The 288,358-nt window shown below is 37.6% G+C and overlaps 1 protein-coding gene across 2 annotated transcripts; it reads right to left on the bottom strand.

Moving 5' to 3' along the window:
- Positions 1-84,127: 84,127 nt before the first annotated feature.
- Positions 84,128-254,357, bottom strand: Stim2 (stromal interaction molecule 2). 2 transcript variants are annotated; one of them, XM_076864692.2, is made up of 13 exons: positions 253,772-254,357; positions 183,801-183,931; positions 150,561-150,675; positions 114,726-114,837; positions 110,236-110,351; positions 107,179-107,356; positions 106,481-106,658; positions 101,770-101,937; positions 101,469-101,492; positions 100,939-101,039; positions 100,489-100,727; positions 89,622-89,895; positions 84,128-85,559 (listed from the first exon to the last, which is right to left on the bottom strand). In XM_076864692.2, exons 1-13 carry the CDS (start codon positions 254,163-254,165, stop codon positions 85,082-85,084), a joined length of 2,508 nt encoding a protein of 835 aa, XP_076720807.1. In that variant the 5' UTR covers positions 254,166-254,357; the 3' UTR covers positions 84,128-85,081. The 2 variants fall into 2 exon arrangements, with proteins under 2 accessions (XP_076720807.1, XP_076720808.1); XM_076864693.2 differs by lacking the exon at positions 101,469-101,492.
- Positions 254,358-288,358: the final 34,001 nt, after the last annotated feature.

The following is a 288,358-nucleotide window of genomic DNA, read 5'->3' as shown; positions in this document are numbered from 1 at the left end:
GGTTTGTGTGGTCTTGCCAGATCCTGAGATGCCCTCAAGCATCTTTCTCATTGTCTCTGGGCAAAGTCTTTAACTTTTCTTTAGTGGTAGTAATTATCTTTAAGAACTGCAAATTCCTTAGACCCAGTTTTTCCCAGCTTTCAGGTCCAAGTTTTTCCAATATTTTTCTCTGCTTTCTGCTCCTGATTGTCATAATAAATTTGGTTAAAAGTTGCCAATAATATCCATGCCACCATCTGAATGCTTTGTTGCCTAGACATTTTGTTCACCAGATTAAGGAGTTTATTGCTTTTAAAATCAGCTTCACAGAAAGTCCCAAGACACAGGCAAAACTCAGACAACATCCCAGATAGAACCTAACACAAATGGCCTCTACTCCAAATGCCAACAGGGTCCTCCTTTTTCTCTTGAGCCCTGTCTTCACTGTTCACAGTCCTGCTGATCTTCTGAGCTCCCACCAGGATCGCCCATTAAGCTCCACTTACAACGATCTAAAGCATTTCCAGCTTGCACTGTTAAGTTTCTCAAAATTCCTCTCACCAATTCCAAAAAGCTCAAAAAACTTCTGAACCATATGGTCAGGTTAGTCACAGCAACAACCCCACTTCTCAGTACCAATTTCTGTTTTAGTCAACTTTCACGGCTACAACTAAAAGACCCAACCAGAACAACAGTAGAGGAGAAAAGCGTTATTTAGGGGCTCACAGTTTCAGAGATCTCAATCCATAGACAGTAGGTTCAGTTCCTTGGGGCTCGAGGTGAGGCAGGACATCATGGTGGAAGAGTGTAGCAGAGGAAACTAGCTCACATGATGATCAGGAAGCAGAGAGGTGTCTCCACTTGCCAGATACAAATATATATCCCAAAGCCACAACCCAATTCCCAACTCCTCCAGCCACACCCTACCACTTCAGTTACCACTCAGTTAATCCCTATCAGGGGAATTAATCACTGCTTGGGTTTAGACTCTCACAACCCAATCATTACTCCTCTGAACCTTCTTGCATCATCTCACATGTGAACTTTTGGGGGACACTGCCGAGTCACATAGACCATACTAAAGAACAAGGAGGTAGAATACAGAATAGGAAGTATGGAATAATTGAGAAGCTATGGAAGATCATATAGCTGTTTGCATGTATATACTTGTGTATGTGTGTCATGTGTGTACTTGTGAGCCTGTTTTTCACTAGGGATTAGTAAAGATTCATTAGGAATCAGATGAGTGAGAAAGAGAGAAGTTCTGGACTTAGAAGATACACTGTACTCCCTTATCCTTGGTTTCATTCTTTGTAGTTTCAATAATCAGAGATCAATCATGATCAAAAAATATTAAATGAAAAATTCCAGAAATAAACAATTATAAGTTTTAAATTGAGCACCATCCTGAGTAGTGTGATGAAATCTCACACATTTCTGTTCCAACCCACTTGGGACATGAATCATCCCTTTGCCAGAGTATCCACACTATATACACTACCCACCCATTAGTCACTTAGTGGCCATCATACCCATCAGACTGCCAATCACCAGTTGGTATCACATTGTTTGTGTTCAAGTAACCCTTATTTTGCTTTATAATGGCTACAAAGCACAAGAGTAGAGATGCTGGTACTTTGAATGTGCTTAGCCATTGCTGTAGCTGTGAGCACTGCACCACGTGGCTGGAGATATACCCTGGTTATAGCCATAGTACTTTTGGCCACAATTTAACAGACTGACTGAGAGATTGCCCCCTGCTCCTTAAAGAAACCAGGATTGACTGCTTGGATTAAGTAAGGTCCTTGGAGTTCTCAGACTTGCTACTAGAAGGAAAAAAGAAAAAAATCTAGGAAATTCAGTATGTTCCTGCGATGGCAAGCTGGTGTTCGAGTCATGCTATTTAAATTTTAAAAAAGAGATTTGACCCCAGTTTGAATTCGAAGCCAGTAAAGCCAGACAGATTGCTTACCTTTAAAATCAGAGAAAACAATAATGCTATTTTCATTTGGAAGAAAGTGAAAGTGCAGAAAGGGCCTGGCCTCCTGAAAATTGTTCCAGATTGACTGCAAAATCAAGTATGCCCACGCTTTTCCAAAACTTAACCTGTACCAGCAGCTCAAACACTCAGAGTCACAAGAAGGTTCTTATTTGCTCTTAAATGTGCGGGGGTGAGGGGAAGAACAAGTAAAAGAAGGAAACTGGATCTAAGGAACTATAAAAGCTGGAGTGGATTCATTCTCTGCTCTGCCAAGCTTGTCTGCGACTGTGAAGTTGCCCTGGTCCGTTCCATCAGTGCCCATTTAAGCTGCACGGAGGCTGGATTTGAGTAATCAGGACACAAGAGCAATAGTTTTAAACAGGTCAGAAATGGAGACAGAACACACAACACAGAAAAGAGCCCCAAGCCTGAATACCTTGGAAATCCCAATCGAACCTGAATGTCCTGGAGAGCTGTTTCCTTTCTCAAAAGTTTCATTTTTCTTCTTATCTCAAATTCTGATGTCTTTGGGATGGAAAGAGTAAATCTGGGATTAGGCTGCGATAGAGCAGGTGCTTCCCCCCACCCCAATGGGCCCCCCAGATACCTCTTGGCCACCTGGCCACATCCCTGACTCCATCACAAGGGCTGTCAAGGTGTCAACCCAGCAATGGGGTGAAAACTGCAGGCTTCTCCATGTTTGCACAACACGTGCCACTGACCACGGACTTTGCCTGGGATTCTGGGTGGAGGCCTTGGCTGGGTTTTCAGAAGGCACGTGTGAAAGTGGTTTTATGAGAAAAAAAATTCCTTTTCTCACTTGCATAAATCTACCTTTGTCCCTATTAGCAGAGAGATCTCTTAGGGAGGAAAACAAAATTTGGTGTGGTAGAAACAAGGAAAGGTGGTAGAACTATGGGAAGTTTTTGAAGCAATGTATGGAAAATATAAATCTGGTGTTTTCAAATATCTTTTTCAGACTTGTTGTGAATCAATCATGATTTCTTTTTTCTATGGGTTTGTTTTTGTTTTGGATTTTGGTTTTGGTGTGTGTGTGTGTGTGTGTGTGTGTGTGTTTGAGGGAGGCAGTTAAGGACATTTCAACTTGCAAAGTGTTAAATAATTTTGCTCTTTTTTTAATTTCTTTTAGTTATACCTGATAGTAGAATCCACTTTGATATAATTACACAAGCATGGAACATATCTTTTGAGTTGCGATTGCAACACTTTCAATAAGACCTTCCCTGGATAATTTTTTTTTATTTTTATTTTTTATTAGTTGCTCGAGACAATACAATTTCCCTGGATAATTTGAGCCTGAAAAGATTTGAAGTGAGGCAGATGGGCCTTCAATGGTAAGGCCAATCAAAGAGAATGCAAAGCACTTTATGTTCAACCTCTCTGATGTATTTTTACTTGAAAGATATCCCCCAAAACATAGTTAGAAAAAGTTAAACTTGAAGAGGTGACAGATGAAAATAAGAAGAATAACAGGAAAAAAAAATCCAAGAAACAGGGCCAGATCAAGGAGTTTCCAAACACTGGAAGATCTGTAAATATATTTGTGTGTGCATGCATAAACTTGCCTATGTATAATTACGTCACATATATACATATGATTGCAGTAAGTTATGAAATGGAAAAGTCAGCACGTGAAGACATGATTTGACCCAGGGTTAAGGAAAGCCTTCCCAAGGTGGTGACATTTAAACTATGTGTTGAAAACATAAACTTGACTTTCAGATATAATTTTTTATCAACTTTGTATTATGAACACAGCATTGTGAATCTTTTTTTTTCCTTCTGGTTGGGGGTTATCACTGATTTTTCAAACCACCTGTACTTGGAACAAGGACTTGGGAGCTGCTTTTGCTAAAAACATTAATTTTTCACTTGGGCCTGCAAATATCTAACAGTTAACTAAAAGAAAGATTTTAAAAACCAGCACCTCTTCCTCCATTTTGCTTCTATCTCCTTTGCTCAGAGTCAACTTGGATTCCAGAAACAATAGGTCTGATTGATCAACATCTCATGGTGAGTCTCAACTACCCCCCAGGCACGGTTTTCAGAGCCATATACAACAGAGAGGAAGCCACTCCTCACAAATGCTCCTGGAGTCTCTCTCTACAGCATCACCTCCCAATTACCCCATCATATGTTGAAAATACCTTAAGTAGGAAATGCAATTAATTCCCCTAACTCACTGAACACCTCGGCTCCCCTCACCTCGTAAACATGCTGAGAGCACATACATTAGCCTAGAGTTGGGCAAAAACCTATTTTATAATAAAGTGCAGAAGATCTCATGCAATTTACTAAAATCGGTACTGAAAGAAAAAAAAGAAAAAGAAAAGACCAGAATATTTTTTTCTGTATAAATTGAAGGTACAGTTTCTACTAAATGCATATGGCTTTCACACCATCCATCCTGAAGTCAGAGAAAATTTTCAGTAGAACCTTCATAAATCGGGCCCATCTGTATTTCCACTGTGTATACAGGCTCACAAAACAGTCTCATTTTCCACTGCCTCCTTCTGGACCCTCTGCAGTCCCACCTTCTCTTTCTTCCTGGCACCCCTGCCACAGCACCCCTCTGCCCTTTGCTTGTCAGACACGGGAAACAGCATGGGGGCTGCAATCTGTAGAATCATCCTTTACGTGTTGGTCCTGCCTAGGGTCATGGTGCAGAATAAACTAGAGACATAAAAAGCAACAGTATTCAGAAATTCTCCCTGTGCTCAGAAGCAGCAGGAGAGGGCAGAACAAGAGATTTGAATTTCATGCCCTCCCATCACCTGAGCTGCACGTTTTGAAAATGCAGAATTCCTAAAATGCCTCTCTTGGAAATGGCAAGGCTCATGCCCAGAATCCTCAGGAGGATTTGGGCTGTTTTGTTTTCCCCACAGATTTGAGTGTCTGCTTCTTCAATGCTGGAGTTAAAGCCTGCAGACATGCACACAGAGACCAAAGATTTGCTCTGGTTTTCTGTGTGTCTGTTTCTTAAGCATCTAATTCTGTGTTTTGTCCCAGGCTTCATATCACAGGCATAATCAAGCATCATCTAAGAAAATCTGTAAATGTAGCCAGTACTCAGGAGTCGTTTTCTTCACATAATAGAAGCTCAAGGGAAGGAAGTAGAGAGGGGAAAATTAAGTTTAAACTTCCTCTTACCTAAGGGGGCAAAGGCTTTGCTGGGCTGGGCATCCTGCACCTTAGGAAGGGCTGGAGCATGAAAGTGTCCCTGTCCTCAGGACCTGCACCCCAGTGAAAGGCTGCACTGAACAAATCTGACCTCCAAAGTGCCAGGAACTCGGGGGTGGTCATTTGCTGCTGGGATTCCCCTTCACCATTAAGGATCCTTCTCCCTGTGGATCTCAGCAGCACTGAAGGATCACTTGTTTACTGCTCTTGGCATCATTAAAATCAAAGATCAACGCTGTGCTGTGTGAGAGCCTCTGAAAGGCCCCACTGTGCCCTTGAAAGATTAAGCAGCAGTACCTGATAATCCCAGAGTTCTCCTGTCACTCACTCGCCCTTGAGCTTTAAAAACAACCTCGGAGCTGGAGGAGAGCTGTCTGGAGGCCCTGGGCAAATGCTGGGCCCTGTGGTGTCCCCTGCTAGGGGCTGCCTGGGTAGGAAGCAAATCAGAAAAGGAGAACAAGAATATGGGGTTGGGAAAGGGCAGACACAGTGAGGAGGGAAAAGAGAAAAAGAAATGAAATGAGAACTCACATGATTGGCCTATGGTCATCCATCTAGGAAGGAGAAGGAACAGGACTCTGATTCAAACCTTGTTCTACCGACTACAAAATCCATCTTCCTTCCTTTATAACAGGCTTAGAGAGGTATCACTGCAGGTGTCTCTAAGCATATGGAGGACATGCTCATAAGAAGAGCTCCCAGGTGGTCTGTTCAGCTCCACCGACTTGCACAAAAGCATTTTCAGTATGTGCCAGACACTGGATTGGATGTTTTGAATCTAAAAATATATATTCTCACTTTTGAGGAATCTACAGTCTAGTAGAAAGGTAAATGGACCAACAAAAAACCACACACCCCGAAAACATAAACAGATTTAAAATTCCATAAGATAAGCAATGAAGGAAGTAGCAATTGATCTAGAGAATCTGGGGGAGATGGGGATATTTGATCTGGTTTTTGTGGGATAATTAAGAGTTGAGACTGGTGATGATGACAAGAAAAGATATTAACAGCAAAGAAACAACTATGACCTAAGAGAAACTAAAAGATCTGAGCAGAACAATTTTAGAGGAGGAAAAATGTATTTGAGGGCTCATGGTTTCAAAAGTCCCAGTCCAGAGACAGTCAGCTGCATTCCTCAGGGCTTGAGATGAAGCAGAACAACATGGCGGAAGAGTATGGCAGAGGGAGGCAGCTCACATGTTGATCAGAAAGCAGAGAGGAGACTCCACTTGCCAGATACAAAATATATAACCCAAATGCATGCCCCCAAAGCACACCCTACCCACCTTCAGTTACCACTCAGTTAATCCCTATCAGTGGATTAATTTACTGATTGGGTTGAGAATCTCACAACCCAATCATTTCTCCTCTGAGCCTTCTTGCATTGTCTCTCATGTGAGCTTTTGGGGGACACCTCACATCCAAACCATAACAAGAAATATGAGAACCAAACAAGAATGATCCAAAAAATAGAAAAGGCAAAGGGCCAATTGACTTGCAATCAAGCCCCAGGTTGACAAAAGAACATCACAGTGAATGCTGCTTCGACTCCTCAAAGTGCCTAGGTGCTCCTATGTGTCACTCAGCTCAGCCCTCTCTGGAGTAGGATAGGTGATGAGGTCAGGGCACACCTCCAATCCCGATTGTAACCTTGGCTCTTCACTTGCCTGAGCCTTGGGTTCTACTCTGTGGACTCTGACAGTGACCTCATCTGGTGGAATTCATCGAATCGCTCAGCACAGCACCTGGAGTGGCTGTGAGTGCACAACTCAGAGCCAGGAATGATGACACCTTGTTCACTCTGACCTGCTCCTGTCACCTAGCCGAGGTGTCACAGGAGCTGAGTGTAGCAGCAAAGTGAGGGCACACTTGGATGAGGAGGGCAAGGTGAATTGTGTGAGCACTAGGGTCTTTTGATTTTATTAATCATCAATTTTGGGGCATTAATTTTGCTATTTTTAAAATACCGGATTTACATTTATATTTACTGTTGAGCTATTTAGCACCTCCTTAACTTTGGCACCCAAGGCTAATGCTTCTCTGCCCTCACCCTGGCCCTGGTCTTGCCCAAGGTGGACCAGGCCATTCCCTGATGTTCCCTGTGCCAAGCAGCCCACAGAGGTAGCTTTGGGGGCTCAACTTTGGCTTAAGATCCCCTGCCTAGGGCCCTTTGCCTATGCTGAGGGCCCCATGGGGCCCCAGGACTCTGAACAAAACAGCTCTTAGGTTTGGGAATACCTGACTTGGTTTGGTTTCTCTTTTTCTTTTTCCCTGCCCTATTGTAAGTTTTATAAAATAAAAACCTTAGAACTGGTAGGCTGAGAGCTCTCCACAAGAAAATCAGCCTAAATTGTGTCATTACCCTGAGGAACCAGAGGAGTGAATTGAAACGAGTACATATAATTCGCATCACCTCCAAGTGAGTGGTCTTAATGTAATTCTTGCCAAGAGCTTCTGCTCAAAGGGCCTGTTTTCTGGGTGTAATGTGCAGCAGGCTTCCTCCAAGCAATGACCAGGCATGTTTTGCAAAGCGTGGAAGACTCGGTTCGTCTCGATATTAGCAACTTTCTTAAATCCTGGTCCCGCCGACTTCTCTCCCTTCGCACCAACCTAAACGATGCTGTTAAGTCATTCAGTTTGAAGAACTCTTATGGAGATCAATTTTACTAATGCACACACAGCATAATAGAGGCTGGGCTGCCGGAAAAAAGGGGGATCTCTCTCTCTTTATTTCAAATCAGAGAACAAGAACAAGAATTACCGATTAGGTTGGAGCCGTGGCCCAAGGATGGCTTCCCTACGGATTAATATTTCCTGACTTTGCGCTTTGCAGAAAGGTTACAACTATTTATGTTATGTGCAAGCTATGCATAGTAATTAGAATCCCTGCACAGCTTTAACGGGAACACTTGGTGGGACTGCAACGTAGACATCACAGTCCCTGAATTTCTGATGACAGCTGTCACTCAGGGTTGGCAACAAGATTTTGTACTTCTTTTTCCCCCTTCTCTCTATATACATATATTTTTTAAGGTTTGTTTTTGTCATTCCAAGTGTTCTTGATTCCTTTAATGCTTAACCGTGCTGTTACATATTTTTATTTTACAAATATATATTGTTATTTTGTGCAGTCATTAACTTAGCAACTATCCCACAAGCGGGAAATCTAAAGACAAACCTCAGTCAAATGTAATGACTTATCCAAAACACATAGTGTCAATAGAAGTCAGGAATCAACCAAGGGCAAACCACATAGAAACAAAACATATTAAGAGGTAGGAGGCTGGGATAGTCTAGATTCAGAAAATCATTTTGGACCAAGATAAAGTGACTGTCTTCGTCGATCCATACACTATAAAAAAATACCATGGACTAAGTGCTTCTAAACAACAGAAATTTATTTCTCCCAGTTCTGGAAGCTGGAAGTCCAAGATGAAGGCACAGACTGACTCAATGCCTGGCAGGAGTCCACTTCCTGGCTTCTAGATGGCACCTTCCAGCTGTGTCCTCAAAGAGTAGGAGGGATAGGGCTCTCCAAACGAGGCTCTCCTTCATAAGGGCACTAAACCCATCCATTAGTGTCAATCATCTCGAATGCCCCTGGGAGGTTAAGATTTCAACGTATGAATCAGGTGGGGATAAGCATTCAGAATACAGGAGTGACCTATAAAATTAACACATATTAAAACCAATAGTTTCTGAGTATAGTGAACAATTAAATAAAACCTAGAATTGCTGTTCTATAGCAAATTTATTCTCTTTTTTTTTTAAAAAAAAAAAAAAAGCTTTGATTTCCAGTAACAGAGCTCCCCATTTATGTGCCTCTGTGACTCAAATTCTTCCAATATGATTTTAGCTCTGTAATAAGGACACATTTGGCCGGAACCCTTGGCAAAGTAGGACATCAGAGAAGCCTCAGATCACTCAGCCACTCTGTACCACTTAGATTAGACTCCACAAGGGCACAGGAAACCTCTTTTAGGATAACTTTAGCTTTCCAGCATCTAACTCCATGTTGCCCTCCAGTTGGGAAATGAAGGTGGTGAGAGGGCAGGCTATGGGGACTCCCTAAAGGTCAAAGTCCATGCTGGGTGCTTCACCGGAGCTTGTCAATAGTCTAGATCAGCAAGACTCGAAATCCTCGTGGTCTAGATTAGTAAGACTCCAAATTCGTCTTTTGCCTTTTTCTCCTGTTCAGAGAAGCCCATTCGCTGCAGAGAGCCTGACTGTATGTCACTGAAACTACTCTTTGCCTCGGTTGGGTTGCACTTGACAGAGTCTCAATTCAAAGCCATTTTGAAAGGAACTGATTTATTGGATCAACTCCAAGAAAAAATCATAAAACCCAACCCGTGGGAAGGGCAGGGAGGCACCCAGTTTCCTGACTGCTGGGGCCTAGAGATGGAGGTCACCAGAACACACTTCCTAAAATTCCTCCCCTTTTGTCTCTAGGTGCTTGCGATCTGCTCCTCCTTAGGACACACTGTCTTTCTCCAGGCTTGGCAATGGGGTGGGAGAAACACGGCCCTCCCCAAACACTTGCCATCGACATCAGACAGCTTCTGCTTCAGGAGAGGGACTAACAAATGTCTCTGATCTCAAGACCAAAGATCTCAGAAAAAAAGACTCACTGACCAGGCCTGGGTCACATGACCAAAATAAGGGTTCATGACCAAGGGATGCATAGCGCCTGTGGTTGCCACGGCAATAAGAGACCAGCAATTTCTAGGAGAAAGGGGATAGTAGGTAGGAGGCCCCTTAAAGTCCCCTTTGCCCATCTAGAAAATATCTCTGTCCTTGGCAAATGCCTAGTTCCATTCCTAGAACACAGCAAGTCTTCGGTAAATATTTATTGAATGTCAAGGGCAAAAAAAAAAAAAATGAGAAGTAGGAAAAAAGGGAGTAAGAGACAAAAGCCCAGGGTCATCCTGGGACGTTCAAAGTAACATCTCTTCCCCGCAGGCAAGCTCACTACCCGCGACAGTGCTCTGAGAGTGCAAGGGACAGTTCCACGTCGGTGTTTAGAAGTGAGGACGTCTCTCCCCTCCTCTGGCTCCTGGCAGGTGCAGACTCTCTCGCCACTCCAGAAAGGCTCGCCAGCTGCCAATGTTCCCAGGCTTATTTTATCTTCCCCTGCAATAAAATTTTTTGTTCCTGTTAACAGCTGGTATGAGAATCCTTCCCCCAGGGAGAGACCCACTTTTATCAAGTGCATGCTTTGATAAACCCACTCAGGGACTCGGGTCAGCAGGGTCTTGGGATCAGAAGAGCAGGTGGGGCCGCTCTGCAGGGGACAGGTGGCTGCTCTCCTTCTGAGACGGGGGGGGGGGGGGGGGGGGGGGGGGGGGGGACAGCAGAGGGAGGGGAGGGAGGCTCCAAGTCAAGGGCACATCCAGAAGTCCTGGTAAGAAAAGAGACGTGTCTGACGCCCCGAGGGGCTTGGGCTCTGCTAGGCAAGTCATCCCACCACCTCAAGCACCCCCCCATGGGAGTAGCTATCCTGGAGAAGCTGAGAAGGGAATGGATTCTGCGTCAAGGTCAGAGTGGGGCATCGGAACAGCCTGACCATGTGAGCAAAGGCAGCAACATCTGGCTTAGGGCCCAGTGCACAGATGTGAAAATGGCCCCCTTGCCAGGCCGCAGTCGGCACCTGCTGGGGCCCATGGCAAGTGTCAGAGGTGAGGACAGCCTGCCCTCCCTGCTCCTTGTGGGAACAAGTCAGAGTTCTAACAAGAATTCCATCTGCTAAGTGCAGCCCTTGCAGACAGGTCCCAAGCTCCTGGTGGTCCATCCCCTCCCCTCCTCTCCTCTCCCCACTTCCCTCCCAGTCCCTTCCCTTCTCCTTCTCTCTCCCTCCTCCCTCTCCCTCTCTCCTCCTTCCCTCCTCCACAACTCTGTGTTGTGCTGCACTCAGTCAGATTTTCCCTTTCTCCCACATTCATCTGGCCAATTCCTCTTTATCCTTCAGATCTCACCTTCAAGATTCCTTTGTCCAGAGACCCTTCCTCTCTCTCCCCACAGCTGGCTCCACGTCCCTCTTAGGTGAACACGGTAGCCTGGCTTGTTGAAAGCCCCACCCTGATCACGGGGAGTTAAAAGCGCTTACTCGCCACTTGTCTGCCCATCTCTCCTGCTAGACTTCAAGCTGAAGAGGACAAGGATTGTATGTCCATTTTGGTCACCATCCCATCCTTAGCCAGAAGTACAGTGCCTGCCACACAGCAGGTGCTCGGTAAATACTGGTTGAATATGTCGAATAAATAATGAAACGGATGAGGCTCTGGGAAACCACTCGCAGCCGAATCATCCCAGGAGGGTCCTCTCTCCTCGGCCCCGTGCCTTCCACAGTCTGCAGCCATGGCTGCATCATCAACGAGCCAATCGTAGGGTGCATCCTGATGGAGCGAGACACTGCTATTGGAAGAGTCTAGACATTGGCTTCTAGGTCATAGGGAGCCCTTGAAAGCTCTGGGGCAATTTCCCCTCAGATGGAGTTTGGAACAATTATTCTGGAATGTGAGGGAAGTGTGGGAAGAGAGAGAGTGGGACAGTGGGATGCCGAGGAGCCGCCTAGGAAGCTACGGTGTTGAGGATGAAAGAAGAAAAAGGTCCTCATCTCTCCTGGGGGCAAAGTAGTGGGGGTGGCTGGGGGAGAGGGAAGGAGGGCCAGGCTTGGGGGTCAGTTGTCCTCAAAGGAGAATTCAGCTTCAACAGAAATATTTAGTACTTAAGTGATTAAAAATACAAATTTTTAAGGAGGAAGCAAGGAAAACAATAAGAAATTTTAAGGAAAAAGAAAGATTAAGGTAGGGAGGGGAAAAGAAAATAAGGAAGAATATAATTCGGTAAATTTGGGATTATTACTCATGAAGGAAATATTTTCCAAGTGCCTACTATATGTCAAGTGCTCCTGCAGTCACTAAGGTAAAATAATAAATAAGAGAAGGAAAGTTCTTCTCATCCTGGAATTGTTATTTAATGGAGAAAATGAAAGGTGGACAAATAGGCAGATAACTAACTCCAAATAGTGATAAATCATTTTTAAAAGCCAACAGTATAAGGGATAAAGAATGTTCCATGTACCTCTTATTGTATTAAAATCTATCACCAAACAGTGGCTTTAAGTAATAGTAATGGTTAGCTTGGCTGATGATTCTGCAGTTCAGGCAGAGCTCCTGGGGACAGCTCCCCTCTGCTCTACCCATGTCCCTGAGGCAGCTCAAAGGCAGAAAGCTGGAATCCCCTCCAGGCTGGTATCCTGGTTTGGATCAGGAATGTCCCCCAAAGACAATGCAGCAATGGTCAGAGGTGAAATGATTGGGAGGTCTGTAACCTCATCAATGGATTAATCCACTTGATGGGTTGATGATTTGAAAAGATTACTAGATGGTAACTTTAGGCAGATAGGGTGTGGCTATAGGAAGGAGTTACTGGGAGCATATCTTTGGGGATTTTATCTGTCCCTGTTTTCTCCCCCCGACACCCACACAGCCATGAGCTGATCAGTTTTTCCCTCTACCCATTTTCTGCCATGATGTTTCTTCCTTGGAGCTGGCTGACTATGGACTGAATCCTCTGAAATCATAAGCTAAAATAAATCTTACTTCCTCTAAGTTGTTCTTGTCAGGAATTTTATTCACAGCAATGCAAAGGTAACTGATACAACTTGTTCTTAAGCAAGGAGAGTCAGCCAAAGGTGAAGCTGATGCTAGCTGGCAGGTGGCACCTTAGCTAGCTGAGGAAGTTGGAGAAACAATGTCACACAGCCTCTCCACACAGTTGGGCTTCCTTACACAATGGTGGTAAGAGCAAACATCCTAACATGCATCATAGATAAAGTAGGACATCCACATACATATAATATACATATGGGTATATGGATGGTCCTTGACTTACAATAGGGTAATATCCTGATAAACTTATTGTAGTTGAAAATATCAGGAAGGATGGGGCAGAGAGGGACAGTAAGTCATTCCTAGCTTTCCATGACAGCTAACTCAACAAAGTCAGGCATGGACAGAAATGAAGAAAATGTCGTGAGAGTCAGCCTAGGGATCTTGATTTGGAAATGTCAGGTCTAATAGGAAAATTGCCCTCCAGAATATAAAAAATTCCAACCTCGAGTTGTCCATCTCAGGGCTGTGGCCACACTTCTCGATGGCTCTACTGAGAGATGGGGCCGAAGCCACAGACCTGAGCCATTTAGCCAGGGAGCAAGAAGAGAGAGCTCCGCAGAGCCGGGGGCCTCGCTCTTCAGGATTATCTATTCATGGCCACAGAGTGAGTTTCAAGTAGTAGAGGGAAGAAAAAGAAAACAGTTTGAAGGGAGCACTTCTCTGTTCTCTGTCTCCTGAAAAGGTCACACATGTGATGAGGCATTAAAGGCAGTCAGGGACAGCTGGGGGGCGAGCAGCATGCATGCATGCATTACTTATGAGACTCCTCTGAAATGTAAATGGGGGTGAGTTTATTGGTTCCCTTGGTCTTAAATGGAATCATAAAGTATTCATCGGGTCCAGCCAAGGCCTTTCAGATCTGGAGCTCGGTGAGAAATATGTGGCATGCTAAGGTTACATTAATAAAAAATAAATAAATCCGTGTCCAGGAAACACACGCTTGTGCACTATAAAACTGCCCATTCTGTAGATATTAATGTTTAATGTGTTTGTAAAAAGCAGGCGGCTTTGCCGAGCACAGCAACAAGAACGTCCTGTACCCCCTCGGTACTTAACATCTCTGCAGGGCTCCTAAGTGCTCTGGTGGGGAGCCGGCCGGCCCAGCCCAGGTGGGAAACGCCAAGTTAGTCTGTGGAGCCACGTCGGAAAGTTGCTGGGCTAAGAGGAAACGTGCTCCCCGACTCACTCGCTGCCAATGCCAGGGGAGTCTAACTAGCACCTACCTTCACCTTCCGCTGGCTCTCCATGCTCAGGGGAACTGGGAAGAGGTAATGTTTTCAAAACTGAAACCTAATGACAGGAAATGTGTTTAGAGAAGACACTCAAAAGAAACCCATCAAAATAAAGTTTGTTTTATGGAAAAGATCTAATAAGCACCTGACTCAGAGAAGCAAAAGTAGTTATTTGCTTCAGGTCACATATACAATTCCAGTTGTATTCTAGACATTTCTAGAAGGTTCACACCAATGGATGAGAACCATCCTAGGCACAATGGCAGCTGGCTGTACATCAAGGATGCTGCACCTGGTAGCTGTTGGTCCCTGGTTGCTTATGGTCCCAACTCAGCATAGAAATGTCTGCTTCCCCCAACCTGATTTGTAATCAAGGCATACCTGCCACTTCCCAGACCCACTGACCAAACCTTAAGACAGCCTTGAAGTGTCACTTGGAACTAACGAGGAAAATGAGAAAGGGCAGGTAGGCAGAACAGAGCCAACCCTCAGGAATGGAAACACATACTTACAACCATCAGGCAGCCCTCCCTGCCCACGGAGGAGCATATTGTGGTAGGCATCTGCAAAAAGGACTGGAAATTCATTAAGAGATGGACCCTCTCTTTCTCTCTCTTCACACCTGGAATTCAACAGAGCCATTCTGCCCAGACTTCAGGACCCACTGACAGGGTCTCTGCAGTCACGCATCAAGCTCCTGCACAGACAGCAAGTCTTCCCAGCCTTCCAAGTGCTGAGAGAATCCTGGGCCTGTGCTTCTTGTACAAGGGAAGGAAATCTGCCTCGAGACCCTCTAAAACAAAGCTTTGCTTCTCATGTCCAGTATTGTGGGTTCAGTGGGTTTCCCCCAAAAGACTTGTTGAAATCCTAACCCTCGGAACTTGTGAATGTGCTCTAATTTGGAAACTGGGTCATTGTGGATGTAATCAAGTTAAAATAGGGACAGTCTAGTTTAGAATGGGCCCCAAATCCAATGACTTGTGTCTTTCCTTATAAGGAGATAGATTGGACTCAGGCATACAGGGGAAGGCTACATGAAGACGAAGACAGAGGCTGCAGTTATACTCACACAAGCCAAGTAACACCTAGGACGTTGTAACCATGAGAAGCTGAAAGAGGCAAGTCTAGAGCTTACCAGGAAATTGTGGCCCTGCCGACACCTAGACTTTGTACTCTGGCCTCCAGTACCATAAGGCAATGCATTTCTGCTGCTTTAAGCTACCCAATTTCAGTAGTTTGTTATGGCAGTTCCAAGAAATTAATATACCCGGGGACACATGGGGACAGCTCAGAAATAAAAAGGAAGAATCCTTTGAGTCAGTGGCTCAAATGAGACCATATTGGGAACAGAGATGTCCACAGCTGTCCCCAGAGAGACTTCCTGTCAGGGACACCCTCAAGTTGCCAAGAACACTCCACCTGGGCAGGATGCAGCTGGCATACACCTGTCCTTCTGGAAGGCCCAGAGGTGACGAACGCCACAAGGAAACATCTCCAACAGCCTCACCCAGGCCATGAGAGGCTGGGAACAGGGAGGAGGCCAGAACCACTGAATGCCAGGCAGCCACCATGCATCATGGCCTTCTTCAAGGAGGGATGGCTGACTATCCCCAAACAGTTCTCCTGTAGCTGGCCGTAAAAATCTTTGGCCTATTTAAAAAATGCCTTACCTAAGAAGGAGCACATAAATCATCACCTCTGTCGTCGGTGATGGATCACCACCAGGGGCTAGCGCAGACCAGGCGGAGAGTAGGCACCACATAGACATCGTTGATGGAAGGATGGAGGAACCAGGACTCCATAAACCCAGAAAGTTCAACTGAGGAGAATCGAGAGCTATAGGAAGTGCAACAGAGGAGACCTCTGGAACTGGTCTTCTAAAAGGTGGGCTTCATGGTTACTTTTAGGGTAGCTCTGAAATGCATGAGGACTCTAGCCTTCTCTCACTCCCTCCTCCCCTCACACATTCTGTCCAGTCATTCCAAGCTATTGCCAGTTATTTATATGTACTTTGCACAGACTGTCCCCTGCGCCGTGAATGCTGCTACTTTGCATCCTACTACTCTTTGGTGTCCCCTCCTCCAGGGAGCCCTCCTGGATAGCCCCCACCCAGTGCCTTCCTGAATGCCTTTTGCCATCTCACCCCCATGCCACAGTATTGCAACAGCCTGGGTGCCTGACAGGGCCTCCTCTCCAGCTCATCTCCAGCCTCAGAACAAAGACAAAGCTCAGGCAACTGTGACTGAGGGTAGGTGGGTGGAAGGATAAGGATGGGGACGGGAAGACTCACAAAGGGGAAGCCCCATGTCAAGAACAGGACAACAGCAGAAAATTTGGGCAGACAGATTTTTGCCAGGACTGAGCCTGGTTTTTGAGCCATCTGCTAGTAGATTTGAGGGCAGCGCAAGCACCTTTATTCAGGGAGGAAGCGGGACAAGAGTGAATGACACAGATCTACAAACTACTCCCGATTTGGCTTCTGGGATCTCCTTTCCTTAAGCAGACTCACTCTGGTCTGTGGCAGCAGATAGTCGTCTGATCTCTGCAGTTCCACCATCTTCTGGGCAGTTCGACCATCCTAGGAAGATGGATCATGTCTTCTGGGAGCCAAGTCTGTCATTGTCTTACTGGAAGGGACCCAGCTTCACCTCCTGTCCCTTGAGCCGATGAGTGAGTGAACGAATGAATGGACTGATGGCTGGATGGAGCTTTCACATCACGGCAGGGTAAACAGCACTTGACCCTAACGGCCAGAGTGACAGGGCAACAGGGCACAGGTTTTGGTGTCAGACAGTGTGATGTCCACCACTTCCTAGCTCTGTGACCTTCAGCAGTGGCTTACCTGATGGAGTCCCTATTCCCTTGGCAGCAAAATGGTTACTAGACAGATCTAAAGATAAATACGTAAAGTTTCCAGCACCTAATGGGTGCTTAATGTGGGAGTTCCTTCCCCTTTCCATCCTGGACTTCTGAGCTTTATTCCTTTATCCCTTCTAAGCAACAACTAACATCAGAGAAGCCCCCACCAGTTGGCAGGCCCTGGGGGCTAGTGGCTTTCCCATACATCAACTGGGGTAACCATCATTCTCATCCTACAGTGGGGAGGCTGAGGTCAAATACCCTCCTGAATTAGTTTGCTAGGACAGTCCTAACCAAGTGCCACAAAGCAGTCAGCTTAAAAACAACAGAAACTGCTTGTCCTCTAGGCCTGGGGGCTGGAATCCACTAGTACACTAAAACCTATGCTCCTTCTACCCTGTTATGCCTGCTGATCATCTGGTTAGCCTCTATTTCCAAATAAGGTCACACTCACAACTACTGAGACTTGAACATCTTGTAGGAGTCACGCTTTAATCCATAAGGCTCCCATGGTGGCCAGCAAGCATAAAGCCAAGACTCAAACCCACCTCTGTCTGTCCATCTTTCTCCACTAGCTACATTTAGTTAAACTTTTCATGTGAAAACCTAGGAAAAGTGCACTGCAAACAATCCAACCCCAAGGAGATTGCCTGGGAGATACCACGTCAGACTGAACACTAGAAAAATACTAAATACTAAATGATTTCCTAGTCCAGTACTTTAATTTTACAAAGGAGGACAGTGCGGACCAAAGAGGAACAGTAACTTGTCCAAAGTTGCACCGCTGGAGAGGAAGGGGCCAGGTCTAGTAGTCAGGTCCCTATAGATCTCCTCTCCAGAGAAAATCTTCCAGTAGTCCTGCAACAGGAGGTTGGTAGTCCTCACTAAGATCTCCATTAAGATTGAGAAAGAAAACATTTCTTAACTGTAGTTTCTGAATAAAAGCCTCAAACATTCAGCTGCCTTGGGAGAACTGTGTTAAGCAAAGCATTCATCTTAAACCAGATGAAGAGGCTGTTATTATTATCATGATCATTATTATTTTTATTCCAATCCTCAAGTCAAAATGGCCAGGAAGTTCAAAATGCCACTTTCCTCCCATGTCCAGCCTCAAGAAAACAGGCATACAAAAACAACCCACAGAAATTGAATCACAGTTTCAGCTAAATACATATTTAATTCCTTATGTATTTTTTATGTTTTGTTTTGTGCAGGACTGTTTACCTACTTAATGGTGAAGTAGAATCTATTGTCACCTAGTTGCTAGGATTCATTATTTTTTTTCTTTTTCAGTCTTGAAGTGCCCCCTAGTGAAGTGTTGTTATATTTAAGAAGCCGAGAAATCACCTGAAAATAAGACTTACGGGAAGACGAAGAAAATTTTAGAAAAAAAAAAAAATGGAAGCAAAACGGGTGGTAGAGGGATGACTCCTTTGCTTCAAGGGGATTTGAACATGATTCCTTTAAAATCTATCACTGGGCTCTCTTCTCTATGCACACTCATGTAGACTATCTGCAGATGCATCTCAGACACAGGAAGGTCTTGCCATGAGCACACACCAGAAATCCTGCAAGCTGACTTGCAGCGAGGCAGACGGGAGTGTCCTTTGACACTGACCATAAGGAAGCCAAGGCAGCAAAACTGCCACCAACACTAGGTTAGTGCAGAGTGAGTTTAGCAAGCATCCTTCACAGAGGTGAAATCTGAGGCTTGCCCTCTCGTCAATGCAAGTCATGGGAATTTGTGTTGAAAGCAGGCTTTGCTGAGGGAGGCGAGGCAGGGGTTGGAGTAGGTGGGAATTCTCTCTGCTTTCCATTTGATTGTTCTATAAATCTAGGGCTGCTCTAAAAAAATAAAGTTCATTAATTAGATTTAAACACACACACACACACACACACACACACACACACACACACACACGACATTTGATAGAGCATAGAAAACCCAGAGGAAGTGATCATGGAACTGGCAGCTTGCACAACTGCCTGTGTATCAGAGTCCTGCAGAGACCTTTTCAAAAATATAAGCTCCCTACCCTCACCCCCAGGGGTTCCCATTAAATCAGGTTGGGGTGGAGCAGGCGTTTGTTTCCTTTCAGAAGTTCCCCCCTGGACTACCAGCCTGATGTTCAGCCAGAGTTGAGAAGAACACCAAAATGCCCCCTACCGGGACTCCAGGACTCACCAAGCCACCTTCTGGATGGTGATCGTGTTCCCTTGGGGTCCTACTACAGACCGGAGGGCAGGACTGATTTGCCATGCAGAAGGGATAGACATGCAGATTTCGAGCATGCCCTGTCCCTGGCCTCTTGTGACAAGTCAACAAAGTGGCTTCTGATTTGGGATCTGCTTTTCACTAAAGCAGCTCACAGAGGGATTCAGATCTCCCTGTGAACTTGAACTATCAGGGTCATTTTATAAACAGGAGTGGGCCACAGAGCAATGCTGCAATGTGGCCTGCACCCCAGCTACAAGGAAGGTAGTGTGGCCCACAGGGGAATGAAATCATACACCCAACGAGGCCGCAGGGGACAGTCAAAGAGCCACAGCAGCACCATGCAAGCCATCGTCCCGGCCATGCCTCTCTCCCCAGCTCAACCTTGGCTCTAACTGTTTATCTGCACAGGTCTCAAGGCCCCGACCACTCCCCAACATATTAGTAGGATAGAGGAGGCAAGACTGGTGGGAGACCTTCCAGCAACTGGTGATAAAAATGAGAACTTCTCAGCTGTTTTCTCTTTCCCCCCTTTTTGAAGGGAAATCACCATAGGACCCAACTGTAGATTTGATGTGGAAACAAGCTGAGATAATACCAGGAAAATGGTGGATAACTGTGTGACTCAAATAATTCTCAATACTCATCTACCAGTAAGAATCACCTGTGGCTCTTATTCAAGATTAAGATCCCTAGCCCCATCTAAAGATGCTATTCAGTAGGTCTGGGGTGGTGTCCAAGAATCAGTTCGTTCATTCAGCACAGATTTAACAATGCCAATCTCTGCTCCTGGCCTGGGGTTTTGGTATTGAACAAATAGGCCCTGGCTCTCATGGGGTTTCTATATGAATGGAATCTGCATTTTTAACAAGCTGTTCATGTATTTTAGGTGCAGAAAGTTCTGGATCATGCTCTTAGATACACTGATCATTCAACATGCTCATGCTACAGACTGGGAAATTGGAGAGCTAGAAGAGAAGGGAACTGGCCTGACTTTCTCCGTCCTGCCTGCAGCCCAGTTCTGCAAACATCAACTCCCTCCTCTTGGGCACACTCTCTCTAAAGCCATCCAAACAGTCTGTAGAGGATACATCTGTTTAGATTCATCCTCTACCTCTCCAAATAGAACAGAGAAGACACCTGCATTGGCCACTGATCTTATATGTATGGAAACCAAGCACCAGATGGTATCACTGTCTCCTCAGCAGTCGCCCAGCAAACCAACATCAGAGGAAATGAGAACAAGGAAGATTGGGTCCCCACCCCATCTCAGGATCACCCTCCCGGCACAGGCTGCTGCAGCCTTCATCCTGTCTCAGGATCCCACATTCACTGCTCTGTGCTGTGGTACAGGGGTTTTCATTACTGGAAACTTCTACAAAATGCTGAAAGCCAGGCCTGTGCCAAGCTTCCAAATCATTCTCCAGGGGTGGGCTCAGGAATTTGTATTTCAGAAATGCTCCCAGGGGCAGTTCAGATTTGCTTCCAGGCATAGAAGCCACCAACATATAAGGAAGAATACAAGCTGCTTTTAATTTGGATAGACTGTGGTCAAGCCTCAGCTGTGCTGCCTACTTGCTGTGTGACCTGAGATAAATTGTCTGACTTCTCTGAGATTCAGCTTCCTTGTCTGTAAGACTGAAATAAACATACCTTGCCTCACAGAATTGGGGGTGAGGAGAAAGCAACAGGAAGTATCTGGAACCTCCCTCGTGCAGTGGTGCCCAATCAACAGAAACTGTCACAGTTACCCCACAGACCCTAATGGGCTTGGGAACAGCTCAGAATAAGACTCTGGACCCACTCATCCTGGAAAAATCACTTCTCTGAAGCTCAGCTTTCTCATCTGAAGATGAAGAAGATAATTATATTAATAAGCGGTTGTTTTGAGGGTTGAATGAGTTAATTATCAAAGAACAACACTCTTGGAACTATCCTAGCACATAGTAGGTGCTCAGCAAGTGTTGGCTGCTTTTATCATGTTCAACTTCTGTACCTGTGCTCATTCTATGAATCCTTTTTAAAAACTTAATGAAAATTCCACCTCCTCTGGTAACTCCAGCCAGCTGCAAGACACCTCCAAAATGCCGTGGGGAAACCAGAGGCTAGGGAAGTCCATCATCCTGGGTTCCAATCTCAGCACTTCACAGTATTATGTCCTTGATTGTTTTGTTATCATCTCAGAATCAGAGTTTTCTCATCAGTAAAATGGGCCTATGGAGTTCTCCAGTTTGGATACTGCTTCCATACCCATCCAAGGTAGCCTGAGACCCATGCTGAGTCTTTTAGGAGTTTCTCTTTCCATCCCATTTCTGGGGCCTTAGGGAGCATTTGCCTGTTCTGAAAAGCAGTCACAGCTGCAGTTTACCAACTGGTCTTCGGACCCCTGAGCCTGTACCTCTGCTGCTCACACTTGCTTTCTTGAAGTCACATCTTCCAGCCAGGACTCTCCATTCTGCTGTATCCCAAGCACAGGTAGCACCCCTTCCTGGTTTTCCCATGCACCACATTAGCCTGTGGTGCTTGGTAAGTCTTGATTGCAAGCCTCAGGAAAGCACTGAGAAGTTTCAATCTTAAGGAGGAGATGCAGACAGAATTACCAGCACCTCCTCACCAAACTGCACCACCTTCCTGGGGGCCTCCACTGAGAAAGAAAAGAGGAATGAATACACGTAGAGATAAGAGTAAGAGGAAGTCGCCCAAGAAAAAGAGGGGGCCCCGCCCAGGAAACACTGAGAGATGCCCTAGAGCAGGTCCACTGCAGAGACCTCTTCAATGCCCAGTGGTCGCATGGGAGCCGAGTCCTCATCGCCACTAATGCACATCACTGCATTCTGGGCTGCGCAGGACAGGCCAGCTCCTTGGCCACTAGTCCAGTTGGATGATGCCTGTCCACACCATGGGAGACTTGGCATCATCCAAATCCCTGTGTAAATGCATACACTGTCCTAAAGAGCCCAAGACACCCATGCCAGGGACATTTAGCTGAGAAACAGCAAGCTGCAAAGACCTTGGGAGGGGACTCAGTACCTCTCCTAGCCTCTCTTTTGGTCTGAGACAGGCTCTGCTTTTCCCACCCTACAAAGACAAATGTAATTGTACTCAAACAACCTGTAACCTCATACAGGCTGCAGATGAGGCTCCAGTCTGGGTACTGCTTGGCAGAGATGCCCTGTCTGGCACTACCAAAGGGACACTAGCTCCTGGGTAGAGCAGGATGCTGTAGTGGCAATTCAAGAACATCATGCATTTGGCCAAACCTATAGAACTGGAGGACAAAGAGGGAGCCCTAACATACTCTACCCACCTTGGTTAGTAATGGTGAACCAATCATTGGTTCATCAGTTGTAACAAAGGCACCATACCAAGGCAACATGGAAATAACAGGGAAAACCAGGGTGGGGGATTGGGAGGGATTCAAGGCGAACTCTTTTCCATTTTTCTATAAACCTAAAACTATTCATTTTTAAAGTTGGCGGGGAGAGCAGGTAGCGCTCTGAGCTTCCCTTGCAAGGGAACCTGTGTCCTTGGCAGCTGACAAGTCTCCACTGGGTGGACCTCAGAGCAAGAACCACTTTAAACATCAGTCAGGCAAATATAATCACTCTTGACGGGAGAAGCGCACCTGAGCAAACGTACACCTGTGCGCCCGCCCCTTCTATGCCTTGGGCAGCCAGCGGTGCCCTGATACTCAGGCCACCTAATAGGCGCTGGAAAGCGCTGAAGTCCTGGAGCGCAGCTCCGCCCCTGCGGTCAGAGAGGCCCCCGCCTCCTTAACCTTAATGAGCAGTAGGATCCCTGCTAAATGCTTCGATTCAGGTGTAAATGAAGCAGCCGGCGGAGGCCCTTTGGTGTACTTTCTCTGGGCTGCTTCCCTCCAGCCGCGCTTCCCCGCACAGGCTTCCTGATAAATGTGTACAGAAGATCGCAGCCGGGAAGTCTGTACGCCCCATTGGGCCAGCCACCGCCAAATCTATCCAGGGCTGATGAAAGCCACGTCTTCCGCCCTGACTTAGCCAATTTGTCTGCTCTAGAGGGGAAAAAAAAAATTACGTTGAAAAGAATGGCCGATTTTAGGACAGAGGCTGCTTTTTCATTATTGTGAAACATTTAGAATAAAAGGATATTTATCACCCTTTGCTAACTGTATTCCACCTTGGTTGCTAAAAAATAAGGAGCCCAATGTTCCCTGTATCCTGAAGGTGGCTAGGCTTGCCTTAGCTGAGCTACTGGGAAATTGTGCCACCCCAAGTGCATGCGTGTGTGTGTGTGTGTGTGTGTGTGTGTGTGTGTGTCCCAGGAGCAGAGCCAAGGGAAATGTCTATACAGTGTCCCCAACAGGTGCCTAAATGAACACAATCCACAAGGCCACCATCATGGACGAAGGAGGGTCCTGGTGGTTTCAACACGGTGAAAACATTACTAATGTGCATTTCCCTTCTGTGCAGGACACCAGACAGAACCGTTCCCAGGAGACTGCAGGTCCTCTCCAGCCTTTGCATCCTCTCCTCATTCTCCTCCTTCCCTCTGCCCCTCAGATCTTCTGGGTAGGAATGGAATTCTCCAGTCTCTGCTCAAAGGCAAATTCTTACCAAAAGAATTTCAGCACGGTTTCCTTGCTACTTCCTCTCCCCATTCACTCGCTACTACTCCCTCCTGTCCGTGTCTCCCAGTGCACAAGGCCTGTCTTTTAGGAGGCTTCAAGAGATGTCTGTTGACTGGGCAGATAAATGTAGCAGAAAGAGGTGGCATCATGGGCCTCACCCACAAATAGAGAATGGTTGCTCCTTAAGTGATCCAGCCATGGTGACATCCCAGGAAAGTGACAGAAGATGCCAGGTGCATCTAAGAACAAAGATCTGGCTTGTGAGCCTGTGTCCTACTGTGGCAGAGCCACATGGCTCTGCCTGCTGTGGCTAGTGGCTTCCTGGTGAGATGGCCCAGCTACTGATTGATGGGCCATCAATAGTTGCCTCCTGGACTAGCAGGTGACCTCTAGCAGTGTGCTTAAGAGGCCTTCTGTCCTGTTCCATTTCTTTGGTTGGATAGGATATATTTGTGGGAAATTTCTCAAACTTGTCAAGAACTCAAAATTGGGAAAGAATATTGAATGTCCAAGTTCATAATGACAAAATAATTCTGACTAGTACCAAAATTAGCTGATGAGACAGGCACCTTTAAGAGCAAAGTCCTACACTAGCACACCTTCCAATTATCCTCTCTTTGTGTTTCAGCTAAACCTTTTAGAGAATCTTTTAAGAACAGTCAAGGAACCCCAGCCACTCTGACTGGTTCTTTCAGGCACCTAGAGTAAACATGGCTCTATGACCCTAAACTGAGCTTGCTCAGAAGTAGTGTTGGCCACCTTCCCATTTTGAACTATGACCTTAAATGGAGCATGCTCAGAAATGTACCTGCCCCACGTGTGCTCTCCAATATGAATATGTACACGCTCTGAATAAAATCCCTGCTTCCTCGGGGCAGCATTACTTTTTCAGGTAATTCCAGTGCTGTCCTTACTTGCTGAGGGTAATCTTCTTTTGTTCTTTCCTCTCTGGATTGCACTGGTTGGCTTTGTACTTGTATTCTGTTGCAAAAAAAGACCATTGGGAAGGCTCTTAGGGTTGAGTTTATGGAGTCACTGCTCCACTCCAGCGGGGACCTTGGGCCATCTCAGCAAGACAGTAATGGAAAATTCTTGTTATGAGATTTGTGGAGAGGGTTCAAGAAATGGGGCTCTAGTCTGGGGACAGCTGGAGGAAGCAGCGGAGAAGGCCATAGCCCAGGGCACAGGCTCACTGAAAGATTGAGACCCGATTATAGAATGTTCCCTCTCCCTCTGCCTGACACCACCCCGGTCAGAGTTGGAGACTCTGGGGTCTCAGGAGCAGGGAGTGTTTCTGTGATTAGGTATCCAAATAGTTCCCACCGTGGAGGCTGGAAGAGCTGGGCGACTTGAAGAAGCAGCAATCATTTGTCCTGACAGGGGAGGGATGGCTGGTCGTTCCTGAGGCTTGGGCAATGTCCTCATTTTCTGTGCTCTCAATCTTGTCTCGGTAGTGGTCCCTCAGGGTCACAGCGTGGCCTTGTCTGCTGTTAATGTTCCTTGCGAGTGTTTATGTTTCAGAGGAGAACACCATGGCCCTGTTTTGAATGCCGGGCTAGCTCCTGGCTGCCAGGCACTTCATTTCTCTTTCTTAACATTATTAGCTGCCGTTATGATTTGGATCTTCAATGTCCTCCAAAAACCCATATGCTAAAGGCTTGGTCGCCAGCCTGTGGTGCAGTTAGAAGGTGGTGGGACTTTCAGAAGGTGGGGAATGGTGGAAAGAAGTTAGGTTATTGGGGGAATGCCCTGAAAAGAATAATGAGATTCCAGCCCCTTCCCCGCCTCTGTGTCTGTGCTTTCCAACCACCATTAAATGAGCAGTTTTGCTCCACCAAGTGCTTGCAGCCACAGGCCCCCAAAACAACAGAGCCAACTGACCTTGGACTGAAACCTTGGAAACCATGAGCCAAACTAAACTTTTCCTTCTTCTTAAGTTGCTTACCTCCAGCATTTGCCACAGCAACAGAGAATTGACTAATACAGTTACCATTGTTGGAATTCAGAAATCAATACCCCAAATTGTGGGGCTTGGACATGCGGAGTCTCAGAACTGAGGTCTTTCTAATCTTCCCACTGCCTCCCCTACTCCACCCGCCCTCTCTTGACCATCTCTGATCCTCTTTCTCTCCCAAAGGGCAGGGAGAGAATTTCTCCAAAGCTGTCTTTTCTGACTAAGGGAAATTTCCTTTCCAGAAGGAAAGCAATTGTTTTAAATCCCTTTTCTAAGAATATCATGAGAGAACCAAGAAAGTTTAGCCATCAGAGAAGAAAAGAGACTAAAAGCCATCCTTATGCCCAGAATTCCCCCTCTATTCTTCTGAGACAGCTCTGAGAGTTCACTTGGGAAACTTTAATGAAAAGACAACCTGTTTGCTGTGAAGTTTGCCCCTCACCATCCCATTATTTGTCATGACCTTCCCCAGAGCAAAGAGGAACTCTGTCCCGGGCCATTATCTGTCCTTTGGGCCTAAAAATCACTTTCTACATCTCTAAATTACCTGTACCTGAATTTCTCTTTCCACTATGAGAGTGTGAGTTTCTTGTTGGGTTATTGGCACTCATCTCCTGCGATGCCCCCGTGCATGTTACCTGTATGCTTTTTCTCCAGTGGTGCATTCATTTCAGCAAAACTGAGTGGTAGGGAGTCCTCATGCCACTACACTACTGCTTAGTTTTTTAATATGTATTGAGGATCTACGAGGCACTGTTCCAGAAACTAGGAGTATAGGACAAGGAAGACTAACAATGCCCTGCCCTGTGCAGTACGTAATCTTACAGGAGAGGGAGACCATTAACAGTAAGAAACAAACATGGACACAGGAAGAAGGCCAGACCACCTAAGAGCTAGGAAGGCAGATCAAGCAGGGCAGGGGCTAAGGAGGGATGTGGTGCATTTTAAGTAGGGTGATCAGAGGACATCTCTCTAAGAGGATGAATTTAGACAAAGCCAAAATGCAGACAAGCAGCCAGCTCTGAGGATATTGGTGAAAGCCTTCCCAACATTGGGATGAACCAGGGTAAAGGCCTAGAGTGTGCAGCAAGCTTGGCAGGTTTGGAGACAAGCAAAGTACTCGGTGCAGACGAGGATGCTGAGGGGGCAGGTAAGAGGGGCAGAGAGCATGAAGGGCTGGGCAAGGCTGGCCACGCGAGGCCTTGAAGGCCAGGGCAGAACTTTGACATGACTCTCAGGGTCTGGCACGGGTGAGGTCTCAGTGCCTTGCCTTGCCTCACTCCCTGGCCTCAGCCTCCAGGGGCTTCCATCTCCAACAGAGTTGGAATAGGGGAGGAAGAAAGAAGTCTGCATTAGCCAAAATGCAAATTAGAAAAAGAAACTACCAATGGGAACAGATCCGGATGGAGACTTGGGTTCAGCCAAATTGAACAAGGACAGTGAGAAACCGTAACATGGACAAAGAAATCTGCTGGGGTGATGGAGAAGGGCCCTGAGAGGTTAGGCCAAGTGAGACACTTTCCAAGCACCCGGGGGCTGCTCAGACTGAAAAGCAAAAGGGCCTGGGCAGAACCAGATAGAACATCACTGACACAGTAGCAACCAGATGACCAACTTACAAACTGTAACTCATTCAGTCCCCACAGAAAAACTGCCAGCCAGATATTATGCTCTCACTGTCCAGGAGCTTGATGTCCAAGATACCTGCAGAAAGTCCTGTCACCGTAACAGCAAGCATTCACTGTGCACGTCCTCAGTGGCTAGGTCTGTTCTAAGCATTGATCAAAATAATTCAAGTCTTAAAACATTATGAGGTGTACAGGCATGGTGACACATGCCTGTAATCCCAGTGACTCAGGAGGCTGAGACAGGAGGATCATGAGTTCAAAGCCAGCCTCAGCAGAAAGCGAGGCACTAAGCAACTCAGTGAGACCCTGTCTCGAAATAAAATACATAATAGGGCTGGGGGTGTGCTCGGTGGTTGAGTGCCTCTGAGTTTAATCCTTAGCACCCCCCCCACACACACACACACAAAAAAAAAAACTTAATGAGATGGTTTTTTGCTCTTTCCATCTTCAGATGAGAAAACTGAAGCTAAGAGTAGAGGTGACTTAAAAATAAGAGGTGCTTCCAGGATTTGAACCAAGGTCGTTCTACTCCAGAGTCCTCATTCACAGCCACTAAACAATACAGCCACCCATACATGGGGAGATGGGGTCAAAATTGGAGCCTAGACTGACTGATGGTGGTCCCTTCACTCCTTCTTTGTGCCAAGGAACTAGTTAGGTAAGTTCTCTACTGCCATCATTCTAAAAATTCTAGTAAGGTTAATAGTCAAGGAAAGTGGGAGAAGGAGAAGAAAAGCAATAGAACATAGTCTGATTAGAGGTCACTGGGACCCAGGTGGGGTGGGAGTGACTGCTGAGTGGGCCTGGGGTTTCCATGGAGGGTAAAGAAAAGTGTGTGTGAAGCTAGACAGTGATGATGGTTGCACAGCATGAATGTATAAATACCACTGAATTATGCACTTTCAAATAGTCAAAATGGTAACGTTTCTGTTATGTGTATTTTAGCACATTTTTTAAAGCATGGCATGCATTAATTTCTAATCACCATTGATCCCCTATCAGGTCCCTCCTTGCCCTGTAATCCTTCCCTTGTTTCTCCCTTCAACTGAGAAGGAAAAGCAGTTGGCCTCTCATCAGGTTGACGCCCACACTATTCCAAGTAGTCACCAAGATCCCCAGAAGACTGGAAAAAATAGGCTGGATAAGTGGGCAGCCAGGAGAGCCGGTTCACTTAACAACAAAAAAAAAAAACTGTTCATAACCTACTTCTTCACTAAATAGCCATAAACACTTTCTCCCGCCCCTTCAAAATGATCTTTAATATCAGCATATTAGTCCTTTTCTGCATGGACTTTAATATCCCCCAGATGCTCTAGTTGGTTCTCTTTTATACAAACACATTGCAGGGAGCATCATCATGTCTGCCTCATTGCCCCCGCCCCCCTTGGCTATTTCCAAGGCTTTTCTTAGAGTCCACTGAGAGAGCCGCCTCCTTGGCTTCCATATCTGTCTCTCCTAATTCTCATGCAACAAGAATCCCAGGAGCTCCCTTGGCCCACTCTGTTCAACAGAAGGCCCTGAGAGATTTCCACAGAATTTCATCTCAGCCCCCGATCTTCACTGGCAACTATATGCCCTGCCTCGGGGGGTGTTTATTGATCTCCATTTGCAATTTTAATCATTCATTTAGAGAAAGCATTTACTGACACTGTTCTGGGACTTGGACATTAATCTAGTCCATGGGCAAGGAAGGTAAATCCGATATAGAATCAGGGGGGGAGGGGAGTGCTTGAGCAGGGGCTCCCCAGCACGCTGGACAGCTCCTGTCCTCCCCAGGAATTCGTCTGAGAATTGTACTTAGCTAGAGTCATCTTTAAAGCTCTTTCTCTTTTGAAAAGGAAAAGGTAAGAGGACGTGTGTTTTATGCAATTAGATAGCTGCAGAAGGTCTGTACTTGGTTTTGCTCGGTACTAATCTCCGCATTCAACTCGACTCTGCTTTCGCTGAGTCAGCGCTGTTCCTTTAAGTGACCTGATTCTGTAATCCCATTATTAATATTATGAAAATGGCTTTCCTCTACACTATTTTTTTGCGCTATCAATGGAAAACCACAGTTCCAAAATGCATTAGCCCGTTGCAGGCTCCGGCAGGATTATTTGCATCAATATAAACCGAGTTAATCATCGGCCCATTTGAATAATCAGCCACGTGGCGCCCGCACCACGCCCGGCTCCGGTGCACCCCACTGTCGCCGCCCCAGTCTCAGAATTTCATCTGAGTCCCTGGTTCTCCTAAGCGCTGCAGATTTTCCTGCTGCTATCGCTGCAACATCTTGCCGTTTACTGTGCGATTTCTCCTCTCCTTGCTGACAGTGATGTAAGCCGGTTCCCAGCCCCCTAATCAGCAGGTCGGAGGTGGTAAATGGCACGTGTTAAAACCGATAAGCGTAAGGGGAGAAAGAAGCATCATTAAGAAAAATAACGAGCCCGGGAATAATAAATGTCAGAACAGCAAAGATGCCTCCTATTTCTCACAATATTAAATCGCCTTTGGTACCTTAGGCCTTGAGGTGATATTTCACTCATTTACAATTTTCAAAACCAAAATTAAGTCAAAAGAGGGTCCTGGGGGGTGCAGGTGATGCAGAGGCTATGTAAACAAGGGGGCCTTTGATGGCTCTAATCTATGCATCTTTCCTAGCCTGAGCTTCTCTGTGTTATCTGGGATTTCCCAGGGACAGTGTTGCAGGCTTGGGAAAAACTGGGGAGATGGAGGCTGGAGGGTAAAAGGGATAGCCATGGAAATGGTTTATAATTGCAAACCAGATCACTGCATTCCTCCACTTGAAAACCAGACCACAGAGTCCAAAGCTCTATGCACAGGGACGTGGGCTGTGCCCTGGAAATCACCTCTCTGGGTTGGTACAGGGCTCCACTCCCTTTGCTCCCCACCAGCCCTCTCTGTTCCAACAAGCTCACCCTTCCTCCCTCCCTGGGAGGAGCCTGCCCTCTCAGGCCTCCCTCTCTGTGCTCATCTGCTCATTCCTAACACTCTCCTGCCCCAACTCTCAATCTTGCTAATACCTACTCTGCCTTCTGCTCCCAACTGTTGTCACCTTCTCTGAGCCCCAGAGAGCACACTGTTGCACCTGTTTCCTGAGCACTGTGAGTCCACTTTCTAACAGGCTCCACCCTCCTAACAATTGTTGACCATTTGTAATGGGTTGAGTGGAAACTCCCAAAGAGACATGCCTGTGTCCTCTGGGACCTTTGAATGTGACCTTCTTTGGAAGAAGGGTTTGTACATGCCATTAAGTTAAGGAACTTGAGACAAAATCATCCTGGAAAATTCCTCTGGGCCACACCCTCAATAAAATGTCCTTATAAGACACTCACAGAAAGAAAGGGAGGCCGTGTGACCTAGGAGGCAGAGACTAGAGGGCCTCAGTCACAGCCAAGGAACCAGAGTCCAGAGCCGGAAACAGTGAGGAGAAGGTCCCTGAGAGCCAGAGGGAGAACAGCCCTGCTGACCCCTCGACTTCTGGCCTCCAGAACTGCGACAGGATAAATTTCAGGTTTTTAAGGATCTATGTTTGGGGTAACTCATTTGGCAACCACAGGAAATCAATATGTCACCTTTCTTCCCCAAACCATAAGCTCCATGAAGTCAGGCACTGTTCCTGGGTTGTTTACCAGCCTCCAAAATGCTTAGCACAGTGCTCAGCACAAGGTAGAGCTCAATATTTGTTGAATGAATGAATGAATGAATGAATGACAGGCACAGTAGCATAGAAAGAAACATTTTCATTCAACATAGGCCTCCAGCTTATACCTATCCAAGTAGACTAATAGAGCACCTTGTAGAAAGGGCTCTTTTTTTTTTTAAATTTTTTTATTGGTTATTCAAAACATTACAAAGATTGCAGAATCACAACGGTTACACATCCACATTTTTACATAATACCATAATAGTAACTGTTGTATTCTGCTACCTTTCCTATCCTCTACTATCCCCCCTCCCCTCCCCTCTCATCTTCTCTCTCTACCCCATCTACTGTAATTCATTTCTCTCCTTATTTTTTCCCCATTCCCCTCACAACCTCTTACATGTAATTTTGTATAACAATGAGGGTCTCCTTCCATTTCCATGCAATTTCCTTTTTCTCTCCCTTTCCCTCCCACTTCATGACTCTGTTTAATGTTAATCTTTTCCTCCTGCTCTTCCTCCCTGCTCTGTTCTTAGTTGCTGTCATTATATCAAAGAAGACATTTGGCATTTGTTTTTTAGGGATTGGCTAGCTTCACTTAGCATAATCTGCTCTAATGCCATCCATTTCCCTGCAAATTCCATGATTTTGTCATTTCTCAGTGCTGCGTAGTACTCCATTGTGTGTAAATGCCACATTTTTTTAATCCATTCATCTATTGAGGGGCATCAGGGTTGGTTCCACAGTCTAGCTATTGTGAATTGTGCTGCTATGAACATCGATGTGGCAGTGTCCCTGTAGCATGCTCTTTTGAGGTTAGAAAGGACTCTTGTTTAAAACTTATAAACACTAACCCAGGCTATGTGACAGTACCGTGGAGGCAGAAATGTAACTAGGCCTCAGAGAGTCCAGGAAGAAGAACTGGGAACAGTATCATTGCACTCTCTCATCTCAGCACCCTCTCTCTCATACACACTCATACACACACACACACACACACACACACACACACACACACTTGCTCATTCTTCCTTCTTGAAACATAAGTTTGTTTCTCTGTCAGTTTGTTTGTTTCTTCTGCCTGGTGGAAATTATCAAGGTCGTATCTCTTTCAGTGTGGTCCAAACATCCAGAGGAGTGACTCTCTTTCTTCATTCCAGTTCTAAATTCTCATGGGAGAATCTCTGATTGGCCAAGCCTAGGTCAAGTGTCCACCTTCGGTCAATCAGGGACAAGGGAGAAGTCAAAGAAACACCCACATTTTTACTTCTCAAAGCAGTAGAATTGAGCAGATACAATCTAACAGGCATCTCCTCCACCTACCTTGACCTTGACCTATTTTTCCAGCATTTAAATGATGCTTGGAGCTGCCACATCCTTCACGGGCTGCCAGTCTTCATGGTTAACTAGTCAGTACATGGGATTGGACTTCTATAGTGAGTCTGTGCTCGGCCCTAACACTCCCAGACTTATATGTGTTCCCTTTAACTGCAACCCCCAGCTGCACATGCAGTGTGGCCACAATTCCTAGCAAACCTCAAGGAAGCTATGCCCGGAACTGCAAGAGCCCAAGAGGAACTGGAGGCCAGTCCCCCAGCTGGAGGAAGCTTTCCTCATGCACAGCACGCCAGGTCAGCCTGCAATTCAAAAAACATTAGAGAGCATGTTGGAAATGATGCTACTCAGAGACATGGAAGTCCCAGCAGCCTTTGCAAAAGACTAAGGATGAAGTAAGCCAGTCACCATCAGTGTGTGCTGAGGACTTGGGCTTTTGAGGATATGATTATACCATAAAGGCAAATCACATTTTAAAGATCCCACAATAAGAAAAAAATCTACTTAGAAGCACTTATCATAATGAAACTACATTAAATTACCACACATAAATGTCCTCTTGAAAGAACTTCCACAGATAAGAAACCGGCCAAGGAGGACCAGAAATGTCAACATAGAAAAGGAAAGTTACAAGAATCAAATCACTAGCCTTCCTTGATAGATGTGGGAGCCCCAGGGGAAAAAGGGATGCTGACTAGTGAAAAAGCAGAGGTTGAAGGTCAGCGCTGCCTCATGCCCAGTTGGTGCTATTGCTGACCCCTGTCCTAAAGCAACAGCAGGTGAAAGGAAGAGAGGGCGTGGTCAAGAAAGGCTAAGGCACTTTGGTTCCATGGTTTCACTGTTGTGAATGGCACTGCTGTAAACATTGATGTGGCTGCATCCCTGTAATATGCTGACTTGAAGTCCTTTGGGTATAGACCAAGAAGTGGAATAGCTGAGTCAAATGGTGGTTCCATTCTGAGTTTTCTGAGGAACCTCCATACTGCTTTCCATAATGGTTGCACCAATTTGCAATCCCAGGGAACAGGGAAGAATAGAGTTACTTTCAATTAGGTAGAGGGGAGTGAAGGGAGGGGAGTGGGTATGGAGTTAGGAAGGATAGTAGAAGGAATCAGACATTATTACCCTATGCACATACATAACTATATAACCAGTGTGATTCACATCATGTACAACAGAAGAATGAGAAATTATACTCTGTTATATATGATGTATCAAAGTGCATTCTACTGTCATATATAACTAATTAAAATAAATAAAAATATAAGAAAAAGAAAAGCTAAGGCAAAGGAAAGACAAAAAATGAAGGGAAAGACAAACAAAAACATCCAAATTATAATGTTGGAGTAAGAAAATAATAATAATAATACAGTCATTCCCTCTGAAACCAGCCCAGGATATTATAGTAAGCATTCAGCGAACAACGTTAATTGCTAATTTCTGGTATAGCATAAGCCTCACTGTTTAAAAACAATGAAGTTTCTCTTAAAAAACTATAGCTACTTTGCCAGAATATTCTGACAAAGATTAACACATTTGAGGGGGAAGAGATTTTTTTTTTTTAGAGAGAGGGAGAGTAAGAGAGAGAGAGAGAGAGAGAGAGAGAGAGAGAGAGAGAGAGAGAATTTTTTAATATTTATTTTTATTTTTATGTGGTGCTGAGGATAGAACCCAATACCCCACGCATGCCAGGCAAGCACGCTACCACTTGAGCCACATCCCCAACCCCAAGAGATTTTTAATCCTAATCCCCTTACATTTCTGGAATCTATCATGGTTTGGGGAAACTTCCCTGGTATAAAGTTGATGATCTCCTCAAAGATCTTCACACACTGATGGGCTCTTTGATGGAGCACCCAAGTCACCCACTGGGACACTGAATCTTGAAAACCTTCCTAGAGAATCCTAGGCGGGTCTGAAGTGTGGGAGGCACTCCACTTTAACTGAATACACAGGAATATATCCCAAATTTGCCCCAGCTGGCCACTGCCTCTAGGAACACAGGTTACTCAGGGGAGCCTGGCTAATTGATGAGCCGCATGAGACAGATTTAGATATGAACTTGAAAATGTGTCTGTGGAAATTATTATATCCCTTCATCAATGAAAAATGAGATCTGTTAACCCCAGTTGCCAAACTCATTTAGTGCACACAGACCCCACAGCCTTCCAAACCAACCTTCCCTCCCTTCTCTATTAATTAACTTCCTGGGGGAAGATACAGAGAATCGGCTCCTCTCCCAATCCCAGACAGGACACAAGCTGGGATTGTGTCGCCTCACCACATTTTGCCTATCTGAGGTCAAGCCTGCACACGTAGAGAGGACAAAGGGAAGATGCCGCCAAGCCTTGCCCTGGGCAGACACTCAGGGAGGTCAGGTCTCATGTATTTGGAACAGGAAGTTGTCATCAGTTATGTCAGGTGCTCTGGAAAGAGCACTCTTGCTTTGATATCCTGTTTCTAAATTCCTGGGTCCTTTCACACCTTACTTTTAATCACACCTTACTTAATCAAGGTTTTTAAACACTGAAAATATTAGGACCCCAAGGAAAATAAAACAAGTAGATGCATTTTGATGGGTCAGGAGAAGTAGGACCAGAGTATGTGGATAAACAGATCCAGGAAGCTGGGGTCATAGAATAGAGAAAGAGCAAGACAACTGGACTAACAGTGAAGTCAGGAGTCCACCAGAGGCAGACATATGAGTCTGGGTGTCAGGAGTCCTCTTGTGAGTGTGCAAGATGGAAGTGGTAACATTCAAGATCCAGTGGGCCCTGGGTAGACCACCCATAGATGAAGAGAGACATCTCACTTACTTGTCATTCACAATAGGAAGCCAGAAGATGCTACTAAAGTGCCCTTAAAAATTCTAGGCCAGTTTCCAGCAGCCACAGTATCTCAGATCCAGTTCTGCATGCCAACTTCTTCCCTTCTGACCATGCGTCAGGCCAGCTGAGAAGTCCCATCTCTCCAGTCTGATGGTAAATTCTTCAAGGACTCTGCTGTCCTTCACTGCCCCCTGAGGCTTGACTGCAGTCTTCCTGCCCTAGTTTCACCTTCTGGGAAGCAGAGGTTGAAGCTGGGGACTTTTGTGCCAGGAACAGGTGCCTGGCCCCTCCCTCCCAGAGTGCTGAAGGGGGAGGCTATGTTTACCAAACCCAGAAAACAAGAGTTATGTCCACATCCCAGGAAGAGGGGAGAATCCTCTCCTTACAGGTTCTGTGATCCCAAGGGAAGTTGTAAGCCTGTTTTCTGTTCTGGGAAGTGAAAATATTAGCAGGTGGTACCTACCTCCTATGATTTTTGTGAATTTAAATGAGATGATGCGTGTAGAGTGCTGAGCATGCACATGCTCAATAAATAATAAGTATTATATAAAATGTCGCTGTCGTCATTCACCTACATTTGCACGAATAAGGTTTTCAAAAGATGCTCTGCAGAATAGGAACTGGCTTTCTGTCTCAGTCTCTTCCTGTTGCAGCTGGAATCTTCCTTCAACGAAAGGCTGTGCTCCTCTCCACTTGCGCTGATTAATGGCCCAGCACCCTGGCTACATAGAGTCTACATTAATGCAAACTTTGCGATACATGGTACAGGAAGGTTATTCTGCATATTGATGCTTCTTGCCTTTTACTCTTCTCTGACCCCCTCCACCCTCATGCATACTCCAGCTACATTAAAAGGGTGGGGTGGGGGGACTTTCAGAAGACAGGAAAAATATTTTAGGCAATCCTGTTCTGTTCTCATGATGTACTGATACAGAGGAGAGTGCATGGGGGTGAACGTTTCAGACCATTTGAATGAAGTGATGCATTTGTGATATCTGTAGGAGGCAGCACAAAGGGCTCTCTGTCCAACAATAAAGGCTGCCCATACTTCTGTAGTTCAAGTCCTGGGAAAGCAACCTGTTTGTAGGAGCCCAGGATCACCAAGGCATTCATTTATCTCATCACAAAATAGGTTCTTAGCTATTGTCATTTAAATCTGATTAGGATGGGGAAATGGAAGGAAACCAGGATTTAAATAGGCTACTGAGTTGAAACTCGATTCTATTGAACACACAAAATCATTAGCAAATATGGATGTCGCAGCTGTAATGTTGCATTAGAAGCTGTTAAGAAAAGGATTCGTCTTGCTGTGCCCATTTATGGGAAGTCCATTCAATCATCCCTTTCCCCAGTGCTCTCCTTCTCTCCGTGTACTTCAGTATTTGATTTGTTTTCCCTCTGGGACACACGCCTAATAGAGGCACCACTCATTTCAACGAGACTCTATGCTTCTATGTTGTGGCCACAACTGGGCCAACCAGTGAAAACCAAGAAATGAGAACACATGGTCTCAGCGGGTAAAACATGCCACTGTGGGTTGTGAGAACTAAGACAGAGAGACAATGTTTGGTGGCCACAGAGGAGGACTGTTGACTTGGAAGCTTGGGGAAGTCATCATAGAAAATACATTTCTGTGGAGCTTTCAGAGATGAGGCATTCAACAGAAAGAAAAGGAGCCCTGTACATGGAGGAGAGAAAAGGCTTAGCGTTTTTGGACAATGGCAAGCCCAACAATAAGTTCAAAAAGGAAAAGTAATTTGTTGAGTTTTGTATCAAGAAGATTTTTGACCATAAGTAACAGAAAGCCACTCCACCATAGATTGAACCATTAAGACAATTATTGTTTACTTAATAAACCGTCTGAGGGGTCTAGATGGTTCCAACTATGTCATCAGCTACCAAGGCCATGACCATCCTTTTCTTCCACCATCTTCAGAGTATTGGCTGTCTGTCCTCTTGCCCACTGTCTCATGGTTGCAAGGTGACTGCACAGTTGCAGACCTCACATATTCAGGTTAGTGTCCCAAGAAGGAAGGAAGGAAGAAGCAGAAGACACTGGAATTCTTTTTACAAAAAATAGAAACTCTCCAGTACCATTCCCACCTCCCCCAAATAACTTACTTTTAGATTAAAAAATATATATATATGTTACTGTCTGCCATATATATATATATATATATATATATATATATATATATATGGAAATTTACCCCAATGGCGTTAGTTCTCCCCTGTTGTTTCCGAGGAAGGACATGTGATTGAGTCAACTACCAACAGCTGTGACTGCTGAATTTATTAGGTAATGTTATGACACCCCAAACAACATAAATGACAGCAACAAATACTCCAGTACTCAGCACTCAGCTTAAGAAATCATTCATTGCCAGCACAATTATGCCCTTCTCTCAGGGCCCTTCTAGGTCCTGCTCCCCCGCCAATTTCCCCCAAGAAGAAACTCTCTTCCTATTTTATGGGTTTACTTGAATTACTTTCCCCCACCTCTCTCTCTCTCTCTCTCTCTCTCTCTCTCACACACACACACACACACACACACACACACACACGCATTCACAGAGGAAAAGAAGGAGAAAAAATAAGCCCTAAACTAATAGGATTTTTGTATGTGGCTATCACACCCCAAATATTCATTTTCAAATTGCTTTCTTTTGATCAATATTACCTTTGTGGAATTGACCCACATTGATTTACGTAGCTCTAGTTCATTTCTTTTCACTGTTATGTGGAATTTCATTATAGGCACAGCGCAATTTATATTTCCTCTGAGTGGATATTGGGAAATTTCTAGTATTTTACTAGGATAGATTATACTTTATGATTATTTTTCATGTCTCCCATCATGCATGTGTGTGCATATTTGTGTTGAGGCATATATTTATGTATACATGCATACATGTATATGTGTATGTGGATATATATGTATGTTTGCATGCATATATATGTATATATGTGAATTCAGCTAGGAGCTATATCTAGAAGTTTAATTCTAGTGATAGAGAATGCATATCTTCAACTTTACTGGATGTTGTTAAATATTTCCCCAAAGCAGTTTTACTGATTTTTCATTTCCAACAGTGTTGGATTTTTTTCCCACATCCTGACGAAAACTTAATACCAGCAGACTTGTTAGTTTCTGTGAGCCTGATGGTGTAAAACAGCCTTTAGCTTTAGTTTTAGTTTACATTTTCTTTATTAGCAGTAAAGCTAAATATCCTTTTATATGTTTATTAGCAATTAATGTTTCTATTTCTGTAAATTACCTCTTTGTCATTTTACCAAATCTGACTAATCTCTATTTTTCTTTTAAATAAAAGTTATTTATATATTCTGGATATTATCCATGTCTTCCCAACTGGGGGTTATATTTTATTTTCTGAAAAATAGCTTTTGATGAACAAAACTTGTTGTTTTAATTCAAAAAAATTTTTTTCAACTTTTGTTATATTTCATGAGTTTGGATTATTATGAAATTCCCTTATATATCTGGTTCATAAAGGTATTCCATTTTCTTGTAAGTGTTCTTTTACTTGCATATATAAGTCTTTCCACAATTAGATCTTTTGATCATATGATGTTAGGGATGTCATTTTATTTTTCCCCACATTCATAGCAACTGCCAATGATTTTTTTTAAATGTATTGAAGAATGCCAATTCTCCCACCAACCTGCAGTGCCACCCACACATGTGTGGAGCTATGTCTGAGCTCTGTCCTTACCCAGTGGTGTACTTAAATGTACCAATATCACTTTATCTTTACTCCAGCTTCACAATTGGTCTTGACACCTGGTTAGGAAAAGGCCCCCACGTGGCTCTTCCCCCTCAGACTTGTCTTGTCCGTTTGGACCCTCAGCAGATCATGAAAGGTGGGAAAAGCCCCTTTCCATCCAGCTTCCTCCTGCAAGTCTACACAACACAGGCTGCCTGCTCTACTGTTAAGCCTCCAGTACCTTCCATTGCTTTTTAATTTGCACATTCAGTGAAGGGTGGGATTTTTGTACTTCTTCCAACTGAGAGATTCATTTTCCATTTGAAGCCACATCTGAAAACGAACACCCCATTAACCAAATTGCATTTACCAATGCCGTTCCACTGTGGCGGCTAAAACCAGCCTGGCCACACACATGTGGGAGGCAAATGAGAGAAGAGCTATCTGCTTAACTGCTGCTTGTCCCCTACAAAGAAGCCAAGGAAGACCACAGCCCATGGAGGGACTCCTCAGAAACTCAGGTATCAGGTGACTAGAGACGGGATGGGGTTGGAGTGAGGGGTTTTAACTAGGTGCCCCATTTTGCCTTCCTTTCTCACAGGTTACCCCAGGTCTGCTGATACCCCTGCCCATCCCTCCCCTTCCTCCTCTTACCCAACAGGGCAAGAAAGGGCTCCAGGGTCCGGCTGGCTGAGCTCTCGCAGTCTAATGTTCAGATTTCCTCAATCCTCATTCCTTCCACCAATCTCTCCTCACGTTTCCAAAGAAATTACTAATTTCTGTTTATATATTTCTATCTTCTGTTGGACATATATTCCAACAAGCATCTTCAAAAATGCTTCAGAGTAAGGTATTTTCTAAAGGATTTTCCCCCCTCACAGATAAGGGACTGAGCATCAGGAAGGACGAAGCAATTCGTTCAAGAATTTGTGTCGAATCTGGGGCTGTTGAATCAGAGTCCTGAGGCCCAGGTCAGTGTCCCTCACTCTGTGCGTCATCCTCCTTCCTCCTTCCTCCTCCCTCATGGACCTTCCGACCCAGGCAACTAAAATCTCATGGTCAATTTGGCTGATATGGACTTCGCACTCCTGTTTGCTAAGGACTTTGGCAGGAAAACACAGTGAAACGGAACTTGGCTTCAAGGAATGTAGACCCTGCCTGTGTGTGTGTGTGTGTGTGTGTGTGTGTGTGTGTGCTGTTTATATCCACTTTAATAACTAAGTGTGCATCTGAAGCTCTGCAGGAATGGTGACCCCTTGTGCCAGTTCGCTTTTTATTCTTAAGCCCTTCACACTCCACCTGAGACAAGGAGTCTTAAAAGCTCCTCAGGAAAGGGGAGAAAAACTTGCCATCAACTTCAAATCTCCTTCCACCCAGCAGGAACCATCATTTTGCTATCAGTGTGGAGACCTTGCCTGATGAGTGGGGCCGGATGCCCCATCCAGAGTTCGGGAGAGAAAAATTGCAACAAATTGTGAGTGGCTTAGCAGGTGAGGAGGGCAGCAGCTGGGCCCTGTCAAAGAGCTGCACTGTGACAGAGAGACCCCAGCACAGGGACAGCAGGTGGAGCAGAGGAGGATCACACCCACTCCAGCAGGGCTGGGGGGGCCCTCCTCACTTACATGCATAAATGGCTCTTGCAGAGCCCAGGCTTCCCCGCTCACAGGTACGTCTAGTATCAAATTCAGGAGCCCCTGTGGGGAAGCCCAAGAATTTGCACTTCTAACCTGTTTCCAAAGAAGCGGATGCTGCCGGAATGTGAGCTGTACTGTGAGAACCACGGCTGCCACTCATTCCCTGAAACATGGTAGCATTCCAAGGACCATCATAGGTTCTAGATACTGTGGAGACAGAAAAATAAGCAAGACACAGTCTATCACTCCAGGGGCCTTAGAGGCTAAGATTGTGTTTAAGATTGTGTTTCCCAAAATCCAGCTAATCAAAAAAATCACCCAATAAGCCTGAAAATATTGATGCCTAGGCTTCCTCCAGAAGATCAGAATTCGTATATGTGTGATGGGGTGCAGGAATCTGTGCATTCATCAAGCTCCCCAGGTGGTTTTTATGACTCTGAGAGCCTAAGACAGGCCTCAGTGAAGACATGGCAGAAGCCTGAAGCAGCGGTAACAAGCCTGTGATCCAGTGATGGTGATACCACCCGTTACCAGGGACGAGTCCTGCTTCCCCACATGTTGGAGTTTGAACACTAGAGAAGCAGGCCGAGGCGAGCATATAAAGCAGGGTTTATTTTTAAAAGGGGTAACATGGCCTTCTCCTGGGAGGGAGGAGGGCCCATAGCTGGTATCCTAGTAACCTGAGAAGCCAGGTGTTCTGCCCTTTTCAGATGTCGGGGCTTCTTTTGTTCTCCTGCTCTCTTCCCTTACCTCTCTCCTTCCTGCAGACATGACTAGGCCCAGGAATGCTCCAAAAGATGGGAAATAGGTGGGCTGAAGGGGGAAGGACAGGATGGAGCAGCCCAGGACACATTAATTGACAACCTTATATCTCCCCATAGGGAGGGGCAATTCCTGGGACAGGTTACCTTAGCAACAGGTTGGAGCAGGGGGGCAGGTTCTTGATAAGGGTAGAGGAAGGGCTCTGAAGGAATTAACATTTTAATCCTTCAGGGGACAGTCTCCAACTTCCAAAATTGGCCTCCTTGATCCAACCTGACTCGATTTACCTATCTATACTGACTGCCTGTCTAACTCTGGCTTCAATGGGAGGCTGAGGCAAGAGGATGGCAAGTTTGAGGCCAGCCTCAGCAACTTGGTGAGACTGTCTCAAAATAAAAAATAAAAAGGGTTAGGGATATAGCTCAGTGGTAAAGCACCCCTAAGATGGGTCCCTAGTACCCGAAAAGAGAGGGAAGGAAGGAAGAAAGAGAGAGACATACACACAGACATGGTTTTCCCCAAACCCCAGAACTTTTACTACAAGAAACTAAAGAATACGTCAGCGCTCCATCCTCTATTATCCACCGTCAGGCACAAATATTTCTAAAATAAGCTGGCTCCTCCCATAAAGTATCCTGAATGAAGATCCCTGGAATCCCAAGGGAGAAGAGTTTTTTAAATAGAGAAAGACCAAAGTGGTCCTGGAAGGGAGGCAGGAGGCACCGCAGGAGCAGGGTGCAGAACACAGAATACAAAATGGCTACAACACTTTGTAGCTCCTCCCCAAAGGAGGTGGAATTGATTTACAATTTATCAGCCCTTTTAGTTCCAAGCTATCCTTGTGATCAGCTTTGATTAAAAGAATGTGGCAGAAGGGACACTGGGCAGGTTCCAAGTTTCCCATTTGCTGTGTCTGAAACTCTGCTGTGTCTCCTGGGAACAAGCCCCAGCTTTCCTGCTGAAGATGAGGCCACATAGGGAAGCCCCAGTCTGGAACCACTGTGGTCCTTCATAAACCAGCAACCTCTAGCCGCTGACCACAAATGCTTGTGGTCAAGTGGACCAGTCCTGCTGAGCTTTTCTTAGAGTAACAAAGAAGAAAACTTGGATCCTTTTAATACAGCAGCTTTGCTCATGGCCCTGTTGTCCTGAGCTCAGTTGTAAGATTCAGTGTAGATGGGAAATAGCAACCAATTCACCACTTGCTTTAGTTTCCATTTAAGAAGGTCTAGTAAGTCATTCTGCCATCCACACCTCCAAGGAGGGTCCTGGGTCCTAACTGATGTTGAAGTCCTAACCCTTGTACCTCTAAATAACTGAACCCTCAAGAATTCCCTCGAGGTGATGTGGGAGAGTAAGTAATTGGCCAGAGAGCTAGCAGCGTGGGCTCTAGTCCTGCCGGTTCTCCTGGGTATCTTGGGACAGAGACTTGATCTCCCTGGACCTCTGGTCTTCAGTGGTTGGATTTGATCACCAAAATGTTTCTGAGATCTTCAGAAAAGGTCATGAAGCTGAGGCATGAGATCTTGGCCACAGCTCTGGACAGAGCTGGCTTGTAGTTGCACAACCTGTGCAGTTACACACACAGGGCCCAGGCTCAGAAGGGGCCCATGCTTGATTTAATGCTCAATGTCACCATCTTGAAATTCTTAATACTTTGTCTTTAAGTTGGGTTTTGTAAGCAAAGTCCAAGGAGACAATGGAGGCTGCCCAGGAGCAGAGGAAATACATGCAATATGTGAGCCTGCCTCTGTCCTTTGCTACCACGTTTGCATAGAGCATTCATGGTTCCCCATGAAGACAGAAATCCAGTGGAGCCAAGGTGTTCAGGACTTCAGCAAGATTCAGGTCTGTTACTAAGTGGGGCACTAATGTGCTTTCTGTTGAACTTGCTTCAAATACAGAAAGAAGGCAATGACATTCTAGGAAACGGACAATCAAGGAATCTGTAGGTTGGATTGAACACCTGCCCCCACTCCTGTGTTGAAGTCCTAACCCTTGTACCTCTAAATATAACTTCATTTGCAAAGAGGGCATTTGCAGATGTTGGTTGGGACAAGTTAAATTAGGATGGTGTCATACTAGAGTACTGTGAACCCTAATCCAATATGACTGTTTTCCTTAAAAAAAGGGGAAATTGGGGTACAGTCACACAGACAGGGAGCACACCATGTGAAGATTGGAGCTAGGTTGCCACAAACTCAGAAAGAATCAGAAGCCAGGGAAGAGGCTTGCAAGATCCTTCCCTTGCACCTTCAGAGGAAGCAGGACCCTGTCAACACCTCCATCTCAGAGTTCTAGCCTCTACAATGTCAAGAAAATAAATTTTGCTTAAGCCACCAAGCCTGTGACATTTCCCACAGCTTTACAGAATGAATACAGAAGTCTGTCATTTCCTTTCTTCCTCAAGTTCCTTCTCAGGTCAGTCAACTACTAATGCTGAAAACCATGCAATGGAAGGAAAGAGAACACAGGTGACTCCTAAGTCCTTTTCCTTTCTGTCTCTCTTTACTCATCAGAAAGCCAAAGGGAGAGGGAGTTGCTGGAATGCACACAGATCAGGAAGAGAAACAAAAGCAATGGAATTAGTTTTGTTCAGCATTTCTACTGTTCTGGTAAGAACAAAATATATATGTATATACAAGCTCAATAGGAGTTATGTAATCGGTGATTCTGCATGTGAGTTAAATGCTTTTATATTTGCATTTAAAAGTGGCATTGCATAATGAAAAGATGAATGGTGAAATTCATGTTAATAATAAAAATTTCATTCTTTTCCCTAGAACAACATTAAAAGAGCAAATATAAAGTACCATGACAAGCTGAAAAAGAGACCACTGAAGAAAAGAAAAAAGCTTTATATTTTACTACCTTTAGTAGCACTTTTCCCCCTGCTTTTGGAAAGGGATCTGCATTTGCATTTTGCACAGGGCCTGCAGATTATGTAGCCAAGAGCTGCAGGAAATGCTATTTCTTCTCAAATGCCCTGAATCTTTGCTTTTCCTCATATCCAAATGTTGGATCGCCTTGATTGTATTTCTTGCAACTATTTCCATTTATGTACAAAACACGGTGTTAGTCAATTACAGTGCTCTGGTGTGCAAAAATGTCACCTTTTTTTCATTTCCCCATAATTGATGCTTCTTTCTCAAGACTCTATTTACCACTATGATGGAAGAAAACAATTTTGCCAATCCAAGGAAACCCACTGGCTTCAGGATTCAAATTCAATAATCTCTGCACATTCTCCCTGCACCCCTTACCTCCCAGGGATGATTATGACCTGAGGAGAGATCCCAGCTGCCACATTTCCCCACTCTGATTCATGTTGAGACATAAACTCATCAGTCCCCCATGCAGCTGGACAGTGGGAGACTCCTGTGTGCCCCAGCACACATGGCCCTCTGTTTCCCCTTCATGCACACTGAGAGGCCTCTGCCTCTTCTCCCTTCTCCTTGACAACTCAGGGATTTGGCTTAAGTCTCTCAACCTAGGGATTGACAGACTTAATATGGCCCAGGAGTCAAATCTGGCCCCTGCCTGCTTTGGTCAATAAAGTTTTACTGTACACAGTTATGCACACTCCCTTACACTCTGTCCAAAGCTGTCTTCAGTCTACTCTAGAGTTCCATAGTTGCTATGGAGACTGTATGTCCCTCAAGTCTAAAATATGCAATAATCTGGCTCTTAATAGAAAAAGTTTGCCAACCCTCTGGTTTTAGACAACCCTGGCTGTTCCTTCTGCCTGTTGTTACTTCAGTGCAGTAGATATTCTTTTCTTCTTTAAGTTTTCTGCCTCCACAGGAAGTAAGGCTAAGTTCTCTCTACTTTGCAGAATCTCTCAACTTGCTAGGGTTTCTATCTACCCCAGGGAGGTTAGTCCATATCCCAAGATGGAGAATCGTTCTGTTGTCTTAACCCTAGTCACATTGTGTCTGCTGATCCTCTACCACCAGCAAGCCATTGGATCTTTATTGCCTCCTTGGACAGGAGTTTGATTTTACAACATGGTGCATTGGCTTCTTATATTGGTTATCTATTACTATCTAACAAATTACCTCAAAACTTAGACCTTCAAAAAAATGAACACTGGGCTGGGGCTTTAGCTCAGTGGCAGGGTGCTTGCCTAACATGTGTGAGGCACTGGGTTCTATCCTTAGCACCACATAACAATAAATAAATTAAATAAAGGCATTCTGTCCATCTATGACTACAAAATTTTTTATAAACACACATTATCTCACAGCTTTCTGAGTCAGGAATCTTCCACAACTTGGATAGTCTCTCTGGCTCAATGCCTTTCCTCAGGCTGCAGGCCATCTGTTGTCATCTCAAGACTCATCTTGAGGAGTGTTTGCTTCCAAGTCCACTGTCGGGCCTCAAGGGATCTTCTGCAAGCTCACTTCACACGTTTCCATCCAGGGCTATCTCAGGAGGTGGCCAGTTCCCCCAGAGTGAGCAAGCCATGGGAAACTGAGAGAATTCCCAAGATGAAAGCCACAGTGATTTCATACTCTATTCTTGAAGTGATATTCTATCACTTTGGGCATATTCTATCTGAGAAAAAAAGTCAATAGGTCAAGGCCACATTTAAGATAAGGGAAATTAAGCTCTACTTCTCAAGGGAGGAGTATCAGAGAATATGAGGGCATGGCCTAAGACCACTACATCTTATCACTGCAAAGCTTTGACAACTGGACTCAAAACACCTTTAGTGCAATAACCACCACAACAATGTTCTTGTACTAGAAAATCTGGGCCATGAGACTGTTGTGTCTACCACAGTCTTCAAAAATATACTTACAAACCATTTGAAAACCATTTACTTGAAAACCATTTGGTGAGGGAATTCAAGATGGTGGAGTACAGGAAGGCTGCATTCCTAGTTGCTCCATGGCTTGGGATTCCAGCAGCAAGAGTGCTGCTTCTCTGTGAGGTGAGTGAAACAGAGATTCCACTAAAACTCAATATTGGACAGTCAGAGTGTCTTCCAAACTCAGAAATTAGGGTTCATTAAACAATGAAGAAAAATTACTTTATAGCCTCAGTTGAGGCAATAGCAGTTGTAGTGCTGGTTTAGCACAGAAAGAGGAATAACACAGAGCAAAACACATGAACAGATATAGTATGAAAAAAAACTGAGATCAGGAAAGCAGCCTGCCATTAGCTGATGCAGAGGTTACACTGTGCACTGGTGCTTGAAAAGTATCCCATGTTTTGCAACTGGCTGTGGAGAGCGGAGACAGGAGAGATCTTGAGGTGACCACAGTGCAGCTGCAGCTGTTGGAGCTGGGAGATCTGAGTAAACATGGCTACACTGTCCTGACAAGTGCCTTCAGTGTAGCCTGTAGTGTATCTAGCAGAATGGGAGGGAAACAGGCACAGAGAATATTTTACCCAGAGGGATTCAAGTTGGAAAACCAAAAGGAAATCCAACTCTCTTCCCACTTGGAGTCTACAGCTCACATGACCAGCTAAAGCAGGTCAGGTATCTAAACAGACCAGGTGAATACACTCAGGAACTAAGCCTGGGAAGCCTAGGAAGGCTATGTTCATGGACAATAGAGGGACTAAAAGATTGACTTCCCCATCCAGTGAATAGAATCCTTGGGAGGATCCTGAAATCCAGACTCTCAGCAAATATTGACAACTCTTTATTTTTATTTATTTACTTATTTTTTTAGGTGTAGATGGCCACAACACAATGCCTTTATTTTTATGTGGTGCTGAGGATCGAACCTGGGTCCCACCCATGCTAAGCGAGCACTCTACCACTGAGCCACAATCCCAGGCCCTTGTCCACTCTTAAACCCTAGAGTTTCTAATCTCTCCAGAGCAAAAACCATCCAGTAAATCCCCTGAAGCCTGATTAGACCTAAGCCCCATCCTACACTACCTAATCCTGGGAGAAGGGAAGCTGAGAATTATTTAAATCAGCTTCAGTCTTAGGCCACTCCAACTGGCAGTTTGGTGAGCAAGGTGAGAAGAGGAAGAGATTAATAATCTCCAGCCCTTGCTTTCATTCTCAATACATAGTCTCCAAGGAGAAACAGAAAGAGAGACAGTCAGGCATAGACAATGTCCATCTATTCTCATTGACTATTTTGGCCACCTCAGTGGAAATGATTCATTAAATTTTATTAAGAATTTTTATCTTTTTGTGTGTATTTCTGCTGTGCTATTGGTTCATGACATATATACTTATACACATTTGTTTCCTTTTTCTCATTTTTATCATTTTTAAATGTAGTTGTTTTTCCTTGCCTTGCCTTTTGAAAGTTAAGGTTTTTTGGTAAGTATATTTGGTTTGGTTTTGTATTTTTTTTCATTTATCTGTTTTTTGTGTTTCTCTTTCTCTCTTTTCTTTTACTAACAACCAAGTTCTATTCTTTCACTCTCCTATTACTTTGTTATTTCTATTTTTTTCTTCCTTCCTTATAATTATCACATGCTATATCTCTTCTGCATCCTCTGTTCATTTTTAAAAATTATAAACTCTTTTCTATCTTCCTATCACATTTTCTTTTAACTGTATTCCTACCATCTTTTAGCACTAATTGGTTTGTATAACTCCTTCCCTTACCATTAATGTTGTTGCATTGTTACTGCTGTGGATGACATAGTTGACACCTGTTGTTCACTTTAATGACAGATATTGTTCATGGTTATTGTTGCTTTTGCTGTTTGGCAATTTCTGACCCTACTGTTTCTGGGTTTTATTAGCATTGTAGAGGTTGTAGTAGGAACCAACTATTTAGGTTAATACTGTATATTCTTTGCATTGACCATTGCTATTGTTTGTTTACCCCTATTCTGTGAGTTACTAGGAACCATTAGAGTCACTACAAGTCCACAGGGCAGAAACTCTATGACTGAACTAAAACTCAACGAAAAGACAGCATAACTTGCTCCACATACAAATTAATGATACTCAATTTTCAGCTATACTTATTACAAAGAGTAGAACAGACAAAACCCCAAACTAACAACCAGGTCACACATAGAAACAGCTAGGTGTGGGCCCCCAGTTCTACCTACAGACAGACATCCATTGCTATATCAGAAATATAGAGAAATAACACAAAGTCTGTGGACATCACACCTATGAGGATGTCTCAATCCAGATCACTCTCAGACACTTTGGCAAGTGAAGACTGTGCCATAGAAAAGCCCTTACATAAAAGTGGAAGAGAATCCCTCCCCAAAGAAGCATAAAACCCAATACATGAAAACAAGAAATATGAAAAAGAAATCTAACACAATACCTCATAAAGTTCATAATTCACCAGAAAATCACCCCCCAAACATTGAAATGAATGAAATGTCAGATAAGGAATTCCTAAGAATCTTTATAAAAATGATTAATGAACTCCAAGAGAACACAGAAAAACAACTAAGTAAACTAAAGAAGTCAGTAGAGAATATGAATGAGAACTTCAATAAGGAGATAGAAATATTAAAAAAGAAACAATAGTAATCTTGGAAATGAAAGACAATAAATGAAATAAAATGTTCCATTGAAAGTCTCTCTAATAGAGGAGACCATACTTAAGACAGAATTTCAAGAGCCGGAAGACAAAGCAGTCAGCTTTGAACATTCAGACAGTGTTAAATAAAAATAATAATAAGCAACCATGATCAGAATATACAAGAACTCTGTAACAACAGGAAGAGAACAAGTTTAAGAATCACTGGAATTGAAGAGGGCTGTGAGCTATGGGCTAATGGAATGGATAAACTCTTAAAGGAAATAATAACAGAAAAATTTCTGAATTCTCAGAATGAGATGACCATCCACACACAGGAGGCATTCAGTATTCCAAAAGTATATAAGAAACTCTTCACAACACACTATAATTAAAATGTATAAAATACAGAACAAGGATAGAATTTTAAAACCCTCAAAAGAAAAACATCAGGTCACATTTAGAGGCAAGCCAATCAGAATCACTTCTAATTTCTTAGCACAAATTCTACCAAGTCTGCTATATCCAGCAAAGCTCTCATTCAAAATTAAAACCTTCCAAAATAGGCAGAAACTAAAAGAATTCATGAATACTAAACCAACACTACAAAAATTACTCAAAGAAATACTGTACACAGAAGATATAAAATAACAAACATGAGAGCCCACAAAAGAACAAATCTCATTTGAAGAGCAGCTAAGCAAATGGGAAACAGAATAGAATGAAATATGACAAGTAAATCAAAAAGACAGGAATTAATAGACATCTCTCTATAATAACATCGAATATACATTCTCTCAACTTTCTAATTAAAAGACATAGGTTGGCAGAATGGATTAAAAAACGAGACCCAACTATATGTTATTTGTAATAGACATACCTTACAAGCAAAGACAGCTGCAGGATAGAAGTGAAAGGATAAAAATTAATATACTATGTGAATGGAGCCCCAAAGCAAGTAGGAGTAGCTACTCTTACATCTGGAAAAGCAGATTTCACACCAAAATTAATCAGAAGAGACAATGAAGGTCACATTATATTGGTAAAGGAAATAATCCAACAAGAAGATATGATAATAATAAATATTTATGCCCCAAACATGGGTGCAACTAATTACATATCAAGGAACAATTTAAATTGAAGCCCCAGAGACACCCCAGTACAATAATACTGGGTCACTTCAACATATCTCTATCAACATTAGATAGTTCGTCCAGATATAAACTCAGTAAAGACTCTTTGAACCTGAAAAATATTATAATTCAAATGGACCTAACAGACATCTGTAGAATATTTCCTCCAACAACAGTTGAATACACTTTCTTCTCAGTGGCTCAAGGACTCTTCTCCAAATTAGTGCATATTTTAAGCCACAAAGCAACTCTTAGAAAATACAAAAAAAAAAAAAAAAAAAACCTGATATAATTTCTTACATCTTATCAGATCATAATGGAATCAAATTAGAAACAACATGACCAAATTCTACAGAAAATATATAAACATGGAAGTTGAACAATACTCTTTTAAATGATGAATTGTTGATAGAAGAAACCAAGGGAGATATTTAAATTTCTTAGACTGAAATGAGAATAGTGATAAAAACACAGCAGAACCTCTGGGACATTATGAAGGCATTTCCAAGAGGAAAGTTTGTAACTATGAGTGCTTGCATAAGGAAACCAGAAAGATCTAAATAAACAACCTAATGACACATCGCAAGGCATTTGAAAAAGAAGAAAAAATTAATTCCAAAACCAGTAGAAGGAAGGAAATAATTAATATCAGAGTCAAAATCAATGAACTGGAGAATAAAAAAACAAGACATGGGATCCATGAAACAAGGAGTTAGTTTTCTGAAAAGATATACAAGATTGATAGGCCCAAACTAATCAAAAGAGAAAGGGAGAAAGAGTAAATTAACAAAATTACAGATGAAAAAGGAGAAATCACCACAGACATCTCAGAAATCTAGTAGATCATTAGGGATTATTTCAAAAACTTATAGTCCAAAAAATCAGAAAACCTAGAAGAAATGGATACATTTCTAGACAATCTGCCAAAACTGAATCAAGAGGACATACAAACTTAAACAGCCTATAATCTGCAATGAGATACAAGCAGTAATAAAAACCTTTCAAAAGAAAAGCCCAGGACCAGATGGATTCTCAGTTGATTCTACCAAACCTTTAAAGAAGAACTAAAGCCAATGTTCCCCAATTATTCCATGAAATAGAAAGTAATGGAAGACATCCAAATTTATTCTACGAAACCAGTATCATAGCAAAACGAGATAAGGACACATGAAGCAGAGAATACTACAGGCCAATATCCCTGATGAACTTAGATGCAATAAATAAATAAATAAAGTGTTAGCAAACATGTTCAATAACATATTAAGAAGATTGTATACCAAAACTAAATTGGTTTTATTCCAAAGATGCAAGAATGGTTTGATATATGCAAGTCAATAACACCTTAACAAACAAAAATCACTTAGTAATCTCCTTAGGTGCAGAGGAGGCCTTTGACAAAATTCAGCACCCATAGATTACAAAAACCCTGAAGAAACAAGGAATATAGGAACCTACCTCAACATTATAAAGGCTATATATGAAAAACCCAAAGCCAACCTCATAGCTAATGGGGGGAAACTGAGAGCATTTCCTTTAAAATCTGGGACAAGACAAGGATGTCCACTGTCACCACTCCTATTAACATAGAGCTAGAGATTCTAGCCAGAGCAAAACTCCACCATAAGGCTGCTAGAGCAAATAAACAAATTTGGCAAAGAAGCAGGTTACAAAATCAACATACAAAAATCAATAGCTTTTCTATATACCACCAATGAATCTCCTGAGAAAGAAATCAGGAAAACAATTCCATTCACAATATCTAAAAATAAAAACACCTAGGAATAAATCTAACCAAGGAGGTGAAAGACCTCTACAATGAAAACTATAGAACATTGAAGAAGACCTCAGAAGATGGAAAGACCTCCCATGTTCATGGATAGGCAAATTAATATTGTTAATATAGCCATACTACCAGAAGCAATATACAGATTCAATGCAATCCCCATCAAAATACCCATGACATTCTTCACAGAAAAAAAAAAAATTTTAAAGTCCTAAAATGTGTTTTAGGAGAATAAACAACCCGGAATGTCCAAAGCAATTTTAAACTAAAAAAAGCAATGCTGGAGGCATCACAATACCTGACTTAAAATTACACTACAGAGCTGTAGTAACAGAAACTGCATGGTACTGGCATAAAACCAGACACATTCACTAATGGTACAGAACAGAAGACACAGAAACAAACCTACATGTCTAGATATCTGATCCTTGACAAAGGTGCCAAAAATATACTTTGGAGAAAAGACAGTCTTCTTAACAAATGGCGCTGGAATAACTGGTTATCCACATGTAGAAAAATGCAACTAGACCCTTGTCTCTCACCCTACAAAAAAACTAATTAAAAATGGATCAAAAACCTCAGAATTAGGCCAGAAAATATGCAACTCCTAGAAGAAAACATAAGGTTAATACTTATGTTTTCTTATGTTTCTTTTAAAACATAAGTCATTAGGCACAGGCAATGACTTTCTCAATAGGACACTAAATCTTCAGGAAATAATGCCAAGAATTAATAAATGGTATGGCATCAATTAAAAAGCTTCTGCACAGCAAAGAAAAAAAATGGAAATGTGAAGAAGGAACCCACAGATTGGGAGAAAATATTTGTTAGCTACTTTCTGACAAAAGATTAATATCTAGAATATATGAAGAGCTCAAAAATCTTTCCACCAAAACATTAAATAACCCAATCAATAAATGGGCAAATGAGCCAGGTGTAGTGGTACTCTCCTGTAATCCCAGCAGCTTGGGAGGCTGAGGCAAGAGGATCGAAAATTCAAGGCCAGTCTCAGCAACTTAGCAAGACCCTAAACAACTTAGCAAGATCCTGTCTTAAAATTTAAAAAAAAAAAAAAAAAAAAACAGGCTGGAGATGTGACTCAGTGGTTAAATCCCTGGTACCAATAAGTAAGTAAATAAATAGGCAAATAGACTAAACAGACACTTATCAAAAAAAGAAATACAAATGGCCCACAAATGCATGAAAAAAATGTTCCACGTCATTAGTAATTAGGGAAATGCAAATCAAAACCACACTGAGATTTTATCTCACACAGTCAGAATGGCAGTCATCAAGAATACAAATGATAATAAATGCTGGAGAGGAAGTGGAGGAAAAGGAACACTTTTACACTGTTGGTGGAACTGTAAATTAGTACGACCACTGTGGAAATCAGTATGGAAGCTCCCCAAAAGACCAGGCATGAAACCACCATATGGCCCAGCTATACTACTTCTCAGGATTTATAGTGAAGAATTAAAGTCATTTTACCTACAGTGATACATGCATACCCAGGTTTCTAGCAGCACAATTCCCAATAGCCAAACTATGGAACCAGCCCCGGTGGCCATCAACAGATGAATGGATAAAGAAAATGTGGTACCCATACCCAGTGGAGTTTTATTCAGCCATAAAGAAAAATAAAATTATGGCATTTGCAGGAAAATGGATAGAACTAGAGACCATCATGTTAAGGGAAATAAGTCAAACTCAGAAGGTTAAGGTCATACTTTATTTTTTTTAAAGAGAGAATTTTTTTTTTTTTAATATTTATTCTTTAGTTTTTGGCGGACACAACATCTTTGTTTGTATGTGGTGCTGAGGATCGAACTCGGGCCACTCGCATTCCAGGCGAGCGCGCTACCGCTTGAGCCACATCCCCAGCCCATACTTTTTTTTTTTAATGTGGAAGCTACAGAGGGAAAAGGAAAAGAAGTGGGGGGAATCTCATGAAAATCAAAGGGAGATCAGTACAGGAAAGGGACCAAGGGTGAGAGAAATGAGGGAGGGGGGGAGTGCTGGGAGTGATTTGGTCAAATTATACCGTTAGAGAGTGCATGTCCAAATATGTAATGACATATCCATCAGTACGTACAACTATTACGCACCAAACAAAAATGTGGGGGGAAAAATAGAAAAGCATTTGGTGATGTCTTAACGATCTCTGTCTCTCATTGCTGCCCTGGAAGAAACGAATACTTGAGGAAGCATCTTGGACATCTAAAGTGTATCTATTAAGACAAGAGACCAAGCAGATAAGACAAAATAAGTGAATAGGGAAAGCCAGGGCCAGGCCTGTAAATCTTCTGCAGACCTGAGCCTACAGTTGTCCGAGTAAACATTTGGAGCCACATGAAGACACCAATGAGTAAGGCTTTCAGGATCAGGTCTGTGTCAAGTAGGAGGTGAAGGTCACAGTGACTGCTCAAGGGGAGTCCCCTCTCTACACATAAACATTTTCTTACCTGATTCTAATATCTCAGCATTGATTAAGACTTATCAAGGAGATTAAAATTGTTATTTTTTGCTTTCTTGCTTGGAAGAATAAATAACAATAAAAATAACAGCCTCTGTTTCCTATACCTTATCAGTTACTTTGTTAAGCACTTTGCATACATTATCTCACTTAATTCTTTTCCTCACAACAACCCTATTAGAAAAACACTGGTATTGTTATTTGGGGTTATGGGGTTTTTATTGGTTTGTTTTGTTTTTAAATAGAAAGCTAGAGCAGAGAAATTAATTTATTTTCCCCAAGACACACAGGTTCAAAAAGGAGCCAGAATTCAGATTCCTATCTCCCTGAGTCCTGAGACCCTTGTCTTTTTAATATTACTACACAAAGAAGAAATCTGATATGTGTGTCTTTTATCTATAAAGATTTAAAGGGAAATCCTATTTCCTTATTAAAATAAATGAGCATGTTTCGTATAGAAAAAAATTAGTATGCTTTAAGATCAAATGAATGTCATGCTCTTGGCCTGTGGATTTGGACCATACATGGCAATCTCTGAGGATGGGTTTCCTCTTGAATTCAGTTCACTTTTCCTCCATTAAAAAAAAAAAAAAAAAAAAAAAAATTCAATTCTAGCATTTTATTGTTGCTCTTAGGTAAGCAATCAACAAACAGAAACCATCAAAGCACTAGAAAAAAATTTTAAACTTTTTATTATTAATACAGTCGTGACTCCATCTGGGATTCTCCCAATACAGCAGCGGCAGCTTCCATTCAAGTGGAAAAGATGGTTGTTCTCTTCGTGCCCGTCCCGCCCAGCCTCGCCTCTGAGTTCTAATGCAATCCTACTGAGATCCTTGCAGGGGAATGAAACGTTTTGATTTGTTTGTTCATTTCAAAGGCAAGTCCCTGGAAATACCATAGCAATTGAGTTCAAATTCACCTGAGTAAAATGCTGTTGCATATTAGAAAACCATCTTTGCAACAGGAGCAAGCGGTGCAGAAGACGTGCAGATCAGAGACGACAGGGGCTAGAGTCGTCTCATATCTACAGGGGAAAAAAGGGAGTGAAGTGAGGCTTTGAAAGAGAGCAGCTCAACAATTTAGACCCCACCCATTGGAAATTCGGGCACAGCCAAAACTAATACACAACTGCCACTTAGAAAGTGGCACTTAGAAACACTTCAGATGTGGTTCCTGTCTAGTCCTCTCTATAACATCTGTCGGGTAAGGATTGTATCCCCACCTTACACAGGAGGAAAACCTTGTGTAAAATGATACAAGAGATCCAGGAACTTCTGTAGGTTATTGAGCTAAAAGGTAGCAAGGCTGATTAGCTGACCGGAGTCTGGTTCTGCAGGAGCATTGGTCACAGTTGTGTGCAAGACCCTAGAAGTTCCCTTACTAGAACAGTCATGACACTCTCACTTATGATCTCATTAAAAGTCTCTCCTACCAGAGGCTTTCCCAGCCCTTAGAAGGACTAGGGAAGCAGAGGTCAATGAAGCAGCCGTGTGAGCTCCTGACCCCACCAAGTGCCAGTGCTATGGGAAAGCAGTAGGGTACCCTAATGTGAGCGATTCCCAGGAGAGTGCCCCAAGTGGCTGAAATCCACTGCCCAAGCTCCTGCCCACAGTTAATATGGAGGACAGTAGCTTTACCTTCCCTTCTACTTTCTGCAGTGCTCTCAAGAGCCTCTGATTGGCTGAACATAACTTGGACCCATGAGTGATGGGATCATGATCATGGGGCATGCAAATGGCCTTCCTTCTGGTTAATGCAGAAGAGAATGAAGAGAGGCAGTGATGGCATCCAGCTGACCCCAGCCAATCCAGCCCAAATGGTCAAGAGTAGATGTATCACCCACTTGTAAACCCAATTTGTAGACTTGGGACTATTAAACAGAACTTTAATTTTAAAAACAATGTCATTATTAAATAATTAATCTATGGCTGCATAGCAAACCACTCAAAACTCAATGGCTTAAAACAAGCCAAAAAAGGGTTATTTAGCTCACAGTTCTCTGGGCCAGCAGGTCCCTCTCATGTGCTGTGGTCAAATTCTAGTAAGTCAGGCGGCTGTCTTCTAGGGCTTGGCTGGCTGCCCTCTGGGGTGCTGGGAAGCTGGGCCACGTCCCTCTCATCCTCCAGCAGATTGGCCAGGCTCCTTCCCATGGAAGCCTGCAGGGTTCAAAGTGTGTGAAGGGAAGCTGCAAAAACCTCTTGAGGCCCAGGCTGAAACCTGGTGTCCCGTCATTTCCAACATATCCTACTGGCCACACAATCCCAAGTTTGCCCAGATCCGAAGGGTAACAGAAACAGAAGCCACCTACCCATAAGGAACAATTGCAACCTCTGCACACATTGACAAGTGTATCAAATAATGCCAGGGAAGGGTACCGCAAAGAGAGGTCAGCTGTTTTTAAGCCCCTGATGACTTGAATGCATCAAAGTGGGTTGCTGATCGCCATGAGGGAGGCGAAGTGTGTGGCATCCCCACGACTCAGGAGCCACAAAGCCCTTTTGGTTTTGTGCATCTTGTGGGCCTGATGATCCAGGAATCGTTTCTGTAAAACACCACTCTGGCCCTTTGTGGATTTCCGTCTGGGTCGAGGACGATATTTTCATAATTTACGGGAGAAAATGCCATCCATGGGGCAGGCATTTTTCTGGGGGGAGGGGATGCCTTGTTTTATAGCAGGGTTGAGGGGAAATACAGCACTCTATAGATCCCCAGCCTTTGGTTTCCAACCTGCAGAGATCACAGCGCGTGTTCCAACAGCCTCCCAGAAGTCATTACTGCTTCTGGGCCAGCTGAATTGCTGGATAATAACAATTCTTTGCACTTCTAGAATGCAATTCCTCCAAGGAGCGCCAAGTAATTTACAATCACTTATTAATTAATCCTCAGCCCCCACATGAGATGAGGACGGGTTATTATGCATCTTTGACAGATGTGTAAAGTGGGCAAAAGGATATAAAGTGACATTAAGCTTCTGCCCAAGGTCACGCGGCTGTCACACTCACTGGACACATTCCCAACTCTGTGGACCTCACCAGCCATGTAGGTTTCCTGGCCTACAGTGGCTGTGGAATTGCTCAGAACTGTGTTCCTACCACTTCAGAAAAGTCTGAGGCATCTGGATCAAGCATGAGGAATTTGCAGCTCTGCTTCTTGAAAGTTTCTCGTCTTTACTGTTCTGCATTTTCTGTGGGTAACCATGAACAGCTTTTAAAAATAGGTTTCAGGTGTTCAGGAAGAGCCAGTTCTAATTGCATTTATTTTGCACTTTGTTCACAGAGGTGCCACTTCCTCAGGGAGCATGTGCAACCCTGGAGCCCAGATGGGGATGTCAGAACAGCTCACCAAGTGAGAGGGAGGGACTGAGAGGAGGAGGCATGCGTGTGCCATCTCAGCCAGGGCCTTGTATTTTCACAGCAACGTCCAATTAGGAGGTGAACGCAGATTTGCTTTTCCAAACAGAATACACTTCCACCAACACTCAGTGAAACTGGAGTCCATTTCCCTTGGCAGCTGAACAAATTACCAGAGAAAGCTACTGAACTACCCAATTCACTGAAAACTCAGAGACTGCAAGGCAAATATCCCTGTGCCCAGGTACTGAGAACCACAGGCAGTCTGCAGAGCTGCACAGAACTAGCTGCAGCCACCCCTCACAAAGGAAAAGACAATGTGGGTGACATAAGGCCAGGAGCCAGTCAGGAGGGCTTGATTGACTTCCTGGGTGAGCACCCTGGAGGACGGCTCTGTAATGTTTAGAACTCTTTCATCAGATGTTTATTGAGCACTTACATTGTTGAAGGAGCTGTTCTGGGGCTCTAGAGGGGCGCATCCAACCCGGGTAACCTGCAATAAAACATTCATGAACTAATTTTCTTGGATTTCTTTACTCCCACTTTCTCCCTTCAGGCCTATGTGTCACTTAGGCCCTGCCTGGGAAGGTATTTGTCACATTCCTAGCAGATTAGGATACAAATCAGAACTTTGTCTTGGAAAACACTAGACAAGGCTTCCTGGAAGAGCCAGATGCTCTGGGTCTCGGAGGAAGGAGATCAGGAGGTGGGTAGCCGTTGGGAAGGCTGGCCTTGCCAGGGAGAATCAGTGCTACCCACGAGTTCAAGTCATGGCCTGTGGCAGGAGCTCTCCAGAGAGGATGGCAGGCAGAGTGGGGCACTGGAGGGCCAGGGGACAAGTGTGTCACTGTGCAGGGGGATTGGCCTGCAGCTCACAGTTGTTGGCGCACATGGTGAGGTTCCCTGGGGACCAGCGCCCCACACTTCCTGCTTTCTCTCCCTGTAAGCTACAACACTGCTTCTTTGTTTCTGGGTCCTGAGATTAATCTCGTGTATCTGTGGATGACAGGGGAATGTATGATGTATGTCCTAACACGTGTTTTAACTAATTGCTCATTACTCAGCAAAATTTATGGCCTTCAACCCACCATTGTTCCTCCTATCTGCCCACACCTACTAAATCCTTTCGATTATATTCCAAAGCCATATTTGACAGGCTCAAATCTCATCTCTGCCATGATTTTGTCCTGGGTTAAAGGCAAACTGAGCTTGAGTCTCAACATCTGATATCTGCTTCACAGGGTCATTGTGAAAGAGACATTAAATAACTATGCAAAGGGCTTGGCACTGGGCAGCCGTCAGTAGATGCTAATTCTTTTTACCCGCCTTCCAACCTCTTCCTCTGCAGTCCTATGGTAAGATGCTCAGCCAACTCTACTTGACTTAGGTTAGAGGCTGCTGTTTAGAAGTTAGTGACAACAAGCCCTTTCAATTGCTGGTGAAAAAATTTTAAGAAGTAAATTCTCTATTGTCTGTAAGGTAACAGAGACAGAAATAAGAGGCACAGACTGGGTGGGGATGGGGGTGAAGAGGAGTTATAGACTTTCAAATGTGCATTCACTAGGGGTTAGAAACAGTCATTTATTTATAATCAAGTCTTATATTTTCAATATTTACAAAGCATTTGTCAAATCAACAATATTTTAAAAGACTATCTTCCAGGAATTTGTCACATAAGAAATGCACTTTTTTAGAGAGACACAAAGAGAAATGATTGGTAATAAATAATAAGGTATTCCCTGAATGGGGTTATAAATATGATACAAAAGAATCCACAACAGAATAAGCGTGAGATATTGGTAAAGGATTTCCCCACCTTGCATAAATCCCCAGGTGATTGCCAATGCTGGTTTATATGTAAGTCATTAAAATATGTACCACATGGAGTGCACGTTTCACAGACATTTGAGAAACACCAACTAGTGGCTCTTGAGTTCACAAATACAACTCTATTTTTTCTGACCTCTTTGGAAAGGGCTATTTCCTGAAACAAGTTGGAAAACATCTTTCCTTTGCAAGCTAATAAGACTATTTGGGGGAAAATGAGAGTTTAAAAAGTAAGATCATGTTAGATACCACCTTTTGCTCTGTCAGGAATGTTTTTGCATCTTCGGCAGGAGGTTGCCTGGTTCACATCACCAGGAACTTGAAGCCACAAATGTTTCGGAAAAGGACTCACCAGTGCCTAAATCATCCCCGCAGCTCTTCCCTGTGACTGGCTGGAGAAAAAACAGAAGCCAATCTTCAAATACCCTGCTGCTTTGAGCCCTGCTCAGCACAACAATCTCTCTGTAATTCCAAGCTCTTAGGGAAAGAAATGTACCCTGATCCATATTTTATTTTGAGTCAAACACACTTCAGGCAATCCAAAAAGAGATGATTATTAACTGCTCCCACCCCAGCAATGTCTTGTGGCTTAATTAAGGACAGTAATGACTCTGGGGACAGAAAACACGTTAGAATTCTAAGCCAGTCCTAGCTTAACGTGTTCCTAACCGAGCAAGAATCAGGAAAGACAGAGAGCGAGGGAGACAAGCCAGAGGCCTTCAGTACAGAATGTCAGGGAGGTTCGAATCTGAGCAAACAGGGGCCTCATCACTGCAGGGTGTGTGCCAGCCACCCTGCAGCAGGCCTCCTGTGTTCCATAATGATGGATAGCTGCATGTCGCACTTCCCACTTAGCACGCCAAAGTCCCCAGAGTCCTCAGCTCCCCTTGCCATCTATCACTGACCACAATGTAGTAAGGCAGACATAATAGATGTCATTCAAATCAACTACACAATTGGGAGACGGTTTTAAATTTTATTCAGCAATGAGGGTGGCTTCATTGTTGAAGATCCTGAAGGAACAAAACCCCCAGATTTGAGGTCCATAAAAATTCCAGCATCAGAGTCTGAAGGAGCATGAAGTCGAGAAGCGGGACTCGTCCCAAGGTCTATGTGTAAATAAAGTTAAGGTGCAGAGCGGGGAACTGGACTCTTTAATGTGGCTCTCCTTTAGAAATATTTACACAAGCTTTTGAACTGAGCTCAACAATTCAGAGTTGATACTGTGCGTTGTTCTCAAAAACTTATCAAATATTAAAAACCCCATTTTGCAGAAAAACAACACTTTACATGCTGAAAAGGCAGAGTAATATTTAAGCAAACTTCTCTTTGTTTTCCACTAGAAGAGACAGAAGCTGTTTTATCTTCTTTTTTTTTTTCCCCACCTTTTACATGTTAGGAAGGAGCATCTTTTCCTTTGTTGCAGAATCAGAAAGAAGCTGGTAACCTGGAAGCTTTAATTGCCTCCCTTCTGGATTCCCCCGACAGGGTTGTGTCCTAGTGGTTACTGAGCTCTGTCCTGGGCCTGGGCAGCCCATGGAAAGGGACGCACTGTTCCCCAGAGGCCTGCAGGTGCACCTGTAGGAATGCCACAGATGGGGGCTGGGGGTGTAGCTCAGCGGTAGAGCACTCACCTAGCAGTGGGAGGCCCTGGGTTTAATTCCCAGCACCCCCAAAATAAATGAAAGAAAAGAAAGAGAAGCAACAAGAGTGAAAGTCACTGGGGCCTGAGATGATGGTGAGCACCTTCTAAAGAAGGCAGGAAGGTCGGAGCCCTGGGACAAAGGAGGCCTATGGAGATAATTCTCGACTTCCGTGTCTTGGCATATTTTACTTCCTCTACCTGAATGCATCCTCCGTTTCCTCTCCTCAGAACACATTTGCTCTCCCTCAACAATCTCCCAGTCTTGCTATCTTTTTCTTTTCTTCCTGTTGTTCTCAAGTCATTCAACCTTTACAAAAACCCCGAGCATTTGACAGGGAAGCTGGGTCTGACCTGGGACTTACAGACCTGAGGTGAGAGGAGAGTGTCCTAAGGTGAAAAATCAGACCTGGTGCCTCCCATTCCAAGATCCCATCAGCCAGCCAAAGGCAATTGTGTGGAACATAAATGTAGGGATAAAAAGTGACTTATCTTGGAATTTTTCTTGAAACTGGAGAGGTTGTCAGAATTTTAAAAGCTCTAGAGAAAGTGGATATTTATTTGCTGTGACTCAGATTCCATTTACCCAAAGGTGAAGCTTCTGAAATCCTGGACAAGGCCTCACTTATGTCCATGGGTGCAGGGGTGGGGGTGGGGGTCTTAAAATAATTTTTTTCTTTTTGTGATTCTGGGAATTGAACCCAGATCTCACTATTGTCAGGGAGTCTTTCCACTTCAAATGGGGTGGAACTAGGAGCTGGAGATCTTCAGAGAATTCTGTGGAGATAGAGGTGGTCCAGGAAGCCTTGGTCAAATACCCCCAGACTTGTCTTGGGTCCTGACTGCTTGTCCAACTCCTCAGGGTCCCCCAGCTCACACTGCAGAGGAGGGGCCCGAGAGTCAAGGGTGCAGCTGACACGGCCAACACACAACTTCAACCACACTCACAGCAGGCTGTGGAAATAGGGTGAGGCAGTAGTGGAATGGAGGTAAACCTGTCCCTTGGATCCCAAACTCAGAGCATCAAAATGAGAGGTGGGGAAGGGTCAGGACCCAGGACAAGCAAGACTGTTGTCCTCGTAACAAAGGAGCCAGGTCAGGGAGGACTTTGCCCACTGGGTTAAGTGATTTGGAGAAGCCTCAGAGGCATACAGGTGTGGGCACCTGTGCCATTTCTGATGAAATCATAGCACCTGCACCAAGGGCTGTTGAGAAGAATTCACACTTCTCACCTGAGGACAGACCTCCATCTGATGATGGTCCTGCCCACCTGTCTGGCTGCATTTCCCAACACTGCGCTCCCCTTGACCCACCTGGAGGAAAAACATCCCACGGTTAGCTCTGTCCCTCAGTGGGCCCTTCTGCATGTGGACACAGTGCTACTAACAATGTTCCCACACCTGAGCAAGCTCCCGCAAGACAGAAGAGCCAGTCTGCGGGGACACCCTGACACTTGAGCATTAAAAAGGAGAGACCTTCATGGATTTTTCCAACTTTAACATTTTAGGATGTAAGCAGACACTAAAAAGAAGAAAGCTCCAATCCTTGGATTGTTCCAAGATTTAATTGACCGGGCTTTTATCAATGAGAAGTGCTTGACTCTCAGCTGTCAAGTGGATCAACCAGCACTGAAAGAGGGTGCTTTCAAAGCCCAAAGCACCCAAACCCAAGAATTAAATCAGAGAAATATTAGTGGGTTGTGCTGGAAGATAAAATTGAATGCTCAATATTTATCTGTCGCCTACTAAAGCAAATTACACAAAATAACTCAAATTGAAATATTTAATTAGCTACTCCAAAATGGATTTGTTCGCAAACCATTAATCTAATTAACACACACAACTTTCCCTTCACAGCACTTGCCTTGGTTATGCATGAGGCCGGCTCAGAGCTCACATTTGTCTGCTTGTGTGGATGGACATCTCTAAGAGCCTTCCTCTTGTCACACAGACTGTTGCCTGCTCCCTTGCTTCCCGTATTTGTGGACAACATTCATTATGAACAAAACAAAATAAAGAAATTGCTTCAAATGTGAAACATTTGATGTTTCGAACTGTACAGGGAAGGGGCTATTTTTCCAATGTGCACAACAGATGTAGCAGCTGAATGCATGTGCAAAGGCAAGCTCTAAATGAACAGCCTGCATAATCATGACAATTTTACGTTGCAATATGCTCTGTTTCTACTATCAACCCAGGAAGCTCCAAAGAGGGGGGGGAAGGATTTGCCATTTGTTCTTTTGAAAATTGCAACTTTATAGACTCTACCTGATTACTGAAAAAATTGGCATTATTGAAAAAATACTTTAAATAAATTTAGAAACAAAAATTATTCCCCCTGAAAAATTATATAATTAGCAATTTGAAGGCTGCTGGAATGAGGAATAGCTGAGATAATACTAGTGCAATACTGCCATCTAGAGGATGTTGTGAGGAACCATAGCCCGCTCCTTTTTTCTCTTGATTGCTTTCTTGCAAATGTGTAAAACAGCCATAATAAGGGGATGCCTGGTATACGTGATAATGATAAGAAAGGAGACTCGGATGTCTAAATAATGCAATTCCTAGATCAAAGATCTCCAAATTTTTCTTCACTTCTCTGAACTGTAAGGTGCAGGAAGAAAATCAGAATTGAATCATCACAAACTCAACATCCACTCATTAGGAACCCAAATGAATCAGCAGGCCCAGTCTTAATATTGCCTGGTCTTCTATTTTTTTTATGTTATTTTGTTTTGCTTATTTAAGGAAAACTGAAATTTTGTACATGTGTGTGAAACCTCCAGTTATTTTAATGGAGCAAATTTTTTAAAAATTGAACTGTACCATCAGAATGAAATATGCCTAAAGGCCAGCTTTTGGCTCCAAGGGCAGCCAGTCTATGACTTTGAAAATGAAAGAAAAAAATATCGTGGGTGAATATTGGCAAATGAGAAAAGAAGTAACCTAGAAGGTTGTTACCTGCTTAAAAATTTATTAAGTGAGATTTCGTGCCACCCACTGAAATACCAGCCTAGTCAAGTGAGACAACAAGACTTTAACACAACATTAGCTTTAGTGATCCTGCCTTTTGTAATTCATAGGCCTCTGTGGCCTAGGACCTAATGAACAGGTGCACAAGCATCTACATGCAAATGCAGCGAGCTATTTCCCCACTCACCACATACTGAATCAACACCTGAGAAATTCCCCCAAGAAGACGCAATGGAGGAATAGGAAGAAGAAAGCACTAGAAATAAATGATAAATAAATAAAATAATAGCCAAAGACAGGAACTGTCAGAGGAAAACAAGGGCTTTTGTTGTATTACTGATTTCAAATCATCACAATGAACGAGGGGAAACAATCATAACAATGGTTAAAATATCAAATGGTCAAAGAAAATCAGAGAAAAAAAAAATGTGTGTACACAGTGATGCCAGGCTTGGTGTGTGTCTCTATTAAGCAAATAAATTGTTGCAGGTCACCATCCAAACCCCAGGCCAGGAGGGATGTTGCTCTCTCAGTTCCCCTAGACGACGGCCCATGTTCTGTGTTTTCCTTCTTGACCAAATAGTTGCAAGGCTTATCCCACCACAGAACAAAGAGAACAGGGCCATGTGCATTGAGCTGATTCCTCCCACTGCTGATGAGCAGAAGGGTAAAGGAAGAACAGTCCCCACCCGTGTAGGGGGAGAGACCAGAAGGAAGAGTCCTGGGTAGCGATGGCAACCCATCCCTCAACTTTCTCTTCTTTTTCTGAGATCTTTTTTTAAAGCTTTTTGTTCCATCAATTTGTGAAGGAAGGGTGTTAAAATCTTCCATTATAACTGTGGCTTTGTTAATTCTGTGAGTTTTTCTTACATGTATTTTCAAAGTTCTGTTATCATTTACATACATACATATTTAGGATGTGTGTAATTTCCTGTTAATAACCCTTTCCTCATTATGAAGCTTCCCTTGTTCAAATGTTGGAATGAATAATCTTGGTCCTGAAGTCCACTCTGTGTGAAACTGGTTCAAGGGCACAAGTGTCCTTACCCTGCAATGCCACAGTACATCGCTTCCCCTCCTTTGTATTTTTGCATCAATCATGAGCAGCTTATGTTCCAAAGAACATACTTTTTTTTTTATCTAGTCAGTCTCTACCTCTTAAAAGTTGATTTAGTCAGTTTAACTTAAGTAATTATTAATACGATTGGGTTTGTATTATATTGCTATTTTTTCCCTATTTTCCCAGTCTTTCCTTTTTGGTTCCCTGCTATCTTTTTGTTTGCTAGACCCTGCCTTACAGGACCAGGCAGTTCATGTTTTATTTAGCCTTTGTGAGCCAAATATGGTCTCCTCTTCCTCCTCTATCTCCTTTTCCTCTTCTCCTCCTCCTCTTTCTTCTTCATGCTCTACCCTCTCCTGATGCTCCTGTTATTTCTAAAATGTGAAAACCATGATTAGCCTGTGGTATGCACAAAAACGCAGCTGCAGCCTGAGTTGGCCATATTTCCTAACCTCAGTTCTAGGATATGATCCTTCCTCCCAGCCAGAGGCCTTTATGCAGTCTCAACTAAATGCCTGAAGTATTCAATGCCAACACGTCATTCTGGATGGCCAAAACTCGAATGTCTCTCAGTGAGCACATCACTTCTAGCCAACCAAAAGCCAGCCTCTTCCAGGCCTTTGGAAGTTGCACTTTGTATATATGCTGGTTAGCCCTCAGCAGAGCCATGGGAAATCCTATCTTCTGCCAACTGCGCTCAAGTTCAAAATAATGCTCCCACAATATGGTTCAATATGGTTCTGTTTCTCCTCTTGCAAAGAACATAGTCTGGTTTCAAAGTAAACTAATTTCCTCAAACATAGTGTTCTATATGTTCCATCTACTTGTGGAAGACTGGTTACGCTATTCGGGCAGAAATGGATGACCCAACAAGATCCTCTTTGAAAAGGTTAATTATTAGTGGCTGGACCTACAGGAGGAGATGGGCAGGAGGTGGATTATGAGGTGAGATGTACACAAATATGAATTGTTAGTATATGGCACTTGACATTACACCAAGGGGAATGTAATTTCTCAGAGAAAACACACAGTTGATAAAAGAGCAAGGGATTGGTTCATGGGGGAAATGAAGGTAAGAGATACCTGAGCGCTAACTGGAAAAGTTGTCAACAAAGGAGAAGCTCAAGCTTTCCCTAGGTGAATGTGTTTCTCTAAGAGTGTGCATTTTAAGAGTATCCTTCCTGCCACATGTTCTGACCTGTTCATGAAACATTCACCCAAACCTGTCAAAAACAGTTTTTTCTTATATCTGTACAGATGATTGGCTCCTCCTCCTTTTTTCTATTGTTGATTACTGTTGGGGAAATTAAAAAAAAAAAAAAATGTGCCTCCACCATTCAGTCTGTAATCAACTTCTGGCTTCCCTCTCTTATTTACCTGAGGGTTCCACTAGAACAACAGGCTAAAAGCAGACTTTTAACAAAAGCCAACATACTCCAAATGAGGAGTGAATTTCACCACCATGAAAGAGACAGGCCTTTTTACCTGGTGATGTGTTAAGTCAGACACTCTTGGGTGCAGGCTTCCAAGCTCACACCACTGACATAGCTGGGGAGTGGCTCCCAACTTCTAGAAATCTTTTTTTTTTTTTTTCCTATACAGAAGCAGTGACTTTGAAAAAGCAGAATGCAAACCCAAGATAAAGTGAAGCAAGAAATACAGGTGGATTAGCCCTTCTCTGAAATGTTCGGGGCCACAAGTGTTTCAGACTTCAGATATTTTTCTTTTAATTTGGGAATACACAAATTTTTGTATTTGCATATCCATCCTGAAATATCTTTGAGATGGAGCCCAGGTTTAACACAAAGCTGCATTTAGGTTTCATATATACCATTTGACACAATACCACATATGTCTAGTGTGGTAGCTGCATTTTAACTGTAACTCATCACAGGAAGCCAGGTGTGGAATTTTCACATGAGGTCACCATTCAAAAAGTTTTGGATTTTGGAGCATTTCAGATTTTAGATTTTAGCATTCAGTCCTGCGTAATCCCAGCTATGCTCAACCTGTAACTACCCAGAACTGAGTGAACTGATAAAGTGAATATAATTATAGTTATTTGGTTTGGGATATCATTCATTTACTGTGTATTGGTATTATTTTTGATGTTCTATTTTCTTTGGCATATAATGAAGTCCTATATCTTCCTTTTTTGACTTATAGTTAACCTTTGTTTAAACCAGGGATCATCAAACCATGGTCCATGACTAAACGGGTCAAATGTAGCCCACAGGAGGCAACTCCGGCATGCTTATTGTCTACATGTTGTCTGTGGTTGTTCTCAAGTCACCATGGCAGATCTGAGCTCAGATCTTACATTGAAGACCCACAGCCCATAACACTGAAAACATTTCCCATATGGCCTGTTGTAAGAAAAGTTTGCTGACTCCCTGTTTTAGACTATGCTTTTTCATACTGCAATGAAATATCATTTAAATAGTGTTTTGTTTTCACTGACATCTCAAAATTTAGGAGTAAATACATTTTACTAAATCCCTTAGCACTTAAAAGCAAGGTAGGTGTTGAGAAAAGGTTCTTGTTATCCTTGTTAACCAGGATATAGTCAGAAGAATTAATGGGAACAAGAGCTGTGCTTTGTAGTTGGAACCAAGGCCACAGAACTATCCCAGAAGACTAGTCTATCTTGAAGCTTTTGTGGTCCTGAACTTTTAGGTAGTGGAGAGAATCATTTCCTAGCAGACCAAGTCCTGCAGCAGATGGGCTGGGGAGAGAGAAGCTCAAGGAGATAGAAACCCATCCACATTTATAGGTACTCCAGGCAAAACTGTTGGAAATTAATTTCTTGTGTTCAGTTTTCTAGCCTCAGAACCTAAGCACAAATAAGAGCAATAAGAATTTCTCTGAAATAATAGAGTCTATTGAAAATATACTCAATTCCCTGTGAGTTCTCATGACAAAGTTTAGAGGTTTTTGCCTTAATAGTTGCTTAACACCATTAACACTGGATTTGCTGACCATGTGTTTCAAGGAAATATAGGTATATTAATAAATACTTCTTGTTTCACTAAATTAATCACAACAAAGTAAAGTGAAACCAGCATTTGTGATTGTGTTAGTCACCTTCTCATTGCTGTGACAAATTGATCTGGCATAAAGAATACAAAGGAGGAAAGAGTTATTTTGACTCATGGCATAGTCTATGATTAGCTTGATCTATGGCTTTAGGCCTGAGGTGAGGCACAATATCATGGCAGAAGGGTGTGGTGAAGGAAAATTGCTCTGCTCATGGCAGCCAGGAAGGAAAGAGATAGAGAAGAGGAAGGGGACGGGCACAATAACACTCTTCCAGGGCACATCCCCAGGGACTTACCTTCTTCTGCTAGGCCCCACCTCCTAGAGTCCACACAGCGGTTAGTCGATTGATCCACTGATGAGGACAGAGCCCTTGTGATCCAACTACTCTAAAAGCCCCACCTCTGAACTTTGCTGGATTGGGGACCAAGCCTTTAATATATGAGACTTTGGGGACAATACAGATCTAAACCATAAGAGAAATCGAAACTAATCTTCATGAATCATTTATGATCTCATGGGATGGTTAAAAAAAAAAAAAGTGCCCAAAGTCTGGAAACAGGCCCCCATGCTGTGTGGACATTCCCAGGTTCTCCTCATGCTCAGGGAGTGTGTGCGCCATATTGGACTTATGATTTTGGATATTTTTCAACTTTGTAAGTGTAGATGTTAAGAGTAGAAAAAGATAGTAAAGTGTAAATTATTATTGTTTGAAAGCAATTAAAGTAAAATCCATTCTTAGTGAGATACAAATCAAGGTATTTTTTTAAAGTATATACAAGGGTTTGCTTTGTATATACTTTTAAAAATACAGTAAAGATGAGACCATTAATGAGATTGTGAGACCATTTTCTGAGATTGCTCAGAAAAGAAACAAAACACAAAATTCAAAACATAACTGGCTGAATGACTCTTGGTTAGAAAAATAACTTTTCCTCTGATGGTAAAGGAAAGAGAGAAGGATGGTGCTGGGAGCCACAGCCAATTAATATGATGCATGGCATTTTTGATTAAAAGGTGATGCCAGCTAGCCATTGAGATGATATGATTATGTTAAAAATTACATTCATATGGATACCGGACTCCTGCTGCGGGACTCCTGGAGAGTTCCCATTGGTTGGGAAAGTGCAGTAGGAGGGAATTCCGGGGGAGGCGCTTGCGCTGGGGTTCCGGGAAGGGACCGGCAGAACGCCGCGTGGGTGGATCGGGAAGCTTCCCGGGCACGGACGTGGTATTGGCGGTTTTTTCAAATAAAGTTTGTTCCTGTTTGAGTGGCTCGTGATCTTGTGCCCAGCCAGACTGCGGCAACTGGTGGCCCTGTATGGGGAGCGCCTGAAGCTTGGAGGTGAGTAAAATTGCTCGCCCCTGAGGGAAGGCGACAGAATGGGTGACCATTTCAAAAAACAATGTGTTCTTCTTTTGATTTATTTTGTTTTTGTTTCAAGCTGCCTATCCCTAGAATTTTCTCAGGCAAACTGGGAAAAATGGTTGGCTCAAGGCTTGAAGTTGTTTGGCCCGGAGAAAGAGAAAATTGATACAACTATTCTTTGCTCCGTTTTTGTTTCATTCTGTTTCGGTTTTGTTTTATGCTACCTTATTGGGTTGCATTACCTTTATAGTAGATTAGAAACTAGTAAAAAACAAACCGAAAAACTGTTAAGTAAATTGTTAGAGGTCCAAACTGTGGTAGAAAACATGTCAGGTCAAGCAAAAGAGAAGGTCTCTCCAGCTAGTCAGACAGAGGAAAATTTGAAGAAAGAAAGCTTAGAGGAAAAACGACCATCAGTTGGGGAGTTACAACAGGAGGCTGCTACTAACTCCGTTCTATCACCAGAGGGCGTAATTCAACCAACAGCTCCACCTACAGCTGAGCGGCCCTCAACTATCGTAGTTGATGCACAAAATCCTAAGGCAAGATCCCAAAGACTAGCATGCCCTGTACTTGAGCAGGCAGGAGGGCAACGAATTCACCGTGCTTTAGATTTCAAAACAGTAAAGCAATTAAAGGAGGCTGTAACAACCTATGGCCCGCAAGCACCCTTCACCATAAGCATGGTCGAATCTATTACCAACTTAGACATGACACCAGCAGATTGGGCTAACATGTGTCGATCTGTGCTAAATGGAGGACAATATTTGTTATGGAAGGTTGCCAATGAGGAATTCTGCATGGAGACAGCTAGGCGAAATACAGCAGCCGGTTACCCTCAAAGAAATCTGGAGATGTTGTTAGGAAAGGGACCTTATGAGGGTCAACGGCAACAAATTGAATATGATCCTGGTGTATATGCACAAATTGCTGCAGATGCAGTTAGGGCATGGAAAACTTTACAGGGGCATGGAGATTTACAAGGACAGTTATCTAAGGTAATACAAGGAACTAACGAACCTTACGCTGAATTTGTAGATAGGCTTATTCAGACAGCTTCTAGAATATTTGGAGATGTAGAACAGGCAATGCCATTTATAAAACAACTGGCTTATGACCAAGCAAATCGTTGCTGCAGAGAGGTCATTAGACCATGGAAACATGAAGATTTAAACACATATATTAAATTATGTAGAGACATTAATGAGCCAGGACAAGTCTTAGCAGCAGTACAACAGGCTTTAGATGCCAGGCCAAAAACATGCTACAATTGTGATCAGACAGGACATTTTAAAAGGAATTGCCCCATAGGAGGAGGGTTTAACAAAGCTAGGTATCAAAGGAATAGAATACCAGGTATTTGCCCACGATGCCGTAGAGGGAGACATTGGGCTAATGAATGCCGTTCTCAAACCACCATAGAGGGCACTCCGTTATCAAAAAACGGACAAGGATCAAGTGTTTACCCACGATATCGTGGAGAAAGGCATCAGGCTCCATTGCCAAAAAACGGACTGGAGGGCCCAATGCTCCGGGGCCCAAAACCACAAATATACGGGGCAATGGAGGAACCCAACAGCACCATCAAGGTAGTGCCCAGGACACATTATCCATTAAATTCCTCATCAGACAAACTAGAGGGAGCGCAGGGCTGGACATCTGCGCCTCTGCAAGAGCAGTACTAACTCCAGAGATGGGAATTCAAATCATTCCCACAGGAGTAAAAGGACCTCTTCCCCAAGGAATGGTAGGCTTATTATTGGGACGCAGTTTTTCTACACTAAAAGGACTTATGATAAGTCCCGGGGTAATTGATCCCGATTATGAAGGTGAAATAAAAATTATAGCTAGTTCTCCAAGAGGCATATCAGTTATCTCACCAGGGGATAGAATAGCACAGTTACTAATAATACCCAGCCTACATGATAAATTTTCCAGTCGTACTGTAGAAAGAGGTACCAGGGGATTGGGCTCCACAGGTGTAGATTGGGCTATGCTGTCTTTAAATTTAGATTCTCGCCCCATGCTAAAACTAAATATTCAAGGACACGACTTTAATGGGCTACTGGACACAGGTGCAGACCTTAGCATCATATCTAGTCAGGAATGGCCAAAACATTGGCCATTACAACAAGCCACTCAAACGCTTCGAGGCCTAGGAGTGGCTACTAATCCCCATAGAAGTGCAATGGTATTAGATTGGAAGGATTCTGAAGGATGTGAGGGAACTATACAGCCATATGTATTGGATCATCTTCCTATAAATTTATGGGGACGAGATGTCCTAGATCAATTAGGTTTGACGTTAACAAATAACATAAATCCTAATGCGCCCACTACAAGGGCTAGACAAGGTTTTAAAAAAGAAAAAAGATTAGGAAAACAAGGACAAAATATAGCAGCACCAATTCAAATAGATCAAGGAACAGACAGACATGGGTTGGATTTTCAGAAAGGGCCACTGAGACAATAAAAATTACTTGGAAATCAGAAAGACCAGTGTGGGTTCCTCAGTGGCCCCTAACTAAAGAAAAGATACAAGTAGCCCATGATCTGGTCAAACAACAATTAGCAAAAGGACATATACAACCTTCCATATCTTCCCATAATACTCCCATTTTTGTCATTAAAAAAAAATCTGGTAAATGGAGATTATTACAAGATTTAAGAGCCATTAATAATGAGATGGTTATTATGGGACCTGCTCAATCAGGGATTCCCCAATTGTCTGCTTTACCAAAAACCTGGTATGTTTTAGCTATAGATATTAAAGATTGTTTTTTTTCAATTCCAATTCATCCTGAGGATAGTCCACATTTTGCATTTACTATCCTTGCACTAAATCATGAAGGTCCTGATCAGAGATATGAATGGAAAGTACTCCCTCAGGGGATGGCTAATAGTCCAACTATGTGTCAAATTTATGTTAACAAAGCAATCCAACCACTTAGAAATCAAAATCCTGAACTACAAATATTTCACTATATGGATGATATGTTATTGGCACATAAAGATAAAAACACACTGCTAGAATGTTATGCCACACTTACAAATTTATTAAAAGGTTATAATCTAGAGATAGCAATAGATAAAGTACAATTAAATCTTCCAATTAATTATGTAGGAGTCCTGTTATCCTCAACCATGGTCCGTCCACCAAAAATTCAAATATGAGTAGATCAACTCAAATCACTTAATGACTTTCAAAAGTTATTGGGAGACATAAATTGGATAAGGCCTTATCTAGGCATACCAACAGGAGAGCTAGGACCTTTATTTGATATCCTAAAAGGTCCATCAGATCCAAATTCACCCCGCATGTTAACGCCTGAAGCAAGAAAGGCATTAAAAATCATTGAAACATATATGGAAAATATGCACTTGGATAGAATTGATATAAGTTTGCCTTTATTATTTATTGTACTACCAACAAAAAATATTCCTACAGGAGTATTTTGGCAAGAAGGTCCATTATTGTGGATACATTTATCTTATTCTCCTAATACTATTCTTACTAGATATCCTGAGGCTGTAGGACAATTAATACTCAAAGGAATAAAAGCAGCAAAGGGAGTGTTTGGGATTTCTCCCAATAAAATTATTACTCCATATACTATGGATCAAATTGATGAGTTAGCCAACGAGTTAAATACTTGGGCAATAATCATGTGTAAATCTAATGTTTCATTTGATAATCACTTGCCATCTAATCCTTTGTTGTCTTTTTGGTCTAAGCATCCTGTAGTTTTTCCAAAAATGACAAGAAAGACCCCTATCATGAATGCTCCAAATATATTCACTGATGGGTCAAATAATGGTACAGCAGCAGTAGTTACCCCTGATCAAACTTTTACATTTTTAGTACCCAAACAATCAGCTCAAAAGGTAGAGCTTAATGCAGTATTACAAGCTTTTATGATGTTTAAAGATTCTGTATTTAATTTATTTTCTGATAGTCAATATGTAGTTAATGCTATAGTATCCCTTGAAGATGCTGGTAGGATTTCCCCTTCTTCTACTGTTTTCTCTTTGTTTTCCACTATACAAAGTCTAATCTGGGACAGAAAAGATCCATTCTTTATAGGACATATCAGGGCACATACAGGATTGCCTGGAGCCCTTAGTTTGGGCAATGAATTAGCAGATAAATCTACACATGACATACATATTTTCTCCACAATAGAAGAAGCTATAAATTTTCATAAAAGGTTCCATGTCAATGCTAATACTTTACAAAAACGTTTTAAAATAACTAAAGAACAAGCCAGACATATAATAAAACAATGTCAAAATTGTGTGACATTTTTACCACAAGTTAATCTTGGAGTCAATCCTAGAGGACTGATACCTAACCATATTTGGCAGATGGACGTCACACACTTGCCAGAATTTGGAAAATTAAAATATTTGCATGTTACAGTTGATACTTCTTCTGGATTTTTGATGGGCTCCCTTCATGCCGGAGAAAAAACTAAGGATGTTATAGCTCATTGCTTACAAAATTTTGCCACTGTGGGCGTTCCAAAACAGTTAAAAACAGATAACGGTCCTGGTTATGCTTCTACCTCTTTTAAACAATTCTGCTCATCATTTGGCATTACTCACATAACAGGAATTCCATACAATCCACAGGGACAAGGCATAGTTGAAAGAGCTCATCAAACTATTAAAATGTACTTATTAAAACAAAAGGAGGGAATTGGAAAGGGGTATATATCCCCCAAAGATAAACTTAAAATAACCCTCTTTACTCTAAACTTTTTAAATTTGGATTCATCAGGACTTAGTGCTGCGGAAAGGCATATGTATCCAAAAAATGTGCATAAGCCTAAAGTTCTTTGGAAAGATATTCTAACAGGACAATGGAAAGGTCCTGACCCAGTAATTGTCTGGAGTCGGGGCTCTGTTTGCATGTTTCCACAGGGAGAACAGCAGCCGATTTGGATTCCAGAAAGACTAACCAAAACGATTTCTACAGATCGAAAAAAAGATGATTTGACTCAAATCCATAACAGCTGATATCCAGAACTCCAGCTTGGCCATTTTTACATCTGCGACAGTGATTAACCAGGATGCTTTTTTCAATATCTATTTTATTATTGCTTTTTCCCACATCATAAAGTTCTATTTTATTTTTGAGCTCATACAGACCTAGGTTGATGTTTTTCTGATCAGTTTTATTTTTTGACTGTGGAGTTTTTAACATTGCAATGGAGATTTCACCTAGGTGAAACTACAAGGCCTTTACTATTGTCTTATGTGTTGTATGTTATATGTGCACACTTCTGTTTTGTGTTATATGTCTATATGTGCGTATGTCCATAGATCATATATGAGGAGTGCTCATAAAAAAATGGATCCAAGTACATTTTATTATTCACGTAATTTTAATGGTTTAATTTAAATTGGGTAAACAGCTGTTAAAAATTATTTTAATATGTGTACAAATAAGCAGGTTAACAAATCTGTTTGTTTATTTTCATCTTTCCTTTTCATTATATTTAATAATTCTGTTCAAGATAATGTAAATTGTTCTAAAAAAAAAATGTTTTCTTAGTACCTGTTAAAATGTTACATTTTTTTTCTTTCTCTCTTTAACATCATTGTCAGAATTCCTATTTTTCATCCCAGTGCCGGTGAAGACAAAGATGAAACCAAACTACAACTTCTTCGATAATTATCACAACAAACTGTATAAACTGATACATCAATGATCTTGGGAGGAAATGGACATATTGATAGATTCCTCCACTTTAAACTGCTTACAAAACTTGCCTGGACTATGTATCACTTGTATGCACTGTGATCTATCTGTTGATACAACAAATTATGGTAATGCTGGCGTATCTTTGCTGATGTGTCACCAGTGATGCAATTTTCCCTAGGAGTCGTCAATTGATTTGGTGTTGTGGCATTTCTGTATCCTCCTCCCTTCTACTAGTGATGGTCTAATTTTGGGGGCCAACAGAGGTGAGGCAAAGAACCTCACCCCCCACTGGCACCAAGGCCAAATCTGGGGGCCAACAGAGGTGAGGCAAAGAACCTCACCCCCCCACTGGTGCATAGGCCTATCCACAAGTATGGCTATATGCTGGACCAGTAGTCAGTGATGGGTATGATCCAATTGCAGTGGTATCAACCTAAGACAGGAGGCTGACGCCTAAAGGTCAGTTTTCCAATGACGGGTAAGAACCATATGTTGAATTGGACAAACCTAACAGGCACGGTCCCTAGCCACATTACTTGTTGCTTAATTAAACAGAAGGGGGGAGATGCTGGGAGCCACAGCCAATTAATAAGATGTATGGCATTTTTGATTGAAAGGTGATGCCAGCTAGCCATTGAGATGATATGATTATGTTAAAAATTACATTCATATGGATACCGGACTCCTGCTGCGGGACTCCTGGAGAGTTCCCATTGGTTGGGAAAGTGCAGTAGGAGGGAATTCCGGGGGAGGCGCTTGCGCTGGAGTTCCGGGAAGGGACCGGCGGAACGCCGCGTGGGTGGATCGGGAAGCTTCCCGGGCACGGACGTGGTATTGGCGGTTTTTTCAAATAAAGTTTGTTCCTGTTTGAGTGGCTCGTGATCTTGTGCCCAGCCAGACTGCGGCAGGATGGCTCTCTGTGTGTGTGTGTGTGTGTGTGTGTGTGTGTATACAACTTTATAAGTTAAGGACAAGAATTTGTAGATATTCCCACCAAAGAAGCTACCAGTTACTCAGCATGAGGAAGGTGATGTGAAGATATAATAAGGATACAATATCACTGATAGAAATCAGAAAGCAAGATGATGGGACAAATAAAGGCCAGAGGTAATGACAGAGTTTGCTTGACTAACTACAGCAGAAAGTCAAGGATGAGGAGGAAGGAGCTACAGGGGATTGCCAGGAGGAATTGTGGAATTCAGGTAGGAAAGGGAGGCAGGAAGGCCAGGTGTGTCTAAGGACACATAGCGTGGGTGGAAACAAGAGGGTCAGATCCATGACAGACTGGGAAGACAGGAGCTGAGCGACAGGGGGCCACAGCCTGGTGGGAGGCGGGGACAAGTGCACAGGTGAACAGTGCCTGACAATGACAAGCTGTCAGCATGAACACACATCTGCCACTCATATGGTAAAGGTCTCATTTTAGACTCTCAGAAAACTTTGAGGTGAGGTGTGACAGGCTGGCAAACATGACTTCACTGAAGAGCATCAATGTGACATGGGGCTCTCACACACCAGTAAGGAGTAAAAAGTTTTTATTTTGGGGTTTTTTGTTTGTTTGTTTGTTTTTTGCCCCCACAGGGACAGCACTGGAGCAGATAATCTCTGTGACCCAGGGGCTACAGGTCACAAGGAAGAGCAGAAGGGTACAGTCGAGTAGCCTGTGAGAAACCTAGAACTGGTTGGCCCTTTGTGTTCCTCATCACATGTGACATTCTTCAACAGTGAAGTGGCTCTGAATCCCTGCTTCCAGGATGGGGACACGGGTTCCGAGGGGGATAGGGGATTTACCAGCATCACAGGCGGACCCATCAGGTTCTCAAATCCATGTTCATAATTACTACAGCAAGTAGCCCTGAAGAACAAGGAAATGGACTTGGGGGAGGGATGGGAAAAGGCACTCAGAACAATTTGTCACCGTGTGCCCTGAGGCACATTTTTTTTTTTCCAAAGGAGGAAGAAAGCAGCAGGTGCCACTGCAGAGCTGGGAAAAGGTAACATAGAAACTGTCACAAATCCATCAAATAAACATAAATTGGGAATGCAAAGAACCACCCAGGGCCTTGGTTCCTGCCATCCTTGTTTGCTTGTCCTGGGATGCGCTTTCCCAGGCATTTGCATGACTCTGCCCCTCATAGCCTTCATGTCATGACTCAAATGCCAAAATCTTAATGTAGGTCTTCTCTGACTACCCAGCTTAAAATTGCAACCCACCCCCAGCCTCATCTGACATATCACATTTCAGTTGTTTCTTTTCTCCCCCACTAGAATGCAAGCCCCACAAATGTGGACGATTTTGTCTGTTTTCTTTACTGATATACTCCCAGTATATAGAATGGTTCCTGGCCCATGGTGGAAACTCACATACAGTGGTCCCTCAGTATCTTCAAGAAATTGGTTTCAGGACCCCCACAGATGACAAAATCCATAGATGTTCAGGTTCCTTATATAAAACTGCAATAGTATTTGCATATAGCCTATGCATATCCTCTGTATATTTAAAATTATTTCTATATTACTTATAGCAACCAATACAATGTGAATGCTATATAAATAATTGTTATACTCTGGGGGGAAATGACATGGGGAAAATATGTATGTGTTCCGAAGCAATTTGTTAAAACATATCTTCAGTCCATAGTTGATAAATTGGTAATTGGTCCCAGATTTGTGAAACTCATGAATACAATGGTCCACTAGAACTTTAAAATTTATCTCAAGTCCATGCACATGTCCAGTGACACTCCCTATATTCACCTGAATGAACCTGCATGTGCCAAACACAGCTCTAGAGAGCAGCATTCCCAGGTGAAATTAGACATGAGAACACAGCTTGTCCCTGGGCCTATTTCTTCACTCAAACCCATTTCCCTTTTCTTTATCAGTAGAAATTGTGTTTAATGTCAGTAGTGTGTAAGTCAGTCAATCATCAATCAATGCCAGCCCACTGTGCTTCACAGCTTCTCTGGCTGAGGATGGCTGTGTGACAAAGTTCTGGCCCATTAGTTTGAAAGAGAGGTCACTGAGGGAGGGTTCCTAGACAGCATTTTACAAAGGAGTAGCACCAACAGGCACGTGTCACTTTTCCTTTGCCCTTCCTCTTCCTCCAAGTCTAGACCCTGTGACCCATCTGATAAAATGGCATGCTCCATGCCCACACAGCCATGCATGGGAGAGTTCAGTTTGTTCCACAGTCAGCCAAGCAGGACAGATGACACAGAGTGAGTGCAGGAAAAGGAATGTCAGCTGGTCTTCCCGTGTAGCTCCAGAGCATGCTGGGTTCCCCCAGATTCCTCCTATGGGAAAAATAGATCCCAGAGGATGTTGCAAAGAGGGGAGGAAATATTTCCCACATGGGAAGAGGAGTGGAGGGGAAGGGAAGAGAGCCTCTAGCTCACAGGGCAAGAACAAAATGCATAGATGTAGTAAATGCTCCTGGTACAAACAAAATAATTCCAAGGAAATTTTTAGAAAATGTAATTCTGAGTCCCCAGCCCAGAATAAATCAAAACAGAAATATGCAAGATAGACTCCCTGCACGTCAATTTTGAGAAAGTTCCCACTTGTGCCACTGATTTGAGAAGCATGACCACATTATGGAAACTGCTGTGGACTGAATTTTGCTGCCAGCCCAGATACACATGGAAGCCCTTAAACCCAAGGGACTTTACCTGGAGACAGGGCCTACAAGGAGGTGATTAAGAGTAGGGTCCTAATCCAATAGGAATGGTAGCCTTGTAAGCTGAAGAGAGAGAGAGATATCTTGATCTTCTCTGCCACATGAGCATGCAGCAAAGACCTGCAGCAGACGCTATTTTGCAGTGGCAGCCTGAACTGGTACGAAGCCTTTGATGTCCCACTGCACCCATAGTCTCCTTAGGGTGCTCACTAACTCCCTGAAACCGCTACTCATCCTCACCTTGACACTTGATCCCCTCCATTTGGAAACTAGTCACTAAATAGCTTAAATCCAACTATCTAGCTTAGTAGCAGATGCTAAGAGAAAATACAGTGTATAATGCTCCCCTATAAATAGTCTTGAACTGTTTTCTATTATTAAATTTGTCAAGGCCCTTAACAACCTGGAACTTGAATGCAGCAATAGTGTGTTATTCATTCATTTATTTATTCATCAGGCATGTAAGGTATTCAGTGCTGAAAATGCCATCCCTTCAGAGTTCAAAGCTAAGGTAAGGTTCACAAGACAAACAAGTAAATAGGTCATTGTAATGTGATGTGACAAGTGCTGTAATAAAAATTCTGGACATTCACAAAAGTGAAATCTTACTCAGACTAGGGACCTGTATGACAAGCTTCCTGGATATCCCCGTGCTGAGCTAAAGGTTATCCGAGATGGGAGAGAACATTGCAAGCAAAAGCAGCAGCCAGCATAGTCAAGGAGGTGGGTGAGAAGCAGCCCGGTGCATTCTGTAACTGCATGAAGTTCTGTTAGGGCATGTCCATCAACAGCAGACCTCGAGGCCAGAGCAGTAGGCAGGGCTCAGTACATTAAGGTCCTGGTAGTCTTTGTTCAGTTTATATTTTATTCAGAGAAAATCCACTGTGCCACTTAGAAAGTTTACCAACAAAAGGATGATGGAGTGAGGCTGAATTCACTAATAAAATAAAAATTGAAGAAGGGAAGGCCCCAGAATAGATACAGAAGAGGCATTGACTGAAATATTCAGAAATTAAATGGACAAGCTTTGGTGATTTGACACTCAGTGCACCCTTCCCCTTTTCTTTCCATCCCTGATTTCTCATGATCCCAGGTCCACTCTGACTTCCAATTTCCTTTTTTCACTGTTGAAGTTCAAAGGCAACTTCTGGCATTGCACTGGTCTTCATTTTATTCCTACTCAAACCTGCTTTAATTTCTTGTCATTGTACTTTTGGGCTACAGATGCACATCTTGCACATTAATAGTTTCTATGAAGAAAAATAAAATTAAAAAGCCACATTCTTGTTTTGGAAACCTTTTCCCAGCCCTGTAGTGCTGACCTTCAATCTCCCTACACACTGGTACCACCAACTCCTGGGGCCAGAGGGTAAGAGGGATTCAGCTAACATTCTCACAGGTGGAAAAATTAACCTCTGTGAAGGTTTTAAAGTTAAGATGCTTCAATTAAAGAGGTTGTGTTTTGGAATAAATACAAGGTATTATTAAGAAAACTGCAACACTGGATGTCTGCTACATAACAAAATTATTTGAAACCAACGAGACAATCTGAAGTAACTGATCAAGAACTGTTTTGGCCCAGATAAGATTTCCTAGAGACTAGATTTATAGGAAGTTAGAACCTGTCCAGGCCAAATGGCATGTCCACAGGAGGCAGCAGCTCAGCTACTGCTTAAAGGACTGGAAATCTGGACAGGCTGAGCCAGGGTGATTCCCTGGAGCATGCCTACAGCTTACTGCCCCCCTCCCCCACTTCTGGAGGCTGATGAACATTGCAGCAGACTCAGTAAAAACTGGATCACGAGAATGCTGGGAGATCTGGCAGTCAGAACTCTAACTTAGGACTTTGTCTCAATCCCAGCACACCATTAATACATCAAGATCTGGATGGAGGCCTCTCTCTATTTTCTGTCTGGGCCTACAAACAAACATGGGCACAGAGAGAACCCTTTGAGAGCCACTTGGGAGACTTGCCAGGAACTCCAATAAACTAGATTTTGGGACTCAAGTGAAATCCTACAACATGGCCTGAAGCCCACTTGACATCAATTGATTCAAGATAAGACTCAAGCCTGCCCAGATAAGTGTCTTTCAACAAAGACTGCCCTGTGTGAGGGCTGGGGAAATGGCAAGGCAACAGTGTTCACTCATCACAGTCCAGGCTTCTATGGGATTGCTCAGATGCTGTGTTTTTGGCAAACAACTTACACCCAAATAATGCCTAAATTGCTATTATGGCACAGTTTGCTGAAACTAGTAACTGCAAGCTCACTTGCTGAAACCATACTACTAATCAGAAGAAGCCCTAAAATGAACTTGCTCTCAGTCCTTTGTTCCTACCATGGCCAAGCTTTCCATGTCCTCAATAAAAGAGCACCATTAAGTTAAATTACCTTTAATAAATACTTTTTACCTATATAATCTCTCTCTCCATGAACCCCCAGCTTCCAACATTCATTTTACATTTCTACCACATAAAAGTATCTGCGTCCCTTATTAGATACCAAGCTCCTTTAAAGTAAGCACCTGCCTACCACATTACCTGTAAACTTTCAGAGCTTATTACAACACTCTGTACATAATAGACTATTAAACATTTTTGAATGGATTAAGAAAAACCTGTACTGTGTCCTACATATAATTTTCTGGGAAAAATCCACCTTGTCCATGTAAACAAGATGAAACTCTTCAAGACCTAAAAGCAGAAATCAATAAACCTAAATTAAACCTAGTTTTGCTTTCACCTATTTTTAAACAAGTATGAAAAATGCATACACAATAAAAAAATCACTAACTTAGATGGTAAATGAAGAACACAACAACTACATATGAAAGTTTATACACAAGATTTAGGAATACACTAGTACCCCAAGAACTTAATGGGCAAAAAACATGGACAAGTCATGAAATGAAACATATACAAAGCTAATAAAACATTTAAAAAATTTCCAACCTCACTAGACATTATTTACCTACTGGATTAGCAAAGTTTTAACCAAATAATGGTGTGGAAAAGAGTATTTATACACCCTTGCATTGTGGGAAATGGATATTCACATAGCTATGTGGATAAGAAACCCTAAAGCTTGTTACACCCGACATCATATGCATGTAAGACATTGTGTGTGTGTACCCAGCTCCTACCTCCCCATCCATCAAACTGTCTATCTGTCGTGTGTGTGCATACAGAAGTATATATATATATATATATATATATATATATATATATATGAACTAAAGTTATCTTTATAATTTTCTACATATTTCTTTTTAAAGATATCCTAAGAAATCAACATATTGATTAGAATGTATGCAGTATGACTTAGGAGGTAGGCATTCAGCTCTACCACTTACTAGATATGTGACCGTCAGCAAATTATTCATTCTGTGGACTGTTTGCATCAGTAAAATGATGATTTAAAAATATTTAAAAAAAATACCTACCTTACAGGGTTGGTGTAAAGATTAAATCAGAATACATATTGGAGTTTCAAATACTGCCTGCAAAAAGTGCTCAATAAACATTAAATGCTAATACTTCACATAAATTTGGTAATGGCGTAATGTTTCATGGCAGACAAATATTAAAAAAAGAGTATGGCATGGGCTGGGGTTTTGGCTCAGTGGTAGAGTGCTCGTCAAGCACATGTGAGGCCCTGAGTTTGATCCTCAGTACCACATAAAAATAAATAAGTAAAATAAAGGTATTTAAAAAAAAAAGAGTTCGGCAAATCCATACAATGGCAGATTATCATGCAGTCATTAAAATGTTGTTCATGAAGAGTTGTTAATGATGTTGGAGAAATGTTTTTATTAAGTGAAAAAGCATAGCTATAGTAAATGTATAGTATGATTTCAATTATGTGAAATAACAGAAAACATACCAAAATACTAAAAAATGTTATTTTAGGTAGTAGAATTTGGTCTGCTTGCTGTTATTCTCTTCTTTATACTTTTCTATCACTGAAGTTTTTGTTTTGCTTTTTAATAGTATGGAAGGTATTACTTTTCAAACCAGGAAAACACCATCATTTTGAAAGGTTAAAATAAGGCAACAAGTGGGTAATTTTAAAAATTTATAGAAATGCCCAACTTTTCACATATAAATAATACAGAAATTATTGTGGCTTTCCAAAGCTCAATTATTTTCTGTTAAGTTCACAAATATAGAATATTGTATTAATGCAAAATAAATATTACAAACACCACAAAGCAGTAAATACCCCTTGACTGAATCTGTTTATAAACAAGTGTATGAAAAGCAGCACTTAAACAAGGACTCCCTGAGGCCTAAGCAGAAGGGCAGCCTGACCCAGGGCACCGCTCCAGCCTGGAAAGGCAGAGCCCTGGGTGGCAGCTCTTCTCCCAGCTTCACTCCAGGCTCCAGTGGCTTTGACCTCCCCATCATCAGACTACAAAGCTCCCATTCCTTCTGCAAGTTTCAAAGGGAAGAACTCCTTCTGTTTTGTAAGGGGAAAAAAAGGTATTTCTTCTCTAAATAAACTTTCCAGGACACTTTTAAATTACTTATGCACAATTTTTCCTCTTCTTAAACAACTTTAGATCTGAGTTCCTAAACTCTACCTTTCAGATTACTTAACCTTATTATTAGTAAAAATCATGAATTCATTTCAATCAATTTCTGCCCCTTAACAGGACTTGGTCTGTTAAAAATGTAAGTATCAGCCTATGTAAACATCATTTAAGACCTTAATTAACAGTTTTTGACAATAGGACCAAGGAAAAGAAAAAATCCCAGTTTACAGGAGATTTCCTGAAATTCTTCACATTCTTAGTAATTAAAGCATTTCTTTGGGGCAAATGTCAAAGAAACCTCTTGCTTATCAATCAGCATCTTCACCTAAACAGCACTGGGTTAAACATTATGTATGTTAGCTATAATGCTGAAAAACTACTCTAGCTAATACTTATTGAATTGCTCACCCAAACACCCTCCACATTGCATTAACCCGATCATTTTTGACTAATTTTTTAAGATGTAATAAGCAGAAACCCAAATGTTAATGTTCTCTGTTGCTGTATGAGACATTTCTCACAATAAAGCTAGCCTATAACAACCTACTGATTCAATAAACACCGAACTTTACAAATTAATACAACACAATCTAAATGCACCATAAATTTATATTTGTTAATCTTGATATTAGAACATTTAAACATTTCAAACTACATAAAAATATGACAAACAATATAAAATAGAAAGACATTTGTTGACAACTTACTTCCAAACATCACTATTTCTTAAATTGCAAGTAAGCAACAAGACAGCTTACAAAGCTCTCCAGAAAACAGATAATGTTTTTTGAGGAGTGTTATCAACAAAGATCAACACAATCCCACACAATAATGTCTCCAATTTATTATCTTTTCCACAGTACAAATTTTTCACAAGCCATAAATCCTTTGTCGTTATTCAAAGTCTGTAAACAAGTGCCGGAACCCCCACATCCCGACATCAGTTTAAGCTTGTGAATGTTTTAAGTCCTTCAATCAAGTTTCAACTCTTTTACTTGCATAAGGAATCAAGAGCCTTCTCTCTTTAAATTATTTCTATTTTATCATACAGCCTGCAATGCAGTAAATCACAGTGAAAGCCCTGGGGAAAACAAAACAACATGATCTTTACAGCAGGACTTGAAACTTTATAATAATAAATGCATTTAAAGAAGCGTCCCATAATAAAAGCGTGGGTTTTCATTTCCAGAAATCAAGTCAATTAGAAACTCTAGTTTCTACTTAAAAACCCATTTTGATCTAAAAGTGAAAACAGTCCCCTATCCATAGTCATTTTATAAACTCTATATAGTTTTACTTGCAGACATTTTTTTTTTCCAGTCTGGAAAAGAGTAGTGCAATTAGTTTTATGTCTTTTAAGTTATTGAGTCCATGATGTAAATAGCTCTGTGGAAAGATAAGAAGATGCTCTGGTAAACAAGAAATTTTTGCAAGCCCATGCTGGCTTACTAGTCCATTAAAGCTTGTAATTCCATAGTGGCTTTCAACAAAATGTTGTATACACATCACTAACAACAAAGCAGAAATAAATAGGCAGAAATGACTGTAAACTGTCTCATCTCTTAAGATTTTTCAGTAATAACTGGCTTGACGAATTGATTATATAGTCACTTAAATAAGCAGACAGTAGACAGTTGCCTTTAAGGACATTCCACTATGGCATCCTGTCTGGAAAGCCCCAATGGAGTTACATTCTTAAAATTAAAACAAAAAGCAGGGAGTGAGGGTAGGAGAAGTTTACAGATGCCACTGGACAGAATTCCATCAAGTCAGCCAGGTCACTTGGATTTCTTCTTAAAAAGGCTTTTGATTTTTGATGGCTTTTTGCTTTTCTCTCCATTATGACACAGGTCATGTGGGATGCTGCTTATCCTAGTAACATTTGGGGCTTCCTGAACTGGTTTACTGTCGTTGCCAGCAGAAGAACATGATGTGTGGCGAGGTTTGGGCACTGGGATGCCACTAGAAAGCTGGTTCATGCTACAGGATTTCTCTAAGATGCCATTGTATACTTTGCTTGCAGGACTGAAGATCATACTCTTTGTTTCTGTCAGACCTACACAGTCGGGAGAGCCCCGGGAAAGATCTGCAGTTATGGGTGAATCTCCTCTGGAGGAATCCTCTAGGGAGAGCTCATCTCTTGATATCTTTCGAGGAGACAATGTTTGATATATCTCAAGGCTTGAAGGAGGAGACTGTTTCCTTCCAATGGAAGAGTTTAAGGAGTCACACTCAGAAGCTGTGTCCGGCACTTCCCTGAATGAGATAGCAGTAAAATGTTTAAATGAGCATATTGTTCAGAGTCCCAGCAGGCATTCTAACGAAAATGACTTTCATTAATTCTCTTTCAAAATTTAATAGAAGAAATGCTACAATTCTATATACGTTTCTAAAAAATTAGAAAATTAAACTTTATATAATAACATAGCTTATTAAAACTCAGGAGTATGTTTTGTTTTTTACATAAACCTTACAACCTAAGAAACTTTATAACATAGGCTATGCCTTTTACAATTGTCAGAGAAATGAAAATTTTAAGATATCATCATTTTTTTATTTTTTTAGTTGTCAATGGAACTTTATTTTATTTATTTTTATGTAGTGCTGAGGACCAAACCCAGTGCCTCACACATGCTAGGTAAGTGCTCTATCACTGAGCTTTGGCTCCAGCCCATCATATATTTGTTTAACATAAAAATTTCTGTTTTTTTTTTCCAGTACTTTTCTTTCTGAACCACAGAATTAGTACTTATATATGAAAAAAATGGAATTTTAGTCACTGCTTTAGTCTCTTAATTTTTTAATCTTAACTTGATGAATTAATAGCTCCCTAAAAGGAGGTAAAGGAATATACTATACAAATATGTAATTTCTATGATCTAAGAGGAGGGTGAGGAGTTGAGATATGGCAAAGTGCAATAGATAGGGGGTGAAAGGCAATTCCATAGTTTTTTTTTTTTAAAGCAGATATTCAATAAATTCTCAAAGATTAATTCCTTTGTGCATGTCTCCCCAACCTTTCTCCACAAGGGAAAGAGAACTAGAAAACTAAAGTTCATAGTCCAGCAGCCGTCATTCCTTCAAATTCACTGCTCCTTATTAGCCCCTCTGCTGCCATCCATCTTCCAGAACCATCATGAACTCACCTAAATGATTACAACAGATTCCTAATTAGTCTCTCTGCTTCCATGCTTGTTCTTCCCTCTGTTACTTCTTTACAAGCCATTAAAGTGGTTTTTCAAAACTCAAGTTAGCACACTATTCACTTATTCAAGGCTTCCAATGCTTTCTCTCTCAGAGTAAAATTTTAAAAGTCTTGTCTAAGCCTATGAGTCCCTTTACATCTGCACCTGGTTCTTTCCAGTCACATGCCCTTCCTCTACCTCACTCCACCCCAGCCTCTTTCTTATTCTTCCAGTATGCCCATCTTGGGACATCTCCACAGCTTTGTACTTGTTTCTGCCTGGTATCATCTGTCTATCTCCACATGGCTTACTTCTCCAAGTCATATGGGTTACTACTCTCTCCCCAGAGACGACTCCACTAGGTACCCTATGTGAAGCAGCCTTCTTTTTTCTTTTACATATTTTTACCATCCTAGCATGTACCAGTAACAGATATTTTATATTAACCAGTTTATAGTCAGTATACCCAGAAGAAAGGAAATATAAGGAGGGGTGGTCTTCTTAACTTCTGTAATCTCTGCACTGGAATAGTGGCCAGCTCACAGTGAGTAATAAATACAGATACATTGAACAAATGAACAGATGAATTGATGAATGCATAGAATGAGATCTTGAAAATCAGGAACCATGTCTTATTTACTTTTGGAATGCATTGAGCCCAATCTGAATACTGTTCACTTCATGAAAAAAAATGCTTATAAAATGAAAGGTAAAGTCTAGGTAAAAAGTAACTGGTCAAAGAAATAAAGTGAGACAAGGACAGGACAGAAAGGCAAGAGCCTTTATGATTATGATCTACAGCTGAAGTAAGCCAGGATCATCTCACTTGCTTTGGCAACTTAAGTTATTAACCAGTGTGCTGCACATAGCACGGAATAAATTCATATTTATAGAATGAATGGATGAATGAACACTCTCTGTCTTTGGATGGTCTATAATTACTATCACTTTGCATAATATTTACATTCATGTTTACTCTGGCATTTAGTTTTGACAAGTATTTTCTGTTAATACCATTTTAGATATACATTATATTGCTGAATTTATTTGCTCATGTCCATTTACTTTATTCCTACATATAAGGAAAGATTATTTTTACTATAAGCTCCCAGAAGGTTCAAAATCCCCTGGGCTAATAAAGACTTAAATAACACCTTCATATAACACGTCTACGTATGCTGCATGATTTTCAAGCGCTTCAACAATTTGATAATGAGTAGTATTACAGAAAGCATCAGGCAGTTGAAATATAAAGAAAGGACTACTCTCAGAAATAAATCATTAGTGGGAACATTTCCATGAAGCACCTTTATGGAGTGAATGCCCATTAATTGAACTCACTAGTCCCTGAAGCTGTTCAGCTTCCAAAGTCAAAAGCTGATTTATTTACAATCTTATAAATTTACTTTCTTTTCTGCTTTGTGTGTGAAATTCTAAGCTAGGTTAAAAATATTCCAAAAACTAGTCTCTAAATAATGAGTGAAGAGAATACTGATCTAAGTTAGGACACCTGGATTCCCATACTGGTCCTGCCCTTACAACCATAAAACCTCGGGTAAATCACCTAGTTTCTCTAGGTCTCAATTTTCTTTGTTCAAGGAAGAAAATATGATTGATTTCTAATGTCATCTCTCATCCTAATATTTGAATTCCAAAACAAATAATAATCTAATATACTGTTGCTTTTCCCACATAGTCAAACTTAAGAGTGTAGGAATAGTATAGCTTAAAATTTACATTCTTTCTACAGCATAATTCCTTTGAAGGTTGAACTTAATCATGTGTACTATTTATATTTTTAACAGCTTTAATTTTTTTTATTTTTATTTTTAGCAGTACTGAGGATCAAACCCAGGGCCTCATGCATACTAGGCAAGAACTTTACCACCATTTATTTTTCCCCCAGAGTGAAATATAGTTAAATTCATTTAAATTTAGTACATGTATGAAAAGATAACCTAAGGTAAGGTTTAAAAGAGTACATATGTACATAATATATAGAACATAAAAGATCAGCAAATATTAACTATATTATTATTTTATAGGGATTCTGGAGATTCAACAGTTTAGAGTCTAAAAATAAAGAGAAAGAAATATTTTTTGGATCAAATTTTTCTTACATTTATGATCTAGCTGTGAATTTTTGACATTGCTATCTAAAATGAGGACCGAACATTTTTATCAATGCAAGAAATCCTACTGGACAGTACAGCTCTAGAGTTTTCCTACCAATTTTCAGAAGCCACACAAAAGCCACATAGTTCAGTCAGTACAGACATCCTATTGGAGACTACAGTTACACTGCAAAGATACACAAAAGGCTAAGAGTGAAGTGCTAACCAAGAGAAGTTGCACTGAACTCTCCAATTGCAATGGGGATACAAACCCTGAATTATTCTTTAAGAATAAATTGCAGTGATGGAGTATCTACCTACATCTCCACAGGAGGCAGAATTCTGAGATGGCTTCCAAATTCCCAGTTCATGATGTACACACACCTTCTCCTAGCTACTCAAATAAACACAAATGTAAATGCTGTGATAAAGGGATTTTACAGATGAAATTAAGGCCTCAAACAAGTGGCTCTTAATACAGAAAGATTATTATCTAGCTAAGTAAATTTGAGTCTTGAAATCAGAGATGGAGTAAGTTGGAGATTCAAGCAAAAGAGTTTACAAAAGGGAAATCACTGTAACTGTCTCTGAAGATGGAAGTCACAGTCAAGGAATGGAGGGCAGCCCTTAGGGCCTGAGAGTAGCCCCACTTCACTGGCCACTGGTCTTGGCCCCTTGCTGAGATCAGCACAGGAAGAGGACTTCAGTTCTATAATCTAAAGAAACTGAATTCTACCCAAGTACATGAGCTTTGAAGGGGACCCTGATTTCCAAATGAGAACACAGCCCTGCCAACAGTTGATTTTAGCCTTGTGGGACCCTAAACAGAAAATGCAGTCGCACCAGGCTTGCAATTCTGACGTGCCAGCTGAGTGTGCACAAATGGGTGTTGTTTGAAGCCACAGTGTATAGTAACTTGCTACGCAACAGCACGAACAGAATGCACTACTCCCCACCCCCAACCCCATCCCTATTCTGCCCAGAGGCAGTATGTGCTGCAATCTACCCATTGCCAATACCATTGCTTCTCTGCAGTGAAGTAAATGGCCTCTTCTTCCTCTTCATTCCGATAAAGCGCAGGGCAACTTGACACTGAGAGGATATCTGGATCAGGGGAAGGCAACGAGTGCTGGGTGTGCTGGGGCTGGTGGGAATGCCGAGGGTGTGAGGCGAGGGCAGCATGTGGAGGAAGCTGAGCTCGCTGAGACTGTGGCGAGGAGGGCACGATGCTGCGACGCGAGCGACACAAACTACTGCTTCTGGCTAGTGACCCAACAGGTTTAGCCATGGTCCCTGAAGAACAGATAAACAAGAACACTCTTAACATTCAATCTCGCTTTATGGTCCCTACAGATACACAAGAGAATTGATGTCACTGATATTTCACTGTTTAATCTTTCTTTATTGAAGTAAGTAATTATATAATCATACATTCTCTACCACCTATATTAATAAAGTTAAAAAATAATAAAAGGAACAAAAATGAAAATAGGTCTAAAAATTAAACAGAAGTGAACATAAACATATGAAGTTTTAATGTAACTCTTATGATTTCAATTCTCATTTGTAGTCTTAGGCCAGATCTGCCACTCCAGGTTCAGTCTTTCTCCTGAACTTACAGACTCATCTCCAACTGCCTACCAGACACTTGGATATCCCACAGATATCCAGCTGAATTCAACATATGCCTCTCCAAACTCACTTCATCTTCTGTGTCCCATGTCCAGTAAATAACACTACCACCCTACCGGTTATCTGAACTGTAAACTATATTTTTGACTATATATTTTTGACCCTTCTTCCTCCATTGTCAAGTTAACTTTCAAGTGTCTAATTCTGCCTCTTCGGCATCTCACAGATCTGTCCCCTCTCCTACATTTCCATGCTGATGGACTATACTGGACTATTCTATCCGCCTCCTAACTGATCTTTTCCCTCCAATGTTTTCTCCGCACTGAACCTGTGTGATCACTCTAAAAAGGAAAAGGAAAATGACATTCTATTATGTAACACCTTAAAAAACCAAACTCTTTACTATGGATTAGATTGCTCTAACTAGCTTCTATTTTGAAGTTAGTGTCCCTCTCTTTTGTTATAGGAACAGTGGGATCAGTATACTTGGCTCCTTAGAAGTATCATACTTTCTTGCTTCCAGGACTCCTTTTCCCAACTCTCCCTTGTCCTCCCATCCTAGGTATTTGCTTAAATGGCAGTTCCTTCAGCCCCTTCATGTTTGAGATCAAGGTCTGCCCTATAATTCTCCCTCAAGAAGGAGGAGCCATGGCATAGTTATCCATTGCATAACTCATCTCAGTGCATGGTTCTCATCTGTCCTCCACTACACTATAAATTCCAGGAAGGCAATAATGGTGTTTCGTATGCAACACTGTATCATAACACCTAGCCCAGTACTAAGGAAAAAGGGACACTTAATGAATAAATCAATGGATGAATCAGAAATAATCACAGAAATAGCCTGACAGAAAAATAAGGTAAAATTTAAAAAAACATTTTTAAATTTTTACTACCTTCCTTAATACTATGCAAGGCTTTTTCTAAACACAAATGACATAACATGAAAATATTTATAATTTCACAAACATTAGCATTCATTTCACCTATAATTTATGACTCATAGATTCAAGCATGAAAGATCTTGCAAATCTTTAGTCTAATATTCTCACTTTGCTAAAGAAACCATGTCTTGTGAGTAGTAAAAAAAAAAAAAATGTGTTCAATGTTATACAGATAACTAAATTCTACAATCCTCGATAGGTACTGCAGTGATTCCCAGCAATCACTGGTTATTTGAAATATGCAACAAAAGCAATATTCAGTTAAGACTGACAGAAAAGTCTGAAAGGAATCACGCTCCATTGCTTGGAAAAATGAGTACTATCCACAAAGATGAAAAATACTGCATAAAGAAGTAGTAAGAATGAGTTAAGGCTGGGAGCAATGGTGCATGCTTATAATCCCAGTGGCTATGGAGACCAAGGCAGGAGGATCACAAGTTCAAAGCCAGCCTCAGCATAAGCGAAGAGCTAAGCAACTCAGTGAGACCCTATCTTTAAATAAAATACAAAATAGAGCTGGGGATGTGGCTCGGTGGTCAAATGCCCAAGTTCAATCCCTGGTTCCCCTACTCCAAGAAAAAAAAAAAGTTAAATAGTTTATGTAAAGAAAATTCTAAGTAATTTACTAATGAGTATAACAAAAATGAGAATCAGTAAATTGGTCACATCTATAAATTGTTTATTACAATTCAATAACTTTTTCTAAAAATTTCTTAAATATATTGCTATCTCTTTTGTCTTGAATTATCCTTGTATTAGAGTCACATACATTTGGAATTAAGTCATATACTTGGGGTCTTTCCTCTTGTTGTTTGAAGAGTCCTAAACAGGGATGACCACAGTTGTATCATAAAATTTATGGAAAATTAAAAAGTGGTACATTTTGACCTTGTAACAAGCTTTGCTTTACATGTAAATATGGATGTTTTATGGTACCTTCAAGTCATTATTAATTCCTAATGAAGACAGACATCCATTCATACCTAGGAGTTTTAATATTTTTTTAAGGATTTTTGGAATTATCTAAAGAAACACAGTAATTTATATGATGATCATATATTTACAATCTTCTTTGTGATGCATTTCTTATCACAGAGGGAAAAAAACACTTTGTTTTCAACAAGGAATTCCTTCATCCACAACCTATAATAATAAGAAATACTTTACTTTTTTATATTTATTTTTTAGGTATAGATGGACACAACACAATGCCTTCATTTTTATGTGGTGCTGAAGATTGAACCGGGGTCCCGCCAGTGCTAGGCGAGCGTTCCACCGCTGAGTCACAATCCCAACTCAAGAATATACTTTCTGATACTAGCAATATGGCAATCAAAGGTAATCTGACCACAATATCTTGAACACCACCCCACACAGACACAGTTTAAATACTTTGAAATATTTCAATACACTACATAAAATTTAGCAATTGTTTAAATGCATAGCTAGCTTGTAAGCAATAAAAGCAAATTCTCAGATGCCAAAACAATGAGACTAATAGGTCTCTGAGTGATGCTACAATTGATGGGAGGTTATCAGTCTTGTTAATCCAAGGGTTTAGGGCTTCTTAACATGGGGATATAGAATTGAACTGGGGTCCACATAAGGTAAGGAATTAAGAGTTGTAAGGGAGCACCTAGTATGGCTACATTCCTGAATGAAATGGTATGTTAAGAAAAAAAATATTACCAATGAATAAGGAATTTTTTTCACTACATCATCTCTAGATATAGGGATTTTAAGAGTTCTGTGAAAAATTTAATAATCTGGATCTGTATGCCCTATTAGTTTGACGTAAAAGTTAAGACTACCAGAGGATATGTGAAATCCTAACCTAAAAATGTTAATGTAAAAATTGACAATGATTTGGTGATAGCCTTAAAACTACTTCCAGAAGCAAAGGAAATCATTTTGAGGGGTACTCCAATATCTCACAAAGTGTTTTATGGGGGAAAAATGCAAGTCTTAACTTAGAAATAGCTCAGTTAAAAAATTATACAACAGGATAGAGAAGGCAGTTTACTATGCAAAAAGCTGTAATAATTAATCAAGAACAATATATGATAGGATTATCAAATAAAAACTAAAAATATAAGAATTTTAAGCCATCCCCCAAATAATAAATTTCGATGAGACAAGAATCAAGCATTAAAAGAGAGATTTGATAAATGACAAACTAAGAGAAATGAAAAACACAATCACTGTACTTAAGAATGAAAGACAGATTAAACAAAGCTGAAGAAAGGTTGGTAATCTAGAAGAGAAATCTAAGGAAACTTCTCTGAATGCAGCATAGCTAGATAAAGACTATAAAAAGACAAGTTAACAGATACCGAAAATTAAGTAAAGATACAACATGTAAGTAACGGGCTAATATTAGACAAATTTCTAAATAGTTAATACTCTAGAAGGAGTGCCTAAAGAAAAAAACTTTTCAAAAGATAATGCCTAAATAATCTTTTTCAGAGGTGACAAAAGACATGTATCTTCAGATTCAAGAAACAAATACTAGCAAAAAAAAAAAAAAAGAAAACTTTAAAAAATATCCACACTTGATCAGCTTGTAGTGAAACCACAAAACAGAAAAGACAATGAAACATTTTTCCAGAAATCAGAGAAAAGTAACAAAGTACTTAAAAAAGAAATTAGAACAGCCTGACTGACTACAAACTTCTCAACCACTATAATGATAATTTCAAGATACTCTGGTAAATATAGTCAAACTGTTATTCTAGAATTCAATATCTAATTAAACTATTACTCTCTCAAGGCATTTTCTGGCAAAGACCAAAGAGTATTTAGCACTCTAGGTCAATTAAAGAAATTTGATAAAGGATGTATTTTCAAGAAGTGGGGGGAGCAAAAAGCAAAATGTAATGACTAACAGGAATAAGCACATACATATATCTGAACAATGACTGAAGCAACAGCAAACCATAATTGTGTTGAAGAATATTCCACACAAAACAAAATACTACATAATATGAACATATAAGGTGAAAAGAGAAGTTTACACAAAAATGAAAGCATTTAAAGGTCCTTAATTGTTCGGAGGATAATAGAAAAGCTAAAAAGAGGTATGAGAAACAGAAACCATAAAACAAGTTTTCTGAGATATATACAAAAACATCTAAGTCACAAAGCAAATCTCAGGGCACCATTCTCTAACCACATTGGCAACTAGAAATCAATAAATAAAGGTGTTTTTATTAAAAAAATTACCAAACAAAACATAAATACATTTAGAAACCAAACACATACTTTCCAATGATTCACATTTCAAGGAAGGGTCATATTAGAAATTAGAAACCTTTTAAATCTAGATGATAATCAAATAATACATATCACAATTTGTGGATGTGGCTCAGGGAGTCTTAGCAGGAACATGATAGCCTTAGAATCATATATTAGGGGAAAAAAAGAAGACTAAAAATTCATGAGGTAAAGTATATAAATATTAAGATGAACAAACAGAAACTCCAAGAAAGAAAGAAAAGTTAAGAATAGAAATAGATGGAGAATATCAAGAAAATCAACAGTTTTTTTCAGGAGTAAAAAAATGAAATCAAACAAATTATGAATTAATAATGTTTCTAGTGACTATAAATAAGTCTAAAAGGAACAAAAAGATTTACAGATACAATTGACATTTTAAAAGCCATAAAATATTGTAAACAACTTTTTGCTAACAAAATTCTAAGGCTTAGATTAAACCAGACAATATTCTAGAAACATATAACAGATTTATATTTTTAATAAGAACTTTCATCAGTAGTTTAAAAATCTGTCTTTTCCTCTATTCCCATTAAAATACACTGACACCAAGTTCAATTCACAGGAAATTTCTTTAAATCCTTCAAAGAACAAATAATCTGTATCTCATACTATTATTATATTAGAACAAAATTTCATAACATTAACTGGGTGATTGATTACTCTAGGCAGGGCTATTCTAAGTGTTTTACAGGTATTACTTCATTTAAAGAGTACCTCCTACAAGGTTACACCATTAAAATATGGGGAAATAAAGATCCAAACTCAAGCAGTCTTGTTCCAGAGTTCCAATTCTTAACTACAGCATCACTATTTACCTCTGTAAGGTACACGAGAATGGAACAGAAGAATAACGAGTATTCTCTGAATTATTGTATGATGTTTATATAACCAAAATCAAACAAATACAGTATTGGGAAGAAAAATTGGGGGCCAACACAATGTATGATTAAAGATGCAAAAACTCTCTATAAAATAATATACCAAATCAAATCCAACTTTTTAATAAACATTGAAAGCTGGAGGTAGCTTAATTATAGCATGCACAAAGCCCTGATTTCAATCCTCAGCACTGCTAAATAATTTTTAAAAAGAAAAAGACAACACTGAAACAACTATACTTTCACTAATATTTATTGGAAATTATTTAAATGGATGAACATTCAACAGAATAAAGGAAAAGAGTGATAACCTAAAATTATGCAGAAAAAATGTTAAATTTTAACACCCATTGATTTAAAAGACAAAGAACATATCTTAGCAAAAGAGGAATAGAAATCAGTTTCCTTAATTTCAAAAGTAATCTAAGAAAAACAGCCAAAAAAAATCATGCAACCTGAAATATTACAAACATCCTTTTTTTTTTGGTACCAGGAATTGAACTCCAGGGCACTAAAACACTAAAGCCATACCCCCAGCCCTATTTTGTATTTTATTTAGAGACAGGGTCTCACTGAATTCCTTAGCACGTTTTTACTGAGGCTGGCTTTGAACTTGTGATCCTCCTGCCTCAGTCTCCCTAGCAGCTGGGATTACAGGCGGGCGCTACTGTGCTCCACTGCAAACATCCTTTTCAAAATAAGAAATCAGGATCACTATTGCCTGTAGTCACCACTCTTAAACAACGGAAATCTAAGTTTGGACAGGGGGTATGTGGCATAAGGATGGGAAAGGAAAAAGTAACTTCTTATTGTCCACACAAAAAAATCTAGTGAAGGAATTGAATGTTTCTGGATTCAGGATCAATATATTAAAATCAACAGCATTTCTTTATCAGCAACAAGCAATTTGACATCATTTTTAAAAGAAAAGTAATACGTGTAACTACAAAAAAAAAAACCTTTTTATAAGATTATTAGAAATTAATCTTTTTAAAAAGAACATGCAAGACCAGCACAGAGAAAATAAATTACTAATTTTATTTAGAGATATAAAAGAACTTAGCAGAATTTATTAGTATTAATTCTTCTTAATAATCTCCAGTGGAACTTTTCATGGAATTTCATAAGCTGATCTTAAAATGTATAAGAATAACTGATCAGGAATAGGAATAAATTGTTCTGAATCTGAACAATGCAGGAAGATACTGCCTTATCAATGCTTACTATAAAGCTATAACAACTACAGTAGAGCCAATGGGGCTAGAGCTAGAAGCATTCCTGTGTCTACAGTAGAGAGAAGAGGCGTTAAAGAAGTCAACAAAAACAACTGTTTAGGCCCACATCAACAGAGATCTAGATTCCAACCTCACACTGCAAACAAAATAACCTCCAGGTAGATTAAAGGATTAAGGGATTACATGAAAACCTAAAAGTTATAGGAGAGCAAACTACAATCTATTATCTTCTGAAAACAATGTAAAAAGACAAAACTGGACTCACAAGTTTGTCATTAAAAAAGTCAAAACCTAAGAGAAAATATCTACAACCCTCAAATAACCAGAAAATATAAAGAATACTTCCAAATCAGCAAGGAATCTTGAAGGGATTCCATGAAAGTCACAAGTAACTTAGAGAAGAAGCAAGTCAAATGACAAATGCTGAAAGATAAAATGACACTCAACTTTAGCAGACATTAAGGAAATAACCATTTTTTTTTAAGAGAGAGAGACAGAGAATTTTTTTAATATTTATTTATTGTTTAGTTTTTTCGACGGACACAACATCTTTGTTTGTATGTGGTGCTGAGGATCGAACTCAGGCCAAACACATGCCAGGCGAGCGCACTACTGCTTGAGCCACATCCCCAGCCCCAAAGGAAATAACCATTTTAGGAATGGCGAGGTATCATTTCACACTCATTCAATTTGCAAGGCAAGTAAATCAAATCATTTCAAGTAAGGGTGAAGACAGAGGTACACAAGCACTCATAAACAGTGGGTATGTGAGCAAGTCAGCAATGACTAATAAGAGGTAATCAATGATCCGTTTGTAGGTGCCCATTTAGAGAAACTCGAGAGTTCTGTGCAAGGAGTACAAATAAGAATGCTTGTTGTAGTACTGTTTGAAAAGGCAAAAAAGCACAAAGATCCTCTCAGTTTGACATTAGTTAAATAGTTACAGTGAACTGAATACATTGATACATATAAACATGGGAATTATTTGAAATGTACTTTTGAGAAAAAAATTACAAAAACAATATGTGCAATATGATAACATTTATGTAAATCCTTAAAACATACAACAATGGTGTATACTGCTATGGACATACATGTAAGTAATACAAGTAAGTACAGCAGGCTTTAAAATAATACATAGTTTAGAAGAGTGAGATGATGTGGTTTAGCAATATCTGTAGTGGTTCATTTAGAGAGAAAGATGAATTAGTAAAATGTTAAAATCAGTTTCTCTTTGTTGCAGATGGGCATATTATTTTCACTAGTTTTAAGTAAGTGTGAAGGGTTTCATAAGAAATTTTAAATAATTTGCTACTACATTTCCACTATGAAAGCATTTAGCAGATACTAGGAAATAGGAAAAGAACCTCCATTCTCCTACTCACACAGAGCTGTTGATATCTTTTCACATATAATTAAACAGACAATATTAATGTGCTAGAATTTTTTACTTTGCTCCTAAGAGAATGTTATTATTTCAAAGATAAAATTTATACATCCCTGTGGTTAAAAAATAAATTAAATTGCTGAGGTGTATATAAATGAAGCAGCTTCATTCTACTACGAACTCTATTCCTATGGTTAACAGCTTCCCATTAATCAGGTCCAAAAATTATGTTTTTATAACTTAGCAGAATGCAGTACCACTGAAGTGCCCCTGGGTGGAAGCAGAGTTCTCAAACTGTAAGATGTAACTTCAGTTAATTCTTAGATATAATGAATTTGATCGCAGCATTTCTAAAATATCATAATACAATTCAAACCAACTCTTGTACATTTTCATATTCAAAAAAATTCAAATTTCTGTTTACCACAATCATTTAAAAATGTAGACCAATTATTCACATTTATTGTTTTTTCTTTTAATGGGCAGATGTCTATTTTGCCCCTCACTCAACACACAATAAAGAGTGTGTGTGTGTGTTTTAAAGAGAGAGAGAGAGAATCTTTTTTTTTTTTTTGGTAGATGGACACAACACAATGCCTTTATTTTTTTGCTAGGCAAGAGCTCTACTGCTGAGCCACGATCTCAGCCCAAGAGTGTTTTTTAGAAAAGGAAAAAGGAAAAAAACTCATTAATTTAGGGAATGTACCTCCAAACACAATTCTGATACTGAGTAATTACATATTTTCAGGAAAATTTGCAACTTTAAACAGTTAACAGTAAACAAATAAATGTACTTATGAATTGTTGCTATATTTGATAAGCTTAAGGACATATAATTCAAATAAACAAACATAATTCAAACTGCAGAGCTAGCTTGGATCTAGATATATCTTTGTAACCACCACTAACTTGCAGTATGGAGCAAATGAAATGAATGAGCTCACACATTTCTATTGTTCACTGGGCTTACCATCTGCCCACTCCTCCTACCTGCTTTAAGTGTTAACTGCCTCAGTGTTCTAGCTTTATAGGTGAGCCATAAAACCAGAGCAATGACAAAGCACATAGTTATTGAGAATTAATGTGCAAATTTTATAAAATTAGAACCGCTTCTAAATCCCAACTTCAGGAAAGTTATCACAGTCAGATAGAAAAATTCAAACTAAAAAATACTCATATCATAATTTGATTGGTTTCAAACACTAAAATTTTCCATATAAAAGTCTTCAACCAATCAACAGATTCTGTCCTCTATTCTTCAGAACTTTGCTCTGTCTACACTGTTTCTAAAAAGTCACAAATATTGGAAAAATGAATCAGGCAGGCAAAAAAAAACAAGAAAAAGGGTATTTTGAAGTGAAGACACAACTATACATTCAGAACATATGTAAAAAAGTCAAAGTGAAATTAAATTTCACCTTTCCTACTGAAATGTATTCTTACAATGAAGCCATTTCAAAGCATAGCCATCTAAGCAATATAATGAAAACTTCACATGCAAAAAAAAAAGCTATCTTTGGAAGGAGCTCCACAGAACTTTAAAAGCAAAATATAATGCTAAAACCCACAAATATTGAAAATGGTAACTCCACTGAAAACAAATCAAAGACTGACTCAAAATCTATAGTTGGTTAGTTACAGAGCCAGGATTGAAGCTCAGGTTTCCAAGATCTTCCCCAAATTTATATTTCTTTATTTATTTATTTTTAGTTGTAGTTGGACACAATATCTTTATTTTTATTTATTTGTTTTTATGTGGTGCTGAGTATCAAACCCAGTGGCTCATGCATGGGAGGCAAGCACTCTACCACTGAGCTACAACCCCAGCCCCAAAATTTATATTTCTATTTTAGATTAAGCTGTCATTTGAAAAAAAAAAGTTTCCCCTCAAAATTAAGCACTTCATTCAGACATTGATTTAGCATTTATACTATGCTGTCCTTATGTCAATTATGTTTTTGGTATGACCCCCTCATTTCAATTTAATTATAAGCAATATTTTAAAAACAAAGTCCTAGCTGGGAACACCACTGTTCTACCTGTAATTCCAACATCTCAGGAAGCTGAGGCACGAGGATCGAAAATTCCAGGCCAACCTCAAACACTCAGCAAGACCCTATCTCAAAATGAAAACTAAAAAGAGCTGGGGATGTAGCTCAGTAGTAAAGCACCCCTGGCTTCAAATCCCCAGTACCACAAATAAAAGCAAAGTCCCACAGTCAACATTTAATATAATGAGTTATATAAAACTGTTGTTCAAATAAATACGTTGATCAATTATGCAAATCAATCAAGCATCCATATTTTTAATAGTACATGTATATAAAATGTACTATACATAAAGAATATATGTGTACGTCATATAGTATTCTCAAACAGTAAACACTTAAATTAGTAACAACAAAAAAAAAGAAAATGAAGGATGAACTGAATTTTTGTCAGAAGTTTCAAATTATATGATTCCTAAAAGGACACAGTAGACAAAGTTACTTTAAAAGAATGTACCAACTCTTTTTGTTGAACTAATTACTTACCAGGAAATTGCGACACAATTGGAGGTGTATCCTCATCTAAGTCATCAACTCCTCCAGCAATTGGATAGGGTGGAATGGAGACTCTGGGCATTACTACCCAGCTGTGATCAGAATATAGGGAGGATGTCAGACTGGGGAGTCCAGAGTTATGGGCTATCTGAAAGCCACAGATCTTCTCAATCTGTTGCCAGCGAAAGAGTCGTTCTCGTAAACAAGTTGTCAACTCAGAAAGAGCTTTCCTGAAACATCAATATAAGAATTACTTGCTGCAAAGAATTTTTAATAGGACACTGTAAAGGCAGTAACACAAACAGACCATAGCAATTTCAAGAAGAAATTATCTAATCTCAGTGTAAATTTTGTAATTGTGTATGGCTCAATGATAAATTTAAATGTATGCATTTCAAAATAATAGCAAATAAGCAGATAGGTTTTAAAAAAAATTCTTACTTTGCTTCCAGAATTTTGTGATCTACCTCATCTAGAGAGGAGCTATGTGCAACATGCAGAGTCCCAAAGACAGTGCTTCTCTTCTTTTTTATTTTTTCTGCCTAGAAATCCAAGAGGAGAAAAATAAGACTATGTTTGGGGGAAAAAAGAATACACATATACTAATAAATTTTATGTTGGTTTAGAATATATTAATAATTATAACACTAGTGGAGAATATTAGCCAAGATACAGTTGTTTTCAAAAAAAATAAAAATAAAGAAAGGAAACAAGAAAAAGCATGCTTTCCTAAGCCAATCAATATAATTCAAAACTGTGTTCTGGAGAATTTTTTTCTTATTTCTATGGCTGAGAAAGACCTGAATTTTTTATTAAAACTAACAGAAAAACATTAACTATATCCTATTGCAATGGAGGTGTTAGTAAGTAAACTGAGCATTTTTTTTTTTTTGCTAGAATTCACATTAAGACTGATTCTTATTCCACACAATTTATTAAGTGGCAAACATTCATTTCTAGTATCTACTAACCTGAATCAGATATGAAGCAGCAACCTAGAGGAGAAAAGCTCTGTATAAAACATTTATGATTATGATAATAGTGATAATTTTTTAAGGATACTAAGGTCATTGTGAAAGCTATACACTTCTCTAAATACAGCAATCTTACTTTATAGCCTATAACTGGAAGAGTCAATTTACAAAATAAATTCTAATTCAAGAAAAGAATCTCCAACAATAAAACTTTCATTCAGATCTTTATATTCAGTTGACTAAACCTTCTGGAATTCAGCCTAAGAAACATGTTTTGTTAATAATGAAATAAAGGTACCTCATCCTTAGCAATAGCTAACTGCATTTCAGCGTTTTGTCTTTTAATATTGTAGTACTGTACTTCTACTTCATGTGTTAATTGAAGCCATTTTTGAAGTGCATCTGGAACAGACCAGCTGCTTCTCAGTTCAAATTCCTTTTCAGCCTTTTTCAGAGCCATTCGAACCTGGAAGAATGAAGGAGGGAGGCATAGAGAAAGGAGGATTAGAATATTTTTAGTACAAAGACTAAACAAGAAAGCAATTTTGCTCTTTACAAACATCTTTTTAACTCAACAAGTAGAAATACAATATATTTCTCATATTAAAACTAAAGCTGAAGTTTTAAGTGTATCTTACATTCACTAAGCAAATTTGTAAAGGCAGACAGGGCTTAACTTATGCTGCAATATTTAGTTTTTATATTTTATAGTAGTCAGTCAGATCACTGAAAGAAAAAACCCAGGGCATAAGCAAATTAAAACTGATCACACTTTTCCTATAATGCAATTTTTATTTATAAAGTAGGAAAACGACAAAATTTCCAAAATCAGAGGGGTACCTATTACTGCTTCTAATTTTTTTTAAAGTTATACTTTTTTCTTTAGTTTTTCACAACATCTTCTTTATGGCCACTTATTTCTTACTGCTACAGGTGTATTTCCTACTACTGTCCATTTTACTACTTCTACTCCACCCACTGCGGCTAATATACTTGAAAGTAGGTATTGATCATGTGTAAATTCTGAGAAAATACAATCTGAATAAGATTGATTTTCCTTAAGAAACTGTGAGTATCCTTCAGGGAAGTATATTGTGATAGTTCTCTGACTTTCCCTTTAAGGGAGCCAGGCAATAATAAACAGAAGAAAACACAATGCTTAGTGTGTGAGGTAGTAATACTGGTTAAGGGAAAATAGATGAAGGAAAGCTTCGCTGAGAAAATGACATGAAAGAAAGAGATAATCTATTCTTGCAATGATTTATTTTAAAACTAGGGAGAGCGCAAACTAATGATGTGTGAAGACATGATAGCATTTATAGAACTATATACGCAGAACTTAAGACCTTCAGATGAAGCAACAAGTGAACCAGGAAGGCCCTCCTTCTGGTGCCTCACAACTACAGATCATCTACCCCGAAGCTAACCAAGGTAACCGTGATTCCACTCCCAACTGAAGTGCAGAGGAATCAATGTTTGATCTGAACAAACCCAGTTTATTTAAATAAACTTCATTGTGTGCCAGAATAAACTAAGAGGAGGACTATACACAAAGTCCTGATAAAGAAAAAGAACAGCTGTCGGACACTGACGAAAAAAGAATTATGTAAAAAATATTTTTAAAAAATTTTTTGAAAACTTTACAGTGACACTAAATAGATTATTTTTAAAAAAGATATTAAAAGTGAGGATAAGACAGACTTATTCACAGAAAGCAAATTCTAGTTAGCATTTGCCTGGCATGATTCACTGTGCAATGTGCCTGGGACAATATGTTTAATAAGATGGTTGGGTAAGCTGTGTGGTGTCCCTGCTAATCTCTCAGGAAGAGAAAATTTGAGCTCAAGTCCTGTGACATGCTGTTCTCTGCACTATCACCAAAGTGTACATAAGCAAGCCCTTTTTCTCACAAGATTTTAAAGCTAAAATTTCCATACAATTTTCACTTCTAAGGAAATATATGGAGTATCTTGACACATTCCTCTGAAGTTATTCTTTATACCTGTGTTTTATTTAATGTTATTTCCATAAATTTCCCCTTTAAAAATAAACAAAATAAAAATAAAAAAAAAGAAACTCATTTAACAGAGAATCTATGTATTTTTAGGATGAACTGAGGATGAAAAATGTTTTACACTGACAATTAAATAATGTCTCAAACTTGTAGAAATTAGGAACTGACAATAATTGCAACTATTCAACTGTTTTCTCTGCAATTATTCATAAATTTATCAAATGACCTAAATCCTAACCCTCAGTTTGACTTATTTTGTTAGTTATGGGAATGGACAAAGTGAAACTGAGTAATTAGTAGCTTTTGCACATGAGGAATTACTGTTTAAAAACAGGATAATTATTCACATAATTTTTGTATGTTAGAAATAAAATAGTCACAAGTAACAATATGCCACAAAAAGAAACAGTCTCAATATCTGAGAACCTGGCTTCTTGGCCCAATTTTATTATTTATTACCTCTGAAATCTTGGGCAAATTCCTTCCCTCCTAAGGCTGACTGTGGGTGTGATTATTTATCCTGGCTATAAGCTTCTTAAGATTCATATATATATATATATGACATAAGTGAAAAGTGATTTATATATATGATTTATAAATATATATGATCTATAAATATATATTTACAGATCACATATATTTAAACAAGATTTATAAATATATGCATAAGATTTATATATGTATATATAAAAATATATTTTTATATATATAAAATAAAGGTCCACTGACAACTAATATATATATTTTTTAAAAACAAAATTTTTTTAAGAACAAAATAACTAATATGAAAACTGTTTAAATCAAATAAAATAGTGTTGGGGTTGTGGCTCAGCAGTAGAGCACTTGTCTAGCACATTTGGGACCCTGGGTTCAATCTCAGTATCACATAAAAATAAACAAAATAAAAGTGTTGTGTACAACTACTTAAAAAAGAATTTTTAAAAAATCAAATAAAATTTGATACAGTACTGATATGATAAATTATGGTATAATGGTATATTAAGAATTGTAATGCATAAATAAATAAATAAATAAATAAATAAATGGTACAGTACTATTAGTCAACCAAAAATCTTTATTTTAGGGGAAAATAACGCTATATAAAATATATACCAGATTTTTCTGCCTTCTACTTTTGAGAAGTCAATTAACCCCCACCCCCAAAAATACAGTAATGCTTCTAATTATATGGAATTGTACATAATTGACATTATATGTAAATTAATTTCCCAGCTAAAAACTAATTTCTATCAATGAAGCTTTTGAGAGCAGTGTGGGAGAAAACAAAGTATAGCTGTGTAACCTAAGCCAAGTTATTTACCTCCCTACATACTTCATCTACACATATTTATGTATTTTAAGGATTAAAACTTATGAGCAAACCATTGGCAATGTGTGTAGCATACACTCTGGCAAACAATAAGCACTCAGAGAATTTGTTTTTTATACGTATAATCATGTTGGACAGAGTTTCTCCTAAAATACCCACTTCCCCCTTTAAACTATTATTTATTTGGGACCTAATTAGGATTACTACATTCATAGTTGTAACCATGAGGTCAACTAAGTTCTGATGCCAAAACCTCAGATTAGAATGCTCATAATGTTTGGCCCCCTTTTTTTATATTGTGTCTTCTCTCCCACCATGAGGCAGTCACCTGTGAAATACTACTACAAGTTCTTTCTAATTTGTTCTTTCTTATCTGCAAAGGTCAGAAAACAGTCAACAAACTTTTTAGTCCTGGGAACAAATCAAGAGCTAGACATCTCAGTAGGAATAGGCAGGGAGTTCTTACAAGAGTATAAAGGCATAATATCGAATTATTGGACACAACATAATTTTGGCTAGGCCTTTTATTGTTAACTCCCTGATTCTTTACTGAAGTCTATACAAATTAGATTTGCCGGGTAAATCGGGCATGGCTACAAAATATGTCTAAGAGGCAACTGAAAAGAACAAGCTCCCAATAGGGTAGAGATACAAAAGAATAGATGTCTGGGATGTGAGGGGAAGTGTAGTTAACAATAAGAAAAGACTGAGCCTGAGACCAGTCAGACAAATTCTCCTGAAACAACAATCTGGAAGGAAATTGTAATGCATAGCACTTTAATGATCAAGGGAAGGCTAGAGTGCATATAACCAAGTGGGAGGCAGAGATTGAGGTTCCTGTACCTGTTTTACAACTGACCCATTTTAAATCTGGAAAAAGTCTCCCAATCCTCATTCTGTTCATGGTTTTTTTTTTTTTTTTTTCAGTAGAGAAAGGCTCAATGTACAAGGAGATGAGTTAACAGAACCAGAGTGACATGCTTCAAAGATGAAGGGGCCACAAGCCTCCTGCTGCAGGCAGGCTCTAGAAACGGAAAACACAGGAAAACAGACCCTTGCTGGTGACATGCAGTAGGATCCCAACACTGTGGACCCATTTTAAACTCTGACCTTCAGAACTAATGAATCTATGTTTGTTTATGCTGGTGAGTTTATAGTAATTTTTTACAGCAGGAACAGGAAACCAACACATATGCACATAACTAAATTCCCCCAGAATCCAACCTTGTCCAAAGGACCCTGTGAAATGCTTGAACGACTGCATTCTAATCTGAGTAACTCAATGGGGAAACTAACATCAGGAAGGATGTCTTACAGGTGACTTTGAAACTTTTAGCAGATATATTTTAAAACCATTTAACACAACTCAAAGGGATGCCTAATAGAGAAGTTCAAAATTGGATAGATTTTACCAAGTGACAACCCAGAAATATTACAGATGTTAACAAACACCTTAAACACACTCAAGACAATTAACACAACATGAAATAAGATTTTATGAAAGAATGAACATGATGGTAACTTTATCTTTCAGTGGCTACTCTGTTACTTTACTATTTGGACATGGATCAATAGTAACAATATGAATAAATGATTCTTTCATTAACTGAAGAACAGTATACAATGGGAGTAAAGGTAAAGGACTATACAAAAAAATATAAATACCTGTTCCAATTCCTGCTCTGCATATTGGCGTCTGCTCAATTCACATTCAGCCCCCTCCCTTAGCTCTCTCAGTCGACAAGCTTCCTCCTTTGCATAATTGATTTCATCCATCATTTTGCGCTCTAGATTTTGCTTTTCTACAGCAACATTTCTGTTCTCTTCCTGTGCTTTTTCAAGCCTTAGAGAATAATAAAAATAAAAATTCCTCACAAACATTTCAAAAATTTCACTTTTATGAAAGAAAAAAAATACTGTGTCATGCAATTTGATACATATTTTAATAAATTCACACCATTTTCGATTAATCTTTAATTTGGATAAGAAACCTACTGGGCAACCTACTATTCAGCTATTTTAGTTATCTTGGCTCAAAAGACAGGGACAGCAGGGAAATACTCTTCTACAAAGAGACTTTTTAAAAATTTGTAATTATATATGTCAAGTTAAAAGTAAAATTTAACTATATAGTTCCATTTATCTTTGATTTACTACCACTGATCTTCAACCTATTTATTCCCAAGTATCATTTATAATAAATTTTCTAATTATGACAATATTTTCTAATACTAAGAAATAAAATAGGCATATAATCCTGATGCATGTACTAACCTGAACATGTTTACATTCATGCTCATACATTTTTACAAACTGTACTTCTCTGCATAGATAACAAGAGTTGTGACTTTTTTTTAACTCACCTCTCCTGTAAATCCATTAAACTCTGCTCTGCAGTCTGGAGACTCTCTAAGTCTTTCATCATTTTTGCGACATGCTCTTTCGAGGTCTTATTCTGTGTATAAGCAAACCAGCATCCACCAACACCAATCACTATAGAAACTATGAGGATGAAGTCCTTCATCCAGTTATGAGGTGGTCCTATGAAGAGAACGATCATTAAGATTAATCTTTGAGTATAACAGAACCTCAATACACAGAGGTACTTTAAAAAAAAAAAAGTACTATGTAACTAAAACCAAAAAACAAAATTGAAGATCTCCTTCCCATATGCAAATTCTAGCACTTTATAAATTCTTTCTTTGAATAATCTAAGTGCTTATTAACAGTATCTGATATACTAGACCTACAGAAGAGCAGAGACAAATGCACAGGGACACATCATGTCCCTGCTGGTGGTAGAGGAAGCAGTCATCAAAGTTATGGGGATCAACAGTGTCTCCAATCATGTGCTGTGAGAATAGGACCCTGTGGGATGAAGGGATTCATAAGAAGTGTCACCATTATCATTCCAACACCTTTTCTTCAGTCAAGTTATGCAGCTGTCACAAACTGGAAACCCAATCATTGATTCACCAAAAAGCATTTTCCACATGCATATAGCTATGTAACTGTTCATCAATGGTCCCCAATAGTGGGTGATGTTGCTCCCAAGAAGACATCTGACAATTTCTGGCTGTCAAAACTGGGTTGGGGGATTGTGATTGCCATCTTTGCCATCTAGTGAGTAGGAGACAGGGGTGTTGCTGAACACCCTACAATGCACAACAGAACTTCCTCCCCATATCCCTTCTGCCAGTAATAAAGAATTATCCAACCCCAAATATGAATAGTACTAACGCTGAGAAATCCCATGCCAAAGGGTCATGTCAAGTATTGCATTTTAGGTAGTTATTTGTCCAAGATACAGGGTTTACTGGAGAGAAGAATCGGGTTCTCCAACCCTGACCTGCCAGGCATGACATAATCCTAGCACTATGTCTAAAATAAAGAGGAAGTTGCTAGAGCCACTGTCTTCAGTGACACAGAATACAAAAGCCACTGGTCAAGTAATTTTTAAATTAATTCCTGACTGCTTAATACACACTGATTTTCAAGGACCCTCTGCAAGGGAGATACACAATGACAGTTAACACAATATAATGTATTATTTTAATGTTCCAAAGATATATAGTTTATAGTAGAAACCTGCCTAAATGTCCAGGCCTCCAGCAGGATGACATTTGGCATGTTTGGTTAAATGAAGAGCTCCACAGAAATTCCAAGTCCCTATGTTGATGAGCCCAGGGTTTGATATGTTTGCAATAGTGTGATAAATAGCAAGTTTTAGGCCAGAGATCCTTCATTTCCGTATTTCAAGAGCATACATCCTCACCTATGATGCACTGCAGAGGGCTACATACTCAAAAGGATTTGTTTCTATTTCTGCTTCTACCTCAGAGGTTCAGCTCAGGTTCAATTTCAACTAAGAGTCCTATTCTCTGACTCTGGCCAAAATATAATCACCAGGAATAAAAATAAAAAGGTGGTCAAGTCTTACACTCTGTAATAACCACTACAAATTGGAAAAGATTTAAGTGGGAACTCCTTTCAAATGTATTTCTGGTCATCTGACATTGCTAAATTTTTATGAATCTAGCATGAGTGTTCTGACTCTGATACTCACTTACATAATAATTCTAAAACAAACACATTTAAAAGGTAATGCATCATTAACTTCCTAACTGGTTTTCTTATTAAAATATTTGTTTACAACATTCTTTGAGACCAGTTTGATTTCTTTTCAGATAACTGGATAATGCAGTATTCCCTCACTCAGAAAGTGGCTTACTTCCAGATTAAGAAAGGGAATATAAATATTCCTGACCAAATTGCATATAGACACAATGCTACACTTTAATTTCTATTTTCACCATTCATTTGAAAAAAAATCAGACTCTCACAGAACACAATCCCCCAAGGGATTCAGTTGAGAACTCAGGACAAGGGAAATATTGGTAAGGGGACTGCATCTGTGGAACACATGGCATTTCAACAGTGTTCTATTTCCTAGTGTTTGTGATTTCTACCAACTCTCGCAAATAGGAGCTCCAGCTGTTTTGCCAGTTGGTCTCTGAGCCTAAGCCAGAAAAGAACCACCAGGAAAGTCAAGAAACCTGTTCAATCACTATAGTAACCCTTCTTAGGAGGGCCATCACCAAGAAACTCTCCTAACTCCAAAAATTCAAGTAGGATAAACATTAATTTCCTGATTTATCATTTGTAAAGGCGATTTTTCTTGTGTTAATTTTGTTATTCATTTTTGCCTTCTAAAAATAAAACGTAATTCTTCTAAAAGGTGTACTCTTCAAAACACTTTTTTCCAAAGTTCTTTGAAACCTAAAATTTAATGAAATAAACATAGTAAACTTCTCTTCTGGGAAAAAAAAAAAAGGACCCCTTTCAAAGTGAAAAAACACTAGATTTATTTTCTTTACAAACAGGATTTAAAACTTTCTTAAATGTTCCTCTTCAAAACAAGCAAATAACATTACCACCTTATGCTTCAGCCAGGATAGTCTTCTTGTTTTATAAAGTTGAAGTGGCACTTTGTTTTCAATCTACTTAAAATATCTTTTTTATATAATTAATGAAATCATTAGAATCTATTACTTCATGCCATAAGTTATGAAGCCAAATTAAAGTATTTTTAAAAGGTTCTTCAGTGAATATGCAACTATAATAACATCAATATTAAAACCCATACAATGATCAAAAACTTCAAATCTAGAAATTCCAAATTAACACCCAATCATATTTTTTACATTAGTAGCCACCTTTGAAAACTGACATTCTATGTTTCGATGGCAGGAAATCTCCTCCTCTAAGACTATAGTATTTTTTAAGATAACATTATATTTGTTTCCCAGTTAATAGATGATTCTTAGTGGTCTACTACTTTGCTTATTTTCTCCTTCCTTAAATAACAGTGATGATGAGACTATGCTGTTACATCATCCTGAGTGAGAAAGAATACCCACGTGTCAGAGGTCCAAACAGAACCACATCCAGGGCCTTGAGCTGAAGTTTTTGTCTATGACTTCGGTCGCTGATTTTCAATTGGGAAATCATAAATGAAGGTTCATGAACTGCTATCCTGTTCATTTAAAAAATACATATATATAAAATGAAACTTTTCTAGTACATGAATTTAAATATTTGAGCAGCATATTTAATACTTTATTCATTAGTGATGACTACCATTAAAAGCTTCTCCATGCGCCTTAATACTTTATCACATTTCAAAACCATTTCATTACAAACTCAGCTACTCAAAGACTCCTGTATATTAATAATTCACTTGCTATATTGACAAATTGTTGTTTCCTACAGTTACTTTCTACTGTAACTATGATTTAGAAATCTGTAAAGTTGATAGTATTTTACTTATTAATTCTGGATTTTTACTAATCATTCCACAAAGAACAATAACATTGAAAGTAACTTTCTTAACATAACTAATAGACTTAAAACAGTCCTCAATTTAGGTCATGTTTCTTTGTTTAAAATTATCTAAAATAATATCTATACAGTCTAATGTTTAACCTGTTTAAAAATTGAACCAAGTTCACCAAAGTCATAACCAGAAAGTAAAAGTTCTTTTTGATTGGGATAGATGGGTAGAGGGATTTATGTAAAAAAGCAGTTCTGAACCATATTATTAGCAATGAAGAAAGCATGTAGGGAGGAGCCTAAAGGCATGGCTGAAGAAGTAAAATCACTTTGGGAATACAAATTCAAGCAGCCCAATACTCAACTAAGATTTCTTAACAACCAAATATGATGCCAATAAAGAGCTTATAACACTATGTCCAATAATAATATTAATGTAATTAACAGTAATGATAAAAATAAGCTAATACTTAATATGGCTTAATACTCAAGAAAACTCTATAATGTATATAATATCTCCATTTTATGGATGAAGATATTTTTAGGAGGTTATGTAACTTGCCCAAGGTTACATAATTAGTAGGTAAGGCAGAGACTCAAACCCAAATATGTATGAGCCCAAAGATGTCTCTGAACTGCTACATTTTATTTAGGAAGAATCAGAACCTCTGAGTGTAGAAAATTACAGGAACTCCTTACTATGATGCTTGTATAAAATGTTACAGTGTAAAGTATTCTTACTTTCCCTTTTCAAAATGCCTTCCTTCATCTTTTCCACAGATACCTTTCCTGTATGTTTCCCCTATACTTTTACTACCACATCAACTGAACTCCTTGAGACAAAAACTATGTCTCACCTCTTTGTCCCCAAAGCCTGAATGGCGTATGGCAAAATCAGAAGTTTGATAAATGTTTGTATAACAGCTGAATGAATAATAAATTAATAGCAATACTATCAACGAACTAAATTTAAGAAAGACAATGAGACAGAGTAGAAAGTAACTATATCACAGAATTTATGAAATGTTCGATATGAGCTCACAGGTGGAAGTGATTCAACCTAAGTGGGGGAAGAAATCAGAGAAAACCACAGATGTTGAAAAGGAATGAGGAGGCTGTGTCAGGTGAAGAAAGCCCTGCTATAAACTCTAGCAATATGAAGCCAAGCCCTTGTCCTGGAGCAGCAGCCTGGTGGGCTGGAGCATAGGTGGTAAGCACAGCCTTGGTTGCACAGAGGCCAACATGCTAGCCCTGGAGCCAGATTTGCCCACCTACCACTACACTGGGGCCACCCCAACCTGGCTGCCTGCTACACACAGCACCAAGGCCCCAACAGCAGAGCATCCGCCAACATCCCAACCTCCCGCTTCCCAATAAGTGGCAGGAAAGAGAAGTGGGGCAGAAAGGAATGGGGATTGCACAAGAGAGTTGGTACTTTTCCAAACCCTGATTAGCATAAATTCAGATCAACATCGCTGACCCAAGTGCTACAATAACCCTTGCCCTAGCACACTCAAGTGGCAACCCCTGAAGGGCCCCCATAGCACTGTAAGACCTACGTTTCTTTTCTTCCCATGTGAATAAATCCTAACAATCACTCTTTCCCAGATGATAAATTTCATTGTTTGAATTCACCAAATAAGAAACCCAAAGTAAACTGGCAGTGAGTGGCTGGGGGCTGCCACAACACTGAAAGGCATAACCCACCATTAAGAGCTGCAACACAACACTCTCCAATTTTGCCCTTATAACCCTCAGGGCTAAGGAGGGCAGGCATCCTCTCCCTTGGTTAGTTGCTAACACTACAACAGTGTTTCTCCACTCAGAGGCCTCAGGCTTATGCAGACCCTACCCTTCAGCAGAAGTAGAGAAACTCCGGTTTCAATAAGAATTACACTACAGAAAAAACAGTGAAAGGCCTAAGATAACCATTACGGCTAACATAAAACTACTTATGAAATTTGAACTACCTATAGCAGATTTTAATGTCCAGAAAGAATCTAAAATGCTTAAGACCTAAAGTGTTTTGAATTTTGGATTTTCCCAGATTTTAGTATGTTTGCATACACATAATGAAGTATCTTTGGGAAAAGACCCAAATCTAAACACAAAGTCCATTTGTTTCAAACATACCCAATACACAAAAACCAGAGGTAATTTATGTGTGTGTGTGTGTGTGTGTGTGTGTGTGTGTATTAGTGCACCTTTATTTTAACTATAACCTGTCTCATGAGGTCAGAAGTGGTACTGCCCATTTCTGGTCCCATGGCAGTGCGCAAAAGATTACAGAGCATTTTAGATTTCAGTTTTTGGATTAGTCAGGCTCAACCTGTAATGTATTATTGCAGGACAACTATCTGGAATGTGTAAAACATTTTCTTACACATTCTTATTACTACCTCTTATGTCTACAGATGCCCTACACAAAGTTCTAGAACTTAGGTAGTAATTGAGGTGAGTTCGTATTGCACCTTTAAATTCATGTAGATGTTATTACCATATAAAAGAGGCTTGAGTAGGAATATCACTGCTTTCCCTTTTCTTTCCCACAAAAATGTTTCAAAGGGCTGACTTGAAATCTAAACTTCTATATTTATTCTTTTCAAAGTAACATGATTACTATTTTAAAACATTGATCTTGACACATTTGTGATATTGTCTCCACAAATTCACCAGAATTTGACTCACCTCTGATAAACTTACTTAGCCAAATAATAAAGTAGTTTACTATATTTATTAATAAACTCTGCATCAGCCTATTTTATTTCATGTTACTGTTAAATAAATAAATTTCCAAAAGACAACATAAGAAAAATACTATGAATTCCTCGTAACCAGGGTAAAAATATGTAAGTGAAAACACCCTAATGTTATTTTAATGTTTCAGCTGCTTTTCACTTAGAAACTTGATTCAAGCAAAAATTACATTTTATGTACTTTTTGTCTTCTTTCTATCATCTAGTTGTACCATGAACATCAAAGATACTCAATATTTGTTGAATTGACTTTTATCCCCACAATTTTACCATCATTCTAGTCATATGTATAATAAAGTCAGAAACATTGATGTTTATGTTTAGAATATATTTAAGAAAATCTGACACCTTTCAACTTGATCCAAAATACTAATCTCAAAGAATCAAAAGCTGCTGATTTAAATTGGGCATGTAGGCCTTGGTATATTTCACTACATATAATAATTATATTATAATAATTGATTAGAATCTTTTTTAATAAAGAAAACAATTCAGAAAGAAATGAAACATAAAAAGAAACTTTTAAGAGTAATATTCTGATAAACTCACTGCAAATTTTAACATTTATACCTTAAAAGATTATTAGTTAGCTAATGGAGATTGAGAATATACAATTGAGAAAACTAACAACAGGTTCCAGATATCTAAGAGATAAATAGATATCCTGGACTTTAGTATCAGAGCTATCTGGATTTAAATATTACTTTAGGTAAAATATTTAACTTGTCTCTCACTTGTTGGGGGTTTTTTTGGTCTCTAAAATGGGGATGATAATACCTTATTTTAATCATGAGGCTTAAATGAGATAACATAAAGTACTTCTACATAACATACATTAAAAATGGTTGTTACTATTTCTTGTTTCCTAAAATCATTTTTAAATTAAGATATGACTATGACCACCATGATTAATTGGTTATTGTCATTACAAGAATACCAATTAAGAAAAATCTGTACATTAATCCATTCAAATAGGTATCTTCATGAAAATGAGTTGTTATCTAATGACTAAATTTTTTCTTGCTTTACCAGGTAGCTGCTCAAAGGTTGACCCTTTGGTGCTATCTAAAATGATATAGTTGATCCATCTTCTCTTAAAATTACTTTCCTTAGGAATAAACTTTTTAAGAGCTTCATTATCTAGATAATAAAAATTAAATATAATTTGTAAATGCATATCTTAGAAAAGATTAAAGAATGGATACATTATAATATTTCCTCTGTGCCCTCAGCCACAAATGCAATTTGTAGATTCAGTAATGCAAAATGACATCTAGTATATAATTCTCCATGAAAAACACAATTAGATAATTAAGACTCACCTGGGAAGTGTAGTTCCTTTGACATTATTGTCTCTAAAATTCTTCTCATATTGAGGGAGTTCAACAAATTCTATCAACCACTGAAGAGTGTCCTCAAGGGTCCAATTATGAACTGCAAGTGACAAACAAGGAAGATGTTTCAAACAAACCACCATCAGAATTAAAATATATACAAATGATATAATTTTAGAGGAAATAAAGATGTTAGATTAAATTTCCAATTTAAATTAATCAATAGTAAACATTAAAATGATATCTAGCACTTTATGAGGAGAAGCTAAAAACAATGAGATGCAAACCTCCTATCTTTAAAGGCTTAGAATCTAAAACAGAAAAAAGACACAAAAGAAATCAGGACAAATATTAGCTTAACCAACTGTAAGCACCTATCCAAATTTTTACAGGATGAAATAATCTGTCATTTTCCTAGTTGTTGAAAACATACCAGATATATGCTTGTTCATTCTTCACCTAGTCATTCATTTACACAATAGGGTGATGACCTTCTGAGTACTGGGTTTCCATCTAAGCTGTGGGCATATGGCAGTGAATAAGACAACTTAAGTTTCTCTGGGGTTTAGATGGAGCAACTTATAAGAAGGAAGAAGATAGAAGAAAATTTTGGATAGTGATGAGTTACTAAGAAGGAAAGGAAGTATGTTGGAGTAAGCCTCTCCAGGGAGTTGACATCTGAACTGGGACCTAAAAGTTACAGGAAGACACATTCTGAAGATCTGAGAGAAAAATATCCCAATCAGTGGGGAAAGCCAGTGTGAAAGCCTTTGGATATAAACCAGCTGTGTTTGAGAGACAGAAGTCAAAGAGAGACCAGGTTGTGAAAGACTATCAAGAACTCTGGATATATTTCTAACTTCAGTAAGAAAAAGGGGATTAAAATAATCTGGTTTTTAAATAGTACTGTTCGATACAAAGAATGGATTGTATGGGAAACAGGGTGAACTAAGGAGACCATTTCTTACACATTGTCCAGGCAAAAGAGGTCAATGCCTTAAACCATGATGGCAAAAGAGAAGTTGGTGACAAGTGGTCAGATTCATGATATCTTATGGGTATAATGCAAATATGACGTTTGATCCAATGGACAGAGATTGGTGGCTAGAGGAAAGCCAAAAGTGCAGCAGGTATGCTATAGTTTAGATCTAAAATGTTCCATAAAGGTTATGTATTAAAATCTTGGTCCCCCCACCCCATGGCGCTATTAGGAGGTGGTGGAGTTGTCAGAGGAGGTGGGAATGAATGGGAATATTTAGGTCATTGTGGAATCGTGGTCTCTTCCTCTTTTTCACCTTCTGGTCATGAGGTGAATGCTTTTGCTCCACCATGAACTCCTAACATATGTGTTGCCCCATCAGAGACCTAAAAGCAATGTGTCCACCTGATCATGAACTAAACCCCCATTATCTATGAGACACACTTTTTGTCTTATATGCTGATTTATCTTCAGGTATTTGTTAAAGTAATAGAGAGATGACTAACACAGAGGGTCCCTTTAACTGAGGTGGCAAAAACCCATGAGATACCAATTGGAAAACTGAGTAGAAACAGGTGATGGCTATCAAAAGGTCTGGTTTTAGCCATGTTATGCTTTAAGTATATATTAGACATTTAAATGTAGATAATATAATAGTGGACATATTACAAGTGCAGAGCTTAGAGGAAAAGTGAGTTTTGGGAAAGAGATATAAATGGGAAATCAGCAGAAATCAGATGATCTTAGAATGAGCTCACTCAAAAGCTCATTTGTAGATTCTAGAAGACTAGACAAAAACCAAGATTAAAAAGAAACCTATCACATCTTCTTTAGACATTTATTTTGCATTAAGTCCATCTTATACACACTCTTTCCTTTAAACTTTTTTTTTTTTAAAGGTGCTAACATAATTATCTTTTTTAGAGAAGAGGAACTGAGGAGACCAAGACATTAAACAGCAGGATTGGATTTGAACTCAGGCAAAATGACCATGGAACCTAACTCTACACGACTCTGAAAGCAATACCATTAAATGTCAGTGAAGATGTAAACAAGCAGTTAACTACTGGTCCGAGATTTCTGCTTGCTTGTAGAGTATAAAGCTTATCCAGAATAAAGAATGCAAATACACTTGATAAAAGCAGAGTTCCATAGTGTCTGAGTTTGAGGATTTGGGAAAGCAAATTGCTTATAGACCACACAAGAGGATGAAGAAGAGTGAAGAAAACAAGTGAGCAATAAAAGTTGATCTGGAAATCCATCTGTGTATAAATAGAACTGAGAAAAGATCTTTCTGAAAAAACTGCTGAAAATTTAAATTTGCATTTGCACGCAAAGCTAGGTTTTTGCAATCTGCCTTTTTCTTTAAGTGTTCTCTTGAGAAAAAACTTTAGTAAATCAAAATTAGCTAACAAAATCTCATTTAAAAATTGTGTGGTAAGTGATAATTTTATTATGAGATAAAGCTCTGACTGTTTTTTAATGTTCTCTTCTTCATGTATTCCTGCCATAAAGTCTGGCTATGGGTCTAAGTCTGCTATATTCATTTAGCCAAATAAATAAAGACATCAGCCAAAGGTCCAAGCCTTAGTGATTTCCACTGAATTTAAAACTTTCAAAGTAGCCTTTTCACTCTGAAGGTTTTTGCCTATTCAAGATTAACTGCAATTGAGATCTGCCCTGTTGACTGCCAAGAAACCACAGCACAGCTGCACCTCACACACCCACACAAAATCCTCAGCCACAAAGCTAAGGAAAAGAGTCTCTTTCATTTCTGTGATTATTCCATAGTAAAAGTTCCTAATATAAACATTTAGCACATCAAAACATTCCCTCAATTCCCAATGAGTCAGTATAGAAAGGAAGAAAAATGATAAAACAAATTTAAACAAATACCTAAATCCTAGTATTTATCTAATAAGCAGAAAATTATAGTGGTTGCATTTTCATTTTTAAAATGAATCTTTGGGGCTGGGGATGTGGCTCAAGCGGTAGCACACTCGCCTGGAATGCGCGTGGCTCTGGGTTCAATCCTCAGCACCACATACAAATAAAGATGTTGTGTCCGCCAAAAACTAAAAAAGAATATTAAAAAATTCTCTCTCTCTCTAAAAAAATTAAATTTAAAAAAAAAAAATTTAAATGAATCTTTAAAACAGCAAAATTTTGACACAGAACATTAATTTGTGAGGAGGTTTACTTCAACTTCCACTGTCTGGCTTCCTTGATAATGCCAAGTAAACACCTTCATCTCTTTTCTCATGACAAGACTTTGCAGTTTATATTAGTGTTCTCTTCCCTGAATACTTTGGCTATCTTTCAATTCTCACGGCAGATAATACTCCTGCTATTTCCTCAGTATGAAACTTTTTCTGCCCCTCCACCCTATCACTGCCTACTTATTTTATTGAACCTCCATAAAATCTCAGCTAAAACTTCAGTTTCTCAGGTGAGCCTTTCCAAACACTGTTAATATGGTTGTAAATCATTCTGAACTTCTTATACAGATTTTAACTAATTATTATTAATTTATCTGTAGGATTATTCTTTCAGCATCTGTTTCTCCCATAAAGGAAATATGAGTTGCTTGTTGGGTGCTCTATCCACAGTACTTGGATTTAAACAAATACCTAGTATTTGTTATACAGAAGGGACTCAACAAATCATTTGTTAGATGCTACTGAATAGTGAAGTAGAACATGTTTAATTGATAAGTATTGTGAAAATCTATTTTTACATTTTAGTGAGGAGATGCAAATAAACAGATTTGTCTGCATTAAAAATTCTTGATGGCAAAGTAGTTATTCACTTAAGAATTACCTAGTTTTTTTTTCTTGTGCACCTTCTGTTAGTCTTTTACATGTGCAATTGCTTAGTAGCACTTAGTAGCAATTGCTTAGTAGCATCAGAGGGCAGACACAAAAGGACATGATATTCCCTTTTAAAATGTACCTTGCAATTAAAAGACTACAGAAATGACAATTTCTGCCTTTCTTCCCCCCTTCAAAGTTGTAGCCGGTGCTAAAAGGTTGGTATCTCAGGGAGATTTTTGGCAATTTATTCTACAATTAATAGAATGAACTAAAGAATCAAAGAGACCTGATTCAGGTTCCAGCCTGTGCCACTGGTTCATGGTGAAATCACAGCAGGTTATTTAACACTGGCTAAATTTCTTAACACATGAAATAATGAACTTGAGCTAGAATATCTTTAAAATTCATTCAAATTCTGCTTCTATGATTTCATTTTTAAAGTTAGTATTTAAAACATTGCTAACTAAATAATTAATCCAGAACAGTAGATTAAAGAAAACTGCAAGGGGAAAAATGACTCTAAGAACTTTCAGTACAGCAATAAAAACTATTGCTAAAATTTATTAAACATTTATGAAATACCAGGAGATTTGTAAACATTATTTCAAATAATTATTGCAACAACTCTTTGAAACAGGCACTTTAATCAACTATTGACCTTAAAATTTTATGGAGGTGAAATTCTTTATTAGATATAGCAGATTAATAAGTGGCCACAATGTTAATCAAATTATATTGTTTTATGGTATACACATATGAATATGTAACAATGAATCCCACTATTATACATAATTATAATGCACCAATAAAAATATGGAAAAAATAATAAATTACCAATCCAGGTCTCAGACAAAATGTTTCTAGAGTCACTGACCAATGTGCAATAAATAACTTTGCCTCTGGTCTTGATAATCAGATTAGGCAGGTTCAATAGACAGTTAATGGTCCATTCACACTTGCAGGTTTATCTACAGCTTTCTGAATATGACATTCCCCTGTGCACCACAGCACTCTTCAACTTGGAATGGCTCTCCTTTCTTCCTTCTTTGCCAGTTTGCTTTTCTTTAGTCTTTATAACTCAGACTGGGAACTCTTTTTTCTAGTAAGTTTTCCTGATCCAGCCACTTCCAGATTATAATTGCTCTTGTTTGTGTTCTCTGATAATCAGCACATATGTCTGCTATAGAACTCCACATACTATACTGTAATTGTTCGTGCCTGACTTGCTCTCTGGATGATGACGAGTTCCTGGAGGGCAGAAACTTACTCTTTTAACAAACACTAACCATTAACACTAATGCTTCATTCCTTTAATAAGCTTTACATTTTACTATATGCTTTCACGTATATTTTCACTGAACCCCTATAGCCACCTTTGAAATATAACTGTTAACTCTACTTTCTATACATACAACCTTGGCTAAAAGAGGCCAAGTGATCACACATATGGCCACACACATCTAATAACTGAGAGAGCTGGAATTCAAACCCTGATCTTCTGGCAAATACTAATATAGATGGCTTCTGGTTTAGAACAGCTCATTTACACTAAAATTTGAAATATTTTCTCTTCAAAACAAACCTTCCAGACATGTAGTACTAATAATATGAGAGTGAAATGTTATAAATGAGCAATCTGTCACCTACAATCACATTAATGGACTTAGGAATCTCCCAAACACATTGGGTACACACTGGGAACTACTTAAGGCCTGGAGATCTACAGAGCTGTATCAGTTTTTCACCAAAAAGGAGATGGCTATGAAATGAACAAGGTGCTTTAACAGTCTGAAAGACAAGATTTCAAAGAATGAGTGAATTTATGGAGAAGGGCTCTAGAGCTAAGGGGGCTGGTGAGGCAGTAGAGAGTGGAGACAAGATAGTGAATAGAGTCAAAAATTCAGGAGATGCATGGGTATAAGGATTAGGAATGGGGGGACACACACTTATAGATTTTCACAAGATGAGGGTGCTCCTTTGCATCATCCCTACCCCTTGCTGGTAACAGGGAAATTTCTGTAATAGGGAATGAGGTTCCTGATTCTGTACCAAAACATGTCCCTTTCTTCCTCTCCTGTCATTCTCACCACCATCTAAGTATTTTGGAACAACAGTTGAAAAAGATAAAAACGAGGCCTAAGAAGTGAAAGCTTTGGAAAGCAGTGAGGTGTTAATAATGAGGAGAATGGAGGTATAGAAGGACTAGCTACAAACACCAACAGACAAATAAGGAAGCTGGTGTTTCCATGGCCATCCAGCTGAAGCAGCCTTCTAAAAAGAAAAAAGAAACAAACAAACATAAGTCATGCCTAGGGACACACTCAGTTATACAACTAGGTTATTAACTAGATGAAATGCTCTAGCTCAAAGTGATCTCTCCCTCCCCTGAACAACTAGTATTTACTCTTTCTATGAAACGGCACATTGGCACATAATATGTGCTGCCTTATTTTGTTTGTTTGTTAACCATTTGCTAACATCTTATGTTCCTAGTGTTTCTATATTCTGAGCTTCCATAAGACAAGCAATATTGAACCTAGCATAAAGTTGCCATTTATATATTAGTTGAATGTGTAAATGACCTTTTTTCCTACTTAAAAAAATAACCAGAATTCTTTTGTTTCTAATTGTTCACTTGCTACTCATATTTTCAGGGTGTCTCAGCAGCACTAGAGAATGGACCACAGAGACTAATAACATATGGAGGTACAATTCATAGCTATGTGATTGACTGTAGCAGAGGGGAATTTTGTGTGTTCCTGGTCCATTCCCTGACTTGAGCAAACCTGATATACACAAATCAGTGTAAAAGAAACCTTTAAAGACTAAAATATATGAATTTACCTGTTCTTTTTATATATAAAAGGCAATCTTATAAAACAATTGTACTCAGTGTACTTAGCCATATACTTATATTAATTTACAGGCATAAAAATATAAAACAGCTTAGTTAAGTATCACCATATAAATTCTCATCTGAATAAAACCACATGCTACTCCAAAAAAAAAATCTCTTAAAGAGATTTTTGAAATCATTGAAATTCTATTAAAAAAATCACTTCTAATGACAAAGCATTTTGGAACATGTACAGACATTACTAATAGTAGTAACTAATGTTTTATGAGCTCTTAGCAATTTCCAGTTAACTGTCCTAAAAGCATTCTATGAATTATTTCACGAAATTCTCTGAACAACACTATGAAGTAAATATCAGAAGTAATATTAGTTTTTGGTTTACAGATGAGGAAGTTGTGTCCAATTCACAAGAAGATCCAAATTCACACATCAAATAAGGAATAGAAATGGGATTCAAAACCATTATGGATTTCAAAGTCCAACTCTTATACTAACATGTTCCTCTTCTTCACTCTTTGCCTTCTGAACCTATACTGCATTCTGAGAAAATTTCAAAATACAGTCAAACTTACTATCTAGCTATGGTAGAGAAATTATATAACAGACACATACATTACCTTTATTCTGTATTTCATTTTAGACAGCTCCCCTAGTATTTGGCGGACCTAAATACTATATTCTACATTTGAGACTTAAAAAACATTTGTACTGTATGCTTAATGTTAAAAATGTAAAGGGCATAATAGTTATTTTAAATAAATCAACTTCTGATATTACAAGATATAACAGTAGAGAAAACACAGGACAGTTAAACACACTGCTTTATATTAAAGCTTGAAAACATTTTTATACATATCAAAATGTCTGGTGAGTAGGTCAAGGAGGAGAAATAAATAATAATCACTATTAATAAAACTAACTATATTTAAAGTTTGTCATATGAAATGTTCAGGGAAAGCAGTTCTGTTTTGAGGCTTCTCTGATATATAATCTAAAAACTTAGTATTTTGAAAATCAAATGAAATTTTGGTGTGTTTATATAAAATACTATACTTTAGAATTCACCAGTTAAATTGACTTTCAAACTGAGAAATTAAAGGTTAAAAAATAAAGCCTCAAGAGGTTCTCTTTACACTGACAGATGACATACTTCTCACAGAAAAAGTCAACTAACCTAAGATGCAATATAGCCAAGGCTCAGATAATAAATTTTTAATTAAATGTAATATAAAAGTAAATAAAATAGCTTTTTAAATATAAAAGCTGAAGAAGTTCAGACCTCCACATTTCATCATAACTCAGTCAGTTTCATAGACCTTGTTGTGTCATTTCTGAGTGATACTTCAGATCATCAGCTGCTCAGCATAGTCAAGACAGACTTATCTTTAGAACAGTGCCAGAATGTGAGCTTCTCATCTGCACACTGGTCAGCAGAGAAAAGTTTTTGTAACATGGACTAAATTCCTGCAACATGCTATATTTGGATACCTAAAGCCACACCCTGAACTTGGGAAGTATAAATGTTAGTAGTTGTACCAGTGCTTTTGCTCACAATCTCCTTACCTTGTGTCATGAAAGAATCGTATGTAATTTTTTTTTTTAAAAGACACTAGGCAAATGTTGGCAAATGTTCAAATATATAGCGCTTAAACATTATCAGGGTGTTCTGTTCCCAATAGTTCACCATCGGAAGGCTTTACATCCTTTTCTATTAAAAACCACAATCTTATTATCAGTTCGTTTAAATGTGTCATCAACATCTAGTTCCATGAAGATAATGAGAGATAACAAAAACATCTTAAAAATAGACATTAGAGAAATACTGAGTCCCAAAATTATTTTGAAGATTAACAAAATCTATGACTTATAAATGTGACCTACAAATGTGATTTATTACAGAACAAAAACATGGTGTAACTAAGGAAATTCCAGGAATGTACTTTATTTTAAATGATTTAATAAAGGCAGTGTATCTAATGGCTAAAAAGGAACAAAATGTTTAAATCAAGTTTTTTTCTTGACATCTGATATAGGGGTGTCACTGAAGAAATTTATCACCTTAGGTACAAAGTGGCTAATCTCTGGTTATTCATTCTTCCATTTTGCACCCAGCTTTTTTCTTCTTTTTTTCCCCTTTTCTTTCCTCCTCCCTGCTGACACTTCTTAAAATGCTGAACTGAGAATAAAAAGAGTATTTCACTGGGTGTTGCATTCCTGTAATCACAGTTACTTGAAAGTCTGAGGCAGAAGGATCACAAGTTCAAGAGCCAACCTGGAAACTTAGTGAGACTATCTCAAAATAAAAAAAATAAAAAGAGCTGGGGTATATTTCATGATAGAGTACTTGCCTAGCATGTTTGAGGTCTTGGGTTTAACCTCCAGTACAAGAAAAAAAAATGAAGTTAAATTCTATAAGAAAATGTTTCCTATTCATTTCTATTTTCTCAATATGTCAAAGATACAGTAACACCATATGATTTTAAAAATTGTACTGTCTGGAAGACATATAGAAAGAACTCAGTATTTGCCAATGAATAAACAGACAACAAAATGATACTGTTAACCAAAGCTCTCAGGAAAATGGTGTCCTTCACTGATTCTTTCAGTAGCATTTCTAGGTAAAACAGGAGCTTTTTCAAATTTCTGACTAAGCTTCATAAGATGATAAACATGCTATTTTCCAAAGAATATATTTTAACAACAATAATAAATTATACTTTAAAAGTATAGCTTTAAAATGTTTGCTTTAAATTTCTGCTATTAAATTTGTTATCTCTTGGAATCTGAACATTTTTAAAAAAGGCATTCTATACATGCAATTTGAAACTCATTCATTTAGCAAAAATTTACCGAGTCCACAATAATTACTATTGGACACTGGGTAAAATAATAAGAATCAGCATCAAGGAATTATGACCAAGACTAGCAGAAAGCATGATGTAATTAAATACATTAATTTTTAGAGGGAGTTCAGTAGAAAATGAATATAAATCTCCCCAGTTAATAAATCCCTTCCTCTAAAGGGTACTAAATTAAAGAACAGCTATAAATAGAGCTATCACTGCTAGTTGTGACATAATGCAGGGTAAAGGAAACATATTCAAAACATATAAATTTCTTGAAGAATAGAAAAATTCACCAATTCCAAAAGCAGAAATATTTTCATGGTAATTTTACTCAGAAAACTCTATTTGATATGATTTATGATATGATTTGATATGATACATATGATTTTTCCTGGTGCTATTAGCATTTAAAAATATAACAATTCATAAATAATATTAGGTACATTTACTTGGTATATACCATTTTCCAACTAAAGCTTCAGTTGGTATATATACTGGTATATATACTGGTGATTTAATATTATTAGTGGCAAAACAACTTTTGGGAAAAATTCACTTAATTATGAGCGCTAATACAATGGTTAAAATATTAAGTTACCAAATGGGATCCTCATTCACAGAAAACCTTTGTCAATGACTAGGGATTTATGCAAGAAGGCCAAAATCTGAATGAGAAGTTTCAGTAATAAAAGTAAATTCACCAAGATGACCTCATTTACGCAAGTCACTTAATGGTATTCACTCACATTTTTCCAGAGCTTTTTCCAATTCTCAAATTCATTTGAACAATCTTTCAATTCCCTAGAAGTAGCCAAATCCCATATAAGAATGAGGAGACAAGCTAATGTAGGAACCAGAATCTGCAAAATGTGGACACATCCAGTTCTTTCATTGTCATTGAAAGAACAAATAGAGAAAGAGATTAAAGTAGAATCAATCCAGTAGTGTTGGACTGAAATTCAAACTGAAGGTATGCATTATCAGTTTGAATTCATAATTTTTAACATATAGCGAGAGATAGGGTGTGGGTGTGGGTGTGTGGTGTGTGTGTGTGTGTGTGTGTATTTCTTATCTCTGTCCACTGAGAAGGCCTGTGAACAATCTCTCTGTAGGAATTAACATGCTTGCTAAAATTCTGGTTTCTCAATACAACCCAAACTTGGTTTCTAAATACCACTTCAACTAAAAGTAATCAGACTCCTTGAAGAAATGGCTGTTTCCAGGACCAAGACTAGCAAATAATACAATGAACCTGTAAAGTCCTTGTACACCAGAAAGTAAAAAAGGCTCAAAAACTGATGGAGACATTTAAAAGGATATAGAAACCAGCTTGGAAGGTGTCTCATTAATCCAATTTGGCATAACTTTAGCAAAAAAATAACAATGACAGTAACAAATTAAAATCGACAAAATGAAATAGGAAACTAGAAGTTTACAGTAATATGCATGAATAAGGCCAATCTTCAGAAAAGTCTTAAAGCTGAGACTTATTTCTTCAATTTCTAAGTTATGTCAGTTATCTCCTACTACTTTCATAAGACAGAATGTTAAAAATAAATCTGTTAAATCTCTTACAGTAGAATGCCAATTAATAAACAGAAGGAATGATGGAATTCAAAAAAACTATCACTTGGCAATCACCAAAATAAGAATTTTTTTAAATGATGGACCTTTACTTTTATTTCTTTATGTGTGGTGCTAAGAATCAAACCCAGTGCCTCAAACATGCTAGGCAAGTGCTTTAACACTGAACTACAATCCCAGGCCCCAAAATAATAAAATAATAATTAATTGAAGCAAGAAAGATCTATGGATGCTAAAGTTAGTGGGTGAAAGTAATATGAAGAATGTGACTTTTTTTATACAGTCTTCAAATATGTCTCTAAAAAAGCTATATATATATGAATTAATTACAAAAGGGGATAAAAGTAACTTTAGAGTTACTGAAACATAATAGACATATCTTCATCAGGTTACCAAGGTAACACAGCTGGTATCAAAACAAATTCACACTACACGCCACAAAAAGAGATGTAATGAAAATAATCATTTCTGTGACTGTCCATCCATCTCAAAATACATAACCTGGGTCTAAGCATGCGCATATATCAAAAATGAAATGGGTGGGGTCCACATCTGAAAAAAGTGCATATGGAAGTTCTTTGTTCTGGTTCTGCAACTTTTCTCTAAATTTGAACTACCTTTCAGTTAAGAAATTATAATTTAGAACACAGAATTTTCAGCCTTCTTAGTTATTAGCTATCAAGCACTATTCTAAGCTCTATCTACTTACTTACTCATTTAATCCTTAATACAATCCTGTAAGATGAGTGCTGTTACTAGCTGCATTTTACAAATGGGGAAAGTTGAGGACAAAGAGTTACTTGCCCAAGGTTACAAGTTTTGTAGGTGTTACACAAAGGCTTGAATACAGGCAGACAAACTTCGTGCTCTCACTCACTCTGAGATATTGGTCTACTTAGGAAAGGGTCACTAGATATCAATAATTAAAAAGACGAGAGGCCTCAGAATCCATATTATGTTTACTTCTTGCTTGACATGCAGTAAAAAGTTGAAAAGATATACAATATTAGAAAATTTCTAGTATGGAGTTATAATGTTAATCTAGCAAAAGACTATAAAAATACTTGATATTTTAAAAAACTAACATTAAAGAAAACTGATTATTTTCTTGACTTTGCAATTGGAAATAATCGGAAATTTTAGAAGCCTTTTTAGGAACATGGTGATCTTTATTATTACTCAACTTTTTTATGAGCTGGAGTTGAAAACAATGTCCTTTCAACCTATTTCAGATTATTTCTGCCTTTTAAAATATTTACTCAATAATTCCCAGTTCTGTTCTTTCATGTTTGTTGTCTTACAACTTATGTACTTCCCAGAACCAGAAATACTCAATTTTAATTTTTTCTCAGGCTCTCAGCTGTACCAATGTAAAAGAAAGTAATTCTGTTTACTCTAGTTAAATAGTGTAGAAGACAAATCAACAAGTTTTTATCAAATAATTGAATTCAGAATCTTTCTTAATTATAAATTGAGAATTGCCCTTCTTGTATTTGATATTCCATGCAAAATACTTGTAATGAAAGTGTCAATAACCTAAAAATAATAAAAATGATCTCTAAATCCTGCCTAACCAATTCACTTGTAAAGTAAACAAAATTTTATATTACATAAGATAAACACAAAAGTTATTATTTTCAGTTTACATATGCCTTCAGTCTAAACTAATATCAATAATGTACAAACTTGATTTTTCAGAATTCTGATCCTGCCTTCCTATTAATAAAAAGAAAAGTGAAAAAATGTTCAGGAACAATGAATTAGTTTTTGAGAAAATTCTAATCAAGACTTCTATTAACAAATATAAAACATGAAAACAGTACTATCAACTATACAAGTATAATCTAAGACACACAAGGGTGTTGTTTTTCCTAGATTTGATAAGGAATTACCTATACCTATTTATAATTTAATAAAATTTTTTATAATTTCATTATAGAAATCTTTCCTAGATAATTCTATGGATGCCTTTATAAACCTTAATTATTATTATTACTCACTCTCTAATTTTATAGTTGTACCTTTTCCCTCTTGAGAGAAAGCCTCCTGTAGCAAAAATTCACCAATAACCCAAATGCCAATCTAGTACAGCATGAAAACACAGTACTACACAAATATTCTACATTCTTATGCTTCAAAGTATAAAAATAGTTGGTATTCTTGCTGATTACTAATGTGACAAATTAATAAATATTTGCTTTTGAGGACTGTATAGAGATCATATGCCAAGAAACACTGATTCCCTGGATTTGTAGATATTTGGAAGGCATCTCTTTCTCAAGATTACCACACTAAGTCAGCAAGTAAGTTTTGCCACCTCAAATTTACTTTTCTCTTCTTCCAATGATGCTTTCAAAAATACCAATGGTTCATTTTTCTCAGTACAGATATGTATATTGATTCTAAGTGAACTCAGTCAAGCTTTCACTTGGTCAAAGTAGAAAGTACCAGGCAGGAGTGAAAATCTGAATATACTAGCCAGGAAATTTTTGAAAGTTTTCAGTTGTGAGGAGTTATCTTAGCTCACTTCAGTAAACTACCAAAATGGGATTTAATAATACATCAATTTGGGAAATGATATACTCAATTATCATAAAATTCAAAGTGGGTCTAAGAGAAGTCCAGAAGAAAAAAAAATCTATTTATAGTCCAAAAGTTTTGAATTGTAAGTATCAGGAACATATCAGATTATTCTGAAAGAATAACTGTATTTTATATCATGTGTACTATGCTGCCAGACCCACACATGCCTGAATCTGGAATAACCAAAGTTTTCCTCTATCTGCTCTTCTCACAGTCTAGTTTCTCTTGCTCATCAACCTGTGGTGGCTGACTGACTACTAGGTACCCTTCTCTTTTTGCCTTCTTCTGAGACAAGCTTCTTAATCACAAGAATGACCTTATTGTAAAGGTCAGAGTGATAAAACTAGTTTTAACCACATGGGACCTAAGCCAGTTACTTTCTGGCATTTTTTCTAACTAGAACAAGTAGGTAAGACTCCTATTTGTTTTTGGTCATGATCCCAGAAAAAGGAGAGCCTACAACTGCCAACAGCCATAGAGCTAGCCTCTAAGAAATAGCAGGAGACAATAAAATTCTGAGAGACAGAGAGAGACAGACAGAGAGAGAGAGAGAGAGAGAGACAGAGACAGACACAGACACAGACACCAGCCAGAGTGGATTAAGTCACTGACCAGATACCGGCACTTTCCTATTAAATAAGGATAGCTTGATCTGCTACTTGATCAATTATTTCTTAACTGGATTATTCTATTAATACATAAACACATTGTAAAACCTCCTATTTTTAAAATATAAAATAGCTTTCTTCACATCACATCTACCTGCAGGTATTAAAATTCACTTTTGAAAATGAATACTCCTTTTGAAAGTCAACAACATTTACTGTCTTTACCTCCCCTTGAATCCAATCCAATCAGACCTTCACTTCATGAGTACACTAAAACTGTTTTTGTCAAGACTACCAACAACCTTTACCTTTACTCTGCCTATCCAATGATGAGGTCACTGTCATCAACTCATCTGAACTTCTTTCCAGAGCATTTGACACAGGTGTGCTCTCTTTCTTAAAACATTTTCTTCACTAAGCTTCTAGGCCCCCAAGTCCTCCTGGTTCTCCCTGGTCATTTCCTCTTAGTCTTCTCTCCTGGATCCTTCTCTGTTTCTTGAGTTCATAGCCCTCAGTCTTTACCTCTTTGCATCATCAAACAATCTCCCATGAGCCTATTCAGAATTTTTATCCTTAATCACTCCCCCAAATTCTAATACCAAAGGTAGACAAAACCTAGGAATCATCCTTTATTACTCTCCCTGCTCCCCACAATATCCTAAATGCAATCCTACAGCAAATTCTGCCAAAGGTTCCTTCAAAATACATCATGAATCATGCCCTCTGGCACCTCCCCTTCACCAGATCACATCACCTCTCTCCAGTTCACTGCAAGAACTTCAACAAGTCTCCCCCTTCTACTCTACAGCCATTCCCTAAGAGTGCACATGGTAACTATAGTACTCCTTTCAAAAAAATAAATGACTTTACTACTTTTCTCAAAACTCCTAAATGCAGTTTTACTTAGAATATACTTACATCATACTTAAAATAAGTCCCATTGTCATTGTGCCCTTCAGGTTTCTATGAGATCTGATCCTGTCTATCTTCCTGATCTTATTTATCTCCCACCATTCTTCCCATCCCTCACGACCTTCTACCTATTCTAGCCTTCTTGTAGTCCCCAAAATACTTCTGAGATCATTCCAGCCTTAACCTAGCTGGTCGCTAAACATACAATATACTTCACCCAGATTTCCCCTGGTTCACTTTCTATTATCAAGCATGTCTACAACCACAAATAACTTCTTTGGGAGTATTTCCTTGATCATATATATAATTTAAATAGCCCTTGCCCTAACTGATCACTCACTGTCCTTATAACTTACCAGCAGTTTTGTGTGTTTGTACCTGCACAAATGTGCAAACTTTTTACTGTCTCCCTAAAAGATATTAACTCCATGAGGACAAAATGTGTATTTTGTTTCATATATCATACATCAAATCTAGAATAATACTTATCTCACAGAAAGAACTAAATAAATTCTTAATGAATGAATGGAGCAAGTGATTCTGATTTTTGTCACTTGCAATAAATCAAATCACTGGTGATCAGTATTCTTAAAATTTCTCATCACTTGAGGTAATTTGAATCACTATCTTTTGCCACTTTAAAAAAAAAAGTTTGCCAGGTGTGGTGGCACATGCCTGTAATCCCAGTGACTTGGGAGGCTCTAAGAACACAAGTTTAAAGCTAGCCTGAGCAATTTAGCAAGACCCTGTCTCAAAACTAAAAATAAAAAGGAATCACACCCAGTTAGTGGAAAAGCACCCCTAGTGTCCTGGGGCAGAGAGGTCAGGGGAATGACACTTATTAAAATGTACAATCACATAAATTTTAAAATAAAGTTCTATAGTAAAAAAGAAGGCATATAAATCTATAATTCCAAGCTACTCAACAAAGTGTGCTGAATAATTACACACAGGAATTTATTAAGCATTCAGTTTTGTGATATATACAGCTTCCAGTACTTAACACAGTACAGATTCCGTTGGAAACCAGTGTGATTATTTCTTTAGGAATTTTTAAAAACCATTCAAAGAATCTAGACCTAGTCCTAAAATACACTAACTTAAAACTTAACCTTCTCTCTTTTGAAGCTTCCAGTTACACATCTAAGAGAGAATACAGTCTAGTGTCATGGTTAGATTCATGCAATTAAGCATGCTTGTTAAAAAAGAGATGAAAGCAATTCAGACAACTACCAAAGCAGATCAATCTTTAACTATCTCACACTGCAATCTGGGATATGCTTACCTTTGCTAAGGTCACAGTGTCTGGATCAGTGCATATGCAATTAGTACACAAAAACCTACTATCATTCACTCTAGGAGAGCTGTAGCACTATCATTAAAACTCTGTCACAAAATATTTGGTACTGGTCAAAACATAGAAAATAATAACATTAGAATACTACATGCTTACAACACATGATTCAAAAACCAAACAAATGCATAAGCCAATTTATAAGTTAAGAATTTCTTTGACCTCCTCTCTAAATACTTACCCCTCCATTCCTCTTTTCCCATCACACCTACATCACCTTCCAGAAAGTTCAAGGTATTTGACAAGGACTGTCATTGGAATTTTTCATTGGAAATGGATTCTAAAAAGGATTTGAAAATGGTCAGTGAGATATCTGTGAGTCACTGCCACCACTCTCCATTCATCAATGAAAAATTATTTTTTAATGTTTCTTGACTGTCTGAGCAATTTAAATTCATTTTTTATTAACCTAACAAAAAATCTTGTCAATTTATGAACCAAGACAATTACCCATGAAGAAATTGATGCTGATGTGAAATGGAAAGAAGTAGTAACACCACCTTTTATACAGAGTAGATGTTCAAAACGTACTTGTTGAATTGAAATTTTTTTAATATGTTCAACTTAAAACACATGTCAAATGCCTTCCTTTTTCTTATAAGCACAGTCATATCTACCAGTTTCTAAGAAAATGTTTTACTTGATCATATTACCTATTTGTAACTACTATCTGATTTCCTTTCATTTTCTTGTCTATTTCTTAAGTAGGATATTACCCATTGTTGCTACTTTATATACTCCCTCTTAAATCTGTTTCATTATGATAAAAATACACATAAAATTTTCCACCTTCACTCTTTTAAGTGTATAATCTAGTGATATTAAGTATATCCATATTGTTGTGCAACCTTCACCAAGATTCACCTTTTTTCATCTTGCAAAAGTGAAATTTATGATTTACCCATTACATAACTCTAATTCTCCCTTCCCTCCATCCCTGACAACCACCATTCTACTTTCTATGGCTATGATTTTAACTACTCTAAGTACCTCACACAAGCAGAATCATGCAGTATTTGTTCATCCATGTTGCACATGTCAAAATATTCTTCCTTTTTAAGATTCATAGCACTTAATATTTTCATTGTACTATATTCCACATTTTGCTTATCCATGCATCTATTGATGGGCACCGGCACTACTTACACTTAGATCATTCTTAAGGTTTTCTGTGTGTGTGTGTGTGTATGACTTCATTCCCCATACCAATGTTTTCTTAAAGTTTAATCAGTGACCTTCTTGTCCAATCTTGATGTGTTTTTAACCCCACATATCCTATTTCTCAATATCCAATTACTAACCACTTTTTGTCTTTCCTCTCCATTTCCTCCACTATTGGGAAGGAGGGAAGTTGTGGATAGGGAGAAGAAAAGAAATTCCTTACAAAGATTTATACATTCTAAAGACAAAAATGATGAAAGATGTTGATAGACAAGGAAAACAAATGGAAGCTGAGTTAAGAGCATGTACAAAATATAAGAGATCCTTAATCATAGCTAAAAATGGTAAGCAAAGAAGGAAACAAAGTTAGTCATGAAATTCACAACATAAACACAAAGTTTCTTCTCAGGAGTACTTGTACTCACATACATTGTTATTAGTGAGATCTAAAAGGAATATGCTTCCTGAGGACTCTTGGTAGATAGTTTGCAAAATGACACACTATGCCCTCATCTATTCAATCATCTATCCTTGCCTAAAAACTCTGCTCTAGACTTTGGTGGTATCACCTTCTTGATTTTCCTTCCATGTCTCTAATAGCTATTACTGATTTCATTAGTCAGTCTTTTGCCTTTGCCTTATGCCAGCATTTCCCAAGGCTGGTCTCTTTCCCTTTCTTTTAGTAAACTTTCAATTCATGACTTTTTTTTAATTAGTTTTTTTAATTTATATATGACAGCAGAATGCATTACAATTCTTATTCCACATATAGAGCACAATTTTTCATATCTCTGGTTGTATACAAAGTATATTTATACCAATTCGTGTCTTCATACATGTACTTTGGAATATGATGGACATTATTATAAATTCATGACTTTAACTATTATAACTTTATGTGAGTGAATCACAAACTCTACATTGTTCATTTTATTTTAGAATATGCCCTTGAATAGCTCTTAACTATAGTGATAAACACCTGTTTTATACTTTTTTTTATCCAATTACATGGTAAAGAAATTTCATGATGGAAGTAAACACTAAATTTCTTTCCATGAGATATTGATACTTGCTATTTCACTTTTTCAGACTAATCTAGATTCAAAATTCAAACTAGAAATTTAAGTGTCTACTTACAAACATTACAAAATAAAAAGTATCTAAATGGTTCATTATTTCCAACATTCTGAAAGGATTCATTCTGAAACAAAGAGAGAAACAAAGGACTATACAAGTGTTAGAGAACTGCTTGCTGAGGACCTCCTATTGTAGATAATCTTACCTTTAAAATATAAAACTAGATGAGAAAATTAAACAATCTAAGTTTCATGTTTTTTATTCCATCCAGACTAACCATCCATAGAGTTAAAAAAAGATTTTAAAATATAAAGTATAGAAAACTGCTATGTGATTTATCCTACGTTTTCATCATTCATTTCCTCTGAACCATATATTTATATATAATATGTGTATATAAATATACATTTCAGAATAATTAAAATGTTAATTTTTAGAAATAAGCCAAGGCTGTATTCAAACTGAAGAATCTATCTAATACCTTTAAATTTTTATTTTTATTATTATTTATTTTATTTCTATTTCAGTTGAATCCAAAATGCTAAGTAACATTTAGTGGAACCTAAGTAACCCTAAGAGCTGTTTGAATAGAGAAGATTTAAAAAAAAAAAAAAAGAAAGAAAGAAAGAAAGAAAAGAAAAGGAAACCTTTTTTTTTTTTTTTGAGGCTATTGTAAATGGGGTGGTTTTCCTCATTTCCCTCTCAGAGGATTTGTCACTGGAAGTAAATGTATGTCCCATGTAAAACAGAATTTAATATATGGAATCTCCTACAAAAACATACATTTGAACATCCAGGACCGGATCCAGAGTTCCTTCTACTCATCCCTTTTCCAAACCAAGAACTGATAAAGCAAAATTGAACATACATCCATATGCAACTGATTCTCAACTGTTGGGGAAATTAAGGAAAGGAAAGAAAGAACAACATGATGTTCAAAAAAGCCTGCTGTTTTCTAGATAGTCCATCACAAACAGTGAAACTTGGACAGCCCTCATTTTTACCTTCTGCAGAAGGTTCTGTTATTGTACTCCAAACTTGAGGTATCCCTTGAGTCTGTGAACACAGCAGAGGAGAAATGTAGAATAATTTAGGTGTATTAGGCAAATAATAATAAGGCAAATTCACAATCAATCTTAAAATAGTGCTTCCTTAAATCATAAGAAATCCTCATATGATGACTAATATACTGGTAAACTTCTTATATGAGAAAAATGAGGTTCAAAACATGTTTACTTCATATGTGCCTACAGAATAGAAATGGTCAAATTTTCTAAAGCACAAAGAGATGTATATGAGAAGCAGATGATCTCTCCATCCTCTTCTGAGAGGTATTCTCTATTTCAAAATAAAACAAAGAATGATCTATTTAAAAAGGCACTTGGGCTGGTGTTACAGTATAGGCCTACTACTATACTATGGCTACTATACTACTATACTACTCAGGAGTTTCAGACAGGAAGATCACAAGTTTAAGGCCAGGCTCAATAACTTAGCAAGACCCTGTCATTTCAAAATTTAAATTAAAAAAAAAAATTAAAAAGAGTGCAGATGTAGTTCAGTGGTAGAGTGCTCCTAGGCTCAATCATCACTATTAAAAAAAAAAAAAAGTTAAGTGTCTTCAACAAATTAAAAAGGTATTATTAATACTGGCACATCAGTAGTGCAATAACCCAAAATTCATGTGTCCTCAAGTAAAAGAAATAATATCAACATTTTAAGAAAAAGGAAAGAAGAAAACATAAAACCAAAACAGTCCTGGGTATATATGAAATGAAAAGGAAAAAAACATTGAAATGCTAACATGGGATCATGATTAACACAGATCAGAAACTTACTGTGAATGCTTTGAACTCATTTAAATACATTTGTAAAGAGAGCTGTCTGAGTATAAAGGAATCAAGTGCACACTTAGTGTGAGGTACAAAAAGCAAATCTGATTAATGTAGAACAGTGGTTACCTCATGTACAAATAAATCAAAAAATATTTACAACACATTTTTAGCAACCCGCTCCCCAAGCTCCCTTAAATGTTGCTTGATAGAGTAAATGAACCACATGTTTGTGACACCTATTTTTAACATAGAAGAAACTTCAACTACAAAAGACTTTTTGTAGTGGTGCATATGATGACATTTGTCATTCTAAACACTAGACTCCACCTCAAGAACATGCCTCCCTTTGTGTATAAACTGCTTCTGTGAATAATGAAAACCCAATATCTCTATTTAATGTCTCTTAGCATAACAGGAGCTTCTCTTAAAACTGTTAAGTCTTCTATGGAAGGTGACAAGTGTTAAAATTTGTAGCATCAGCATTTGTAGCATAGTAAGTACTTTTGTGTTTTAAATGTGTTGTATTATTTTACAAATACTCTCAGAGCTATTAATCTAGCAGACTGTTTCCCAGTAAAGGGGTGACAAGAGATGAAAATAAATGTCCCATGGTAAGATAAACGCAATCCTCTTTTAATTCTCAAGACAGACAGATGTGCTTCCCTTTTATTATTCCAGTTCCTTCTATATAATCTCAATTACAGATCATAGCATATCCCTTGATTACTTGTTAATAGATCTTTCTCCATTATCAGATTGTGGACAGGTCAAAGATAGGGGACACATTCTGTATCCTTAGCATCTAGAACAATGTCTTGCTCATAAGCAATTAATAACAATAAAAAAATGTTAACTGTATGCACAAGTTAAACAAACCCTTTCAAGTTCAATGGGTCCAAAATCACAAAGAGAAAAAATAAAAACTGGAATTTATTCTAAACAGAGGAAAAATTAATCCAACAGTTCCTTTAAAATATTTCTCAGAATTCAGAATGTTTTGCTCTTTCCATTCAAGTCCACATCACATTAAGCTAAACGCTAATCTTCCTGCATAAAATAAATGCATCTTCCTATAACAATTCTGTATTACAAGGCTTTCTACAACAGGAAATGCAATAGATCCCAATATTTACTACAATGATGATTAAAATGCTAAGCATCCTACAACCTCCCCACCCACACACACACAGTAAATACTGCTAATCAGTAACTGCTACAATGATATCCTTCTTTTCTTCTGAGACAGACACAAACCAAACTTCTTTTAATAGAGTGCTCTAGGCAACCACCATGGATTGAGTGGAATCTTACTTGCCATCCTTGGAGCAGCACATCAGGTTAAAACACAGTCTTGTTCCCCCATCTCTGACCCATCACTAATGCCCAACTTGGAGACCTCTTTTCAACACTATGGATCACATTTTTCTTACAAAAAACTCAATAAAACACGTATTCGTTTGCTTTGTGCTAGGCACTGTTTCAAACATTTTACATGAACAGATTCATTTTTGTCTCAACAATCTTAAGTGGTAGACAATTTTCACTCGCATTTAAAAGATGACAGAACTAAGATCCAGAAAGATTAAGAACTATATGTTTTTTTAAAATATTTTTATTATTGTTCTTGGGACTTTATTTTATTTACTTATTTATATGTGGCGCTGAGAATCAAACCCAGTGCCTCGCACATGCTAGACAAGCGCTCTACCACTGAGCCACAACCCCAGCCCAGCACTATATGTTAATAGCAAAAGACAGATATAAAAACAGCACTTATCATCTCACATATACTAAAAAATTATTACATTTTTGATTTGTAAATTATGCTTATTTGAAGAATTTAGAAAATACACTTACTCATTTACTTGTGTTAATTCCTAACTTGCATATATCCCTTTCTCATTTCTAAGAAAATTTTATATTTTTGAAAATCTCATTAAGAAGCCATCTCCCCCAGTGAAGTCTTCCACATAATAAACCTGCCCATTCTCTTAAAATCCTAAAACAGTACTACTTACAGAGTATTTATTCAAGCCATATTGGATTTCCACTTAACTTTTCATCTGTATATGAGCAAAATACTGTTAAACTCCTTCAGGAGAAAGATGTTATCTTACACTTTCTTATATTCCTCTAGTGACTGGTTATGCATATTACATCCACAAATAAAAACTTCGTTGGTGGATCCATAAACATAATGTTACCTAATAATCTGCAAAGCTTCTGTTCTGAGTTACTCTATGGATAATACTAAACAATATAACCTGATTCACTTACCTTTTTTAATTCTACATAAAAACCAACAATAAGTTGGTAGATTTTATCAACATTTCAAAATCTACCTATATTTCACCCACAGAAGAAAAACCTTATAAATATAAAGAAGCTATATAAAGAAAATATTTATGATTCCCCCTTACTTTTAGAAATTTAATATCCATAGTCAGGAATTTATTTTCCTTTACATTTCCTTTTATGTCATGTTTAAAATATATTTGCTTATTTTCTCTCTGGCTAGGCTTTGTATACACTTGAAAACAACCATTACTAAATGCCTATATCTTCTCTTCTCTCAGATTATTTCAGTTCCTTTAGAATTCTAATCCTTTAGAAGAAAAAAAAAATCACTTTCCTGTACTTTCAAATAGCTATTCAATTTGTAAAGTCTCAAATTACACAGTGGCTTTAGGTAGAATAAGATCTGTGCTGAGCAGGATAGAAAGATTATCTCAAGGTATAGAACCATATTCTATAACTAATCAGTGAGTTTCTGGTTCTGAAACATTATATAATCAATTTATCTATTTCTACTCTCCAAATTTTGTACACAATCAATAATTTTCTATCTACATTTTTCTTCATTAGATACCTGACTACAATTTAACTATATCTAGTAATTCTTGCAACTTACAGAATTTATCACAATCTTTATGAAATCTAATAGTAGTTTATTAAATGGCTTTCATTAGTGTTAGACTGTCCCCATGTGCAACTTGATCAAACTTTCTCTGCACATACAAAATATGTGTCCCAAGCTGCTGGGATTACAGGCAAGTGCCACCAGGCCCAGCTTAAGTAAATTTTTAAATGTACTCAGTACTAATATTTCTTTAAGAGACAGGATTTCACTGTTGAAATTTTTCTATTTGAAGTCAGAATCAACTTCTGCATAACACAATTTTTCTTTTTCACAGTGTACAACATTCTAAAAGAAAAACTAAGTACATTTCACCATCATTTGCACACTATGATGGTAAATATGAATATTATGAGACCAAATAAAAAATATTATAAAATTTTAAATATGGCTGAACATTTTTACTTATACAATATTATTAAAGAGAAATCAACATTTTCTAAGTACCTATTAGATGTGCCACACACTTTCAGTACATTACACATTTACATCACATAAGAATCACATTTTTAAGTGAATTTTTTTGAGGTGGGGGGCGTACTGAGGATTGAACTCAGGGGTACTCAACTACTGAAACATGTCCCCAGCCCTTTTTATATTTTATTCAGAGACAGGCTCTCACTGATTTGCTTAGCACCTCCCTTTTGCTGAGGCTGGCTTTGAACTCATGATCCTCCTGCCTCAGCCTCCCAAGCTGCTAGGATTACAGGCAAATGCCACCAGGCCCAGTTTAAGTAACTTTTTAAATGTGCTCAGTACTAATGTTTTTTTTTTTAAAAAAGAGACAGGATTTAAAATTATATAGTTTGGAAGTCCACATACATTCTACAGAATGCCACTTCTACTCCCACTTCTAGCGAATATTCAGGTAACTAAAGAAGTTATAAAGGTACTGCAGTTTATGGTATACGTCCTTATCTATCATTTGAGAACTCCTGGTCATTCTTTAGTCCGTACCAGACATACCTTCTGAACATAATTTTACAAGAAATTTAATCATTCCCTTTAGTTAAGTACCTCCTATTCTAAACTTACTTCTATTATTGCACATATTGCCTTATATTGCCATTATTTGCTTATTTTATCTTTCCAAGTCAGTAAATTGCTCGGTAGAACTCACATCCATCTTAAAGTCACAGTTAATACCTGGGATCCAACACAATGCCTGCTTAGCACGTTACAAATATGCCATTCTACTGCACATGTTTCTATAACATGAATTAGCTTATGTGCAATTGGTAATTAGGGACCATGCCAATATACAAGCCCCATCATTTTGCATGGGACTTTTCCAAATACTATATCATTGCATATCACCAAGAAACAGTGTATTGATACAATGTATACTAACCATCAACCTGGCAAGATGAGACCATTCTCCTCTCCATTCTTTTAGATCAATTCAGTCACAGCCTCTGTCTTGGAAATGCTTTTTGCTCAGTTCTCATCTTCATGCACTTTGTCCTTCTCTTCCTTTTATTGATTTATTTTTTTAACGATTTTAAGTCTACCTAACATAGTACCCCCTTTCCATTAAGTTATCTTCATTTATTATTTCTAATGTAAATTCCTATATCTACTGTACTATTTATTGGTTAGGAATTTAAAATTTCTTTTTACATGTACTAGTATTTTCATTAGTACTGTTAGTACACTGGTTACAAAGATGCATAGGTTTTGAGTAGTCTGTTTCATCCATATTCTTCCCTAAACTCTTGTCATATTAAATTCATAATTTTGCAAAAGTTGTTTAGGAATACATGTATTACATTATAACAGAGACGACTACAGTCAAAATATTTAATGTATTGGATTACGGAGCATTCAATGTTCAAAAGGAATTATAATTTCATTAATTCAACAAATATTTACTGAATATCAGAATAAAAAAGTTATGAATTGCCACTGGAGAAACAGCATTTGGGGGCAAAGAATGAATGTGTATGTATGTACATGTGTTGTACACATATGTTTTGGTATACATTCAACTAAACAACCTTGAGTTACAGATCATTATTCAAGGTTCATTCAAATCTTCTCTTTAGTAATCTCAAACTTTTTCAGAAGAATCACTTGTTTTCCAAGAGACAACTTAAACAGAAACAAAACATAGAGCAGAGCCCTGGACATTTTGCGTGCTGTGTCCCACCACTGCTCTAGCAACAGTGCCCCACCTAAAATGACCCCTTTAATAAACAAAGTCTGAAATGGGTTGGGAAAATCAGTTGTCACTATAAAGCTTCTTAGGAAGGTTTATGCTGCTTGAATCTTTTTCCTTCCCTTCCATGCAACTGTGCTAGTAGAAGCCCTGCCTCTACTACTCCCGGTCCTAGACCCCTAAGGATAGGTGGGAGACTGGAACTAGGAGAAAAGGAGTAGATAACTTAGGCCCACAGATGGACTTGGGGGGACATCTTGCTATCACAAGTAATATCTTAATATCACAAGTAATATCTTAAATTAAGAAGAATATCTAGGGAAAAAGAAGTAGAAGAGGCTATTCACTTGAAAAGCTCTTAAGCTTAAAAACCAACCCACAAATGTTCTCCAGGATCACAAGAGATCTCAACAGTAAGACCAAAACCTTGAATGTCAGAGTTCCCTTATGTGATGATATAATAATAAACAAAATAGACAAAGATCCCTGCTCTCAGGAGGCATCACAATACCAGACCTTAAATTATACTAGATCTACAGTCACAAAAATAGCATGGTATTGGCACCAAAACAGACATGAAGACCAATGGTACAGAATAGAAGACACAGAGACAAACCCACATGCATACAGTTATCTCATACTAGATAAAGGCACCATAAATATACATTGGAGAAAAGATAGCCTTTTCAACAAATGGTGTTGGGAAAACTGGAAATCCGTATGTAATAAGATGAAATTAGATCCCTATCTCTCACCCTGAACAAAACTCAACTCAAAGTGGATCAAGAACCTATTCATTACTCCAGACACCTGCACCTACTAGAAGAAAAAGTAGGATCAAATCTCCATCATGTAGGCTTAGGAAACAAATTCCTAAAATGCAAGAAATAAAATCAAGAATCAAAAAAGGGGTGGTATCAAACTAAAAAGTTTCTCCACAGCAAAGAAAACAATGATGTGAAGAGAGAGAGCCTACAGAATGAGAAAATATCTTTGCCACCAGCACCACAGAAAGAGCATTAATCTCCAGGATACATGAACAACTCAAAAAACTTAACACCAAAAAACAAAAAAAACAAATAATGCAATTAATAAATGTGCAAAGGAACTGAACAGACACTTCACAGAAGAAGAAATATAATCGGTCAACAAATATATGAAAAATGTTTAATATCACTAGCAATTAGAGATATGCAAATTAAAATTACACTGATATTTCATCTCACTCCAGTCAGTATGGCAATTATCAACACTACAAGTAACAATAAATGTTGATGAGGATATGGGGGAAAGTTACTCTCAAACATTACTGGTGGGACTACAAATTGGTGCAACCACTCTGTAAAGAAGTATGGAGTTTTCTCAGAAAACTTGGAATGGAACCACACCATCTGACCTATTTATCCCACTCCTCAGTATATACCCAAAGGACTCAAAATCAGCCTGCTATACTGATGCAGCCACATCAATGCATACAGCAGCTTGATTCACAATAGCTAAGCTATGGAACAAGCCTAGGTGTCCTTCAACAGATGAATGAATAAAGAAAATGTGATACATACACACAGTGGAATATTACTCAACCATAAAGAAGAATAAGATTATGGCATTTACTGGTAAATGGATGGAACTGGAGAGTATCATGCTAAGTGAAATAAGCTCATCCCAAAAAACCAAAAGCCCAAAGGTCAAATGCTTTCCCTGATATGCAGATGCTGACTAACAACAAGGGGGTGGAGGGGCTATTCACCAGATTGGACAGAGAGGACTGGAGGGAAGAAAGAGGAGATGGGAATGGGAAAGACAGTATAATGAGTTGGATATAACTTTCCTATGTTCATATATGAATACATGAGCGGTATAACTCCACGTAATATATAATCACAAAAATGGGAAGTTATACTCCGTGTGTGTATGATATGTTAAAATGCATTCTACTAACATGTATAACTAAAAAGAATACATTTAAAAATTGTTTTAAAATGACCCTGCTCTCTAAGGTTTACATAGGAAGTGGGCAGAAAGAAGAGAAATGTGACGAATAGGTCAGTTCTATAGTATCTTAGAAGGCGAGTATAAAGCTGACTAAGAAGGGTCATAAGTGCTAAGGAGAAAAAAAGAGTAAACATGGGATGTGGTTTGCTTATTTTAAAAAGAGTAATCAGGGTAGACCTTACAGAAAGAACTTCCTTGATATAGATTTTATGCAGATGAGGACACCACCATTCCAACATTTGTAGAGCAGCAAGAAATCCAGCTTGGATGAAGCAGTGAATGAAGGAGATGGATAAAGAGAAGAGAAGAGAAGAGAAAGATGAGAGAGCTGGGAGGAGAAGACAGAGCGTGTGGCAGGTCTTTGTAAAGACCTGTGATGCTACATGGGTTTGAACAGATCATATTTCTATTTTGAGTAGAATACCTTTCCTGGTGAAGAACAGGCTACAGCATAGCACAAATATAATACCTTAAATACATTTCCTTGACAAATTTCAAGTTGGTTATTCTTAGAAACTAAAAACTTCTGCAGACACAGGAATGGCTGTGAAAAGCTGTCTTTTTGTAAAAAGAAGCCCACATCAGTAAAATAAATAACACATGCAGAAAGAGGCATTTCTATCTGACATCTACCTTTCTCTCTAGGAAATACTTTTTTGTGTGGGGCAGGAGGCAGGTACCGGAAATATTGTTTTTGGAGAAATAAGAGATGAGGTATCAGGTGGCCCAGAGAGAGTCTGTTACCTGGAAGAATTCATCTGTACAACAAGACAAATATTCTCCTGTGTTGCCAGTTTGGTCTACCTCATTTTTTCCAAGAAGCCCACTACTCTATCCTTTCATTTAGCTCTAAATAAAATTCAGCCAATCTTACCCCTCAATGAGTCCCATATCTTATATATGGCTACTGTGCTTAAGCATATTAAAAGATCTCTTTGCTTTTTTCCCTGTTAATCTATACATTGTCAGCTCATTTTAATGAATAAAATCATTGAAAATATGAAGAGAAAAGAGTACATTTAAACCTTCCCAACCATACACAGGAAGACCAATTAGGCAGCTACTGCAATTATCCAGGCCACAGATGATGGTAACTGAACCAGGCCATAGGAGAAGAGTCAAACTGTCAAATCCGTATTCCTTTTCAAAGCAAAGTTAAGCAGATTCCATTCAATGCATCATATTCCCAAATCCTAAAGAGTACTAGCAGGATATCTTGGTTGACTCTGATACTAAAAAAAAAAATCTAAGCTTACTGGACATTTTAGTTTCCTATTTCTAGTAGTAGAAATAGTAGGAAAGTTTGCAATGAGATAAGTAGGAATGTAATAATGAAGGAAATGGAGAGGTGAAGTTGGACCCTTCCCTTATCTCCAATCTTTAGGTAAGAATCAAAGCAGCGTGGTTAAAAAGTGAAAGACTACTCATAAAATGAAAAGTGAAAGACTACTCATAAAACATTTGAAGAATTGCACCTATGCAGCGAGCATGCAACCTAGCTCGTATATTTCCTCTGCTTATAGAAGCAGTGCAGTCCTCACTTGTAATCCAGTCTGCCACTGCAGAGGACTGCATGAAAAATAAAATGTCCAAAACTTCTCTGTTGAGTTCTTAAAGTTCTTTCTGTGGGATCAGTAAATAGTATGCTGGGGTATTTGCAGCCCTGGGATTGAACAACTGGTGTAGCTGGCAATATCCCAAAGAGGAACATGTTGAGTTACTGTGGAGTTGGGAAAGAACATGGGGAAATCCCAAGCTGGCCATAAGCCTTGATGTGGTTTGAGGGGGATTCCCTATTAGAGGGATCGGGACTACCACATGAGTACAAGAACACCCTGAAAACCCCAGAGGGATTGCTGAGAGTATTGGAAACAGCATCCAAAGTAGCCATGCAAAGTAAAAGGAAACGGAGAATTCATGGCAGCACTGGCATGGCCACTGCTTTGTGCATTAAAGTTAGCCAGATAATGGGAGTTAGCAACTGGCATGGCCACTGCTTTGTGCATTAAAGTTAGCCAGATAATGGGAGTTAGCAACTCAGGCTAAATTCCTAGAGTACAGGAAGAGTGGACACTAGAAAGAGGAGCCTGTTTAGAGCAGGTTGAAGCAGGGATGTGCTGTTTGATTTAAAATTAACAGATGTGTGTCTGCAGGTTATGACATGCTGCTTTGCTAAACTGAAGGATCATCACAAGTGCATAGTCCATATTAGGGAGTCAGTGAAAACTAGGACTTTCAGACGGGATCCACTCACAGAGTCTATTATTTCTAGTGACTCAGAAGTTGAGGTGGAGGGTGATGATATAATGGAAACTAGATCAGCAATGATACAAAAGTTAAAGACCCAACAGGAGTGGCCTGAGTGGGTAGATCCAGACCTGTTCCCCACTCCAGAGAGAGATATACATACTGCCAGAAGACCCTATCCTCTCACAGAGATGGTGAAACTGGAGTCCAAGTTCAAGCAGAAAATGAAAGAACGTATACTGGCATAGTTGCTCCACTTGCAGGATGATGGAGCAGAGGGGATGATATAGAACTATAGTTCTAAAGTGGATTCAGAAACTGCTCACCTTTACGTCAGCGGCTTTACACCAGTGCTGCTGATGATACTGCAGGGTCATTACTAGCTTGGAAGCTTTTCACCACTCACAATATATGGTCAAATTTGGGAGATGTTCCAGGTGCCTAAAGGCACCTGGACACCTATGGTATGGAAGAACTACAGAGCTATTTGTGGGAAATGGAAATAAAACAATCTATTTATATGTAACCTTTCCCAGAAACAGACTATTTTTACTGTCAGGATTAGGAATGCAGTGTTACATGTGGCCCTTCCATCTATTTATGGTGCCCAGGTAATCAATATTATCCCTATTAACAGGGCAGTCACTCCAGCAAGCAGTACAATGTGACAGCAGATCTAGCAGAGACAGAAAGATTATAGGAGAAAATGGGAGTCTGAAAAAAAGCCCAAAGCGGAAGGACCTCTTTGAGTCTATAATAGACTGAAGTGGGGAGACTTGATTGCAGAAGGAATGAATGAAAGGAAAATAGATAAACAACCTAATACCTCACTACCATTGGTAGGTATAAAAAGCAATTGCTAAAGCCCAAGAGGTTTCATCCATTACCTGTCAATAAGGAAAAGGTAGACTGGACTTCTTCAAAAAGAGACAAAGACAAGCCTCTCCTATTAGAAGATGTAATGGAAGCAGAGTCCACAGCTCCCCTTGAGAAATCTTTGAGCCTATGGTTGTGCGACAATTAGGGGGTAGGTCAAGTTTCAGAGGTCCCCATCTCTGGATCAGAGACCATTCACAAAACTGGCAACACATTGGTTTTCAAGAAATATTCAGAGCAAGCACTGGTAGACAAAGGAGCTGAATGTACACTGATATATGGCAAACCTAATAAACTCTCAGGCAAGTTAACTGCTGTTGTTGGATATGGGGTTTAGGGGACAGTTAGGGTCCAAGACATAATGTTAACATTACAGCATGGATGGATACCTTCCATCCACCCACTACCAACTCCAGCTCCTTAATATATAATAGGTGCTGATGTCTTGTGGGGGAGTTCTGTTTGTGTTATTAGGAGATTAAGCATGTGTCAGCTGTAAAGCCAATATTAAAAGGCATGCTGAACACCCCCCTGCTATTTTTGTTTGGGTTTTTTTTTGGGGGGGGGCACCAGAAATTGAACCCAGGAAGGCTTAACCACTGAACCACATCCATAGCCCTTTTTATTTTTTATTTTTAGATAGGGTCTCACTGAGTTGCTTAGGGCCTTGTTATGTTGCTGAGGCTGGCTTTGAATGTGTGATCCTCCTGGTTCAGCCTCCTGAGCCACTGGGATTACAGGTGTATGCCACCACACTCAGCTACCGCCCTGCCATTTTGCCTATATCCCTGAATTATTGCCACCAAACAACATCAGCTCCTCAGTAGCCATCAAGAATTAATGGAGACCATATATAAACTAGCTAAAGTAAATAAAATTTGCTTAATCCACAGTACTTTTAACTCTCTGTGTGAACAATAAGAAAGATAAGCAGAACTTGACAGTGGACTACAGGGCATTAAATAAGGTGATCCCTCCACTTTATGCAGCCATTCCCAATATAGCCATCATTCTAAATGAGCTTAGCACTCAACTGGCAACTAGAACTATGTGCTAGACCTTTGCTAATACCTTCTTTAGTGCCCATGTCCAATAGCATTAAGGTTACAGATAAAGAACACTTAAACGAGTCTAGGACAAAAGTAACTACCTACTGTTACCAGCTCTTCAAAACATCACTTTGGAGACAAGAAGCATGAGTTGACCCCATGGGGGATGTATAAGTAGCCCCCAGTGATTTGCCTTACTGACCACTTGAGGGGAGAAAGGATGTCAAAATTTACAAGTAAGGCCTACTGTGTTGGGAACCTGGTCCTCACAATTACATGTAATGCTACTCTTGGGTGTCAGCACCCAAGGAACACTTTCTATCAGCTTATGGCAGTTTTGTACTCTAGAAATGTCTTATTCTCTCTCTATCCGTGAAGTGCAAAGGTTGGTATGGTACAGCTGTCCAGGCAAGCCTACAGTGTAGGCAACATTCTAACATTGTATACTGTTTCACAGAGCTAATTTATCATTACAGGTGCCTATTATACCCCTGTCATATTCTCCATAGGTCATCAACAAGTAACCTATTCCTGGACTGGGCAATAGAAGTTACCTATCATGCTACCCAGACCAAATGTTGGATCTGCTCAGAATTCCCTGTGATAACAGCACACAGACTTCCCTGGGTAGCCCAACTTGTAAATGCATGGAATGAACTTGAATAACACAAAACCAGACTAAAAATACTCACCCACCAAATGGCTACTAAATAAAACTTTTGCTTTAATTAGACAAACATTACATATCTCTTCAGTACCTGAGTAAATGGAATGGGCCTTCATGGAAGGTAGCAATTCAAATTACAGTTAAAAAGACAGCTTTTCTTTATGTCACCAATACTGTCATGGTGTGTACTGTGGATATGTGGGCCCTATGGATGGCCTTACCTACCTTACCACTGGAAAGGACAATGTACTTGCCTTGTGTCCTAGTCAAAGTTCTCCTTCTTCTACCATATACACGTAGGAACTGGGAGAGCATAAAGGTAAACCACACAATGCAGCACCGTGCCTACTGGTGAGTCTACTCATAAGCTGTTCTTTCCCTACCAGATGCAGTGATTGATGTGGAATCTCAGGTACTGACTCTAACCTCCCACACTGCTCAACAGCTCTTCATCAGATGAAACATAGCATAGCCTTGTTAAATGAGGAAAAAATACTCACAAAAGAAAGATGGTTTTTAAAACAAAATGGCACTATATATGATTATGGCTGCATAAGGTATAGTACGTACAGTCTTAGGAACAGAATGTTAAGTATATATAACTGGTAGCCTTTGAGTCACCTTTTGTAAAGGTGTAATGCTATTGATGCTGTTTCAATTGATATACTCCTAAGTGGTTATCCTCCTTTCCCTCAGCATAGAACTACTATACCTTATATGTTATCTTCATAACCTTAGCATGGCTGCTGATGGGTTCATGCTGTTTGTACTGTAGAATATGAATGCAATGTGCCTCCAAATCCCTACCACAAGGGCTTCACAGAAGACAAGCGGCAGTATGTGACTGTGAGGACCCTTAAAGGGCTTTTAAGGCACTAAAGGAATGGAATTTTAGGGAAACATTAATCAGAGTCTAGGAAAGCTTGTGCTGAGATAAGAATGACTCTAAAGAATATGATAATTAAGGAAATAGGGGAAGGGAACAGGTGTTGGGTTAAATACTAATCAGTGTCTAGGAAAGACTGATGTGAAATAAGGAGGATTCTAAAGAATAAAGAAGAAAATGGAAAGGGAGAGTTGCCCACTTCCTTTATCTCCAATCTTTAGGTGAGAATCAAAGCAGAGTGACTACGGTTATAAAGTAAAAGACTATACTCATAAGACATCTGAAGAACTCCACCTGCACAGTGAGCATGCAACCTACCCCTTATATTCCTTCTGGCTTGTAGGATGGTAGGACCCTCCACTGTAATTCTGGCTGCCACCATAGAGGAATACATGAGTAATAAAATTTCTCAAATCTCTCTATTGAGTCCTACAAGTTCTTTCTTTGGGATCAGTAAACAGTACAGCCCTACAATTGAATATGACTCTACTTGGAACTGTGCTACAGGCCATTCATACTACATTCTGATAAAGAACTCATGTCCTGAGACTTCATATGAGACTAAATTTGGACTAATTAATCTGGCAGAAAAATATTCAGGCAGCATAGAATTGAGTCAGCGGCATGGGTTTTGCTGGTAGCTTTTAGCTAGGTTTACTGTGAGAATCATGATCAAAAAGCAGAGCTAAAGGATTTTTAAAACTTATAGTTTGACCAGAAGAGTGCATGTAAAACTGTGGTCAAGAAGAGTGTGATTTTTAAAGAGATTATAGCCACTAAGAGGTGCTAAGTGCTTCATGCAGAGACAATAGGAGAGCTGGTTTGAGGGCATCTCAGGAATTTATAAGACCACACCTATTATAGGCTCAGAATATAGAAGGGAAAATTCCTATAAAAAAGATGCTGGGGGGCACCATGCCTGCACAGGGGAACCTAGGAAGTTGTTTCACTATGCTCAGCCACCTACGTACTCAGAGGCCACTGCAGCATTTGTCCAAGGAGGCCTGGCTATTTAGTCTTCAAGCTGTCAGCAGACCTGGGCATCGTCCCCATGGTGCTCATTCTGCAGGAATGTAGGTATATGGAGCAAAGGGATCATGGAGGTTTCCACCAAAATTTCAAAGAAAGGCTTAGGAAGCCAAACAAAGCAAGGTCAGAATCTCAATGTGAGAGGATGATATGTAAAGCTGTGAAGGTAAAGCCAAAGCTGGAATGGAGATCTTAGAATAAGAGGTACCAGTAAAGTGGACTGTTTGCTGAAGAAAAGCTGCTGGATTAAGACAGAATCAGGCTAAGGGAGAGGCCAAGAGCACAACAGGCAAGATTAAAGGTGCTCCGTTTGGGGAGCACATTTATTTGCCTTTTGTCCTAGAAACTATAGATGAAATAAAAGGACCCGTTTCCCTAGTTGGGTTTTAGTTTTGTTTTGATCCATCCCTTCTCTCTCTGTCCCTATTCCTCCCTTTTAAAATGGAAATATGTACTCTGTACCACTGTATATTGGATATATGTAACTTGGACTTTTGGGCAATGCTAAAACTCTTAAGATTATGGGACTCCTGGAGATAAATAAATGCATTTCACATTGTAAGATGGACATGAGCTCTTAAAGACCAGGGAAAGTGTGTGATGGTTTGGATATGAGGTGTCACACAAAAGCTCCTCTGTAAATGCAGGAATGGTAAAAGATCATATTACGAGAGCTATAACCTAATCAGTCCATAATACTTTGAATGGACTGACTGGATGGTAGCAGTAGGCAGGTGGGGCAAGAGCACAATAGGCAAGATTAAAAGTGCAGGACAGTCCAAGCCCTTTGGAGAGCCCAAGGAGGTGGGTCCCTGAGAAATACACTGAAAGGGTTCATTTTACTGCAGCCCCTTTCCCTTACCCTGCTTCCCTGCTGCACAAGGTGAACAGGGCTCTAGCACACCCTTCTACCATGATGTTCTGCCTCATCTTGAGTGCAGATCAATGGAGTTGGCCTATCATGGAGTAAACCTCTGAGACCATGAGCCAAAATAAACTTTTCCTGCTCTAAGTTGTTCCTCTTGGGCATTTTAGTCACTGACAAAAAAAGCTAACAGTTACACTATGTTTATTTGATACAACTTTTAAATAATGCAATTTAGTAGCTGAAACAATGTTACAGAACTTTAAGCTCCTGGGCATATATTATCTATCTTATTCATTTTGGTATAAAGTAACAAATTATCTGAAAACAGCCTGATACTTAATAAATCTAAGATAAAAGTCACTTTTCAGAATAAAAACTGGAATAGTTACTAAAATGTAAGTGTTTTCACATAAATATTACTTTAAATTTTTTGTAAAACCATATGCAATTAGTGAATTATCAACAGCTAAGCAGGGCAGAAATGCAGAAGATAAGAGATCACAATCACTACAATAATCTTACCTTCTGATGTTTTCCATCGTTTCCATAAATCCTCAACAGTTATATGCTTATCTTCTCTGTGCAGATGACTGTGTTTATTAGTAGCATCTTTATATTTCATATCTTCTCTGATGAACTAGAGAAAAGAAAACACTATGTTAAATAGGCTAAAATTAACTAATTTAGTTTTGATTTAAAAAAATCTTATATGGCTATTTCTCAGATAATAACTGGTATATTTTTGATACCTATTTGTTACATATATTTTGTGAAGTGCCTCTTACTAATTATCCAATAAAAATATTAGTGTTAAGTATGTATTGAACATTCATTATTTACCAAGTAGAAATTACATAACAAGTATGTCTATACACCTAAAACACACATACATATACAAAGGGTCATTAAGCTTTATGACAATCCTATAAGAAAAATATTATTTTTCTTTAAGACACAGATGAGAAACCAAGGCTGAAAGGGAGTAAATAATATGCCCAAATTAAATAATTTGAGAGATTAAATAATACGGTTGAAATAATGAACAACAGAGTTCAGATTCCAACCCAAGTAGTAGTTATACTCAAGAGCATAATACATTTTTACAAGAGAATGTTTTAAAACGTAATACCAATCTTTCAATTACTGCATCATATTTCTGTTTTCCTTTTAAAATATTGCTTATAACTTAAGGGCATTTGGTTATGATGTGCAGAACTGATGTATTTTACAAAACTGAAGTATACCCTCTATTAGTCTTACTTTAAAATATATACAGAGCCAGACAGTGACCCACGCCTGTAATCCCAGCACCTCAGGAGGCTTAGGCAGGAGGATTACAAGTTCAAAGACAGCTGCAGCAATTCAGTGTGTTCCTAAGGAACTGAGTGAGACCCTGTATCTAAATAAAATACAAAACAGAGTTGGGGATGTGGCTCAGTAGTTAAGTGACCCTGAGTTCAATCCCTGGTACCCCACCAACAACAAAAAATAAAAATAAAAAGTATGTGGGTGTGTGTATACACAGAGAAAGTAATAAAATTATCCTTACAAGAACTAACCAGTTCTACGTTACTTCTTTAATTGTTTCCCACTGTCTAACAAATAAAAAGCAAATTCTTTTTTTATGGCTTATGTATCATTTATAAATCTTTTCCCTAACAATCTTTAAGGCTTATATCCTGATACTCCTCCCTAAAAAGCCTTTAATTTTATAAAACTGATATTTTTCCATGTTCTTTCAACCTCAATATTTCTGATATTCTTGTTTCATTATTGTTTTATTAGCACTTAAAATTGATTTTTTTCTGATTCCAAAAACATAAGGATTATTTCAGAAATCTAAAATGCAGAAAGTGAAAATCCCCCACAGCCCCATTTCAGAGGCATATATTTCTGACTTTACACTGACAATTAACATCATCTTCAGACAAAAGATGAGATTTTGCTTTTTACTAGAGTTGTTCTATACTAAACTATTTAGTAGTGGTATAATATCAACCAAATATTTCACTTTTCTGATCTTCAGTGTGCTTGAATACCAAATACAGAAACAAGATTTTAAGATCAACAAACTATTTAACATGTGATCAAGAGACTAGAGTCAATAGTACTGATTCTGGTCTAGATACACTAGATACTGAAACTGGCTGTGGCCACACTTACCTTTATAGTAATTAGGCAATGTTTTCAAAGTACCTGAATCATGCATTTTATAATACCTCTCCATAAGAGATTGGAAATTCAACATCTGGTCCTTCATCACTATTGGTTTCCATAGCACTAATCCAAAACATTACTTTAGCGTTTATATATCTGTTGCTCTAAATATTGCCCTACTCCTTTTTTCTAACTGCTTCTTTTTAAAATTATACTAAAAGGCGTCTAATTGCTCCAACTCCTCCTTTCATCCCTCCCATTCTTCCTGACTGATCTAGTAGAGATTACTGGCTTTTATCTAGGAAAACCTAGAGTAAAAATCATGATGATGGACAAAGCAGAGAGGAAGTATGTCCTGGAAATGATCTAGTCACTTAGAACAAATGGCAAGTGTTTCATTTATATGATACATTTTAAAAACAACTAGGAAATCCTCTTCATCATATGAACACTTAGGAACCCAGAGTATAATTCTGGTGCTTCAGAATTATTACAGTTCAGAAATAAGATAACTTCCACATACAACAGATATTGTATTCTAGCTACTTAATATTTTAAAAGGACCAGAATGAGTTTATAAAGATCAATAAACCCTTAGACAAACTAAAGAAAGTGAGAAAACACTAAAATTAACAAAATTCAGAAGAAAAAGGAAATGTCAAAACAAACACTACTGATATTCAGAGGATCATCAGAAATTGTTTTGAAAATTTATATTTCATTAAGCTAGGAAATCTTGAAGATATTGACAAATTCCTAGAGACATATGACCAAACCAAATTGAATCATGAGGATGTGGAAAACTTAAACAGATCAAGTAATGAAATTGAAGCAGCTATCAAAAGTCTTCCAACAAAGAAAAGTCCAGGACCAGAAAGATTCTCAGAAAAGTAGTACCCAACCATTGAAGAACTAATACCAAGCCTCCTCAAATTATTCCATAATATAGAAAAGGAAAGAACACTGCCAAATTCTTTCTACAAAGTCAGTAACACCCTAATACCAAAATCAAAGACAAATCAAGGAAAGAAAATTTTAAGCCAATATACTCGATAAATATACATGAAAAATTCTTAATAAAATATTAGCAAACCATATAAAAAACATATTTAAAACACAAGGCACCATGAACAAGGAGTTTGATCCCAAGGATGCAAGGTTGATTCAATATATGGAAGTCAATAAATGTAATTCACCACAAAAATAGCATCAAGATCAAGAATCATATAATTAATTACCTCAATAGATGCAGGAAAAGCATTTGACCCATTCTTGTTTACAACACTAGAAAAACTTGGGACCGAAGGAACTTACCTCAACATTGTAAAGCTATATATGACAAACCCAAGGCCAACATTATTCTGAATGAAGAAAAATTGAAAAGCACTTCCTCTAAAAACAGGGACAAGGCAAGGATGTTCACTTTCACCACTCTTATTGACATAGTCCTTAAAACTCAAACCAGAGCAATAAGGCAATGGAGGGAATTAAAGGGATACAAATAGGAAAAGAAGCACTTAAACTATCTCTGTTTGCTGACAACACTCCATATATTTAGAAGACACAAAAAACTCCACCAGAAGACTTCTAGAACTCATAAATAAATTCAGCAAAATAGCAGAATACAAGACCAACACTCATAAATTAATCATGTTCCTGTACTCCAATAATGAATCTGCTGAAATAGAAATTAGGAAAACTATCCCAGTCACAATAGCCTTTAAAAATTTAAATAAAATACTTGGGAATAAATCTAACAAGGTCTCAAGGTGAAGGACCTCAAGGTCTTAAAAGATGGTAAGACCTCTCTCATGTTCTTGAATAGGCAGAATTAATATTGTTAAAATGGCCATACTACTAAAAACGCTATACAGATTCAATGTAATTCCCATGAAAATTCCAGCAATATTCTTCACAGAACTGGTAAAAGTAGTTCTCAAATTCATTTGGCAAAATAAGAAACCCAGGAACTGGAATTGTGGCTCAGAAGTAGAGTGCTCACCTAGTACATGCAAGGTGCTGGGTTTGATACTCAGCGCCACATAAAAATAAATAAATAAAATGAAAGTGTTGTGTCCAACTAAAAAAATATTAAAAAAAAAAAAAAGACTAAGAGACCCAGAAGAGCAAAGCTAGAGGCATCATAATACCAGACCTCAAATTATATATACTACAGAGTTATAGTAACAAAAACAGTGTGGTACTGGCATGAAGACTAGTGGAACAGAACAAAAGACACAGAGAAAAATCCACATAATTATAGTTATCTGACACTAGAGAAACATGCCAAAAATACACTTCGGAGAAAAGATAGTCTTCTCAACAAATGGTGGTAGGGAAACTGGAAATCCCTATCTATAAGAATGAAATTTGACCCCTATCTCTCACCCTGCACAAAAGTCAACTCAAAGTGGATCAAAGACCAAGGAATTAGATAAGAGAGCCTACAACCTCTAGAAGAAAATGTAGGCCCAACACTCCAGCATGTCAGCACAGAAACTGAATTCCTTAACAAGATTCCCAAAGCACGAGAAATAAAATAAAAATCATTAAGTGGGATGACATAAAATTTAAAAGCTTCTGAACAACAAAGGAAATAATTAAGAGTGTGAAGAGACAGCCTACAAAATGGGAGAAGGTCTTCGCCACCTGGTCCTTAAGAACTCAAAAAAATTAACACCAAAAAAACAAATAACCCAATCAATAATTGGGCAAAAGAACTAAATTGATACTTCTCCAAAGAACAAATAAAAATGGTCAATAAATATATGAAAAAACTGTTCAACATCTCCAGCAATTAGGTACATGCAAATTCAAACTACATTGAGATTTCCTCTCCCTTCAGTCACAATGGCAATTATCAAGAGTACAAATAATAATAAATGCTACTGAGAATGTAGAGGGAAAGGTACACTTACTCATACATTATTGGTAGGACTGTAAATTAGTGCAACAGGCACTTGAATAGGCAGAATTAACATCATTTAAATGGCCATACTACCAAAAACGAAATACAGATTCAATGTAATTCCCATGAAAATTCTAGAGACATTCTTCACAGAACTAGTAAAAGTAGTTCTCAAATTCATTTGGTAAAATAAGAGACCCAGGGACTGGAGGTGTGGCTCAGCGGCAGAGTGCTCACCTAGCACATGCGAAAAGCAATATGGAGATTCCTCAAAAAACTAGGAATGGAACTAGCTATCCTACTCCGAAGTATGTATCTGAAAGATTTAAAATCAGCATACTACAGTGACACAGGCACATCAATGTTGGTGGCAGCACAATCCACAAGATCCAAGCTATGGAACCAACCTAGGTGCCCTTCAACACATGAATGGATAAAGAAAATATGGTATATATACACAACACAATATTACTCAGCCATACAGAAGTATGACATTATGGCATTTGCTGGTACATGGATGTAAGTGGAGACTATCATGGTAAGTGAAATAAGCTAGTCCCAAAAAGTCAGAGGTCAAATGTTTTCTCTAATATGTGGAAGCTAAACCAAAATGGGGTACCAGGAGGGGATAAAAAGAGAGAAAGCAAGAAAGAGAAAGGGAAAAAAAAGAGAGGGAATTTCAAAAAATTAAAGATTAGTAGAGAAGATGAAGGGGATTGAGCAGCAAGAGGAACTAGGAACAAGAAAAGGGGAAACACTGGAATGAATCGGAACAAACTTTTCTTTGTATACACATGGATGTAGCACAGTGAATCCCAACATTAAGTATATCCACAAGATATTCATTTTAAAAACTATAAATAAATTTCAGAAAGATAAATAAAGGAGGAGAGTAGGGAGCAGGCATTGTGGAACAGGGAGAAGTGCTGGGGACTAAATTCAAACAAATTATACTTCATATTTTTGGGATTATTTCAAAATATATCCTAATGTTATATATAACTAAAAAAAAAATTTAACCATAATTTTAAGAGAACTCAACACCCAGGAGATGTGACTTATCATCACAGTTAAGTACTCAGACTTTGCAGTGTGACAGACATATAGTCAAAATCTGACTCCACTAGTCATATTATTAGATACTTACTTGCAGGTTATTTAACCTCTCTTTAGCCTTCTATTTCTGTTCTGTACAAGGAATAAAACTGCCTATGGTTTTGAAGATTACATTTAAAATCCCTAGATGGTGTGCATAGAAAAATATTTTATAAACCTAAGTAAATAAATATAACATGAATAATTAATTTTACCCTGACTAAACTGGTGGGATTAATACATATTCTAGAGATGACCAGACACTTATTAGGGTAAGATTACCAGTACTCTTGGATATTCTGAAACAAACTAAATAACACTGAGATGTAGAAGGAAATCACAGCCTCTCTGCTGACAATGTAAGCAAGTTCCAAGGACACCTGTCATCAAAACAACACAATGTCCAAGGTCTGATATGTGAGTCAGTTAAAGCAGATGGATTCCTTATAAACAACTGCAGCATTCTTACTTGAAAATAATTCTCAAATAGCTTGCATAAGATCTCAGAGGAAAGACTATACAACCAAAATCGTACTACTATAGTCCCCAATTTTACAAACAAGAAAACTAAGACTAAGGAAGGAAAGATTAGCCATTTACTCTATTTCATGGAGCTACTTAAAAGGAAAATCCAATACTGAAGGTAAATTTTGAAGAATTTCAAAAAGTTTTTCACCACTGTGCTAACGTGGATGTTCTGTAAAATGCACTAATTCCCAAACTCTTAATAGAAAGAAAACACACACACACACACACACACACACACACAAAAACACTAATAAAGCATGAATTACCAATGTTTTTCTCTTCATCCTAAAATTGTTAACTCAAACAGGATGGTTGGTATGTCCACACTCACAGGACCATTCAGAAAACTCCATAAGAACTTACTTATGGAGTTACTTATTTTCTGTGCTTTAGTTTCCTTGTCTGCAAGATAGTAAGCCTTTGAAGGTTAAGAGAAGACCATATTTTTTATCAGATGCAATGCAATGCAGAAAACACTTAAGCATTGTATACATATACATATATGGGTATATGAACACATATATATAAATTAGCTACCTCTGGTTATTGTTTTTGTTCTTTCTTTGTTTGTAGTACTAGGGATTGAACCCAAGGGGGCTTTACCGCTGAGTCACATCCCCATCCCTTTTTATTTTAAGATACACTCTTGCTGAGTTGCCCTGAAAATCCTCCTCAGACTTTCAAGTAGCTGGGATTATAGATGTGAGACACCACACCCAGATACTGGTTCTTTTTTGATACTGGAGCTCTAATTACGTTGTAGAATACTAGCAGTGGTAGCATATTATTATGTGTTATTACAAGGTCCTATTAGTTATGTCTAGTTTCTATCACTGAGAAGTGTGTGTTTATACACTACTACTGCTTAGCAACTACTTATAAAAGTGAAAAACAAAATTCTTTGGATAGTCAAACACTAAAATAATTCAGCATCAGGATTCCTGTACTACTAGAAATGTTTAAATTATTTTCAAATGTCTTATGAGCAGAAGAAAAACAATACCAGATGGAAATGTGAATTTTCATAAAAGCATTAATATTACTGGCAATGTAACTATGCAGGGAAATACATGCAACTATGGTATAGGTCAGTGCTATTTCAATAAAGCTGTTGGGGGAAAAGATGTGTTCTTTTAAATAATGTATAGGAAATGACATATTCATAAATCAGTGGAATCCTAGACTAGTATAATTTTTGGAGGGCAATTTTAGCAAGGGATTCTTTAAATTATAATACAGGTATATAGTATTTGTAGGTATGAGAATATCAATAAGACATGAATTCTATATTTTAGAAGTTTTTACTTTCTGCAGAACTAACGAATTTGTTTCATGTCATAGAAATGTAAAGACTGCATTCAGTCTGAACACTTAAATTATGAAGTAGCTATCACTGATTCTTTTTGATACTGGGGATATAATTAGAGTACTAGCAGTGAAAGTGTATTCAATTATGCATTATAACAAGGTCCTATTAGTTATTTATAGTATCTATCACAGAGAGTAGTAGTGTATTTTATGTTTATATGCTACTACTGCTTAGCAAGTAGTTGGCAAGTACTTAAAAGAAAGCAATGCTATATTTATAAGATATAATCATTTAGAACTACTCTTCATTAAAATAGCTTAATTAGTCAATTAAATTGATGTAATATTTGTAAAATAAAAATGTTAAAACTTGTTGCTATAATTTGAATCTTAAATGTACCCCAAGGTCCATGTGTTAAAAGCATAGTCCCCAGCTTGGCCTTTTGAAAGGTGTAGAGACCTTTAAGAGATCAGGCCTGGTGGTGGTAGGTCTTTGGCTACCAGGGGCTTACTCTCAAAGAAGACTGTGGAACCCTTCTCTCTTTCCTTCACTCTGGTCATGAGATGATCAGGCTTCCTCTGCCCCATGTTCGCTTCATAATATAGTACTTCATCATAGGCCGGAAGCAATGCAGCCAACCACCAATGGACTGAAATCCACAAAACTGTAAGCCAAAATAAATCTTTCTTTTTTAAAGTTGATAAGCTCAGATATTTTGTTATAGCTACAGAAAGCTGACAAATAAATATATTAGGTACTATGTTTGTATATGATGTTATGAACATAATGAAAAAGAATATTCTAAGAGAAAAATACATAAAGATAACATTGATTAGTGAATGGGAAATGCAGGAGGTCATCAGGAAGATTAGATAAGTAGCCAAGAGAGACAGTACTTACAGATTAAACTGTGAGCCCCTGCATACAATAAAGACCCTAAAGTGAGATGGAGGTATCTCAGAGTAGGGCACATGGAAACAGACTTAAAACTATCTCAGAACAATTCCTTGCGCATAATGATTAAAGGTTACCATCAGTTTTTTTGAAAACAGAAACTGGACACTAATTTCATAACTACTACACAGCCTTTATTTCATATACATTTTTTAATAAACTATACAGTTCTCATTGAAAAGAAACTCTAAATTATGTTAAATTATATTAATTAGTACTTACCAGCTTAATTTAGGTCCTATCTCTTTAATTAATTTATTTAGTTACCAACAGAAGATCATTAGTACATAACTGCCTTAAAATACATATGGAACTGTGAGAAAAAATAAAACTCCATCATTTAGACCATAAAATCCAACATATCAAAGTAAATTCTGTAATTACTATGCTTCGAAATATCTTAAATAAACATAGACACTGATAACTCTGAGAAAGTTTAGTGACACCTGGTTTTCAGAGAATTCCTTTAACTATAAATCTGGATACCAAAATTCAGATTATGGATAATGTATCAAAAAATTAATTTGTCAGGATTCACTGTGTAATAGAATAAAGGATAGTAAGAATATCCAAACAAAAACAAAACCAATTTCATCCTAAATAAGTACAAAGTGTTACAGGGAGATTACAGTATAAGTAAAAAATATATATTCTACCAAGCAACAAAATGAACACATTGTAGTATAGTGCTGATTCACTAAGCCATGGCTTATCTATCGTCACCACTCTATATTAATTATTGTACAGATTTCCTCACCTTCACTCCTCAAAAAGCTAACAATTTAAAAAACAATAAATAAATAAAGAAAAGACCAGCACAGTAAAGAAACAGAGAGAGGAAGTAGCGGAGGGAAAAGAGGAAGTACTAGGGACTGAAACTAAGAAAATTATATTTCATGGATACATAATTATAGCAAAACAAACCCTTTGAGTAACTTAAATGTCCTAATAAAAATATTTTTTAAAAAAGGTAACAAGCATTTTCTGTTTATCAAAGACTCCACTTCTTAGAAGCCACTACCCTTCTCACCCATTAAGCTTGAAACTAGTCATGTGCACCATACAGATAGTAATTACTATTTCCTATTTTTAAAAAAGATTATAGAGTATGTATAGTAATACTTAATGTATCCAACATCAGAAAAAGAAAGTACATCTAAACTACTGAAGAGTGCCTCTTTCAGAGCAAAAACATTCTAATTTTAAGCAATTGTAATGAAAACTTTCTGATATGAAAGAATTTTTAAATGAAGTATTAACAAAAGAAGTACTTTTAAATGTGTTAACAATCTTAACAATAATCATGGTCATTATTATGAATATTATTGCAATCTATAACTATAACACTCATAGTCTACCAGTCTACATACACCTCTGTGGAGGTGTATGTCAGGAAGCCTAGCCAACTAGAATATCCCTATTCCTGTGCTTACAGTATGTAATTGTGTCAGATCAATTACACCCAAAATGAATTTCACTTTTGCTGGAATGACTGAAAAAAATAAATTTTATTAACTGAGGCTATAAAACTAATAGGATTTGACTTAGGGCTATTAATAGTTATTTGGGCACCATAAAAGGAGACAGCCTGAGAATATGGCCAACAAAGAAAACAGATGAGAGATGTTTGAACACATGAATCCAACCATACCTGACTAGTCCTGTGACTCAATACATTTCCTCTTCTACTTTGGCCAATTATAATGGAATTCCTTTCATGTATCATAGCCTTATTATGGAATGTTTTAGAAACAAATGGGGAATTGTAAACATAAGGAACCTCAAAATCCAACTGGCAAACTGCTTTTATAAAGCAGACTATCTAACTATACATTATTATGACTACATATGCTGTTATGGTTTAAAAATACAGTGTCCTCCAAAGCTAATATGTAGAACAATGCAAGAATTTTCAGAGGTAAAATAGATTAGAGAGGCAAAATGAGAGGTGTGCCCTAATCAGTGGATTCATCCACTGATGGATTAAACAGGTGATAACTGTAGGCAGGGAGGGTATGGCTAGAGGAAGCAGGTCACTGGGGGGCGTCAATTTGGACTTTGTATTTTGCTGCTGGTAAAGAGAGACCTCTCCCCAGTCCCTTCTCCCTCTGTCTCCTTCCTGGTTGCTACATTCTGAGCTGCTTCCCCTGTCACATCCTTCTGCTATAATGTTTTGCCTCACCCCAGGCCCAAAGGTATGGAGTCAGCTAGCCGTGAACTGAACCTCTGAAACCATAAGCCAAAATAAATTTTCCTCTTCTATATTGCTCTTCAGGTATTTTGGTCACAGCAAAGAAAAAGCTGACTAAAACATATGCTTTCACTGAAAACTAAGGGATATGAAGCCATCCAAATTTTGTTTCCACTTTATATGAATCAAAAGGAAAGGCATATGCTACACTGAAGTCAGATAAACGGGAAGAAAACAGTGCACAAAAATGTAAGCCCTCAGAAGGCCATGCAAGCATATGCATACATACACACACACCAAAAAAAAAAAAAAAAAAAAAAACTGTGGCAACAAATAATGAGATCCCTCCTTCAGAAAGAAAAAAATATCTAAAGGTAAAAACCAGAGTCACAGGCTGGGAGGTATAGCTCAGTGGCAGACTGTTTGCCTAGTAGGTGTGGGCCTGTGGGATCTAGCCCTAGCACTACAAGAGGGTGGGGAACATAGGTGAGCGAGCACCCCAGAGCTATATTGAACAGTTCCTTCCATCTGGGAATCTTCCCCTCATTACTGACTTTCAGTACCAAGGTTTGATCAGACCACCTTAAACAAACTAAATGGTTCTTATCAGAAATTCTAATAGGTTTTCACTTATATTTTCTTCTAATTTGTGTAGTTTCACTTTTATCATTTAAATTTTAATTGATTTATATTTGATGTAAGTAAAAAATGCAGGGATCTAGTTTTAATTTCTCTAAAAATTACCTAAGCATTATTTATGGAAATACTTTAATATCCCCAATATCTGCAATGTTATCACACTATAATTTAAAATATGGGCCAAGAATAGTGACGCACACCTATAATCCCAGTGGCTCAGGAGGCTGAGGTAGGAGGATCACAAGTTCAAAGCCAGCCTCATCAACTTAGCAATGCCCTAAGTAACTCAGTAAGACTCTGTCTCTAAATTAAATATAAAAAAGGGCTGGGGATGTGGCTCACTGGTTAAGTGCCCCTGGGTTCAATTCCCAGTACCTAAATAAATAAATAAATAAATAAAGTGTGGTATTGTATCAATATTTTCCCAAGGTTCAATCTAATAATACATAATTCTATTTCTGGCATATTCATTCTATTAACTGAATTTACAGATGCTTCTCAACTTAAACTGAAGCACTATCCCACTAAGCCCATCATAAGCTGAAAATATCATAAGGTAGAAAAAAATTTAATGTATCTACCACAAATCATAGCTTAGCAACACAGAACACTGTAGAGTTATTTCTTGTTTATTCTCATAATAGCAGAGTTTAGGAGCTGTAGTTGCCATCTCCCAATGTAGAGCATTTTAAGAGACTATTATACTGCATTTTCCTGGCTCAGGAAAAAAATAAAATATTCAAAATTCAAAATACAGTTTCTACCAAATATGGACCACTTTCACTGCATTGTAAAGAAATGTAATCCAAAACTATCGTAAGTCAGAAACCACCTGTACCTGCTTTATCTTAATACTAACGGAAGAAAAATAATGATTTTTGCATGTGGAGCTTATATAATGACATTATAAACAAATACAACAGTTTTACATGTAAGTTAGCATCAATTAGCATCAGTTAGCATCAATCTAACTGACATCACTGTAACTTTCTAAATCCAAGATAGATTCCAACTCTACTAGTATTTGTGTTTGTGAGTATGTATATAATTTTGCTTTTAATTTTTATAAGACATTTTTAGAGATTTACATTGACAGCAAAACTAAGCAGAAATCACAAATACTCAAATACTCCCCACCCACACCATACACATTTTTTTTCATTTAAACATTCACTTTAACATTAGATTTTAAATTCTATATTAAACCACCTTCACAAATCAGTAGACAGATGCACACAGATGCATAGTTATTGAGTTTTGGAGAAATATGATTTGGGTAATCATTAAGAAAAACAGATATTCAGTAGTTGTTAACTTGGACATTTTATTACTCTAATTGAGACTGTTTCCAAAAGTTATACACCTGTAATCCCAGTGGCTCTAGAGGCTAAGGCAGGAGGATCACAAGTTCAAAGCCAGCCTCAGCAATCTAACAAGGCCCTAAGCAACTTAGGATGACCCTGCCTCTAAATAAAAAATTTTAAAAAAACTTGTGGGGGAGGGGGCAGCGGTGGATATATGCCTCCATGGTCGCCTTTAGGTTCAATCCCTGATACCAAAAATAAAATAAAATACTTTTTAAGTGAAAATAAACTTTGAAAATACTAATTTAAAGCTCTTACGAATCTGAACATTTAGTATTGGCTTCTATTTTAATAAACATACAAATTTTAATTTGCATTGAGATAAAATACCATGAAAATACACTGTAATCAATTATTCACATAAATTTTGATTTAGTATCTATTATGGACCAATGATGGGTACATAAGGACAAAACAAATACTTTATACTTGTACAGAATATACTTCCTAGCACATAGAAAAAGTCAAATTAAAAGTATTTTTCAAAAGTATATTGTTACTTGAAACAAGCAAAGATTCTAAGAGAATAAAAATATTTGCATTGTTTCACAGTTCATGAAATAAAGTGTTTATACAAACTACTTCTATCCCTGTCCCATATACCATATTTCTTACATTTCTTTAAAAATAACCTTTCCCGGGGCTGAGGATATAGCTCAGTGGTAGAGCACTTGAGTACTATGGGTGAGGCACTGGATTCAATCCACAGCACCATATAAAAAAAATAAATAAATAAAATAAAGTTATAAAAAATATATTTAAAAAAATAACCTTTCACTTCTAATTTTATGATTTATTGTCAAATACTTTATAACAATTTTTAAATTAATTTTAAAAGTAATCTTTAAAAATCATCAGTGATCCACTTTGAGCTGAATTTTGTACAGGGTGAGAAAGAGAGGTTTAATTTCATTTGGCTACTTGTGGACTTCGGGTTTTGCCATCACCATTTGTTGAAAAGGCTATCTTTTTTCCAGTGAATGTTTTTGGCACCTTTGTCTAGTATGAGATAAACTGTATTTGTGTGGGTCTGTCTCTGTGTGTCTTCTATTGTGTGCCATTGGTCTATGTATCTAATTTGGTGCCAATACCATACTGTTTTTGTTACTATAGCTCTGTAATATAGTTTAAAGTCTGGTATTGCGATGCCTCCTGCTTCACTCTTCTTACTGAGGATTGCTTTAGCTATTCTGAGTCTCTAATTTTTCCAAATGAATTTCATGATTACATTTTCTACTTCTATAAGGAATGATGCTGGTATTTTAATTGGAATTGCATTGAATCTGTATAGGGCTTTGGGTGGTATGGCCATTTTGACCATATTGATTCTGTCTATCCAGGAGCATGGGAAATATTTCCATTTTCTGAGGTTTTCTTCAATTTCTTTCCTTAGGGTTCTGTAGTTTTCATTATATAGGTCTTTCACCTCTTTTTTAAGATTGATTCCCAGATTTTGTTTTGTTGTATGTTTTTTTTTAAAACTATTGTGTATGGGGTAGTTTTCCTAATTTCTCTGTTAGTGGATTCATTGCTGATGTATAAGAATGAGTTTGATTTACGGGTGTTTTGATTTCATATCCTGCTAATTTGCTGAATTTATTTATTATTTCTAGAAGTTTTTGGTGGAATATTTTGGACCTTCTAGATACAGAATGATGTCATCAGCAAAGAGTGACATTTTGAGTTCTTCTTTACCTATTTGTATCCCCTTAATTTCTTTCTTCCGTTTAATTGCTCTGGCTAGAGTCTTAAGGATGATATTGAATAAAAGTGGTGAAAGAGAACATCCTTGTCCTGTTCCAATTTTTAAAAGAAATGCTTTCAATTTTTCTCCATTTAGAATGATATTGGCCTTGGGTTTAGCATATATATATAGCTTTTATGGTGTTGAGGATATTCCTACTATCCCAAAACATTAGTTTTTCTAATGTTTTGAACATGAAGGTGTGCTGTATTTTGTCAAATGCTTTTTTTGCAACTATTTAGATGATCATATGATTCTTATTTTAAAGTCTATTAATATGATGAATTACACTTATTGATTTCCGTATGTTGAACCAACCCTGCATGCCTAGGATGAATCCCACTTGATCATGGTACACTAGCTTTTTAATATGTTTTTGTATGTGATTTGTCAGAATCTTATTGGGAATTTTTGCATCTATGTTTATTAGAGATATTGGTCTGAAGTTGTCTTTCCTTGATGTGTCTCTTATCTGGTTTTGGTCCATAGCATGAGTTTGAAAGGGTTCCCTCCTTTTCTATTTCATGGAATACTTTGAGGAGTATCAGTGTTAATTCTTCTGTGAAAGTTTTGTTGAACTCGGCTGAGAATCCATCTGATCCTGAGTTTTTCTTGGTTGGTAGGCTTTGATGGCAATCTGTTTAAATCGTGTATGACCTCCTCATTCAGTTTGGGTAGGTTATCTATGTATACAAATTTGTTGATGACTTCGACATTTTCTATTTTATTGGAGTATACATTTTCAAAATAGTTTCTAATTATCTTTTGTATTTCAGATATGATGACTGTGATATTTCCTTTTTCATCTCATATTTTAGTAATTTGAAATTTCTCTCTTTTTCTCCTCGTTATCATGGCTAAGGGGTTATCTATTTTATTTATTTTTTCAAAGAACCAACTTTTTATAGCAAAATGAAATTCAACCTCTATCTTTCACCCTGTACAAAAATCAACTCAAAGTGGATCAAAGACTTAGGCACTAGAACAGAGACCCTGTGCCTAACAGAAGAAAAAGTAGGCCCAAATTTTCATCATGTCGGCCTAGGATCTAACTTCCTTAACAAAACCCCTAAAGAGCAAGAAGTAAAATCAAGAATCAATAAATGGAATAAATTCAAATTAAAAAGCTTCTTCTCAGCAAAGGAAATAATCAATAGTGTGAGAATAGAGCCTATACATTGGGAGAAAATCTTTATCACATGCGCCTCCAATAAAGCATTAATCTCTAGGATATATAAAGAATTTAAAAAAACACACACAAATAACCCAATCAGTAAATGGATTAAGGAACTGACACTTTACAGAAGAAATACAATCGATCAACAAATATATGAAAAAGTGTTCAACATCTCCAGCAATTACAGAAATGCAAATCAAAACTACACTAAGATTTCATCTCACTCCAGTCAGAATGGCAATCATCAAGAATACAGGCAACAATGAATATTGGCAAAGATGTGGGGGGAAAAGTACACTCAAACATTGCTTGTGGAATGGCAAATTGGTACAACCTCTACAGAAAGCAGTATGGAGATTCTTCAATAAACTTGGAATGGAACCACCATTTGACCCAGCTATCCCACTCCTCAGTTTATACCCAAAAAGGACTTAAAATCAGCATACTATAGTGTTGAAATCACATCAATGTTTAGAGTAGCTCAATTCACAACAGCTAATCGATGGCACCAACCTAGGTGTCCTTCAATAGATGAATGGATAAAGAAAATGTGAGATATATATAATTTTTTTCCAGTGGACTATTACTCAGCTTTAAAGACAAATGAAATTATGGCATTTGCCAATAAATGAATGGAGTTGGAGAATATCATGCTAAGCGAAATGAACCAATCCCCAAAAACCCAAAGGCTGAAAATTTTCTCTAATGTATAGATACTAATTCACAATAAGTGGAGGATTGGGGGAGCACTAGAGAAAAACAGAGTTAACTTAGATTAGGTAGAGGGAAGTTAAGGGAGAGGAGAGAAGAGGAGGGGATGTAGGGATAGGAGGAATAGTAGAATGAAACAGACATAATAATATTATATATATGACTGCAGAACCAATGTGATTCTACAACACGTACACTCAGAAAAATGAGAAATTATATCCCATATATGTATATCAAAGTGCATAAATGCATTCTACTGCCATGTATAACTAATGAAAACAAATTAAAAATTAAATAAAAAAATAGAAATCATCAGTGAGATAAAACAATTAAACCTAACTGTATCTAGTTAGTGATATAACCATACAATTAAAGCAAGCCCACAGTCTTTGATCATATGTGCCTAATGGGATATACCTTCTAAACAAAATAAGAACTGAAAGAAAAAGGCTTAAACTATTTTTGTAATCAGGTAGTTGATGTTAACATTATATTCTGAGACTGTTGTATGTATACCGTGGGATAAATCTAATAAATAATTATTCTGGTACTGTCAAGATTTCCAGTATGATTATAGGAAGATACAGGGTCAAGATCAATAAAATTAAATTTAAAAAACCTATATTACTAATCTAAACCATAAGTACTGTAGTAAATTCATAGAACACATTTTCTTAAAAAGAAAAAGAAAGTAACAAAATATTGGTTGAAGAACAAAATGGAGGGCCAAGAATGTACAAACTGAACATGAAACATCTTTTGTCACAGTAGAAAACAAGCTTATCAAAGATTACTAACTAAGGATAAATATACAAGCCTAAGTAAGTTTCCAAATCCCAAAATGGGACAATTAAAGCAACAAGAGATAATAATAGTAGTTTGAGGCTCATTTAAATCCGTAAGTTCAGGATACTAATACACACATGCATAAACACACACTCACACACACACATACACACACACACACACACACACACACACAAAACTCTCTTGTTTGCTTTGGAGGAATGTTAAAAACTACTTGATTCATTTAAAAGTCTATATGGAAGGGAAAAAAAATCAATCATTTAGTCTGTCTTGCCTACATAAATATACAAATAACTAATATATGAAAATTTCTCTTTGAAGAAGTATGCTAATAAAAAACAGAATTAAAATATTGGCATTTTACAACTTTTAATAAATTAATGAATCTGGCAATAACAAACCATAGCAGATGAGATCACAAAACATCCAGAATGATGCCAGTTTTCTGCCCACTCAAAGATTATTATGATGCAGCTATTTAAACAGTAACTCCAGTGAAAAAAGCAAAAACAGAGAAGAGATCTGAGAAAAGCAGAAAATGAAGACTTAATTTTGAACAGTTAATTTTAAAATGAGTATGAGATGTTCAAATGGAGATGTTTATGCAGTACAATATATGAATCCAGATATATTTCTGGAAAACAAAGAAAAAAGAGTATTTTAAAGCCTGAAATTAGGCAAGATCATCAAAGGACATAAATAGGAAAAGAGGCATAAGGACAGAGTATTAAAGATAAAACCAGCCAAGAAACTAATAAGAACAATCAACACATTAGAGGTAAAATAGGGAGAGTATGGTTTCCTGAAAACCAAGTAGAATAAAGTATTTTTAAATGAAAGCATGTTCAACTGCACAGCAACATGGATATCACTAGTGAGTTATAAAAAAACAGTTTTTATGGACTAACAATTGCAGCAAAAGCCTGAGTGAGTTCAAGAAAAAAATGAGAGAAATAATACACAAGTACTTTTGAGGGGGTCTGTTGGAATCAAAGGAGAAAATAATAAAGGCAAAAGGAAAAGTAGAGTCAAGACAAGTTTTTATTTTGTTACGTTTAAGGGTAAGAAAAATAATGATAAGTTTCAGACATATGGGAAAGTTCCAGCAAAAAAATGGAAAATACAGTTGTTGGAGAGAAGAAAATTTCTAAAGCCTGACCCTAGGAAAATGAGATGAGACCAAGGTACACAAGTAAAGGAATTCACTTTGCAAGGAACACAAACTGAAGCCATAGTAATAAGAGGAAAAAAAAAAAAAAAACAGAGTTTACAGACACAAATGCAGATTGTGAGCTCCCAGTGATTACATGAACTCTGACAGGAGAGAGAAAATTTTCCCCACACCAAATTAGGATCCTTGATTAGGATCAAATAACTGGTATAAGATTTTAAACATACCACAAAGCATGGGAAGTAAACTAGCAATGGAGAGTTAAAGAAAAATTATTGACCAATTATACTTAGATAATACAGCAACATAAAAAGATTTCTCTTCACTTCATGTACAAAAGAAAATAACATTATTAAAATGTGAGGATCCCAATATTTTGTATTCCAATTTGCATGGTACAAATATGGGTATGCACATTTTTAAAATTCACCCAACTGTACACCCAAATCCCTGCATTAAACTGTATGAAACTTTAAGGAAAAAAAAAAAAACTTAAGTAATCGAAAGTTTGAAGAAATTCATTATCTTACAAAGGCACAACTGTATCCATTTAAAAAGATACTATTTACTTCCAAATATACTGTTCCTCTCTTAGGAACTTTAGGAAAGCCAATCATTAAGAGATCCCATTAATTTGACACACTATATGATTTCAAATGTCTTTACCATTTGCTGTTTTTTTTTTTTTCAGGAAGGTATACAAAAAATTTTAGAAGAGTTTAAAATACTCCTATCGATGAGGGAATAGTAAAATTTTATTTTGTTGTGTTTAAGGGGTAGTGACTATAATGGGGGTAAAAACTATAATCCACTTCTTTGAACATGAAAATCCTTCTTGAATATTTAGTGAATGAAGGCTTCTAATTCTCCTAGTTACAATTTATAAAAACAGTTTCATTCCCTTTATCAAGACATATATACTATGTAACTAATGTGGAACAGGTAAACCCCAAGCATGGAATTGGATAAAGAAAATAAAATGGGAATAAAGGTCAAGATAAACTACAAAAAAACAAATACATAACGGAAAACAGTGCAAAACAAAAGATTATTTTGGCTTAGAAGAATAACAATGGAAGAAAATACAAAAAAAACAGAGACAGGGCTAGGGTTGTGGCTCAGCAGTAGAGCATTCACCCAGCACGTGTGAGGCCCTGGGTTTGATCCTCAGCACCAAATAAAAATAAATAAATAAAGTAAAGGTATTGTGTCTGACTACAGCTAAAAAATAAATATTTTAAAAAAGAGACAACTGTATTATAAAAAAAGGAAGTTCTATTTCAACTAAATTTTATAATGAAAATTATTCTTACAAGATGGCTGTAAATCTCTCTCTACACTTTTGCTGAGGTAACAGTACATGAAAAAGCTACATAGTACATGATCATGGCTGCAGAGATAGAATGTGACTCTACTATGAAAGGTTATAAATGCCAAACTAAGAAGTTTAGACTATATTTGGTACTCTATGACAGTGGTTGGCCACTAGACCAGCAATATCAGCATCACAAAGAACTTGTTAAAATGACAAATTATTGGGTTTCATCCCAGACCTATTGAATCAGAAAATCTGAGGATGGGCTCAGCCATCTGCATTGTAAAAAGTGGTTTGAAACCACTGGACTACGGCGATGTAGGGGAGAGAAACACAATACACCATATTCTAAAATGTTTCTATCAAGTAATAACCATCACAGTGGATTTAAGGAGGAAAAGACTCACGAGAACAGTCTGAAGTCAAATACTAATAAAACTCAAGAACTCAGAGAATAAGACAAGAATGCAGACAAAGATGAGACTGCAGCACTGAGCCTGAGTTGTGAATAAAACAGTGATGCCAACAATAAAAATGATAACACGTTTAAAGAAAAACAGGTACAGTTTTTTTAAAGGAAGACAGTGATTGGTTCAACATAAAAATTTCTAGAGAGAAAATAATGTAGTTTGTTTGCATTTAAAACAGAGTTGGAGATCCTAGCAGACCAAACATGAGAGTAGGATTTGGACAGAAGTCAGAACTGAACACATGCAGATGTAATAATCATGAGCCTGAAAAACAACTTCTAGAAAGTGAGAGGAGGAGACCAAAGTCAAATACAAATGCTTAGAGGGTAAGAAAATCAAAAACAACTAATCAATCAGAGAAGCAGACAAAACAGGAAGAAGGAATAAGACCAAATAAGTTCTTCTCAGTTTTATCCCCAACAAAGTAACACTAACTAACACTCCAGTCCGACAGTGATTTCACTGTGTAATTAGTGTTCCGCATTCTGGCTCTGCTGCTTTTTCCCTATCCTGAACCCACATCGTGGAATGTCCTACTTATCTGAACCTGTGAAAACTGTACCTATTTTCACAAATTTCAGCTAAAGGACTCTCCATCAGGCTTTTCATAATATTCCTTAAACAGATGTGTACTCTCACCTTAAAACACAAGAGATTTTCACATAATTTGTCATAATGTGCCTTGTTTTATATATATGTGATATTGTATGTCCTACTAGATAATAAGTTCATGGGGGTTTATACTCAAATTTTCACTCTGCCCCACATTTAGTACAGTACTGAATTTAAACAGGTATTTTAAAACATTTGGTGTTTTATGTTTAACTGAAAGATCAACAATGTCAGGCATATTTCCCAAGCCCTGAAGGAGATCAGGAGAAAATGAGAATAAAACAAAAATCAAAACATAAAAATTCCTATACCTAATCAGAAATTGAATTTTTTTCTATGAATACAAAAGTAACAAATCCATAAAGTCAATTTAAAAGGATTTGTAATGAAAGTGAAAGACTCTCAAATATCCTATTTCAATTCCTTTAAACGTTTTCAGGGGCTGCGGTTGTAGCTCAGTGACAGAGCACGTATGAGGCACTGGGTTTGATTCTCAGAGCTGCATATAAATAAATAATAAAAATAAAGGTCCATCAACAACCAAAAACAAATTTTAATTAAAAAAAAACTTCAGATTAAAGTAAACTTCAGATTCTTTCATTTTAAAGGAGTATTTCCTTATCAGTTTCAGCCCTACAGACCCATTATGATTATTACAAGGCCAATGGGACAGTATATAGTAAATTTTTAATACTTAGTAGTACCAATGGTAGATTGTGAGCAGTTCAAGCCAAACCAGACCCATAAAGACCAGGATAGAAAGTTTAACACAGGGTTAGTCAGCCTTCCGTTACTATAACAAACACCTAAAGTCAATCAACTTTAAAAAAAAGGAAAGGTTTATTTTGACTCATGGTTTCAGAGTTTACACTTTATGGCTGCGTGGTCCTATTGCTTAAAGACTGTGGTAGCCTAGTACATCATTGCAGAAGTATGTTGTGAGTAGATCTGATAATCTCATAGTGTCCAGGAAGCAGAGAGACAGAAGGGTTAGGGTTCCAATATCTCCTTCAAGGTCATGCCCCAATTACCTAACTTCCTTCCACTAGGCCCCACCTTCTAAAGGTCCCACCAACTCCCAATGCTAAGTGTCAAATCTTTAACACATGAGCCTTTGAAGGACATTCCAGACCCAAAATATATATCACAGTTTTAAATAAGTAGAGGAAAAGGTTATCTTTAAAAATAGGTAAGGTGGATTTTCCAGCCAACCTCAATATAATACTCAAAACATAAGTCACTATAGCAAAATTCAAACCAAAGTATAGTAGTCAAACAAGGAATGAGGTCTTAGTAAAGGAGCTGATGATAACAATAACCAGAAGTCTCAAACTAAAACTGAGGTCAATAATAAACACAGTTTAATATATGCAGAGAAGTTCTTTCAGTTTTCAGAGCTCAAAATTGGAGAGTTAAAAGCAAACAAACAAAAACAACAGTAATTTGGAACTATGTCTAAACATGTTACAGACTGAATAAGAGCCGGGATAATTGGACTCAAATTCCAGTTCTTACACACACTGGGTAATGAGTATCAACTCCTTAAGCCTCAGTCTCCTCATCCACACAAAAAAAAATGAGACCAGCATCTCTAAAAATGCACTGCTGAGACAATGTGAGACAACATAAATTTTTCATAAACCATGAGGTTATATCACATATGCTGCGATTATCTGAGGATAAGAACAACTTCACAGTACTGTATACCTTTAAAGAACGCCCAAATAGGGCTGGGGTTGTAGCTCAGTGGTAGAGTAATCACCTCACATGTGGAAGGCACTGGGTTCGATCCTCAGCACCATATAAAAATAAAATAAAGGTATTGTGTCCATATACAACTAAAAAAAAAATTAAAAAACAAAAAGAACACCCAAACAATTTTCTAGAGGAAAAAAGTCTCCTGAAGCCTATATGGTTAGTGACTATAGCTCTAAACTCTTGGAGAAATTCCAGCAAGATAAATTCTGGATAGGCTCATAAAAAGCTTACACTGTTATGTAAAATTCTTCAGATATTAAAATTTGGTTACCTTTTTTTTCTTTTGTGAGAATACTTAATTATAGAAAATTTCATGTTTTTTATACAGTGTCATTAACTAGTTACCAGTTGTACTTAGATTCCCAAACTTATTCATCTTATAAGTGAAATTTGTACTCTTTGAAACGTGAAGTAATAGATGTGTTAATTAGCTTGACTGTGGTAATCATTTCACAATATACACATGCATCAAATCATCATACTGTATACCTTATATATAATTTTTATTGTCAATTATACCTCAATAAAGCTGAGGAGTACATTTTTTTTAATTTTTATTGTTGGTTGTTCAAAACATTACATAGTTCTTGAAATATCATATTTCACACTTTGATTCAAGTGGGATATGAACTCCCATTTTTACCCCGTATACAGATTGCAGAATCACATCAGTTACACATCCATTGATTTACATATTGCCATACTAGTGTCTGTTGTATTCTGCTGCCTTTCCTATCCTCTACAATCCCCCCTCCCCCCCTTCTCTCTCTACCCCCTCTACTGTAATTCATTTTTCCCCCTTATATTTTTTTTCCCTTTCCCCTCACTTCCTCTTGTATGTAATTTTGTATACCCCTGAGGGTCTCCTTCCATTTACATGCAATTTCCCTTCTCCCTCCCTTTCCCTCCCACCTCTCATCCTTGTTTAATGTTAATCTTCTTCTCATGCTCTTCGTCCCTACTCTGTTCTTAGTTACTCTCCTTATATCAAAGAAGACATTTGGCATTTGTTTTTAAGGGACTGGCTAGCTTCACTTAGCATAATCTGCTCTAATGCCATCCATTTCCCTGCAAATTCCATGATTTTGTCATTTTTAATGCAGAGTAATACTCCATTGTGTATAAATGCCACATTTTTTTTATCCATTCGTCTATTGAAGGGCATCTAGGTTGGTTCCACAGTCTTACTATTGTGAATTGTGCTATTATGAACATGGATGTAGCAGTGTCCCTGTAGTATGCTCTTTTTAGGTCTTTAGGGAATAGATCGAGAAGGGGAATAGCTGGGTCAAATGGTGGTTCCATTCCCAGCTTTCCAAGAAATCTCCATACTGCTTTCCAAATTGGCCAACCAATTTGCAGTCCCACCAGCAATGTACAAGTGAACCTTTTTCCCCACATCCTCACCAGCACTTGTTGTTGTTTGACTTCCTAATGGCTGCCAATCTTACTGGAGTGAGATGGTATCTTAGGGTGGTTTTGATTTGCATTTCTCTGACTGCTAGAGATGGTGAGCATTTTTTCATGTACTTGTTGATTGATTGTATGTCCTCCTCTGAGAAATGTCTGTTCAGGTCCTTGGCCCATTTGTTGATTGAGTTATTTGTCATCTTATTGTCTAATTTTTTGAGTTCTTTGTATATTCTGGATATTAGGGCTCTGTCTGAAGTGTGAGGAGTAAAGATTTGTTCCTAGGATGTAGGCTCCCTATTTACCTCTCTTATTGTTTCTTTTGCTGAGAAAAAACTTTTTAGTTTGAGTAAGTCCCATTTGTTGATTCTAGTTATTAACTCTTGTGCTATGGGTGTCCTATTGAGGAATTTGGAGCCCGACCCCACAGTATGTAGATCATAGCCAACTTTTTCTTCTATCAGACGCCATGTCTCTGATTTGATATCAAGTTCCTTGATCCACTTTGAGTTAACTTTTGTGCATGGCGAGAGAAAGGGATTCAGCTTCATTTTGTTGTATATGGATTTCCAGTTTTCCCAGCACCATTTGTTGAAGATGCTATCCTTCCTCCATTGCATGCTTTTAGCCCTTTATCAAATATAAGATAGTTGTAGTTTTGTGGATTGGTTTCTGTGTCCTCTATTCTGTACCATTGGTCCACCCGCCTGTTTTGGTACCAGTACCATGCTGTTTTTTGTTACTATTGCTCTGTAGTATAGTTTGAAGTCTGGTATTGCTATACCGCCTGATTCACACTTCCTGCTTAGCATTGTTTTTGCTATTCTGGGTCTTTTATTTTTCCATATGAATTTCATGATTGCTTTCTCTATTTCTACAAGAAATGCCGTTGGGATTTTGATTGGCATTGCATTAAACCTATAGAGAACTTTTGGTAATATCGCCATTTTGATGATGTTCTACCTATCCATGAACAGGGTATATTTTTCCATCTTCTAAGATTTTCTTCTATTTCTCTCTTTAGGGTTCTGTAGTTTTCATTGTATTTCATTGTATAAGTCTTTCACCTCTTTTGTTAGGTTGATTCCCAAGTATTTTTTTTTTTTTGAGGATATTGTGAATGGAGTGGTTGTCCTCATTTCCATTTCAGAGGATTTGTCGCTGATATACAGGAATGCCTTTGATTTATGCGTGTTGATTTTATATCCTGCCACTTTGCTGAATTCATTTATTAGCTCTAATAGTTTCTTTGTAGACCCTTTTGGGTCTGCTAGGTATAGAATCATGTCATCTGCAAATAGTGATAATTTGAGTTCTTCTTTTCCTATTTTTATGCCTTTAATTTCTTTCGTCTAATTGCTCTGGCCAGTGATTCGAGAACTATGTTGAACAGAAGTGGTGAGAGAGGGCATCCCTGTCTTGTTCCAGATTTTAGAGGGAATGCCTTCAGTTTTTCTCCATTCAGAATGATGCTAGCCTGAGGCTTAGCATAGATTGCTTTTACAATATTGAGGTATGTTCCTGTTATCCCTAGTTTTTCTAGAGTTTTGAACATAAAGGGATGCTGTACTTTGTCGAATGCTTTTTCTGCATCTATGGAGATGATCATATGGTTCTTATTTTTAAGCCTATTGATGTGGTGAATAACATTTATTGATTTCCGTATGTTGAACCAGCCTTGCATCCCAGGGATAAATCCTACCTGATCATGGTGCACAATTTTTTTGATATGTTTTTGTATCCGATTTGCCAGAATTTTATTGAGGATTTTTGCATCTAGGTTCATTAGAGATATTGGTCTGTAGTTTTCTTTCTTTGAAGTGTCTTTGTCTGGTTTAGGAATCAGGGTGATGTTGGCCTCGTAGAATGAATTTGGAAGTTCGAGGAGTACATTTTTTAAAAAAAGTAAGAAAATTTGGGAAAGCCAAAAAATATACTACTAAAAGAAAAAAATTCTAACATCAATGAAGGGGAATGAACATTATTTTAATATAAGAAATATTTTCTAGTTGTATTATTTCTAAACAATAAAGAAATTTTTAAAACTTCTAAGCAAAACCAGAAATTTAAAAATTTCTATATGTTTCTGTCATGTTACTAGAAAATAAAGTATATTATATGAAAATATTCAGAATAATAAACTAAAATAGATACAAGCTTTACTATTAACATGAATCTTGGCACAATAGTTTCCAATTTAATAACAACTTGTGAGGGAATAAGACACAGATAAACGTTAAATACAACAGAAACAGACTATGATAAGTCATATAGTGAGAGTAATTATATGGCCTCTTGGCCTGGAACAGGCCTCATTTACACCCGTTGCCTTGATGTCATTATTAATAGCACCCCTTTTCACTCTCAAGGGTAACCCAGTTTGGATGATGAATTATATAGGTCACTCGACCTGAAACAACAATAATATAAGGGTAATAGTGTTAATGGGAATAGATAGGTTCTATACCCACCCAAATTCAGACATCTTTTAGAAGCTAAGACAATAAGTGAAGTGTGCTAAACTATCAAATAAATGTATTACATAAATACAATGCCATGCTGTGATCCTCTAAAAACGCTCAGAGAAGGAGGGGGAGGAAAAGAGCAGGACTGGCAGTACAGTCAGGCTAGAACTAAAGAAGAGAAGTCCAGATGCACAGTCCTGATTCACACTCCTACACTTCTGCCCCCTTTCAGTCTGTACTATACTGACTATGAATGCTTATTGAGGTAAATAAAAAATTAATGGAGGTTGAAGGGCATGCTCAGTGATAGAGCATTTGCCTAGCAAGTGCAAGACTCTGGGTCCCATCCCAAACACTGAAAGAAAGAAAAAAAAAACTGAGGAAACAGGAAGAGAAAATATTTTTTTTAATGAAAATACATAATTACTATGAGGTCTGATTAAACAAAGCCAAAAGAATTTGAGTAGGCTAAAAGATTTACTGGTTGAAGCAGGGATTGTGATAACTCCCAGAAAGAGACAAATAGTACTGAATTGAATGTTTCAATGTTCTGTGAAGCCATAAAATGATTTCAGAAGTTTTTAATTCCTCATATACAGATCTCATACTATAGGTCACACTTCCCCAGTTTATCAGTAAGTTGCATTTAAGAGTTATTTATTTACCATTTGAAGCACATCATTCAACAGAAACTAATGGAAGACATTTTTACGGTGGAACTTAACAAAGGTAAAATCACAAAATAGAAGGGCAAAAAACACCGTCTTTTCCAAGACCATCATATGGCCAAATATAAATACTGTGCCTTAGATTATAAAAAACTGTTATAAAAGCAAAAAAGGAGAAGAAGAAGAAGAAGAGGAAAAGGAGGAGGAGAAGGAGGAGAAGGAGGAGGAAGGGAGGGAGGGAGGAAGAAGAGAAGAATAAGATTTATTAAGGTGCAAAGGATAAGTTATAAATCATTTTTACATGAATCCAATCATAATAAAATAAGATTTATAAATATACTATGTACTCATAAAAGGTTCATAAAGAGGTTCCGATTACTATCAATGTCCTGAAATTTAAATCAGGTAGCCCTCAAACTTCATCAAATACAAGAATCACTCAAAGGATTTATAGAAAAAGATTGCTGGATTCCACCTCCAAGTTTCTGATTCAAGCAGGGCCACAGTAGTACCCGAGAATTTGCATTTTTTTCACGTGACATTTATGCTGCTTTTCTAGGGAACAAACATTGATTTATTCATTAGAACAATTTCTCCAAACTATGTCAACTCTCTTTTCATCCACTTCTCTTCTCCCTTGAGGCCCAAGGACTTGGCTCCCAGGATTCCTGTCCTTCCTTATTCTGTAGGATAAAGACAAACTACTAGAGTGGACCAATAATTTTCTACTTTGCTTCCAAAACATGTATATAATAGCCCCATTATCATTTGAATAGTTTAAACTGCAGTTAACTACAAGTAAACAAATAAGAGGTAACCAAAATGACAAACAAATATGCGGTGCTTAATATATTTTTGGTGAGCTGTCAAATATTAAAATACTTTTGAGTATTCCCCAATATATTATTTCCTTCTACATAAGTTTTTCTTCCACAGACTTCTGTTTAAAGGTGTTATAAGCATTACTTCTAAGGTGTCTTCAGAACAATAATTAAACACAATCCAAATACAAATTAAACTCAAAAACTCATAAAAGTTGTAGCTAAAGTAAGTCATTGGAACATATTTATAAATAAGAAAGGCTATTTTTTCAAAAAAATACAGAATTTAATCGTGTCTTTCCTTATCAAAATATCTAAATTTCCTGCCTCATTCATTCCAGTAGTTTATTCTAAATTAATATAAATAAGTGGGTTTTGTCATTTCTTGCAGGTATTACAAGTAACAGAGCTAACTTCAGTCATGAAAAGGAGAGTGCTCATCATAAGAATATCTGTAATTGATATGCTATATGATTAACAAACATACATGGTAATGGTAGAAACTAGAAAATATATACTAATATTAGCAGTATCTCTGGAAATTGTTTTCTCAAAAAACTCTCAAAGTCCTTGTTCTTATTAAAATGGAATATAGTCTAAGTGATTTACAACATGACCTTGCTTTACAATTCATTAGTACAGTGGCTCCCAAACTAGGTTTCCAGACCTGAGAGAGATACACAATCTAATCCAGTAGAGAGGGAGGAAATATTTAAATTTACCCTTATATTTAATTTTATCTCATATCTTTAAATTTATATTTTTGTGAACATTTTAAAAAGATATAACACTGGTATAACAGTTTGTATGTGTATATATATAAAATCTATAATACATATCAATACAATTAAATACAAGTATTTATTTAAAATTTTGATCAGAGAGAGCCTACACAAAACCTTTTTCCTAATAGCTTGATAGCATGATTTAAAAAAAAAAAAAAAATAGGGAGCTGGGGTTATGGCTCAGTGGTAGAGTGCTCACCTAGCATATGTGAGGCACTGGGTTCGAGCCTCAGTACCACATAAAGATAAATAAATAAAGGTATTGTCCATCTACAACTAATAAATTTAAAAAAAATAGTTTGGAGAAATACAGTATATGAGAGCTACTTTAGGCTTCTAAAAAGGCCTTTGATTTTTTCATTTTAAAAAGTATAACTGGGCACAATAGCACACACCTGTAATCCCAGCAAGCTCAAGAGACTAAGGTAGGAGAATCACAAGTTCAGAGGCAAGCCTCAGCAACTTTAGCAAGGCCCTAAGCAACTCTGTGAAACCTTGACTCAAAAAACTAAAAGACTGGGGATGTGGCTCAGTGGTTCAATCTGAAGTGCTAAAAAAAAAAAGAAAAGAAAAGAAAAAAGAAATGTCAAGTGATTTAACAATACTATTTGAAGGACTGTATTTGAACCATATACATTTCTATATTTGCATCAAATCTACTTGTATTTCATTTTCCCTCAACTTATATTAATCTGTTTGATTGAAGATTTACCTCATTACTGTTATGGTTTAGATGTGAGGTTTCCAAAAAAAGCCCATGTGTGAGACAATGCAAGAAAGTTTAGAGCTGAAAGGATTGGGTTAAGAGAGCATTAACCTAATAGGTGCATTAATCCCCTGGGTGGGGATTAATTGGGTGGTAACTGAAGGCAGGCTAGGTGTGGCTGGAGGAGGTGAGTCCCTGGGAGTACCTTTAAGGTATATATTTTGTCCTTATTGAATAGAGTTCTCTCCACTTCCCGAAGCCAAGTTCCCAGTCACTTTCCTTCACCACCTGGTCAGCCAGGAAGTTCTTTCTGCCTTTGCCTCAGATCCTGAGTAATGGCATCAGTCATCTATGGACTGAGCCCTCTGAAACTATGACCACCCCAAATAAACTTTTCCTCCTTAAAATTGTCCTTGTCAGGTCTTGGACTAGGGATGTGGCTCAAGCGGTAGCGCGCTCGCCTGGCATGCGTGCGGCCTGGGTTCGATCCTCAGCACCACATACAAACAAAGATGTTGTGTCCGCCGAAAACTAAAGAATAAATATTTTTTTAAAAAAATTCTTTAAAAAAATTGTTCTTGTCAGGTCTTTTGGTAACAGCAGCAAAAAAAGTTGACTAAAATAATTACCTAAGAATCCATAAATTTCATCAGGATGGAATAACATTTCTGATAAGTGTCTAAGTGCCCCTTAATATGTACATTTAGCAAAGACAAAATGACTTTATAAGAGAAGATATTAAAAAAAAAATGAAGAATTCCAGAGACTGTTTTTAGCTTTCAAGGAACTCTGAAAACCAGAGGAGCTGCCCTGTGACTCACCTGCCCTTTGCACCATGTACTAATACACCTGGGGTTCGGAACTCTACCACCACTGATTCACTGTCTGACCAGCTCTTCTGTGGTCTCCCATGGTGCCTTACTTACTTGATATTCATGAATCACCCCAGTCTTAATTTGCTGCTTTCTCATGCCTTTTATCAGGTCTTATCTCTTAGCACTACTGATCTTAACCATGCCTCAGTTCTTCCAGGACAAATCAATGTGTTTTTTCCATAAAATGACTGGTAAAGGCACACCACTTGTCTTTGTTCATCTTTAGAAAGCCATTACCTCACACACTCTCTAGCAACCAATAAGTGCTCAGTAAAAGAGTGGTGAAGTAAGCTTTGTTTCAAAACTTATAAGCAGGATACCACAAAAATCATGGGACACCACTTCAAGATTAGTTTCAAACAAAGTAACTTCCACATTGCTAGTCCTTTTCCTGTTCCCTACTCTTTCTCTCAGTACTATCATTAGCTCCAAGGCAAGTCCATTGCCATTTTATGAGATACCCTATGAAAAGACCCACAGGGTAGTAAACTGATGCCTCCCACCAATAGCCCTTCCTCTTTCTACCATACAAAGACAAAGAAGTGACAGAGAATTTGTTTGACAAAGCTAATCCCTTCATACTGGAAATGACTAAGAAAATATACAATAATTTCACAAAATCTACTTAGCTCAGAAAATAATTTAGCCCTATAAAAATCTAACATATTTAATGCTCAAATTATTAAGCATCTAAATTACCTTTAACTAAGTAAACAACTTAGACAATCTTGGAAAGATTATGAAGAATAAATGATAATAATTCAATTATCATTACTAAAAGTAGTAATTTTATTCTGTGAGGAGAAGGGAGACAGAAAGGAAAACGATAATAATGTTAACATGATGAATTATCAACTCAATATGATAAAATGGTAGTAAGAGTAAAACTTTCGATAATCCATCATCAACAAAACATATTTATATGTTTCATATACTTCCAAAAGTGAAAGCATTGCAAGATAGGATTACATACAGTCTATAGTTCTAGAAACAAATTAACTGAATTGGTCTATTTAAAAGTGACAGCCAAAGATTAATAAGCTCATGGCCTCAGTGGCTTCAATTCCTGGATTCAGATTCTAGCTTTACTTCTTGATATCTTTGTGACTTTGAACAAGTTACTTATCTTCTCTGTGTCTCAGTTTCCTCATCTCGAAAATAAAGGCAATAATGGTATTTGCTTCAAAGAGGGTTTTTTGGTTTTTTTGAGGAGTAAATGAGTTAACACATGTGAAACCCATCAAAATAAATAAATAAATAAAAGTGAAAGCCATGATTTTGGCATCAATAGAACTGAGCTCTAACCAAAATGACTTAACCACAATAAGAAAGGAGTATCTCAGGAAGCAGGAATTGACTAGTGCAGAGGCATTAAATGTAAGACTGAAGAGCTATGTACTGATACGTAGACTATTTAAAAATTGCTGTAAATTTGTTAACTGCGAAAATACTCAAAGTGATAATCATGATGGATCAAAGAGGAATAATTTGGAGACAGTAATCTAGGCACAAGATAATAAATACCTAGATTAAAACAGAACAAGCAGGGCTGGGGTTGTGGCTCAGTGGTAGAGCACTTGCCTACCATGTGTGAGACACTGGGTTCAATTCTCAGCACAGCACATAAACTGCTATAACAAAGTACCACTAGATGGCTTAAAAATAACAAATACATTTTCTCACAGATTTGGAGACTAAAAATCAAAGTATCATTGGGGCCATGCTCACTCCAAGTCTCTATAGCAGACTCTATTCCATGAATCTTTCTTAGCTGCTGGATTACTTTCTTACCAATAATCCTTGGCATTCCTTGACTTACAGCTGCATAACTCCAATCTCTGTCTCCACTGTCACCTGGTTGTCTTCTCTCCTGTGTGTAACTACAGGTATTCTCCTCTCCTACAAGGACACCTGTCATACTGAGTTAAGGGGCTACTCTACTCCAGTATGTCCTCATCTTAACTACTTCAATCATATGATTTTTTAAGTAAGGTCACATTCTGAGGTATTCAACATATGTATTTGGAGGACACAGTACAATCTGTGAATTGGCCCTTTATGGAAGAAAACATCTGCCAACTTCTAATTTGGAAGAATAAAAATTGAGATGAGGTAGGTCCAGAAACACCACTAAGGAGTGAAAAATTCAAAATAGGAGAGCAGAATTTTGCTTTAAATATACTAATTGTATAAAGCAAAAGTAAGAGACTTTTTTTAGATGTCTCTTACTTTTGTGTAAAGCAAAAGTAAGAGACCTGTAAAAATGTCTGGCAGAAAGCAATACAGGAAGATCAGGAATATGAATTGACTTAAAGATGGAAGAATCAGAAAAGACCTGAAAACAGAGGATCCGTTTCAAAGTAAATGTTTTGAAGAGCAGGCCAAACAAGTCAACTGATTTTTAGAGAATGTAATTACTAGATAACAATATTATTAGAGGATACCACATTTATGGAACATGAGACAGTAAGGTAGGAAATAATGTAATTTACTATTATGTAAACTAAAAAGGAAGCAACTCAACACTGAAAAATACAACACAGAGGCTGAAGAGGTCTGAAAACAGTGGATTTGGTTAGAATGAGACCACAGTCAAAGAAACAACTTCTATGGAGAATCTGAGGGAAACTAGGTCAAAAGCGAGATGGTAATACTTAAAACTAATGACTACTGATAAGAAGGCATCTTAGATATTCCATCACCAGGGGCTCTCAAATGAATGCCAACTACCATTGGACCTCAGTCTAGAATTACGAGAACAGAAAAGCTACCCAGCTGAGCTCAGTAAACCCATAGAACTGGGAATAATAATATCATTTTAAGACACTATATTTTGAGGTGGTTTGTAAAGCAGCAATATCCAGTCAGAACAGAATATAAGTTTGAGAAACCCAAGAATATAAGACAAATATTTTTAAAACTGGGAAGACTTGTATACAAGTGGGCAGGAAAAAAGAGAAAAACTGCATAAATCTATAGAGTAAAATTACAATGTGAAAACAGAAAAGCTAAAAATGTTAAAGATGAAGGAGTTGAGTCACATGAGACATGAGAGGAAATTTTTAGACTAGAAACACAGTCACTCTGTCATAGAAGAGTACGGCAGAAAGCTTTCCACCTACTTCATCACTTTCATCTACTTCAATTCCACCATCTTTGTCATCATCCATTTGTTTATGTATTGTTTGAAGAGCTTCCAGACTAAATCTATCTTCTTCTGTGAAGCATGGTGGACTCAGTGACATACAGGGATCTGAAATAGAACATAGGACAATTACTAACGTGCCACACCAAAACACAGGCTATAGTTCTGGAAAAAAAGAAAAAATTTTTTAAACTTCATAGGAAGTCAGACTAAGAACCTTTAAAAATGTCACAGTATTCTTCACATAAAAAAATATAATATGTGAACACATCTCACCAAAATTTAACAATCAATTGCATTAATATTAGGCAACTAATATTAGGCTGGCCTCTCACCATTTTCTTTTTTTTCTGAACTTCAAATTAGATATCAGTGTAATAAAAATTATACCACTACAAAATTCAAATTGTCTAAAGTCTTCTATAACTATCTCTTCTCATCCATTATATTCACTAATTATTCATCCCACACACATACACACACCCTCCCCCCCCCAAAAAAAAACACACAGATCTCCTCACACTTAAAAAAAGAGAGAGAATACAAGGTGCTATTTTTGTGTACCAGTTTAACTGAAATATAAGTCCTAGGAAAGAAATGATTACAAAACAAACAAAAAAGAAATGTAGAACATTCACAAGACTTTTTTTCATTTTTCTATTTAAGATACTCTAATGACTTTCTACAAATATATATAACCTCTTAGGTTAAATAAGAAAAAAGAAAGAAAATGACTGAATTATTTAAATCGTGCTCATGTTTTCATTAATATGCATTTATTTGTTAAACCTCTTCCTATGAAATATGTGTGAATCCTCATATTCAAGTTGTCAAAAACTAACAAGGGAGGGATCATATAAGGTTTTTCAAAGGCTTAAAATCAGAGTGATGAAAAGTCCTTCTGTTGATACAATAGTAATAAATATACCAAAACAAGTATTGCCAAACTTCACTCAGACCTTATATGGCAGACTGGTGGACTGACAAATTCTAGCAACTTTCCGCTACTATTCTGTCATTAAAATAACATCATTTTAAAATGTCATCAAAACCTTATGTATTTCTAGAAACAGTACTGGGCTTAAAGTTTAATGTGGTTAACATAAAGAAGATTGTCACAGTCTGGTTAATTTTCTCATCAACAATTTAAAACCTATTATATCATTCTGTCCTTGTTATGAATTGCCACCAGTTAAATGGCCAAATCAGTTGTCATTCGGTCTTACTTACCTCATCTCTAAAATAAAGCAAGCAGATCAGATGCTATTAAAGTCTACTGCAGTGATGAGAGCCTAAGAATATCTAATTTGAAATTCAGAAAAAGAAGAAAATGGTGAGAGGCCAGCCCTTGAGACACACAAATAATTTTATTGTCTAAAAGACTATTCAAACCCATTGTATCTATGTGTTCTAGGTAATAGTCCAGAAAAAAACATTTTGGCAATTTAACATTTTTATAGTTTAAATTCAAAATCTGATTTTAGTTTCTTCAGTTATGAAGAGGAAGAAAATGGAAGCAAAAAGGAAATTTTATAAAAGTAAACAATGGGCTAGAGATATAATTCAGTGGTAGAGAGCTTGTCTCACACAGGGCTCTAGGTTTGATCCCCAGTACCACAAAAAAAAAAAAAAAAAAAAAAAAAAATATATATATATATATATATATATATATATATATATATATGGAAATGATGCAATTATAAATTATGTGCAGCACATATGTATGCACATACAAACATTTAAAACCTGATTAAGATTTGATAAAACCAGTCAGGTACAGTGGTATGTGCCTGTAATCCCAGCAGATCGGGAGGCTGAGGCAGAAGTATCCAGGGTTCAAAGCCAGCCTCAGCAAAAGTGAGACTCTAAGCAACTCAGTGAGACCCTGACTCTAAATAAAACACAAAAAAGAGCTGAGTTCAATGACCCTGAGTTCAATCGCTGGTGCCAAATTTAAAAAAAAAGAAATTGATAAAACCTAAGAATGGTCAATTATGGTCCCTAATTTGCAAAACAACCAGAAGAAACCTTATATGGCTATGAGTTCATATCTATTCATTATCATTTTGATGGATGCAAAGTAAAAGATAAGCGCTCAAGTACTACGAGAATAGTGGAAAGTTCTGTATAAAACATAATTGCCTCTATAATATCTCATATTTACAATTGTATCTTATTTTCTAATAAACATATAAAGTAAATATGTTTATTGCTACTGATTGTAAGGAAAGGGCCAACATCACTCACTATGATCAAAAAAGTTTTGTTGTTAAACTCTGAGTCAACAATGAGGCTGTATAACCTTTAGAAAGCTTTAAGAGAAAATTAAGAGCAACATATAACCTAAAAAAATTCACATAAAAATAAAGTTGGTAATTATTCACTTAAATATTACATAAACACTTATCAACTCATTAAATAAAATACTCCCAAGGCCGACTTTATGATGTAATTTCTCCATAAAATGTTTCATAAATACTGTCTCTTACCGATCACTTCCTTCTCCAAACTATTCCAACCATTCACCCAGCTATACTGAGCAGCTATCCTGTGCCAGACACCAAAAATTCCATAATAAAAAATAAAAAAGACAAAATCCTCATAAAATTTACATTCTACTGAGGAACATGGGCATAACAAGATAAATATTAAAAGATATAAGGATGTTAGTAGTGGTAGAAAGGAGAAAAACAAAGTAGGAAACAGATACTCAAAAAATTTGAATTGTTTTATTTTATCTTCATTTTCAAATCTTCTACCTAAGCCCTCACTTAATGCTATACTTTATTAATCTTTAATTGCTTTACACATCATTTTGTCCATATAACTAAGCTTATGAACAGGGCAGGTACCACGTTCTTCGATTTCTCACATGTTCTTGAAACCCAGGGTTAGTTGGGCATATTTTAGATCTCTGATAAATTCTATTACTTCATATATTAACCCAATCACAAACTTCCAGCTTCTGTACTGTATAAGACAATGATAGGCATTAGGAATTAGAGAGATAATCAAATATCCCACACTGTGAAAAAGCTTTCAGTCTAGCAAGAAAAGACATGTAGACTTCTAGGACACATTGTTAGATACACCTGAGAACACTTATTGCATGTTGCTAAGGTGAATGTATTGTTCAAAAAGCATGTGTTGCAAACTTAACCCTAAATACATCATTGCAGGGAGGTAAGAGCTGTTTAGGTTATGAAGGACCCTCTTGAATAGATTAAATCTGATTATAAAAGAGCTTGTGGTTATGAGTTTGATCTTTTAGTCTCTCCCTTCAGTTTACCCTTCTGCCATAGGATAATGCAGTATGAAGGTCCTCCCCAGATGCCTGCTCCTAATTATAGACTTCCCAGCCTCCAGACCTGTGAGAAAAGAATTTCTATCGTTTAAAATTACCCAGTCTGTGACATTTTATTACAACAGCATGAATCCAGTCAAGAAACAGACTGCTATGGGAACATGAAGAAAAATTACCTAATCCAGAATGGGAAAGAGAAGTCAGTGAAAGTTTTCGGAAGATAAATTTAGAGATTTTTTTTAAATGACCTGTAGCTAATGACCTTGAGAAGACAAGAAGAACATGCCTGCAAGAACAGCATATCTTCGTGAAAAAAAAAATATAAAACTCAGTGAACTACAAGTGGTTTATTTGTCTGGAATATAGAAAAATATACATATTAAAAAAGAGAGGTGGGGCAGATAGGTAGGGACTGAAGATATAGCTCAGTGGTCAAGCACTTGCCGCAGTTGCCTAGCATATGCAAGACCATGGTTTCCCATGCTCAGCACTGGAACAAAAAAAAATGGGTAGAATATTGGTAAAAGGCTAGTTCTCAATCTGTTTTCTATACTACAGAATATGCAATTTTATCCTAATAACTATGGGAACCCATTTAGAGATTTCAAGGCAGGGACCAACAATCAAATTTATTATACAAAGATCACTCCAGTAACCATGATGGCCTGGAGACACAACTGAAAGAGACAATGGTGACAAACTGCCACAATCATTTTGGTAGCCTCACCAGTCCATGCCTCCAAGGAAAAGAGAAAGTAGGCAACGAATACTGCTCAAGGGATTGGTTGTATGCCCAAACTGAATCAGCAAAAGGAAAGACAGAAGCTGAAGATCAACAAGATTGGTCCATCTTTCCACAGGGAACTCTATTTCCTTTAAAGTACAATAACTTAAGGCATAGAAATCTAACACAATAGTTGTAAATTGTGATCTCTATTGTCTCTTTTTTTTTATTATCATCAGCTGTTTCCCTTCTGGGTTAATTCAGTAAAAGTGGTTCTTTTAGCTCAACTTAGCTGGCCTACCTTTCTTTTAAAATATGCATCCTGTAAGAAAAGATTCATGCCTACACTGAATCCATTATAACTGTTTCAAAGACAACTGCTAAAACAAAAAAAAAAAAAATTGTTCTCCTTTGCCAATATTTCATAAACACCTCGCTTAGCTATCCAAAATGTGCTATTACACATCATGTACTCCATACCTACTGCATGTTTCTCATTTAAACAGAATTCACTCATTTAAACATGATCTGAAGTGCCTGTAATATGCCAGGCTAATGCTTGGTGCTGGGCACAACAACTAAGACAGATTTCCTCCCCTTATACTGGGTTATAAGTTTTATCTGATGAGCACTCTTTTCTTTACTCTAGATTGATAGAAGCACTTTGTACTGAGGAAAAGAAATCACCTGCAACAGAATGGAACATAGCCAAAGTCTGCTACCAGCAACATTATTAAATTCCACCTCATTTTTGTATATTCAAAAGCCTAACAAACTCTCAATCTAACTCTGAAGAAATAAAGTTAAATAAATTAAAATGATTTTACCTAATAAGTAATATCAACTACATTCTAGAAACCAATGCTATTTTATGCACATAATTTAATCCCTACAACCTTAAGGAAGGCACGTTTTATCTCCATTTTTCAGATGAAGAAATGAGACTCATGAGTAACCTGCTTACAGTCACATCCAGAGAGATGACAGTAGGATTCTAACCAACTCTTTAAGACACCAAATCTATGCTTATGTGTCAGTGGCAACAAGAATCATAAATGTATCCCATGGAAGGAGATCACTAGATACTTTGAATAACATTCACAATCTAGAATTCATACCTGTACTTTCTACCTCTTTTCCTTTTGAAAACGTATCTCCACTTCAATTCACACTCCCCCTGAACATTATGATACACACATTACATTACATTATATTATAATTTTACCTTAATTTTTACTGTTAACGTGCAATGCATTAATTTTTTTATTCTCAATGTTCATCACAATGACTGACATGTTTGTTGAATGGTTCAAATACATATAAATACTAGAAGCCAAATAAATTAATTCCTAACTACAAGTCATTTGCTTAGCAAATATATATATTACAATCTAGGTTAGAAGCTAGGTATACAAAAGGCAAAAATAAACAAATAAATAAAGCTAACTCTGGCAGATGCAATAGCAATGTAATAAACCTACAAGGATAACAAAACAAAGGAAGACATGATTACATGCACAGTAAGAAAGATCAGGAAGAAAATGCCCTTTACATTGGTGTTTAAAAGATGAACAAGTCTTCTTTGGGAAGATGTATAGGGAAGACCATAAGCTTCTACTAGGTTAATAATGGCTACCAACTATGGACCATCTATTATATATCATAATAACACAGCTATAGTTTAGATCTGAAAATGGCCCCGAAAAACTCAGTATTGAATGCTTGGTCCCCAATTCAGCAATCTCCAGAGGTGGAGATTTTTGGAAAAAGATTGGATCATGAGGGCTTTAATCTCATTGGTAGATTAATCTATTTGGTGGGCTAATGATCTGAATGGATTACTGTGAGGCAGTAGAAAACTGTAGGGAGCTGGAGCATGACTGGAGAAGGAGATAACTGAGGGCATGCCCTTGGGGTCTATATCTTCTCCCTGGCCCCTTCCCCTGTCTCTCTGCTTCTTGGCTGCCATGACTGAATAGCTTTCCTCTGCCATACCCTATCACTATGATGTTTGAGCTTTGGAGCCAGAAACTTCTGAAACAGACAAAAAAAAAATCTCTCCTCTTCTAAGTTGCTTTCCTCAAGTACTTGTCACAGCAATGAAAAGCTAACACACATTTATATAAAAAATTAAATATTATACATTTCATGTTTCCTAAAAAATATGCATTATTCCCATTTAGTTAGATAATTAAGAGAAACAACAAGGAAGGCTAGATTAAGGAGGAATCTATAGAATATTCTAAAGTAACAATAAAGGGGAAAATATTAATAGGTTACTGATTGAATACGCCTACTTGCAGTTTATTCTGCCTTAAAAAAAAAAAAAGAAAGAAAGAAAAAGAAAAAGAACTTTTTCTCCCAAATATATCCATGGTTAATTAACTACTTTCATTCCAATTCAAATGTTCCTCAGAGACCACCTTATTTCCCTACCTAAAAGAGCCTTCTCCTTTACTCTCTGCTTGCTTTCTATTCCTCAAATAACTTTAACATGGTACATAACATTGTTTATTTCTTGATGTGCTTACTAACTCCCACACCACAATGCAAGTATGCAATCACAGGCTTTGTTTTGACCATTCCTCTTTCCCCAGTGCCTAGAGCAGTATCTGGCACACAGTAAGTACTCAAAAAATATTTGTTTACTGAATTACTTACCTAATTGGTTTTTAAATGTAAATATTTGAAAAGGCTTTCAAGAAATTACTTGGCTAATTAGAAAACTAAAATGTAGAAACTGACAATAAAAATCCTCACCTCTTTACAATGCTAAAGTTAAATCTAATTAATTAGTAGAAATTTAGTAACATTACACTTCTGCTTCAACTATTCGATGTTCCCCTCTAATGTATAAAATGTATTCATTTTTAAATATTATTGTTTAAAACTTATTGACCGAAATATTCAGCACACTCTGCAAATATAAACATAAACTTTAAAATAGTCATCGTCAAGGCTCTTAAACTCTAGTAATGAAGTTCTAATAATGAAACTCCACAAGGTCAATAATTATGCCTGTTTTACTGATTATTATATATTCTACGTGATAACACTACATATACATTATTATTAACATATGTATTATATATTATCATTATATCTAATAAATACTTAGCCTGATTTTTGCATGTAAGCAATTCATATCTCATGGCCTTATGAAAGAGCAACTGGATTTTAGTAAGTACACTAAAAACAAACTCAAATAGGAGGGATCAGTGGTAGAGTGTTTGCCTAGCATGCCGTGAGGTCGTAAATTCAATCCCTAGCACCACAATCAAACAAGTAATAAGATGAGCTCTGGAACCCACAAATAGTACCATTTGGCTTATAGTCTGATTCTCAACTAGGAATGCTCCAACCTCCTCCTTCCTTCTTCCCCATCTCAACTGCTACTGGCAGACAGTGGACAAGGAGTGCGGCAAGGATGTTAAGTAACTACAACACACAGGCCAGTCTCACACAACAAAGAATTGTCCTCTGCTGTGCCAACAGCACTCCCCAAGGAAAGAAAGAAAACACCAGTAAGTGTGTGCACTGTAGTAATAGGATGTGCATCTGTAAAGATAATCAGGCTATCAGTAAAACACAATGAACATCAGTAAGAGGATTCTAAAAGTCATCAATGAATGGTTAAGTAGGTGTTACGGTTTGGATGTGAGGTGCCCCCTAAAAGCTCATGTGTAAGACAATGCAAGGTTTAGAGGAGAAATTATTGGGTTATGAGAGCCTTAACCCAATCAGAGAATTAATCACCTGATGGGATTGAGTGGTAACTGAAGGCAGGTGTGGGTGGAAGAAGTAGGGCACAGGGGACATGGTTTGTGGTATACATTTGTATTTGGCAAGTGGAGATCTGTCTGTCTCTCTACCATGTGAACTGCTTCCCTCTACCATACTCTTCCACCATGATGTTCTGCCTCATCTGGAGTCCCAAGAAATGGAGCCAGCTGTCTATGGACTGAGACCCTTGAAACCATGAGCCCCCAAATAAACTTTTCCTTTTATACAATTGTGCTGGTTGGGTCCTTTAGTCGCAGTGCCCCCCCCCAAAAAAAAAAAAAAAAAAGCTGACTTAAAAAAACATAGGAATGACCCATAATAAAAGATGTCACAAAAAAGTTTAAAGTCACAACTTATATTTTGTGTGTGCAAATGCTTTAGTATGTATTGTTTTTACTTATTTTTTTTACAAATTTTGTTGTAATTATTGAAATTATACTGGTACATCTTTATCACCCAGAAGCTTCACTTTACATTAAGAATCATTCTTAATATTATATATTTTATGAGTTTAGGCAAATTTATAATAATATGTATCTACCCTTTACAGCAACATACACATCAGTTTTACCCATCAAATCCTCTGCAGTCCACTTATTCTCCTCTTGCTCCCCACTAAGCCCTGGCACTTGGTATTCTTTTATCTTTCCCTTGCCTCCTTAGCTATGACTTCTCCAGGATATTTGAATTGTCATATGGAGTCTTTTCATTTTGGCTTCTTTCAATTCACAAAAGACATCAACATTCCTCCACATTTTTTTATGGCTTGACAGCTTATTTCTTTTTACACTAAATAATATTTCATTGTCTGAATATACAAGAGTTCATTTCTACATTCACCTATTGAAGGACATCTTGGTTGCTTCTGAGTTTTGCAATTAAAATAAACCTGGTATACACATCTATGTGCAGGTTTTGTGTGAATACAATTTTCCAGCTCCTCTGGAAAAAGTTAATAGCTGGATTGTATGAGTAGGCTACGTTTAGTTCTACAAGAAACTGTAACTGTCTTTTAAAGTAGCTGTATCATTTTGTATTCCAGCCAGCAACAAATAAGTTTCCATTGCTCCACAGCCGCTCCAGTATTTGGTATTATCAGTGTTCTGAATTTTAGCCATACTAATAGGTGTATGTATCTCATTTTTCAGTTTGCATTTCCCTGATGATATATGATGTGCAGCATTTCCTCATATGATTATTTGCTATTAGCATATCTCTTTTGGTAAGATGTGTCAATTTTATTTTAATTTAGAGATATATGTTTGCTATCAAAGAATGTCTATTACAATAGACAAGCAGGAAATTATAAAATACAAATTACAGAGATGGCAGTAAGAACAAAAAGAAAATGTAACAGTAAAATAACTGAATGTAGTAACAGAAAGGAAACTGACATTTCAGGCCTAAAAGCCATCTAGGTAAAAGAAAGGCATATTTCTCTTCTATTTGATTGAGCCAATCCAAACAACACAAGAGTTGCAAAATACATCAAATGTAATTCCATGAAGCCTCCAGTATAGGAATAAATATGCCATATTTTCTATTTTGTCTTCTTAATATATGTAGGGAATACAGTTTAGAAACCTAATAATAACTCTACCAAAAAGAAAAAAAAAAAGTGAAGCTGAAAAAAGTAAACGTAGTCCCTAGAGCTAATTTCTCTCCTATAATTTTCTTTAAGTTGGTATGTTTCATGCAGAAAAAAAAAAAACTAAGAAGTGGAGCCAGGCGACCCTTAGGCACAAACCAATAACTGTGGCCCATTACTGCATACAAATCATCTTCTGCCAAGAACTTGGCTTACTGTCTTGGCAACTACTTACAAATCTCATGATTCAGATTATTTTAATTACTACCACTGAAAGAAATTTTTTAAAGAAATAGTTTATATTCTCAGCAAGACCATGTTCCTAAATAAATATTTTAAATAAGGGCTGGGGATGTGGCTCAGTGATTAAGCATCCCTGGTTTCAATACCCAGTACTCACCCCCAACAACAACAAAGTCTGTATTTATTACTACCACTTTAAGCATTTATCAAATCAAATATTCAATCTGAATACTTTTAAAGCAAATGTTCTCTAAGATCTTCAGGGACAATTATTAAGTGTCATTTTTCAATATACTAAACACCTGATTCAAAGTCAAAAGAGTGTGAATGATATCTTACTTCTCTTTGAAATACCCTCCTTAGGGCATAGTGTGTCTAATATCCCCATTACTCTCTTACTACATGAGAGTTATCTATCATACTACAAATTCCTAGCAAATAGTAGAATTAATAGATATTTCTCAAAAAATAAAATAATAAAGGCTGCTTCATACTATTTTTTTAGAAAGAGGCAAATTTCAATCTATTAGTCTATTATCTGGCATATGATAAGCATCCAAAGTATACTAGCATTTAGCCAACTGTGGTAGTACATGCCTATTATCCCAGCAACTCAGGAGCCTGAGAAAGAAGGATTGTAAGTTTGAGGTTAGCCTTATCAATTTAGCAAGACCCTAAAGCAACTTAGTTGCACCATGTCTCAAAAAATAAAAAGACTAGAGATGGCTTCGTGGTACAGTTCCCCTGGGTAATATCCCCAGTCCCCCCCAAAAAATAAAAAATAAATCTGCTAGCATTTATTGAAAGCATATTACATGCCAGAACAACAAATAAGAAAAGGAAAGTTGTAAATGGTTAAGTGCATCCGATGCTACACCAGGATGTTACAAAAAAACACAGAGGACTCTAGAATCTCTAATATGTACTCAGACTTCTAAAAAGTTCAACAATTGAAGGAGACAAATCTTACCAATGGAGGACTAAGAATCCACAGCAGATGCATTAACTTATAAGTTAAAAAAAAAAAAAAACAGAAAATTAATGGCCCTTTGCTGAAAACCTCTTCTCACTGATTACTGCTTCTTGGAATTTAGAATCTCTACAATCACTATGTATAAAAAGTGCCTGTTAATTACCTGAACCCCAGCAAAAAGAAAGAAGTTTCCTATTGTCAAAAAGAAAATCCCCTAAAAATTGCTAAATTCAATTGCTGTATCTCCCTACTGCTTTTAAATAGAGTTATCTTGGATAGACTCTGTTTCTTAGGTTCCTTCCCCCTTTCCAGAGGCATTTTAAATTTTACCATTTCTGATCTCCTGATTATTTATTTCACTTCCATTTATTCCCCTAACTGCCCACCACCATCACAAAGCAACTTAAGTTCCTGCTAATCTTTTTAGAGCCTATGTAGAGGTAGAGGTCAGAAGAAATGCATTTGCATCAAACCTATCTAATATACTCATTTCCCAAAGCTCTCTTCCATCAAAAAAATATATATCTATGTTTATACTAATGGCTAACTACATGTTCCTTCAGTGTATGTAAATAAAGGAGCAAGAAGCTTCACAACTCTATTTGTCTATATGTGCACTGAAAGCTACCTAGATTTTCCATTTTTCTATAATGCCATACACTCCTAGAAAGCAATAATACATTTGTCTATAGTACTAGCATCTGTCGTGGGAAAACAATGTTGATGAGATGCATGCATATCCTTATTTATTGAATCCTGATTTCCCAGGATACTATAAAAACTTTAACCAAAAACATTTTAAGCAAAAGAGGGCTTGGGTACAAACACACAGAATCATAGAATTAAATTCAAAACTTCTCTCCAAAAATCAGAAAAATCTCATTGACTGAAAGCAACATAACCAAAATAGCTGGGCATTAGGATTACAGTAAGTATGGGCTCCTTCAAGACCATATCTCAGGCCATAAACATTTTGATTAATAATGTTATATACGGTGTAGAACTTTAAATATTTTTATTTATTTTGTGTTGTTTGAGAGGTAAGGATAATTCACAGCTACAACACCACTGTGAATTAACTCAGTGCCAATAAATTCTACATTTAAAAGTGGTTAAAATGGTGAATTTTATTTTATACATATTTTACCTCAACAATAATTTTTAAGATCTGCAACCAAAATACAAGCCACAGTGAACAAAGACCATTAATACTAGCCTACCAATATCACCACTAGAGAAATAAAGAGAACACTGTTGTTACCGCCAAGCACAGATTCAAGAGCAAAACATTTACTTCTCTTAGTACACAAATTTAACTTCAGGTAAAATAAAATTAGCACCAGAACTTTACAGAAGGTGAAGGTTGGACACTCTAAAGTGAAAAAGAAACATTCAATCCACTCTCATCCTGCCACTTACTTTATATCTTCAGGAAAATTATCTAACCTCTTTGCATTAATTTCCTCAAGTGCAGAATGACAATAACAGCAACCTTACAAGGCAGCTGTTAGAATTAAAATAGATATAAAATACACTTAACAGTGTGTGGTACATATTTGGAATTTGATAAACAACACTCAAGAGCTGGGACTGTAACTCAGTAGTAGAGGGATGGCCTATCCCAGGGAAGACCATGGGCTCCACTCTGGCATGGAAAAAACAAACAGTACTCAAAAGGTATTACTACCATCTAGAAAGACAAGGTATTGCAGTGAGTAGCTCATAAATGGCACCATGCTAAATCTCCTGAAACCGGTCTAGTCTTTCTGTTATACTGCCATTACAATTACCTTTTTTTTTTTTTTTTTCCTGTGCAGAGGATCAAACCCAGAGTCATACATGCGGGCAAGTGCTCCACCACTAAGCTATGTCCCCAGCCCAAATTTTCTTAAGTAGACTTGATTCTAAATACCTTCCAGCTCATTTTAAACCCAAATATACCCTAAACTACTACAAAGAGAGAAGATACAGAGAGAATACAGTATTTATTGTGTGATTTTTAACTGGGAGTTGACTTGACCATCTAATTCAAATATTCTCAATAACACTGCCAGTATCATACTTCTCATGATGAATAAAGCAAGATTTTTAAAGTAATTTCCCCAAGGTCAAACAGCTAGTTAACTTGTTTTGTTGCTATTCAACCCACATCTGTCCAAATTCAAAGAACTTTATCTTTCCTTATATCCCACAACCAATCAAAAAAAAAAAAAACTTTCTCAATTTAAAAATCTCAAAAGGAATATTCTCGAAGCAAATTCTAAAACAGGGATTCTAAACACACACTCATTGAAAGTATCACTTAATAGAAACAAAAAAAAATACAGTGCTCATCTAGATAAAAGTATCACTATGTGCTCATTAGATTTTTGCTTGTTCAAGTGATTATATTAGGAAGTTCTTACATTTTGAAATGAAAACAAATCCAAATTTCCAACCCAGAAACAGTCCAATACAGCACTAATTTGGTCTCAGTAATAAAAATGGGTGGCCATTCCTCTTAGTGTTCCATAACAGAAGCTACAGTACCATCATAATCAAAGAGGAAAGGGTCAGCCATACTTACAATGTGCTATTGGCTAGACACTTGGTGTTCACAATGATATTTGTAAATCACATACTTCCAAGTTGGAAATGCTTATATAATGTATATTTTAAAAAACAATCAATCCCTTTTCTCATGAAAAAGACCTCAAGAAACAGCCACTGTTTTTGTTTTGTCCTGTCCTGTCCTGTCGAAATGTGAGAGGGAAGTCTCACAAAATCCTCCACACTGAAGGTTGGCAAATTAAGCTTCCAATATACAGGACTCTAAAGTAACATATAGTTACAAAGTTTATTGAAATCCTTATTGATAATTAAAAGCAGCAAAGTAGAAATATTATGATGGTATGTGTGAATTTTAAAAATGCATTCCTAGGATTTTTTTTAATTGCCTCTTTAAGACATCCAAAAGCAACAGAGAGAAATGGAAGACGTCCATATAGTTAGCAGCCTGAACACTGTATCAGTCAAAGCATCTGTTTAATAGTTTATGAGAGAATTCACACCTAACTCTTAAGATTAACTTCATTATCCAAAGCAATTTTTTCTACTTACACTTTTTCACATAATTTTTATAGAATATAATTCTAGCATTCATTTTTGTTCTAAAATAGTAGGTAGACTTTTTATGAGATTGCTCATATATAGTAAACTTTATTCATAACCAGCGTGTAAACTAACATTTTTCTCTGAAAGTGTTGATTTCAACTCTCATGGTAATGATTTAGGGGTGGTAGTGCTCTGACTCATGCTATCACAAGTTTTATGAAAAATAACACTAAAGGTTATAAAATGATTTAATCAATATATAGGCATATAATATTGCCCTTCATATTCAAATTCTCCTTAAGAAGGTACATATTATTCCAACAACTCAGACACTGTCCAAAACTCAGGATGTTAATGTATAACCCAAAAGAACAAAGGATGTATAATGTTTTCTGAGTATTCTTAGTAAAAGCATAATTTCTTCCATTTAGGATATAAGCTTTGGAGACTGCTCAGGTAATCAGTCTGCAGAATATCATTTTTAGTCCAAAGAGGAATTAGGTTCTAGTTTTTTTTAAAAAAAGTTCACATTGTCTATAAAGTATAATATAAATTCTATTTCTTCAGTCCTCAATATTTTTGTTTTATATTTTTTGAATTTACTAAAGCCTTAAATATTTAACTGTGCTGTAAAAAATAACAATGTTAGTTTCTAGAGAAACAGTTTTAAAGACATAAAACTGACATAAATTCATTTATACACACACGTGCACACATACACAGCCAAACTGAAACAACTACTTGATACAGTAAACATTGTTTTCTCAATATAAACTAAAACCAATGCAAATTATTGATTGATGTATTTTGTTCAGAATTACATTTCCATCGCCTATAATACCACCTAGAAAATAGCAAGCACTAAACAAGCATTTACTGAATTAATGAATCAATATAAAAATTTAATATGTGCTCAAAGATCTAGGTTTTATATTTATATTTGGCTGGATTAACTGTACTAGAAATACTATTTTATATGTAACAATCAATAAAACATAACCAAACCATAGACTATGACAAAGTACCAAACACTTCAACTGACAACAACCCCAACCTTACAATTTTGCTCAGGCCAGAAACTATGAAGTCACTCCTTACAGACAATCCCTTCTAACATTAGGAAATCTGTAGGCTCTACTCTGCCCTTTCTGCCACCGTCATCGCTCACACAGATTACTGTTCCTCAGCCTTTGCAGTCCTCCTGCCCTCCTTACACAGATGCACTCATATAGTCACTTCCCTACAAACACCCTCAACTTCCTTGTCCTTCTCTCATTTCATCATACTTAGCAAAGTTATACCCTTGTTCAGTGTAATTCTCCACCAACTCTGCACTTACACCATGCATCTAAACATGATGATCACACTTTCAACTCATAACCACAGGCCTCAACTGCACCCTTAATGCTACCAGGAAAGCGTATTATAACTCCTGGTTTATTCACACTCCCATTCTATTTCACACCTTCTTGATCCTCAACCCCAAAAGCCTCCTTCTCATCCTTATTGAGAGCATGATATTGTTTCCCACACTTTGCTGAAAGGAAAAGAAAAAGAAATTCAGTGAAGCTAGCTGAAGAGATTATCCTTAAGCTCCCACAATATATTAAACCACATCCCAGGGTCTGCATCTTCATACTTTGTCTCTGTCCTACTGCCACAGATGAATTATCCAAGTTTTTATATAATACAAATTCCTACATTTGTAAACTAAATCTCACCCCATTTATCCCTTTAACAGCATCTCTAGAGAAATTTATCCTTAACATATTGCTCTCAATCATTGATATTAGCATACAAACGTGCTCTATTTTCTCACTTCTTACCAAAAGCGGGGGCTCCTTTATTTATTTGTTTCTTTCTTTGTTTGTCTTTATATGCAGTGCTAAGGATGAAATCCAGTGCCTCATACATGCTAGGCAAGTGCTCTGCTACTAACCTTACAGCTCCAGAGGAAAGACTCTTAATCCCACTTTAATACTGTTCCACTTCTTTGCTCCCGCTGGCAGAAAATATACTGAAACCATTCCTGACAATCTCCCAATTTCTCTCCTCCCTTTCTTTTTTAATATACACTCCCATCAGGTTTTTAGTCAGCACTCCACCCAAACTGCCTTGATCAAAATCACCGGTTACCTCTGCATTACTAAATCTGAGGGCCATCTCATTTCTCATGTTACTTTGCCTATCTATATGATTATTTTCTTCTTTGATTAGTTTCCTGGACAACACAACATCTTTATTCTCCTTCTCAGTCTCCTCTTACAAAAGGCATGAGGAAACGTCTACAATAATAGTTAAGTTCACTATCTTGTTGACTATGGTGATAGTTTCATAGGTATTTATCAAACTGTACATTTTAAATATGAACCATTTGTGATATACCAATTATGCTTCAAAATTTAAAAAAAAAAAACTGTCAGTCTTCACATACCATTCCTAGTCTCCAAGACTACTCAGAGATCAGGAAAACAAGAATAAATAGGAAGTTGTTTTAAAACCTTAGAATGAAAAAAGTCCTGACTAACTGAGAACAATTAGTTCCTTTCCCATTCAATTCTCTCACAATAACTTGGATCTACCATTTCAATTAAACAATTACTTCCTTAACAAAAAAGAATCAAATGGGTGGTGTAGAATTTGACATTCTTTTTGTCATGTACCCATCATTACAGTATCAGAAATAACCTGTGCTTCTTTGCTTTTCCTCCAAACCTAACATACGAAAATGCCTTTTATAATTCTTAGCACTCTGTAAGCCTCAGCTAAGTTTGGCCTTTACTATTATAAAGAAAATTGTCAGAAATATATGCCACTATCTAATTTATTATCAGTTATGTATCCTATTTTCTCTTTTTATAATTTATGCCCTGTCTCAATTAACATCCACTTGTATCAGCTCTTTCAATAAATACTATTCAGAAATAAGGAAATAAATAAAATAGTACTTAAAGCATATAAGAAATATTTTATTAAAACACTTTATAAAAACCAAGTGTACTTAGTGTGTGTGGGCACACGTTTATACACAAAATTGCTGAGGTAGCAGATTTCATGGAAATCAATCATACAAGGACCCCCTCTACTTATGCCACAACTCTAAGCACTTAACAGAATTCATGAGAAATAAGAAGACTCATAAAGAAATATGTGAGACAGTGTCAGTTTCTGTTTTGTATATAATATTCAGGCAGTTTCAAAATGGGAATTTGAGGGTAAAAAATTACAAGCAGGAAAAAAATGTTGTCTCATTATCTCAAGCAAGAAAGCCTAAACTAAGGGCTGTGCTAACAGAATGAGACAGAAAAAAATATTTACGAGGCAAATTTTACTAAGACATAGAACTCTCTACAGTTTTATGACAATATGCAACCTTCACAATATGAAGATGCCACCAAGCAAGAAAAGACCTTATTCATTATCAAGTATACAGATAACTACTATTTTATTTTCTAATTTTAGAAAAATACACATCTCGATTTTTCTAAATTTTCAAATGATAAGATACTAAAAACTAATACTCATACTATGATAAACTTTTATTTTGGGGCCCATTAACAAGGAAGACTTTGCTTACAGATAATCCAAGAAACACTTACCATATTAACAGATTGGAACACTGAAACAACTCCTATCCAGCTCAGGATGTGAGAAAAAAACAAGATGCAAGGTGGCATCAAATAGGTAGAAGTTGGCCTAGGAGGACATGTTGTCAAAAGACTGACAATTACTGCATTCTCCCTGCCTGCAGAACTCAGAAATTTCTAAGAAATGATTTTGAACTGATTCAGAATGAGGTGAAAGAAGTAATTCATAAAGCAGTGCTGACCATTTTAAGTAATAGTAGCTCTGCTTCTTCAACAGCTGTTACTGAGTCCTATATTGAAAGTCTTACTTCCATTAACCATAATCCAAACACAAATTTAGCTTCCAACTAAATAAACAACTTTCTTACTAAACGATATGATTTCTATCCTAAATGTATCTATCCTCTTAGAAAATTAAAAGCAAAGTTCTTTGCAAGAATCAGCAGTCTGAAGATGAATGGAATATGCATCTGTTTTCTAAAACATTTAGTTCTCACTATTTTCTGACAGAAAGTGGAATAAATTAAGATAAGTGTTTATATATGGTCTGATTATCACAAGTTCAACTCTAGTTCTATCCTCTCCATTTCTCCACCATTCCTCTGAGAGACAACGTCATGGCCTCTCCCACAGCCTTCCTGTAATGGACTCCCTCCCTGTCTCTAGCACCACCACACTACAAAGGCAGCCCCCTTTTTAGGCAACCATCTCTCTTTAGAATATGAATCTAGTCACTTCACTTGAAATCCTTCACCACCTTCCAGTCCCCAAAAAGATAAAATCTAAACTCCACAGCATGAAATACAAGGCACAAGCTGATCCCTGAAATGAATCATTTCATTTCACCAGTGATTCACCCATAAAACTGTACTGACCTTCCTAATAGACATTCCCTCTTCTCCACTCTTATAGCATTTATACATAACTACTATAGTTGCAAGTAACTCAAATAACTTTTTACCTACCAATCCGCATCCTCCATTAATTGAATTTTTTAAAAACTTACTTAAAATATGCCACACGTATTTTCTACAAAGTTGCACAGACAAGATGTGTAGGATTTTAAAACCATTTCTCAAAGAAATAAGCAAAATTTCACAATGAAGTCTACCAACTCTGTCAGAACTGAGCTCAAATCTCAATTTCATAATTTACTAAGAATGTAATCATCAAACCTCCTAACATCTTTAGATCTTAATCTTCTCAACTGAAAAATCAGAATAAAATATTCACCTTGATGGGTTCCTATGAACAATGAAAATATGTATGTGTGTGTGTGTGTGTGTGTGTGTGTGTGTGTGTATATATATATATATATATATATATAACAACAGATAGCTCTAGAAAACCTGTAGAATTGTAATGAAACTAACATTCATAAAAATCCAAAGGACTAACTCTTCTTTATGGCAATCACAATTACAACTTTGTGTTGAAGACGTATATAATCCATTTTTTAAAAGAAAATGTTTTCATTTTCAGAGGAATAAAATAGACACAGCCTATATAACATCTAAACTAGCAATCTGTCCTTCAACTTTTAAGGCAATAAAATGATAATTAATTTTTCACAAATGCTGACTGACTCCTGATAGAAATCAGTATTTAAACATAAAGAACGCAGCCTCGGTTCCTAGAAACTTTATTCAAGTTATTAACAAATCCAGCATATGATGGCTTTATCTATTAAAAAAAAAAGTACATGTGATCAAAATGACAAGTAAAATTTTTAAGAACTTATTTGAAGTATGTTACACATATTTTCTACAAAGCCACATAGCCAAGAATGTCTAAGATTTCAAAATTGCCACAGCAAACCTTTAAACATGACCCTAGTTATCTCATCATTTCATAGACAGCAAACTTCCGGGGAGGAAAAGGGTAAAAAAGACAGCAAACAAAAAATTTTTAACTGAGATCAGAGAACACAACTGTGGTAAGGATTACCAACTGAAATATGTGCTGTTCTTTATCAAGAGGGGATGTGCTGGAGGCAAAGAAAGAATGCAGGCTGTGATTTCTTTGCCCTGTACCTCACTTCAGTATATAATATAGTAGAACAGAGCAGGGTGGGAGCAAGTTCTCTGGGGGATAAGAATCCACAAATATAAGGTAACATATTGAATCTTCATAGCTCAAATAATAACAAACTTTTCACCTTTAAGAAACTGAAGGAAACATTAATTTTCCAGAGTATATTTAGACAGGATAAAGAATTAAGTATAAAAAAACTGGATTTCAAGGAACTACCTTTCCCAAACAATTAGTCTCTTAAGTTTTCATGCCAGTTACAAATTAATATTTTACTAAAATTACACTGAAGTAGTAATTTTTAAAATAAAATTTCAGCTGAGTTTCTAGCACAAAGTTATGCAGCAGACCCACAGGACCTTACTTTTTACTGTATTAGACCAATGTTAATCCCTGAAAAATTTAACAAGGCTCTCTTTGTGTAGATTCTGGGGGTGGAGAGAAATTCAATAACTACTTTGACAGCAGTTTTAATTACTGGTAACTTAAGAAACTAAAGTCTTAAAATTCCTTTCCCCCCCTAATGTCACATGTACTTTTCTATTAAACTCTTGGGAATGATACATTCAACTATGTAACTAAAGAAGTCAAAGCCTCTACTTCTTAATAGTCCACTTAAAGAAAGGCAAAAATAGGAAACATCTAATGATTTGGGAAGCAGGAAGCCCAGGTTATACAGTCAGCTCTGTACACTTAATACTCACAGATAACCTCAAGCATTTCTCTGGCTTCTTAAGTTTCCATTTTCTATAACCAGAGACTCAAACAGATTCTAAAGATGCCTTCTCTTTTTTTTTTTTTTTTTAAGCATTTTACCTATGTTTGTTAGCTTAGAGTAGCTTTAAAAGCATTTCTCATTTTGTCCTCATGAAAACTAAAATAGATATTTGTATTACAAATGAGTAATGTGAAGCCAGAAAATAGAGATAAATCCAAAATAGTTAACTGAAAAGAGTCGGAAGTAGAACCTAGTTCAAAGTCCTTCAATGACTCTCAAAAGATACATTACTTAAAAATCTTATAAAATTTAAAATTTAAAATACAATACGAATAACTATATCAAAGTAATATAGTACATAGCCTATTTTTTAAATGTAAATGTATTCAATATGCTACATAATTGTTTACAAAGTAGTATGTATCTCAACAAATAGAAACAAAATAGATGAATTCAAACTATTCTGTAAAAAGTATTAAATCAATGATTGAATTTTCACTTACATCTACTAGTTAAGGTGAGAAGATTCACTTACCTATATTCGTCAAGCAACTAAATAATAAACCATCTGAGAATTTTTCCCACAAAGTTTCCAAGCACAGATGGTTTCATGAATGAGTTCTATCTATAATCAGAAGGAAAGGAAGTCTACTCTTCAGACTAACTTTTTCATACAAATGAAAAAAGAAACTTCCTCACGAGGATAAGAGAAACACTGAGTCAAAACCAAGAAAACAATACTAGAAAAGAAATCTATAAAGCCAGCCTCATTCATACATAAATGTAAAATTCTAAAAAATATTAGTAAATTAAATTGAACAACAAAAAGGATAATGCTACTTCATGACAAAGTTGAGTTCATTAGAAAATCAATCAATATAATTAATACACACTAAGAAGTTAAAGGTAGAAAATACATAAGATTATAGAAACAGATACAGAAAAATAGTCCATAAAACTAAGCATTAACGAAAGTTAAAAAGTATAGGACTATAATGGAATATCCTTAATCTGACATAAAATCTATAGCAAACCACATTCTTACTGGTGAGGAACAAGAGAAGAGACACATTACCTTCATTTCTACTCAAATAGTATTGGAATCCTGTATTACTACATACATTAAGGAAAGAAAAACACAGCTGAATAGCAGAATAAAATTCCATTTATAAATGATAATCTTAAAAAAACTAACCAAGGATTTAGCAAGATTAGTAAGATTTTTTTAAATGTACAAAAATCAATTATATTTCTAAATACCCACAAATAAAAAAATAAAACATTAAAGAAAATGTCATTAAAAAATATCAAACACGAAAATATTGGGGAATGATATCAATCAAATTATATTATTATATTGTGTGCAGATAAAAATACGTAACAATATATCCATCAATAAAAAAATAAAAAATAAAGTATCAGATACTTTTTAAAATTCAAAATTATAAACAAAAACGATGAAGGAAAACAAAATACCTCTCTCACTGTTGTCCTGTAGATATAGATTACCAAGTCATTATTCTCAAAAATTGGTAAATAAGGGATAAAAAAATGGGTAAATAAGGGATAAAAAAAATGAACATTTTCCTATCCCTCTGATATGAACTGTATTTCATGAGAACCAAAAATAATGAAAGTTCTTGATAGTCCAGCTGATAGACACAGAATAACTAAATTAGAAAATCAATATTTTACAATCCCAAATGTAATAGTGGATCTAAGCAACAATTATCAATGGTTATGATTAGGTGAAAGATTAATGAAAAATTCTGCAAGGTATGGATGGGGCTGAAAATACACAAACCATTCATCAAACCGAGTACTAGAAAAGTGGAATGCCTAAAGGGATTTATGATGTGATACAACTGGAAAGTATACTCTGAAGGTTTCTTGTGTAAAAACTGAAAACCAAATCTAACCAAGCCTATAAGTTTAACAACAAATTTAGAAGAAATAGAATTAGAAAAACAAGTAAATGAAGAAAGAAAAACAAGTAAGGAAAGAACCAGCCAAATCTAATTTAGTCCAGAGCACAAATGATCCAATTTCTCCAACAGGTCAACTGCCTGAGGGAAGAGAGAAACAAGTACTTTCAAAACAGCAGACATAGAGGCTGGGTTGTAGCTCAGTAGTAGAGCATTTGCCTACCATGCAACACAGGGGGATTAAGTTGTGGGAGGGAGGGGACATAATTAGATAGTTTTTGTGAAAATTCTGACTCAGACCAACTTTTTTTTTTAAATACACATACTTGAGAACAAGAGAAATGTAAACCTAGACTGAGTTATTAGGTGATATTAAGAATTACCATTGGGCTGGGGATGTGGCTCAAGCGGTAGCGTGCTTGCCTGGGATGCATGCGGCCCGGGTTCGATCCTCAGCACCACATACAAACAAAGATGTTGTGTCCACCGAAAACTGAAAAATAAATATTAAAAAATTCTCTCTCTAAAAAAAAAAAAAAAAGAATTACCATTGAGTCCCCTACACGCACCTGAGGACATCCCACAGGCTGTGAAGACAGCCAACAACTGCAACACTGCACACTATAGAGCTCAACTCTGAACACATTGAATGACAATGCCATCGCCCAGCTCCAACCTGACTCAACACCCCAATGCTGAAAGCAGCTGCCTCCATCTTGGGTTACCTCCATCACCATCTTTAGTAAGGGCAACTACCAGTTTGGAACACCAAATGCCAGGAGAGGTATCGGAACCCTACTGGGGCCCTATAAGCCTATCGGGTAAAACAGTAACACCTTGGATCCACAGTGCTAGAAGAGAAGACACACAAACAACATGAAAAGACAAGGGAAGAAAGTAACCAAAACAAATCAAGATACTACATTATTAGAATCCATGGTCAGCACAGCAGAAGAAATAATAGAGAAGGAGTTCAGGATGTACATATTTAAAATGTTCTGTGATTTAAAGGATGATATAAGAGAGTAAATACAGGCAGCAAAAGAACGAACTACATAAGCAAATACAGGAAGCAAAAGATTACTTCAATAAGGAGACAGGGTTCTTAAAAAAAAAAAAAATGGAAATCTTTGAAATGAAAGAAAAACCAATGAACAAATTAAAAGTTCAACTGAAAGCATCACCAACACATTAGACCACCTGAAAGATAGAACCCGAGACAATGAAGACAAAAAAAAATAATGTTGGGCTGGGGATGTGGCTCAAGCAGTAGCACGCTCGCCTGGCAGGCGTGGGACGCTGGGTTCAATCCTCAGCACCACATACAAATAAAATAAAGATGTTGTGTCCACTGAAAACTAAAAAATAAATATTAAAAACTCTCTCTCTTTAAAAAAAATAATAATAATAATCTTGAAAAGAATATAGACACACAGTGAAGATGGTAAGAAACCCTGAGCAGAACATTCAAGAAATATGGAATAGCATAAAAAGACCAAATTTAAGACTTATTGAGATACAGGAAGGCACAGAGTTGTAAACCAAAGGAATGAACAATCTATTCAATGAAATAATATCAGAAAATTTCCCAAACATGAAGAATAAACTGGAAAACTAAATACAAGAGGCTTACAGGACACCAAGTGTACAAAATCACCACAGATCCATATTATAATGAAAAATGCCTAGCACAGACAATAAGAAGAGAATTTTAAAAGCCACGAGAGAAAGGAATCAGATTATATACAGGGGGAAACCAATCAGGACATGTGCAGATTTTTCAACACAGATCATGAAAGCTGGAACAACATATACCAAGCTCTGAAAGAAAATGAATGTCGGGCTGGGGATGTGGCTCAAGCGGTAGGTAGTGCGCTCGCCTGGCATGCGTGCGGCCCGGGTTCGATCCTCAGCACCACATACAAACAAAGATGTTGTGTCCGCCGATAACTAAAAAATAAATATTGAAATTCTCTCCCTCTCTCTCCCTCTCTCATTCTCTCTTAAAAAAAAAAAAAAAAAAAGAAAGAAAGAAAGAAAATGAGTGGGTAGTCACTCTTTTCCTGTTGGTGCAATTGGATAAGACCTGCTCTTCTCTCAAAGGGAGAGTGAGTGGAGTGGAAAGATTTGAAACTTTCTCCCTGATTCTTCTGCAAGGAAGCATCTCTTCATGTGACTAGTTCCATGAAAAGATCCTGAGTGGGTGAGCTCCTTCTTCAGAAGAGGTATAAGACCGGAGCAGGAAGCCGCGACAGCCGCCCAGCCAGACCGGAGCAGGAAGCCGCGACAGCCGCCCAGCCAGACCGGAGCAGGAAGCCGCGACAGCCGCCCAGCCAGACCGGAGCAGGAAGGCGCGACAGCCGCCCAGCCAGACCGGAGCAGGAAGTCCGGTCCCGCCCCGAGCGCTAGTCTCCAGGAAGCCCATCAACCCTTAAAACCCATCAAAGTGGGTGTGGCTACCAGCACAGTTGCGGCTGATCCAGGTACCCGGTTTCCAACTCCCCCACCCTTAGCTGCAATAACTCAAAATATTTTCCACAAGCTTTTGGGGATTGTAGCTATCAACACAAAACAACAACTGTAGAGGCACCTGGTTTCTACCTCAGAGACTAGAGTAGGGAAGATACAGGTGGAAGCTCATTTCCCTTCACACTGGCTATACCCACCACCCTGAATACAGAGGCTCAAACTAGGAATAGACAATGCCACCTACTGGAAGCAAGGAAAACAGTGTTCTGAAAGACTTTTTTTTTTTCCTCTTTCTCTTTTCTTCTCTCTCTTCCACAACTTCAGCATATGTGAAACCAAGAACTGAGCATGAACAACTGAATTACCAAAGTAATATAATATAGAGGAATTGCATATGCCCCACCTCCCCCCCCATTTTTTTTTCTGTATTTCTATCTTACTTCCCTTTCCCTTCTCTTATTTCTCTTTTCTTCCTTGTTATTTCTTTTCTTTTCTTTTTTTTTTAATTCATATTCTCTCTATACCACTTTCAATCTCCTAACTTTTGCTATCTATACATAGGGTAACTATCTAAATAGGAGGTTGAGTCTATACATTCTTCCATAAATTACCAGTCGAGTGGTTAGAGTTCTCCAAAGGTGCTAAGTTAGTTTAACCTCATTCCCTCACTCCTTTCTCTTTAAGTATAACATCCTTCGTCTGAAATTAAGTTTTCTATATGCCACCAGATATGGTACGCCTTTTATGAAACTAAGGAATATATTCTTAAGTAATAATTAAATCCAATATCTATAGTCTTAGAATCTAACTATAAATGTATTAATAATGAAAACTTGTCCTTAGATAATGTACTGTTGATACTGGGATCTGTTAACATTGTCTTTCTCCGAAAAAGAGGGATATTGGAGCTATTCAAGAACAATACAAATATATAAGGGGAAAAACATTAGCTCAACAGTTTCACAAAGCTAGAAAGAATCATGAGCAGTATGAAAAGACAAGGAAAGAAAGGACCACAAACAATACAGGTCAATTCAACATTAGATGAGGTAATATCTGCAGCTGATGGAATGTCAGACAAAGAGTTCAGGATATACATGCTTCAGATGATCTGGAGTCTCAAGGAAGACATTATTCATCAAATTCAGACAATGAAAAATCACTTTGACAATGAATTACATAAACAAATCCAAGAAGCAAAAGATAACTCTATAGGGAGATAGAGGATATAAAAAACAAACAAACAGAAATCCTGGAAATGCAGGAAACAATAAACCAAATTAAAAACTCAAATGAGAGTATTACCAGCAGAGTAGAACACTTGGAAGATAGAACTTCAGACAACGAAGACAAAGTTTTTCAACTTGAAAAGAACATAGACAGCTCAGCGAGAATGTTAAGAAATCATGAGCAGAACATCCAAGAACTATGGGATAACATCAAGAAACCAAACCTAAGAGTTATTGGGATACAAGAGGGTACAGAGGTCCAAACCAAGGGAATGAGTAATCTATTCAATGAAATAATACTAGAAAACTTCCCAGACTTAAAGAATGAAAAAGAAATCCAAATACTAGAAGCCTACAGGACACCGAATATACAAAATCATAAGAGATCCACACCAAGACATATAATAATGAAGATGCCCAACATACAGAATAAGGAGAGAATCTTAAAAGCCACAAGAGAGAGGAAGCAGATTACATTTAAGGGTAAACCAATCAGGATAACTGCTGATCTTTCAACACAGACTCTGAAAGCTAGAAGATCCTGGAACAACATATTTCAAACGCTGAAAGAAAAAGGGTTCCAACCAAGAATCATGTATCCAGCGAAATTAAGCTTCAGGATTGAAGATGAAATAAAAATCTTCCACGATAAGCAAAAGTTAAAAAGAATTTGCAGCTAGAAAACCAGCTCTTCAAAACATCCTTGGCAAAACATTACAGGAAGAGGAAATGAAAAATAACAATGAAAACCAACAACGGGAGGTAGTACAATAAAGGAAAAACTAAGCATAGAGGAAAAACTAATCATGTTAAGTATCATACATAACCAAATATGGCTGGAAATACAAACCATATCTCAATAGTAACCCTAAATGTTAATGGCTTAAATGCACCAATCAAAAGACATAGGCTAGTAGAATGGATTAAAAAAAAAGATCCAACAATATGCTGCCTACAGGAGACTCATCTGATAGGAAAAGACATACACAGACTGAAGGTGAAAGGTTGGGAAAAATCATATCACTCATACGGACCCCGGAAGCAAGCAGGGGTGTCCATACTTGTATCAAATAAAATAGACTTCAAGCCAAAGTTAATCAAAAGGGATAAACAAGGACAATACATACTGCTCAAGGGAACCATACACCAACAAGACTTGACGATCATTAATATATATGCCCCAAACAATGGTGCAGCTACGTTCATCAAACAAACTCTTCTCAAGTTCAAGAGTCTAATAGACCACAACACAATAATCATGGGAGATTTTAATACACCTCTCTCACCAATGGACAGATCTTCCAAACAAAAATTGAATAAAGAAACCACAGAGCTCAATAATACAATAAATAACTTAGACTTAATTGATATATACAGAATATACCACCCAACATCAAGCGGATACACTTTCTTCTCAGCAGCACATGGATCCTTCTCAAAAATAGACCATATATTATGTCACAGGGCAAAGCTTAGCAATTACAAAGGAGTTGAGATACTACCATGCATTTTATCTGATCATAATGGAATGAAATTGGAAATCAATAATAAAATGAGAAAGGAAAAACCCTACATCACATGGAGATTAAACAATATGCTACTGAATGAACAAAGGGTTACAGAAGACATCAAAGAGGAAATTAAAAAATTCTTAGAGGTAAACAAAAACTCAGAAACAACATATCGAAATCTTTGGGACACTATGAAAGCAGTACTAAGAGGAAAATTCATTTCATGGAGTTCATTCCTTAAAAGAAGGAAAAGCCAACAAATAAATGACCTCATACTACACCTCAAAGCCTTAGAAAAAGAAGAACAAATCAGCAGCAAATACAGTAGAAGGCAAGAAATAATTAAAATTAGAGCAGAAATCAATGAAATCGAAACAAAAGAAACAATCGAAAAAATTGACAAAACTAAAAGTTGGTTCTTTGAAAAAATAAATAAGATTGATAGACCACTAGCCACACTAACAAAGAGAAGAAGAGAGAGAACCCAAATTACTAGCTTACGGGATGAAAAAGGCAACATCACAACAGACAATTCAGAAATACAGACGATAATTAGAAATTATTTTGAAACCCTATACTCTAATAAAATAGAAGATAGTGAAGGCATAGATAAATTCCTTGAGACATATGAACTACCCAGATTGAATCAGGAAGATATAAACAACCTAAACAGATCAATATCAAGGGAGGAAATAGAAGAAGCCATCAAAAGACTACCAACCAAGAAAAGCCCAGGACCAGATGGATATACAGCAGAGTTTTACAAAACATTTAAAGAGGAACTAATACCAATACTCCATAATCTATTTCAGGAGATAGAAAAAGAGGGAGAACTCCCAAATTCATTCTATGAGGCCAATATCACCCTGATTCCCAAACCAGAGAAGGACACCTCAAAGAAAGAAAACTACAGACCAATATCCCTAATGAATTTAGATGCAAAAATCCTCAATAAAATTCTGGCAAATCGTATACAAAAACATATCAAAAAGATTGTGCACCATGATCAAGTAGGATTCATCCCTGGGATGCAAGGCTGGTTCAACATACGGAAATCAATAAACGTTATTCACCACATCAATAGACTTAAAGATAAGAACCATATGATCATCTCGGTGGACGCAGAAAAAGCATTCGACAAAGTACAGCATCCCTTTATGTTCAAAACATTAGAAAAACTAGGGATAACAGGAACTTACCTCAAAATTATAAAAGCTATATATGCTAAGCCTCAGGCTAGCATCATTCTAAATGGAAAAAAACTGAAGGCATTCCCTCTAAAATCTGGAACAAGACAGGGATGCCCTCTCTCACCACTTCTATTCAATATAGTTCTCGAAACACTGGCCAGAGCAATTAGACAGACGAAAGAAATTAAAGGCATAAAAATAGGAAAAGAAGAACTTAAATTATCACTATTTGCGGATGATATGATCCTATACCTAGAAGACACAAAAGGGTCTACAAAGAAACTACTAGAGCTAATAAATGAATTCAGCAAAGTGGCTGGATATAAAATCAACACGAATAAATCAAAGGCATTCCTGTATATCAGCGACAAATCTTCTGAACTGGAAATGAGGACATCTACCCCATTCACAATATCCTCAAAAAAAATAAAATACTTGGGAATCAACCTAACAAAAGAGGTGAAAGATTTATACAATGAAAACTACAGAACCCTAAAGAGAGAAAAAGAAGAAGATCTCAGAAGATGGAAAAATATACCCTGTTCATGGATAGGCAGAACTAACATCATCAAAATGGCAATATTGCCAAAAGTTCTCTATAGGTTCAATGCAATGCCAATCAAAATCCCAACGGCATTTCTTGTAGAAATAGATAAAGCAATCATGAAATTCATATGGAAAAATAAAAGACCCAGAATAGCAAAAGCAATTCTAAGCAGGAAGTGTGAATCAGGAGGTGTAGCCATACCAGATTTCAAACTGTACTACAAAGCAATAGTAACAAAAACAGCATGGTACTGGTACCAAAACAGGCGGGTGGACCAATGGTATAGAATAGAGGACACAGAAACCAATCCACAAAATTACAACTATCTTATATTCGATAAAGGGGCTAAAAGCATGCAATGGAGGAAGGATAGCATCTTCAACAAATGGTGCTGGGAAAACTGGAAATCCATATGCAATAAAATGAAACTGAATCCCCTCCTCTCGCCATGCACAAAAGTTAACTCAAAATGGATCAAGGACCTTGATATCAAATCAGAGACTATGCGTCTGATAGATGAAAAGGTTGGCTCCGATCTACATATTGTGGGGTCGGGCTCCAAATTCCTTAATAGGACACCCATAGCACAAGAGTTAAAAACAAGAATCAACAAATGGGACTTACTCAAACTAAAAAGTTTTTTCTCAGCAAGAGAAACAATAAGAGAGGTAAATAGGGAGCCTACATCATGGGAACAAATTTTTACTCCTCACACTTCAGATAGAGCCCTAATATCCAGAGTATACAAAGAACTCAAAAAATTAAACAATAAGAAAACAAATAACCCAATCAACAAATGGGCCAAAGACCTGAACAGACACTTCTCAGAGGAGGACATACAATCAATCAACAAGTACATGAAAAAATGCTCACCATCTCTAGCAGTCAGAGAAATGCAAATCAAAACCACCCTAAGATACCATCTCACTCCAGTAAGATTGGCAGCCATTATGAAGTCGAACAATAACAAGTGCTGGCGAGGATGTGGGGAAAAGGGTACTCTTATACATTGCTGGTGGGATTGCAAAATGGTGAGGCCAATATGGAAAGCAGTATGGAGATTCCTGGGAAAGCTGAGAATGGAACCACCATTTGACCCAGCTATTGCCCTTCTCGGACTATTCCCTGAAGACCTCAAAAGAGCGTACTACAGGGATACTGCCACATCGATGTTCATAGCAGCACAATTCACAATAGCTAGACTGTGGAACCAACCCCGATGCCCCTCAATAGATGAATGGATAAAAAAATGTGGCATTTATACACAATGGAGTACTACGCGGCACTAAGAAATGACAAAATCATGGAATTTGCAGGGAAATGGATGGCACTAGAGCAGATTATGCTAAGTGAAGCTAGCCAATCCCTAAAAAACAAATGCCAAATGTCTTCTTTGATATAATGAGAGCAACCAAGAACAGAGCAGGGAGGAAGAGCAGGAGGAAAAGATTAACATTAAGCAGAGTCATGAAGTGGGAGGGAAAGGGAGAGAAAAGGGAAATTGCTTGGAAATGGAAGGAGACCCTCATTGTTATACAAAATTACATATAAGAGTTTGTGAGGGGAATGGGAAAAAAATAAGGAGAGAAATGAATTACAGTAGATGGGGTAGAGAGAGAAGATGGGAGGGGAGGGGAGGGGGGATAGTAGAGGATAGGAAAGGTAGCAGAATACAACAGTTACTATTATGGTATTATGTAAAAATATGGATGTGTAACCGATGTGATTCTGCAATCTTTGTAATGTTTTGAATAACCAATAAAAAAAAAATAATAAAAAAAAGATTATTCAGGTATATTGGAATTGTAAAGTCAAATAAATGAAAGATGAAAGGTGAAAAAAAAATAAAAAATAAATAAAAAATATTTTTGTTTTAATTGCAAAAAAAGAAAATGAATGTCAACCAAGAATCTTATATCCAGCAAAATTAAGCTTTGATTTGATGACAAAATAAAAATCTTCCATGATAAACAAAAATTAAATGAATTTACAACTTGAAAGCACACACTACAGAACATCCTCAGCAAAATATTCCACAAAGAGGAAATGAAAAACAACAATGAAAATCAGCAGAGGGAGGTGTTACACTAAAGGAAAAACTAATCAAAGGAAAAACCAAGTTAAGTTAAATACCAAAAACAAACAAAAATGGCTGGGAATACAAATCATGTCTCAATAATAAATCTGAAAGTTAATGGCCTAAACTCAATAATCAAAAGAAAAAGACTAGCAGATTGAATTTAAAAAAAAAAAAAAAGATCCAACAATATGTTGCCTCCAAGAGACTCATCTCACAGGAAAAGACTGCTAAAAACTGAAGGTGAAAGGTTGGGAAAAATCACACCACTCACACTGACTGTGGAAGCAAGTCCCTCCTCATATCAAATAAAGTAGATTTCAAGCTAAAGTTAATCAAAAGAGATTTCATACTACTCAAGGGAACCATCCACAAGAAGATATAATAATTAAATATATATGCCCCAAACAATGGAGCATCTATGTTTATCAACCAAACCCTTCTTAAGTTCAAGAGTCAAATATACCATAACCCAATAATTCTGGGTGATTTTAACAAACCTCTTTCACCACTGGATAGATCTTCCAAACAAAAGCCAAGCAAAAAAAAAAAAAACTATAGAATTCAATAATACAATCAATAACTTAGACTTAACTGACATATATAGAATATTTTATCCTTCAACAAGCGAATACACTTTGTTCTCACCAGCACATGGATTCTTCTCTAAAACAGACCATATGTTATGTCACAAAACAACTCTTGGTATATACAAAAAAGTAATGATACGACCATGAATTGTATCAGATCATAATGGAATGAAATTAGAAATCAATGATAAAATAAAAAATAAAAGCTACTCCAACACATGGAGACTAAATAATACCCTACTGAATGAACAATGGATTGCAAAAGACATCAAGGAGGAGATTAAAAAATTCCTAGGTATAAATGAGAACACTAATACAACATATCGAAATCTCTGGGATACTATGAAGGCAGTTCTAAGAAGAAAGTTCATAGCATGCAGTTCTTTCCTTACAAGAAGAAAAAGTCAACAAACAAATGACCTAACATTACATCTCAAACCCCTAGGAAAAGAACAATCCAACACCAAAAGCAGTAGAAGACAGGAAATAATTAAAATCAGATCTGAAACCATAAAATTGAAACAAAAGAAACAACTGAAAAAATTGACAAAACAAAAAGTCAGTTCTTTGAAAAAATAAATAAAATTGACAAACCCTTAGCCATGCTAACAAAGAGAAGGATAGAGAAAACTCAAATTACTAACATATATGATGAAAAAGGAAATATCACAACAGACATTACATAAATACAGAAGATAATTAGAAATTATTTTGAAAACTTTAACTCCAATAAAAACTAATACCAATACTCTTTAATTTATTTCAGGAAATAGAAAAAGAGGAAGCACTTCCAAACTCATTCTATGAGGCCAATATCATCCTGATTCCAAAACCAGGCAAAGACACATCAAAGAAAGAAAACTTCAGACTCTAATGAAGATGAATGCAAAAAAATTCAATAAAATCTGGCAAATCGAATACAAAAACATATCAAAAAGGTAGTACACCACAGTCAAGTGGGATTCATCCCAGGGATGCAAGATTGATTCAACACACAGAAATCAATAAATCTAATTCATCACAAGGCATTCAATAAAATACAGCACCGCTTAATGTTCAAAACACTAGAAAAACTAGGGATAACAGAAACATTTCTCAACAACGTAAGTCCCAGGCCAACATCATTCTAAATGGTGAAAAATTGAAAGCATTCCCTCTGAAAACTAGAACAAGACAAGTTCAATAATATCTTAAAAACAAGACAGGATGCCCTCTTTCACCACTTCTATTTAACACAGTTCTTGAAACATTGGCCAATTAGACAGATGAAAGAAATTAAAGGGATAAGGATAGGAAAAGAAGAACTCAAATTAGCATTATTTGCCTAGAAGACCCAAAACATTCTATCAGAAACTTCTAGAACTAGTAAATGAATTCAGCAAAGTAGTAGGATATAAAATCAATACCCATAAATCAGACAATCCTATACATCAGTGACAAATCTTCTGAAAAGGAAATGAGGATAACTACTCCATTTATAATAGCCTCCAAAAAAAAAATAAAATACTTGGGAATCAATTTAACATAAGAAGTGAAAGACCTCTACAACAAAAACTATGGAATGCTAAAGAAAGAAATCAAAGAAGACCTTAGAAGATGGAAAGATCTACCTTGCCCTTAGATAGAAAGGATTAATATTGTCAAAAAGACTATACTCCCAAAAGCACTATACAGTTTTAATGCAATTCCAATCAAAATCCCAAAGGCATTCCTCATAGAAATAGAAAAAGAAGTCAATGAAATTCATCTGGAAAAATGAGACCCAGAATAGCTAAAGCAATCCTCAGCAAGGTGGCATCACTATGCCATACCTTAAACTGTACTACTGAGCAAGAGTAACAAAAACAGGATGGTACTGACACCAAAACAGACAGGTAAACCAATGGTACAGATAGAGGGCACAGAGACAAACCCACATAATTACAGTTATCTTATATTAGGCAAAGGCACCAAAAACATACACTGGAGAAAAGATAGCCTCTTCAAAAAATGCTGCTAGGAAAACTGGAAATCCATATGCAACAAAATGAAACTGAACCCCTATCTCTCACCATACACAAAACTCAACTCAAAATGGATCAAGGACTTAGGAATACAACCAGAGACCCTGCGTCTAATAGAAAAAAAAAGTAGGCCCAAATCTCCACCATGTCAGATTAGGCCCCGACTTCCTTAATAAGATTCCTACAGTGCAAGAATTAAAATCAAAAAGCAATAAATGGGATGGATTCAAACTAAAAAGCTTTTTCTTGGCAAAAGAAACAATCAGTGAGGTGAATAGAGAGCCTACAGAATGGGAGCAAATTTTTACCACATGTACATCAGATAGAGCACTAATCTCTAGGATATATAAAGAATTCAAAAATCTTAATACCAAAAACAACAAATAACCCAAACAATAAATGGGCCAAGAAACTAAACAGACACTTTTCAGAAGATGATATAATCAATCAACAAATATATGAGAAAATGTTCAACATCTCTAGCAATTAGAGCAATGCAAATCAAAATTACTCTAAGATTTCATCTCACTATAGTCCGAATGACAGCTATCAAGAATACAAACAACAATAATTATTGGGCTGAGGTTGTGGCTCAGGGGTAGAGCTCTCACCTAGCATGCATGAAGCACTGGGTTAGATCCTCAGCCTAACCTCAAAAATAAAATAAAAAGGTATTGTGTCTAACTACAACTAAAAATAAATAAGCAAATAAATGTTAAAAAAAATAGAAACAATAAGTGTTGGTGAAGATGTGGGGAAAAAGACACACTGATACATTGCTGATGAGATTGCAAAATGGTACAGCCAATATGGAAAGCAGTATGGAGATTCCTTGGCAAATTGGGAATGGAATCACCATTTGACCCAGCTATCCCACTCCTTGGTCTATACCCAAAGGACTTAAAAACAGCATACTACAGGGACACAGCCACATCAATGTTTATAGCAGCACAATTCACAATAGCTAAACTGAGGAACCAACCTAGATGACCTTCAATAGATGAATGGATAAAGAAAATGTGGATATATATACACACAATGGAATATTATTCAGCATTAAAAAAGAATAAAATCATGGCCTTTCGAAGTAAATGGATGGAGTTGGAAAATATAATGCTAAGTTAGCCAATTCCAAAAAACCAAACAATGCATGTTTTCTCTTGATATAAGGATGTTGATTCATGATGGGGTTTGGGGGTGGGGAGAGCATTGGAGGATTAGACTAACACTAGATAGGGCAAAAGGGTGGGAAGGAAGGGAGGGGGTATGAGGGTAGGAAAGATGGTGGAATGTATATCATTACCCTATGTACATGTATGAAGACACGAATAGTGTGACTCTACTTTGTGTATAGAGACATGAAAAATGTGCTCTATATGTGTAATATGAACTGTAATGTATTCTGCTGTTGCTGAGAGCCATTAGCCAAGTAGGTATGACAATTTCCTAGAGGAAGGACTCTTGGAAATGGACTTGTCTTGGACATTTTGCAGTGACATTGCATGTAAGGTGACCTTGCTCAAGGACCAGGGCGGATCAGGGTTTAGGGCTCTCCTTGGGTTTAGGGCAGTTCCAGATTTAAGGTGTACCCTGTTGGGAATAGGGCATATCCTGCTGCCTCAGGCGTGCCTGCTCCTGGAGTTCCCTTTGAGTTCTCCCGGGATTCAGAGAGTATTTGGGATCCAGAACGTGGAACTTGGCAGTGGAACTTGGCAGAGAACGTGGATTGCCCCCAGAAAGTATTTGTAGAGTGTTGGTGTGAGTTCGGGAATAAAGAATTGCTGTTTGAATCTACAAAGCTGTGAGTGGCTCGTGATTTTGTGCCCAGCCAGACTGCAGCATGCTGTCACATAACAAATTAGAATAAATTTTTGAAAAATTTTTTAAAAAGATTTGATTTTAAGAGGGATTAAAATTACATGCTTATTAATAAGAGTCAAATTAATACTATATTTGTTCTTCATACAAATTAAAATAATTTTTATTTAAAAGAAATATTGTTGAATTATATATGATGATATCCTTGATGGTTATATTTTTCAAAAGTCCTTAGAAAGGCAACAATGAATAGTGAAGTATTTCCAGGAAAACTGTTAGGATATCCTTGTATCTGATCTTCTTTAAACAGTCAAATAAAAGGGCAAATATGGTAAATGTTGAAACCTGAAAAAGAGGCAAATATGGTAACTGTTGAAACTTGAAAATATTGACTTTTATATTTACTTGAAAATGTTTATGGTAAAGCCAATCAAAACTCAATTAAAAATGAACAAAAGACATGAAGGAGAATACAAAGAGATGACAAATAAAGAAAAAGATGTTCAACATTGCTAGTCATTAGAGAAACACAAACTAAAATAACAATGAGCCGGGCACAGTGGTGCACACCTGTAATCCCAAAAGCTTGACAGACTGAGGCAGGAGGACTGCTAGTTCAAAGACAGCTCTCAGCAATTTAGTTAGGCCCTAAGTAACTGAGTTGAGACCCTGTCTCTAAATAAAATATTTAAAAAGGGCTGGGGATGTGGTTCAGTGATTAAGTGCCCTAGGTTCAATCCCCAGTAGCAAAAAAAAAAAAAAAAAAATACCACAATGAGATACCATTACACATCTATAAAACAGATAAGTAAAAATATAAATAGTATCAAATGCTGGTGAAGACCCAGAGAAACCATCTCCCATATTTTTCTGTTGAGAGTGTAAAATGGCACAGCTACTCTGGCAATTTATTAAACATACACTTACCGTACGACCCACTAAATGCATTCTTAGACAATTATTCTAGAGAAATAGAGGTATATTCACACAAGATCCTGATTATAAGTGTTTACAGGAATCTCACTGGTAATATGTCCAAGCTGAAAACAATCCAAATGGCCTTCAATGAATAAACAAACTGTGGTACATTCATATAATGAAATATTACTTTGCAATAAAAAAGAAAGAAATATTATTAATGCACTCAATAATTTGAACGGACCTTAAGGGTATTATGGTGAATGAAAAAGGTCAATATCAATATCCTCTTATAAAGCATTTTCAAAGACAACAGTATTAGAGAATAGGGATTCAAGAGCAGAGTGTGATTATAAAAGGGAGCACTGTAGAACTCCTTTGTGGTGATGAAGCAATCTATGTCTTGAATGTGGTGGTGGTTATAAAAATGTACAAGGAGAATTACAGAGACATATCAAAATTTATATATTAATACATGCAAATATGATGAGACTGAAGTAAAATATAATCTATTTAGTTTTAATATGCTAATATCAATTTTTTCAGTTTTGATAATAAACTCTATTTATGTAAGATGTCACCTCTAGAGAAAACATTCAATTTTTAGTTGGAAGACTCAATATCATGATGGGTTCACAGGACCTCTTTGTAAAATTTTTATAAATTATTGTGATTCTATAGTTACTACAAAATAAAAACATTTTCTTTAAGTCAATTTTAAAATACAAATTAAAAAAAAAGTCAAAGCAGCATTCCATATGAGGTACTAAATTTAAATGCATGGATCGGAGTGGAGAAACTAGAAATTTAGGTCTGTTCCAAAGGTTCCTGTCCCCTGTTGCATACACCCTTGTGTAATTCATTTCTCTTTAAGTGAGCAAGACTTGTAAACATAATAGGACTACCATAATTGTTACATTACAAGGTAAAAAGGATTTTATAACATAATTGAAGGTCCTAGTCAGGTGGCTCTGAGTTCACTTTAAAGGGGATTTATCCTGTATCAGCATCTAAAAGAAGTCAAGAGATGAGAGTGACAGAGATTCCTAAGCTGGCCTGGAGGGAACAAACTGCCATGTTATTGAGAGTCCCATGGCAAGAAACAAGCAGGCCATTACCATTAAAAACAATTGGTCAAAAGTGTCAAGAAATTGAAGACCTCAGTACTACAATCACAAAAAAAAAAAAAAAAAAACTGAATTATACCAGCAATCTGAATCTGAATGAGCTTGGAAAGATATCTCCAGTCAAGATGAAAACACAGCTCATCCAACACCTTAATTTCAGCCCAGTGAAACCATACTAGCAGCAACTCTAAGATACATGTTGTTTTAAGATGTTGTATGGTAATATACTATGCTGCTAGAAAACTAATACATCAAGTTTGATCATTATTCCTGAAACATGCTTACAATAAGAATGATTTTAGGGTAGTGAATATGACAAAAAATATGTCCACTTAATTTTTCAAACTAATTCAAAATTTGTCTGAACCCGAGACTTTGATGTTCTGCAAGTTTCATTAAGTTTCACTGTCAAACTCTGTGGAAAGTGACTCTTCTTTTGAGAAACAGATTCTGGCTCACTCAACTGAGCTTTCTCAGATGCTGAATGCTTAAAAATTTGCCACTAAAGTCCCATGAAATTATACTAGACCACTTCCATGGTGGAAGGGACAGCATTTTGTTCTTATTAGAACACTCTGGATATGACTTGCCTTCCCTACATGCAATGCTTCTTTCAAATCTTCCATCCACAGACTTGTAAAATGCTTCTTCTACCATCTAGTTATTTTATACAGCATTGCTTCTGATCAAGAAATGCACTTCAGGACTGGGATTGTAGCTCAATGGTAGAGCACATGCTTGTGAGAGGCACTGGATATGATTCTCAGCACCACATATAAATAAATAAATTAAAGGTCCATAAACAACTAGAACATATTTAAAAAAAAAAGAAAGAAAGAAAGAAAAAAAGAAAAGAAATGCATTTCACAGTACAGGAAGTGTGACAACTGACCCAGGCTCATGGAATTTACTATCTTAACCACGTCCTCCCATCATCCTTAAGCAGCTGGCTTAAATAGTGGAATGGACTTTGGAAGACTCAGTTATACCATCAGCTAAGCAACAACACCTTGTAAGTCAATGATATCCATGAGGCTATGTATACTCTATATCAGCATCCAATACATGGAACTATTTCTCCCATAGCCAAGTTTCATGAAGGGATAGGAACAAGAGTGGTACCACTCACTCTTACTCCTAGTGATCCACGAGAAAAAAATGTTTGCTCTGTCCCTAACAGCTTTATGCTCTGCTGGTCTAGAGGTTTTAGATGTAGTGTAAGGAATGCTTCTACTGGGAGACATGATTCCAGTGAAGTGAAGGTAAAGACTGCCTCCTGGCCACTTTGGACTCTTTATGCTTGTTAATCAACAGGCAAAGGGAGCTCCTATACTAATTGGGGTTGCTGATCCTGATTCCAAGGGAATTGCTAGTATACCATAAAAGTAAGGAAGAATAATTATAAAATTCAGAAGATCCCTTAAGGTGAATCCTATTACTACCATGCTCTATGATAAAAAGTTAGAGGAAAACATCAAGCATCCAATTAAAGAAGGACTACTTTGACCCATACTCTTTATGAAAAATGAACTTTTGGGTCACTCCACCAGCCAAATAATTAAGGCCAGTTACAGTGTTTGCTGAGCCAAGGGAATATGGAATGGGTAACGGAAGAACACAAGCTACTACCACTACTTGACCAATTACAGAAAAGAGGACTATAATTGGATATGTCTTCCTTACTGTGTAATGATTATGTGTATATATTTATATCATAAGCATGTATACACTTACATAATAAGCAAATGTCTGTTTTCTGGCCTGTTATCTCATCATCTAATGTAAGATATATTAAAAATAGTTAAATACACATCATAGCTTTTAAGTTACAGGTTATAAAGAAGAAAAGTGAACATTACCCAAGGACTTTACATCCTCCACCAAGAAAAGTTTTGGCATATTTTTGGTTATTCACGGAATTCTTATATCATTTTTAGTGTAAGTATGTATTTATTATTATCTTTATTTCCAGATTAAGTGTGTTCAAAGAGAGATGCATGGTTGCAAAGTTGACAAGGGTAGATTGCGATGGTTAGTTTTTTATGTCAACTTGTCTACAGTGGGCTATTCAAACATTAATGTAGATGTTACTGTGGTAGGATTTATAGACATCTCAGTCAGTTTACTCTGAGCAAAGAAAATTATTCTTGATAATGTGCAAGGGTCTAATCTATTTAGTCAGAGGACCTTAAAAGCAAAACTGAGGTTGCTCTGAGAAAAGTTCTTCCTCAAGACTGTAGCATCATATCCCACCCAAGAGTTTCCAGTCTGCCAGCTTTCCTACAGTTTTTTGGATTTGCCAGTCCCTACAATCATCTAAGCCATCTCCTTGAAATAAATCTCTTTATACTAGCTATATAGATTGAGAGCTATTATTATGTATCAATTATGTTATTATTATATATCAATTAACAATAATTAAGTTACATGTGTAAATATTTTAAATGTAAGTTATAATTATATATTAATATATTATGTACATGTAATAAATAAAAATTACATTTTGCTCCCTCTTTTTTTTTTTTTTTTGCACTGCTAGGGATTAAACCCAGGACCCTTCTATATCCTAGTCAAGCTAATTTTAGTTTCTGTGGATAATCATGACTAATATAGGATCTTTCAAAATATTGAGAAAAAGCAGTCATTTTTTTTTTTGCTTCAAAGACAGAGTTAGAACCCATAAAATGTACTGAAATATTATATACTTCAACGTAACAAAGAACTTTTTACAAGCCAGATCTGTGTATAAAACACAGTCATCTACTAATGAAGAAGGCTGCACAGAAACAAGTTCAGTTTAAGCTTGAAGCTTTGGAAGCTTTGTCCATCTCATCCCATTCAGAGTCTATAATACCAGAACCACAAGCTCTGGTTTTGATTTATCAAGATAAACAAATCTAACCCAAGCAGAAACTAGTCAGTCCTCCATATCCCCCAGGTTCTACATTCTTGGAATCAACCAACTTTCAACAGAAAATATTGGGGGGGAGGGGGGAGCCTATGTCTGTATTGAACATATACAGACCTTTTTTTGTCATTATTTGCAAAACAACATTTTTTAGCAGCTATTTAAATTGCATTATGTATAATAAACACTAGAAAATGATTTAAGGTGTACAGAGGGTATGCTTAGGTTATATGTAAATAACTATGCCATTTTATAGGAGGAACCTCAGTATCTGCAGAGTTTAGCATCTGCAGGGTTACTGGAATCAATCCCTCAAGGATACCAAAGAACAACTGTACAGATCATCTCCCAGAAGAGGATGCAGAGACCACCTGCCTATTGCATCTCTCTGTGTTTTAGAAATTTTAAACATTCCTATTCTGTATGAACATATAAAGTAAACACGTTTTCAGCCCCATTTTTCCTTACACCACAAATTTTCTAGTATATAATTCATCCTACAAAGATTTCTTATTACTTTAAGAAGTACTATTCCAAGACTGTAAATTAACTGCCTTTCCTAGTTTCATTTATTTAAACAAAGATAAGCTTTTGCTCACTTTGCAAAAGTTCCTAAATTTCATTATTTGGTGCATCACAGGTCCAAATAAGTCTACATTTGGTTCTCTCTCGTTTTTTCCAGAGAAGAGGAAGGTAAAGAAGGCAAAGAAAAAAGAAAATTCAAAGAAATATTTCTATATATTGTGTCTCTGATAGTTTAAAAAAATTAACCTAAAGTGAATACAGCAAAAGAAATTAAGTATTTACTAAGTAAATTTATGTGGAAATGTAATAATTCATTCTCAGCATTTAAAAGGAAATAAGCTCTAGATATGTAATCAAGCAAATGAAATTGAATTTACATAGCAAACAATGAAATGTTTAAGAGAATTTAAGGCATTATAAAGAATGCCTTATAATAAGGAAAGAAAAGTCAAAATAAATTACTTAAGGAAAACTTTTTAACATATGAACAAAGCAGACCAATTATTTATTTGTAATTATATCAGCATATTAAGAAGAAGATTAAAGAGAAAAAAAGAAGGGGCTGGGGTTATGGCTCAGTGGTAGAGTGCTTGCATGCTTGCCTCACACATGCAAGACCCTGGGTTCGAACCTCATCACCACATAAAAAGAAATAAATAAAGGCATTGTGTCCAACTGCAATTAAAAAAAATATTTTTTTTAAAAAAGAGAGAACAAAAGAAGTTAAAAGAAATGAAAGCAATATCAGCCAAAGGAAAAAAATTTTTAAATAAATTCTATACTTTAAAGGAATCAGGGACATTAGGGAGAGACATAAAAGGTTTAACTATTTGGTTTGATGTTGTGCTATCCTATAATATTCTGCATTTGGATACTACAAGAAGTTTATCTTAACTCTTTAAATCATTAACATAGCATAAGCTTTTATGTTTCTACATTACAATGAAGTCCATATTACAAAGTACTTGATTGTCAGGACAATAGAGGAGAAAGGCTTTCACTTTTTATTGTATCTGGTATCTACATACAGCATCACCAGTATCAAGGCCACAGCCAGCAAGGATGCTCCACTGCTCTCTCCTTCCTGGAGAGAGCAGTCTCCCTACTCCTGGAGACTAGCCCTTCTAAAGTCTAAGTTCAATAAAATAGCAAAAATGATCCTTTTAAAACACAGATCATATCATCTCTTCTCAAATACCCTGCAGTAGCTCCTCATCTCTTTCAGAGTAAATGTCAGTGTCATTCCATCAATCAACAAGACCCTGCATGTTCTGGTCTTGACTACTTCTCTAACCTGTTCTACTCCTCTCTCCTTTGCTTCTCCCCACCAGGCTAGTGGTCTCCAGAGTTTCTCCAAAATTCAACTATGCTGTACATCAGGGCCCATGTACTTGCCATTACCCCCACTGAAGGGTACCCACATCACTGTCCCTCCCTTCCCTCTTCTCAAATGTCACCTCTGAAACACTCCTACACTGCTGTATATGAAATAGCACACATACACATACACTTTTCACTAGCATCCTCTATCCACCTCCCCACATCATTGATAATTTTCCTCCATAACACTGACCTTCTCTGACATATATACACACCCAGTTACCTGCTTACTGTTGTAGCACCACTTAAGTGTAAGCTTATTGTTTTCTTTCATTCACTGTTCCAATGTCTAAATGTGCCCAATAAGCATGTGTGGAAAAACATGTTGGCCTTATATTAAAATTTCAAACCATCTTTCCAATAATATAAATATGCTATTAAATAGCAAAAACTTTAATCAGGAAATTTTCACATATTACCCAGTTCTGCTTCCATTTGTCTGATTTGGTTTTATAGTAAATATAAAAGGAAAGTAAATGTCCCCTGTCTATTCTTTTTCACTTAACCACAAATTATGACCTGCATACTCCCAACTTCCTTGTTTGTCAAATAAAAAGAACTGTTCGTGGTGATTAGCTTCTTAAAAATCTTCTAAAAATCAGGTATGAAGCAAATTATATGAAACTTCCAATAAATCACCATGGTATTTCACAGTACCTAGATTAAATCAACCTTGTATATACATGAGCATATGAGTATGTGAAAAAAAATACACACCCTACCTATACTATAATCTTATGTGTTAATTTTAGCTTCATTTTCATAATACAAATAGCACTGGACCCCAGTTTCACTGCTCCTAAACTCCTTGATCTGATAAGCATAGTATACAATTTATTTATCTGAATATTACCTTCTGACTTCACCTAATGAAGACAGATAAATATGAAATAAATAAACCTTCATAAATGAAAACTACGTCACAAACATCATATGTTAAAACCCTACATTTTACTCAAAGGAGAACCTTCATACTGCCAATATGAAACCTTCATACATATTTTCCAGCCATGGAATACTCCAAAAAATTAAAAAATATACAAATGTCCAATAAACACTGATATAGGCTGATAACTGTACTCAAATCATAGGCTGATAGCTGTACATTGGCTCTTCACTCAATGTGGGATACTCAATTCCCCAATAATGCTAAATTTCATAGTGATTCTATTATAGCCAATTGACAGAAGAACACTGAAATTCAACAAAGTGCCTCTTCTTAAAATAACTTGCACCTTACCCTATCTATAAAGAAATATCATTAACTGTTAATTTTGTGTTTGAATTTATCAAAGCAGCTGCTGTAGTAAAAAAATAATAATCATACTCCAGCCCCATCCTGGTTCGTTGTTTTCTTTATTACAAATAGCTTTAAGAATTAAGTAACCATTTAGAGCACTGCAGCACCACAGAAAGGAACTATAGGATTTTAAAATAATTTTAACAGCTAACACTTTATAAGAGTTAATATATAATAAACACAATGCTGAATGTTCTTCCTATACTAATCTCATCTGTTGTTTACATCAACCCTATTAGGTAGATATAAATGTTCACCTTAACACAATTGTGTTAACACTATTTTACTGGAGATCACATTTTATTTATTTTAATTTCCTTCAAAAAATCTCCCACACAAGAGGGGATAGGGACCATTTGCAGAAACAAGTTCTGATAAAGATGGCAGGTTATAAGTCCTCAGACCAACTCCCATTTTAGTGCATTCTAGAGAAAATACATTCCCTTCCAGAGAACAGAGAACTCAGCTACTAAGCCCATTATTTCAATCCCACTTGAGAAAAACTTTCTAGACTTATAAGAGGTTTACCCATTTGCCAGGTGTTATAGTTTGGGTATGAGTATCCCCCAAAAACTCACATGTGAGACAACCCAAGAGGATTCAGAGAGGAAATGATTGGGTTGTGAGAGCCTTAACCCAATCAGTGAATTAATCCCCTAATGGGATTAACTGAGTGGTAACTGGAAGCAGGTGGGGTGTGGCCATAACAAGTAGAGTACTGGGGATGTGGCTTTGGAGTATGTATTTTGTATCTGGAAAGTGGAGTCTCTTTCTTTGCTTCCTGACCATCAAGTGAGCTACTTACCTCTGCCATATTGTTCTGCCTTACTTGGACTGAGACCTCTGAAAGCATGAGCCCTCAAACTTTTCCTCCTCTACAGTTGTTCTGGTCAGATCTTACAATCATAGCAGTGGGGAAAAAAAAAAAAAAAAGCTAACTAAAACAAAAATTGAACCAAGAAGTGGAGTTGTTGCTATGACTAACCTGACCACATTGTTCAGAAGTTTTTGGAGCATTTTGGAATTGGCTGGAGAAATTTTGAGATATTTAGCAGGTTAAGCTGGAAATGCTTTAGACTGTTGTAAGCAGAGCCTAATGACTAATCTGGTGGGAGCCCAGAAGATCAGAATGCCAATAGAACTGTGAACAGCAAACACAGGGCTCCAGAGGATTTAGAAGAAAAGGAAGACACTATCATTCATTGGAAACCATTCATGTTAAGATCTGGCTGAGAAGTTGTCTGCATTTTGCCCATATCCTGAGACTTTCTGTGAGGCTGATTTTAAAAATGACTGACTTCTTAAAGTGGCCAAAGAAATTTCTAGATAGCACAGCATTCAGGTGGTGTCATGGATATTGCTGGTAGCTTTTAGTCAAATTTATTGTGATATTCAGGAGCAGAAAGCAGAGCAGAAAAATTTGAAAAACTTGGACATGAAAGGCAGGAGTAAAACTGAGGTCAAAGAAGTTGCAATTGTTAAAAACATTACTGCCACTGAAGAAATGCTGAAGACTTTGCCCCCAAAGACAGTAAGAAAGGTGGCTTGTAGACATCTCAGGAACTGCCAAGACCACACTCATCTCAGACTCCAGGGAGTAAATGTGAAAATTCTCTTGAAAAGAGACCAGTGGGGAATCCTTCTTGCACAAGGGGGCCTAGGAAGTTTTTCCAATATGCTTAGCCTTTGACACTCAGAAGCTGGTGAAGCCAGGGTCCCTGGAGGCTTGGGGGTTAGTGCCTGAGATGGTAGCAGACCTTGGCATCAACCACATGGTGCTAATTCTGCAATACTGCAGGACGCTGAAGTTAGGGGGTTATTGGGGCTTCCACCAAGATTTCAAAGGAAGGCCTGGGAAGCCAGGCAAAGTGCAACAGGATCAGAGTCCCTAAGGGCCCCCCTTTGAGAGGGTGATGTTTGGAGATTAGGGGAGGAAGCCAAAGCGCAATGGAGACCCTGAGATTAAGGAATATTTGCTGAGGAAAGCTGAAAGAATTGAACATAGACCAGCAAACAGGGCTGGGGACATAGCTCAGTTGGTAGAGTGCTTGCCTCATATGCACAAGGCCCTGGCTTCAGTCTCTGGCACCACAAAAAAAAAAAAAAAAAAAAAAAAAAATTGACAAGCAAACAGAAGGCCACTTGGGCTGCAACCAATAAGACCACAGAAGTAGAGTTATACAAGTCATTGAACAGAACATCACCATGCCATATGCTCCAGATGTCAGATGTGGAACTACAAGATTTGTTTGCCCAGTTGGATTTCAGTCTTGCTTTGGTCCTATCCTGTCTTTCTATGCCCCTAATTTTGTGAATGGAAATGTTTACTCTGTACACCGTTACATACTAGATACTTGTAAAGTGTTTTTAATTTTATAGGAGTTCACAATGCAAGATCGCCTTGAACCACAGAGAAGACTTTGGACTGAACTTTTGAGCAATCTTGAACTGTTGAGACTATGAGGACTCTTGGGAATGGACAAAATGTATTTGGATTGTGAGACGAGTATGAGCTTTTGGGGGCGAGGGACAGAACATTATGATTTGGGTGTGAGGTGTTCCCCAAAAGCTCACATGTGAGACAGTGCGAGAGGGTTCAGAGGGAAAATAATTGGGCTGTGAGAGTCTTAACCCAATCAGTGAATTAATCCCCTGGTAGGACTGAGTGATAATTGGAAGCAGGTAAGGTGTAGCTGGACAAGTTGGGACTTCGGAGGAATAGATTTCGGGTACATATTTTCTCCCTGGCAATGAAATCTCTCTCTGCTTTCTGATTATCATATGAGTTGCTTCCCTCTGCCAAATTCTTCCACCATATTGTTCTGCCTTACCTGGAGACTTGAAAAATAAAGCCAGCTGTCAATGGACTGAGACCTCTGAAACAGTGAGCCCTCAAATAAACTTTCCTTACTATAAAGTTGTTCTGGTTGGGTCTTTTAACCATAGCAGCAAAAAAGCTGACTAAAACACTAGATGTTAATCCAGGTAACAATTTAATAATCCTATTGTTAACAGCAACTTTTCAGAGAATAAATACTAAGGATCAATTTGACAGCCATGTTGCATGAAATCATCAATGGATTCCAAACACACAACCCTGCAGGTTTACATGATTCACTCAGCATTGCACCAACACACATACTTTACATGCTGCTTTTCTCCTATCCATTAGAAAAGGAACATTATTTGATACAGCATTAACTTTCCTTCAAAGAAATCAATAAATGTATCAGGAAATTCTCATTTTAAAACTATCAAAGTCTTTTCATATCTTACGTTTTAACTGTACAATTCTACTTCCACCACAGAGAATAAATCTGTGAAAACTGCTTTGCCCACTACAGTATAACTTACTGTATATTTTCAGCACCTCAAGCAATGTCCTGACATATAACAGCACACTTCATTTCTGTGGTTATGTAATACAGTCTTCCCAAACACTGGGAAGATTCCTCTATTTTCCAAAGAAAAAGAACAGTTAACTTACTGAATACCAAATTATATACCATATGGTATAGGTACACATGTATGTGTGTGTGTTGGTTGTGTGCGTGTGCAACTTAATCTTTACTATGACTTGAAAGATAGGATGACCCCCACACTGAAGAGAAACTGCAGCATAGACTCCTGGAGTTGGTAAGCAATACAGAATTTAAATGCACGGGTTTTGTTACTGTAAAGCCTGGTTCGATCCTTTATTCCACATCTGTTTCCATCCCCACCCTCCCTTCTCACTCCACACAGCAGTTTTCTGTGCTTGCCAGCCTCTATGGTATAAGAGACACAGGGGTAATCCCTGGGTTTGCATATTCAAGTCATAAGAAGAGAGTAAGGGCAAACTGCAGACCAACTATGCAACTAGATATGACAGATCTCATCAGGTTGAGAAAAGGGTCACAGTCAAGAACTGGCAACAGAAAACAAAAGCAACCAACATTTATAATATTTGTGGAAACTTACAGTTACTCCTCAGAAATCTGAGTTGCTAAATTAAGAAACTCAAGAAACTAGGTTTCTGAATAACACTAGAATTACAAAAGGGGAAAAAAAAAAAACTACCAACAGCTCAGAGTTAAACAAAACTGGAAGAAATGAAGCACAATTAACCTACTGGAAAGGTCAACATTTTTAATGAAATCATATTTTCAAAGAATGTCAGGAAAGACATCAGGCCTTCATCCTCTCATTAGTTTCTTAAAAGAAGAAATTTTGTGCTCAAACTTAACCTCTTAATCACAAAGGAAAATTATACCCATCTGATTCAAATGTATGATATATCAAGATCATTGTACTGTCATGTGTATCAAATTAAAACAAATTTTTAAAATAATATTAAAAGATCACAAAGGAGAGTGTGTTTAATAAGACAAAGGAGAAGGCATTCTAACTCTCTTAACATCAAAGAAATGAAAACATATGACACACAAAATAACAAACATTCTTTTTCAATGAAAATACCATTGGCCATTCAAAAACAATCCTTCCAGAAAGTAATCTGGCAGTAAAGAAAAAAATAAAAATGTATATTTACGTCTTAAAATATACTTACTTTTAACCTAATAGTATGTTTCTGGGAATGTGCCCTTAAGATCCAAAAGGCCGAAAAGATTTATAAACACAGATGTTTATAACAATATTTTTTAAAGAAAAACTGGAAACAATCTATCTGACAATAACAATCTGTCCAGCAGTAAGAATGAATAAACAATTTATATATTCCATTCCATTTAATAGTTAAGAAAGAGTATGGACCAATGTTACAGAATAGAGGACACAGAGACTAACCCACAAAACTACAATTATCTCATATTAGACAAAGGTGCCAAGAACATGCATTGGAGAAAAAAAAGCCTCTTCAACAAAAAGCCTTTTCAGCTGGGAAAACTGGAAATCCATATGCAACAAAATGAAATTAAACCCCTCTCACCATACACAAAACTAAACTCAAAATGGATCAAGGACTTAGGAATACAACCAGAGACCCTGCATCTAATAGAAGAAAAAGTAGGATTCCATCATGTGGGATTAGGCCCTACTTTCTTAATAAGATTCCTGTGGCACAAGAATTAAAATCAAGAATCAATGAATGGGATAGATTCAAACTACAAAGTTTCTTCTCAGCAAAAGAAACAATCTGTAAGGGGAATAAAGAGCCTACATCTTGGGAGCAAATCTTTACCCCTTACACATCTAGAGTATATAAAGAACTCAAAAAGCTAAACACCAAAAACACAAATAACCCAATCAATAAGTGGGCCAAGAACCTAAAGAGACACTTCTCAGAAGATGATGTACAATCAATCAACAAATACAGGTAAAAATGTTCATCATCACTAGCAATTGGAGAAATGCAAATCAAAACCACTCTAAGGTTTCATCTCACTCCAGTCAGAATGGCAGCTATTATGAAGACAAACAATAATAAGTGTTGGCGAGCATGTAGGGAAACAGGTACATTCATACACTGCTGGTGGGACTGCAAATTGGTGCGGTCAATATGGAAAGCAGTATGGAGATTTCTTGAAAAATTGGGAATGGAACCACCAATTAACCCAGCTATCTCCTTGGTATATACCCAAAGGACTTAAAAACAGCATACTACAGGGACACAGCCACATCAATGTTTACAGCAACACAATTCACAATAGCTAAACTGTGCAACCAACCTAGATGCCCTTCAACAGATGAATGGATTAAAAAATGTGGCATATATACACAATGGAATATTACTCAGCAATAAAAGAGAATAAAGTCGTGGCATTAGCAGGTAAATGGGTGGAGTTAGAGAAGATAATGCTAAGTGAAGTTAGTCAATCCCTAAAAAACAAATGCCAAATGTTTTCTTTGATATAAGGAGGCTGATTCATAGTGGGATAGGGAGAGGGAGCATGGGAAGAATACATGAACTCTAGATAGGGCAGAGGGGTTGGAGGGGAAGGGAGGAGGCATGTTGTTATTAATGATGGTGGAATGTGATGATCATTATTGTTCAAAGTACAGGTATGAAGACACAAATTGATGTGAATATACTGTGTATACAACCAGAGATATGAAAAATTGTGTAATAAGAATTGTAATACATTCCGCTGTCATATATAAAGAAAAAAAAGAGCATGGGATATGTTAGATTTTAAAAAGACTCAAAATTGTATCCAAGAGGACTTTAACTTGTCTTAGCACATTCAGGCTGCTATAACAAAATACCTTAGACTGAGTTATTTATACACAATATAAATTTTTGGTCACCATTTAGAGATTGGGAAGTCCAAAATCAGATGCCAATAGATTTAATGTCTGCTGAGGGTTTTTGTGTCTTAGAGATAACACCCTGTTGCTATGTCCTCACATAGAGGAAGGAAGGAGCAAAAAGGCTAAAAAGCTCCCTAAAGCACCATTTTAATAAAGGAACCCATTCCATTTATAAGGGCATTACCTTCAAGTCCTAACCACCTCCCAAACAAGCATCTTTTAATAGCATCACCTGATGGGGTAGGTTTCAAAACATTAATTCTGGGGAAATTTGTACATTCAGACCACAGCATAATTACAAAAAATATTCACTGTATATATAAAAAAAGATAATACCAAAATTTTCTTCCTGAAAAGTACAATTCATTTTACTCTCTTTACTACACTGGTCTGTACTTTTCAAGCTCATAATTTAAAATGTCTATTTATATCAAAGCAGAATGAAAATTGAGAAAATATACCACTCATTTTAAGAATCATAAGAACTATTTAAAAAATCATTTCTAAAATGTTTAAATTTATGTGATTAAAATGCATTAAATATTTTTTTTAATTCTACATTGATATTCTATTCTTAAGAGAAAATATTAAGAAAAAAGCTTATGCACAAAGTATGAATCAAGACATTTATTAGCCAAAAGGGAATATACTCTTAAAATCCAAAAGGCCAAAAAGATTTATAAATATAGATGTTTATAAGTTGCTTCTGGAAGACCTATGATAAACTGGGCACTATAGAAGTACTTCATGAGCAAGACAGACAAGGGCCCAATTCTTTCACAGCTTTCATTTCTGTGAATAAGTAGGGATAAGAGTTTAATAAATAAATTGAAATATAATTTCTGGTTTTAAGTATTATAAAGGAAAGTAACAAAATGCTTGGTGTATTTACTAATGGCCACAAGGAATGAGCTTGCTCCTACAGAAGGACTCCAAAAAACATCCTGAGAAAATAAAAAAACAAAATGAAAATAATGATAGCCAGCCATATAAAAAGCTGAAGAAAAAAATCAAGACACACATAGGAAGCCTCAGGTACCAAGACTCAGAAATGGAAGAATTTGATATATTCTAGCAGCAGTATGTCAAGCCAAATGGGTGAAGAACATAAAAAGGAATGAAAGTAGAGATGGAGACAGGAGGCCAGATCATAGGGGATTTGCAGCACAGGGTATTACATTTCTATACTGTCATAATTACACAAGGAAGCCACTAAAAAGGGGAAGTAAATTATCTTCGGCACATTTTTACTGGCTTTTGAAAGACTGGACTGTAGAGGTTAAGTGGTAACAAAGAGGAAGCTACTGCAAGAATCCCTGTGGGAAGAGGTAATGATGTCCTGGATTAGAGTAATGGCAACAGAAGCAGGTAGAGAAACACAAAATTTATGTGGTGGTTAAAAATCACAGTATTTACTGACAGATGGTCAAAATGTGGGATATGAGAACCGAGAATAATCGAGTATAGACCTTATGATTCTGGCTGAATCACTTCTGTTTATAAGCTAAAAGTTAAACTCTTTTTCTAATAATAGAAGAACGGTTAAGTATATTATGAAGTAGCCCTCAGGTGGAATATTACTAATGTTTGTGGAACATTGTTTCTCCCACCCATCTGAGAGGTAATGGGCAGAGCTACTTAACTATTTAGGCCTTTAGTTTACTCAAATAATTACTACAGGTAATACCTACTGCTCTCACAGAGTTACTTAGAGGATTAAAAGTGATCCTACAAACAACATAGTGACTGCACTCAATAAATTAAAGCTGCCAAAAGTCCTAGTAATAATATCTCAGCATTCAGAATAAAATATTCAATAAATGTTTTGTGGATGAACTAATAGGCAGATAAAAGAAATGGTACAGCAGGCCAGGTCTTTCTATAATTCTTCCTCAAAACTATGCACTCTTCATCACAGATAAGCAAAGATTAAAAAAAAAGTTTTTTGATTAAAAAGTGTTTTTTAACAGATTATTAAATCAACTAAGAAAAAATAATAGACTTTTGGTACAAATTAACACAGCAATAAAAAGTATAGAGGGTCCAGTATTATAGAGAGTCAAGTACATTATCTAGAATAATTTCTGACTTGTAAAAATAATTGGAAGAGTTTATTGGCCTACTCAGAGGTTGATGAGTCAACCTGAATGAATGCAAAGGCAGCATATGACTAGAAGAGAAACAATCAAAAGAGACCAGGCAGAAAGGAAGTAAAGATCTAGATGGGTAAGACAAGTAAGTGCCACAGTAAGTGAACAGAATCTTAAACCAGTACACAAGGACATATTCCAAAAACCAGGATTAGTCAGTGTGCAAGAGAAGCATAGACCAAGACAAGTAGGTAACTAACAACTCTGATGTAGGAGTAAAAAACTTTGTTTTGAGCCATAACCATGAAAGACATAACCCCAAATGTCATATTCCCAAATGCTGAAATTCCAAAAGACCATAATTCCTAAAGTCTAAAACCTTTAACATCTAAAATGTTAGAAGATCAAAACCCCAAAAATGTAATTCTGGAAAAAAAATTGTTTTAATACTTTCAAAGATATTTATACTTTAAAAAGGGAATTTGTTTAAGAAACTTATAAAAACATGACAGTGCAGCTCATTAGCCACTTTATACAATAAAATACATACATTTTGCAAGCATAAGTACTCAGGTATACTATCAACAGTTGCACAAGTGTAACAGTTACAAGAAAACTACTTATATTAAAAAATAATCAAAAAGCAAAATGTATAAATACGTATCTATGGTTGGTAATTGTGTGTGGCCAGTTTTATAACTGCTATCATCTAAAATAGCATGACAAACAGTCTGTTTTGACAAGACCTTCCAAAAGCCACAATGGGTCACCACTACATATATAGTAGCCCAGAGCAAGATCTCAAAACTTTTTTATCTTTGACAAATGAAGATGTACAAAAAGGACATCTCTATATAGACTGAGGGATTTTCAACATTTTTAGGACAGGTATAACACTGGAATAGCAACTTTGATGACAACAAAGACAAGATTGTAATAATCCACTTTTAAGAAGTCAAATTTAAAACAATACACAGAATAAATTAGAACTTTCAAACTTTCTTAAAGTCTTTACACAATTTAGACCTCTTGTATCAGAACGGATGCAAAGATGAAACAAAATGTGTGCTGGGCTTGGAGTGTGGCTCATTGGTAGAGCACTTGCTTAGCATGCATGAGGCCCTAGGTTTAACAGTCAACACCACCACTACCCGCCCGCCCCCCCCAAAAAAGTGTTAAAAAAAAATGGGGAGAACACAGTTGTGGGGCAATATCAAATGTTCTAATATATACTTAAAGACAGTCCCAAAGGGAGAAGAGAGAAAACAGGACAAAAGAACTATCTGAAAAGACAACCTGACTTTTCAATAGATTAGATGCTGAGTGGCATAGTAATGTACTCCTTAGTGTACATACTACGTACAACCAATTAAAAATAGTTTTAAAGCATATCATAAACCTACAAAAAGAAATTCTAAAATTTTCCTTGTTATAAAAAGATAATAAATTAGTAGTAAACTCTCCTGAATTACTTATTCAGAACATGTAAATGATTTTTACTCGATATTTTAACAAAGGGACAAATCCTCACACTGAAGCCTTTTTCCAAAATATCCTAGTTTTTCAATTTCAAATTGTGCTAGGATAAAATTACTCAGGAATACTTCCATCATGATTAGAAGGAACTATCTATCATGACTTGCTTTAGACTTTGTATTTAACTAAAAACAGCTGCTATTTATCTAGAAATCTTGGAGACTGACTTACAAGTTGTTCATTCTTGAGCAGAGTCTATTTTCATTGTAAATTTGAGGTTCTAGAACATCATAATGTCTATTTTACTCCTTTACTAATCTAGAAAATGAAGGAAAAAAATATTAATTATTACAGTTCAATAGTCAGGTTTTGTGATGATTCTTATCATGACAACCACCGACCTGCCTGAAAATAAACTTTTAAAGACTTAGTGTATAAAACTAAAATTTCAGTATACTGTCAAAGCTATCAGGTAACTTTATAAACAGACATAAACAAGCTACCATTCATTATTCAAAGTACAATTAAATAAATTCAGATGACCAGCATATTTGCATGTTCCTACAAGATTTTAACATACATCCCATAAAATAATATTGTAGCTGGGCAGAATGGCACACACTGCTACTTAAAAGGCTGGGGCAGCAAAATCATTTAAGCCCAGAAGTGTGAGGCCAACCTGGGTCACATAACAAAACCTTATCTCAAAAAATTAATTAAAATTCTTTTTAAATTTTAAAAGAATTGCAAATAAATGGCAAAAATAATGTGAGACTAATAGTTAATAAATTGAGACTCTAATTCGAGGTTTATTATACTTGAAATTGATCTTTAGTGTGGAACAAAAACTTAATGCTAAAAATTTTCCTCTAGGTACTGATTTACCTATATTTACAGTTTTTGATATTGGTTTTCTTTGTTACCAATTGATGAAAAACATTTTAACATGCTTTTTCAGTTTAAATTTAGATACTTTACAGAAAACTCAGGGATTTATCATCATGACCTGTACGGCTGATATTATAAATAAGTAAAAAGATTAATATATAAAAACAATATGCCATTCAGCTTCAATTAAAGGAGTTTGGAAATTAGTGAACTGAGATCTGAAGCAATCATAAATGAGGAAGTTGCCAATTTGTTCCAAGATCACATCATTGGAGATAGTATAACCACAACTGAACAACAAATAACCAGAGTATTAAAAGTAAAAATTTAAAAACAGACACCATTAGTTTTGTACCATCTTTCCACCACCTAGAAAGTATCCAGGACATAGTAGGCATTCAAACATTTGTTAAATAAACATATTCCCAAACAAATAAGTATTTTGTAATCCCATCATTGATGTCTAATACAACTCCTAATTTCACTTTTAAAAATTATTTTAAAGTCTGAGACTATAAGCTGAATAAAATTCCAGAGTTTTAAATAATAACATCATTTAAATTACTCTAAACTCATTAAAAGATGTGAAATTATCTAAGTAGAGAATTCATGATCTAAACCACATGAGTACTATTAATCCTCAGTACATGTAAATAAAGAACTGAAAGATGACCCTATATCATTTTTGCCTTAGAACTTAGTAGTCACAAAGAAAGATGGGCCACAGTTATTCCTAAAAGTAACACAAAATTTTTTTTCATGTGCCAATAAAGACATTAAATAACAACAGATGTCAATGATAAAATCATATTATATTGCATAATATATATATATATATAATATATATAAATGTTGGACACTGTGTCAAAGTAATATTTGTCAACCAATAATCATTATAAAATGAAAGTTACCAAAAAAAATGACAATAGATTAAAAAGAGAAACCTTTCAGGTCAAAAAGCACTTATAAAGCTACAGGACAACTTTTAAAAGAAAAAATGTTATAATAGATATCTTAAGTGGGTAAAAAAAGAAAAAAGAAATAGTTTGTTACTACTAAGTAGACAGTTATTGCCAGTTAGAATTGCATTAAAAAGGGTATACAGTATGTGTTAAGAAAACTCCAAGGTGCAAGAAGCCACATTAAATGTGACCATTAGTATATCTCCAACTTGAACAACAGGGCAATAAACACAGAACGTTCTGAATAACTATTTACTGAATGAATGAAAAAACTTTTGAAACAAACCCTGAAAGACAGAAGACATTCTAGAATGAAAGAAATATGAAGGAAAGGGATGAAGGAGAAAAGCAGGACAAAAAGTAGCCTAATTTTGCTAGAGTATATTATAGGATATACAGAATATAAGCAGGAGTTTGTCTCCACTATGAAGTTAACACATTTAGAGTTAACTGGTATTTGCAGGAAACACTACAGGTTTCATTAGTAAATGAAAGTAGTGTATAAGAAAGTACAAGGTAGATTATAAAATCACTGCCTCATCTAATCCAAATGATTTAGTTCAGAACTAATACAGTAGCAAGGAGAATGCAAAGAACTGAGGAAAGGGTTAAATGGAACACCAAGAATTTGGGTTTACAAATGGGGGGGGGGGACAGTAACTTTAAAAGAAACAAAGTCAAAAAAAAACTGATAGTTCAGTGAAGAAGTCAGGTAAAGAAAAGGATGTTTATTGAGCATTCCTTGCTAAGTACTTCAAGTACTTCTTCACTCAAACTCTATCATTATCTTAAATGATCTTCACAACAACCCTATGATACAGTTATACTCCTATTTTAAACATGAAGCAAAAAAAAAAAAAAAAGATCAGTGTACTCTCCCTAACCTCACAAAACTAATTACAAAAGCATTATTTCCTCCCTTTTTCCTTCCAAAAGAAACTCCAAGTTATTCAAATATGAGGCAGCAAAGTGCTCTGAAAGGCAAGCCCCTTTCTCCAGTCCTAAGGGTTGAAACATCTTTGTTCTAAATAACTGGAACTATGTCCATTGGCATGACCCAAAGGATATGAAAAGAATAGGCTGGAGACTAGAGAAAGATTTTCCTACCAGCATTACCTTTGTAATTAAGTCATTAAGAATCCACCCCCACCCTACCCCTAAGAGAGCAATTTAGGAGTAGTCCTTGATTCCTCCCTACTTTCACTCCTATTTCCAAAACTAACAGAAAGACAAACCAATTCTAATTCCAAAGTATCTTGATAAACTCTTCCTCTTCACTCAAACTCTACAGCTACCATCAGAACCCAAGCCACCATCAGCTCTCAAGTGGCCTCATAACCACCCTCCTAGACAAATCTTCCTCCAACCACTCTTGATCCCAACAATTCATTCCCCAAAAACAGCAGGCAAGCAATCTTTAAAATGTAAATCATGTAGAAATTGGAACTATTGTACACTGTTAGTGAGATTGTAAAATGGCATAAACACTATTAAAAAACACTATGGAGGTACCTCAAAAATGAAAAATTGAACCAACATGTACTACAGCAATCTCATTCCAGGTATACAACCAATAGAACTGAAAGCAGTTTCTCAGAAAGAATCTTACACATGTATATTCACAGCAACATTAATGATTATTCACAATTAGACAAAAAGCAGAAGTAACCCAAGCGTGTATAGTGATAAATGAATGGGTAAAGAAAAAATAGCATACACATAAAATCGAAAGTTATTCAGTCTTAGGAAGGAAATCCTGCTGCAAGCTACAACACGGAAGAATCTTGGGGATATTATGCTAACTAAAATAAGCTAGTCACAATAAAACAAATACTTCATGATTCCACTTATTCAGAGTATCTAAAGTAGTCAAATTCATAGAAACAAAAAAATAAAATGGTGCTCACCAGGGGAAATGGATTTGCATGAGTATAGTTTCAGTTTTACAACACGAAAAAATTCTTGAGGTCTGTTTCTCAACAATGTCAATATAGTTAACACTACTGAACTGTACACTTAAATTAGTTTTGTTTTAGAAAATCATGCAAGTCAAACTAATTAAAAAGCCATAAATCATATCATTTCATCTCCCTTCTTAAAATGCTTCAACTGCTTCCTATCACTCTCTGAATACAAACAAGGTAACAAGGTCCAGGAGGCTCTGTGCCATCTGACCTTACCCTCTTCTCAGCCAGATCTACTCTTCCCCTCTCTCAAGATGCTCATTTAAATGACACTCTTTTACGTCTTCAAATAATTCTAGTCCCTTCTTGCCTAAAGGACTTCATCCAAGCTATTCCCTGTTTAGAACACTATTCCCCAACTCTTCAGGGACTTGAATCCTTGTATCTTTCCAGAAGCCACCTAAAATGTGACCTTCTCAGAAGCCTTTCCTAACCACCCTACCTAAATTAGTAGTACTCCACATCATTCACAATATTTTATATTTTGTTCCTTAATAGTATTTCTCACAAATTCTAAAACACTGGTTTTCTATCTTCCCAACTGAAATGCAAGCTCCATGAGAACAACGGCCTCATTGGTCTTATTCATCAATGTTCTCAATACTTATCATACACCTGTAATAATATTTGGCATTCAAATATTTACTGATTTCACATTTAAATATTACTCTATAAGACTGTGCTTTAGCATAGACAAGCATGGGGGAGGGAAGATTACTCTATGAGCCTATGAAGTACATGTGAATATTATATGCACATCTTTAAAAAACTATAAAAAGAAATAAAGTTTGGTGAGTGGGGTTGTAGCTCAGTGGTACAGCACTTGCCTAGCATGTGTGTGGCACTGGGTTCAGTCCTCAGCACCACATATAAATAAATGAAGTAAAGGGATAAAAAAAAGAAATAAAATTTTGACAGTACAATTATCATCACTAGTTGTTGAAGTAGATGTATTATCTACTTTTACTTTTCTGAATTTTCTGTATTTTCTATAATAAACTTTAAACAGAAATTAAAGTCTTTAAGCCTCACATCAATTCCAAATGCTTTAAATTTCTCAGTTGGCAAAGATACAAAATGACTTACGCAAATAATATAACCAACTTTTTTAAAAGTACCATAATACTCCTTAACCATCACTGTCTATATATTTTCTAATATTTTTTTAGATGTTGATGGACCTCTATTTTATTCATTTATTTATATGCAGTGCTGAGAATCAAACCCAGGACCTCAAACATGCTAGAAAAGTGCTCTACCACTGAGCCACAACTCCAGCCCCATTTAGCTTCGTATTTCTATGATGTTTTATGAATCTCAGAAAATTAATGATCTGTTTATTTAGATCACAGTTTAGTGCCACAAATGATATCGCCATATTTTTTTAAGTATGACAGAAAGGACTGTGAGTATAGCTCAGTGGTACTGCATTTGCCTAGCATGTTGTGAGGCCCTGAGTTCCAAACTCAGAATTGAAAAATTAATGCCAGAGAAAACATCTTAATGCTTTCTAGATCACAGCACATTTCTATAACTATATTACATCTGTATCTATGGATAAAAAAAAACAGTTAATAATAACTGAATACTTATACTTGCCAGGTTCAATTTGAAGTACTCTATATATTAACTCATTTGTTCTTCAAACCACCTTTTAGAGAATGAGAATCTAGGCACTAACAGATTAAATCAATTACCCATAATTACAAACCACTCTGGGATTCAAATCCAGGAAATCCCACTGTAATCTAGAGACTATGTTCTTAATCAACTATACAAAAGTGGAAACACGCTTAGGGCTCAGATTAAAGTTCTAGATATAAGATACTATGCATTTAAAAACCACATTCCATCCTTAAGAAATATTCATGAACATAAAGGCAAATATAAAATACTTATTGAGGATACTGATTGTTTTTTAAAATCATACTTTAACATATATCACTGGGCCTCAGAAATCACATATTTTGTAGTAGTCTTTAAGATGTCAGAATATTTAATAGCAAAATTTAGTTATTTACCAGTGATAAAGAACACATTCATACTACCTTTGAGCAATAAAGATTTCAAAAATAGTCTATTTTTTCTAATTTTAGTGAGGTTTACTTGAGAATTTAAAAGTGTACATATTTAAAAATACACTGCATGATCTGATGTATATATAGACTGCGAAATTTACACTACAAAGAATTTCTAATTCTTCTGCTTCTCAGTTCCTGATAGAACTTTAATCATACACTATACTTTAATATACAGATCTATGGCACTAAAGGATTTTTAATATACAAACTACTTGACAACAAACCTAAATTTCCATTATATCTAAAAACTTATTATGTGGATAAAAATAACCTCACAAGGAATCTGCTATGGAATAAAAAAGATAAAATTTTCTGGCATAATTTGAACCTCACATACAAATATGGTTGCTGGTGCACTGTAAGCAGGCTCACCATTGACTCTGTCATCTAAGGTGTTTGCCATTCCAATCACATCTAATATTCTCAAATGTTAGTATCTATGATAAATGTCATCCCCTATGCTTCCTACTTTCACACTATGCCCTTCCCTATCTAACAAACTCTTATACCTTCTTAGCAAACACCTCTACTCTGGGACAGGGAACTGAAGAGACAGGACTCTTCACTAATAATCTACTTCAACCTCATCTTTGTAATTCAGGAAAACACAGCACATACCCTTATGCCCTTATACCCTCATCAGAATGTATCATCAACCTTTAAGAGGGCACAGCTTCTAGTAGACCAAGGGCAGGCTGAATATCTTACTGATCTTGAAATTCCAAACACCCAACTGGTATCTAGCACACAGCACCCACTGAAGTTTTTGTTCACTTAATGTTATGGTTTGGATGCAAGGTTCCCCCCAAAAGCTCATATGTGAGACAATGCAAGTAGATTTAGAAGAGAAATTATTGGGTTGTGAGAGCCTAAACCCAATCAGTGAATTAATGCTCTGACAGGGATTAACTGAGTAATAACTGAAGTGGTAGGGTGTGGCTGGATGAGGTAGGAATTGGAGGAGCAGCTTTAGGGTACATATTTTTATCTGGCAACTGGAGTCTCTCTCTTTGCTTCTAGACCTTCATATGAGCCACTTCCGTCTGCCACATTTTTCTGCCATGATGTCCTGCCTCATCTTGAGCCCCAAGGAATGAAGCCAGCCTTCTGTAGACTGAGACCCCTGAAACTGTGAGACCCTAAATAAGCTTTCCTCTTGTTCTAATCAGATCTTTTAGACACAGCAGCAAAACAGCTAAGAGCACTTACTGAAGAAGATTAATAGTTAAAAAAAAAGAACTCCATTTATTTATATCACACTTTGTTTCAAAGGAGGAGAAGAGAGACATGTTTAATACTTCAAATGTGTAACAAAAAAACTTTTAATAAATATTCAATTTTTCTAATTTCAGTGAGGTATAATTGACAATTAAAAAGTATATATTTAACGGGGCTGGGGTTACAGCTCAGCAGTAGAGTGCTTGCCTTGCACGTGTGAGGTACTGGGTTCGATCCTCAGCAACACATAAAAATAAAGAAAGAAAAGATATTGTGTCCATATTAAAAAAAAACTTTAAAAAAAGTATATATTTAAGATATACAACTTCACAATCTGATATATATTATACATACACATACATACACACACACTGTGAAATAGTCACTATAATTAAACATTAACTACTTTTTTTTCTTTTTTTTTTTTTGATGGTGAAAACACTTAAGATCTAGTCTCTTAGCAAATTTCAACTATATAATACTGACAACTAGAGTCATAGTGTTGTATATTACAACTCCAGAGTTTATTTTTCTTGCATAACTGAAACATGCACCCCTTTATCAACATTTCTTCATACTCCCCTCTTCCCTGCCCCTGGTAATCACCATTCTACTCTAAGTTTGACACTTTTAGATCCTACATAAAAGTGAGATTATGTAGTATTTTCTTTAATCCAGTATATGTATGGGCTATGGGTTATTTCATTTAATATAATTCCTCCAGGTTCACTATGTTCTCACAAATGGCAAGAATTCCTTTGAGACCGAATATCATTTCCTACACACACACACACACACACACACACACTCTCTCTCTCCCTCCCTCTCTCTCTCTCTCTCTCTCTCTCTGTGTGTATGTATGTGTGTGTGTGTGTGTGTGTGTGTGTGTCACATTTTCTCTATCCATTCATTCACTGACAGACATTTAAGTTGCTTCCACATCTTGGCTACTGTGAATAATGCTGAAAAGTACATGAAAGAGCAGACAGCTCTTAAAGATATTTTCAGTAAATGTAACAATACAAATAGTTGAGCTACAAAATATTTCTGTAGTTTTTTTACACTATGCACATCTACTCTCAGGCAATTTTCAGATTTACATTGTCCCTGCAATGATAAAACAGATCAACTGCAGCATCTTTATGTCCCCAATTACATCATGGTTGGCAGAAAACACTAACTAAATATATGTTTTAGGGCCTGGGATTATGGCGCAGCGGTAGATCACTCGCCTCACATGTGCAAGGCCCTGGGTTAGATCCTCAGCACCACATAAAATAAATAAAATAAAGTTTTTAATTAAAAAAAATGGACCTGATTTTAAAAATATATGTTTTATATTTTATACACACACAGTCAATAACTGACCTTCTCACTCTAACCTTCAGTTCTTTTTTTGAATCCCTTTTTAACAGTCCTAGAACCAAACATAAATGCACATCAGAGAAAAAATTTAAAATAACAAATTCAAAAATAGCACAAAGTATCTATACCTATAGTATCTTGTGCTATTTTTGCAGTTGTACAAAGGTTTGGGTTTTTCAGTTGGTTTGTTCTGTTTTGTTTTTACTGGGGATTGAACTCAGGGGTGCTTTATCACTAAGCCACATCCCCAGCCTTTTTTATTTTTATTTTGAGGCAGGGTCTCACTAAGTTACATAGGGCCTCACTAAATTGCTGAGGCTAGTCTTGAACTTGCAATCCTCCTGCCTCAGCCTCCCAAGCCACTGGGATAACAGGCATGTGCCATCTTGTCTGGCCAGTGTTCTGGTTTTTGGATTTTTTGGTTTTGGTTTTGTTTTTGTTGTTGTTGTTATCGTTGTTGTTGTTTTTCAGCTGGAACCCACAATAAAGAAACAGCAAGGATTAACTCAGTCTGAATACATATGGCAGATTAGAAAGAACTTAAGATGACAATGTTTCAAAAAAAGTGGGGAAATGGAAGAAAAATTATGTATATGTCATTAATGTACACGTCAGAAGTTTTTTGCTGGAGACTAGGAATAGAGAAGAAAAAGATTATCTAGTTATGCAACATTAGATTTTTAAAAAAAAAAGAAAGAAAAAGCTGTAGAAATAAAACATGACTTTGAAATGTGTAATGTGTCAAGAAGCACATAAAAAATTCAAGTAAGGGTTATTTTAAAAACATTTTTACTTACTGAGAATCATTTAATAAACAACTATAAACACTTTCATTACTCTAGGTATTTTTGATGAGGTTGTTTAGTATTTTGTAATCATATAAATAGAATATTCAAAACAAGTATTTTAAAAATTAAAAACTCAGCATTAACTGGGTAAAATAGTTTCTGAAGTTTCAGAAGTTTCACTTCCATATAATAGCAAGTTGAGGAAGACCATAAAGAGAGCGAAAAAAAGTGAAAACAACTAAAGTAAAAACAGTAGGATGCACAGAGGCCAAGATTCATAAGGACACATAAACTTGAATGCAAGAAGAAACACTCAGATCCAAGCACTTGAGTTCTTTGAATGTTATTCCAAGTAAATGGTTCTTACCAAGGTTGGAAGTTCCCTGAGCCCATGGGGGAAGCTGGGATAAAAGTGGAACTGACAGTTACCACTATCTTTAAAAAACACTGAATGGCCACAATTAAACATCCTAGAACTGCTATTAGCCTTAATCCTAAAGTTGTTTCACTTTAAATGATAAGGTTTGCATAGCCTAGCAGAAAGGAAATGACTCTCAGGACTGTAGCCATGGTTGTGCAGTATCACTTCAAGGGCCAAATGAAGTAACACCAAATGTCCAATCAATCATTGGCTTAAGGTTCCCCACCCCAATTTAGAACTTTCCTAGTAATGAAGTTCTCTGAGGAGGAAATGTTCAGCTAGAGCAACACAAGACCAAGAACAGAGACTTAGGATAGATCTACCCTTAAAATCAGCAACAAAGAAACCAGTCAAGGAAATGGTTACTAAAGGTAGGATTAGAAATTATCAAGAAAGATTAAATACACAATACCTACTAATATAAAGATACAGGAGGATAAAGAAAAGATGAAACCATTTAGATTTGGCATTACAAATCATCATCTACAGATCAAGCTTAAAATTCACACATTCTAAATTCAAAATTTCAAAATTCTGAAAGAATTCAAATAATTAATTCAAAAGTTAATTCTGAAAGAAATAATAGGCTAGTATTTAGTACTCACAGACAATTATTCATGGGAGAGGGAGGCCAACTCTAATTAACATAACTTTAATTCAAACTGGAAACAGGTTTTATTGTTTTTTGTTTGTTTGGGTGTTTTTTTTCCCCCCAGTACTGGGGATTGAACGCAGACCCATAGTTATTCTATATGAAGGAATAAAACACATATTTTAAAATATGGATTACTAAAGGCTTTATATAAGCATCACATACAAATATATTATCTTTGGCTATCAAGTTTTTTATTTTATTTGTTAAAGAACTGGCAAATATAATTATTAACTTTAGAAATCAGCACAAGTACAATCATATACTAAAGTAACTAATTTTCATATTAATAAATAGGCACATCTGAAATAAGATGATGATGTGTTCCTTGGATTTTTCAAGGGCATGTACTAACTTAAATAATTCTAGAAAGTCAAAGTGTTTAAAATTATAAGGTAATTTTTTATTTCTTAGACTTCCATTAAAGGCCAGATTTCTTTTTTAAACTAAAAATAAAGCAATTTTCTAAAAACTTCCTCTAAACAGTTTCAAGGACAATACATAAATACTTAAGACCTGCACTCCTATACTGTTCCCTGACTGGCCTCCCTGTCTTTATCATCTCCTCACTTCCATCAAAGGGAATTAGTGTTCTCAAACATGGAGATCCCTCATGTTTAAACACTACCAAGTCTCTCAATCCCTAATGATAGAACAATAGATCACAATGCCAAGTTTATGAATAGAACGCTCTGGACATTCAAAATGTCTTTTGTTTTATCTTAAATATTAAAAGTAAATTTATATTCCCCTATACATATATGTTTGGTATATTTTTAAATTTTTAAGTTACTAGTAATTAAATATTTGATGTTTCCCAAATAATCAAGTAAAATGGGTATGTCAAGAAAAGGCACAATATTTTTCCTATGGTTTCCCATACTCCCCAGGACATGGCTAGGTACCCCAATTTTAGATCTACTGAGATTTCCACACATGTTGAATATGCTTGAGAATATTAAAGCACTTGACAATCTGGACCCAACCTTCCTTCTCCTTTCCCACTACTCTACATACACCCTATGCAAAACTGTAAAGAAAATTATTAACTTACTACTTATTCTTATATATGTCTCCTCTTAGAAAGCCCTTTCATTCACCTCTACCTGAAGTCTTATCTTCCAAGGTCAACCTCAAATATTACAATCCAAGTGTTCTCTCTAACAGCTCTTCCTTTCCCCAACAATTTGCAGTCCATTATTGTGCTAAACAAAGTTTGTCTTGTATAATGTTTAGCTGTGTGTGTGTGTGTGTGTGTGTGTGTGTGTGTGTAAAGCTTCATACCACATACCAGTTAAAAATCAAAGCTTTGGTACCAGAGGAACCTAGGTCAACAGCTAATTCTGTTACTTACTAGGTGTGACAAGTGCGGGATCATCTGGCATAAGTTTTCTCATCTCTTATATGACAATAAGAGCAGTTATCTAACAAGATTAGACTAAGAATTAAAAAAACAATGATGTATATTAAGCACTCAGCACAACACTGACACCAAGTAATAGTTTAATAAATGTACCTGTTGTTGTTACCTAATCCATATTAGCCTGAGTTCCCAATGGGCAACCTATGCCTTGAACTTTTGTGTATTCTTTTTCATTCCTAGCGTTAGTCTATATGTTTTAATAATCGCTTGATTGATGAAACTTGATGGATTCAGAAATAATCTCATAGTCAGTTCATAACAAGGTCCAAACTCTAGAGAATATCAAAAATGCTCTATTCATCATACTAGTTGTTAATTTTAACTTTAGTCAGCTTATACTGTACTCATCATGTACATAAATATAAATCTCCAAGAATTATTTTGAAAGATTTCACACCACTACCAAATGACTAAACCAATATCCAAAATGCTTGATAGCTACTCAAAAGAAAATTAATCTAAAAAACTTGTTATACATACAATCACAAATCAAGACCTTAGCAAATTAACGAATTCCCTTGTAGGACCTTCTTTTGCATAAAATTAAGCAAAATCTTTAAGCCAAGTTTCCAACTGGGCCTTTGAGTTATTCCTGTGCTATGAGATCCCCAACAGAGAACAAAGAGTTCTTGGTATTCTCAAGGAGAATATCAAGGGATGCAATGTTTCCAAACCAATAACTACTACTATTCTTAAATATTCAGAATAGACTAGATCAAATGGATAAAAGCTGATTCTTCAATTCTGCAGTTAGCAATACAAGTATAGTAATGACCCTCCAAAGACTACTAAATAAAAGAACAGGTAATGATAAGGAAGGGGAAGGGGGGAAAGGATACAGTAGAAGGACATCAAAAAAAAGCTTCAGGGCTAGGGATGTAGCTCAGTCAATAGTAGAGTTTTTGCCTCACATTCACAAGCCCTGAGTTGGACCCCCTAGCACTGGAAAAAAAAAAAAAAAAAAAAAGGAAGAAGGAGAAGGAGAAGAAGGCTTTAGGAAATCATAACCTCAATTCAGAAAGAAAGGTTTCTAATAACTAGTACTATGCAAGCTATACTCAAGTTTAACTATGCCATAATATGAACATTAACACGTCTACCATAAATATCACTCAAGGCAAAATACATATACCACACTTGAGTCAACTACTAAAGAAAGAAAATAAATAAGGGAACAACATTTACTTGGGAATTATTAAAAATGCAGGTGAAATAACTAAAAGTTTGGCTTAACATTTTTCCAAAAAGACATGCTAGCTTGAGATATTTCCATCTAAATCAACGAAGGCCCCACAACACAGCTGTGTTATCCCACAACATAGTTGTCTGGATAGAGTAGCTCTTCTAAAGACTTTGAACTACAACTATTTTAAATTTTCATTGAGATTTTAAATACAATATCAAATTAGTGAAATGGTATGAGTTAAGATAAAACCTTTACATAAGTACCAAAAAATTTTACTTTAATTCATTAGGAAAGAAGTATAGAATAAAATATCTTAAAGTTAAGTTTTGTTTAAATAACTCTGAAACAATTATGCATAAGAAAAAATTAATGTTTTAATTATTCTATATATTTTGACAGAATAAAAAATGTGGCACTGGGGATGTAGCTCAGTGCTAAAGCACTTGCCTGGCATGCAGAATCCCTTAGGTTCAATCCCTACCACCACAAACCAAAAAATGTACATAATAATAATAATAATAATAATAATAATAATGTGGTTTATACATATACAGTTTTTATTCTTTCATAAACTATTTCTCAGGAACCATATCTGGATAAGATCAATCACTTTCCAAGGAGATCACTACCTGATTCTATGTCTGTTAGGCAAAAAGATAGAAAAGTAATGTTTTAAATTATTAAAGTACTGCTTTAGAATATAATCACCAAGCTAAAAGTCACCAGTCCCTAACTCCCTTTATGTTTCAATCACTCTTTCAAAGTACGAGCCCTAAAAAAAATAAAAATAAAAATAACAAATGACAAATATACAAACACATAAGATTTAAAATATTTACTATGTAACATTATAAATAGTGGTCCCACATTTTCAAACATTTCCACACTGAACTCTGAAATTGTAATATAAAAAAGGAAAAGATATGAACCTTTTCTAATTATGCTAATGGATATTTATTTTGATGATGTGTTATCACCTGTCTCTTTACAAAAAACACTTTGCTCAAAATTAAGCACAAAACAGATGATATAAAGGCAATTTCTTCTTAAAATACACTAAAGTGAAACCCTAGGGAGGCAAACTTCAGTGGAAAAAAATATTTTCTACATGTTATCAGCAGCTCCTAAGAAGTATCAATCTGGAGAGGAAAACAGAAAAGTGACTCTGGCTGTCATTTTACAAAGATATTAAGAATATTGACAGTTTTTAATCAGGAGCCAGAGAGAACAATTCTTTCACAATTCTTCAAGAATTTTCAATTTTCAAAATGAAATTTAGATTTATTATAGATATTCTATTCCATTTCTATCCATCAACACTGCCTAGAGTGTGACATGCCAGTATTTTATAAGTTTGGTCTATAGCTCTACTTCCTGAAGTGTACAATAGCACTAATAAATTATACTCTGGGCTTAGCACAACATTCACAAATGGAACCCGAGATGAAAGCACTTCTCATACACCCTTAAGAATGGGAAGGAGTCCTATAGAGTCCACAGGGTTCAAGGCAATTTTCCATATGTTCTGATTTCATCAGTTTTTCAATTGACCTTTTCCAAGATACAAATGCTACTGACTATATTTACATGAACTTAATAAAATTACCACAATTCAACTTGTATACTGTGTAGTTTTATAACCTTAAACTTTAAATGGAAATTATTAACTTGTTAAAATCAATATTGCAACAAAAGGAAAGATTAAGAACATTAGAAATAATTCCTAGGTTGACATTATTTTAGTAAATTTACTTTAAAACACTACAGCACAAATTCATTTTGTGTTATTGTCACATTTTTTCCAAATAAGAACTGCCTTTTTCAAAATGTCATAAACAACTACAGAAACATAAATCTTACAAGGAAGGATTATAAACAGCTTATTAAAATAAAATTCCATCTGAAGTAATTTTCTTGATATGATGGACATATATACTTACTAGTAGTCAATAAATGCTGAAATTCTGAATTGCTCGTCTTTCTGCCAATTACTTTTTAATAAAGCATTATTCAACTATTTATTGATCAAATTTTTCTGCTTGAGAAAGCAAGACTCACACTCCTATACCTTCTAGAGGCCAAAAAATTATCCTCCCCTTCCCACATGAAGCATTAAACCTTCAAATTACAGTCTTATCTAGCCACTTTTTTGGGAATCACTGTTCTTCACTATGATACTTACCATGTTTTTATTTGAAGAGTAAAAACTATTGAAGCATATAACTATCAATCTATCCTCTAACTCAAAGACACTACGCTCCTCATATTATTATTCTGTAATCTTTTATCCAAATAAATCACTGATAGATTTGCTGTTTCAAGTTTCATTTAATAGAGCTTGACATGTTTCGAGTAAATTAAATAAGCTGCTCATTATGTTCTATGCCCTACAATTTTTAAAGTGCTTAACAAAGTTTACCAACATCTTTTTTCTCACTCGAAGAGTAAATATCCTGTCATATATCCCAGAAAATAGCTGCTCAGTTCTAAAGAATATAGCTCCTGAGCACTTCTCAGAGCAGCTGTTAGTAACTTCTAGATGCCTGTTGGACTATCATTTCGGTTAAATACTAATGGGTCATATTGTTCCAGTTTACTTTTTCCTCTTTAACCTGGCAATTAGTGCAGAAAACCTACAGACCAATTAAAATAAATAAAGTATTAATAAATATAAACACTACTTTTGCGCCACTACTTTTCCCAAAGAAATCATTTCAGGATCTTTATATTATTACTTAAACCACCACAGATTAGTTACACAAGACAATGAAAGGCTTTAAAGTGATACAAATTTAGACTTAGCCTTACCAAACATATTTCAAAGTTGTCAATAACTGCTAGAACATTCCAATTAAAAAGATGCTGCTGCAACCTACCAGAACTGTGCTGCTCAAATACAAGTCCCAAATATCCGGCACTTAGTAAATTTTCAGGTGTCTTTCTGGTAACCTGCTGAGATTTCTGCAACCTCTGTTACCCAGCGATGCTACCACCACCAGCAAATAACTTTCCATCCTTTAAAAGGATCACCTTCCCCCCCCCTTCAAAAAATATGCATTCGACTTAGACGTTTCTTTATGACTAATACGGAACCACTAATACCATTAGGTATTATGGCTCTCAAAGAATCCTCTTTAGCAGCTTCCCCTGGGACGCTGTGCTCAACGGGGTTTCAACTGGTGAGTCTCGCTGCCAGCTGCCTTTGCAAAAGCAGCAGCACGGAATCATACCGCATTGCTGCTGCTGCCGACTTATTTTCTAGCAGCTTTAAAAAAAAAAAAAAAATAGCCCAGTACCCTGCAGACCCTGGTGGCTCTTTTGTAGCACGAAAGAGAAACTACCGCATTGCTCAGCTTGGGAGAGCAGGGAACCCAAAAGAAGGGCGGGGAAGCAAATGCCGTCGAGAGGCTCAGTCGAGGGCGGGGTGAGAAAAGGAAGGCGACCGAAGTGTAAGGGACCGCGACGGAGCAGCCGCCAGGGAGCCAGCGTCTGAGCGCCCAGCTCGGCATCACCCAATGGCCCGGACCGTCGAGTAGCCAGCGCCCGCCGGGACGCGGGACGCTCCGGAGGATGGGGGACCCGCCGCAGCCCGCCGCGCCCCGCCTGTCCCCCACTGGCCCTCACCTGTCAGAAGCGCCGAGCTGCCGCCCGCCGCCGCAGCGGGAGAAGAGGCGGCTGCCCCGGCAGAACCCGCCGCCCGCCGCGCGCGGAGGTGCCTTGGCACAAGCTCGCATCCGTCCGCCGCTCCGGCCACCAGCAGCCCGAACACCAGCACTGCAGCCCAGCGCTGCCGCTGCAACCACCCCGAGGCCGGGCCGAGAGTCGCGGCGGGATGAGAAGCGAAGGGAAAGCGCGGCGGCGACCCGGCAGCCGGCCACCCGCCCGCTTCGCAAGGCGCCGCCGCCGCGGGTGACACCGCGGGCCGCCCCCGCCGCCTCAGACATGGGTTCCCGCCGGGCGCCAGCCTGGTCCCCTCGGCACCGGCGGCCTCCAGAGCTCGGGTGCCAGCTGCGTTCATTGGTTCCGGTTATTTAAAAAAAAAAAAAAAAAAAAAAAGTAGGGGGCTGAAAGGTACAGCGTCTTGGGGCCGGCGCGGAACCAGCGCTGCTGCCGCGGCGACACCGGGATCCGCTGCTCTGGCGCGGCCAAACACCAGCCCCAGTGCCCGCGCCGCCGCCGCGGCGCATCCCCCCGCCCCCTCCGGCCCGCGCTCGTCGTAGTACCACGCTCGGCCGGGACGCCTCCCTCCCCTCACACATTAGCTCGCATACCAATCCCCCGCCTCCCTCAGCCCTTCCACAGCGCAGGCGCGGTGCTACTGCATTGCGCGTGCGCGGTGCCCAGCCCGGCCCCTAGAGGCGTTCCCGGACAGCTGTGAGTGAGGCTGGGTGGTTCCTAACTCGGCAGCTAGGCAAAAGGATAGGGGGCGGGGAAGGAGGCGGTTTGTCCCCCTCCCCCATCCACACCTCCTCCAGGATTCAAAGTTGGGGAAGCTGCAAACCTAGAGAAGAGTACCGACGTCCAAAGTCGCTTGGATGAGTTACAGCAGATTGGAAGGCAGAAAAAATAATTGCGTGGCTCAAGAAACGCTCATATCTGAAAAACAGCGGAGTCCCCCTGACTTCAATGTAGGTGGGGTTTACAAGTGGCCAGCTATGTAGAGTGGAAGTTATTGTATGCTAGTTTTTTATTTACTTGTCAAACATTGAGCAAAAAAAATTGCCAGGTGCCAGCTTGCGGGGCATTGCTCTAAGCCTGTACAAATTGCACATTGTAACTCTAAAAGTATGGTTGTTATCATCGCTATACTACAAATGAGGTAACTAAGGCCCGGAAATGTTAAATAGCTTTCCCCCAAGATCCCAGCTACTGAATGGAAATACTAAAAGAATTCACTCTAGCTTCTTACTTGCCCATTTTAGACGCTACCTGAACCTGACCCAGTCCCAGTCTTCCCTGTCAATTGAACTGGTTGCCAGAACAACTATAGTGTAGAGTAAACCTGGAATGCAACTATGTTCTTGTGCATCCAAGATCAGGTCTCTCTAGTAGATTCTGTTCAGAATGGACTTGAATGGTTTCACGAAAAAAGAACCAGAATATGTATGGGGGTGGGTTGTGCGAGGGGTAGTGGTGATAACTCTCAGAATGGAACCCAAGGCTTAAGCATGCTAAGCACCCTATTGCTAAGCTACACCTACAGACCCCAAAATATAAGATGTCGAATACACATAGAGGCTTTCTCTATCCCAAGAGCACAAGGTTATCTAAGACTTTGAAAACAGCACTCTTAAGCACATAGGTCCCATTTATTATTGGTTTTTGCTATTGGCTTTTGGCTTCTTCTATTGGTTTGGTTTCTTCCCAAAGTCAAGAAGATACTCACATTGCACAATCTTCTGAAGAATTTCTTAGGCAGCCTAAAATAACCATGAATATTGTTCATTGTGGGCAGACCAATGCCCACTCAAAAAGAAAGAATCGGGAATATCTTTGAGGTTAATCTATAACAATCATTTTCTGAGAGACTTCTTGCAGGCATGGTGTTCAATGGCAAATCTTTATAGAGCAACAGAAAGATTAAGGCACAGCAATGAAATCATACATTTGCTGACTGCCAACAAAGAGATACTTTGGTTAGAATAGGAAAAGAGAAAATAACAGACTTGTTTCCTGTTCTTCAAAAAGCATCATTTCATTTATTTAGGATTTACCAAGCACCTAGTATGTGGCAGGCAAGGAACTGGGCATTGGGAATTCCACAGAGAACTAAGAGAGAGAGAGACTTGGAAAGTCAATTAGGTGAGCTTTCAGATATGAGATAGCTGCAGTTCCTGACTAGGGAATCTTGGTCTTGCCTAGTAGATAAAATTTACAACCATTAAACAATTAGAGGCTAACACAAGGTAGTAATCAGTTTCTAAATTGGGCAGTGCAAACTGTGTTATAGTAATAACAGTATAAAACCACGAACAATTAGCAAATCACTGGGGCCAAGATTCTTTAAACAAAGATGATGTAGCATTTTTTTTCTTCTTCTTTTAAAGATAGGGACAAGGTATTGGCACTGAAAAGCTACTAGATTTGGAATTAGAAATGTTTATTCTTCACATGACTGGAGCCACGATTCGGAACCAGCAATCACTGAAAAGACCTCTTAGCCTGACATGGGCCAGGAATAAACCTATCTTTATACTGTTTTTCATAGATACAGAAGTTTCTGACTATTAAATGAATAACCATAATGTGACTTATTGTTGAACAGAGGTGTAGTGTCACTGTACATCAAAGAATAAACCTAGGTACAGAAAAGAGAAAGTTCATTGCTTTGGAAGAAAAGCCCATCCTTAGAATTATAGACGTTTCTATTTGCAAGCCAAACATAAACACAAGGCTCCAGCTGCAGCAAAAGCTTCTCTTTCTTCTCAGGTTTCCTTTGCCTTTCCCTTTTCTTGCCACCCAAAAGCTTTCTTCTCTCCCTTCCTTTTGACAAACCCCACTCGAAATATATCTGGAGACCCTTTGCCTTGTCGACTGCTTCTAATTCTTAACGTCCAAACTTAAGATTTACTATTCATTACTGTTTCATTTTCACCCACTCGTGACTTCAGTATTCTGATGGTCAGCCCTGATTTTTTCTAGTCGATAGAAAAACTGGTAGAAAAGGCAACTCCAACACTTTTCAGCTGTTAGATCCTCAGTTTCCCCACTTAAACTGTAAATTGTTACAGTCTCCCCCACTGTAAGTTGGGGACCCACGAGTACCCGACACACTGGGTGGCGGAAGAAGAGAGAATAGGGAAAGCCTTTACTCGGTGTCCACACACAGTTATCTTGTCATTTTCCGGGAGAACTGCCCCCCCCCCCGGCCCTCGCCTTGTGTCCTAAGCGTGCTCTTGTTTTACAATAAACGAATTGCAATACACCGATGCTATTTGATTTCACCTTCCTGTAAATAACCCCCAAACTCTTGGGGCGTGCCCAGCACAGATGCACAGCAGGATCCGAGCACCCGTCCTCTCCCTACACCGGAGGCAAACCCGCCCTTAGCCAGAGTCAGGCTGGCTCCGCATCTTCTTGTCCCGAGGATCCCAAGCGGCCAGGACAGCCCAAGACTCGCCGCAAGCTACACCTTGAAGAACCGGATCTCCGCGAGTCAGTGAGGCAGGGCGCCTGCGCCACCCGGCAGCCTTGCGCATGCCCAGTGCCTCGGGCCGGCTTTCCCCAGGTGCTCGAGCTTGGGCTCCCGGGGCTCTGCGCGCGGCTGATCCCCGGGTTTCCGCTCCCACTCCTGGGGCGGCGCGTCCGGACGCCCAGCCGCCGCGCGATGACGTCACCTCGTGGGCGGTGAGGCAGCGGTCCGTGGGGAGCGCAGTGGGCGTGGAGCCCCACTCTGGGTGGAGAGGAGCGATGGGGAATTCCGGCTAGAGGTTAACCCGAAGGGGCTTCCTCAGGCGTCTCTTCCTGCTTCGGAACTTCTCCCACCACGCTTTGACACCGGGGCCGGTTTGCGACTAAAATTTCTGGGCGTCAACTGAGTGTCCCTGGAATGTAGTTGCCATCGAATGTAGCACCATCGAAAAGTCCACTTGCTCTTCTTGGTTCAGCCCCTTGGGGAAATCAAAAGAGCAGTCTTTGCCTCTGGAAATTCTGTTGTGCACAGGCTTTCCTGCCCATTCCTTACACAAGTTTGCAAAGAGAATTGAGGTCCTGAGAAGCTGAATCACTTTCTGAAGTGATACGGCTAATATGATGGTTCCCGCATTCAAACGATGATGCTTCCGCGTATAAATGTTCCTGAAATTGTTGAATGAACTAAAAAGTGATGGTTTAGGTAGCTCATTAGCAAGACACTCTTCAAAAGGGGTTTAGTGAGGGTGGAGTTTCCAAGTTCAAGGTCAGCCTCAGAAATTTGGTGAGATCTCAGCAACTTAGGGAGACCCTTTTTCAAAGTTAAAAGGAATGAGGGTGTAGCTCAGTGGGCATTTTTTAATCTGTTGGACATTCACATCTTTTCATAAATGAATGTTCAACCACAAAATAAAAAACTGTCCTTTTTACACTAAATTCTTTCAAGCATTTATTACTTACATTTTTTTAAGAAGGATATTTTTTCTTTTTAAGAGAGAATTTTTTTTATTATATATTTTTTAGTTTCGCCAGAAGGGGAGCTAGCTAAGATTTTCTTATATTCTGTAGGCTCTCTGTTCCTACTAATTGTTTTCTGTGCAGAAGATTTTAATTTGATGCCATCCCATTTATTAATTCCTGGTATTATTTCTTGAGCTTTAGGTTCTGTTGGGGAAGTCATTGTCTATGCCTATGTGTTGGGTTGTTGTCCTTACATTTTCTTCTACAAATTGCAAAATTTCTGTTCTAATTCCTGTGTCTTTGATCCATTTTGAGTTGACTTTTGTGCAGGTTAGAGGGAGGGATCTAGTCTCATTCTTCTACCTATGGATAATCAGTTTTCCTAGCATCATTTGTTAAAAAGGCTATCTTTTCTTCCAAGTATATTTTTGGTGCCTTTATCAAATATCATATGACTGTGTCTATGTGCAATTGTCTTTGTGTTTTCTATTCTGTTCCATTGGTCTATATGTCTGTTTTTCTGCCAGTACAGTGCAGATTTTGTTACTGTATCTCCACAGTATAATTCAAAGTCAAGTATCATGATGTCTCCAGCATTGCTTTTTTTTCTTTTTCTTTCTTTTTTTTTTTTTTTTTGGCTTAAAATTGCTTTGGCTATTTTGGGTCTTTTATTTATTCTTATAAATGAATTTTAGGACCTTTTTTCTTAATTCTGTGAAGAATGTCGTTGGTATTGGCATTTTGATAGGGATTGCACTGAACCTATACATCATTTTTGGTAATATGGCCATTTTAACAATATTAATTCTGCCTATGCATGAACATGAAAGGTCTTCCCTAAGCTGAGAGGTTTTTTTTTTTTCCTATTGTGAATGGAATTGTTGTAAATTCCTTCTATCCTTAGTCTTTTCATGAAAAATGCTGAATTTTGTAGAAGACTTTCTCTGTATCTATTGAGATGAGTATGTGATTTTTGTCCTTAATTTTATTTTTGTGATGAATTACCTTTATTGATTAGTTATGTTAAACTATTCCTTGCATCTCTGGAATGAAACCAACTTGGTCATGATGCACAATCTTCTTAATATAATGTTGAATATGATTTGCTAATATTGTATTATAGATTTTTTTGTCAGTGCTAGGAATCCAATCCTCAATCATAGACAAGTGCTCTACCAGTAAACTGCACCTCCAAGCCTGAAAATGAGTATTTTTAACATTCACATTACACACAAAAAAAATGATAGTAAGGTGATGGATATGTTAATTAGCTCATCTGAATGTATCTGCATTGTTTACATAAATGAAAACATTGAACCCTACAAGTACACACAATTATTGTTTCCCAATTAAATTTCATTTTAAGGATGTCAATATCATCTATGAATTATGAGACAGGAAGACACTAAGGGGTTCCCTGAAACTCTTGAGAGGCTATCTTAAAGGCAATTACCTACTTTCAGTCTTGAAGTATACAAAACATATATTTTAGCAGGGAAAATGCCATAGAATATAATATCAGCAGGGAGGAGAAAAGTGAGTCTGTTTTAAAATGTCAAATGGCTGCCCACCTCCCTCTTCTTTTGTAGAAAATCCACTCAGAAACTACAAATTTAAACCCATTCTTGTTGGTTTGGATATATTAAAAAAAAATGGTCATAAGTAAAGTCATTTGGAACCCATACCTTTCATAAAGAGAGGAGCTCTTAACCTTTTAATTCCAGGGAAGCCATGTTCTTGCTGGGGACCTGTTTAAAGCATGCTGTCTTTAAGAACATGAATTTTGGAGTTTAAACAGTCATTTGTTAACTGTAAGGTCAAGGTGTTAAAAATCTTAACCTCAGTTTCCCCTTCAGTAAAAAGGTGATAACAGCAGCACATAGGGTTGTTGTGAGGTGAAAATTATGTAAAGGTACCTAGAACACAGTGAGCTATTATTATCTAAGTCCTTTAAGGGTTTAAGTTAAATTGTGCAAAAGAGAAAAGTGGAAAGAAAGAACACAAGAAAACATATGAGAGCACATGCAACCAAAGTACATAAAAATCTTTTCAAGGCAGTGTGTTGGTTGTACATTAATATGACAAATTTCCTGAGAAATCAATGTTATGGTTTGGATATGAAGTGGCCTCAAAGACTCATGTTTTGAAGGCTTGGTCCCCAGTATAGCAGTGTTTGCTGGGTGTGTACCCTTGAGATTATATCTTATCCCAAGTCCCTTCCACACCCCTCTGATGTTGCCCAGCTGCCATGAGCTGAAGTTTCCTCATCACACCTTTCTGCCATGATATTCTGCCTCACTTCAGACCCAGAGCAATGGAGCCAGCCAACCATATAACTGAAAGCTCTGAAATCATGAGCCAAAATGAGTCTTTCCTCCTTTTATTTGTCGTCTCAGTTATCTTGGTCATAGTAACAAAATGCTGACTAACATTTAAAGGAGGAAAGGTTTATTTTGTCTTGTGGTTTCAGAGGTTTCAGTCCCTGGTCACTGACCCAGTTGATTTGGGCTGATGGCAGCAGAGTGCATCATGGTGTCAGGAACATATGACAAAAGACTGTTCATCTCATGGCAGCTAGGAAGTAGAGGTGGGGACTGGGGTCCTAATAACCCTTTCAAGGGCACAACCACCCCCACCCCCACCCCTGTCACTTACCTTAATTCCATGAGGCCCCACCTCCTGAGGTTTCCATCTCCTCCCAATAGTGCCATAGACTGGCAACCACAATTTTAGCACATGGGCCTTTGGGGGCACATTTAAAATCCAAATCATTAGCAACTTCCCTAAAGGGACAAAGATGATATTTTAGTCTAGGTTCCCTGGAAAATGGGACCTAATGCAACGCTTATATAAGAACAATTCCTTAGAGAATACAACCCCAGAGAAGCAAAAGAAAAGAGAAAAGAGATATGAGGCAGGGAAGAAGGAAGAAAATCAAGGAGATGAATCACTGAGCTATCCGCAACTTTGCAACAAAGACAGCTGGCTGCTTCATCTCACACAGTGTCCTCAGAGAGAACTTGGGGGACCACTGTGTTTTGGAACAGTATGAGGAGAAGGGAGAGAAATGGAGCTCTTGGCTCGCATCAGCCAAAGGTTCCTCCAGGAGACATGAACTCCCCCACATTTTTTAATCATGCCACCTGCCTCTCCAGGCAGCTGCTAGGGAAGCCAGATCCCTGAACAGCAGAGGCATTATCCATGCACAGGCTGAGCCAGCACGTGAATGAAAGCCAGTTGCACTCCCCAACCTGCTGCCTGCAGCTTCCCAGCAGAGTCACCACCTCTGTAACAACAGGAAAGTCCAAGGGGATAAAAAGGTTAGAGATTCAAGACACTAGGAAAGGCATTACTACGTGATGCCCAAAAGCAGCATGGGGGTCCTGGAACAAGTGGAACAGCACGACATCTTGGCTGCTACTGTCAGGGCAGCCATAGGCTCAACAGTTTCTCTCTGAGGAAGATTAAAACATCCCCTATGCCCCCTGTAAGGATGTTATTGTGGTCTAATGTTCCTGAACAATAATATTATCAGACAGAATACTATGACCAAGCAAATCAGGGAGTCACATAATCTGGACTCAACATAATGATAATTGCAGGAAAATAAGAGAACTAAGGCTTAAAAGACCTTGGGAACTAAAAGAAGCTCTTTGTGATTCATGCATCAAATACTGTATGTGTTTTAGAGATCAGGAACTATATTAGGTGGTAAGGTCAAGGGTGAATAAAATAATACCTAGTTCAAGATCTAAGGAGTCACGGTCACATAATAGCAATTAAAAAGTATTTATTTCATTCATTTATACATGTTTTGTCAATAACAATATATATTTGTCACTCTTAGATACTAGTTCTACAATCCTGGTATGGTGAAATCATTACAAGAAAACAACTTCAAAACGTTCTTTCCCAAAAAAATGGATATCAAGAGAATGTATGAATGATCTCAGCTATGGTTTAAGTATGATTTCCTTCCTCAAACTCAGATGGAAATTTAATTCCCACTATGAGACGTTAAGTGGGAAAAACCAGGTGTGACTTTCAAGAGGTGATTAAGGCTCTGCCCTCATGGCTGGAATAATCCATTCTATAATTAATGAATTAATGGGTTATCTTGAGAGTGGGTATTATGGTCTGGATATGTGGTGTCCTCCAAAGTTTCTGTTAATGACTAGATTATGAGGGCTACATCTAAAAAGGGAATGAATTAGTCCATTTGATTAATTAATAATTTGAATATATTAACTGGGTGGTAGCTGTAGGCAGGTGGGGGCATAGGTGGAGGAGGTTAGGTCACTGCAGGCATGCCTTTGGTGATTTTATTTATTCCTCCTGTCTGTCTTCCTTTCTCTCTCTTCTCCCTCTCTCCCTCTCCCTCCTTCCCAGTTACTGTGAGGTTAGCAGTTTTTCTCCTCCCTCCCCTTCTACCATGATGTTCAGCCCACTTGCACCCAGATAATTGGAGTCAACGTACCATGGACTGAGCCAAAGTATTTTTTTCCTCTAAGTTGTTCTTGTCAGGTATTCTGGTCACTAACACAGTGGTCTCCCATAAAAGCCAAGTTGGTAGCTCTCTCTACTTCACCCTCTCACCGTGTGATACCCTCAGAACTTTGCCAGCAAGAAGGCAATTACCAGATGTGGCCCTTCAATCTTGGACCAGAACCATGAGTCAAAATAAACTTCTCTTTTTTACAACTTACCCAGTCTGTAGTATTATATTATTAGCCACAGAAAATGGACTAAGACAATCTCATATCTCACATAATGCAGCTGTCAGGAACTGGTATAATTAAATATTTGTCTGAATGCTTTAATATTTACACAGAGGTGTTCCAAAATGTGTCCATGATGGGGAAGTAGAATAATTAGAGTTTGAGGCTAAGCCTTCTGACATAGAACGGAAGGAAAACAAAGCATAGACGAATGAATGTTCAAATTTTGGAGGCATACATTGCCATAGCATTATTGCAAATCTAGAAGGAAAAGAATTTAGAATTTAAGATTTTAAATTCTCTCCAATTGGGAAAAGTGCTATTTAGTCAAATATTATTAGGCAACAGGGAAAGAAAACACTTGCTCTCATTGAATTTTCATCCTAGTTGGGGAAGCTGATAATATATGGGATAAGTAAGTAAAGTGAGTTGCATATTAGATGGTGATAAATGCTATGGGCTGGAGCAAGAAGATAAGAAGTTCTTTTTCTTTCTTTTTTTTTTTTTTTTTGAGGGAAAAGCTGAATAACTTGGGATAATCATACAGGTATCTAGGGAGAGAGGATTCCAGCAACCAGAGAGGTTTTGGGAAAAGAGTGTGTGTGACTTATTCAGGAATATCAAGGAGGTAAGTCTGGCTAGAGCATTCAAGAGAGAAAATAGTGAATGACATCAGAAAAGTAACAGGGACCAGAACATGCAGATTCTCAGGTAGTAGTAGGACTTTTAGGTTTTTTCCTTTGAATGAGTTTGGAAACCATTGGAAGGTTTTGAATAGAGTGATGTGACATATTTAAATTAAATCACTCTAGTTGCTTCACAGCAGGAGCAGAAATGTCAGGAGACTACAAAACAATCCAGACAATAGATCATGGCAGTTGGACCAGATTAGTGGCAGAAAGGATGATGAAAAGTGGTACAATTCTTGGTAAATTTTGAAGAAAGAATTAACAAAGCATATAAATCCACTGAATACCATATATGAAGAGGAAAGTAAAACACAACACTGAAATTCTTGCCTTAAGAAATTGGAAGAATGGAGTTACCATCAACTTAAGTGGGGAAGACTTTGAAAAGAAGAGGCTGGGACAGTGTTTGGGTGGTGGCAGAAAAACACTGGAAACTCAGTTTGGGATATGTGCAATTTGAGATGTTTAGTAGGCATCCAGGGGATGGGGGACACTAGTGAATTATTAAATCAGTGGGCTTTATGTTCAGAGGAAGAGCCCTGGCTGCAGATTTAAAATTAGGAATTATTAGCATATAAATTATATTAAAAGCCATGAGATTATTTATACTTACTCCAAACACATCCTTCCTGTCTTGTTCTGTACTAAACAGGTGCAAATAAAACAAACGGTTCTTATCCTAGCAAGGAGCAAATTTATAGACTTCACTACTCATAGAAGTAGCATAAGATAAATATTTAAATAAACAGCAAAGAAAGTTTAGTTAATTTAATGGCAAAAAAGTTCAGATTGAATTTACAAGGGACATTCAGTAGCTTGGATTTATATCCCTTGCGCCCCTACCCCCATCCAAAGTGTGAGATGTTAAGGCAAAACATCTCACAATAAGAGGAAAAGTCTTTGGAATCAGACAACCCTGGGAGCAGTCCACTTTCTGTCATTGAGAAAGTAAATTACATGCCTTTATTAGTTTGTTAGGGCTATCTATTAGCTAGGGTTTTCAAGTAAAAAGAAATACATGATAGCTAGATGAGATAGATGATAGATAGACCGACAAGAGGGGATTTATTAGAATTGTCTCACATAATTATGGGGGCTAAGAAGTCCCAGTGGTGGGTCCTCTGCAAGACAGAGACCCAGGAAACCAGTAGTGTGGTCCCGTCCAAGCCTGATGCCTCAAAGCCAAGGAAGCTGATGGTATAAATGTCAATCTCAGGCCAAGTGCCCAAGAAACTGGGGGACCACTGGAGCAAGTCCTGGAGTCTGAAGTTTAGAGAACCTGGAGTTCTGATGTCTGAGGCATCCCAGACTCCAGAAGGGATAGCACAGGTACTCCTTTCCTCTACCTTTTAGTCTGTCCATGTCCCAAATGGATGTGTCTCACCCACATGAAGTAAACATTCCCCAATAGTACACTGATTCACATGCCAATCTCTTCCTGAAACACCCAGAAAAGATGGTTTACCAACTATCTAGTTATGCCTTAATCCAGTCAAGCCAACACCTAAAACTAACCATTAGAGGCTGCCATAAAAGTACCTCAGATTGGGTAGCTTTACCCACAGAAATGCTTAGTCTTACAGTTCTGGAAGCTACAAGCCCCAAATCAAAAAGTCAACAGGGATGGTTCCTTCTGAGGGCTGTGATAGATAATCTGTCCCAGGCCTCTCACCTAGGCTTATAGATAAACATCTTCTCCCTGTATCTCTTCACATCAAATTCACCCTACGCAGGTCTGTCTCCAAATTTCCCCTTCCTGTAATGACACCAATCATGTTGGATTAAGAGTCATTAGAATAACCTCATTTTAACTTAATAACCACTGAAAATAACCATCTCCAAATAAGGTCACATTCTGAGGTAGTAGGGTTAGGACTTCAGCATATGAATCTGGAGGGAACACAGTTTAACCCATAACAATGCCCATGTAAAATAATAAACTCCCATTTCTTTATGTAGCAAATAGTAGGCAATAAAATTGTATAGTGACAGTGAATATGGTTTGACAAACAATAGTAATCTAGTATAAATCCTGAGAAAGAAAATTTACTAACATGAATTGGCTATAAAAACTAATGAAAATGTCACTCTCCCTAAAAGCTAACCAAATATTGCAGGTGTAAGTGTGAATGACTAAAACCCAAAAAATAATTTGATATTTAAAGTTGATACAACATGAATTTGTAAGTGGCAACAAAAGAATCTAAATTTGTCTGGATAGTAATCAAATCCTTTTCAAAGAACATTAATTCTTTCACATATATCTATCAATGTGCTGCTTGCAGGGCATCAGAGGCTAAAGATCACCTGCTCCCAAGAAAATTTCCATCTAGTGATGGAGACAGATTAGCATGTATTTACTGTAAAAAGTGATAACAGTGGTAAAAATAGAATGAGACATTACCACAGTCCACTGGAGTGCTGAGGAAGACTTTTTAGAGGAGATAACAAGTTCACATGACTTAAAAGGACAAGAAGTGGTTGCCAAATTAAAGGTTAAAGGAAAGGCATTTTAATTAGAAGTGATATCACCAGGTAAGAAGTTTCTTGTAAAATAACAAATATTCAGTTTTTGAAGAGCAATCATATTTTGTTCAACATTAGGATCTACATAATTGAATAATAGATCTTGGCATCATGAAGACCCCTTCTCACAAGGTGTGTGTATGTGTGTGTGTGTGTTTGTGTGTGTGTGTGTGTGTGTGTGTGTGTTATAATTGATCCACTTGGAAAGTACTTGGTACACTGTATTATAATTTGAAATATCTAAACCTAAGAACTCATTTCCACTTAATGAGCAAATATGTCAATAAATGGAAGAAAACCACATTGAGGCATACTCATAGGAACAGAAATGAGTGGGAGAGAATCTTTGAGAAGTCAGTGACTTCTTGTAAAGTACAAGGTAAGAAATAATGATGGCAACAAGGCTTTTGAGAATTTGAGAAGTGGCATTCATTCTTTGGCTGCCAGGGAGCTCAAAACTAGATTTGCTGTGTATTTTTAATAATCATATAGTAAATTAAGCCCATATAAGATTACTCTGTCCTCTCAGTTTTGATTCCTCTGTTATATCAAAATGGTGGTTCAATTCATACAAGTAAAGAGTAAAAGAAGAGAGACAATTGAGTTTGGGACATGTTTAGTTTGACATGACTTCGGTACAGGCAAATACAAAAGTGAAGTAAACATTTTAATATGTGATGGGGTGTCCAGAACTGAAGTTGTATATCTCTTTTCTAGTTATTTTTGTACCTTGGCAATTTCATGGCATTTATTAATCAGGGTTTGCCAGAGATACAGAATCAATGAATATTTACAATAACCAATAGGCTACCTATGTCCAATAAACAATAGAATATACATCTATCTATGTGTACCTATAGAAGGAGGATAGACTTGAGGTAAGAAATATTTAGTGTAAGGAACTGGTTCATGAGATTCTGGAAGTTAAGAATCCTAATGACCTACAGTCTGTAAGCTGGAGACCCAGGAGAACCATTGATATAGTTCTTGTTTGAGGGAAGGAGAAGCCTAAAGTCTCATCTCAAGGATCATACAGAGAGAGTGAATTCTCCCTTTTTTCAATTTTTGTTCTTTTCAGGCCCTCAACAGATTGGATTATGTCAATAAACTTTGGGGAGAACAATCTGCTTTACTCAAACTACCAATCTGAAAACTAAACTCATTCAGACATATCCATAAATGTTCAACCCAATATCTAGACATCCCAGGTCTCAGTCAACCTGACACAGAGTTAACCATTATAATACCACCTCTTAATGACTCCCAAACTCAAATCTCCGGCTTGAAGAAATCTTGTGAACTCCAGACGCATACTGATAGCTCTATTTAGGTTTCTAATTCACATCTGCAACAGTTTGGATGTTGACTGTGCCACCAAAATCCATGTGTTAAAGCTGGGTCCTCAGGATGGTGCTATTGGGAGTTGGTGGAACTCTGAGGCGGTGATTCCTAGTGGGAGGTCCTTAAGTCAAGGCTCCTTTTTCATCCTTTTGCTTCCTGATCATGAGGTGAGTGGTTTTGCTCCACAATGTGCTCCTGCCATGATGTGCTGCCTCAACACAGGCCCAAAGAATTGGGACCAGCCAATTATGGACTGGAACCTCCAAAACTGGGAACCAAAATAACCTTTTTCTCTTTATAAGATGGTTATCTCAGGTACTTGTTATAGTAATAGAAAGCTGATTAATACAACCTCCCAAATCCATATGTTCAAAATTTGAGCTCCCCGGATTCTCCCCACAATCTACTTCTCTCTATAGTCCCCATCTCAGTCAATGATCACTTCATATTTCCTCACATTTCCACACCTAATCACCCAACAAATCCTGTGAGTCTGCCTTCAATACAGAAGAATAACCTGGGCTTTACTTACTACCTTAGAGCTACCACTCTGGCATAAGCAACCATTGTCTCTTGCCTGGATGATGGCTGTTTTCTCTTAATTAGTTTCCCTGTTTTCCAGTGCCCTCCAACGTTGATTCTTGACATCCCTGCCAGAGATCATGTCATTTCTCTCTGTAAAGCCTTCCAATAGCTTGGACTAAAAATAATAAACCGGTCCTTGGCATCCTGCATGATCCAGTCCTCAGTGACCTCACTACCTCCTGCTCCTCATTCTCCTCCCTCATTCAGTCTGCTGGAGTCACTCAGTCTCCTCACGAGGCAAAACCTTGCTTCCGGGCCTTTTCACTTGCTTTCCCTTCTGGAATATTTGTCCAGAAAATCCACAAAGGTTGTTTCCTCATCCTTCTAGTTCAGTTCTTTACACAGATGCCTCCCTTCCAGGGGGTTCTCTGATGGCACAATATACAATTGCAACCTTCACAACCACCCACACTCTTTAACTTCTTTGCCTGAGTTCATTTTCTCACAACTCTTATCACCACCTGAAATATCACAGGTTCTCTATACTTACATTTTTGTCATCTTGGAACTTAGAATTTAAGTTCCAAGAGTATAGGTATTGGATTCCTCGAACCTCAAAACGTACCTAGGAGAGTAGGTGCTCAATTAATATTAAATGGACAATGAATTAATCAGTGACTGAACATACAGATCTGGAATGCAAGTACAAGTTTCTACCCAAGATTTTTTTTTTTTTAAATGCTATTCAAATGTGGGTAGAAGCTGAACTGTGATCAAGGGCCAGATTACCGAGAGAGAATGTAAAGCAATCTTAGGAGCAGGCAGAGAAAGAGTACAGGGAGGAGCCAGAAAATCAATAACAAGAATGCAGAAGAAGAGCCATGAGAGAATGAGCAAACAAAAGCCAAAAAGAATAAATTTTTAAAATACAAAATGTAGACAGAGAGTCAGCCCTCCACATCTGTGAGTGACAGATCTATGGGTTCCACATTCAACCAACTGCAGACCAAAAATATACAGGGAAAGCAATGCATATGTAATAAACATGTACAGGCTTTTTTTTTTTTTCTTGTCAATATTCTCTTAAATAATACAATTATTTACATAGCATCTACATTGTATTATTTATTATAAGTAGTGCAGAGATGATTTAAAGTATACAGTGTGCAGGTTCCATTTTACACAAGAGGCTTGAGCATCTGCAAATTTTGGCTTCCAAAGGTCTTGGAACCAATCCCCTAGCAATACTGAATTGCAACTGTACCTTCAAAAGGAATGATTAGCAGTGTCAAATGTAGCAGAAAGGTTAAGACTAGCACTTAAAAGTATCCATAGATATAGCTTAGTTGATTGGAAATAAATAAATAAATGTAAATCATCCTACACCACATATACAACTCCAGATGGGTACAGTGTTGAATGCAGAAATTCAGCAAAGAAACATCCTTTTATGGGAAATTTTTTTTCTAAGCTTAAATTACATAATTTACAAAAGTACTGAAAAATCTGACTCCATTAAATGGAAAAGAAAGAAGCTTAGCTGGATATGGTGATGAACCAGTAATCTCAGCAACTCAGGAGGCTGAGGCAGGAGAATTATAAGTTCAAGGCCTTCCTCAATTACTTAGCATGACACTAAGCAACTTAGTCAGACTCTGTCTCAAAATAGAAAAATAAAAAGGATTAGAGATGTAGCTTAATGGTAAAGTGCCCCTGGGTTCAATCCCCAGTGTCCCAGTTCCCCCAAAATAAAATATACCTCAACCAAAATTAAAACACTAAAATAAACTGGGGAAAAATATGCAATAAATTTGACAATGAAAATAATTTTAATATTAAAAAATTCTTATAGTAAGAAAAGTCTTAAGATTCTAATATATAAAAGGATGAAAATATAGAGACATTTCACAAAAGTGGAAATATGAACAGTTGAAAAATGATCTACTTGATTAACAAATGAAGAATACTAATTAAAGCAATGTAAGATTTTCCCCTCCTAATAATTAGCAAGCTTAAAAAATATAATTACAGCAACTGAATGAAGCAGAATTACATATGCTATCAGTAGACCTAAACAACTACATCGCATTTTAGAAAATTATTCAAAAATAGACATTTACAATGGCCAAAAGATAGAAACCATCCAAATGGCTGTCAACACATGAATGAATAAACAAAATATAGTGTATACATACAATAGAATATTATTCAACCTTAAAAAGGAATGAAATTCTGGTGAACTTTGCTAAAGGAAATACCTAGATGTGAAAGGCCAAATATTTTATCATTCCACTTACATGAGGTACCCAGAACAGTCCATTTTTTTAGACAAAAAAGTAGAATTAAATCTCCAAATCTGGAGTGGGGAAGAACGAGTAGTTCTTCTTAGTGGGTAGAATTTCCATTTGGGATGATGAAAAAGTTCTGGAGATGAATAGTAGTGATGGTTTCACATCTGTAATGTATCTAATGCCAATATAGCTAATTTTTTACTTAAATGTAGTTAAAACTATGTTATATATTCTAGAATAATAAAGAAAAATATGTTTTTAAATGACCTGGAAATTCTACTTTCAGAAATTACTCTGTGGAATTAAGCCAAAATTTAAGCAAAGATGTTTATCAAAATGTTATTTATAATTGCAAAACAGCTCGTGCAAAGAAAATAATGGTCAAATAAAAGATAGTGTACTCCCACAGAACTGGCAGCTCTACGATACCAGGACCTTGTTTCTTCTTGCTCTCTCTTTTATCTCCTCCGCCTTCCTGTGCCTGGCACCTAGAAGACTCTCAACGGATACTTATTAATTAATTAATATGGTGAAATGCAATGTACATGTATATTTATAAAGGATTTTAATTACATAGGAAAATGGTTTGATACAATAAGTGAAAAAAAAACAGGATAAAACATGTATATACAATTTGACTTCAACTGTGTAAAACAAAGGTTCTCATTAAGTAAAATAATGAATTCCCTATTGTTTAAGCTAATCTGAATTGTGGCTTATTGCACCTGAAAAGCATCCTAACTGAAGCTTCCACCCACGCAAGAACTTCCCTCATAAAGAACATCTCGTGCTTTCCTAGAGCTTAGTGAAGAGAAAAAGACAGAAAAGTAAAGTGGGGGAGGCGGGGAAGTAGTGGTAGCATTAATGAAAACCACCCAACAGGGGAAAAAACAGGAAAATTATTTAAACAATACACAAAAATGCAAACGTAACACCATAAAACACAGTTTCCCAGAATCATTTAGTGTAGAATCATTTAGTGTAGAATCAGCTTTACATACTTAAATGACTTTTTAAGCTTTTCTTATAATAATGGATATTTATAATAATGATCTTGTATCACAAATTTAAAAAAATCTCAGTTTGTGCAATATATTCCATTTGAGTAGATGCTACATTATATAGTACAGTTTTGGAAGGATTTTTCACTAAAAGGTTTAAAATATTTAAACTTTAGGACTTAGGGGGTAAACTGAAATTCTGGAAAATTCATTTAGCTAGAAACCCCTCATTTTCTCAATAATGTTAAAGACAAATGAAAAGTTATTTTATTTGGCAAATCTAAAATTCTTGCATTTATGTTGGAAATAGGGATTTTCTAAGCTCTGGAATGCAGAGCAGATCGCCTTGGATGGGAGACAGAGCTTACTTGAGATGCACTTTCCTCAGCCCTACTTCCAGAGATTCTCATCTACTCAGTCTGGAATGGGGCTTAAGAACTGCCATTGTGTTTTGTTTTTTCCGTGCTGGGGATCAAAGCCAGGCCTAGACAGGTATTCTGCCAATGAGCTACACCCCCAGAACTTTGGCATGGTTAACAAACACCCCAGATGAATTGATCTAGTTGTTTTGAAGCCGAATGGAACCATGAAGACTTAATTTAGGAATTGAATTGCTAGAGAGGTCTCCCTTTACCAAGTGTCAGAGAGCCAGACTCACCTCTTAGATAAAGGCAAATACTGGCTGACACCACACTTTCAGGATAGTTGGAAATCATACCAGTCCTGACCTTAGCAAAATTCGATGATTCTGTTTTTTTTCCTGTTTTGTTTTTAAGTAATAACTGCTTCTTTATTTTCCATTCTGGATCCTTTATTTTTTACCTTTCTTTTTTTTAATTAATGTCTTATAGTTATATATAGTAGTTGGGTTCATCCCAACAAAAATCATACATGCAAGGACATTGATTTCTGCTCACGTCCTTTTCCCTCTCCTTTCCCATTCTCCTCCTCTACTTTCTTGACTTCCTTTCACTTATCTGTTTATTTCTGTTTGATCAGTTCTTTATATTATTCTATCCCCCCCCCTTCCTTTATTTTACTCTAGCTACCACCTAAGAAAGAAAATATTAGACTTTTGAGTTTCTGAGTTTGGCTAATTTCACTGAGCATGATATTCTCCATTTCCATTTACTTGAAAATCCATTTACTGGAAAATGCCATAATTTCAGTCTTTATTTATGGCTGAGTAGAAATCCTGTGTGTGTGTGTGTGTGTGTGTGTGTGTGTGTGTGTGTGTATGCAAGTGCACGCACCTGTATCATAATTTCTTAACCTATTCATCTGTTTACAGGCACCTGAGCTGATTCCATAGTTCAGCTATTGTGAATTGTGCTGCTATAAACATTGAGGTGACTGCATCACTGTAGTATGCTGATTTGAGATCTCCGGGGGAAAATATCAAGGAGTAGAATAGCTGGGTCATATACTGGTTCTATCCCTGGTGTTTTGAGGAATCTCAATATTATTTGCTATGATTCTGTTTTTAATTTTAAAGATCTCTTGCTCTGCTATTAATACAATTTTAAATAAGTTTTAGGTTAACAACTTTATCTTTGATTTCATATTTAATGTTGTTGAAAAATATATGTAGTAAATGCTATCATGCCAGCACAACATTTTATCAGAGTATTCTCACCAGTGAGCTCCAGCACCATCTTTTCTGACTCCTGGAGAAGTTTAATTTCACCATCTGACACATACATGGAACCTAGGTTATTTGTAAGGCACTGGGGAAAGCATTAAGTCAACATAGAAGAGTCTTAATCAAATGTATGAGGTAACTGAAAAGTTTGGGAGACAGATTTGCTTGGACATAGCACTGCTATTTTTTTCTTCCTGAGTAGACCTTAACTAAATAAGTATGAAGCTTTAAAAAGTATTGTGTTAACACTTTTCCCTTCAAAAATTATAACTTAGGTCACAATCCCTCAACTCTGTTGCTATAGTCCACAAAATACCCATAGATAATACTTAAGCAAATGGCCAAGGCTGGGTCCCAGTAAAACTATAAAAACAGGTCCTGTGCCTGATTTGATCCTCTGACTATAGTTTGCTGACCTCTGATTCATCTATAGAATTCCATCAAGTGTATATGCCATAATTGTTTTTCAATCTATTCTAATGTTCATGGATATTTGTGTTATTTCCAGGTTTGAGTTATCCTTTTTCAACCTCACTCTTTTTTGAGCTTGAAAATAGACATTATGGAGGTATAATTTACATGTAATAAATTATAAGGTTTACATTTGTATCTAAAAAAATTATAACTTAGGGGGCTGGGGTTGTGGCTCAGTGGTAGAGTGCTTACCTAGCATGTGTGAGGCAATGGGTTTGATCCTCAGCACCACATAAAAATAAAGAAATTTTAAAAAGGTATTGTGTCCATCTACAACTAAAAAAATATTTTTTAAAAATTGTAATTTAGGATTTATTTCACAGCTTGTTCACTTCCACTATACCATGTTTCTGCTAGGGAATTACTTTTCCTGCTTCTTCTCCTTCCTCATTTTCTTCTCCATGACAAGTCTGTACTCAAAATGAACCGCTAGCCACCCAGATACCCTCAGCAAAGTACCATACGCGCTGCCTGAAATTCTTGGCTGTTCTTCAAACCTGGGGCACATAATGCCTTTTTGAAATTACCCAGGCAGAATTCATCACTCTTTTTTCTGTAATCCTACAGTCTGCTCTTAAAACATTTTTTGAACTGTATTGTGATCACTCCTCCATATGTCTGTCTCCCCGAGTAGACTATGAGCAAGTCAAAGGCAGGCCCTTTATCTGGGTGGCTTGACATGAACATGAGTGATTGGCAAAACCGATAGATCTTAGGGGACCATTGGATGTGGGAAACTGAGAGAACAGAGAGAATTGAAAATGTAGCAAAGATTTCATCCATTCATTCATTCAACAGTTGAGAAACTAGAGTGTTATAAGAGGGTCCTTGGGTGACATTCATTAAGAGATAAAGAAAATATAAGGGAAGAAGCAGGTGGGAAGATGAGATCAGATGAGAACACTTGGAGTGTGGGTTTCCCCTGGTGTGTTGGCCTAGTGTGCCCCCAGGCACCCAGATCCAGAAAGGAAGGGCTGAGTTCAGCCTGAAGATGTGCTGGGGAGCTGGCAGCCCAAGGGGGCCCGGGGAGGACCCGGTACACAATTGGTGAGGCCCAGGGGGATGAAAATGTGAGGCTCCTTGTTCAGAAAGCAGGAAAAAATGTACCATTAAATTTACTAAAATCACCAGCATATTCAAGAAAAAATGATTCCTTTCTCTTCTTTGTTGTCTCTCTCTCTCTAGCCCCCCAACCCCTCTCTCTGTCTCCATGTCGTGATGTTTGTCATTTGCTATTTAATGTGTAACCGATGTGATTCTGCAATCTTTGTAATGTTTTGAATAACCAATAAAAAAAAGAACAAGTAGAAATTAATTTAAAAAAAATAATGTTCTAAATAAAGAAAAATTTGACTTGTTGGCATTGGTTTTACCATCCATTTTATGCGGCACAATATCAGTTTTAAATGTTAATATCAGAAAGCTTTGCTCCCCGTATGGAACCCCTGAAATCACACAGTTCATATTTTATGGCTCAACCCCAAGAGATTGCCTCAAGCCAGTCAGAAGGAATGAATGCGAGTCAGATTCCAGGAAATTAGAAGGAGGAAGAAAGGAGTGACATAAAGGATCTGGGGACATTTTTCAAAGTGAGTTCAGATTCTCTCAAGTGCCTATGGTTCCACTTTGGATTTTGGAAGGTCCCTATGAACATGGGCCTGATGGCTGCCATGTCTCAACTCCCATCTGCCCTAGACCCATGCACCTCTTCTCAATAAGGGGCAGGAAAAGCATCTCCACTTCCCATGGGTCAGCTGTCCCAACCGCAGACAGATGGCGACCCCAGGGGTATGGCAACCTCTGCATCAAATGTATTAAATATTTGGAGTGGGGCTAGTGAGTGGCTGCCCCCACCAAGTTACCCATTACTGAGTTATTTTTGCTGCCCGCCTGAGGTGGGGATGGTCTCTGGTGCCAAGCCTTGCCCAGAGGTACCATCCAAGGGCAGGTGCAAGTATCTCAATTCTTCTGTTTCTGAACTCAGATCCCTGCCAAGAAGGAGGGCAGCAATAGGCTTTGCAGAGTGGGTAGAAGAGGAGGGGAGGAGGACCCAGGGTGAGCAGGTGGAGGAGCTAGGCAACAAGAATCCTTGTCAGGGGGTGGTGAGGAGAAGGATTGTGCTTCAGCTGCAATGCTGAGTCCCCAGAACATCCTCTGTTGTCCCGTCAGCCTTCTCTCACAAAATGCAAATTCAAAGACAATATTATAAGAATTTCAAGACAGCAGCTGCAGAGCCATTAAACCCCAGGCACGAAGCCCTTCTGTGTGTGAGACCCTGGGCAGCTGCATTGGTTTGAGCCCCGTGAAGCTGGCCTATGGTCTGTGACATGGCCCAAGAGGATGAGAAAATAAGAGGACCAAGGAAGAACTCTGGGGAGCCCAGCACAGGAAAGTGGGGGAGAAAGGGCTATAAAAGGCAGAAAGGAGTAGGCAGAAGAGTGAGAGTGAGAGAAGTAGGCCCAGAAGTCCAGAAAAGCAGAGAATCGTTTACAGCAGAGCCCTTTCCTTGGGTGTCTATGAATATGTTTGCTCGTCCCAGGAGCATTTTAAAAATTTGAGCCAATATTTAGAAATTGGAAACATTTTCATAAAAGCCAAGCTTTTCTTTGCCAAAATAAAACAAAAGGCCCAAACAAAAGATTTAACAATATTATGTCCACATTTCTCCACGGCCAAAGTCAACCAAAGATGAGCAGCAACTGCTCCCTTAGAAGAGACACATGCCACTCATTTGACAGGCTTCCTATGACTCACTGGCGCCTGCCTGGGCAGGTACGTGGCTCACAGCTGCATCCAAGAAGACTGTGGCCGGCTGCAGGCACGTGCATTTGGAACTCGGGTCTGCACTGTGTGTCCAATGCTGCAGAAAGGTCACCTAGGAGGGGGCCTAAAAATAGGTCACTGGATTTGGCAAGTAGGAACACATCAGCAATCTTCATGAGAACAGCCTGAATGGAGTGTTGGGATGCAAGCCAGATGGCGGTGGGTTGGGAAGCGAACAGGAGGTGATGAAGTTGAGACAGCGAGGGTACAAATTTTTTAAGCATTTTTGTGTCATAAAGGAGGGTGATGAAAAAGTAGATTGAACCCACCCAGCTATCCCTATTCCTCCCTCATGCTGCTTCCCACACACCCTCGATGACTAAATAAAGAAGGAAAGAGACATGAAACGAGGCAAGATCTCTGTTTGAAATTTTACACTTTAGGGGAAAAAAAATCAATTCTAGATCAGAAGTGGAAATTAACTGGGATTTTGTTCCACAGGAAAGTGCCATACTCAGAGATACCCATCCTGAGCTGTCTTTCAGCATCCTGGGGAGAGTTGGCTCTGGGATCCTTAAGGACCCTTGTGCTCACGTCCCTTGAATAAAATGGCATAGTATTTGCATGTAACTGATGTACATCTTTCTGTATACTTTAAATCATCTCTAGGTTACTCATAATACCTGATACAATTTAAATGCTATACAAATAGTTTTTATACTGTATTGTATAAAAAAAAAAGTCTGTAGATTTTCCCCCCAAATAATAACAATTCTTGGTTGAAGCCATCGATGCAAAACCCAAGCATACAGAGGACAGACTGTATATATTGCTGCTGGTATTGGTGGGTAGAAAAAAATAAAATCAGAGGACAGTGATTAAAGGGTTTTTATTTTTTTAAGTGACTTTAAAAATTATGTCCTATGATAACAGTATTTGGCAGCAAGTTTTAGGAAATATTGTTGTGTTTACATTGTAGAAACAAAGCAGAGTTAGCTGGTTTAGGAACTATTCTAAAAATCTAGAAAATGATTTGACAGCCTTATTCGTTTTTTTAAAATAACAGGTAAAACCCTCAAATCCTAAGGTGTTGTGTAGAATAAGCAATATTCCCCCTTTCAATTACAGAATAAACCAAACTTGAAATCAATGATGACAGCTGTTTCCACCTACTGCTCCGCTGTTTGGGTGTTTTGCAGGCTTGTGTGTTCATACAGAATGAAATTGGAAAGGCTGACATTTTAGTATGAACATATTTAGTTCTGGATTTAGTAGGATCTGCATTTTACTGAGAGTTTATCTTGATCAAGTATACCTTAGACCAAAGCGGAACTTCCCGGAGCTGTAAGGGCTCTAAAGCCTCTTGCTTGAGGCTACTGGAAACACTATTTGATTTGTTCATAGATTCTAAGTGGTGATTTAGATGAGGTTTTCGAATCCTTGCAAACAGTCAGATTTTGACTGTGGCTTCCGCTCAAGGCACAGGAAGCCTGCATTCCCCGCCCCCCCCCCCGCCTCCCCCCCCCCCCCAGCCTATTCTCACCAACTGTTCAGAATGTGGTTTGCAGGGTTCACTGGGGTCTTGTGAGACAGGCAGTTTTCATCTTTAATGGCATGTGTTGATGTGATTTTTCTGAGTGACTGTCAAGTACACAAGACAAGCTACACTTACATAAGAAGGAAAAAAAACTATCATTCCTTTATTCTTGTTTTTCATAATGTTATAGAAGTCAGCTAATTCTATGTAACAAATTGCTAGATGTGCTTAAGAATAAACTGTGTGAGCTAGTATCTACAACTTTAAGTACAAAACTTCGATGCTAATGTATCTTCTGCCTGCGAAATCAGCTGATACCGGCCACACATCTATGTGTCTAGTGAAGTCCAATCCTGCAAGTCAGTGAGCTAGTTTGGTACAATAAGCCCCACAACTGGCCCAGCCTAGACTTGATGCAGGCGGCCAGGAGGAGTGGGGGGAGTATGCTGAGGGAGGAAGAAAGAACTTTGTGGTGGACCAGGGAAGGAGAAGGGAAAGGGGACAGATGATGGGAAAATAGGCATGCTCACTGTCCACCTTCCTTGCTATTCAACCACTTTTTAGCCACTAGAAATACAGACTCTTGTTCCCAACTGATTCACTGAAACCGAAATCTGCAAACCCAGTAGACTTTCTTCAAAGTTGATTCCCCTCAATCCTTGCACGATGTGACAGCCTTGTCAAGTCCCATGGACTCTCCTTCTCCATTGGCTTATGTGACACAGACCTGTCTTGGTCCTCCTGCTACCAGCCTTACTGCTATTTATCTTCTTTCTAACCAGCCTTTCTCTCACCTCCAACACTCATCTCCCTGCCCCACCTGCCAAAAGCATCCCTGAAGACATGGCTTTTCTTGCCCTACATGATCTCATCCAGGGTCATATTTTTGGTTCTCTCTTCTGTGCAGGTGATTACCAAGTCATGCCGTGTGGGCACAACCTCTTTGCCAACTTACAGACCAATGACATGAGTGGTAGAGCTAGGAAATCGGAATTTAAACAAAATGAGATCACAAGAGTGAAACTCAAGGAACTCTACTACAAAATGCCAATTATTCTGTCTGCATAGCTTCCTGGCTGCTTTCATCCAGTCTTCCTGGCATCTCCTCACGACCCCAACTTTTAGTTGAATAGGGGGAAAATTGTCATGCCATTTTGGACTTTTCCTCTCTCATTCATCATATCCAGCCAGGTGCCTCGGCCTCTGCATCCTATGATTCTGAGAGACTTCTGTATGCTTTCCTTCTTTCCAACTCATCACGCGCACCAGGAATCAGAACTGTCTCTATGTGGTCAGCTCTGATGATGGGCCTGAGTGAATCTACAAAATCAGTCCACACTTTTCTACCTAGCATTTGAGTTTCTCCACCACACCCCCCTTGTGTGCCCGTGTGGCTTTTCCGCTCTCCTCTCTTGTGTCCAGTCCTATTCTCCAGCCAAATGGGAGGATTCCGCACTCCCCACAATCTGCCACGCTCTCCCACCTGTGCTCATTTGCTCATGGCCGTCTCTTCTATGCAGTGTCTTTCTGCCTCTTCCCCTACCCTGCCTTCAAGGTGGTGTTGTCTGGATCCAGACAGGAGAAGAGAAACCACCCCGGGGCATTTGTGCAGGTAATGGGTTTAGAAGGTGCTCAAAGTACTGAGAGAGCCAAAAGGAGGAGGAAAGGACTGAAGGAGCAAAAAAAGGTCTCATCTAAGCACCTTGGGGCTGAAGCCCCTAAACCTACACCTACTGCAGGGCTGCTTGTCAGTTCTAGATGTACCAAAGGGGGTGTGCCTGGAGCAGGCTGGACCTGCTGCAGGAGCCTCACCTTTGCCATTGCTCCAGCAACTGCTGGCAATCCTTGCCTCCAAGCCAGAGCTCTTTCTGCTGGTTTTGGATTCCCCCTGGGCCCCACAGGTACGGGGGCCTAGGATGAATAGCTTTCAGACACCCAGTCCTACCTCTACATAGTCCCACCTCTATAGACGGGCAAGTACTGGTGCAAGACAACAGGTGGATGACCGGCCAAGGGCTAACTCAAACACATGCACTTCCCCAAGTGTTTCTGGACACCTCACCTCTTCCTGCCCCACCCTCAATTCCCTCTGCTAAAGGAAATTTCTCGCTCTTTTGAATTTTGTCCGTGGGTCTCTTTGACATGATTTAAAATATGTTTGTTGAAGAAACACCCTGTGCCAGGCACTGTGCTAAGTGCTAAAAATAGAGTGAGACAGACTGGCCATCCATTCCTCCGGAGCTTTGTGGAATTTAAGGTGCGGCTGGGAGATGCCATTGAACAAGCAATTCCAGTGCAGATTGCTAAGCACTAAGATAAGGGAGGTACAACTGTCAAAGCCCAGAGGATAGTTTTTAAACCAAACTGGGAAGGTCAGGAAGGGATTCCGGAGGAAGCCACAGTCTGACGCCATAGAGGTACAGGAAAACTGCTCTTGATAGAAGGAAAACCATGTAGAAAGACTCAGAGGAGAGACAGCATTTCATATGCAAGAGTCAGAATGTGTGTGGTGTAGCCAGCATCTTCTATGCTGTTTAAAGGGAGAAAAAGAAGTGAATGGGCTCCACGTCACGTACAACCACAAGCCTGGGCTCCTAATTAGAAAAAGATGTACGCCATGCTTGTATAAATATGTCAAAATAGACTCTACTGTCATGTATATCTACAAAGAACAAATAAAAATAATTTTTTAAAAAGTGAATGGGGAGGGATAGGGCTAGATGGGACTGTAGGTGTCATAGAATGCACGGCCTGGCAAGTCACAATAAGGAGTTTGGACTTGTGTCCAAGGGGAAAGGGAAGCCCCTGAAGATTGATAGTAAGGATGTGACATGATCAGGTGCCCATATTAGAAAGTTCATGTTGACTTTGGGGCTGAAAACTGAGAGAAGGGAGACAGGAGAACTATTTAGGAAGCTATTTGAAAAAGCAAGAATAGTGTGGAGACTTAATTATGACATTGGATAAAAATGGGTGGATTCAAGAGGTATTTAGGAAATAGAGCTGATATGAGCACCTCGGAGATGGGAAGTCAAGGATGGTGCCTACATTTCTGCCTTGCCTTGAACAACTACATGGTGGAAATGGCACAGCTGAGATGGAGAAAATAGAAGGGTATAATATTTGGGGAGTGTATTAGTTTCCATTGCTGCTGTAACAAATGGTCACAAACTTGGGAATTTAATACAAGTGTATTATGTTTCAGATCTGGATGTCAGAAGTCCGTGTGGGTCTTATAGGGCTAAAATCATGGTATCAGCAAGGCTGTGCTCCTTCTGTATGCTCTAGGGAGAATTCATTTCCTTGTCTTCTCCAGCTTCTATAGGCTACCTGCATGGATTGGCTCCTGATCTCTTCCCTCATCTTCAAAGCCAGCAGAATATCATCTTCAAATTCTTCTGTATGGACCACTGTTGTTACATAGGGTCCATGCAGATAATTCAAGATATCTTCCCATCTCCAGGTCCTTAACTCATGTCTGCAAAATCTCTTTTGCCATGTAATGTAGCATATTCCTATTTCAGGGATTAGAGTATGGACATCTCCAGCGGCCATTATCCTGACTACTATGGGGAGTGAAGACACAAATATGAGTTCACTTTTGCACACACAGAGATTAGTGAATATGGCACACCCAAGTGGTGATGCTGAATAGAGAGTAGGATAACTGGGCCTGAGTCTTGGGAGCAAGATGCACCTATCATCTGAGTGTGAGGGTCTTCAAAATACAGAAACTCATCAGGCACAGTGGAGCAAGGCTGTAATCCCAGTTACTGGGGAGACTGAGGCAGGAGGGTCACAAGTTCCAGGCCAGCCTTGGCAACTTATGAAATATAGAAATGGACAGGATAAGCCTGGTAAAATATTTAGAATGAAAAGAGATGAGGAATCAAAATCTTGAGAAATACTATTGTTCAATGGATAAGAGAAGATTTCACAAAGTAGAATGAAAATGAGCAACTAGAGGCAGGGAAAGACACAGGATGGGGAGCAGCCTTATTCTCCCTTCAGGACCCTAAAGTCTCCCACCTATGCCTCCTTGCACACCTTCCCTCAAGCTGGGCCTTTGCCATGTTCATGCATTTATGGTGTGTGTACCCCCCAACCTTCATCCCAGACTGTCTCTTATTCCCAATTTAAAATTCCAGGAGGGAAAGTCTGATATCCCCAAATTGAGTGTAGGTGTTAGTCTAATCCCCGAGACCGCCCTCCCCCCACAGTGGGCATTCAATTCATATTTGTTGAATGAATGCTTCCTTAGGTTGCAGATTCACCTGTGGTTCTAACCCATTACCTCCACAAGACATCATCACGGAGCATCAACCCAGCTCTGGGGCACCCACCTCTGGACAGGCTGGATTTCACAGAGAATGAGCCCCAAAGATGTCCACTGCTCTACAATCACAGTTCAGAGCCAATCTAGCACAGCTCCTGGCACAAGGCCATCATTTAGTAAGTCTCTATGGACCCACTTATGAGGGACTCTGTGCAATTCCATCCTGGACACTAATAGACATCAGAATGTTTGGCAACATTTTGTGTGGAAATGACAAACCTGCATGAGTTCCGTTGTCTGGGACAATCTTCAATAGCACTTTATTGACTGCTCTGTCTGCTTTAAGATGCTTTAGCGATGTTTCCAAAAGAAGCTAAAAAAAGCTCGTTTTTGCTTGAGATTAAAATCTCACCTTTACTCCCACTGACTGTATGATCTCCTTTATCTGACATTCTGGAAATGCAAAACTCAAGGGACAGTTGTTACCAAGGGCTGGGAGTGGCTAGATCGGCTGACGGCAAAGGGGCATAAGGGAATTTTTGTGGTGATGGAGATATGATTTTGCAACTCTATGTACTTGCCCAAACTTGTAGAACTATACACTGAAAAGGGTGGTTTTACCTCTTGCAAAGAATACCTCGATAAACCTACTGCTCCCTGCAAAGGAACCCTTTCCCTCTTGCCATCTTGTGTACCTAACTGCAACCCTAATTTCTTGGTTGTGCCACTTTCTACGTTGGCCCTTGTGAAGTCTGGCCACTCTGTCGGTTTGGATAAATTTGGTTCCCAGAAATTAAGGTAAGTTAGAAATCTCTAACTTACCGTAAAGAAGACTCAGCACTCACTAATTTTGCAGGGCATGTTTGAATCCAGAAGGATGATTTCAATTTTGATTGATGTTTTGTTAGCTCATTGGTTTGTCAGCCTGTTCCCCTTTTCCTCTAAAGTCATTTGTTAAAAGCCTTACTACCTGTTGTGCAGATGAGAGGTTCTCACCAGATCGCATGCCAAAGTAAATATTAAACAGGAAGACAAAATGTCTAATTACTTCAGATGAGGAAGGTAAAAGGACAACCAGAGTTCTTACCATTTTTCCCTGGGAGGGACAGAAGCTATAGACTTCTGGGGCATCCTAGTTTGTTTTCTCCCCAGTTGGACAAGTCAAAGCCTGAACACTGGCAGGCATGACCTGCCAGTATTTGCAATGGCAAAGCCTGTGATTTTGAAGATATCAGGTTTATAGAAAAAAAAATAAAATAGAAGTCTACCTGTGGAGGATCAGGGAGGGATTTCCCACCCAGAGTGAGGCTTTAGGGCAAAAGGATTGTTTAACCTTAGTCATTTGCCAAAAATCTGACTTTCTTGAGTTGCGTGGAAAGATAAATCATGGCTTAAAGAATTCAGTTATATTTTGTTCTTTGTCTTGGAAAATGGTGGCCCGTGGAGTTCTTGGTTTTAAATGTTAGATGTTTAGCATCAATCCAAACTTGTCTGGCATGTAGAAATATTTGTTGAAATTACACTCATCTCAATGCAATAACAACCAACAGAACAATAATATCATAAGGCATTTTGTTTTTGCAAAGTAGCAGCTTGAAGTTGGTAAGCACAGTAAACCTGACAGGTGTGTGAGCCTAATTGTTTTCATTCGATGGCATCTTTAAACTTTTAAGACAGGGATCAGAAAGCTGCTGCCATGGGACAAATTTGGCCCATCACTTGATTTTGTAAATAAAGTTTTATTGGAAGCCACCATTCATTTACATATCATCTATGACAACAGCAGCAGAATTATGTAGCTGCAAAAGGTCACAGAGTTGGCAAAGCTGAAAAATATTGATTATCGAACCCTTTTCTGAAAATATTTCATGACTCCTGTTCTAAAAGATTACTTTTTCCAGAATCTGTTTTATTCCTGTTAATCGTATGCTCAGTTCTCCTTAATTTTGAAGGTAAAAATAAAAATATAGCATCTGAGGTGGGATATTCTGTCATTAGTGTAGATATTTTATTTTGAATAAAAGGAGGAAGATAGTTACTAAGTTTCTTTATTTCTACAAAAAAAAAAAAAAAAAAAACCTTAGACAAGATTTCCATTTGCCTACCCTGTGATATATAAAATGGGTAACTGCATGCTTATGGGTCTTCTTGTACCCTAATTAGTACAACATTGAAAATAACTTATTTGTGAAAAGGCCATCACTCTTAAATTTCTGGTGGGTTCTAGACCCTTTGGGGCACCTGCAAAGAACTACACATCCCTTCCTTGGGGAAAAAAAAAGGGAACATGCATACATATTCAAAATTCATGTATTGTTTCAAGAATTCAAAGAGGCTTGAAGCTAAACTGTTCAGTTCTGGCAAACTTCTCTTTTACCAATGGAGGAGTCTCCATGCCCAGAAAACACGCACAAGCCAGTTTGAGGAGCGGGTAGAGTAGAAGGGCATCAGGGCAGTCCCAGTGTTCAAGAAATGACGTGTCATAGGTGGTCACTTCGATTTATTAAATCAGAAGTCTTAAAGGGTTTTTAAGCATGAAAGGACTTTGAGTCCTGGTCTTGTGTGATCTTAGGCAACAAATAAAGACCCTTGAGATCCTGTGAATTGTGGAAGCTGCAACCTAGTACTTCAGGGATCCTACTGAAGAGGTCAGAGGTGATAAAAATCTTAGTAATACACAAACTCTGCCCAACTCTGGGCCCACACCTAATTATAAGGGCTTACCTATGTCTCATTCTTTCAGTCTGTCTCCGCAGTCAGTTTTGGAGGAACATCTGGTCTACACAGGTAGGATGTTACATACATTTAAAAGTCACCAAAGTACCGAAAAGATAATCCAGCTAAGTTAAAGATAGGAGCTTGGGAACCCTCTGGTGACATCTCCACTAGAATGTGAGACTGGCCTGCAGTGCTTAGGAGTCCTGGTCAAACAAGGGTGTTTTCATCCATGAATAAGCATTATTTATTCAGAGATGACGGAGAAGGTGATTTGCAAGGACCTGTCAAGTTGAATAAACAGTCATGTAATCTTTCTTCCAAATTCAAATGTGAGATTGATGCTGACTTGGGAAGGTCAGCTTCATACAGAAATCTCTTTTGTGGATCCTGGCCAATGAAGACCAGGAAGCCCAAAGCAGATGGAATGGCCAAATCACAGAGACGCATCCCTTGAATCCAGTCCCTAGAGGGTTTCTCTATTGCCTGATAGGTGTGGTTGGGGTGCCAAAAGATAAGCTAGTGTCCTGTTATTCTGGGACATGCTGGGCTGTCACCCTCATCAGGTTACATTGCTTACTAAAGAAATTCCTGAGTGCAAAACCCCACCACTGAGTACTCCTCCATGCTTTGTCCACATACATCACAAAACACTGCCAGGACCCAACACAGCAGTAGGTTGAGTCCTGATGGAGCCAAAATAAAGGGAATAAACCATACCTGCCTCTAATAAACCTTTACCTTGTACAAAATGGTAATTCATTTCTTAACCTAGATAATTGCTCTGTTAAGTCATAATCAGTTTAACATTTTTGTGAATCAGTGAGGAGAAAAAATTAGAAGATACCACAAATCTGCATGTGGCAGATTCCTATGTCCTTCCTTCTCCTCTCCCTCACCTCCCACCATAGCCAGAGCAGAGGCCCAGGAGGGACACGCCTGTGTATTATTAAACAACTGAACTGCAATATGGCTTTTCCCATTAAGGCATTTTGTGCAGGCAAGCATTTTATAATAAACTTCCCATGAGCTCATTTAAAGCTCCATTTAAAAGCAAACATTTTTCAAAGTGAGCTCCTTCTAATTAGTTGTTATTTGAGCTTCATATTTCCTTTCAATCTCGGGTACTGGGGAGCTGTGGAAGCCCAGGCAAAGTGCACAGCTCTCAAGAAAGATAATTTGTTCGATAAAGGTTGAGGATGCACTCAGTGACTAAGGAGAAAGAAATAAATGGATTTGTCTGCTCCCCCTTCCTGACTCCTTCCCAGTCTCCTGCGTCAGAGCCTCCATCATCCATAAGAGTCATCTAAAAGCTGACATGTACTCAGTGCCTACCAATTGCCAGCGCTGTCCCAAGGGTTGAGGCCAAACACAGCATTTCCAGGCACTATTCTAAGTCCTTTACACTTCTGAATTTATCAGGTTATCCCTAGAATTCTGTAAGGAAGTTAGCTTCATAATTCCCATCTACCAATGAGGAAACTGAGGCACAGGGAGGTCAAATAACTTGTCCTTGTTCACATGGCTAAGAAAAGGCAAGGACCTGAAGGTAGCGAGGCTCCAGAGTCCCTCCCTTTACTGAGCTGCATTATACTTGGATATGCGTAGATGTGGGGAACGATACCTTGTAATGGAAATTTTTAAACTGAGCTTTCATCAGGTATTTTGCCACCTAAGCAACAGGCTAGTCCAAAGAGGGCTTGGAAATGGCAAAGTGGTTTCTATGTGATAATCTTTCAGTATAAAACTGTTAGTTCTAAGATTATATGAAAAGGCCACACTTGTTTCTGTACCTTCATTTCATCTCTGCCCTTGTAAGGATTTCTGAAAGCACTACCAGAAGAGCCTACTTCAGGCCAAACTAGAATTCATAGGTGAAGTGGCCTCCATTTGAGACAGTTGAGGCTATAGTCTAAGAGGCTGAAATTAATTTTCCCAGTTGATGTGCATCATCTACACAGGAGCAGAAATCAGAATGGGTAACCCTTGTGTTGGCACACAGAGCCTGTTGGTCCTCTATGAGCCCATTTTACAGAAGAGGAATGCTGGTTTCACCCCTGGGGACCACATGCCTAATGAGCACCAGAGCCCGGGCTGAAGAATTCTGATTTGTACCACTTGGCAATTTCCGTCTTACCATTTAATACCACAATTATCAACACATCTGCCAAACAAGATCCAGGGGAATAATTTCAAAATGATTTAAGAACTTTCAGATATGGATTTATTGGATGCCCTCTGTTAATCTCAGAGCCCATAAAAATGGTTTCCACTCTCCAAAACATTTGCTTGAATAGTTCTAGGCAGGTGGTGCCTGCCTCATGTTTTGGACCCCAAGGATGGATTTGGTGACTAAGAAGAGAGCCCCTTGAGATAGTAACACATAGAAAGATGAGTATTTCGAATAAGTGAAAGTGAAAACAAGGCATTTTCAATCCGTGTGAGCATTTGTCACTTACTGAGATCCAATCAGTGACAAGGAATCAAAGAAAGGTTATGAAACCAGCCAGCTTCAGTTCCCCAGAGCTGTCACCGGAAGACCAAGCAATCAACCAAGCCACGGTGGTTAAAAGTTAAAAATTAGTTACCTTTCCCCCTGATACAATTGAATAAGCACATTACCCGTTTATAAAAGAGGTTGTGAAATCTCCTAAGGGGGAAAAGAAAATATTATGTAACCAAATTAGAGGAGAGACTTGCCCCTTATCTCAGCAGGGGGTTGAACTGCATGGCTGGGAGGTTCTTTCCTGTGTCATAACTATTATTATTTCTCTGGAACGGTTTATCTTTTATGGCTAATAACAATCCACTCTCCTTCATCCTTTCTGTCTACGTCATTGCCCACACCCAGAACCATTATAAACATCTACCCAGCACGGGGCACTAACCTTCCTCAAGTAAAAACAGTCATCTTTCCTGCCTGCTAACAGGTTTATAAACCTTGAAATGTCATTGTGCCAGACTTTGCTGAAGTATTTATGATTGTAACAACTTCACTATCTTAATAAGGGTAGTTTCTTTGTTTGGAATAAAAAACATGGTTAGTAAAGAAGCCATTCATTTTTTTTTTTTTCTAAATAATGTTCACCTGCTATAAACTGACAGTAAAGGGCACTGGTACATATAAACTTGTTTTAAATATCCTGCTTTTAATGATTATTACCATCATGAAATATGTATTAAGTAGCTGGGCAAGAAGGCTCTGACGTTTTACATGATGGACAGGTGGAACAAGTAGTTCTATGGAGAGAAGGAATTGAGTTTTCCTTCAATTACAAAATGTGGCCTTTAAATAAACAAAGATGCATATATACTTCCCAGAGGTGAACTCGAGGTCCATTCCATATTTTAACAAGGAGACTTGGGCTACCTCTGAAGCTTAGTTTCCTCCTTTATATATATATTTTTTAAAGCACATAACAAAAGGAGCTAGAGCTGCTTAAGGTCAAATGGACGTTTGGCTCCTACCACAGTAAACATTCAGTTCAGTTTAGATATTATTATATTCCCTTACTAATAGCACTGAGGATCAAACCCGTATCTTGGTGCTTGCCAGGCAAGTGTCCTCCCACTGAACTACGTCCCCAGCCCTTCTGGTTTTATTCTGAGGCAGGGTCTCCCT

This window comes from Callospermophilus lateralis, chromosome 8 (genome assembly GCF_048772815.1).
Source record: "Callospermophilus lateralis isolate mCalLat2 chromosome 8, mCalLat2.hap1, whole genome shotgun sequence".
NCBI classification, from domain to species: Eukaryota; Metazoa; Chordata; class Mammalia; order Rodentia; family Sciuridae; genus Callospermophilus; species Callospermophilus lateralis.
The sequence above is the reverse complement of the archived record's forward strand: the minus strand, read 5'-3'. Positions and strand labels throughout refer to the sequence as shown.

Coding starts and splice junctions, on each gene's coding strand:
- Stim2 (XM_076864692.2), bottom strand. CDS start 254,165: ATGAACGCAGCTGGCACCCGAGCTCTGGAGGCCGCCGGTGCCGAGGGG. Junction 150,676..183,800: donor AAGTAGATGAAAGTGATGAA/GTAGGTGGAAAG, acceptor TCTTTTCTCTAG/TTCATCAGAGAAGATATGAA. Junction 106,659..107,178: donor TTAATGGATTTACAGGAGAG/GTGAGTTAAAAA, acceptor TTATTCTCTAAG/GCTTGAAAAAGCACAGGAAG.